Source organism: Aristolochia californica, unplaced genomic scaffold (genome assembly GCF_029961685.1).
Source record: "Aristolochia californica isolate CCGP_79_NKW_82.1479 unplaced genomic scaffold, dmAriCali1.0.hap1 SCAF_1, whole genome shotgun sequence".
Taxonomy (NCBI): domain Eukaryota; kingdom Viridiplantae; phylum Streptophyta; class Magnoliopsida; order Piperales; family Aristolochiaceae; genus Aristolochia; species Aristolochia californica.
The window spans coordinates 56,596,321-56,802,279 of record NW_027181770.1 but is presented as its reverse complement, the minus strand read 5'-3'; the positions used below and the strand labels follow the sequence as shown (position 1 = coordinate 56,802,279).

General features: G+C 37.4%; 19 protein-coding genes and 2 long non-coding RNA genes across 35 annotated transcripts in view; 7 read left to right on the top strand and 14 right to left on the bottom strand.

Moving 5' to 3' along the window:
- Positions 1-5,747: 5,747 nt before the first annotated feature.
- On the bottom strand, positions 5,748-7,630 carry LOC137952173 (UDP-glucuronate 4-epimerase 6). The gene has a single exon (XM_068799246.1). The coding sequence runs from the start codon at positions 7,508-7,510 to the stop codon at positions 6,131-6,133; it is 1,380 nt and encodes a 459-aa protein (XP_068655347.1). The 5' UTR covers positions 7,511-7,630; the 3' UTR covers positions 5,748-6,130.
- A 13,189-nt stretch (positions 7,631-20,819) lies between these two features.
- Positions 20,820-23,448, bottom strand: LOC137962565 (upstream activation factor subunit spp27-like). The gene is made up of 2 exons (XM_068809512.1): positions 23,177-23,448; positions 20,820-21,205 (listed from the first exon to the last, which is right to left on the bottom strand). Exons 1-2 carry the CDS (start codon positions 23,378-23,380, stop codon positions 21,080-21,082), a joined length of 330 nt encoding a protein of 109 aa, XP_068665613.1. The 5' UTR covers positions 23,381-23,448; the 3' UTR covers positions 20,820-21,079.
- Positions 23,449-25,543: 2,095 nt separating this feature from the next.
- On the top strand, positions 25,544-31,952 carry LOC137952149 (uncharacterized). Of its 3 annotated transcripts, none has more exons than XR_011112192.1 (4): positions 25,544-26,613; positions 29,600-30,467; positions 30,569-31,194; positions 31,324-31,952. XR_011112192.1 is itself a non-coding variant. In XM_068799219.1 (4 exons), exons 2-4 carry the CDS (start codon positions 26,536-26,538, stop codon positions 31,111-31,113), a joined length of 1,491 nt encoding a protein of 496 aa, XP_068655320.1. In that variant the 5' UTR covers positions 25,591-25,626; positions 25,760-26,535; the 3' UTR covers positions 31,114-31,952. The 3 variants fall into 3 exon arrangements, 1 of the variants encoding a protein (XP_068655320.1); XR_011112195.1 differs by having other exon boundaries at positions 31,307-31,952; XM_068799219.1 differs by having other exon boundaries at positions 25,591-25,626; positions 25,760-26,613; positions 30,569-31,952.
- Positions 31,953-32,850: 898 nt separating this feature from the next.
- Positions 32,851-35,898, bottom strand: LOC137962553 (AFP homolog 2-like). Of its 2 annotated transcripts, none has more exons than XM_068809490.1 (2): positions 34,918-35,898; positions 32,851-33,519 (listed from the first exon to the last, which is right to left on the bottom strand). In XM_068809490.1, the coding sequence occupies exons 1-2, from the start codon at positions 35,831-35,833 to the stop codon at positions 33,047-33,049; spliced, it is 1,389 nt and encodes a 462-aa protein (XP_068665591.1). In that variant the 5' UTR covers positions 35,834-35,898; the 3' UTR covers positions 32,851-33,046. The 2 variants fall into 2 exon arrangements, with proteins under 2 accessions (XP_068665591.1, XP_068665599.1); XM_068809498.1 differs by having other exon boundaries at positions 32,851-33,516.
- Positions 35,899-36,660: 762 nt separating this feature from the next.
- On the bottom strand, positions 36,661-41,835 carry LOC137952164 (uncharacterized). Its single transcript, XM_068799236.1, has 6 exons — positions 41,504-41,835; positions 38,430-38,629; positions 37,542-37,682; positions 37,366-37,446; positions 36,884-37,011; positions 36,661-36,809 (listed from the first exon to the last, which is right to left on the bottom strand). The coding sequence occupies exons 1-6, from the start codon at positions 41,733-41,735 to the stop codon at positions 36,764-36,766; spliced, it is 828 nt and encodes a 275-aa protein (XP_068655337.1). The 5' UTR covers positions 41,736-41,835; the 3' UTR covers positions 36,661-36,763.
- A 1,922-nt stretch (positions 41,836-43,757) lies between these two features.
- On the bottom strand, positions 43,758-47,490 carry LOC137962542 (chaperone protein dnaJ 20, chloroplastic-like). Its single transcript, XM_068809464.1, has 2 exons — positions 46,745-47,490; positions 43,758-44,073 (listed from the first exon to the last, which is right to left on the bottom strand). The coding sequence occupies exons 1-2, from the start codon at positions 47,432-47,434 to the stop codon at positions 43,927-43,929; spliced, it is 837 nt and encodes a 278-aa protein (XP_068665565.1). The 5' UTR covers positions 47,435-47,490; the 3' UTR covers positions 43,758-43,926.
- Positions 47,491-52,178: 4,688 nt separating this feature from the next.
- Positions 52,179-66,386, bottom strand: LOC137952121 (uncharacterized). Of its 6 annotated transcripts, XR_011112189.1 has the most exons (7): positions 64,725-66,386; positions 63,489-63,999; positions 54,574-56,617; positions 54,282-54,393; positions 54,028-54,104; positions 52,829-52,901; positions 52,179-52,249 (listed from the first exon to the last, which is right to left on the bottom strand). XR_011112189.1 is itself a non-coding variant. In XM_068799205.1 (3 exons), exons 1-3 carry the CDS (start codon positions 65,686-65,688, stop codon positions 54,826-54,828), a joined length of 3,267 nt encoding a protein of 1,088 aa, XP_068655306.1. In that variant the 5' UTR covers positions 65,689-66,386; the 3' UTR covers positions 54,481-54,825. The 6 variants fall into 6 exon arrangements, 1 of the variants encoding a protein (XP_068655306.1); XR_011112188.1 differs by lacking the exon at positions 52,179-52,249 and having other exon boundaries at positions 52,395-52,901; XR_011112191.1 differs by lacking the exons at positions 52,179-52,249; positions 52,829-52,901 and having other exon boundaries at positions 53,699-54,104; positions 54,574-54,714; positions 55,172-56,617.
- A 397-nt stretch (positions 66,387-66,783) lies between these two features.
- LOC137962528 (cyclin-C1-1-like) lies at positions 66,784-83,980 on the bottom strand. The gene is made up of 9 exons (XM_068809439.1): positions 83,809-83,980; positions 83,602-83,708; positions 82,623-82,662; positions 76,297-76,341; positions 68,237-68,355; positions 68,019-68,133; positions 67,579-67,623; positions 67,258-67,405; positions 66,784-67,167 (listed from the first exon to the last, which is right to left on the bottom strand). Exons 1-9 carry the CDS (start codon positions 83,838-83,840, stop codon positions 67,066-67,068), a joined length of 753 nt encoding a protein of 250 aa, XP_068665540.1. The 5' UTR covers positions 83,841-83,980; the 3' UTR covers positions 66,784-67,065.
- Positions 83,981-85,483: 1,503 nt separating this feature from the next.
- On the bottom strand, positions 85,484-88,136 carry LOC137962522 (uncharacterized). Its single transcript, XR_011115138.1, has 3 exons — positions 87,508-88,136; positions 86,368-86,483; positions 85,484-86,118 (listed from the first exon to the last, which is right to left on the bottom strand). It is a non-coding gene; the product is annotated as an uncharacterized lncRNA (long non-coding RNA).
- A 6,198-nt stretch (positions 88,137-94,334) lies between these two features.
- On the top strand, positions 94,335-100,370 carry LOC137952103 (GTP cyclohydrolase 1-like). 3 transcript variants are annotated; one of them, XR_011112186.1, is made up of 3 exons: positions 94,335-95,480; positions 98,339-99,818; positions 100,060-100,370. XR_011112186.1 is itself a non-coding variant. In XM_068799184.1 (3 exons), the coding sequence occupies exons 1-3, from the start codon at positions 95,270-95,272 to the stop codon at positions 99,580-99,582; spliced, it is 1,272 nt and encodes a 423-aa protein (XP_068655285.1). In that variant the 5' UTR covers positions 94,335-95,269; the 3' UTR covers positions 99,583-99,888. The 3 variants fall into 3 exon arrangements, 2 of the variants coding, with proteins under 2 accessions (XP_068655285.1, XP_068655276.1); XM_068799184.1 differs by lacking the exon at positions 100,060-100,370 and having other exon boundaries at positions 98,339-98,470; positions 98,654-99,888; XM_068799175.1 differs by lacking the exon at positions 100,060-100,370 and having other exon boundaries at positions 98,339-99,888.
- A 489-nt stretch (positions 100,371-100,859) lies between these two features.
- Positions 100,860-105,339, bottom strand: LOC137962507 (uncharacterized). 2 transcript variants are annotated; one of them, XM_068809420.1, is made up of 3 exons: positions 105,265-105,339; positions 104,965-105,149; positions 100,860-101,233 (listed from the first exon to the last, which is right to left on the bottom strand). In XM_068809420.1, the coding sequence occupies exons 2-3, from the start codon at positions 105,115-105,117 to the stop codon at positions 101,165-101,167; spliced, it is 222 nt and encodes a 73-aa protein (XP_068665521.1). In that variant the 5' UTR covers positions 105,118-105,149; positions 105,265-105,339; the 3' UTR covers positions 100,860-101,164. The 2 variants fall into 2 exon arrangements, with proteins under 2 accessions (XP_068665521.1, XP_068665513.1); XM_068809412.1 differs by lacking the exon at positions 105,265-105,339 and having other exon boundaries at positions 104,965-105,245.
- Positions 105,340-106,360: 1,021 nt separating this feature from the next.
- LOC137962501 (uncharacterized) lies at positions 106,361-107,435 on the top strand. The gene is made up of 2 exons (XR_011115136.1): positions 106,361-106,864; positions 106,989-107,435. It is a non-coding gene; the product is annotated as an uncharacterized lncRNA (long non-coding RNA).
- Positions 107,436-112,356: 4,921 nt separating this feature from the next.
- Positions 112,357-116,319, bottom strand: LOC137962491 (uncharacterized). The gene is made up of 4 exons (XM_068809393.1): positions 116,129-116,319; positions 115,929-116,041; positions 113,481-113,650; positions 112,357-113,035 (listed from the first exon to the last, which is right to left on the bottom strand). The coding sequence occupies exons 1-4, from the start codon at positions 116,163-116,165 to the stop codon at positions 112,627-112,629; spliced, it is 729 nt and encodes a 242-aa protein (XP_068665494.1). The 5' UTR covers positions 116,166-116,319; the 3' UTR covers positions 112,357-112,626.
- Positions 116,320-126,726: 10,407 nt separating this feature from the next.
- LOC137962475 (ethylene-responsive transcription factor-like protein At4g13040) lies at positions 126,727-139,719 on the top strand. 3 transcript variants are annotated; one of them, XM_068809364.1, is made up of 7 exons: positions 126,727-126,872; positions 128,113-128,173; positions 130,409-130,536; positions 133,117-133,204; positions 138,765-138,945; positions 139,109-139,230; positions 139,346-139,719. In XM_068809364.1, the coding sequence occupies exons 2-7, from the start codon at positions 128,131-128,133 to the stop codon at positions 139,468-139,470; spliced, it is 687 nt and encodes a 228-aa protein (XP_068665465.1). In that variant the 5' UTR covers positions 126,727-126,872; positions 128,113-128,130; the 3' UTR covers positions 139,471-139,719. The 3 variants fall into 3 exon arrangements, with proteins under 3 accessions (XP_068665465.1, XP_068665473.1, XP_068665481.1); XM_068809372.1 differs by lacking the exon at positions 126,727-126,872 and adding an exon at positions 126,954-127,116; XM_068809380.1 differs by lacking the exon at positions 126,727-126,872 and adding an exon at positions 127,144-127,264.
- Positions 139,720-152,580: 12,861 nt separating this feature from the next.
- LOC137962468 (uncharacterized) lies at positions 152,581-154,898 on the top strand. The gene is made up of 4 exons (XM_068809352.1): positions 152,581-152,802; positions 152,882-152,995; positions 154,233-154,337; positions 154,444-154,898. Exons 1-4 carry the CDS (start codon positions 152,718-152,720, stop codon positions 154,713-154,715), a joined length of 576 nt encoding a protein of 191 aa, XP_068665453.1. The 5' UTR covers positions 152,581-152,717; the 3' UTR covers positions 154,716-154,898.
- A 286-nt stretch (positions 154,899-155,184) lies between these two features.
- Positions 155,185-166,953, bottom strand: LOC137962461 (FHA domain-containing protein FHA2). Its single transcript, XM_068809338.1, has 3 exons — positions 166,202-166,953; positions 156,943-157,100; positions 155,185-155,825 (listed from the first exon to the last, which is right to left on the bottom strand). The coding sequence occupies exons 1-3, from the start codon at positions 166,818-166,820 to the stop codon at positions 155,616-155,618; spliced, it is 987 nt and encodes a 328-aa protein (XP_068665439.1). The 5' UTR covers positions 166,821-166,953; the 3' UTR covers positions 155,185-155,615.
- A 5,748-nt stretch (positions 166,954-172,701) lies between these two features.
- LOC137962452 (PLASMODESMATA CALLOSE-BINDING PROTEIN 3-like) lies at positions 172,702-174,752 on the top strand. Its single transcript, XM_068809325.1, has 3 exons — positions 172,702-173,083; positions 173,226-173,259; positions 174,369-174,752. The coding sequence occupies exons 1-3, from the start codon at positions 172,747-172,749 to the stop codon at positions 174,631-174,633; spliced, it is 636 nt and encodes a 211-aa protein (XP_068665426.1). The 5' UTR covers positions 172,702-172,746; the 3' UTR covers positions 174,634-174,752.
- Positions 174,753-179,359: 4,607 nt separating this feature from the next.
- Positions 179,360-185,078, bottom strand: LOC137962443 (uncharacterized). The gene is made up of 2 exons (XM_068809314.1): positions 184,502-185,078; positions 179,360-180,830 (listed from the first exon to the last, which is right to left on the bottom strand). Exons 1-2 carry the CDS (start codon positions 184,738-184,740, stop codon positions 179,450-179,452), a joined length of 1,620 nt encoding a protein of 539 aa, XP_068665415.1. The 5' UTR covers positions 184,741-185,078; the 3' UTR covers positions 179,360-179,449.
- A 5,576-nt stretch (positions 185,079-190,654) lies between these two features.
- LOC137962434 (15-cis-zeta-carotene isomerase, chloroplastic) lies at positions 190,655-195,070 on the bottom strand. The gene is made up of 4 exons (XM_068809302.1): positions 194,530-195,070; positions 192,889-193,035; positions 192,489-192,698; positions 190,655-191,234 (listed from the first exon to the last, which is right to left on the bottom strand). The coding sequence occupies exons 1-4, from the start codon at positions 194,953-194,955 to the stop codon at positions 190,899-190,901; spliced, it is 1,119 nt and encodes a 372-aa protein (XP_068665403.1). The 5' UTR covers positions 194,956-195,070; the 3' UTR covers positions 190,655-190,898.
- Positions 195,071-195,286: 216 nt separating this feature from the next.
- LOC137962430 (pentatricopeptide repeat-containing protein At2g13600-like) lies at positions 195,287-198,950 on the bottom strand. Its single transcript, XM_068809287.1, has 2 exons — positions 198,872-198,950; positions 195,287-198,244 (listed from the first exon to the last, which is right to left on the bottom strand). Exon 2 carries the CDS (start codon positions 198,194-198,196, stop codon positions 195,455-195,457), a length of 2,742 nt encoding a protein of 913 aa, XP_068665388.1. The 5' UTR covers positions 198,197-198,244; positions 198,872-198,950; the 3' UTR covers positions 195,287-195,454.
- Positions 198,951-201,691: 2,741 nt separating this feature from the next.
- Positions 201,692-205,959, top strand: part of LOC137962414 (uncharacterized) — an 8,140-nt gene continuing 3,872 nt past the window's right edge. The window contains exons 1-4 of one of the 2 annotated variants that reach the window (XM_068809270.1): positions 201,692-201,780; positions 204,399-204,503; positions 204,642-204,772; positions 204,880-204,946. In XM_068809270.1, coding sequence (XP_068665371.1) covers positions 204,420-204,503; positions 204,642-204,772; positions 204,880-204,946 — 282 coding nt within the window. In that variant the 5' untranslated portion in view covers positions 201,692-201,780; positions 204,399-204,419. Of the gene's footprint in view, positions 201,781-201,918; positions 202,006-204,398; positions 204,504-204,641; positions 204,773-204,879; positions 204,947-205,959 lie in introns of those variants that run through there. The other variant, XM_068809278.1, reaches the window with a different exon arrangement.

The following is a 205,959-nucleotide window of genomic DNA, read 5'->3' as shown; positions in this document are numbered from 1 at the left end:
AAAACAAGCGTTTCACAGCAAAGCTGCACTCTCTGCCATACCCCCTCCAGTAATGAGCCAAAACATGCTTTACTGCTTTGAATTCATGAACTAGTTTCTCATCTTCTTGCCTACGATGCCTATCTTCGGAAGGCTCTTTATCTGAGAGACACATTTAAGGAGAACGAAAACTAAGCAAGCTTTTCACAGTAAAGCCGCACTCCTCGCCATGCCCCTCCAGTATTGAACCAGAACGTGCTTTACTGCTTTGAATTCATCAACTAGTTTCTTATCTTCTTGCCTACGAGGCCTATCTTGGGAAAGCTCTTTATCTGAGAGACCCATTTATGGAGCACGAAAACTAAGTCGAGATAATGAATCTCCTCCTTGATTAGAACTGTGGAAGGCACCGAGGAGATTTATAAATCGTTTCAGTCCAACTTTTTTCTCACTATATTAGCTTATTAAACACAAGTGGATTATACAATGGATTATACATTGAGTTGGGTTTAAAACTCACTTCTAAACGGTCAGATAAAGTGGTTATTGATCTAAACCATCAGGTCAAGTTATCACAGATTTGAGTGTTATGCCATGCAGTTACTAATCTCAAGATCAAGTGATTATAAATCTGAATGGTTAAATCCGGTGGTTACTCAGATCGTGCAGTTATTGATTTGAACAATCAAATCAACACAGAGAGCTCTATAAATAGAACTTTGCATGATGTGAGATAGTCACACTCACAGATATATAGTCATTCTTACAAAACCAATCACTGTTATGTGTTTTGAGCCAATTTTCTCAGTTTTTTTTTATAGAAAATGATAAAAGGATCCCTTTTTATCTAGTTTGAGCAATGGAAAAGTTGTTGTTGAGTTTGTGTAAGTACACGAGGGTCAGTTGTATCTTGAGGAGGGTGCACTATAGGAAGCAAATCTCTTTTGAAGCAGGTGTGGTGCGGTAAAGTGGCACCCATCAGCATCAACTTGAGCTGGACAATATTTAGCTAGTATTTAGCTGTCTCTCTCTCTATTCGGAAGACTTTAAGGGATTGTTTGGAACCCCATGAAAAATAAAAAAAATAAAAGAAAATGAGAATTTGGTAATTATTATTCCCAAAAATAGATAGTGAAAAGGGGAATTGGATCATTATCTCTTTTTTACTAACAATTTTTGGGAATAATAATGGTCAAATTCTTTTTCTTTTCCTTTTCTAGGAGTTCCAAACAGACCCTAAGTTCAGACCAATTTTCCTTGATCCCTTCTAGAAAATTAGTTTAGTGTTGGGTTTACCTCAAGTTGACATGAGGTTAGGTAACCTTCCAATCGTCCAAAGATGACTTGTCAATTTTTTGTCTCTAAAAGTACACCCCTATTGGCTCATTTTGTGTCTCAATTGAAAAATTCTTTGAAGCCTATACTTTCATATCATTTGGGTTCATGCACCAAAGTCAATTTTACACCAAATGGCTCCTCATTTAAGGAGATCTTGAAGTTACTTGTATTTTTTTAGTTAAATTAGTATGTTCTAGTAACTTGTATTTTTTTTCATGAATTTATCTTGTAAAGTCATGTAGCCTTGGATTGAGGTTCTTTGTGAACCTCGACAGATTAAGATGAGTGGTTGCTCAAATTGAAAGTAAAAAGAGCAGTTTGCTCTTGGTTGTATGTGGAGGAATGGGATTTGTCAAATACTACATTGCTCCAACCACACCCAACCTCACCAATCCCCACTACATTGTTACATCGTTCATACCTTTTTATAAAATTCTTTCTGCAACCATAATATGAATTTAAGGTTTTGATGTTAGGGCAATCAATCATGCAATGAACACACAAGATTTATAGTGCTTTACAATTCAAAGTTAAGTGTCTACGTTCACTTTCAAATTATTTGCACCTTGGAGTTGAATCCACTATGTAAATAAGTCTAATAACACTTACAACTCAAAGGCTTCAAGGTGAATTATATCTTTGCCTAGAAAGGGAGTTTTAAAATTAGCGCAATGAGCTACATAATGCCCAAAACTACTAGGGGATTTTATTACAACAAACTAGGCTACACAAAACCTAGACCCATAAGGGATTTTCAACGGCTCATTAGGTCACACTTGCCTAGACCCACCCACTAAAGGATTTTCAACACCTAAACAACAATCATTAAAATATTTCACAATAAAAAGTGTAGAGGGAACATTTTGCCTACACAACTTGATCAAGAACATGTTATGATTACTTGCTTATACATACTAATATACAATGCCTCTTAGTAGTCTAATTTCAAATTATAAACTCATGAGGTGGACTTTTCCATAAGAGAACCAAGCATATTGAGATGGACTGTCACTTTGTAAGAGAAAAGTTGCAAGCTAGAATCATAAGCTTTAAACATGTCTCAATTCATAGATAACTTGCTGATATGTTCATAAAGTTGGTCAATTCCAAAATTCTCTCCACTGCATGCACCAAGCTGGGGTTATGCAAAGTTTTTTTACCACCAACTTGAGGGAGAGTGTTGAAGATCATAGACAAACTTTGGTGGTATTATTGTAAATATTTTATGTTTTTTGTCTTTTCTTTAATCTTTCTAGGGTGAAGGGTATATTTATAATTTATGTACTTTTGACATTTATAAGTAATGGTTAAGGGGGAGGGTGTGTATAACATACACAACCCTTTTTTCTCCCCTTTCTTCTCTCCTCTACGTGTCCATCTTTCTCTCTCTCTCTCTCTCTCTCTCTCTCTCTCTCTCTCTTCCTTCACTTCACTTCACTTCTCCTCTCCACATTTCTTCTTCTCTCCTACACTCTACGTTGAAGACCTTAATATTATGGAATCCTGAAATCAACATTATGGATTAAATCCCTTCTTGCTGAATTGAGATTTCACAAAGAAGGCCCTATGAAACTCTATTGTGATAATCAAACAACAATCCATATTGCTTCCACCCTAGTGTTTCATGAGAGAACTAAACATTTCGAAGTGGATTGTCACTTTATGAGAAAAAAGTTGCAATAAAAAATCATAAGCCTTAAACATGTCTCAACTCATAGACAATTTGCTGATATATTCATGAAGTCAGTCAATTCCAAAATTCTCTCCACTACATGTAACAAGTTGGGGATATACATTGTTTTTCCACCATCATCTTGAGAGTCATAAATTAGCTTAGGTGACATTATTGTAATTTTTTTTTTTTTGTCTTTTCTTCACTCTATCTAGGCTGAAGAATATACTTGTAATTTATGTACTTTTGACATCTATAAATAAAAGTTAAAGGGGAGGGTTTGGATATCTTCCACCACCCTTATTCTCTCCTTTTTGTCTCCTCTCTCTCTCTCTCTCTCCTACATCCGTTCTTACCCTCTCTTCATTAACCTCATTTCACTTCTTCTCTTCTCCTCCTTTCGTCTTTTCTCCTACACTCTAGGCTGAAGACCTTAATATTATTGAATCCTGAAATCAACAAAGACTAACAATAAAGCCCTCATTGAGCAAAAAGGTGAGGGAAAAACTTCCATGGACCACCCCGATAAGAAAGATAAAGTAGAAATGGAGGACTTGAAGATTCCCACAAGAGATTCTTCCAAAGAGTCCATACCCCCAATGCTATCATACCTGTCAAAATTCCAAACAATAAAAAAAAGTCACACTTAAATGATGTTCATAGAATTAGACAATAGAACTCCAACATAGAAGAGGTAAGAAAAGTTTTTGCTACCAAATCTGACATGCCTAGAATGTTGGATGCATTCCACAAAACATAAAAATCTCTCTGTTATAGTCCTATATTCCGGCAAGTAGAAACCAAAGCTCTTATTTTTTATTGCATACTAGTTCAAGTCTTGATGCATATAGACAATTATTATAAAAGTAGTTGCAATAGTTACCGAAACCTAAAATGTTGATGGATGTTAGAAGACCGATGATCCCAACTACTACAAATTTCATAGGATAGTCCGACACCCAATAGAAAAGTGTTTTGTTTTAAAGGATAAAACCCTTCAATTGGCAACCCATAGTCACATCATTATCGATAATGAAGACCTTAATATTATGGAATCCTGAAATCAACAAAGACCAACAATAAAGACCCTCATTGAGCAAAAAGGTGAGGGAAAAACTTCCATGGACCACCCCGATAAGAAAGATAAAGTAGAAATGGAGGACTTGAAGATTCCCACAAGAGATTCTTCCAAAGAGTCCATACCCCCAATGCTATCATACCTGCCAAAATTCCAAGCAATAAAAAAAAATCACACTTAAATGATGCTCATAGAAGTAGACAATAGAACTCCAACATAGAAGAGGTAAGAAAAGTCTTTGCTACCAAATCTGACATGCCTAGAATGTTGGATGCATTCCACAAAACATAAAAATCTCTTTGTTATAGTCCTATATTCCGGCAAGTAGAAACCAAAGCTCTTATTTTTTATTGCATACTAGTTCAAGTAAATCTTGATGCATGAAGTAGCCCCTCGAAAGGTCGATGCATATAAACAATTATTAGAAAAGTAGTTGCAATAGTCACCGAAACCTAAAATGTTGATGGATGTTAGAAGACCAATGATCCCAACTACTACAAATCTCATAGGATAGTCCGACACCCAATAAGAAAGTGTTTTTTTTAAAGGATAAAACCCTTCAATTGGCAACCTAGAGTCACATCATTATCGATAATGAAGATGATCTTATTGCCTCAAACCCAGTATTTATAAAAAAAAAACATCTAAAAAAAACAAGACTTGAATAAGAAAAGTGAAGCCACATTTAATAATCTTTGACTCATTTTCATGTCATGATCACCACTAAAGCACACCCCCCAAATTCCACACAAGACATTCCCAAGAAGCCAACCAATTCACCACCTTCAAATAAAAATGATAATGAAGGTTGCACTTTTGTAACTTACCAATGGAGGTGTTTTAATAAACAACTACAATTGAAAAATGTAGCAATGTAGGACTCACAACAAAGGAGGACATGAAAGAAGCAACCAACACCAATACCCAACAAGCCATTCTAGTTCATTTTTAGGCACTAATCAAACTCAAGGGAGATCGAATTAGAGGAGTAACTTCAGAGATCGGAGTCGGAAATTGAATTATTGTAATATTACTTGTGTGTTGATTTAATTACAATTATGCCTCTTTACAAACTGATTCAGATGAAGGATCAACTTTGGCTACATTTTGGTAGCTCAATTGAAGAATTTGGAGTTCATTGAGAAGGTTTGAGAGCTGGAGGTGGACCAGAGCCAACGGGGCCAACCGTCCTCACGTCACCTTTACAATAAAAGAAGTAAAATGCCCGATTCCTGCAATCCTGCCTGTTTTTCAATGCAGGCCGCAGCTGTAACTAAGTAGATGACAAAGAAGAGACGATGAAAAAATTGGAAATCCATCAAATCCAGCTGTCTCCAGTCACCAACAATGAAATGGGAAACAATTCCCGCCCCCCGATTCGTCCTCTCTTTATCTAAAATAGTCAAGAAGAAGAAACGTATTGGATTTTTTTTTCACTATTTTTCTCTTCCGCAGTTCAATCACAACAAAAAAAAAAAAAAAAAGTAGAGATCGCGTCATGGAGCCGCACAAGATGATCAGAGAGGATAAGCATGGTTTGTTCGATCCAAATCGAGAGAAGAAGAGGGTGAAAACTGAAACGCGTTTTGCCCATTGACGCACCGACAATCTTCATCGAGTAATTTGGACGAACACAGTACGACTTGCTTTCTTGTTTCTCGGAAAATATTCTTCTCAGCCTTACCAACCAACCAGGAGTATATTATATATATAAACACAATTATTCGTGGTGCGACTTTACAAATTTCACAAAGATTAGAGGAAGAAAAAGTAAGAGCGAAACAGTGAAACTGGCAAAAAAGCAAACACAGGTTTTTTCCTTTACGGACTTGCATCCATTATTACCAAAATTAACAGGAAAGAAGAATGATTAACATCCTCGCCGGTCGGTGGCTTTTCCTTTCCTCCGTTGACGGCGACGGCGATTCGATCACGTCTGTTTGTTGACGGATAACAGATCGAAGTCGTTGTGGGTGGTGTTTTAACAGATTTGTCCTCTGTTTTCGTATGTTGTTGAAAATTTTCGGTGGACGAGGGGAGGTCGACGTTGGATCTTGATTCGATCATTTGGACTCGGAAGAGGCGAAGGCGGAGGCGTCTTTCCCAGCTGCATTTTCCTCTTCCTTATTTACCTTCGTCTGGATTCCATAATAATTGACGTACCACTTGACGAATTTCCGGAGTCCGGTGGCGAGGTCGGTCGTCGGCTTGTAGCCGAAGTCGGCGGCGGCTAGGCTGACGTTGGCGTGGGTGAAGGGGACATCGCCATTCCGGGGCATGGTGATGATCTGCTTACGCGCCTTCACGTTCAGTAGTGCTTCCAGAGTCGACACCAGCTTCTTCACCGGCACCGGCGACGTGTTGCCCAGATTGTAAACCCTCAGTTGCGCTGGCCCAGTCTTCTTCCCGCCGCTGCCCGTGCTCTTCTCGGCCGTATCAAGCGCTCCCAGGATACCCTTCACCACGTCGTCGATGTAAGTGAAGTCTCTCGCCACCTCCTTCTTGTCCTGCGTCCGGAACACCGATATAGGCTTCTGTTGGAGGATATCCTTGGTGAAAGAGAAGTATGCCATGTCTGGCCGCCCCCAAGGACCGTAGACAGTGAAGAATCTCAGCCCCGTGATGGATAAGCCATAGATGTGGTTGTACGTGTGAGCAATCTCCTCCCCGGCCTTCTTGGTGGCCGCGTAGAGACTCGCCGGCTGGTCCGTGCGGTGGGACTCGGAGAATGGATTCTGGATGTTGAGGCCGTAGACGGAGCTGGATGAGGCCCAGACGATGGCAGGCTGTGGGACGGCGGTCTTGACGATCTCCAGCAAGTTCACAAACCCGGCGATATTGGAGGCCACGTACGACTGCGGATTCTTCATCGCGTAACGAACACCCGCCTGCGCTGCCAGGTGGAGAACGTGGGTGAAGGGGACGACATCGAAGAGCTTCGCGAGTAGAGGACCGTCGTTGATATCAGCCTCAATGACGAAGACACCGTGCTTCAGCAGAAGCGCCTGGCGCGCCCGCTTCAAGGAAGGGTCGTAGTAGGAATTGAAGTTATCAAGGCCAAGCACACCGTCGCCGCGCTTCTTGAGCGCCAACGACGCGTGTGTGCCGACGAAGCCCGCGGCGCCGGTGACAAGCACGGAGAAGCCGTTGGGGCGACGTGGGGTGGAGGAATGCCGCACCTGCTTCTCCCACTGTGCTCCACCTCCGTAGAAGGCGGACGAGAGGAAATGGACATGTCGGTGAAGGTGGTGGGCGTTTGGGCTTTCAGACAAGGGGGGGTAATTTAAGGTGAAAAACAGGATAAGAATGAGAGCAACGAGGAGGGTCGCTTTGAACAGAAGCTTGTACGACGCAGCCATTAGCTTCGTGCTGTTCACTCGCCGGATGTAGCTGTTATAACGCTCCAACTTCAACGACTTGCTCGTGTCCGGCGGAGACGCCATTCCTATAACAAAAAGAAGAAAAGAAGCAGGAGAGATGATAACAGAAGGAATGAAAGAGATCACAGAAGTTTTTATTATTTTTCTTGGCCTTGGGGAGGCTGAAGAATGAGAAGAGATGGGGAAGGAGATATAAAGGAGAGCTCTCGATCGCTAAGCAAACTCTACCGCCATTAGAACCTACTGAGCAGGATTAAAATTCTCAAAATGCCCTTAGTAATTCCTCAAATCTTCATACGTGACTGTCTTCAAAATTACAGTTCATTATTATCTAAAAAAAAGAAAAAGAAAAACGGAAAAAAAGGTGGAAGCTTCATTTTTAGATCATTTTTAGAGTAAAGCTTGTTCTGAATTTCTAATTTAAATCCGGAAATTCCTAAGTGAACAAAAAAGCTAGAGAGAGAAGGGGAGGTGTGAACATGAAGACCAGAAAATGAGCTCAATGATGGGCTGACCCTTTACTTGACTGGCTCTTCTCTCTCCAGAGTGTCGGCAGCCATTGTTTTGTAAGTGGCCTGTACCCGAACAAATGCTTTTTGAAATTATTTTCTTCGCTCCGGTTTTCCATCAAACACTTAGTCTGCACATGGGCACTTGGCCATGACCGAGACAGGTAGAGGCGGAGGGACCCCTTCACAGATTTGGACTGGTTATAAACCTGCACAAAAATCCGCCGATTGGAGGTTACAGGAATTGTCTCATCGTCTTAACTGTTCCATTAATGGCTATTTGCTCACCACCGGAGTTTCTTTTTACAATTTTCTTTTTGCAGGGTTGGTGGTTTGAGAGAATCAAGGCATTTTAGAGAATTGGTACAAAAGCAGAAAAAAACTTTTGCAGATTGAAGAAACCCAGAAGAGCAGCTCTTAGCCAGTAGTTTTGATCTTCTCGCCCGTCAGCGGTGGAAATCGGAAAATCGTCTCTGAAGTTTGGGCTGAAAAGCTGACAAGATGACAAAATCATAGGATGGGGCGAGTCTTCGTTCTCACATGGGTAATGGATCAATGCTTACGGTGGAGATACTAAAATAAAGGTGAGGGGAAGACTGCGTCACATGCCATTATTATTTCCAACGAAATCCAGAATGAAGCAGACATCCTCCATAGGCCAAACTTTGGAATCTGAACCGAAGCTAATTGGCCTCGTCGAGTAAATTTCTTTCCAAGGGTCTCTTCCCCAACTGCTCGCCACACTATTTATATCAGAGGGTCCACTTTCCACAATAGTTACAGACCGTTTTCTTTCGACAAAGGCCTCGCAGTGATGTAAAGTTAACCTTCTTCCATGACGGGTCACCGACACCGTCACCGTCCTCACCTCTCACAACTTTTCAACAGCAAAAGCAGCAGGAAAAGCTCGACCTGGAAGAGAAGCTAGCTCCGTAAGTGACGAAACCGAAGAATGAAGAGCTGTAGTTATCTTTAGAGATTGTTTAGTACAGCGGGGTACTTGTGCATGGAATTGAAGGAGAAGACGACGGAGATTCTAGTACGATTAGGCCTCAATTTGCAGACAGCTCATGTGTTTGACGATGACCCGTGTTTAAAGAGGAAGGTGATCACACCTGTTCCAGAAGTAGATGGGGTCACCAATGAATTACCATTCTCCTCCCTCATGGGGAGGATAATTTCAATTGCCAGTAAAAATTGAGTAGACGCCATTATCAGTCTTTCTTCAGTACCCATATTGCAGTAATCTTTGATACAGTGAACGATTCGAAACTCAGTGAAACTCGGTGAATGAGCCGTTTTCTAACCTACCCTAAAATATTTACTTGAACCTGTCTTTTTGCCTTTGGCTTTGGTCCTACAAAACAATTTCCCTTATCCCTATCCTTTATTCGCTTACTTTGAATCCTTCTTTCTCTTCTTCCTTTTTCTCTTTCCAGCTATGTAAACAAATGCTTTTATTGAATATCTCTTTCTATTATTTTCCTAATGAAATAATAAAAAAAAATGTGTGCCCTCTTATATCTTCCTATTATTCATTTAATCTTCTATGGTGGAACAAACACAAGAAAACAATTGGAAATATTTTTTTTAATGGGAAAAATAATACAGGGGAAAATGGTTTTTCTATAGCAGTGCAAATGGACCCGAAGTGTTTTCGGGGAATAAATGTATTGATAGCATTGGACTCCAAAGAAAATAACATGTGGATATGAAAGAAGATGTGTCTCCTAGATTGCTTGGTGTAGGAAATCTCTAGACCTAACCAATTACTTGACCATGTGTGAATGAAACTAGACTTCACCCTGGATAGGTCCCATTCATGCTCGACCAAGTGATTGGTCGGTCCGCAAATTTTCTCGTGCACTAAAGTTGATGCATAGGTTCATTGGTAATATGTAAAAATTTCTCTTTCTTTTATTTAGCATCGAGTAATAGTTTACAATTTTATCCTTCTTTTTTTTTAGTCTTAGCAAGAAATTTCGATGATAGAATACAATATAACGTATGAGGCAATGAAGAACTCCAAAATTTTAAAAAGGGATGGCAAAGACAAATACAAATATATATGATTACGTCGACTTAAAGTTGATGAAGAATCAGAAGGTAATCTATTTTAATATGTTTAATGCACTCAAAAAAGACATAAGCGTGATTAATTTAAGCGACAAATATCATTAACGAAAAACAACATAACATAACAACCATAGAAACCAACATAGCAAAACAATCATAGCCATTGTATTAAATCATGATCCATGAATTATTTTTTACTGATCAAAGAAATCTTGGAATATCCAAGGAACTACAAAAACTAGTAGATTAGTATTTAGTTTGAGTAGTCCTCCTTGGAATTGGCACATAGAACCAAATTAGAAGCCAAGAAGAGCCAATTCCATAGAGTGTTACAATGGAAGTCTTTGCTTTAAATATTTAAGTAGTTTGTGTTCATGGCTTAATTGTTGAGTAGTTGGGATTTCAAGTAGCATTGAAATGGCCATAACAATTAATAGGTTTGGTATGTATTATAGAGTCCATTAAGATTGAGCTTCATTACTAATTGTAATAGAGTTATCAATAAAAAAAGTTATTATGGACCTAAGTGTTCATGATCTAAGTTAGGTGTGTCAAAATTTTAACTTAACCATCAAAATAGAGTTGAATGGTTTGAAACTCGATTTTTTTTCTCATTGATCTACTTTTATTATGTATCCCTTTCATTCATGATTGATGTTCAAATTTACATTTTTGATGATTAAATGATTACAACCAAAGTTCCTTGGATTTAAGTGTAGTAAAGGAAAATAATGTCCCAGGAAATTACCATTAGGGTTTCACCTAAAATATTCTTCTTGCACATCTAGATTATAGGAGGCAGATTTCATAGGAGAGGTCCAATTCCTCTCTATATGCAAAGAGGATGAGCCTTTTCTTCTTTTCAAATTCAAAGAGTGGAATGAAGGAAGCTCCCATACTCCCTCACTCCTTTATGTGAGGAAGTGATCGAGGAGAGAGCAGATGAAGAAGGGGAGAAAACCCTTTACAATTCAATGGGTGTCATTCCTATAGCCCTAGGTTAGTGCTACTAATCACTATTACAATCCCATATAGCTCACCTGACTCACTTGCTCGAGTCCTCTGTGTATCAAGATAGTATTACCACTCTTTTTCTCTATGAATCTAACATTATATTTTCTTCAACATCTTTTATAAAAAAAAAACTCATTTTTTAGGGTTTAAGAGAGATTAGGGAAATGGGTGTAAATTTTTACATCAACTAAGTTATAAATAGACAAGAGGAAATTATAAATTCTAAAATTCCCCATCTCTTTTTTCCTTTGTAAATTCTAACACATTAGAATTGTTTCAGCAAGTGCAAGAGTTAAATTTGAGGTTCGAGTTGGGAGAGAAGCTTTTGACTTGTCTTTTAACTTAAGGCTACTTCGAATTTACAACTGAAATAAGACATTTGGATAGGTTACAAAGTCACTAGGATGCACTTCTGTAAGACAGTAACCTGCCCTTGTTTTCTCCCTTTGTCCACCATTATTTTCACAAGAGGACACAGTATTACATGTGAGAGATGAGACCCAAATTTGAGAGAAGCTTTCTTGAGATGCTACAGGTTTCTGTCTCAATTACAAAGTACAAACTTGTGAATATAACTTGCAGGTTTCTTGAGCTTTATTGAGGTGAATCTTTCTCTCAATTACAAAGTACAAACTTGAGAGTACACTGCCACAGATTTTAAGTAGGACCAGAGTTTCAGAGAATCAGACCCTTATCCTCGTTTTGAACAGTGTCAAAGAACAAAAAACAATCGTTTTCTCTTTTTGCACTGGTCCCTCTTCAAAGAACGCAGTTGGATATAAAAGGACAGGGGCTGTTACATCGCCGAGAGGTAGGGGCTGGTCTATAGTCTTCATGAGGGTTGATGGAGCCTGCTTTGAAAAGACAAGGACTTCTCATCTTTCCATCATTTGTCATTCTGGTTCAATTGAGTTAATAACAAAAAGGTAGAACGCGGCATCTCCAGTGCTTCTCTGTAAGATCGGAGCCAGAGTTTATTTTAGGACTTCAATGATGGTTCGCAACTGGTAACTGGAAGCGTAAGGTTCGTAGATGCAGTTTTCTAAAGACTTCCAAGGAGAAAAATCACAGAAATAAAGGTGGCTAATCCGAGGTAGAAGACTCTGAATGTCATTTGGAGTGTTGTTGGTCTGTTAATCAAATGCTTTTGCTTTTCTCACTTTTCTAGTTACAGAGAAACGCTGTTTTCAGCCCATCTGGTGAGATCGGGACGACCTCTTTCTTCGACTCCGTTTTTCCAATTTCTTGGTATCGACTTCATTCCTTCTCTTGAACAGAGAATATTAAAATTTCTGTTTATTTTGAGGATAAAATGTAAATCAGACTTATATATTTATAAGGGAGTTTATCCTGTTTAAATTCAAATTACAAATCTTTAATCTTAATCACAAAATCCTTTCTTCGTGTCAATTGATTCCCTTATCTTCGGATCTAACTTATCTTAAACACTCCCCCTCTCAAGTTGGAGTGTATGTTAATGATACCAACTTGTCGAGTAGTGTCTCAAATTGGGATAAACTTAACGCCTTAGTGAATAAGTCGTTGGTTTGTACATGGGTTATCTTAATCATGCCTGTTTGAATCTTTTACCGAACTAAGTGGCAATCAATTTCGATATGTTTGGTTCGCTCATGAAAGACCAGATTTGAGTGGATGTATAGAGTAGCTTGGTTCTCACAATACAACATGACCGACTGATTATGTATGATTTTCAAGTATTTCAAAATGTTCTTCAATCGTGTCCCTACAACGAGTCCAATCTGCATCACAAAATATATTTAATTGGAGTGTACTTGTGGAGGATAATAGAATACTCTGTCCTGAAGTTTGTTTTAGGTATTGAAGGACTCTATGTGCTGCCTCAAGGTGTGGTATACGTGATTTTTCTATAAATTGGCTTAGAACATGAACAGTGTAGACCAGATCTGGTCTTGTAATGGTCAAGTAGATCAATCTTCCCACAACATGCCTGTATGATGAAGGATCATTTAGGAGTTCACCATCGGATTGTGTAAGAGTGAAGGATCATTTAGGAGTTCACAACCGGATTGAGTAAAAGCCAAGTTTTGCTCCATTGGGAACCTTGTAGGTTTTACTCCAATAAATTCAACATGTTCTAATATGTCCAAGACATATTTCCTTTAAGCTGACCAAGATCCTTAAGTTTGAACTGCTTAGATAATGATTATTTCACATATTCAATATGCTACAAATTGTTACCTGCCAAATCCACGTCATCAATAAACACAAATATTGCTATAAAACTTTCCTTATGGGATTGAACGAATAAAGAATAATCTGCTTTTGACTGATGAAATCCAACAATCTTGACGGATGTGGAAAACTTCAAAAACCACTGTCTAAAGGCTTATTTCAAGCTATATAGGGACTTGTTGAGTTTGCATACTCGAGTCCCCCCCCTTTCGTCCAAATTCAGGAGGTAGAGACATGTATACATCTTCATCAAGATCACCATATAAGAACGCATTGTTGACATCAAGTTGGTGAAGATGTCATCCTTGAATAGCGAAAACACTCAATAGAACACGTACAATAACCAACTTGGCAACCGGGGCGAACGTATCGATAATCGAGTCCTTCAACTTGGTTGTATCATTTGGCGACTAAACGAGCTTTGTAACGCTCGATGGTGCCATTAGATTTGAGTTTGACTTTGTATACTCATTTACATATAATGGGTTTCTTGCCAAGTGGAAGAGAAATGCGTGTTCATGAGTGGTTAGCCTATAGTGCTTGAATTTCATCATGTATAGTTTGACGCCATTTAGGATCTCTCATGGTCTGTATAAAACTAGCTGGTTCTTTGGTAATGGATAATGAATTGGCAAAAACTTTATGAAAAGTGGATAATCGGACATAAAAAAAAACTTTAGAGGGCGCGTAAGGTGTAACTAATGTGGTGACCACACTGGAGGTAGATGACTATTCAATTAGAGACGGTAGGGTCGCTTCTACATGAAATTTTTGAAGGAAGCTAGGTCGCTTAATTGGTCTAGTATAGAGGCAACAAGCAGGGGGTGTCATGGGAGTAGGAGAAGTTATGCCGGGCGAATAAGCATTATCAACATTTGGAAGTTCATGACTTTCTGACATAGTAGGTGTGTCTGGTATAGAGTCATCATGTAAAACAGATGTTATGGCAGCAAAAATGTGATAAATTGGAAATTCTTTTTAAGAAAAATTAACTTCTCGGGACACAAACACTCTGTGAAGTTCGAGACCATACATTATGTATAACTTTTTCCCATAAGGATACCCAAGAAAAATATAACTTTTTGCACGTGCATCAAATTTGGATGACTTGTAGGCATAAGCAAAGGCAAAATATAAACACCCAAATACTCGTAAATGTGAGGAATTAGGTAAAATATTAAATAATTTTTCATAAGGTGTTTTACCTTGCAAAACTAGTGTAGGTATCCATTTATGAGATAAACAACAGCTAAAACGACATCCCCTCAAAAACTTTTAGGAAGATGGGTTTGAAAAAGCAAGGCTCGTGTCATGTTTAACAGGTGTCTATGTTTGCGTTCGACTATCCCATTTTGTTATGGGGTGTTAACACAACTTGTTTCATAGATAATACCTTCAGACAAGTAATATGCCACAAGAGTGAATTGATAGCCATTATCACAACGCACAATTTTGACTTTGGAAGAGAATTGGGTTTCTATCATACAAATAAAATTAGTCAGGTGAATCCGAGTTTCAGATTTGTACCTCATCAAATAAACTCATGTACATCTAGTAAAGTCATGAACTATGGTGAGAAAATATTAAGCTCCAGAAATACATGCAATGTGGCAATTCTCCCATATATTAACATGCAACATCTCATAAGATGATTTGCTAAAAATTTTGCTCACAGAAAATGACAATCTGGTCTTTTTAGCTAAGGAGCAAATCTTGCAATTGTCTGTACTACAATAGTTATTATTAAAAAAAGGAAATAAAATAAATACATCACTTGAAGGATGGTTGAGATGTTGATGCCAAAGATCAGAAGGAGAATGGACGGAATAGCAAGACGATTTTTGTGGTTGATCAAGGTAGTAGAGACTCTTCCGTTCAATTCCTGTCCCAATCATGTTCCGCGAGCGTAAGTCCTGTATTGTACAAAAATGAGTACGAAACATTGATACATAGAGTATAACAAATAAATTTGCTTATGGAAATGAGGACACACAAAACTTTATTTAGAATCAAACTAAAAGAGAACACCACTTGATCAACATATGTAACATTGGCATGAGAACCATTTGGTGATTCCACTGTTTCGTTCTTAACAACTCTCTAGGTAGTAAGCAATTCAAAGCAGCAAACAATATGATAGGTTGTTCCACTACGAGGATCTATGTGGCTTTCTTACTTTAAGATGAGAAGTATAGAACTTTACATAAAAGTTTTTCATGGATTGAAGAGTTACCCACTTGATTTGCCATGGAGGACTTGTTGTTACTGAGTATTTGTAGGATTAGTTGGAATTGTTCCTGAGTAAAGGGGAAAGATTTAGAAATATCCTTATTCTTTGAGTGTGTAGTTGATTTAAGTTTGTTAAAGTATGAACCAACAAACATATTATGTTATACGCAATCATGTATCTTAATTTCAATATAAAGTAATTGAATATTATTTGCCAAGAAAAATATTCACACAATTCACTCCAAACTACATGTGCCCCATCACAATAGAACATACATGTCGCAATATCTTTAGAGATCAAACTCAATAATCAAATTTTGACAAAATTGTCATAACTAATCTACTACTGTAATTTATCGTCACTTTGTGTAATTAGAACCAACCAAGGTTGATTTGAATAGCGAAGATATATAGGGTGATTGGGAATGGTTGAATGATATCAAAATGATACGAAACAATATAACATATCACCTTGCCGTATTTGGAATTAGATTTTTTTTTTTTTGGCTCGGCACGTTTTAGAGTTTAGCAAAATGCCTCGGTGCGTGGGCCAGAGAGGGATCTTGGCAGTGCGTTGTCTCGGGCTTCGAAACCTTCTTGGGCTGGGCACGTGTATTCGAGGCCGAGATGTTTTAATTTCTCGGCCTCGGGCCACGTGTACATTTCAAGTTTGAAATGTGAAAACGTTGGTGCATTGGGGTGCGTGCACATAATGAAAAATAGAAAAAATAACTTGGTAAGCGCTGCAATTCGTCGAAAGCGATGGAGGAGCTGCGACGGGGGTTGGGGGGGCGGAGGCGCCGCGACGGTGGATCCAGATACGGATCGTTGCTTGAGAGGTCTCACCGAGAGGTTGTAGACCTCAATGGAGTCATCGCCGGAGCCGGAAATGGCCGCGATGCGAAGGTGGATCCAGAAACGGAACTTGCCGGAGAGGTTTCACCGAGAGGTTGTAGACCTCAATGGAGTCATCGCCGGAGCCAGAAACGGCAGCGAATCAGACGAGTCAGAAACAGATTGGTCCGTCTGCCGATTTGTCCGCGTTTGAGACTACAAAACTGCGGCGAAATGGCCGAGTTTCGGTTTACCGAGTTGTTTTGAACCTCGACGGTGTCGTGGCCGGAGCCGGATGACGAAATATTTTCTGAAACGACGATTTCAGGATCGACAGGTAAGCTTTGATACCATATTAAAATTTTTGTGTTCCATCATGTTGATTGCTAGCTTAAAATAGAATACTTAATGGATAATGAAACTACACAACGAAGTACGTAGTTTGTTAGATTTCCCCACTCCACATAGAAACCCTCGAAAGAAAATTTTATCTTGTCTAGGTTTAGTTTATATAATTAAAGTTTAATTTATAGAATTACAACAATGCCCTTAAGTATGAGTGTGTTACATGAGTTAACATAAACACGATTACTCCATATAGCTCTACGTTTGAGGGGAAAGAAGTAAACATCTTCAATCCCTCGTGAAACTACCTTATTATCTTCCAAATCCTTAAGTCAAGATGTTTGCAAGTATATCCCGTATGGTCACAAATACTATTGCCAGTTCGCGGACAAAGTGGCTGTATTTTGAATACATTTAGTGCATTCATGAAAGATAGGGTTCATAACTACGACAAATGAAGCCCTATTATCATAAAAATTCTAGTTGAGACTACTATTAGTAATCTGATATACTTAAGTCTCCTTATCCTAGTCACCTTAGTTGAGCTACTAGTCAAGGTTCTATATATTGATTCAATGATTTTCTATTTTTTACTTTTTCATGCAATAAAATTCATAGAACAAATTATATGCAATACCATGATATTGATTATCTAGAGTCTCGATCACCAGACCAATCAAAATATAAAGATGGTTAGTTTTCTTGTACTGAATAGCTCTTTATCTCATATAAAGCCATCTACTATACCTCTCATTGATGGACCTCAGTGGATGTTTTAGAGCTTCCTAATGATGTACCTTTGGAAAATGCATGAACTAAAAATTTTGATTCATTGCAAAAGCTATGTTACATCTCATTAATTTTGAAAAGTAGTGCAGTACAAACTAAAGATCGAAAGAGTTAAGAAGAGAGAAAAAAGATAGGAAGAGAGAAAGAGAGGAATTTGGGAGAAGCTCAAAAGAGAGCTCCTTGCCCTACCCACCCCTCTATTTAATTGTGGGTTTAATATAACTATAAAAATGCCTCCACTTATACAATATAACTTTTCCTCCTTATATCTCCCATCCATATATCTTATGTACATGAAAATTGAACCAAATATACAATTCAGTATGTAGAACAAGATTACATATAAAAATAAATCTACCGAAGTTATAAATACCCTTGAACTTATTTTCCAACAAGTGCCCTATAAACGCTCCTAGAATTTTTTGAAAATTCTAATTCCCATAATCTTGTGTTGAAATCTTTGGGAATTCTACTATGGAAATCGGAGCTGGTTTTGGTTTTGCCATCTGAATCTTTTCTAAGATATCAGGAGCATACTTGCATTAAAGTGAATTCCATAAATCTTAACTCTATTAACTTCTCTAAGATTTTATTAATTTTTATCTCAAGAAAAAATTCCAGTGGTCTTAGATCTTTTATCTTATTTATACCACATAGTATCTTCTTAATCTAACCAATTTGCATAATATAAGGTACATATGACAAAAAAATTTGTTAGACCAAGGGTTTAAATTGTGTTGTTCTTTATATTTTTTATGATGATAAAAAAGGTAGATTGAAGTGAGCTATTAGCAGTTTTTCAATGTATTTAGACTAAAGCCTCTTCCATCACAAGTTTAGTGGTATGCAACATGAGTTTGAGCCAATAAATTGAAGATGCGAATTATTGAGTCATGATCTTGAAGCAAAAGTTGGTAAAAAATGTTTAGGTAACAAAAACAAGTCTAGTGGAAAACCTTGATGGATACAATTTTTATATAAAGGTCAAAGTTTTAAAAGTCTATTTTAACCTATTTCTACAAGTTTATATGGACAATCCTATGGAACATGTAGGATTGGAGATATTTAAAAATGAAATAAAATGGACCATGACCCATGGGAGAGAGAACCTCAAACTCCATAATTTGTCATCGTGTACATATCTACTGAATTGAATGTAAGTTGGAGTGACCTAGACTATTCTAGTGCAGCTCAAAGGAAAAACATGCATATATTAGAAGTTGCTACGGCCTTCTTACTATTCATGCATGCCCCTCAATTGTACTACCTTATGTTGTCGTCATTGTCTATTGCCTCATTAATCATAAGCTTTCTAGTTGTCCTTAACAATCATACACCATATGCCATCTCGTTTTTTATTTGTATCAGTTTCATTTGCCCCCATATGTCCTTCCATGTGTTTACACAACAAGAAAATAGGACTTTAAGCAGTGAAATGTTCCACAATGAAAATTGTTTCATTTTGGGAAGGAGTAATCCTCAATGCTTATTCCATTAACCAAGGAATATATTATGGGTAAAACTAAGATCCCTCCTCCCCCTAAGTCATTTCTTCATAAAAAACTGTATTCTACTAACTAAATTATTTCCGTCTTAAATCAGGAAATACTTAGTTTCAGTGGAAAATGTTTTTCGTTGATAACAATTTTCTCGCCTTAAATCAAGAAACACATATTTCTAGAAAAAAAATAGTTTTTGTAGATAAACACTTTCCCGTAGTGAAAGATATGATGTAATTAGAGTGTCATTGTTGTAATTAGTTTATGTTTTTATGTCACTTCTTCACACTTATTAGGGTGAAGGACATAATTATACTTTTATCATCTATAAATATAGCTTAAGGTTGAGGGTTTGGACTAAAGTCCATAACCCTATTCTTCTCCCCTTTTCTTCCTTCTTTCTTTAGCGAAGATGTGATTCATGGAGTCCTAAAAACCAACATAGTTTCAGAGTTTTGATTTCCAGGATTTATAGCTATGGATTTTCAGAATTCTAAACTTGTTTTTACTCAATGGATAATCGACTTGTTGGTGGTATCTCGTTGATTTACAACGTTGTTTTTTTTTTGCTGTCTTTTATAGTTATTACCTTTTTGCTAATGGTATCTTACCTTTAATCGTTCTCTAATTGCTTGGTAACCTCTGTTACACTTCTTGCGACCTCTTTACTATAAGATTCTCTAAGTCTTCGATTATTACTCGCTTGATCACTCTGTTGATTTTTGCTTCCGCTTCATCATGGCGTGATGGTACTCTCTGATGATCATGCAATATGTTATTGCTAATCTCTCTTGGTCTCACGCAGCCTGGTGGGCTGGTTGGTCCGGTAGATAATTGTTTCAACACTAAACACTACAGAAACGCCAGAGTGCATCTCTATCTCCTGGTGAGGCAAGATTTGTGGCTGTCTTCTGGTCATCGTTGTACCTGAGAATTACTCATATTGCCTTGGAGGGCCCAATCGGAACCCGAATTTCTTAATGGTTTCTGGTTTTTGTTGTACCCGACGTGTGACCCTAGCAAAAATCGCATAAGTGCTTTACCTTTTACATGCTCTATAATAACGTACTGTATGTAATTTTGTTTCTTCATCTTGGCTTACGGCGTCTCGGTTTACCAGCTGAAGGATAAGTAGATATCTCAGGAGATTTTTGGTGCTGGCATACATCGTTCTGGAATCGAGTTTATTTCTGGAAAGCTGCCCCTAGCTCCTAGATATAAGATGCAAAGCACCTTTGATGTTACATAAAGTCTTGTATATCACAAAGATCCAACGTTCTACGATCTAGACTGGGACCTAAATCTGCTCTTGTCAAATCCGGTTTGGTGGCTACAAATTAGCTTCTCCTAAACGTAGACATCTCAGATTGGCCCCTTCACAAACGGAATTAAATTGGCTTGAAGGACCAACGAGGACTAAATAGATCTTTTTTCTTTTGAAATGTCGACTAAATAGATATTCATAAATGTGAATTTGTAGCTACTACTAAGAGACATGAATGTTACTTACTTAAAATATATAATTATTGTTTTATATAATATATATTAATAATTTATCTTAATACTAAATATTTTATTATAATAAACTATTATCTATTAATCTCAAAGAATTTGTTATTTTTTATTTTTTTTAAGAAATAGTAACAAATCGTATTAGCCAGTTATGTAAACCAAATAAAATTTAAAATTAAACAATATAATAAGTCTCGTGTATAAATTTAAATTAGTGAAATATTTATCTTCAAGCCAATACAAGAAGTTTTCTCTGCTTGGTTTCTTCAAGAAAATCTCATATCAGGGGGTAAGTCACTTTCTTCCCTAACTTCATCCCTTCGTTTCTCTCAAACCAAAAGTGGATTTCTCTCATGTTAAATTTTCATTTTTTTTCTCCTCTCAAAGCTAACAGGGCCAAGCACAGTACAAGGTACAGATCTGCCAAAACCTTAGAAACTAAAACCCAAAATGTTGGAAGAGAAAAAGAAGGTAATTCTTCTCCAAATAATTTGTTACAAGTCTGCTGATATCTGACAACATGCAGTAACACAGAAAATGTGACTGTGCACAAACAGATAAGAAATAAAATAGGCACTCATCAAACCCTAAAACCCAAGTTGGACAGTGGGTCAGCTAACCTTGATAAAGTGAGGAGAAATCAACTTTGCTATTTCCAGCATCCCAACTTTGTCTTTTCCACCAAAGATGGTCTTTAGCTTTTCGTCGCACAAGATCTGTCTCCTATTCAAGGGATCCTGCAAGGCAAATTCAGTGTAACTGATAAATACAAAAACATATAATCAATTGCCATTACAATTAATCAAGTACATCATTCTCATTCAAAGTAAGTAAAATTGACCAAAATCTTCCAGGACATGCCATATGAAGTGAGTGTCCTGTTACATGGTACAGGTCTTGTCCTTGGATCATACATAACAAAGATTTGGAAACAACCTTAAACTACAATACTCAAGTGTCAGTATCTTTTAAAATGTTCAAATCATTGTTTATCTTTGAACTCTAAATCACCATAACATACTTTTCAACTTATCATCAAAACCATGTATCTTGCATTGGAACTAGAGTTCAGCAAGCCCTGCCATTAAAGAAAAAGAAGTAAATAGTGATCTTCTCAGCAGATTCTACTCTCAATTCTACTAGGGAAGCATTGGTGAATTTTCTTCTCTTATCAAGGTCGATCACTGTCAGGAATGGTTAACACTAACCTTCACATGAATTTTCACTGATTAACAGAAACTACTCATAACAGCAACAAAGTATCTCTTTGCTGGCCGAACTTGAACAGCCATACCAATAGCAGAGTCCTGTTTTGTTTAGCTAACTTCAGCATTCTCCTCTATTCAGTTATTTTCTCAAAATTATATTCCCCCCCAAGTCCAGAATGAGTGTATTCTAGTAGCTTAAAGATCATGAATGGTTATTATCATCAACATCAAAGTCAAGTCTATACCAAGGTCAGTTATGTTATGTATTTAAAAAAGATATATGCAGGTCATTAAGCTCACGCAACCCTCCTTTTCACCCATGCTTGAGGCACAACAATTAAGTTTTTATTAGAGTTTGAATGTCCGTGAAAGTCCAAAATATGTAAAGGAGACACCCAATCAGGGGAATAAACAACCAGTATCGTCATAATTTCAAGACAAGATACAATTACTGTTGGACATTGTAAACAGCTAATTTCACCCAATAAAGCCATTTTACTGACATATTGCCAGACATTGATTGATGAAGCAACTTTCTAACAAGTATAAGCTTGAGCAAGTTCGTCTATAGGATGGATGTGATGCAAAGCTAAGTATCTAGGATAACAAAAACCTTTCTAAAGACCCCAAGCAGAAACAGTAATGAACTCCATATATACTGTATGAACCATAGTCTACCAAATGGACACATGATTTTTCAAATAAGATATAAAGAAAAGTTCAAGTTTATTTGATGGACAGTGCAACAGAAGCTGAACAAATGCATAAGATAGGGTCCAACATGGAGATCTGCTGGAAGTCAACATAAAAGCCATACGACCAACTTGTTAATCACAAAGAGGCAAGCGCATTAGACAGAACAGCAGAGATGTATAAGATAAATTTTTACAACAAAAAAAATAAAAAATAAAAAATAAACAGGATACCACGAAAACAGAAAAGCAATGGATAAAGAAATAGCCTTAACTAAGTTTCAGAAATGTCTACGGAAGATGAAGGAAAAGCAGATAAAATAAAGAGCATAGTATAGGCCAAGCAGTTCATAAGATCACTCTAGCAATCAGAGACAAGAGAGGTCAAAATTTTGAAGGGAAATAAGCTTAGGCAAACGTTATTAGAAGTGAGAAAGAATACATCTCAAGCTGCAAACACATCCAAGAATACCATGGAAGACTACAGCACCAAAAATGAATGGGTACATACATCACAAACAGAGATGCTCAAACAAAATGAATGGGTACATACATCAAAAACAGAGATGTTCAAACAAAATGAATGAGCATCGAGTATAGAGCCATTGAACCAAGACAGAAATGAAAAGCAGGATATCTGAAACTCACCTGTATTGCCAGGGTAGGCATTCAAATGCGAACATGTACAGAGCTAAAGCCCTAAGACTACCAGATTCTCCTAAACCGTTTCATTTCTTCGGAAAATCAAGAAATAAATAAATGAAAAAAATAGCAAGCCATTCAAAAGATAAAAAGCAAGGAAATATACCTGTAGATTATTAGACTTAATATGCTCCCAGATCTTCTTGACAGCATCGACCCGGGAGATTTCAGAAACACCAACAAACTTCCGCATGACTGGAGAAACAGGCACGGGCTTCAAAAGACCACCAGAAGAAGGACGAGTAGCAGCCTTGGCCTCAGTCTTTGCAGCCGCCATGAAAACCTTACAAGCGCTAAAAACCCTCGACATGATTATATTCAGCTTCTTTTCAGCGAGACGGGAGATGACTACAGTAAACGAAGGTTTCTCTCTCTCAGCCGGAGTTCTCCCGCCCTGCGTCGGCACAGGGGGTTTTATAGAAGTTTTTTTTTTGTTTTAAAAGTCCATTTGGAACCGATGGAAACGAATAGAAAAAAACACACAAAATAAGAATTTGATTATTATTATTTTTAAAAATAATATTAATGAAAAAAATTGATTTTTTTATTTTTACAAAATATTTTTCTAAATAGTAATTGTCAATTTTTTTTATTTTTTTTATATGGGTTTCCAAACAAACCTTAAGAGTCGAATCCATTCGATTCGTTATATCTCGAGCTCAAGATCAGAAATCAGCTCGTTTAGATTATATCAAGAGAAGACGGAATAGTCTGGCTTTCATATCTGAGTCTGAGAAATATAGGCATTTTGAAGACGTCGATCAGATTATGGAAATGTTTGACTCATTTAAAAGGGCAGCTAGCTCGTTGCGCCTTCTCAGGGCATTAGCTCTATTTTTTAAAAATTTTGAAATATTTTTTTTTCCCATTTGTTTTCATTTTTGTGTGCATACTAATGAGAGAGGCCAATTTTGTTTTCAATGGCCACTCCCAATTTCTTCACTCTACCAAACAAGAGAAAAGAAATCTCATTTCATCGAATTTTTATTTTCCTTCTCTCTAACCACCAATTAGGGCCTTAAAGTGATCACCATTGAAACTTGTTTTATCAAATTTGACCATTATTATTTTGGTGATACTTGTCCTATAACTATTTGTAAAGAATCTTGTTAATGTGTTCAATAAAAAACCTCTATCTCTCATCCTATTTCTCATCTTATTTCCACTCACAAAATCTCTCCCTAGGGTGTTGTTATTTTCTTGTTATCTTGTCGTCTATGCCTATTCTCAGGGATCATGTTGATACTCTAAAGGATCCTGGTTGGAGAGTTGTAATGGAAGAGGAGATGGGATTTGACCTCTCCTACCACTTGGAAAGAAACTTGTTGGTTGTAGATGGGTTTTTACAGTCAAACATAATCTAGATGGATTGGTTGCTTTTGGTTTTAAGAGATGTGAGATGGATTATTCATTATTTGTTAAGCATACTAGTAATGGTATTATTTAGTTAGTTGTATATGCGGATGATATCATTCTCACTATGAGTGATCGAATATTTTTTTTATTTTTTTTTATAATTGAAATGTTACAATCTCGGCCAATCTCAAGATGGTATTGCGTTATCTCAAAGAAAATATGTATTGGATTTAATTAAAGAATCTAGAAATTATGGGCATAGTAAGGAGACGAAGACTTCTTATTTAGTATAATGATATATTATAATATTTTATATATTACCTACAAATATTATAATTAAATTTATAAAATTTCTAAAAAATAAAATGATTTAATTTATAAAAGTAAAATTTTTATTTATTTATATTATATTATATCTTACAATGTGATATAAAATTATATATTTCTATTTAAATATTCTTATAGTTATTATATTCATATTTTTAATATATTAGTTTTATTATATATCACTTTTATATAGTTATATTTATTGTGATATTATTCTTATAGTAAAATTTCTCGGCCCAGTCGATACAAAAAGAGTGGAAAACCGGAGAGGTCAGCCCACGGGACACATTAGCACTGGCCTGGAACGTGTGGTGGAGGTGAGAGCAGGGGGGGGGAAGCTTTGCTCTCTCGGTTGTGCTAACGTGTGCTGTCCCACGAACGGTGTGCACAGATTGGAGCTGCGCCTAGTGTGTGTGAGAAGTATGAGGCATCGACATTTACTGCTCAGTATTCTTCTATAAATACCCTCTCTCCCTGGTTTTGTAGAATTCTCTTCCCTGCGCTGGGGTTCTCTTTTATGAGTGCGGAGCTGGGGAAAAAGAGGGGCACACCCACACTCCCTCATTCGCGTGTATCCTCTGAACAATCTCTTCTACGATTTCGCTGCAGAACCCAAACAATTTTGGCTCTCTCTTTTTGAAGAAATTATTGACAGAACAGAACACAAGGAAGGAATTACTCAACGAATCACCACAGAAAGAGAGAAAGAGAGAGAGAGAGAGAGAGAGAGAGAGACAGAGAGAGAGAGACCGAGACACGGCCACTCACTCCCCACACAGACAGAGCAGGGAGAGATTTTCTTGTTTCTCTCTTTGGAAATTGTGCAACGGGGATCTTGTCCTCCTACAAAATGTCTTCTTTGTAGCGGACAAGGTAATTCCTACCCCGGCCTTCGTCTCTCCTCAGATCTTCTTCTCCTTGATCATTTCCTCTGTTTACTTGGCGGAACATCCGATTAGGGTTTTTGATTCTTTGTTTTCTATTTTCTTGGGGGTGGAGGTTCTAGGGTTTCGTCGGATCGTTACTCCTCCGTGCTCTGGTAGTGCACGCTCTTCGCTGTTAGGGTCAGGATCAGCCTTGAAAATTATTGGTGCTAGGAAGACAAGACACGAGTTACTGCTGAGGTGCTTCAGAGATCTCGAGAATGGTTTTATGTTCGGATCTTTCTGGAAGTCTGTCGTGTGAATTCAGTAGCTCCGCTGTTGAGTTTCTTGATGTTTTGGCGAGTTAGAGGGTCTTTTTACTCTATGGAAGAGGACTGCACTTTAAAATATGGCACAAGACTCGTCTGAGTTACACTGATGTGAATTTTTTTCATTTTCTGGTTGGCGAACCAGCTCGGATTTTCTTGCTTCGCTTGGCTTCTGGGAGATGCTCTTTTCGCAAACCCGATACTGGTTTTTGCTAATAAATAACGGGTGATTATTCTTTTCTGGTCTGCGGACGAGGCACAGGATCAGATTACCAACGCTTTGGCTTAAACTTAGTGCGTGGGACTAATTATCTTTAGATTTTTCCACTTTATTTAGTAATTTTTGGTTGAGTGGTAAGTTTGGTTATCTATAGTGGCAAGGGCACTGAATATCGAACTTTGAGAAGTTTTTCTCTGGGATTAATGGAACGATAGTGAAGGTAGAAATGAATGTGGTGACATGGTGCATGGACAAGAAGACTACGGTTGCTGGTTCTTTCACTTTTTGGAACTAAGTCACATCTGGAAATTTTTAGTTGGAGAAGAAGCAGTGTTTTTGGCCTACGACGCTGATCTGGGTTTACTGTGCAATGTCTCGCTGCTTTCCATTTCCGCCACCTGGATATGAAAAGAAGGCTAAGGATGATGTCGCAGATTTACTTGCAAAGGTTAATCTGCTTTCCCTTTTATCTTGTTACTTCTTTCCTTGGTTTGGTGAGAACCTTGTGTTCTATTTTGTATTTCTGAAATATGGAAACTAGTAGGACTTATCCTATAACAGCCAAAGGCTTCATTAGTTTGTACTTTTTTTTTTTATCCTAGGTGCATTTTGGTGAGTTCAATGAACAAATATAGACGGCTATTCTTTAAGACGAAGTCTTCGTTATGCTATAAGTTATTGTGTTGAGGGCCTTTTGGCTGATTATGGTGGATTGGATTTTATTTTCCTTTTATGAAGCAAGCTTTTGTTTTATGCCACTTCAATGCTCTTTTACACTCCCCAGTGGCCCATAGTTTGGTATACTGTAAATAAGTTCATCAGAAACAAGGACATCTCCTCTTTGTCTCTGCAGCAACAACTGAAGTGTAGTTCTTCTGGTGTCTGACTTCAGCTATGTTTCGAACTAGCAAGTACATTGTTTATGAGGATGTTTGGTTTTCTCATTATTCTTAGTGCATTATTCTCTGTCCAAGTTCAAGGTGTGCCGTGCTTAAATTTGCTGTCCTGTTTTGGGAAGAAGACATGGTCTGCCTTTTGATGAAGTACAAATTTTCTAACATGTGGACTGGAACTATCTCTTCAGTAGGATGGGCTCTTGTTCGAAGTTTGTACTTGCTGAGCCATTTTTTGGAACTAATGTTTTTAGGATTTTTCCACGCTCTAGAGGTTGTATAGAGCTTGAGATCTGCTGACTGGCTATGGTTTGTGCTTCTCATATTCTTAGCTTTAGTATATATGAACTGTTGGGTTCTAATATGTCATCACACAGCTGCTATTTTGTTGCTGATATCACCACTTAAACGAAGTCAGAAAGATGCATCATGACAACTTCTATGGGTTTTAGATGGGGCATTCTGTTTAACTACTTTACAACCTAAGGATCATGGGGAATCCTGATAACTACATGTGGCTTTTAATGTTTCAAGATTGTTGTTAGGTGCGCACTAATGGATTATTCAACCTTCTCATGGAACATCTATTTTCACAGGTGCAGAAGTTCTGTGTCAGTTGGAGGTGATTCCAAAAGTTCTGTGTCATTTAGGGATGACTCCCACTGTTGTTTTAATTGAATTAACATTAACAAGTTACTGGTTGGGGTCCTTATGCTTTTTATTAGGCCCTTCCTTCATACTATGCCCTTCATGCAGTTTGAATGGATAGGGATTTTGCAGTTTTAGGACCTTTACAATCAGATCTTCCATTAATTTGTCTTATCCACCTTCTGCCATGGTGGCCTAATTATGTGCATCTGGCGCTAAAACTTTTTACTTCATCTGCACATGTTTCTCATTGTTGTGTTATAGGAATTCCTTTGATTTGTTTGATAATCTAATATAATAATGGTAGTTAGATGACTAGGGATCTGCCTTTAGATTTGTTTCTTGTTCCAGTTGCACAAAGATAAAACAAATACATGTTTGTAGGAGAGGAGGTAGAGCTGAAGAGAGGGGTTTTGCACACCTTCGTCTGGAATCTTTGGACTCTATTAAAATCCTGCATCTGCATATGGATATCTCATTGGTGGCATCGAATGGTTGATGTTGATAGATGCAATAGAGTGACTCAAGGATTTTTAGGAGATCCCTGGAAAGAAAACATATACATACCTTTTGGACACATGGGGAAGAGAGTATTTTTGACATCTTTATCCTGTATGCTTTTCTATTCAGATCCTGAATCTGCATAGGAATGCCTTTTTAATATTTTGTGGACGAGTAAAGGCCCTAGAATGCTAAGGAACTCTTCATACACACCTGAGGACTGCAGAATGAACTATTATATCTGTTGCAGTTTAACCTTCTTCATGCTGTGGCAAGGGAATCTTCAAAGAACTTCTGGGATAGGGATGGATGGAGGGAGGTATCATTGTGTAGGGTTCTTGTTTCTTTAAAAAAAGCTTGTGGTTGGTGCTGAACAAACTAAATTTACTGATCGATACTTAAATTTATTGATTAGTGTTTGATGCGTATAGTGATACTTAAATTTATTGATAAGTGGTTGACATGTAACCTGTATCTGTTACTGCTTGATACAATGTGGGAAGGACTGACTTTTTTTCGTTCTTTTGACTGTAAGCGTGGTATTTACACATTTCTGATGCCTGTCTTCTTTGACTGTATTTATTACATTTCAGTTTGCCATTAACACTCAAGGTCCACTTAATAGTGTTAAAAGATTACTGATTTTTAATGGAATCATTCTGCATCAGTCATGGGGCTATGGTAGTGACTCCTATTAGTGGATTGATATTAGTTATGTAGTTTCTTCTGGTGGCCTTTAAAGAATTTTAAATATAATTTTATGCTTGTGCCAAATAAGGAAGCACATGTCCCCTTTACCTGAACTGCAAAGAGTTTATCATAAGGCGGTAGTAACTACTGGAAAGCTTATGATCACTTCGATGCGGAGAAGACACAGGATCGTGTTAATTACAATAGTTTAGTTGGAAGAAGGATAATTTGTTTTACAAATAAAAATGTAAATATTTACTGTGAGAACTTAGATAATGATGAGGACCTTTTTTTTCATGGCTCAAGGCAAGGACCTGATTGTTTGTGTGCCATTCACACATAATAACATCATCCAAGTGCCTAATAAGTGCATATGTTAACTATAGTTTAATTTGTTTGTCTCTTTTGTCACTTCTTTTTCAGAATTTCATATATTTCCTCCAATTTTGCTGTATCTGTTGGACTCTGGATTCTCTTTTAACACTTAGTTTTTCTTTTTCCATGTAAATGTCTGGCTTCTTTATTGGCTCTCAGTGAACTAAGTTGTTTTCTCATAGTGTAGTTTGCAGGTAGAACTTTATACGGTTTGCAGTTCAATATTTTGTAGTGCTGCCTTTCTGATTGTTTCTTTTCTCTTGGATCTTAAATGAGAGAGGTCAATCCTAATTTCTTTGTGTACCTGACCCAAAATGTCATTTTCAGGAGAAGAACAAAGAGAAAAAACATAAAAAGGAGAAGAAGGAGAGAGAAAAAAAAGATAAAAAAGACAAAGAGAGGAGCAAGGATAAACACAAGGATAAGAAAGATCGGAAGGAGAAACACAAAAGCAAAGACAAGAAAAGGGACAAGGATAAAGATAAAGACAAAGGCAGAACAGCAGATGAAAAGAAGATTGAAGGAAGAATTGAAAGTCACAATGGAGAGAAGACGGGTGAAACCAACAGACGAGCTGAAGAGCTTAAGAACTCAAAAGTATTGGAGGAGTTGGGAAAGAGGATTAGAAATGAAGGAGCTGCAGCCGATCAAGTTGTGGATTGCGTTATTACTACAGATCAAAGAAGGACTGAGGGTGCAATCCTACCATCTGAGAAGTTCAAGGAGAAAGAGGGTGAGGATAGAAGGCAACACAGGCATAGGGACAGGGAGGACTACAGGGGCACGGGGAACCAGATGGCACACAGCCTTGTGGGTCAAGAACGAAGAAAGCAAGAGGGGATGGGTAAACCCATGGAGAAGCAATTGGAGAAAAAGGGTGAAGGTAAAGAGAAGAGCAACGAGAGGGAGGGGGATGATAAAAGGGAAAATAAACACAGGGACAGAGATCGGGAGGACAAGAAAAGAAAAGACAGGGATAAAGAGAAAGAAAAAGAGAAGGAAAAAGTGAAGGAGAAATTGGAGAAAGGGGAGCAGAAGCATAAAGAGCATGACAAGTTAAAAGAAAGCAGCAAAAAGGATCAAGTGGGTACTTTTAATATTAATAAACCCTTACTGAAGAATGGTGAGAAGAATGCTGTTAATGAGGAAAAACCCAAGAAGAGAAAGGAATTCGAGATGAATGGATTCTTACATGGTGAGTTCCTCCTTTGGTGGGATGTATTGTTTCTTAACAAATATGTTAAATCTCTCTTTTGCACTTCTGTTCTACCTTTGTTTACTGTTTTTTGCTTACAGAAAATGACATTCAGCCTAATAAATTGCCAAGACAATCTTCTTCCTCCCATCCGCCCATGGAGAATGGAAGGAAATTAGAGGCTAACCATGTCCGTATTCCTTGCGCTTCAGATCGACAAGGAGCACCTGTTGGCAAGAAGGTAGAAACAAATAAGGAACATAAAGTTAATGGTGTAATAGAAAATGTCTCATCTTCTATTGGCTTGAGACTCCCACTTGCTGATGCACACCCATCTTCAAATAACTTGAGGCCGCTGCCCCTCACTGTAGAAGCCTGTGAGAATGGTGAAGTATCGTCTACCAAACCACCTCATCCGGATGTGAAGTACCTAAGCCAAATATATTCCATTCCCAAAATGGATGAATGGATAGATTTTGGAGATGACCAGGAGTGGTTGTTAGGGGGTGAAAAAAGTCGTCGGCAAGAAGCTAAGGTGGAGCATGAGGTTGTTGAAACAGGAGTTGCAAGGCCTCTTGTGTGGGCAGATGCAATGCAGATAGAATCTGCAGATATATGTGCTTTACCCTACGTGATCCCCCACTGATCTAGTGCGATCAAGTAAATTACAAGAGCTGATGATTTGTCAAGATAATGACAGTAGGAGATGGGACTCCTGGATATTCAGGTATGGGTTCCAATCTGCAGCAGTCGGAGTCTATGCATGTGACTTTTGTGGCTAAGCTGTTTCAATGGCATTCTGTCACACAGCGCACCACCCTATACTTACTCTTGAGTAGGTTGCTGCATCGTGCAGGACTCGGGGTAACCAGTCTGTTACCTGGGCTGCAAGCTTGTTACGACTCCAGTCCAAGCCACTCGCAAGGAGTAGATGCCAGAGACGGCACCCTTTTCATTAGTTTTTGGAATTTTGAAACCTGAACTCCAAAGAAGGGGAGGAGCATGGTCATACATCACGTACCACACAATTTTGATATGTATCATATGGATCTTATAACAAGAAATGTACAATAGCGGGGAAAAGGAAAAGGAAAAGAAAAGAAAAGAAAAGGAGGAGCCATTGCCACGTTCCTCCTTTATCGTATAATGTTTGCTTGCATTTCAACCATTTTGCAAAATGACCCAATTGCATGTGTTGACTGTAGAAGTAGGGCTACCACATTAGTTTCCAGTATCATGTTGGTAGTGTTGATTGCACGGTGTATATACAATATATATTGGAATGGGTTTAGAAGGATCGTCAGTGGAGTTCATGAAGAGGAAAATTTGTGTCAGCAAAGTAATTCTTTTTTCTGTTTTGCTGTCCTTTGTTTCGTAAGCCAAAAGTGCACCAGGTTTGATCGTCTCCTAGTGCTGTTGAAGATGTTAGGCTTGCTGCAGATGGGATAAATGGATGTAGCTTTTGGAATGTCTTACTCTTGCTTGTATGGCATTTGGTTCAGTGAATCTGATACCAGATTCTTCTTCGTATAAAAGTAGTCTTTATCGAATAAAGACTTGTTCGATGAAAAAGATTTTGTTCAAATATTCAGCATCAGATGGGGTTCTTATTAAATCTATTTCTGTTTCCAATTCGAATGGGTAGAGAACATTAGAAGAAAAAAAAAAGAAGGTCAATCGATATAATATTTGAAAGCATCTTCGTATCAAATTAATATTGATATGGTTTTGTTGGCTTATGCTTTACTGTGGCTTATGATTGTATGAGCTAATGTGATCAGATATTAGATTCAATGGTTCAGTTTGTCATATTTTGCTAGTATTAGTGCTATTTGTGGTCAAAATAGAAGAGAAATCAAGTAGTCATGTCAAAATTCACAAGCCCCATCAAACAGAAAAGAACAAAATCAGTACACAGTTGATATTTTAGTAGGCAGACATATCTGAGTTAGGACAAGAAATAGAATAAAACAAAAGCTGGCGAACATATTAGAAGAAAAAAAACATTAAAGAAACAGAAAGGGAAGGAGGAAAACGGGGAGCAAACAGGGAGATAAGGGTTTAGTTTTCATCGGTGGAGGAAGAGTTCGATGGTGAACACAGCGAGGGGTGAAGATTCACTGAGAGAGAGAGAAAGTGATAAAGATAGAAAATACCTAGCTGTATGCCGGTGGGAGGGGCAGAAGAGCTTCCGGCGAGATAGCTCCTCGACGACAGCCCACGACAAGAAGATATCCCTAATAAACAGAATCCACAAGAGGAGAAATGGAGCGGATGAAGATCAGAACGTTTCTTGTAATCAAGATGCACAAGTCGGTGAGCTGAGAATTGATGTTTTGTAGTCATATGGTTGGCAAAGAAGATGAGAAATCGTTCTTGTTTGAGATTAAAATATTTGCATTTAAAGCTCACAGAAGAAAAATCAAAGAGTACTCCCGTTTGGAGTTTCTTTCCTGTATATATTCACATCCTCCGCATCCACTCTTTCCCTACTTCACAGTCAGCAAAACACAGTGCCCCCACCGTCCGTCCTCTGTTAGGAAAACAAGCCAAGAAAGACGCCGGAGCAATCACAACCTTCACCCAAGAGCTGAAGGAACCACAATTATATGCTTTAATGGGTGTGACACATCCGAGCCGCCGGCGTGCTTCACAAATTCGGCCGGTGAGAAGGAGCTCCCATGGCAAACGCAGACTATGCTAACCTCTGTTTTTGTATATCTGTACAGAAACCCCATGATTGTTTTCCCATTGGGTCCATCACCAGTGGTGGAAACGCAAGGCATTTGGGGCAGCAAAGGCGATTGAGGAGGTTCCTTTACTCCCTCTTGCGTGGGAGACGAGGGCTTACTTGATGAAAACGGTCCAGTTTGAGTAGGTTCCTCCAGCGTCCCTGGACTGATCTTTGACACGGCTTTATCCTTGGCCTCAGTAATCTGTACAGACTCATTCCGAGGGGTTGACTCGCTGTACTCGGACTGGGCTTTAGCATTTTCAGTTAGCTCTGCTGGTGAGCGGCTTCTGTAGCTTTTTGTGTCACTGCAGCTCCCTGCTGTAAAAAATTTACGAGATATATTTAGACCCAGCAGATGAAAAAACTAACAGTAAAGAACCCGGAAACACTCGAGGCGCTGCAGTCCAATTTGAACATTTCTACACTAGATATCAGAACAGCATGACTTCCCAAACATCTTCTGAACAGCAGCGCCCGTTGAGTTTCTTATTTCTTTTTAGCATTTACTAGCATTTGTTACATAATACTCTTTCATGGCACCAGTTGAAACTGATTAAGAATGAAATCACTTGCTTTCCATAAGAACGTTGGCAGCTGGATGCTTCACAAGCTTGAACAAATTGTATTATTATATGACAAACTCGAAGGCAATGCCAAGTAAGATCTTCCTACAGATCAAGTCAAACCAAGTGAAACAAAATAATCTCAACCACCAAGTCAACTGTAACATAGAATAAATTTAGTATTTAATTGAAAGAAAAAATATTCTAAACTATAACTACAAAGAGAAAATTTAGATTGCTTGTGATCAAACTTTTCGATACAGGGTTGTCAACATTTATGAAGAACTATCCCCTTTTTCTAAGTTTCCTTTTCCCCTTAAAAAGGACCAATTCCAAGGTGTTACTGAAAATGGATGGTGATAAAAAAGCATGGATCACTATTCAGAAAACTTCAATGAGAGAGGTAAATGTCAACACCAATTTCTCCCTATGCTTTCTTGAACATTACCTTATGCTCACTTTCAAACCAGCTTCTCTGATTTGGTTTGAAAACCAATCTATAAAATTCTCTTCAAATAATTAACTATTTACGTTTATTTAACCTAATTCTGAGAATTTGAATTGCATTAGGCTTTCCAAAAATCATTGCAGTAAGATAAATGTGCCTTACCAACAACTTTTCAAATGTATCATGAATCAAATAAGAATTGCCTTAGTCATTCAACACCACAAGGTGAATGTCAAACAAGATGATTTCATGGATCGGGTACTGGTCAGATCTCCACAACAAATAACTTTCCAATATCAGATTATCTTCCCAGACAAGAGTACACAGATGCAACATTATACCCAGAATAAGAAACACCATAGATCTAGTCTTTAATACCTACTTTACTACTTAGCAATGTACAACGGCATTACTTTCCGTATGGGAACAAATAAGACACAAATTTAACCAAATGTACAGATATCATACCAGGCTTCAGAGCAGCGATCATCAAAATGTCTAAGGTTATGAAGCAGACAAGCCACAGAGAAACTCATTAAGCACCATACTTGCAAAAGCGTGACGTGTAAAAGAAATTAAGAAACCAATGCATTACAAATCCTCCCGTGATATCCTATCTCGGAAAAGTCCTCTAAAAACGGAAGCTCCAAACTTATACCTATTACCAAATTGTAGGGAAATGCAGGGCAATAAAATAGTATTCACCTTGCAATGAAGCGCTCTGACTGTTGGAGACGAGGGAAGCGCTGCTACCCTGCGATCCACTAGAAGTGCCCCTTCCGTAATTCCGCTCCAGATCACCAGGCATCTGATTAACATTCTGACACGAATTCGGTGGCTGGAAGGGCCGCACCGGAACAGGCTGAAAGATATTTTTATCCCTACCCAGACCGGAGGATGTGGGGGGAGCCACCGGCGGCCCCCAGCATGGCATCATGTAAGGAAACGAAAGCCCATTCCCATAGGGCATATACTGGACAGGATGAAATGGGTACTGCATTGACATTACGGGAAAGGGCGCAGAAGAACAAGTGTTAGGGTTAGAAGCAGGTTGTTGGTTCCGGTTTAGAGTCAGCGACACATTCTGCTCTCCACTATAACCACCACTACCGTTTTCTTTCTTTTTACAAATCCTATCTGCCCAAGAGGCTTCAATCTCCTTCACGGCTCGATCACTTAACCTGCATTGCAACTCCTGGGCATCCAAGAGCGCTCGGTCGTTCACTGTGCTCGTTGGAACGTGGTTATTCGCGAGAAATCCGTTTCTTCGGGCGAGACCCTTCTTCTGCTGCTTCTCATCGCGCTTCTTCCTCGCTTCCTGTCTCCGAAGAGCATGAAGTTCCTTTTTCCTCTTGAAGAGGTCATCCGCGGCATTGGATTCCGCATCTACCAACGTAGAAGCATTAGATCTAGCCACGAGTCGTTCCCTCCCTTCGCAATCGAGATCGATCTCGGAGGATCTCGGAGAAGAAATGGACTTGTGAAAAACATCATTCACCATCGTGGTGGCCGTCGCGGCCGTCGCCGTTTTGTCGGCTTTCCTGAAACATCCACCTATCGAGAGACCTAAACTGAGTTCCACCTCTTCCTCTCCTTCAGAAACCATAGCCAATGCCGACATCTCTCTCTATCTCTCCGCCTCTAAAACACCATATCTCCGATTTCCCTTAACAAAACGAATCACAGAAAAATCTGCATTTAGGGTTGTTCGTCTCTCCTTCTACGTCTCGTCCCAGCTCGAATCCGGGGATTCTGATATAAAGCAACGGGGCACGGAGGAGAGAGACACGTGGCGCATAAGTAGCGCCGGAGATAGTTTGCGGCGACACGTAAGTCGAAGCGGAAGGATTAGCGGGGCAGCAAATTAAGCTTCCGCCTCTAATCCAAGTTTAATGTGGACCCCACCGGTCGGAATTAAAAAAAGCAAAAATAATAAATCCGTAGGGAGAGCCGAGAAAGGCGTTTTTTCACCACGACGCTCGCCTTCATGTTGAGCTGTCGACACGAGGCCGTTCCGTACCGACGATCTGCAGGACGCCACGTGGTAGCGACCCTTCGAAACGGCTTAGCTGTCTTGCCGGCGGCATATGCCACGTGGCTTATCTTTTGTCATTTTTTTCTGCGGCGTTGCACGTACGTGAGGCGTGGGGAGGACACGTGGAAGAAGAAGTTAATGCTAGTGGGAGACGAGGAGCTGTTGGGATGAGACACGTGGGGAAGTGTCAGAACCTGCCGTGGTACGAGAAGGCAGGGGAGACGTGGTGGAAAAGGACTAGAGGGAGGAAGCGTCGCGCCTTGGGATTTGTGAGACGGTGGGGACGGGATGACGTGGATAGTGTGGCCGATCAAGGTAATAATGGTAATAATGGGCGCCGCTCCAAAAAAGGACTCCCAACCATAAATAACAAAAGAAAATCATCCAAAGTTACAGGACCAGAGGAACTGGATTGATGATGCCCTCTGCTTGTTAATATGCTTATTTGAGTAAGATAAATGTCCAAGTCTCCTACATTGACATCAATAAAGTCTCACCAAAGGTGGCTTCCCAACATTAAACAGGGCAAGGCAACCTCACCAGTAGTTGGCCATCCACAATGCTGCAAATCCAAATACACATTTTTCAACAAATAATGGGAAGCTTGATAGAGAGAGAGAGAGAGAGAATGGTCACCTTTTGACATAATAATAGCAGAAGTCGGCCAAAATGAAGGTTTGAACAGTTTCACTGATGAGGATAGCTGGTACCCACAAGTACCCACCTCCCCAAATGTAGAAATACCTCCCTCTAGTTTCCACAATCTGCACTTGGAGATGGGATGTAGTACATAATATCATGAGAAAACCAAAACACTACATATTGATCTGTTAAGAACTACAAGCTTGGAGCAACTGAGCACTTGGTTTACCAGATTGAAAAACAGTTTTATGATGAAAAATAGGGTCAGAGGTCACCTGCTTGTGTGGGCCGTTTTAAAAGAGAGAACAAGCAGAGACCAAATAGAAAGTGGTTACATTGTATTAACAAAAAGAGATTAAGTATCCAGCACATACATGTATAAGAGCTCCAACTGCTCCCAAATAGAAAGTCACCATATCCACATTATATATCAAGTTACTATTACTCATGGATTTGATGAAAAGATCATGTCATACCCGAAGGATCCAGTGAGCGCAGCTAAGAAATCTTGATATCCCCAAAGCAAACACATAATGGCCTGTAAATGGTTCAACCATCTGTGGGAGAAGTTCAGTATGAGTTTAGTGCCACTAAAAAACATTAATATTACATTTCGAATTGTTGATTTCATAGCACCCCATCAAATGCATACTTTAGCATTCTGCATCAACCGCAGCTGTGGTAGAACAGACACTGATTCCAGGTACACGGAAAAAGCCCAGAAGAATCTGTTGAGTGAATAGTGAGGAGTGACAGGATGAACAAATAAAGCAAGTATAGCAGCAGCAACCACCTGCACATGGATTCCATCATTTATGCGGAGTAAAAGATAAAACAAAATAAAAAAACTGCATTTACAACTGATCCTTTAAGAAGAAATGCCTACATATCTCACCAAAAGAATATGTTTATCAGATATAAATGGACATGATATCCAACCTATTTATGAGATACATTACAACGTATTCTTAACAGGAAGCTCTGAGTAGATTGACCTGTATTACACAACCCAATGCTATTGTTATCAAATGAGGCACGTACATTTTATAAGATGTATAAGGTTTTCACATGTAGACCTAGTTTCACGAAGTCCACATTAAATAGATCACTGCAAGTGCACAACAAGAAATTTTTCCATAACAAGCACATAATCAAAACAAGCACTTAAGAAGTTGGGGGAACAAGTTGGAAGAATGTAGAACAAATATATAAACATTGTTAAGAAGCAAACTTAAAAGAGAAATCTTTCAGGACTAACAATCAATATGCTCCCATAGCATATCAAATTTCTTGAAGAAAATCATGAAAAAACTGCACATTTCGGCTGAGTGAGCAAGAAAATCATGAAAAACTGCACATTTCTGCTGAGTTTCAACCAAAACATCATGAAATTTCTCAATGAGAATATAAAAAAAAACTGAGAAATGGACCAGTCATATCAGGTCAAATGTCAATGTTCTTATGCTATACAGTTTTTACTATTTCAATCCTCAGTCCATGGAGAAACAGATCTATGAATGGAATGTCAATGCATACTTACAATGCGGTACAGTTGCATGTTGTCTAGTTCTTTGATGTAGGTTGACTTCAACTTGAATCTTATCATATATATAACCCATAGGGTTGACATGAGTGTTGCACCATCAAGAAATGTATGAATATCATTTTCCATCATCAAACTGCAGTATAATCTCACAGCCACAAATAAAGCAGTGATTTCTTGAGACTTGAGTGAGAGACCTGCAAGAGGCATCAAAGGTTGAAATCAGTCATACGATTTACTGAGAGTGACCATAAAAAGAAGTAACACTGCACTAAAATCACAGAAAATCACTCACAATATTATATAATTATAAACTTAAAAAATCAGAAGATAAAAAAGATCAAGAATTTAAGTTTTTTTTTATAAATAATTGAAATTTAATTTAATTTTAAAAAATTGAAACTTGAAATAATTAAATAATTAATAGATCATATCTATCAGAAACCTCCAACTAAGCCTTTTGTCATCATTAATCACCCCCAACAAAACCCTTGTTTCAAATTGATAATGCTTATGTAGTTGGAATTATATTAAGATCATGATTCTTTCATTTCTATCCAGAGGTTATGCCAGTTTCAGGCAAACCGTTAGTTACTTCCTTAACAGAAATGTAAATAGAAAACATAAACACTAAATGCCTTCTTAGGAAGGACCTATCTTCTTCAATTAAGTGCAAGGAAGAAGTGAATTTGGAAGTCAGGTGGCTGGAAAAAAGTAAGGATAATTATAGGGAAGAAAAGGAAATAAGAAGAGAGAAAGGGAAAGATTGAGGGAGAGAGAGGATTGTCACGTGGGAAGATAAGAGAGAAGAGATAGAGGGTTAGTACGGTTGAGAATTTATAAAATTACAGAAGAGGGAAGAAGGAGAAGAAGAGAAGAGCCTTTGGGTTAAGGAATAGGAGAAGAGAAGAAGAAAAGAGAGAAGAGAAGAAAAGAGAGAAGAGAAAGAATTAAGGTTAGGGGATGCATGAGAAGAGAGGGAGGGAGGAGCACGAATTTTGGAGGAGAGGGAGAGAGAAAAACATAAATTTAAATCAGGCTTCAGGCATAGTTTTTCCCTAGCCTAGCCTCTTCTATTTATAGAATTCAATTCATGCAAAATAGAAAAAATCTAAGTTCAAATATGACCTCAAGAACGATTAGACTAGGACTCTAAGACTCTAGGACTTTCTAAGTCAAGAAATTACATCAAAAGGAAACTAAGACTCCCAATTTTCCATAATTCTTCCAATTTTACCCCTGTTAATTGCAAAAAAAATACCCAAGTGATCCCTCTAGCTCCCCTTCTATGGGCAATATTGTGGATTATATCAGAACTATTCAAAACCGTACTACAGATACTAATTCCCATTCCAGTGTATTTTGAGTAATTTTTCCTATGAACAAGTACTATGTCAAAAAATAGTTTCCATATAGACAAGAAATAAGGATATAAAAATTACATTTTTGAACTGAAATATAACTTTTTTCTCAAACAAGGACTTTGGAGGGCCATAAAGATTAAATTCTCACAAACATGAACATTATTGGAAGGCACCGACTGAAGGTTGAGGTTACCTATGACTGACAGAACCTTAGCCAATTAAGGACCAAAAGTGATTCCCCCTAGATGCATCAAACAATCTATACTAGTCACACCTAAGACAATCTGTACCATTCAGGCAAAGCTATCAAAAACATTTTCAAAAGTTAAAATAAATATAACTTGAAGATGGTTTTTGTAGCTTAACACACATGAACTGTTATAGCACTGTCTACTTTTATTCTTTCTCTATCCCTGACAACCAACTCCTGTCTCCAGTTCTCTTTCTTTATTGATTTCCTTATCTATTCTCTAATTGTTATTTGTAACCTATCAGCTTTTGTTCACATTCAAAATATCTCTTAAACCCCCAGGGTCTTAATACAGTAGTCCCCTTCATAAATTGAATGTTTATGCTCAATTTTAGACGAGTATAACAAAGAAAAAGCTTCTTAGATGCAATAACCTTAACAGAATACCGAAAAGTACTTAATAAACCATTTATTATCTCTCTTCTTCCTGGAGTTACCAGGTGTAACATTCTCCTTTCCTCTTCTATTCTCTTCATTTTTTTATTCTTTTTTCATCCTTCTTCCTCAGAGTGGTGAGTAGTTTTTGTCATGGGCTTGATTCAGATTATACAAAAGCTGCCATACTGCCATTCCTAATGTAATGTAACAGTGTCCATATAGGGAGTTAGCACCATAGGGAAAGCTCTAGCATTAAATTCCAATTCTAAATTTGACATTGCAGAGGTACTCTCTATCTGATTTAACTTGTCCTTAAGTACACAGGCAATCTCATAAGGACACACCGTTGGCTTCTGATAACTTTCAAAGCGTTGCCTTTTACTTGGTAGCTATTATTTGGTTCCCTTATCCTTTTGGAACTCTTTTAACCAGCACAACAACAGTTCTGTGCATCATTTTTGTTTCTTTTCCTGATATAACAATGCCACAAGTGGTAACAACACCAGTAACATGCCACACCCCGTCTTATGGATGCTTCCCTTCTGCTTTAGTTTTTACGCCTGAATTGTTCCCTTCCACTATTCTATAAGCCACATAGGTGGACATAGATCATATTGGATACTAAAAGATTCAATTTTACTAAATAGATGTATAAATAAACATTACTCGGAACCATCTGATAGAACCATCAACCTACTAGAATAGCGTTGCCTAAAAGACATTAAATAAATAAATTCTTAAAAAAAACGACAGTTATTGGTAAACAATAATTCTGCAAATTTGTTGTTTTGAATTGAATATAGAATAGTAATAATATTAATAAGAAGAAGAATGGGGAAGCAAGTTTGATTCTGTACATGAACCAAACACAAACAGATGGAAGCTGGCATGAACAAGAAAGCCTAGGAAGCCAAACAAATAACGCAGAAGAAGGAAAATAAGTCGGAAGCACAAACGACAGATAATGGCCAATGGTAGATGCCAAAATTTGTAACTTTAGGAAAATAAGAAAAGAAACAAAAAAAACGGAACCAGAGGAAGACACAAAATGGAGAGGCGTGAAAATTAGAATGTAATACCAGAACATGTCTTCTTTTTAGTGAGCTTATATATCAGAACCACGATTCCAGCAGCGTGTACTGCTTCAGACGCCACGAAGAAGTGGTTGTGATCTCGAACGAAGTACCAAAGAGCAACAAGCGCGGAAACTGTGGCGACCGTTCCAAGGAAGGTCTTCACCTTGGCCGACCGTCTCCGGACCCATCCAAAGAGTTTGTTCACTGGGTCCCTGACACCCCTCCTCTTCCCCATCTCCTCCGATCGTACTTCTACGGCCAAAACCGACGCCCGGGATGGAGAAGAAAAGAGACCAGGGGCGTACAGAGAGTAGTAGATTATAGCACGCGCGCAGAGAGCATGCTGAGCTGCAATGGCGAAGAGAGCAAGAGTTAATGCGTTGAAGACGGGCTTACTACACTAGGAAGCACATATCCAATAGCCGAAAGCCACGTGTAGTTTCCGGAAACGCTTCCGTTGTGAAATTTGGCAGGATGCTTACGTGGCGTTGGTTACGGACGTTACTGCGGATTTGAACGACTTGGGTGGCAGTTTTTTTACGTGTTGGATTTTACCGGTGACGTGGCAATATAATCCGAACGACAGAATTTGGGTATAATTATAATATTATATTTTTATCATAGCTTCGGGAGGAGGGTTTTAATTAACCTCATTCTTCTGCATAAGAGTAGAACATCATAGGGAAAAAAAAAGAGATCACATATGAAACCAAAATTTTAAGGGTTTACTGCGACATTGAAACAACGCATGAGCGATTTATTACTATATAATAAACTATATGTTAGTAGATCACGTGAGTTATCGGACATGAAAAATGCAACGTAAAAAAGTTAATATTACTAAAAATGAATTCAATGTGACCTAGATACATAGATTTTATGTGAGAATAGATTTATGTCAGAAAATGCCAATTTTAAAATCTTGTATAGTTTCATTTTTATGGGATAATATAGTAAATGAAAAACCCAATGCCACATACAATATAGTTACAAAAATAAAATTACATCAATTGCCCTCAATTAAACAACACAAGCCTAGACCCACAAGAGAATTTGCAACTCTACACAATCCCTTGCTCCAAAAAGGGATTTACTACAAGGTTACACAAGTTTAGACCCTCAAACGGATTTCAATTATTCACTGATAAATTACTAATTTTGAATAATTAATTATGTGGGTAATACCATTGACATTAATAATATTAATAATAATATTAATATGGGTAACGCCATATTACACCGAAGCTTTGACGATAATAAACACTTAAATTACTAATAATATACATTTAAAATGCCTTGTAACTCAAAAAACTTCAAAAGAAATTTCTTCTGGCATGACTATTCGACCGGCCAAAGAACTTTCGAATGACTCATAGGAGGAGATCACTTCCATAGCATAATTGAAGTCTTGAAGTGCCAAAGCCTAAAGGAGTCGGTCACATAACAAGGAATTGATCCATTTTGTAGGCAAACTAGAAGTCTTGAAGTACCATAGCCTAAAGTGTTAGGTTATGTTATAGGTGCTTCACAATCCTTTCTTTTGGATTGCTAGTCAATAAATTTTATCACCTTGAAGTTTCTCTAAGTTTAAGTTACCTTATGACACCTACAACAAATCACCTCTAAAGCTAATTATACCCAGATTATAATATATCACTCCCACTTAGATTTATAGCCGCTCACTAAGCTCTCAACCTAGACGTGCTTCTCAACATTCTCTCTCAAGAATACAATAACCAACAAAGTAACAACTTTTACAGTAGCTTCTTCACAACACCACCTAGCCACTCTCAATCAACTTGAGATGAAGGCAGTCTTGCCTAGCCTTGGCTTGACCTAAAATTGCAAGGGTTACTTCTTACACTTTAACCTAAATAAATTGCATCTCCATGATATGATAAGCACAACAATCCTAAGTACCTATGCAATATAATGGCTGCTTAAAAGGTCCATGATAACCAGTTTTTAAAACCAAAAGTCAATGGAAAACATAGATTGATTTGTCAAATTGGAAAAATTAAAGTAACTCGGCTTAAAGTTGATTTCACAATACAAACACACTAATCAGATTTGCTAGACCAAGATCAATTAAAATACTTCAAAGTATCAGAAGAATAATGCTTGGATTTTGAAAATAACCCCTTCAAATTTGCTTAGCTTGGGAAGAGAAGACCTTGAATAAGTTCTTTGTCAAATTAATAAGTTTAGGACAAAAAAAAAAAAAAAAACTGCCACACTCCAAAGGGAATCGTTTAAATACTGTTTCAATATAATTTTTTTTTCATTTTTCTGGTTAATATAGACTTTTTATGGGCTTATGTACAACATATGGAATTGTAGAGAGACTCGCGATATAGGACAAGCACTTCATCAGTTAAAAGGAAGAAAAGCTGATATGAACAGTTCAAGATTCCAGTATATGTAATTTACTCTTCGGAGGATTGTCTTCTCATCCTTCGCATTCTAGCTCCCCATGACAAGTTCTCTTCTGAAGCTTTGCGCATGCTTCTCCCCTTCAACCCTGCAACTTGATCTTGCCAGCGGTTCCTCCATGCGGTTTTCTCCTCCAGTTCCTACCCAGACGATAATCCAGTTCAGATGGAAGAAATTAAGGACAAAGAAACCAGGAGAATGAAAATTATTGAGTACAGTTAAGGAAATCTACAAGTTCTGTGGAACTTCAAACAATCCAAAGAACAAAAACCTTAAAGCACATCCAAATATATGATTAAATACAAGTTTTTTTTTGTTTTTTGGTTCTCATTGAACTTTCAAATCTGTTTTCTTTTGTCCATGTGGTTCTTGGGTTTTTTGTTCATCAATCAGTAGCACACAAAAAATAAAAGTAAACAAATGCAGCAAATAACAGAGTTAAGAAGTTCGTGGCCTGATTAATGAAATGAAAAACCCAAGACCATGCAGATTTGGTGAATAAGAGTCTCCACAATTAACTGTTCTCCAATAGAGAAGAAACAATGAAGTGGTTATGCAAATGGACAATGATATTGTTTCAAGTTGAAAACTTGTTTTATTTTTCAAACTTACAAAAAAAAAAAAAAACTGGGTGTTCTGCATACAGGGACTTTGGCCTAATCAATTAATAGCTGAGAAACACAACTTCGTTTTCTCAAACACTGCCTGCAAGTAATCTAAACTCAGAGGATGCAGTAGGAGCAAAACTAATTAATTACCTTGTGTGAAGTTAGGTTTGAGGCCTATCCCAAAATGACTAGCCAACTTAGAAAACCTCTTTTCCAACTAATAAACTCCAGATCTTTGTACTTACTAATCCATGTAGGATTATTTCTTAACACTCCCCCTCACGTGTAGGCACTCTTTTTTGTTACTCTACAAGTGGATAATTAAGGAGTATGCCCTTTTTTTTGTGGCTCTACAAGTGGATAATTTAGGTGTATGCCCTCTTTTTGTGGCTCTACAACTGGATAATTTAGGTATATGCCCTCTTTTTGTGGCTCTACAAGTGGATAATTTAGGTATATGTCCTTTTTTTTGTGACTCTATAATGGATAATTTAGGTTAGGCCTCTTTTGTGGCTCTACAAGTGGATAATTTAGGTGTATGTTCTCTTTTTGTGGCTTTACAAGTGGATAACTTCGGTGCATGCCCTCTTTTTGTGGCTCTACAAGTGGATAATTTAGGTATATGCCCTCTTTTTGTGGCTCTACAAGTGGATAATTTAGGTATATGTCCTCTTTTTTGTGGCTCTATAATGGATAATTTAGGTATATGTCCTTTTTTTTGTGGCTCTATAAGTAGATAATTTAGGTGTAGGCCCTTTTTTGTGGCTCTACAAGTGGATAATTTAGGTGTAGGCCCTCCTTTTGTGGCTCTACAAGTGGATAATTTAGGTATAGGCCTCTCTTTTGTGGCTCTACAAGTGGATAATTTATGTGTAGGCCATCTTTTGTGGCTCTATAAGTGGATAATTTTAGGTTTAGGCTCTATTTTTGTAGATCTACAAGTGATAATTTAAGTGTATGCCCACATATAAGTACCTGCTCTGATACTATGTGAAGTTGGGTCCAAGGCCCATCCCAAAATAACTAGCCAACTTAGGAAACCTCTTTCCCAACTAAAAATCTCAAAATGTTTGTACTCATTAATCCATGTGGGATTATTCTTTAACACTTTGAATCAACATTCTGAAACTAATAGCCCTGAATAAATTAATTAATTAGTTAGATGCTTCAAAACATTTGTTCCAGAAGAAAAACACTACGCTAGAATCTAATTCCAGAGGAATGATATTAACAAGAGAAAATTTACAAAGGAAGAGGGAGTAGATCCTTAACAACAAGAGATTGAAGCATGGAAGTAAGAAAGCTTTCAAATCATGAAAGTAAGAAAAAGAAAAATATGATATATAAAATTTTTATGGTGAGCCCCGGGCTGGAGGTCATGAATCCAAAAAGACGACAAAAAAAACATGTAATTATCCAGAAGAAGGACGAATAGAATCTCCTAACTTGTGGAAATGAGCACCATTTTAGATTGGAAAAGACAATGAAACCCACAAGGTGAGTGAAAAGTGTACCTAAAATAAATTTACAGCATTTTAAAGGCTTTTAGAAAAATATACACAGAGAGGAAGAAAACAGACACAAGAACAACAAACCCTCTATACAAAACAGAAAGGCAAGAAACCCTCCAGAAAACCGAAACAATTCTCAGAAATTGTGAGGGAGGAAAGCTGCAGTAGCAAGAGAAACCAGGAATTTGCTCAGACAAAAAGGCACTTGAACTAATTGAAATTAGTGAAACTAAAGGCAGAGAGCAGAGGACGACAATAAAAGGAAACTCTGTTCCAAAACCAGGTAGCCCAGGGAAGTTTACCAACAATAAAATCTCAGATCTAAGCCAGTCTAAACATGGTAAAATACATATTCAGTAAATTATAGCTCATGATTGATCGAGAAGGTGGCAGAAACCTATTACCTGAAAATCTGGAATGAATTTAATAAAACCAGAAAAAGGAAACTAAACTGGAATCATACGGCAATAAAAAAACGGATACATGGTAGGGCAACACAAGACTTCCAAGGCAAAATACATAGTAGCTTCAATGAATAATCGAGAAATAAATAACTCTAGGAAGAGAACGAATAATTGCATAAAATCCCCAGGAAAGAAAGGACATTAAGGAATCGAGGCTGGAAAAATTCAAAACATTTTTCTTATATATTCCCCCCCCCTCAAAAGAAATCTCAAAGAATCACCATATACCTGATCGAACCGCTTCCTTGCGGAGAATGCGTAGTGCAATCCCCTAGCCAAATCTCTATCGTAAATCTCTCTTTTCCTGGCATCAGAGAGCGTCTCGTACGCCTGCTGCACTCGAATGAAGCGCTTCGTGTACTCATCCGTTCGATTAGGCGGGGAGACGTCAGGATGATACTTGAGGGCCATCTGCTTGTACGCGTGCTTTATATCCGAAAAGCTCACAGTTTCTGAAATCCCGAGGAGCTCGTAGAAGCTGGCGTCCGAGCTCAGAGCGGTGAATTCGTCTCTACGGACGGAGAAAGTCTTGAATTTGACCGATTTGGGAAGAGGGTAACTGAAGAACGCGGACACATTAGGCATCGAAATTTTGTGAAAAGCACGGGATTTCGGCGGAGGGAAGGAGACGGAGAAAGACCCATTGGCGGTGGAGCATAGTGGTGAAAGACTGGATCTCGGAGACAGATGAGCACAATCATGGAGGAAAACTGAGAAGCCCCAAGGCGGGACGGAAGCATGTTTAGAGCCTCCGTATGGCAGAAGAAAAGGTGAAGAAGCTTTAAGGATCGGATTCCGCGAATAGGTATGGAAAGAAACGAAGACGGAGCGCGCCGAATTGGAGGGAAGATTGGGTTCTTGGTAGAAGAAATTGGGAGGGTTGCTGCTAATGCCGTCTGAGAGGAGTCGGCAGCTCATCTTTGCTTCGCTCCCTGTTTTCTGAGAAGTGAGAACTGGGTACAGAAAGGGAGAAAGTCTTGGGAACCGAGAAAGATATTTTTTGGGACAGTAAATGTCATATTTAGCCGTCTTTATCAATTCACACGAATCACAATGGCACGAACAGTAATTATACATTATTTGAATTAGTAGATATGATTCTAATGAGTTACTTAAAAGACAAACTAGTCTTCATCCCATACTCCTTTATTGAATACCGTCGGCGTCGGCGTCGGCGTCGGCGTCGTCGCCGTCGAGGACGCAAGAGGCGGACCACACCAAGTGTAGTTAAAGTAGACATGTGGTAATTCAATGGGGCGAATGCGCCGTCGCCGTCGTCGAGGAAGCAAGAGGCGGAGCACACCAAGTGCAGTTAAAGTAAACATGTGGGATTTCAATGGGGCCGCCCTGAGAACAGTTCTGCGGCGGCGATCAACAGGCTACCCCTTCAAAGAAAGTCCTTAAAAAATAAAAAAATAAAATTACGTTCGGAATGAGAACACGGTTTCTTGAATTCTTTAGAACTGTTATTATAAGTTTGGCTTCAAACTGATGCATCTTCTGGGATTTTATTATGACAAGGATGGAATTTAGGTGAGATTAAGAAACTGCGCGGAAACAGGTGGATTTATGAGAATCCATTAAGATGTCTGATAAAGACATCTTTTTTTTTGCATCCTAAATATCTCTTGACTTTTAAGGCTGCCATGACCACTCTGAAGTGCACTTTTGATTTGAAATCAAATTTGGAGGCTGGATTTGAGTTCTCTAAAAACTGAACTAATAAAGAATTAAGTATTGTTGGGCTCTTATTTTGGTAATGATAGAGAAATTGAGATGGTTCCGGCCAGAGAGGGAAAGCCTGAAAGGGATTTGGGAATTCCCAATAGTGAATTGAATCGAAGGAAGATAAGTTTAGGTGGGGAGGATAAGCTTTTTGGATGTCCAACCATTTTTTAATTTTTTTTCCTGTAGCTTTCTTAAATAAATTGCTTGGAGAAAAGCAAGTCACCTTCGATCATAAAGAAGATATCGTTTAGTAAACCCAGGAAAAGCTGTCACCAATTCGAAAGTCTTGGCCAACGAAGTTACAGTCAACCATGAAGAAAATGAATGAGAATGGAATAAAACTTTTAACCCGTCTTTGCTTGAATGATTCATTTTCTGAAGAGAATCCTCGTAGCCAGCGGTTCAAGCCCATTTTCTGGTACGTTCAAACTTAAAAACTGTAAAAATTACGACTCCGCTGGAGCTTTTTCTGCTCTCTCCATCTCCTGTTTTTTTTTTTCTGTAAAAACCCAGTTTTCTTCTCTCCGTTTCTGTTTCTGTTTCTGCTATCTCAATCTCCTTTTTTTTTTTCTGTAAAAATCCAGTTTTCTTCTCTCCGTTTCTGTCATGCTCATATTATTTTATTTGATTATGAGGGTAACCTGCGTTTGTTAGCTCGTCTATACAACGCTGAATGACAAAATACGAAGAAAAATAGACCCATTTGGTTTAAAGTTCTTGGCCTTTCCTCCTTCCTTCGATACAGCAGCAGCAGAAAGCAAGAGAGAGATGGGATACAGTTGAGGGTGACGAAGATAAGTATGGACTGGATATAGTTTGATAAAGTTGCTACAAGTTGCAGATGCGATCTATCACTCAATGAAAGAAGAGAGAAAACAGAAGAGAGCCACCCAAAATCCAAATGAATGATGAAAAGGACAGAACATAAACAAAAAAGGAAATCGTCGAAAGAGACGAGAAACGAGCAAAATAATTCAGCTCTGAAAGCCTCCCATTAAATTAATAGTTTACTGTTGATACGCATCGATTAAAATAAAGATAAAACAATCCATGATGCAGTCTTCTCGGCATCTTAAGAAGGAAGCCAGTAGGCAATTAAATTAACCTCCCTGAAGTATTTTTAGAGCACGCCACTAGGGGTGGCTTCAAACCCAGTGGGTTCGCGATGGCTCGAGCTGAGCTTGATCAGATTGAGGTTCGGCTCGAAAGCTCACGAGCCAGCTCGTTAATTTAACGAATCGGTGCGGGATTCGGGGGAGTCGGAACAGGGATCGGAGCGAAGGGGGAAAAATTCTTCCTCCCCTTGTCACCGCCGAGCTCCTTATGCCGCTATTGTGGCCGCCTTCTGCCATTCCGTCGCCCCGATTCTGCCTTTCCGTCGCCACCAATTCTGTGGCCGTCGCTTGATTTCTTCCCCCTCGTCTGTCGTCGCCGCCTCCATCGCAACCATTATCCCCGACGAAAGTTCCTCGCCAGCACCACTGGTTCCCTTAGCGTCGTTCCTTGTCTCGACGGAAAACTAAAACCAATACCTAAGTTAAGGAGAGACCCCCCCCCCCCCCCCCCCCCCCCGCTCTCGTGAAGATGATTTCGCATGTGCGCGATCATAAAGTGAATTTTTTTTTTAAAGAAATTAAAAAATTAAAATTATAGTAGAAATAAGTTTCTATGGACTATTAGTGTCTTATGTTTTTTGTAAACATTTTTCTAATTGATAATTCTTATTAAAAACATCATATAATTTTCTAAGTAAGATTTTCTTGCCAAGATGGACTAGAAAACCGTATAGAAATTTTTTGAATAAGTATATAATAGTTAATGCTGTAATATTTTTAGCATGAAGCAATTTTCATAGTAATTTTGTGTTTGACATTTTATTTGATTAAAAATTTATCGATAAGTACAGTAATATATTAGATTAATTATTAATTTTTATTTATTTCCCTAGAAGAGGTAATAAGAGGTCCATTTAACTTTCCTAAGAAAATTTTAAAATATTTCTAGTAATTTTTTAATAAATCACTAATAGTAATAGGATGCTATTTATATAGGTTTTTTTGGAAATATGTATCATAGGAAAAATATTTCTAGTTTTTCCTAGAATATAAATTTTCAACTAGGGACACTAAGGAGGCCATAGTAAATTTATGGCTAGATTCAAAAATTCCAAAATAAGCTAGACAACATTTGGAGTAAAAAAATTAATATTGGTACGTTCTAATCCATTATTGAAATTCAATCATCAACCTCCCCTATCATTCTTTTTTTTTTAAATGTATGCATAATTTTATATATAATTTATTTGACATATATTTTACATAGAGTATTAAATGTAGGCACAAGTTTGATTACAATTTTAGGTTCGAGGCTAAGGTTGGTCGAACTCAAATTCAAAATATTTAAATCACGCTCGGCTTGAACAAAGTTTTGACTCAGCTGGATTCGATGCCACCCTTATGCCCAGTTTTAAGTAGAGGTTATTCCCAATTTTATGTAAAATATATGTATAATTTTATATATAATTTATTTGACAAGTATTTTTTAAAAAATTTTAAATGTATATTGGAGCACGAACTTGAGACTTGTATTTTTTGAAAATAATTAAATGAATGTTGAAGCTTGAGGTCGGCTCGAACTCGGCTAAAATTATTAGGCTCGAACTCGATAACAATTTTAAGCTCGAGTCTAGGCTCGACTCAAGCTCAAGCTCGTCTCGAATATAGGCAGGTTCGGGCTCGGCTCGGCTCGGCTGAATGCCACCCCTAGTTGTGTGCTTGCGCTTCCTTTGTGTTTATCTATTTGCCTTTGATTACACCAAACTTTATTTTGTTTCTCAATTCTCTACCCTCTTCAGACACCAACTAAGACAACACAAGTACAAAAGGTAGTCCGATGAGACTGGCTTCATTCGAATGACATCAAAGAGAAAAGATCTAAGAGTACCCCCTTAACTAAGACAACACAAGTACAAAAGGTAGTCCGATGAGACTGGCTTCATTCGAATGACATCAAAGAGAAAAGATCTAAGAGTACCCCCTTTGACCATTCAATCAATGGCATTGAAGAAATGAAAGAGGAAAGGAAAGAAGAGAGTTTAATAGAAAAGGCTAGGCACATGAAGCAAGAAAGGAGATGGAGAAAGTAAAGAATTAGAGCACGAATTTTAGTGTCCACCCCCATAGTTTGATGCTTATAGAAGGAGATAGAGAAAGTAAAGAATTAGAGCACGAATTTTAGTGTCCTCCCCCATAGTTTGATGCTTATAGTTTTAGGGTTGAAACTCTAGTAAATGAGTAAAAAGAAAATGAACATAAAATCTATCATCATTATAACTCTTCCAACTCATTAATTAATTACAATAGATGTCACTAATACTATTTCAACACCTATGAAAAGCTAAGGCATACATAAACCTCCACTCAGGTATTCACAATGTAGATATAGGAGGGAGCCACTAGGGGTGGTACTAATCCAAATCACTCAAACTCAACTTAAATTCAATTTTTACTTGAACTTAACTCGAATTCAAACTCGGAATAAAGCTCGTTAAGCATAAAAAACCAAACACAAGATTCTCCATGCTTGTTAACTCATAAGTCGACTTATTACCATAAGATACCTTTTACCTTAATTGTTCTAATCAATTCCCTCTTTAGCTGGCTCATGATTACTTTTTCTTACCTAAAACCTCAAAGAGGATCAATCGTTCAACCCTTTTAAGTCTTTCAACATCCTATGTTGTAACTTGCCAGATAAACACTATTGATGGAGAAATTTGTTCTTTCTATTATATCTATTAAGCTAACCATTACACATTAATATGCTCTATTGCAAATTCTTAAACTCCTCTGCCACCGCAAGCAATTCAAAAGTACTAAGCTCATCACCAACTCTTAAGTAGGAAGTATTCAACTCGTACGATAATTTTTTTAAAGTTTAGCGTGTATGACAGCCAGAGAGAGATACAAATACACTATTGTCGAGGTAATTTCAATGAATCCACCCCTGAAAAGCGTAAGAAAGCTGATTTAGAGGCAAAAATCCTTGTCCTTGACTGACTTTATTATGTCATAATTCCACAAACAAAGCAATGATTTGGCCCTTACGTTGCATGATCTTTGCACAGATCAATTAATTTATGTTGCAGATGGTTCCAGATATGTTCAAGAAAGGATCTCGCATCAAAATATACATAAAGAAAAAAGAACTATAATCACAACAAAAAAATTGGCAATGTATAACCATCTTTCTACAGAAGCTTTGGTTAAGACGTGACAGACATCAAATGGAACAGGGCTAGCAAGGGTGAAAAGGAATGCAATATTGCAGCCAAGATGCCGACGGAAGATGTTTGTAAATTCTTTTTACTGTTTTAAGTGATAACCCCCTAACTTATTGAGGACTCTCTATGTAACAAATAAACAACCTTTTGACTAATGAAAGCAAGACCAGCTCATATTTGCCGTCACAGGCTTAAACATAAAATGGATTCTCCCTAACGTCTTTGATACTAAGACAAACCCAAAATTTCGATCTTTCGGTAACAAAGAAGACATTGGACCAGAGCTCCAGAGCTTTTCATACCTGGTTCAAGGACCAAACTCTGAGCTTCTGCTTTTGACTTGTCCCATCTATAGTTTACCATAACGAAAAGCAACTGAAACAAGTGGCAAAGAAAGACAAAAAAAAAAAAAACAACCCAACAATTTCAGGTGGTATATTTATTATAACTGTACAAAAGTTTCCCACAATCATATGTTGAAGATAGCAGAAGAATCAACAGACACCAAATAAAGAACAGAAGGTATTAACAAATCCATTTCATCCCCATTCATTTTTTTTTTCCCTCATTTGGAATGGATGTAATTTTTTAGAGCAAATACACAATACAGAAGATATTGGTCTCTCTGAGATATATATCCAAATGCATAATAGTACTAAAAACCTATTATAAGTTAATATTATTAATTTATTATGAATAGTATTTGACAAGCATCATTTAAGAAAGCAATAATAATTCAGGTAGACGCACAGATATTCGAAAAACGAACCAGAAATGAACACAAAAGATGTTGCACTGACAAAAAAGAAGATAAGAGGAATCATTTGAGACCACTTAAGACTTGTTTAACAACAGCTAACATCAAATTATTAAACAGTTTCGTCAATGTAGAACTTAACAAAATCACACCCAAGTAAAGGAACTACCAACATAAGAGAAATATCATTATTAATGATGTTGCTCCACATTCATTTTTATTGATGTCAGAGTGAATTCAGTTTACAGCACATAAAGCAGAGGTGGAGCCACCTTTTTTTATTTTTTTGATTGGGCTAACCATCACTTACTCAAATAATAATTATTATAAAAAAAATTGACAACATTTTTTTTATAATTATCCAGAAAAGGACAATAGTCAAATATGAGATAAAGACTAAGAAGCAATCTTTCTGTAAAAGGATTTATAGTTGCTCTGGAAAGCTTTATTAATCGACTAAGTTTTGCAACAAGTAAAAGTAATCCTGTCCATGCATAAGCAAAACTGTTGAACACTATTCAAAAAGAAAAAAGAGGGTCCCCACATATTAACATTTAACAATCTATAGGGAATTGGTAAGCCCAAGACTACTGAAGCCTGAGTCTATCAGTGGTCTAGTAGTATACTTAGCCAAGAAATATTGAAAAGGCTAAACAAATGAAAAAAAGAACAAGACAGACACATAGACATTCCTCAGAAAACCTCCCATTTACTTTGACTTTGAGACTAAGCGGATCTGCATACCTCGACAAAAAATAAAAGATGATGGACTATGCCAAGCTGTTCAGAATAAGCTCCAGACAGGGGATCCATGTAAAAACCTGCACATGTTCGAAATGAAAGCGACCATAACAACATCAAGGGCAATTTATGAGCCTACACGCTTGGCATATCATAAAAACCCGCAATTCTATTTAGCCAACCAACATAAGAAAAATTGAAATTAGAGAATCTAAAGTGTGAAGGCATAACCACCATATATCCTGATCAAAACTAACCTATAGTGCAGGTTAGCCATCTCAAACATCACCGTTGAAGGTTATGAATGCAAAGAAGATCAACTTATATAAAATGAAGACAATAAACTCCTGTCCCTCATATAACAGCATCCTGTGGCCCATAAAAAAAAAAAAAGGAAAAAGGAGAAAAAAAAAAAAAGGAGACAGAGGAAAATAGTTATCTTAGCAATGTCACAAAGACACAGGAAAAACGATAATCTTAAAGGGTCACAAAAGATATAACAAGCAAGTCCACTCATTTATTGCCATATGGAGACAGAAATTTAAAAACCTCTGCAAAGTTGGCACTTTGAGTTTATGCTATGCAGAGAAATGATGAGCACCTCAGCGACAATCTCACTTTCATTTGGAGGCAAAACTCATGTCACAATATACTTGGCCAGCCATAAATGTAGTGTTCCCACTTCATAGCCTGCAAAAGCGACCAATCACAAACACAATTATGATATATAAAAGCTAGAGTAATCTTAGGTCCTTATTTTAAAAGCTTTTGAGTAGCCAAATTCCACTATTTGGCTTCTTCCTATTCTGAGGAGCTCTTCATATGTGCCGTGGGAGAAGATTCAGTAATTCCAACTTCCTTTCGTTTCCTTGAATCCCTGGATGCAAGACCTAGTGCTTTGATCTCCTTCCTGTTCTCAGACCTCCTGTGCCTAGACTTCACCTTCTCAGGATTCCCTGAGTCTTTCCTATCATCACAAAGATACATATCATCTGGAGATCTGGATCGCCTTCTGCGATGAGATGAGCTACCGTGTTTATCTCGTTTGCCATCAGAACGGTACTTATCCTCAAGAGATTTAGATCTAGATCGTTTGCTGCGTTTAGAGGAAGACTGTTGTCTACCTTTTCCAGCCAGAGCACCATACCTGCCCTCAGGAGACTTAGATCTTGACTTCTCACTGTGCCGAGAGGTCTCGATGCTGTCTTTTATGTCAATATAATGATAATTGCCCTCCCTGGATTTAGATCTTGAACGCCTTCTGCGATGAGAGCCACTCCGCCGATTGTCTTTCTTATAATCAGAATAACGTTCAGTCTCAGGAGACGTAGACCGGTTGTGTCTCTTCTTCAGAGAAGAGACCGTGTGAGAATCTTCTCGTGTATCACCAGTATGACAATTAGCCTTTGGAGAAGTGGAACTAGACAGCCTCCTACTTCTAGCAGCTGCCCCATGTGTTTTCTTTCTATCATTAACCTGAAGCATAGCCTCAGGAGACCTGGATCTTGACTGCCTACTATTTTTAGAAGATTGTGTATTAGCCTGATCTCTTGTTTCATGAGATGGATTCTTTGCTTCTAAAGAACCTGATGTGGAGTGCCTCTTGTTTTCAGCAACGGTATCCCAAGCATCTTTTGTCTCATCCATGTGATGCTTAACCTCCAGGATGATGGACCTGGAATCCCGGCTGCTTTTTGAAGGTGAATCACAGATACGATCTTTGCCATCACCTGAAAGATATGAAGCCTCAAGAGATTCAGATTTGGAGTGCCTTCCGCGCTCTAGAGTAGGCACACTGGCATAATCTCTTTCAACATCAGATTGATGCTTAGTTTCAGGAGATTTTGATCTGGAGTGCCTTCTACTCTTTGTAGCAGACCCATGGATAACATCTCCTGAATCATCAGAATATTTTGTCTCTGGTGATTTAGATTCAGTGAGATTACCATGTTTGGAGGGAAGCTCCGGGATATTAATCTCCACATCATCAGTCAGCAGCCTGTGCTCTATGGATTTGGAATCCCTTCTCCGGTTAGGAGTCTCATGAGCATTTTTGGTATCATAAGAATTACCCCTATCTTCTGCTGACTTTGATCTAACCCTTCTATTTTGTTGAGAGAGGGCCCCATGACTATTTTTCCTATCATTGGAATGATCTTTACCTTCTGCAGATTTAGATCTGGACAGTCTATTTCGCCTAGGAGATGATCGAATTCCTCTATGATAACTAGGGGACCTCGAACTAGCCCGAGATGATTTTCTCATTCGAGGACTTGGGCTCCTACTTTTCTTTCTCCTCGAGTGGTGCTCACGTGATTTTCCCCTCTCCCTTTCCCTTTCCCTTTCCCTTTGCCTCTCCCTCTCCCTCTCCCTCTCCCTCTCCTTTTCCCTCTCCCATCTCCCCCCCCTGCCATAGCCATCTCTTGAATCTCTGTAAGATATTCGCTGATCACTGAAGTGATGGCGAGATCTTGGTGGTGATCGACGATCTCGGGAATACCGTGTAGGTGAGAAAGAGCGGGACCTCAATCTAGTCTGATACTTCACAGGTGATCTCGACCTAGAGTTCAAACGCTTTTCAGGAGATGGTGACCTGTTGATGAGTAAAAGTAGCTCAGTTACCACAATAACAATGTGATTAGAAAAACATTTGAGTGGCAGTTGATCATTTATGAGAAAAGAAACGTGATTAACACTCAAAGACTACAAATGAAGAAACAACAACACTGCCGTAGCTACTGACTACTTATATTGGTCTGTGATTGGTGGAGAATCAGAACATAAAGCAATAAAAGTATGTCCATTATACAAACATGAAATGTTCTCAACTACGTATCATCAAATACATTTAAGCTAGCATCCAAACAAAGGAACAACTCCAAAAATTTCACGAATAATTGTTCACCATAGGGAATCACAATACCACAATAATATCCATCAAGGAGGTCCCAGACATGCATATGGGCATGTTGGCACACTAAGATTTGTCAAGAGGAGTTAAACATCTAAACAGGGATGGAAAACAGGTTCCATCAGTGCCCACCAAAATTTTCTTTTACTGAAAAGACTGTTTAAGTACTATACTCGTCACCTTTTATTTGAGAACTGTTTGAATGAGTTAATATTAAGAGAAGGTACAGAAGCTCCAGAAGGAGAAATGTTTCACAACCATAAAGGGGAAAAAGGCAAAACAAGGTGCATAACCAGTGAAAGGAACACAAAATAACTAAACAACTGATTAAAGTTTCCCATGTAAGGTGCCGTCAATAGCTTCTCTCCTAGCCGACAGTTAGGTGGCTGGTACCGCAGGCATATGAGTCTACAAGAGGTTTAGGTGTTCCCACAAATCCGAGACCTAGCCAAAAGTACAGAGGTGCCAATGAGGGGACTTCCGCAGGCATATGAGTCTACAAGAGGTTTAGGTGTTCCCACAAATCCGAGACCTTATCAAAAGTACAGAGGTGCCAATGAGGGGACTTCAATCACCAGATAGCCCTCATCTATTAAAGGCTCCTAGAAATTGTCATCATGGACTTTGAGCCAATAAGGAGAGATTCAACTCAAAAACCATGGAATCACAATAACCAAAGGGGGCAGAGTAAACCAGAGGAAGATTTCCAAAATGGTTCAGGATGATGCATTGTCTACAGTAGAAACATGCCATGGAAGAGGAGATGAGAGTATTGAGGTCCCGACAAACGTGGGTAGTACTGGTCTTCCTATTACTAAATATAATCCAGATGGTTTATAGAAAAGTATATGGCAAGATTGGTAACAAAAGAATACACTTTAAGTGTATAGAGTCGATTATTTTGAGATTTTTTTCCCAGTAGTGAGGCTAAGTTCAGTCCACATACTCATATCTATTGAAGTAATAAAAGGTGGTCGTTATACTAACTGAATCTTAAAAATGCATTTCTATATAGAAATATCAATGAGGAGATTTATCTGGAGCAACCTGTATGGTATATGCTCAAAAGGAGGCTGAAAAGGTGAGTGAGTTGAATAAGGTTATTTCTGGCCTTAAACAAAGTCTAAGGGCTTAGTTAGAAAAATTCAACAAGGAAGTCTTATCCTTTGGCTTTGTGGATAATGAAGTAGATCATCGGTTTTGTCCTTCGTTGAATATTTACTATGGTTATTTTGATTGTTTTTGTATATGATATAGTAATCTCTAGAAGTGATAGAAAAGGAATAGAGGAAGTTATAAATTATTTGAAGAGTCATTTTCAAATGAAAGATTTGAGAATCTTACGATATTTTCTAGGTATTAAGGTAGCAAGAAGTCAGGTGTGATTTTGTTACCAAAAAAATGTCACAAACAAATTGCAAGAAACTGGACTTCTCAGAGACTAGCCAAGGAACTAACACTTGCCTTCATGATGATCAAAGCATAGTTCTAAATGATTGGACTTGGTAAAGAAAACTGGTTGGAAAATAATATGTCAAACAGTTAGGAAACTTGACATTTCACATGCAATGGGGGAAGTGAGTCAGTTTAAGGCAACTGCCCATAAGTACATCTAGAAGTGGTTTACAAATTTACAAGGAGCTCTTGGAAATGGTTGTACTACAAATTACACAAACATCCAGATATAAAAGAGTTCTCCAATGCAAATCATATTGATACCAAATTCAATACAAGGTCAACCTATGGACATTACACCTTCGTTGGCGTTAATTTGATAACCTAAGAAAAGTAATAAGCAAACTGTTGTAGCAAGATCTAGTATTGAAGATGAGTATATGACTATAGCATGCACTTCTTGTAAATTGATGTAAGCCAAGTATATCATGGTTAGATTTAGTTTCGAATCAAATGATCTTATGGTGATGGGGTGACACAACGAAACAATCTTTTTTATTACCTGTAACCACATGACTAATTAACTAAACACATAAAAGTTAATTGTCATTTCATTCAATATGTTGCAAGGAGTGGCAATGTTGCAACTACTTGAATGAACTCCACCTATCTGCTTAGCCACATCCTTACCAAAGCTCTAGAAAAACTAAAAATTTCTTGTTGGTCTTAATATTCTCATTGAGATAATTTTGATGATATCAAATACTTAGTAATAATGTGCATTAAAAATATCTTGCAGCACAAAAAACCCCAAATAAAATTTCTGGCAACTTATCCATTTGACTTGGCAAAGTCCGTCCGCAAGCATCATAACATCATACAAAAATGGAATAAGCAAGTCATGCTAGAAAGCACATTGCCCATTTAGCCTAGCAGCACCATCCGATCGGACAAGAGAGATTAGCATAGCAAGCAAAACCCGTTCGACTAGATGGAATAAAACCATCTATCCAACCTGTCTAGCTAATGAAGGCAAAAAAGAAGAAATCACTGAAAATTATCCAACCAAACAACCCCCTTCTGACCAAACAGGAGAGAAGATATATGAGTACACATCTACAAATCAACTGACCGCACTAAAGAAAAGAGGAGGGACTTATGAAGGCCGTTCGACCAAACCAAGACAATCTAACTGCCCATGAAAAGAGAACCATTGGAAACATCCGTTCGATGAGGCATTCGAATGACCGAAGCCAAAGAAGTCAAACACCTTGAAGAGAAGAAAAAGGCACTCATTGAAGATCGTCCGACCGGCTCACAGCCATGCTACTATAAAAAAACAAATTTGTAGAAGATAAGGACAGAAAAAGAAGAAGAATAGAGAGAACAGAAAAGTGTGTCTATCCAGCACATAATGGGGGAGAAAATCAACCCCCTTTCCTTTCAATTACAACTTAAGTGAAAGGTAACAACCCCTCATCACTTAAACTCTCATAACTGACAAAATACTACTCAGAACATAATAAAAATTGAACCTTATGCATCAAACATAATACCTAACTTATTGCTGCTTCTAGAGGGATATTCTGAGAAGGTAAAATGACCAAAATACTCCTATATGAATTATAACTCTCTCTCACAAGCTGGAGCATATATATCGAGAAGCCCTAGCTTGTTCACTAACTATATGCGTCATTGCTCTATATTGGGCTTCTGCACTAGAACAGGTCACCACATTCTATTTCTTATCTTCCAACTAATTAAATTTCCACCAACAAATACACAATAACTTATAGTAGATTTTCATTCCAATTTGGATCTTGCATAGTTTGCATCGGAATATGCTTCTATCTTCAAATGACCATGTGGCTCATACAACAAACCTTTTTCCTGTACCCCCTTCAAGTATCACAATATTCTATAAACTCCCTATAAATAACTTTACAAGGACACTTTGTAAATTGACTAACCACGCTTACAGTAAATGATAAATAAGAGCGCATGATTGTAGCATAAATAATTACCTACCAGCCTTTGTACATGATCGTATGCTTGAGTTCATCAGTACTATCTTCATGAAGATTATGATTCACCTCCATACCTATCTCTACAGGTTTTGCTCCTAGTAACCTCTACTTCTGCAACACATCCACGACATACTTCCGTTGAGGAAACACAACTCCCGCTTTACTTTTCGCTACTTTAATCCTAAGAATATATTTAAAGTGACCATCAATCTTTGGTTTGGAAGTATTTAACAACATGCGTTTTCACCTCTTCAATCCCTTGCTTATCACTTCCAGATAATATTATATTATCCACATATACAATCAACACCACATTTCCAATAGACCTCTTAATGACAAATAAGGAATGATCACAGTGGCTTCTACAAAACTCAATGACATAAATACCTTGTTGAACTTGTCAAACTATGCCCTAAGACTCTACTTGAGACCGTAAATTGCCATTTTCAACTCACATACTTTTCCAATCTCCCTTGAGGAACATACCCAGAAGGTTGTTCCATGTATACCTCTACACCCAAATCCCCATATATGAATGTATTTTTTTTACACAGCTAAAATAATGGGCCAGCCCTTTGTCGCTACCACTAAAACAAGAATCAAAACAAAAGACAAGCTGGCTATATGGAAAAAAAAGTTTCAAACACATTAACACCATAAATCTGAGTATATCTTTTAGCCACAACATGGGCTTTATACCTTTCAATAGACCCATCAACCTTATACCGTTTATACCCGACGACAACCCACAATTGCAAAACTAGGAGGTGGATCACATGATGTTCATGTCGACGACAATGCACAGGAAGAGTTGACGGATGCAAATATAAAGAGGATTGATGAGGAGCAAGGCTTTGTCGAGCCGATGCCAGTGCTTAGTAGCAAGATCCAAGGTAATGATGGTACCAAAGTTTGCCACGATACATGAGAAGAGAAGATATTGCCAAAGTTCCACTTGTAGGCCAAGAATGGAAATCCACTAGCCGAATAGACTGGAGGGGGCCAATTGGAGCCATTCGGAAATGCTAACAATGCCAGAACAGGGACAAGGGAGAGAGCAAGAGCAGCGAATTTGTCTAGGTGCGTGTAGAGGTGAATTAGCCAGCATTGAGGTTCAAGGGAGAAAATTCGAGGTATACTAGAGTTGGAGTTGGGAGGTAAGCCATTGAATAACAGCAGGCTTTTCGACGCCGATGATTGAATAGTCAAGGTCAGATCGTCCTTCGCGAAGGAGGTTGGAAGGAAGAGGGATGGTGTCAATGGTTGGTGTTGCCTCAAGAATAGTGATGGTGGCGGTGGTTTCAGTCGTTCTGGGGTGATCGGGAGAGCCGAGAGGGGTGGAGTGGAAGTTTGTTTGGGGGATAGAGGGTGTTTCTGGGGGTGATGGAGGGCAGTCGAAAGTGGGGGGAAAGTTTGGAGTGGGTGAATGTGTGGTCCCTTCTCAGTCACGGGCAACAGGGAAGGATACAGGCTGCACAAGTTGTCTTATAGTCTTTTCTAGCCGAACCCAGCATTCGTTCACTCCAGAATGAAAATTTGAGCCATAATGAGGATGCCCCGGTGTTGGGCAAACTTGCATTCACGTTGCCCCGGGAAGGTGGCCACCGAGAAATAGAAAACGAAGCATCCGAACCAAAGTTTGCAAGGTCACGAAGCTCCATCCTCCTCAGTGGTAACTCGCAAAAGTTGTTGACAAAAATAGGAGACATCAACCAACGAGATGCGGATAAAAGAAGCCTTGGGGCTACAGGTGGTAGTGATGCGAATGACAGGTCCAGATTTGCAGTTGATATTCTCAACAGTCATCGTGTTGCTTCCGTAGGAGAAACAGAAAGGTTGCTAATGTCGTCTTCGTCGGGAAACGATGGTCTAGTCGTCGTTGGGATCATTGGTCTTGTCGGTCCGTTGGGCGTCGCCGAAGGAGTCTGCCCGTATCGATCGCCGATGGCTCGCCAGGTTGCTGCAAGTAAAGTTCCGGTGCTGGTGCTGCTTGTGTCGATCTGAATCAGGATGTCGGCGGCAGGCCGTGGGACTGCAGACGAGGAGGGTCAGGGTGTTACCTGCTAGAGCCGCGGGGGTGATAGCCAGTGGGATCACCCCCAGCTTCCTCGGGTGCATATGCAATTCGTGCGAGCGCCATTTTCCAAAAATTAGGTGAAAGCAGAGCTTCATGAAAAAGACTTAATTGATGAAAAGGTAGAAAAGAGAAGCTGCAACTATCTTTTTTACTTTACGAGAAATGCAACCATGTCATGTACCTTGGAAAACCATGATATAAAGATACGAGGGACCATAAAAAATTAAATTAAATTAAGATATGAGGGACCATTACGACACACACACACACACAAAAAAAAAAAAAAATGACAATGGGAAAGAATATTTTAAATTAATATAGTATAAAACAGTTCAATTATTTAATATAACCGAGCAACCCTCTGATTCATTCACACCACACTATCTAGGATTATTCCAAAAGAGACAAATTTCCTGCAGGAGAATGTATCAAATTATCAAAGAACTGTAACTTTCTAAAAGCTTGTTTTTTTTCTTTTCAAGTAATAATAAAATATTTTACTTAAAATTAAGAAAAGAGGTCTTTAGGAGGGCTTTCTAATGGAGAATATTTTCCAACAATAAGTTGCCTAATCACCTCAATTGGCAGGATAGCCAGCTAGTAAGTGGCCTAATTGAGTTCAGAACTAACAAAAACTTAGTACCATGTTAGTTTCAAACTGCTTGCTATAAACATTGCCCAAAACAGGATGACAGTAACACAAGACATAAAAAGAGTTCTAAAAACATACAAATATATGACAATGGAAAGCATATCTGGGAACTCAAAAATATTAAAATAGGGAAACAGCAGAAAGACAACACCAACACTACGAAATAAAGAAACGAAATATAGATTCAAATTACCAAGGAAGACAACTCTAACATCCACCAAGAACCCATATCTTCAAAAAAATATATGTTAAAAGAAGAATTATAAAACAAATTATCAGAAAATCATTTCACGGGACTCTGGAAAACAACGATAGAACACTTTTTTTTATTTTTCCATTTACTGCAAAGATAAAAACATTTGCAAGACATGTTGTATGAAAAATGACTTGCAAATTAAATACCTGGACTTCTGTTTTACTTCCATATCTTCACTTCCCAACCCATCTGCTTTCAGCTTTTTACTTATTTCTGCAGCTCTGCTTGATGCCATCTCTATCGCTGACTTCATTGTAGCTGCACGGTTTGCTGCCTGCTGCGATGCCATTGTCTGTTGCATGAGCAAAGCCTGCTGAAACTGCATTTGTTGCATAGCAACAGCCTGCTGCATAACCATAGGTAAACCAGACTGGTTTGTAGAAACAGCAGGTTTTGAAGGGAGACACTTTGCCATTTCAACATTTAGAGGACGACCCCCAACGTCCATGTTGTTCAATGCCAATGCTGCAGTTGCTTCTTCAGGTTTTGAGTACTCTATGTAAGCAAAATGCTTTGAATCAGTAATGCTGCACTCCACAACCGTACCACAGTAGCTGAATAGTTGTTTCAGCTGCTCTACAGTGAGAAGAGGGCTGAGATTACTGACTTGCAGTGTCTTCTTCAGGACATCAAATTTCTTGGCTTTATCAGGTGAGCCTAAATTAGAACAGTAAAAAAGCTGAGCAACACATTACTCTAACAAAACAACAAGTAAATCCTGGCAGTGCATCATCGCAAAAGACTGATTGTGATGTTTGTTGATAGAAAGAAAATGCAGTAAGAATACGTTTTCTGAAAATTAATAAACGTTGAGAAAAGACCCTGAACAGGGGCATGCAATCGGATTTTGCCAAAAACAAGCCCTAAACTTAATATCTCAAAAATATACATTTCAGTTTTCTATACTTTATAAGGGGCTTACTTACCTAAAAGTAAATTTATTGGCAAAACTATGTTAATGAGAATGATAACATATGATATTACATCAAACAAATCAATTATTAAAGCAAAAATAAAGGTAGAAGCAATAAGCCTGGACAGTTCTTGTTTCACAGTGTGAGAAGGGGTTTAATTTTGCACAGCACATCCCCATGTATGTACAGATAAAATATAGGTCAGGACCAAATATGGCATGAATGAAAGAATGATATTCTGAAGATAAAGAATGATAGAGCAGAATGAAGGAATTTTTTTTGCAGCCAATGCAATGCATTTGTGACAAGAAAGAGCAATGATATTCTGTACTAAGAAATTATACATCAAAGACAAAAGCACTATAGAACTAGAACATATAGAAAATAATAGGTATTTATTTTTTCAAACTAGAGACTATTGAAACGTAGCAAAATTGCTGAAAGAAAAAGCCAGGAGTGAAGTCAGACCTAGGGATTCACTTGCAGACTGTGCCTGTGCTTGCACCTGTGCTGCATGAGCTTGCAGAGCTTGTGCTGCCACAATAGCCTGAGCAGCTGCCATTGCAGCAGCAGAAGGGGCCATTGGAACTTGACTTAAGGTTCCCATTGTAGTTGTGGCTGCCAAAGCAGCCATCAACAAATTCTGAGGAGGATGATTAAACTTGCAATCAGTTTTAGCGCACCTACCATTCAAGAACTCACGACAAACTTCCCCAAGTGAAGCTCCAACCCCAGGCAAAACCACTCCTCCAGAAGCTCCAGGCAGGATCCCAGGGATCATCCCAAGTAATCCCGGAAATGCTCCTGAAATCGTTGCAGAGTAATTTGGCATATTGGGCATAGTTTGGTTAACGAGATTAGGGTATGGAGACGATGTGGAGACACCCGCTAATCCCCCAGTAGGGCCTGTACTGAAGAACACCGGAAATGGGCTCCCCATGATAGGCTTCCCGTTGCACTCCACATGCACCATATAGTTCCCACGTTTTGGGACAGCGTAGGTCACAGTATAACTTCCGTCATTCATGTCCTTCACCATGCCCTCCTGGTCAGTCCCCCCAACTCCTACCCCGGGCGAGACGTTGACTTTGAGTTGAGCACCACCAGTTGTGATTTTCCGGCCATCAGAGTCTTTAGCCACAACCACAAAGGAAGACGGGGCGCAGGCAGTCCCACCAGCAATACCGGCTCCGGCGGCACTGCATTTGGAAGGATCAACTGGTCCGACAGGCTTGTTACCGAGGTCTTCCGATTCCTCGGCCTCACTGTCGGAAGAAACGGGTTCCTTTTCCGCAACTTTGTCCACATCTTTGAAAGTCGCTTCAAAGGCGGCTTTAGCTGCAGCAGTCTTTTCAGCTTCACTCTTCAATTTCGCCTCTTCCGCCTGTTTCATCCATATTGGACGGGACACAGTTGTCACCCGATCTGCCATCACCACTGTTTTTTCGCTCCTTTGCAAATTAAAGTCTTAATAAAGAACAAAAAATCCAATTATCCAAAGACCAATTTCAGTAAAAGAATAATCTCGACCTCGCACCAAACACTAACTTTGTAGTCTACATGAAAAATCGTACAAGTCAAGATCAATTAGAAGAGCTTTCGAGAACCTAGCTATGCCCTGAAGCGGTCTCTACTAGGGTTTCCAATCTACGACCGGAAAAGGGAAATAAGCCGAAAATTTCCCCCGAAACCAAAACTATGACCCTGCAAGAAAACTAAAAGAATCGATCAAATGACGAAAAAGTAAATTCAAAGTCGAATATTCTCCACCAAATTGCTCCTTTTTCGATTCTAGGGTTCGAGGCCTGAGGTCAGAACCAACAGGGCTAGGGACGATTCGACGAGGCAAGACCCGCAAGACGGTCTTCGGGGGTAATGGGGACGATACCACAAAGAATGGAGAGGACGATTTTTTTAATTTTCCATAAAACGGGTTAGAAGTCCGATGACAGTTGCTTCGTCAATCGATGGACTTGCCTCGTAAACTTTTGACAAAGACTGAGTTTAAATCAAAGACTGGATGGGAGCCAGTTTCGGTTCGGCCTGCTGAACGTCATGATAAGATTGGTTCAAATAAAGACAGGCATTTCCCTTCCCTTCTTTTTCCCTTTTTCTCCCTTGTAAGCTTCTTCCCTTCTTCCCCGCCCCCCACCCCATCCTCAACCAACCACAGAAAGGGAAGCCACACCACCAGCCCGTTGCTTGATGCCTTTTTTACACAATAAAGGAAATTCGACTTTTCACAAAGTTCAATTAGGATAGGACCCTATTTGTTGTCATCTTGTATAATGATCCCCAAAATCCAAGTTGGTTCGATTAAAACATTCTTTGCTTCTTGTTCAATCTGCAACAATCAAAACAATTCTAGCACTTGTGCAATTAGGTATTAAAAAATACGATTATGCATGATATGAGACACCTTTTGAACGTTTTTACATGCATATATTAAAGAAGGCTATGTAGGGCCTCAAATAGACTCCTCCAGGTTGGTTTTAATAAGTTGTCATCGTACCAAGTAGGCAATCCGTGAAGAAGCGCAACTGTTAATATAACAATAATAGATTTTACGAAGCATTTTCCTGTCTACTTTAATGACACTCCATTGTGACAATTTCTGAGCAACATACTTACCAATCAATCTAGTTTTCTATACTCCAGTGCACAATGCAGGTATGCAGATAATGGACAGTTGGAAGACATGAAACCGGTATTATAAAACAAGATACTCTTCAACATTGTCATCTTGTACACCAAAAACTCTTCAGCTCTGGTCAAAACTGGAGAACATCGGAGGGGTTGTGTAACCTGCTTAGGACTTGGAGAGCTTGTTTAGAGTAACATTAATCTTCTCATCTGGAATGATTTTATAAGAATCATAGAAGTCCAGTATCTCCATAGAGATATTCTTGATCTATACAAAAACAGGTTAAACAGAAAAGCTTAGGTTGTGCCAAAGATGAATCAAATTGATGAAAATAGATGAGGCAGGACGCTATCTTACCACATTCATATCAACTCTCAGCTCTTCAAACCATGCAGTGGTCTCTTTTTCTTTTAGTACACTTGCTATATAAATGCAGGCTAACGCAATCATATACGGAGGATATATAAGAATGAGATCCATTCGGTATGTATCGTTAACAAGACTCCTGCATGTTTCAGAATTTGGTGTCTTTTAGCATGTTCAGGTCATTGTGACATGGAAGTTTTATGTCCCAACACTCAGTTCCTTCGATTTATTAACCACTCTGCTTTGATGAATGTTTAATTCTACTAGTTCCTGAAATCTAGCCACAATGAAGGAAAATTCACCCATTCTTACCAAGACAAGTGTGTCAAATCAGTGAGACCAGCATCAGGCAAAAACCTGGTAAAGAAGCATGTATGCTATCAGTTAAACTAAAGACAAATAGGATGCTAGAAAAAGCGAATGCATAGAGATGCCACAGGCAGTGTCAGATCTTTGCAAATATCTGCAGACAGCGTGAGCACATGCATCATGGTATTTGAGCTTCGGACACACACACATGCATGCACTAAAATAGATGTCGGTGCATGAAATATGCTGGAGACCAGTAATCACTCCAACAGGGACATCTCCCCTTCCAATCTCCCCATTTCCTCATGCTTGATTCCCTTTCCTCTTGCTCCCTAAATTTTTTTTTTTTTTTGGTCTAACTACCAACAATTTATCAACTACATCAATACCAAGCATGAAACGTATGGATAGAAAAAGTAAAATTCCAAGAAACCAAAACTTACTGAGTTAATGAACGGTAGGGATGGTAAACAACCAAATAATAATCAAGAGCTTCTAGAAGCTTCATTTCCATCTCTAGAATGTCCTTGATTTCATACCGATATTTTTCATCTGGATCTGCAATGCCAAAGAAAGAAAAGCAAGACCTGAATTTTTCATCGACAATAACAATATATATATAAAATACTATGAAAAGGTGAAACTCTCATAACATGCTTACATATTTTCTTAATGTAAAATACCAGAAGTCTAGCCTGGACTGTGCTCTCCTCGGCTTTTAATGCCAAGTACAAACATGTGGGTGCCACAAGACGTGGGTCATATTCTGTCATACTCTTTCTGAAACCAGAAATGCAACTCAATTAAAATTCTGAACAAGATGAACCAGTAAATGAAAATATGAAGCACATAATAGACATCAGCCAAGAAGATCTGGAAAAGCAGCTATTTACTGTAGAGAATTACTTGTTTTTTACTACCTTTGCTTTCTTGCCCTAGAAAATTCTTAGAACAAGTCAACGCAGAAAGTTTTTCAAGCAATAAAGCGTCTAACAATGTAAGTGCAGATTATATGACTATGTGAAGCACAAAATGGCTGGTCAACTAACTGAATCAGTCAAATTTTTGTTAAAAAAAAAAGGTAAAAACAGGGTCATATTATCTCTAATCCGTCTCTAGTTTGTGGTTTCAGTTCTCTATATAAAGGTTCCATCTAAGGAAGCCACTTTGTATTTTTGCAGGATTTGGTAACAACTGTCAATTTCATTCAATGCAAGTGGAGACCTTGAATGAGCGATAACCTTTTCGAGAGGCTCCTCGAGTTGAACTCATGTGCCCCAAAATTCCTTTTTACCTTCAGAAAACAAGATACCATCTTGAATGGTTTTGCTATCCAGTACATAAACCAACAAAATTTCCAGGTTTCAGGAACAATCAGAGAACATGGACACTTCTGATAATGTGGCAGTCACATGCCTTCTAGAGGTTCCATAGAGTGGTAATCTCAGCAACAACAACAACAACAAAAAAAAAAAAAAGATTCATCCAAATGAAACAGAGGGAGTAGGTCAAGAAGCAATAGCAAGATAAAAAGAAAAGATGAATTAAAATGATACGGCCATGACCAACACGAACCTGTGGCTTTGCAAATGGGACACGAGATTGGTATATGGAAGACACCCAATAGCTCAAATAGAGTGCAACAATATCCAAATGATGCAATCACCAAAACACCCCTTCGTGCAGAATTATTCCACACAGACCTGAAGTGGGCTGGAGCTGAATTAGAAGCAAAAGGTACAGAATCCAAAGGAGGTGCAAGATCTGAAACAACTGAGCAATAATGGTTCAGGAGTCAGATTATCCTTAGAAGAGGTATCTAACTGATAAAATTGTGACTTGAAAAATCTAGCATCCATAAAGGCATAGAATTTCCTGGAATTGGTGAATCACATACACAATCTTTAGGTAATAGCAAGAGGATCCTATTTGCTTGTCCCCAGTCTAAACTGAGGACTAAACAAGTGCAGCTAAAAACACATGGAGTTATTGGGAGACCTACCATGCATCCTGTTAACTGAAAACAGGCAATCACAACTAAAGAACTGCAAAACAACTTGAGAACATAAATACGAATGAGAAGGAGAGACAAGAGCAAATGGATAAGCAAGAGAAGAGGACATAACTGGCATCATCCAAGGAAGCGAGTAGGCAAGAGGAGGGTAGCTTCAAAAGGGCGAGGCTCAAAACAACAATCAGGTGACTAGAAACCAACTTGAGCGAGGTGAAGAATGGCAGAAGGTTAGGGAAGAAATACAAAAAGGCGAAGGAGTTGGATCGAGCCCAGTTCGGTTCCAAAATGAGCCAATAAGGAGGCATATAACTCAACTTTACAACCTAATCATTTTTCTTAACACTTCTCAATATAGTATTTTTTTCCCACTCAACACTCCCCCTCATGTTCAAGCTTACACATAAAGGGCATGTGACGTGTACATAACACATAAACAATCGACTCTCACCTCATGGAGCCCACACAACACAAATAACTAGGGGAGCACATATTGGGCCTTGGCCCACACACAACCTACTCTGATATCATTGTTGGGTTGAGCCCGATTCCATCCCAAAATAATTAACCAGTTAGGTGACCTATTACTCAATTGTATAACTTAATCATTTTTCTTAACACTTCTCAATATGGCATTTTTTCCCACTCAACAGTACGAATGACTCGAAAAGAGGAGGAAAGAACTGCTTCTCATACCGATATGGCTTCATTGTACTCACCGTAGAGGAGAGAAGTGGTCGGATGGGTAAGGAAATCACATAATCATGCAAAATAACAAAAAAAGATCCTTCATTAGTATTCAAGCAGTAGCTTGCACCAACTTCATCAAGCAGCTTTACAAAGCCATCCAAGAATGCCACAATGGAACCAAAACAAAAGAACTTTGGATTGGAAGGTTAGTCTTCTACTTCTCTATATTCCAATACAAAGCAAACTAGAAATGCAAGATAATCCAATGCCTGGCAGATACAATAATGACCCGAATCTACATCCTAGAAAGAACTGATAGTAGATTTGGGTGGGGTCTCTTCAAAGATAGTCTTTGCAATCGCTCGCCAAAACCTACACCAGAAAACAATCCAACACCAATCCATGAACCCACTCCCAGCTTCCCCCCGCTTCCGACCAAACCCATGTCATCATGGAACGCACCCCATATCCTTCTCTCTTCTCACACCTAACCAACACCACTCCAGAGACCAATGACCCCGATAGATAAAAACACTATCATCCAACCCACCCAAACCCTGATCGAAGACAACGGTGATGACATTGCCAATTGAATCCTGGATCATCTACACCTCTCACACAAGCCCCAGTGCTCAACCTTGGAAGAATGGAATGGATAATTTGTTTCTCCATAGCAACAAAAAGACATTTTTAAGTACACTTGAGTCTCTTTCTCATGACATCCTCTTAACCATTAGGGATCGGAACCCAAGTAATGGGTCCAATCCTATGGCCAATGGATCTGCATTTGGAAGCTCCCTGCTGAGCTATGGCAAGGTTTGGTTCTTCAAAGAATTGCCAACACCTTTGGAAAAACAGTAAAACAAGAAGAAATCACAGCAAATATGGTCAGAATGGACTATGCAAGATTATTTATAGTCCTAGATCATCATTAGAAGGGCTACAAATTTCTCAAGATCACGATTGGAGAAGAACAATTCTAGATCAAGGTGGCATTCCATGAGTTCAGCACAAAAAAAAAAAAAAAAAAAAAATCAAAGAAAGAAAAGAGATGGGAGTGAAGAAGACAGCGAGTAACCAACTCAGATAATAGAAAATGAGTCCATTCGGTCTCACCCGCCAATGTCAGTAGCAACTCAAGAGAGGAGATGAAGCAGTGTGACTCATCCACCCCACTTCCGCTTTTAAATTCAAATTTCCACACCCACTCTACCAATGCTGCCTGCAGCAGTGACACAACTGGCAGAGCAAAGCTCTCAGAACCCGTGACCCCCACTTTCCCTGCCACCCAAATCTCACAACACAGCCAAAGAAACAAAATTCTTTCTGTAAAAGAAAATGACAGCTCCTTCACTGTTGATCGCACCATCTCCCATCCCAAAGCCCCAAAAAATGAAAGCATACCAGCTTCTCCGGTCCACGTCCTCCCCTTCGACTAGGCCAACCAAATCTGCAACGCCAGTCCCGAAATAAATAGCCAATCTGACCTCGCATTAATAACCCCTTGTACAACCAGTTAAACACCTACCAAAAGACAAAACTCGCAGCCCAATGCCACCCAGTCAGCAGCCTCGTGGCGGGGGACCACACCCAGAATGACCTCATTAAACACTTGGGACCAACCCCTGCCCCCCATTGAGGAAAACTCCAAAAAAAAAAAAAAATCCCCTATTCCGCCATTGCTATCTCTATACCAAATAGCTTTCAAAACCACAAAAGCACCCATCCAGCCACTATACCAAATCCGTAAACCACATGGAAGCTGAAAAATCCCCACGTCAATCCCCTCAACATCAGACAGCTCCCCACTGTGATTCGGAATCCTCCACACCTAACACAAACCTAACCAGGCAAACTCTACCAAAAATAACTCACACCCATCTTCCTACCAACTCAAGTTAACCCCCACCCCCACAAGTTGAAAACTACAAGCGGAGGGACAAAGATAGGCCGAGGAAGCTGGAGCAATGTGAATCTACCCCAATAGGCAGAATATCCGATAGATCCTGAAACCAGCCAAATCTAATTCCCTCCCCCAAAGGGAAAGATCAAAACAGCTTATAGCCAAACTCCAATAAGAAAGACACAAATATGATGAAGAAATGTGGACCTAAACGATGAAGTTGGCAGAAAACATGGGAGTTGTTTACAAAGACAAGTTGGCTGGCATAAATGAAGATCAGGGAGTACAAAACCAAAACGTAGACAGAAATGATCATCACTTCGTGGAATGTTCAAGGAGTAGGATCTAGGCAGAAGAGAGCCACCATGCAAAGCCACCTAGCCACTACTAAATCATCTATCATCATCCTCCAAGAGACCAACACACTAGATATGCATGACTCGGTTGCAAGAGTACTTTGGAATTGTGCCAATTTAGAGTGGAAAGACATCAACACAGTTACGCATTAGGGTGGCGTTCTAACCCTTTGGAAACCCAATTTGGTTGATGTTCTCCATGTTGAATTGGGGACAACTACCAAGGGATTAAAGCTGCTCGATCACAATTCAGGCAACCTCTGATGCTTTGCTGGAGTCTAGGGCCCAACTAGATATAGGGATCATGCCAACTTTTAGGAGGAAATGCTAAACATCACTCAATAATGGTCACTTCCTTGGCTGATAGTTGGTGATTTCAATGCTATCAGATATTGTAATAAGTACCCACACCCCCGCTACCCAGATCACATCATCTATGAGAGAATTTGCAGATTTTATTGGCAATTGAGAGCTTGAAGAAATTAGCTTATCTAGCAAAACCTTTACCTGGTCCAATGTACAGTAACGGCCCATTCTTTCCAAGCTTAGTCGATTCCTAGCCACCGAAGATTGGCTACGCCTCTACGAGGATTCCACTGGCAAGGTCCTAAATAGGGCTGGATCAAACCATGCTCATTCAACTGGATACTAAATTTAGAAGATAGAAAGCCAAGTTCTTTCAGTTAGAGAATGCGTGGCTTCTCGAGAAAGATTTAAACTAGGAAGTTGATGACTGATGGAAGAACATTCAGGTAGATGGGGCCCTCGGGTGGAGACTATCATTAAAGCTCATGCATCTAAAAGCAAAATTCAATAGCTGGTCAAGGGAATGTCACACTGCAGCCTCTGCCCAAAAAGAGATTCTCCTATCCCAGATTGCAACTCTTGATAAAGCCGAGGAATATTGAATTCTTCACTCATATCGATCTCTGAAATAATAATTTAAAAAAAAAAATCCCACAATGAGCAGGTGGAATGGAAGCAGAGAGAGATTGATTCAAGTGGCAGGTTGAAAGAGATGGCAACACAAAATTCTTCCAAGTCATAGCTTCAACGGGAATGAGGACTAATCGAGTCACCTCATTGTGCATTAGCAATAAGATCATCTTAGATAGATCCTCTACAACTAACGCACTCATGAGTTTTTTACAGCATCATAGACAGAGTGCGACAAGTTACCTAGAGTGCAGAACATCCAGATGAAGGTGTTGCCCCCAATGCTCCTCAAGATCCTTTTTTCAAAAAAAGGCATCGAGAAAGCAGCTAATGGATTACACATTGGCCGCACCAACAAATAGATTTTTCATGCGGCAACATTTTCTTGGAAACTCTCCAGCCCCCCTACAAATAAATTTTTCATGGGGAGCGTCCTTCTCAATAAAATCTTTACAGTCAACAATCTCAGGGGAAGAGGAAACTCATCCCCAATCATCCAGTGTAGCTTTTCCGGAATAGTGGAAGAACTTTAACCTTCTTCTACACTGCCCATTTGCTTGGAAGGTCTAGGCCAACTTCTTCAGCATGATTGGGCTCCATTTCTGCATTCCAAGCAGCCTCATTGCAGCCAGCTAGTCTGCATAGCTCCCAGGGATGGGTAAGGCCCTCCTTTCAGCATGTATAGCACACATTCCATTGGACTTGTGGATAGAAAGAAATAACCAAAGGTTCAGCAGCAATTACTCCATAATGGAGAAAGTCACCCTCCATATATTTGTGCTGATTACAACCTGGATTTATATCAGGAAGGAATTTGAGTGCCTGAGAAACATTCCCCATTGGATCCACCCCCCTCCCCCGATGGAGTTAAAGCTGAATGTTGATGGGTGTGCTCTCAAAAACCAAAGAAAACTAAAACTGTAGGAGTTATCATACATAGTGAAGGTGTTGTCCAAGTCTCTTCCTGTATCTCGTTAGGTATTTTAAATTCTACAAGCAGAAACTGAGGCCCTTCTCCAAGGGCTATTCATTTTCCTAAACCACTTGTGCGACAAACTCCTAATTGAAGGTGACTCCAAAATTGTGATCGATGGATGCTTTTCAAAGTCAGACCCCCCTTGGCATCACTGGAAGATTTTTCCAGAAATTATAGATATTTTCTCTTTGTTTAAGTGTTAATGAAATCACATCCCTAGATCAGCTAACTCCTTAGCTAACTCCCTTGCCAAGTAAGAAGCTTCTCTCCAATTGCTCGTTGTAAAGGGAGAGTTCCTTCCTTGACCTTGTATTTTGTTCCTAGCTTACCTAGAATAATTTATTTATTTTTACAAAGAAAAAAAAAACATCGATATGAGTTAAAAAAGTATCATGCCACATCCAAAAGATGCTTTTTTTTTTCCGCTCAACAACTACCTTAAGCTAAGAGATACATATGAGAGAGGTTTGGCAGAAAATTGGGTGAATTTGTCAAAAATAGATTCTTTTTGCATTTCAGTTGAAAAATGACAAGTTTATTAAGACCAAAGGCAAAACAAACAAGAAGCTAAGAAGGGCACTATGATCCTGTGTGTGGGGGTATGGGTATTAGGTTAGGCCAGCTTAATATGGAATAGGTTTAACAACCTAACTTTCTGAGTTCCATCAACTGTGGAGCTTTGACGTATTTGCTAATAACTTTGGTATCAGAATACGCACCATGCCCCGTGTTCCAATCTTGAAGGAGACAACCTATGCAAAGGTCTAACCCCGTGTTAGAGTGAGAGTCATCAAAAAGGCATGTTAAAAGAGATACCAAATCTGACATGAAAGCTGTAAAAAATGGGTCATCATGGATGTCAGCATATAAACATGGTGAACCATTATAGTCCTATGATCTGCAACCTAGGGCATGGGAATCGCGTTGGACCAGTCAAATATGGGATAGATATAATAGTCTAGCTTAAGACAAACACTAAATTGATAGACAACTTCGAAATAAAGTATTTGAAATATTGAGAAGAATACATATCTTGCTTTCATAGAAAGTAGCCATGTTATGTGTCACCAAATTTTTAAATTTAATGGCACTAGGAGTATCCACAAGAACCCATAGATCAGAATGCATTTACTCAAAGGGTTATGAACTATTACTTTCATCTCTAGTAGGAAATGATACCCGAGGTATTTACTAATTTGACATGACTCAAGATCTATAAACTTATTTGCTTATTTGACACAAGCTATCTAATACAGAAGTTCAAGAACAAAATTGAAAAACGAGATAAAAAAAAAAACAAAAGGGGAGAGAGAGAAAAATCAAAATAGTCCTTTCTATCTAGCACAAAATTGCCTGCTTATATAAAGAAATTGACTCACATATCCATTGGAAAGGTACTTCTTAGAATGTGGACCCAAGATGGTCCTAGGTTTTGAGTTAAGGGTAATCAACTTTCTTACTATATGTTTAAGTGAGATAATAATTGAAAAGAATACTTGGTCCAATATTCATGCCACAAAGTCTAGCATATTGTCATCATTGATAAGTAAAATATTTTATGAAGAAAGTATTTTTCTTATGAACTATTGAGGAATGAGATCTCATTTGGAGAAAAGGGATGCACAAAAACGGTACATCAAGATCTAGGAGGAGTAAACATCAATAATTTCAAAATAAAAAATAAAAAATACATAAAAACAGACCATGATGATTATTCTAAGAAAATGAATCTCCCACAACAAGATGTTGTAAGAAAGCATATTGGTCTCACAAACTGAACAATAATGATGTAAAACTCATAATTAAAACAAGAACAAAAGCTAAAAGCTTCAATTACCAATCAACATACCTTACATACACACGCCTGAAATATGTAACTGCAGTAGCTACCACCCTGAGAGATCAATAAAAGCATTAAAATTGTTGAGAATTTGGAGAATGGAGGAGGATATTACAAGAAAGAAGGAAAAGAACACATAGGGAGAGCAGAAAGATTTTCACTCATATTAAGATTTTGAACTCATATCTAACAACCAAGGATTGTAGTCTTTACAGGTGTACAAATTCCACCTACCACATTATCACACATTCTTTAATTCATACACACCAACCACATTGCTTTACCTACCACACCTATCACATAGATTAACACTCTAATTCTCCTCTAGCTACATGTATGCCACTCTTCCTAGCATATTACATAAAGGTCCTTTACTCACACAATTACAAAACACGGTAGTTTAATCAGAAAATTACATTGTTCTTCATCAAGAATCATTTGAGAGCATGTAAATTTATGTAAAATAAAAAAGGATGCAACTAATTTACATCAAATAGGGAGGAAAGCCTTGAAGAAAAGTTAGCAAACAGGGAAAACTAACAATAACAGATATGAATATGGAGGGAAAAAAATGTAAGAAGTAACAAACATCAGAGGAAGAGGAGAAGAGACAGAAAATGGAAGAAGAGAGAGAAGGCAAGAGATAATATTTTAGCATAAGAATAGTATGGGAAAGATTATGGTTAGGATTGACCCCTCTATCCTATTTATAACATAAACCATGATAAAAATTAACAATAATGTCTTTGCTGCCTTTATACCTTGGGAAACAAGATTCTAGCAGAAAACAGTTGCCTAGAAAACTAAGAAAACTAAGTCAACGGAAATAACATTTTCTAACACTCCCCCTCAAATTAGAGCACATAACTTTAACTCAAACAGCAGTTGCGCAGTGCATAGGTACTGCATGCACATGAGTGGTTGACCTGGGCTAGCTGCCCCCCGCGTGCTCGACTCCGCTATATGGGTTCAACCACAGGGCACGGATGGTTGTCCTTGCTCAGCTGCCTTCTAGAGGATGACGATGCCACTGCTGCTCTATCACTGTGGCCCTCCATGTTGCCCACCTTGGTTTTGCATGCACCGTCTATCCCTGTTACAATATTCACATCCCATATTGTTGCCGTTGTCCGCTTTGTCTGCATGGATTTCTATAGGAGCTCCTCGAACTAGCCTCTCTCTAGTTCAGGGTCTAACACTTGGCATGGATCCCTTGGCCTTGGTGAAAACACCAAGTTCATCACCTGTGGCTTCTGCATCAAATCCTAATGCCCTCTTCTAAGCTGCTAAGGATCATTTCTTCCACTCTGATGGTAACTCCCATCTTTACCAACTGTCACAGGCTAATGACTTAGCCACTTCACAACCAAGCCACATTGTGCCACATAGTGTCCTCTACGCGGAAACGGATACAAGTCAACCTTCCTGAAGTAGAAAACCTCTTAGAGTCACAAAAGGGTTGCAGCTAAGTTATCCAAGGAAGTGAAAAAATCAAAATTTAAGTGAAGGAAGAGGAGAAAATTGAGAGAAAAAGAGAAAGGAGAAGAAAAGTTTTTTAAAGAGACTGAAAAGACTCCATTGGGAATCGTGCAAGAATTCCCAGACATCTTAAATAACTTTTTGAGTTACAAGTTACAAAAATGCCCATGTACACTTAATAAACATCAAACTCCTAATATCTCCCTAGCTACACATCCTATGTACATGAAAATTTAACCACTGACATAATTTAACATGTAGAATAAGATTACATAAAGAAAATTAACCACAGAGATGGTAAAATGACCAAAATACCCCTAGATGTTAAAATGACCAAACTACCCCTGGATGTATTTTCTAACTCTCCCCCTCAAGCTGGAGCGTATATATCCAGGAATCCCAGCTTGTTGCGGAATGACATAAACTCTCGCTTGCCAATGGACTTGGTGAAGACATCTCCCAACTGATTTCCAGACCGAACAAATGGAGTTACTACCTCCTTTTTCATCATCAAATCTCAAATGAAGTGGCAATCCACTTTTATATGCTTACTCCTCTCATAGAAAACCGGGTTACTTGCAATAAAGATTGCAGCCTGATTATCACAAAACATGCTCATTTTGGTTGAAACCCAACTCCCGTTAGACTGACCTAACCCACATCAACGCGCTCACTATGTGAGCCATCGCCCTATATTTAGTTTCTACGCTAGACCGGGCTACAACTTTCTGCTTTTGACTTCTCCAACAACCAAGTTTCCTGACACAATATCTAGAGGTTGACTTTCTGTCCAGTTTGGACCTAGCATAATCTGCATCAAAGAAAGCCTCTATCTTCATATGATTGTTAGGTCTAAAGAAAAGACCTTTTCCTAATGCCCCTTTCAAATACCTCAAAATTCTTTACGCAGCTTCTAAGTGTATTTTCCAAGGATGTTCCATAAACTGGCTCACTATACTTACTGCAAAAAGAATCAGGTCTAGTAATTGTTACATAAATTAACTTTCCCACTAACTTCCGATAATGTGTTTTGTCATTTAATTCAGCATTCTACTCATCATGGAGATCATGTCCCACTTCCATTGGGATATCAGCTGGCTTGGCTAACAAACCATACTCTTGAAGCAAATTTGTTACATACTTACGTTCAAATTTTAAAGTGAAGCCAATTGGTTGGATTAACCCAGCCATTTTCAAACCCAACCTAGATAATCCCATCAATTCACTAGAATCTACTTCTAAGAAACAAAGTGGAGATTTTGAACTTTGTGAGAAAAAAGATAGAATTTTGGCAAAGTGAAGATTTTGGATCAAAAGTTGTGTATCTTCTGCAATCTTGACAATTCTTGTTAATGAGAAAGCATGTGGTTATTATCAAAGCTCTTGGGACTTCAAGTAAGAGGACCCCTCTCCCCAATGTTATTTAAAACTGTCAATAACAATCCTTAAATTTTATGGTTGGATTAACCCTGCCTCCTCCAAACCCAACCTAGATAATCCCATCAATTCACTAGAACCAATCTATGAAGCAATGATTGATTGAACCATCAAGCTAAAGCCTACTAACCGTTTTTAGCTAATTCCCAATAGAAGCCGTCAATTACATGGCCGCCATCCTTGGCTGTCAAGTTTCAAACATCCTGTCAACTTAACACAACCTTCGTATATTCCACGCCAACCCACCCAAGCCCTTTGGAGCCAAATACCTGAAAGGTTTGATAAGCAGTTACATATAAGAAGAGTAAAACTTCTCTGTAAAGCTGCCTACCCTCCTGTATACCATATTGTTTAATAAGGAGCGATTTGCCTTCCCAAAGTATCGGGTGCTTTGCAAGCAAGATGGTTTTGGCAGTTTCGTGTGAAGAAAATGGCTATTTAAAGGAAAATTCTTTCAACTAAATATGACTTCCTAGGGATAATTAGGTTCTTTGGATTATTACCCCTTATAGGTCATTTCAGTATTGGAAATCCATTAGCAAGTTGAGGTCAAAGTTTGTTATGGAATCTAATTTCGAGGTTGCTCTGGCCATGTAGCTAAATTCGGGTCACATTGCTAGCTTGGAGACTTGACCCTCCTGGAATCCTTTTTCCACACTAGTCTAGATTGGCTCAGATCACTAAATCTATGGTTTTATCATTGTGAGGAATACTCCTGTAAAATCTGAAAAACAAGGAGAAATAGAAGAAGAAAGAGAAAGAAGAAAGAAGAGAAGAAGTTGGAAAAGACTGCATTAAGAGAGCAGCTGCTATAAGGTCTTAGGTCGATCTCAATTCCTCTTACAAACTCACTTAAGTGAAAAAGATTAAAAAAAGACATATATGCCCCTCTACACATACACTTATATATCCCTAATTACCCTCTAAATGGCATGAAATATAACCATATAATTCTACCATAAAGACAAGCTAGCAAGTATCCTATGAGGGATATACAAGCATGGGAAAAGACTGAAATACAAATTTTTACATACATTCCAACACTTCCCCTCAAGCAAGAGTGTACATGTCAAGAAGCACCAGCCTATTAAAAAATTCTCAAATTCTTTCTTTCCCAAGGCTTTAATAAACACACCTAGCTGATCCACGGATTTGACATAGGGAGCGACTATAGCTCCACTCATTATGGCATCACAAACAAAATCACAATCAACTACTACATGTTCAGTTCGTTCATGGAACATTGGGTTATCCCAAAACATTTTCATAGCTTCTGTAGTAGGAAAACACAACTCTTGTATGACATGTCTCACCCATAGAAGTTCACTAACCATGTGAGCCATTGTTTGGTACTCTACTTCTACACTAGAATGGGCTACAACATTCTGTTTCTGCTTTTCCATCTAACTATGTTTCCTCCAACAAAAACACAATATCTTGAGGTAGATTTTTTATCCAAATTAGACCCACACAACCGGCACTGGATACCCACTAGTGCATATAACAACCCCTTTCTTCATACACCCTTCAAATATCATATAGTATTTTGTACGCAACTTCCATATATATCTTCTTCGAATGCTCCATAGATTGGCTAGTCATACTCATTGCAACTGATATGTCAAATCGAGTTATTGTAGCATAAATAAGCTTGCCCACTAACCTTCTATACGTAGTCTTGTCTTTAAACTCAGCATCAATCATCTTCACAGAGGTTATGATTCACCTTCATTAAGGTCGTAGCAGGGCTAACCCCCAATAGTCCACATTCATGAAGCATACCAATCACATATTTTGTGTCACGACAAACCTGCTTTACTTCTTGCTACCTCAATCTCAAGGAAATATTAAAGGGAATTTAAAAGTCTCAAAGACATCCACCCTGAAAGTTTGTGTACCATTTGGCAACAAGTCAAGCTTTACATCTCTCTATAGAACCATCAGCCTTGTATGTGACTGTGTAAACTCAATGACAACCAACTATAATAGCATTTGGTGGTAACTCACATAATGTCCATGATCCCCTATCAATCAAAGCTTCCACCTTTGTATCCATGGCCTATTTCCAAGGAGAAGAAGACAAGACTTCCTATAGAGTAGAAGAAATAGAATAGGAAGACAAGGATAATGCAAAATTTTTAAGAACTAAACAACAAATCAAGTAAACAAACTTAGAAATAGGATATAGAGTTACCACATTGAGTACAAGTTCGAATAACTTTACGAAGCCAAATAGATAGATGTAAATCATTTATCTCAGGACTGGCACACAAGGACAGTATAGATGCTAGTGGAGAGGGTCCATGTATGATGGCCTTGGAAGGTGTTCGTTATCTATAGACTTTTAGTGACTTTGGTGTTGGCGGACCAACAACTAGAATAATGCTAAGAACATCCTCCACAGATTGAGGTACACAACCATCTACTTTGAGCGAAGGAGAAGTACCAGGCTCACCAAATTGTGAAAAATATGGACATCTTCAAAAAAGGCGACAGCAATAGACACACCTCTCGAAGTACACCTCTGAATGACATGAAATTTAATCATGTAACATGAAGGACATACAAGCATGGGAAAAGACTAAAATACCCCTTTTTACAAATATTTCAACAACTCCCTCTTCCCATAGTCAGTAGGAACATCTTCATTAGAAACCTCTTGTATGAGGCAGCAATATCAGCTAGTTGCATCTACCTTCTATTGACTTTTATAATGTTCAGAGTCATGACTAGGATATAATCAATTGATAGCAGATATAAAAGATGTAATCTTTTTCAAAGCCTTGTCCCCCGACTATAATGATTCACCTATTCAATAGATTGCCTCGATTTCTAATTGATGATTTGCTAACTTCATTTTTCAATTCCATCTTATAAAGTTCCCTCTTATACATTTTCATCCATCTCTAATACATTAAATCTCCTATAGATGTTACTTCTCCACATCCAAACAAACTCTTCAAAACCAATGCCTTATTTACCAAAAGTAATACAGAATTTTGACTTTATAATTTTGTGGTATGTGAGTAACATAACTCTCCAATCACTCTCCCCAATATCTCCTATCAAAAAGCCTGAAATTTATCCAAACCAAAGACAAATGTAGGAGCTGCAATTTTAGTGTTGACACGTTTAAAGAGAACGTGAGTTCATTGGGGACCACTTTGTACAACTTAATTGCAGATAAGGATCCAACATCAATAAGAAGAAAAAAAAAACACTACAACTACAACAACAACAACAAAATGACAAAGTGAGTTCACCGATTCAGGTTATTTAAAATGAAAATTTCTTTCTGACCAATTTCAAAGAAAGTTCCTATATCCAACCTCAGAAACTTAACCCAATGAGCAAAAACTGAGTCATGCTTATTTAATTTTAAAGAAATGAAGGACACAAAGAAATGTGGGAAATCGGACCTTTGCCTCACTTTAACATACTGAGCCAGTCTTGCAATATCTGTATATATGTCATTATATTGATCAGAACAATAAAAAAGACATGCAACGCTTGAATTATGGCACAACAGTTACAGAATTTTGGTTGCACGATATGGCAGCAGGATACTGCAGCAATTTTAGTAATGCAGCATCAGGGTGTCAATAATACAGTTAGACGGCAGGTAATCAAACAAATATGTCAGAAGCAAAGTTAGATTTTCTGTACAATTATAAGCTATTCATGGTTCATTAATTTTAACCAAAGAATCATTGATATGGCAAAACACTAGTATTAATGCATTGATGGAAAGAAATAGGAAAAAAAATCATGGAATACAGGCTGGAAATTAAAATAGATTTACAAAAAAAATCCTTAAAATATGACATTCTCCTCATACAGAAGCACTGCACAATATTGTGCAGGAAGGAGAAAACAATGAAAACTCCATACCAAGATAACATCATGGCAAAATCAAATAGAAAATAATTTCAAGAACCTTCTTTCCTTATTTCGAAACCAGAAAACAGTAGAATAACACAGGTATAACACTTTCACTAGATATGACGTTCCGTTTTATAAAACACCAAAACTGATAGAAACAATTTGGAACAATCAACTGCCCATGACAACAAAAATTCCTTAAAAGATGCCATCCTCCTCATACAGAAGCTTTGCACAATACTCTTCAGGAAGGAAAAAGTGAAAAACCCATGCCAAGACAACATCATGCAACAAGGACGAAACAAAAATATTCAAAATCAAAACAGAAAGTACTTGAAAGAACCCTCATTTCAGAACTAGTTAAAATAGTTGAATAACAAGCCCTAGATATGCAGTTACATATTGCAAAACACCAGAACTGATCGAACTGCGTTTGGAACAACTACTGCCCATGAAAACCTACTACGGTAGATTCATCGATAAAAGATCAAACGATAAAAATAGAACAGAGCTTACAATTGGTCATATGAACCTTAATGAGCTTGAATTCTTCAAGAGTGAGACCTCTCTCTTTGTCGATAGAAGGAACTACATCGGCCTCTTCTTGATCGAGCAGTTGTTTGCTACACACGGTAAATTAAGCAGAAAATAAATATCAGAACTAGCAGAAACAACAGAATAAGGAATAAAAGAAGGAAACAAAAACAGGTTGCGATGTGTTACAAGTGAGAAGAAGTCCAGAAATTGGCAGCCATTTGTCCGAATGATCAGGTAGAGATCGGCAATCGAAACTTAAGAGAGCAAGTTAGATGTTATGCTCGTCCCTCCTGCAGAAACCAAGCGGACGGGGGCGGGGGCAAAGACGAGGGACCCCATCCCTGGTTGGCTACCACTCTATTACTAATAATACAAGCTATTTTTCTATTATTTTTATTTTTTTCATTTTACTTTTTTGTCGAGTCTCGTAAAAAAAATATTTTAGCCGAGTCAGGTAGTGAGTCGACCCAACTCATCCGATTCGACTTGAAATTTTGGGATCCCAACACCTTTAAATATTTGGAATGTGTTTGCCTCGATTGACTTGAGTTTTGACTGAAAAATCAAAATTTTAAATCACAACCAAGCTTAAAATTGAATTTTTTGACTACCGAGTTGGCCTAATATTTTAATCAGGACAGACTCGGTGTCGAATAAAAGCATCTTGAAATTTTTCAGATTAACTTGAAAAGAGACTAGATGATACTTTTGAGTCAAACCCATTGAGCAACAAAAAGCCTTCCTCTTTTTTTGTTAGGTTTTATGAGATTGGAGACCCCATTATCTGGGTAATTTTCATGCTTTTATAAACGTGATGATTTTCCCTTACACGTAAAAAATAGTGAAAGCAATAATTTTTACCACTTTCGCAGTGTCTCCCTAAGAAAGAAAACGACTTTGAAAAAACACTCCCATCTCCGTCATGTCAGTCCATAGTCCATAGCTCAAATGGAACCCAAAAGATCATAAGAAAAAACACTTTTTTCCGAGATCAAATCCAAAAGAGAAAGAAGCAGATGCCCTCAAAAAACCTGCCAGCCAACAATTCTGGGAAAACAGGAGTACAAAGTAGACCAGCATCTGTAGAAAAAGTTTCATCTCATCTCATAACATTAAAATAAGAGAAAAAGAAGGCTTGCACACATCCACTCTATACCCATTACATTTTTCTTCCTTTTATTGTTGATTACACATGCACACTATATAGCCCTTTCCCTGGTAAGACTTGAACCCAAACCTCACATTTGAAAACCCCCATATCCATACCACACTATATAAAATGAAAATCCTTTACAATTTGGAAAAAAAAGCTTTACAACAACAAGAGAAGTTGCTTCCTCGAGTTTGAAAGCAAAATATTGGTTTCTCAAAGCAAATGCCAGTAATAAAAAGTAACCAACCAACATGTACAGGAATCAACATAAATGGAAAATCTTTTGTGCTACAAAACCTTTGTAATCAGAAAAATTGACACCCAGATCGAGGAAACTATTAAAAATAGGATTTGATAAAGATGATAGAAAGAGAACAAATATGCAAGCCCAGCAGTCACAGGGAAAAGTAGATACACCGTAAGAACCACAGAATTTTAGAAACCTGATGCATTATTCTTTCCAATAAATTAAAAAAAAAATTCTGCTTCCTGCTTCTCAACAAGAGCTGATTATCAGAACACAGAGGGTACAGCAGTCTACATTGTAATAGGTAATCTGGATCTTGGATACATCCGAGGTTTACTTACATCAAATTATCTTCAACACCCTATGCAAAATAAGAACCGTAGTGCCGATATTTTCATGGGTTCACTGTTAAGGATATTCGGAGGGCAAGTTTCTTATCCCAGACCTCTTGAATAATTAAGACTATCAAACTAAATAACAATCTCAAATTCTCAAAACAACAATTGAGCACAAGCCTAATCTACTAGAATTGATATTTGACCTACTGATTTGATCAAAGCTTTTCCAACAGAAACAACAACAGTCAGTCTTTATATAAGCTGTAATTTCACCATACAGTCCTATCATAGAATCAAACTGCAATGTTGATCGTATCACATAAACTGTAGCAAATAGACGATGGTGGCTGTCACTCAGCTGGGCTTTGACTTTTACATAAGAAACCAAGAATGTTAGGTTGTCATTATACACATTATTCCAGTATCTACACATCCTCTTACTTCATGTGCTTCCCTGAAGCAGCCATTAAAGATGCCGGCTACTTGGTCGTGCACTTGCATTAGCAAACGTATTACTCTTTCAAGAAATTATGTAGGTCTGGTTCCAACTACTCCAAAGAAAGCTACTCAGAGAAATCTGCATTAACAGTCTGTCAGCATACTCAGGACACAAGACAGGTATCATCCCTGACAAAATGTCCCACAGGAAGCATAAAAAAAAGGAGTAGAAAGAAAACACTTGGTGACTGGATCCGTTGGAGAAGTGTCACTGACTTTTGTCTTTCATTTGTTTCCCTTTTTCTGCTTCTGTTGTCTCTCTGTTTTGAGCAAAGCATTCCCATATTAATTACAACCAATGCCACATAATGGGTGCTAAGCATCAAAATAACGTCTTCAAAACACAAAAAGGATCAATATAGGCCTTTGCCACCATGTTATAGGGAGGTTAAGAAACAGTTGCCTAACACTGGAGCAAACAAATAATAATCACCAAAGTATGGCCTAAAAAGGCAGGAGGCTGTCCATGCATTAGACAATTTCACCAGATACTGCAGAAAACTCTGTACCTGATTTTCTTTTAGCCTCCGATTTTGCAAAGAACTCCATCCATTCATCTGTTAAAACATAAACAGGCTCTTCCTCTTCGTCTTCATCAAATTCATTTGCTTGCTCTTCCGGTGGACTGTGCTCAGACAAATTAACACGAAATTTACACAGGGGAAACAAGAGAGACACATGCAATGACATTCCATTACAGTTTGACAGAAGAAGCAATCAAGAGTTTCAAACACAATTAAACCAAGTATGGTAATGTATATCTAATTTCACCATAGGAGGCAAGCAGAAAAATACAAAAATGAATATGAAATCTGACAAGTAAGATAATAGACTGGACATGTAAAATCTCTAAATGAATACTAAAGAACTATATTTAAGCTGTGCCAGATAAGGGATTTTCTAGAAAGCTATGGTTTTTTGACAAATTAGCATACTACAATGAAAAACAACAGAAGGTTATAAATTAGCATGGGTTCAACTTCAAAGCTGAATGTTGAGTGGGAAAAAGTCCGACATAGAGAAATGAGAAAGCTAATGAGTTATAATGTTGAGCAATAAGCCTCCTAAGTACCTAAGTAGTTAGTCATTTTGGCGGAATCTAACATGGTGTGCCTGGGTAAGACGGAATGTGTATTCTCCAAGTTATTTATGATATGTGGGCTACCTGAAGTGAGAGCCACGTTATTTGTGTACTTTGGACATGTCTCAGACCTGTTATGTGTAAGCCTGAACGTGGGGGAGTATTGAGTGGGAAAAAGTCTGAAAGTTAAGTAATAAGGTTAGGCTTCGCTAGTGATTTTAGGATGGAAAGGAGTTCAACCCAACATCGAAGATTCTAAAATCCAAAGGCGTTCGAAGTTATCATGTGAAGTCTGAAAGTTAAGTAATAAGGTTAGGCTTCGCTAGTGATTTTAGGATGGAAAGGAGTTCAACCCAACATCGAAGATTCTAAAATCCAAAGGCGTTCGAAGTTATCATGTGAGCTTAGGAAGTCCTACACGAACCTAAAAATTAGATTTCCAATCTACTAGGGGGAGAATGGGACTAAAAAACAGACCAAATAAGAAAAAGATTGTAAGCTGCAACACAACCAAAAGCACATAAAATACAAGAAAGGAAAAAGTTAAGATTTTCAGGAACCCACTTACATTGTCCAACTATCAGTCTCTCGACAATCTGAAACCACCACTTTGGGTTCTTCCATCGTCCGAAGGAAACAAGTAGGTTGCGGGCTCCTAGGGATTGGAGAACGAAAGATCGGAAATGGACCCCGATGCATCCGAGGAAAAGGGCACTGAGAAGTGTGAAATCTTAGATCGGTGGAGCGAAGGAAGAGAGGATGTACAGCAGGACGAAAGAGGTGATGGCAGGACTGTTTCTGATGGTAAGAACAGGGAGCGGAAGGGCGAGAGAAAGGACATGAGGGAGCGTGATATTGGTAATGATGGCAATGTGAGGTCGAATGTGCGTGGAACGGCATGGTCTCGCTCGACTCTGCCATCTATTCTTTGTCTCGAACGAAGACTAGATTCGGCCTAAGCAGGAGCATATGAATTTAGTAGGGCTGTGAATCGAAGTGACTAGCCTACATTTTGTTCGGAGTAAACTATTGTTGAGGTTCTAGAGTGATTTCTCACTCAATCTAGTAATATGATAAGTGGTATCAAAGCTATTTCAATTTGGGGGAAGTGATATTAGAGCAAACGAAGTTTAGGCATGGTATCCTCGAAACCAACCTTGGAAGTACAACCTTCCAAAGGTAAGAAGAAAGTTTGTGAATCCGAATCTCGTTTTGCTTCTTTGTAATGAAGACTCGAGAAAGTTGAGTACTAATTCTCAAAATTATGAGGAGAAGACGCAAAAGTGGTAGACGTCTGGGAACATAGCCTTGATGTTATTCAAGGGCAAGAAGACAACATTCACAACATAGTTGCATGTGCTAAAAACGGATATGTTTACCAACAATGTAGAGGACGTGGACCAAGTTGGAGGAGATGCAAATGAGAATGACAATTCTTGAGAGAGATCAAAGCTCCAAAACATCAAACGTACAATGGCATATGAGATCCAGAGGTGATAAAAAAAAAAATTTGTAGAAAGTGGGGCAATACTTCAAAGCTTCCAAACTCATAGATGAAGTACTCAAGGCTAGTACCGCTTTAATTTTTCTTATTGTTGAAGTTATCTAATGGTAGAGAAGGAGAGTTGGTGATGCCAAGAACAAAGAAGCTTGGTAGACATTTGTAGGATTTCAAACACGAATTGAAGCCCCACTTCTTGGCCAAAGATGTCAATTACCTAGCGAGGAAGAATTTGAAAGCACTCAAACCAAAAGGAACAATTTGTGAATATATTCAGTCCTTTACTTATTTAGTGCTCGAAATTTTTAACATAACCAATGGGGATTAGTTATTCTATTTTTTTTTGTGGGACTTCATCCTTGGGTTGAACAAGAGTTGAGGTATTGGCTAGGAGTTTGACACGGTATCAGAGTTGGGCACCACGTTCCACGTTCGAATCCTGGTGGAAGCTGTAGGGAACGGGAACGGTGGGTGTCAGAGTTAGGTGATTTCGTCCACCACTGATGAGTTAGGTACTTGACTTTCCTCTCCTTAACGGATTGGTCTGTTAAGTACGGAAAGCCAAGTACCTAACCTATCAGTAGTGGACGGAATCACCTAACTCTAACAAAGACACATACAATAGCCTTTGTCACGATAGAGAAGCTGATAGATTTCAAAAAGAAATTTGATGAAACCTCAACCAAGTCCACCTATAGAAATGGTCACAGGGAGAACCACAAGAAGAAGCCTTCTTGGAATCATAACTCCAATAATGGGGAAGGAAAGAACAACCACTTGGACAAAGGTATAGCCAACAATTGAAAACTTACATTTTTTTTTTTTTTTATGAAGATCACATGGCACAAGACTGTTCATAAGAAGCTACTAAATTTTGTCAAAGGGAAGAAGGACATAGAGAAATCAAGTGGTGAACCTCAAATCAATTTGATGATGCCACTCAATTCCATCCAAGCACATGTTGAGAAGTTCACAATACAATTGGTAAGACCTTAACAAGAGTTGATGTATCTTGATGTGTTGCTAAATAACAACAAAGTGAAGGCCTTGGTCATTACTGAAGCAACTCACAATTTCATCCCGAGGATGAAGAAAAACAATTATGCTTCAGGTGGGAATAAGACAATGATCATATAAAATTTGTCAATTCTAAAGCCAAAGTTGTACTTGGAATAGCCAAGCACAACCGAGTCATCCTTGAAATTTGAGTAGGCCTACTTGATTTTTTAGTAGCATCAATGGATGATTTTAATGTAACTTTTAGAATGGATTTTCTTTATAATAGCAAAGCGTTTGTAATGTCTTACATGGGAACAGTAGGGATTATGGATAAAAACTGACAAATGTTTGATTTATGGAGTGGGGGACTATGTAAAGTAGAAAGTTGTTATGCTTTCAGTATTCTAACTTAAGAAGGGTCTTGGACGTGTCAAGTTCACTCTTATTGTTTCTTTTGTAGGAGACGAACAACATGTTAATGGTTAGTTTGTGTTTATGAAGAGAAGAAAGTCCTAAAGGAGAGAATTTTACGTTGGAGGAGATGTCAAAGAACTTACCTCCAAGGAGGGAGGTTTAGCATATAATCGAGCTTAAGCCTACCACCAAACTACCAACGTTGGCACCATTCCGCATCCAGCCAAAATCCTTGTTTGGCAAACCAACAAACCAATTTTCCAACATTGGCTTGTTCATGATCACACTGAGAGGTTATGCAATGGGTGAGGCATTTGTAATAGAACAACAGTCTCTTATGTTTCATGACATATTGTTGAGCAGGTCCAGGAGGAGCCTAGTTGACTCATGGATTACCAAATGGTGGAAGGAGCACATCAATTTATTGTGTGTTTTATTACAACCTATTAGAAGGATAATGCAATGAAGACGTCTGCATTATTTCAACATGAAAATAATACGCGAGCAGATGCGACACAGGCGAAGAAAGGTATAGTGCAACTAACAGAGGCAAAATTGGATGTGGCATAACCACAAAGGTTGCATTAGCAACATTACCAAAATGAGGTTTCTAGACTGGTATGACAATCCGAAATTACTAAAATGCCCGCTTGAGGGCAATAGCACCTTCAGGCGTTTCATAAACATGAACAAGGCCCATGCATTGTAGCAGCAACGTGTGCACGAGCGTGCCGAACGAGTGTGCCCAATAGTTGTTGTGTCGGTACGCTCGTGCTAAGGAGCCCAGGTGTGCGGCAGGGTGCATAGGTAGTGCCTTCAAGTAATAGGCGCATGAAGGCAATAACCTACAGTTGGCAAATTGCTAGAAGGTTGGCTGGCTGTTCTATTTAAAATTTGAAATTTGACTTGAGGCTATCTAAATGGATTAAGATAAGGTTTTGAGACAATTTACGAAATGTGAGATAATGCCTAATTTGAATTTGAATAAAGAGGAGATTTTCCTCATGTGGGTGGCAAAATATTTTTTCTTGAGGAAAATCTCGTAGGATCTTGTATGTTAAAGAGATAAGGAAGGTTTCCCCTATTTTACCTATAAATAAGCTTTGTAAACCGATGTAAACCATCTCATTTTCGTCGAAAGAAGTTCCCCTTACCTATCAGAACTTGTTTCTCTTCTATTTGCTTCATTCCTTCTTGTGCAAGAAGACTGATTGGCCTACTTTTCGTTTGGAGTAAGCTAGGCCACACGTTGAGGTTCTAAGAGTGATTTCTCATTCAATTTGGTGGTGTGACAATCAACATACTTTGATTGACCTGCAACTCCATTTCTTCGGCCTCGATTTGGTGTGTCTTGCACATTGTGTGCATGTCATCTCACACACCCTCAGTCTTGCATGGCTTTGTCCCACAGGTTCATACTATTAGATGTATTTTATTCTCCGCTAATTGTAATATAGACTCTCCCATTGGATTGATCATAATTCTCCTCTAATCATAACACTATTGCACTTTTTTATTGGATTGATGTGGCACCATGGCTTCTTGTAGTTGGAGCTCTAGTCATCACATCTTTAGGTCGATTGTGTTTGTCATTAAAAAAGATTATTAGAAAAATATTGTTCTAAAAATCCAATTCTACAGAATTTTTATGGTAACAACTATTTGGAACTAACTTTGTGTTTTTGGGTGGATTTTGAAGCCAAATTTATACTCCTAATGCAAAAAAGAAGGTGTTATAAAAAATTAATATCCAAACAAAATTCTAATAGCAAAAAAAAACTTTTGGGATAAAGTTTTTGAAAAAAACACTTTTATGTAAATAAAAATTCCCTGTTTAAGTTGATTTTCCACTCTTTTCATATATGAAGCTTGCCATGGTGATCATGACCCTTTTCCAAAGTACTCTATACTTTAAAATAAGAGGTGATTTGAGGGTTTACAAACTCAATCCATTAGTTTTTCAAAGAGATAAGTATGCAAAAGTTTTTTTTTAAAAAAATATTTTATATATCTTAGCCTAAATTCGTGGTATAACTGATCTTAGTCATTTTCATATCATATTTTATAGTCTAGCAAATCTATTTGAGTTTTGACTTTCAATTCTTGTTATGGTTGAATTGATTTTTATATGGTAATTAACATAAAACTCTTGTTTTTAGATTTTCTCCTAAGTCTTGAATTTTATTTTTTTATTTGGTTAATTTTTTCTAAAGAAACCAAAGTACTATAAAACTCTTATTTTGAAATCTTGAAGACTATTTTGTGATTTTCAGTTGAACTCATGTTTTAGACTTTAAATCATGTGTGGTTCAACAAATCATTTCAGACTCCTATTTTTCAAAACAAATCTTTGTTTTGTGGTTGTTTACAAATTGGACTTCTACTTTGAAATCATACTTTGGGTTCAAATATTGTACTTGAAGGTTCATATCAATGGAATTTGCATACCTTTTAGGGGTCATATAGGAGGGATATCATTTTTGTTCGAGTTTTGCATTGTGAAATCGACCTATTTTAGAGTCATCGGATGTGCTTAAATTATAAACAAGTAACCCTTGTATTTTACTTGGTCAAGCCTTATGTGCAGCCAAGACCATCACTCAAGTCACCTTCCTTTTGATAACCCCTGTGGCAAAGCTTAAGGAGTTAAAAAAAACCCATGTGGATTTAGGCTTGAGTTTTTTGTTTAAAAAAAAACCTTTAAGGAGTAGTAGGGGCTTAAGTTGGCAATTGTGGCTATGTTGGTTCTAAATTCTCAGCTCTTTTCCTCCTAAAATTTCTCATCTCTCTAGACCTGTTCTCTCTCACCTTCTTCTCTGGTTTTTTTTCCTTTCCTCTCTCCCCATTCTCTATCTTTATTCTTTTTCTCTTTCGCCCTCTTCCTTCCCAGAGGAGTTCAATTGTAGTCGACTTCTACATTGCTGTGTTTCCATCAACAAGTAGAGAGAGTGGCGAATCTGGGGACTCCAAAGAAAGATGGTTGAATTCCATACGACGCAGCTCTTTCTTTTTCCACTCACCGAGCCTATCAAAACAAATACAGGTAGAAGACAAAGGCAGAAATGGAGACAGAGACGAGGAGGAAGGTCCCATTGTCGCCATTAGCCACGAAAAAACATTTTTAAATTCAGAACAGACGTCCGAGTTACGGAAAAAAAAACGAAAATGAAGGCGGATGCATGACGAATCGAGCACCAAACGACCAACCAGAAGTTGGGTGAGAGGTTTGGTGAGGAAAAGGAGAAAGCATATTCTGCGGAAATTTTCAAATTGGAAGACTTTCAAGGCACATGTTATGATTTATTGACCTCTCGATGCAAAACAAACCAGAATTGAAGAACTTTTAATTTCAGTATTATTTATTGATGAATTTTGACAAACCAAAGGGAGAATACTCAGATTTAAGTCCTCATTCAATCTAATTCTTCAATTTAAATAGAAAACAATGATATTGCAATAAAAAGGGTTAAAAAATACGGTGCCAGTTGGTAAAAACACAAAATTATAAACCATTTCTCAATGGATTTTGATGAAACAAGACGCAAAATACTCGCAGTAAAGCGATCTATCTAATGCATAAATCAATTTGAATGAAAAAATAGAATAAATATAACACAAAAATTATGTAGAAATTAACTATGAAACAAAATTGACCTTCGACTCTAATGCCATGAACGATTTTTAAATGAAAATGAAATTGAAGATCAAAGGAACAAAACACACAAACTAATATTAGTTCAGCCTCCACGAACGGAGAGAGAGAGAGATTTTTTATTGAATCCGAATGAAATTTACATCAATACAAACATATTTATGGGCTAAAGAAGGATAATTTGAATCCTTAATTAAAAATTCAATTTTTTTAACTCAAGAAAAAAATCAAATAGATTTTTTTTTTATTTTAGGAAATCTTGACAAATTAACCTCTTGATTGATTTGTCATTTATTTCTTAATTTATTGCATAATATAATTTTATAAATATTTAATTTAAAAAATAAAATTTCTCTTAACTCCTGCTTTTGTATCGATGTAGGCATGGTTTGTGAAAACAAAGCTGAGAGATTGAAATAAGGCTCCTTAAGTATAAAAACCAAACTCGAGATTTTTCGAGATCAGCTTTTTAGATCGTGAGCCGACTCGTTAGCCTATTTTTTTCTAAAAATACCTTTTACTCTAATTACTCTCGTCAATTCCCTCTTTAGTTGAATAATTGTTCTTATTTACTTCAAACCTCAAAGATGGTCAATCCTTCTACGCTTTTGGGTACCGTAACATCTAATGGTGTTGTTTGTCAATGGAATAAAATATAATTAAAAGAGTTATTTGTTCCGTCTATTAGGTTTATTAATTTGGTTATTATATTAGTATGTTTCATAAAAAAAAAACATAAAAAACAAAATGTTAGATCCGCACGAATTACCAAAAAAGGAATAGAAAAACGCCTAGATCCGCATCCTCAGTTTGCTGTATCTGGGCCGACTTCGCACCTTCGCACCTTCGCCACCCCATAGGCCATAGCTTCCACATTTCGTCTGCTTCTTGGTTGGGAGATAAAGGGTGTTGTGGTCCGTTCCAAGTTGCAGACAAAAACTGCCGACGGAGAGGGCGTCCGGAGGCAATAGCTTCCACCTATCGTCTGCCTCTTGGTTGGGAGATAAAGGAAGTTGTGGGCCGTTCCAAGTTACAGACAAAAACCGCCCGGCGCTGCCCCTTCCTGCACTAGAGTGGTGTGGTCAAACCTCCATTCGCGAGCCACGAAGACGTAACTTGCTTTGACGGTCAAGCTCTCACATTCCGAGACCCAGCTCCAGCCTCGCTTACATCCTCCCTAATCCTATCTTTGCAGGAGGGCTCTGCGTTTAATCTCTCGTTCCCTTTTTGGTCCTTTTTTCGTTATCTTACTCGCTTTCTCTCCGTCTGGGTGCCTCTATTTCTTCAAGTTGTTTCGGTTTCTTGGTCTGGATCTGTATTTTATTTTATTTTATTTTTTGCCTTTCTATTGTCATAACCTTTCCGGGTTACTCTATTCTCTTTTATTCTGCTGCTACATCTGGGTGTATCGTTTCATTCATTTTCTTTATCTGTGTTTCGTACTATCATCAGCCTCTGGTCTACTGTTATAGATTCTATATTTTCGTCTCCGCCAACCTTTTGGTTCTCTCGTTCAACGGACCACTCTTGTAGCTCCTTAGTCGCTTATTGTTGTCAAACTATATTTCTGTGATTTGATCGCCTTCATTTTTTAGTTGTTTTTTGATCCAGAGCCTTTATTTCGAATATTTCTTTTCTGTTTTCCTATCTCTACGTTCACGGGATCGAGTCTTTCTTACGTCCTTTCCTCTTCGTCTCTTCCTCGTAGGTTTGTTTCTTATCTAGATTTCCTTCATTCGGTCTTATTTTCATACTACGCTGTCAATGGGTGCTCTGGGTGTTGAACTTTTGGATGAGCCAGAGACCGTCTCTAAGCTATTTCCCGTGGATCTGGAATTAGAAGAAACATTGGGGACAGGCGGCATCGAAGAGGCTGTGAAAGTTTTGCTTCAAGGACTCGAGGAAGATGTTACAAGAGAGGGTCTGCTCAAAACTCCATTACGTGTTGCTAAGGCCCTTAGAGAAGGAACTACAGGTAATCTACTGCACATCTCATAACCAATCTAAGAAGTTCTTTCAGTTCATTTTATTTGATTCGACTGACAGTGGCTGCTTCTTAATAGTAGTTGTTGTTTTTTTATATTTTTTTATTTTTTATGTGTGTGTGTGTGTGTGTGTGTGTGTGTGTGTGTATGTGTTGCACTAGGTAACTTTTAGCTTATAGAGTAATTAATAAGTAGGAGCAGAGGGAAGCATTTGTTTGGAGCTATGTCGATTGGTATTAGAGGATGTATGACTAGACGTTGTGCAATTTCTTTGCTGCGATTGATTTGCTTGGAGGGCTGACCATTTCTGATCTTTCAGTAACTTGGTATGGAGGATTCTTTGCTAGGATTGATTCGATTGGAGGGGTGACCATTTCCAATCTTTCAGTAACTAGGGTACTAATGCCTTCGGTGTATTTGTCAGCTGCTACCTGACTTTTAGTTCCTGAATTATGTATAAGTTCTTTGAGTTTGTAGAATTTGATCTTGTGAGCTTTCTTGACACTAGGTGGTTTCAGGTAAATGTCATTTTATTTATTAATTAATTTTTTTCCAAACACATTTCGTTGTACTTTTAGAAAAAAAAAAGGTAAGCTTTCTAGTGGCTACTGGAAGTTTGTTTTATATTTGCAAACTAGTTCAAAAATGAGGAATTTAGTATTTAGGGAAATATAATAGAAAAGTAGATTACTCTGGTAATTATTGGTACTCTCATCAATAATTCCAAGCACAGGTTTATTTCTTCAACTTGCCACTGTTATGTCGGTTTTTACATGCAGAGTATTTTCTTTTAACAAAGTTTGTAATGTTTTTTTGCTGCTTGAATTCCATGGTTTTCTTTAGCTTCAGAACCTCAAAAAGAGCACAGACCCTTAGCTCAGTGGCCACTTTTGGGTTTCTGTCAATGAAAGGCCATTGTTTTAAGTTTCAGTTATGTCATTTGATGAAATCAACCTCAAGAAATAAGTAAATGAAATGAATAGTGTTAAGTTGGGTCCAAGGCCCATCCCAAAATAACTAGCCACCTTAGGAAGCCTCTTTCTCAACTAATAAACTCAAGATATTTGTACTCACTAATCTATGTGGGACTATTCTTTAACAAATAGATTTACTAGGATGATATAAATGATAGAAAGACCTAAAAAACTGTGTTAAATTGAGAGATTAAGGAGTAGAGAAAGAGAAGAAAGAAGATAGAGAAGAGAAAAAAGCTGAGTGAAGTGTGCAGCATTATGCATGCACTTCAATGAGGCCTGGACGTTGGCCTCTCTATTAGTACTCTTATTAAGTGAAAATAAAGTAAAAAATACTGAAGCCCCTCTACACTAAAATCCCTATATCTTCCTATATATACTTTAGAATTTTATGAAAATTGAAATATAAAGCTCCTATTAACATCTGAGTTTACTACTAACCTCGTGGGCAATCTGACAAATGTAAAATTATCAAAATACCCCTTTTCACTTAATTCAACAAACTACAACCATTACTTCATAAAATTGTATTTGGGAACAGGCAATTTGAAGATGAAGAATGAAAACCATTTATCTTGGATGACTACTCGAGGAGAAACCTTATTTAGCTTGGACAACTCTTTGCTTCAGATTACTCTGTATGAACTTCTTCATGTTAAATGACTCAGAGGATTTTCTTATCGGTAAGGAATGTAAACCATTCATTATCTCAATAGATCTTTGACTGGTAGAGTTTTCCAATGTTATGTTCTTCTGAGAAAGGAGCATGCGTGTTATAGGGTCATCTATGAAATGGGGCTAGGATGATCATTACTTCTGTCATATGCGATGCATAACATCATCTCGGTGAGGCTCAAAGGAAATAATTGCTCTGGATTTTTTTTCCCCATTAATGGTTGGGGTACAGGTTCACTATTACAACCAACACCTGTTAGTTATACATGCAGTATTCCATGTAAAAAGTTGTTAATCTGATCTTTTAATTAAATTTGTGTCATTATTTTGTTGGTGTTGGCAGTCTGTTGGGTTTTTGTTGTAGTTGACACAAATGCTTGCAAAATGCCTCATTTTGATTAAAGGAAATATGGCTTCAGATAATTTGGTGTTGATCGATTGATTGGTTTTCCTCTGCCTACTCTTACATGGATTTTGATGTTTGGAAAGGTCTATTCTTAGAGTTCCATGGAAAAAAAGGGACTTGGGGTGCATTCTATACTGATTTTTCTCAATTCTCCACTTGTGAGTGTACTAGGTCTTGAGCCAGTGTGCTGCATTTTGGTGTATTTGGTTGTGCTTTATTTCTGGATCCCTCCCTTGAAATTTCTGCAGATGTTTGTCTTCCAAGGAGTTAGGTTTATCAAGTAATGGGAATTAAGGATGTTTAGAAAAAGGAAAGTTTTGGGAATATCACTTTTGAGTTTTACTATGTCTACACTAATTGAGACAAATATAAGATGCCTTATTCAAGCTTGGGATTTATTGCCAGATTTTTTCCCACTTTTTGTCAACAATTTCTTCAGAGTGCCTTTCCAGGTCTACTCTGTTTCCAAAAGAAAAAGAAAAGATCAATCTTTTTCTGTCTTATTTTACACCAATCTTTAACAGGCTTTAGAATCTTCTTGTATTGCTACTTCTTTTATTTGTACCAGTTCTGATGCTAAATATTATTCTTTTGTAGATTATCCTTTACAGATCCATGTAGAACTGAATTACGGAGAGCAGTGATCCTATCTATCTCTAACTCTTCTCTTCTTCTCTTTATGTTTTTGATTCACGGCCCTTTTTTCAATTGACGGGCCTTTTTTTGTGTTTGCTCCTTTTTCATTTGATTGGTAAGAATATTCTTTACTCAAAAAATACTGTTCTTTTTCTAGGTTACAGACAGAAAGTGAAAGACATTGTCCAGGGAGCCTTATTTCCTGAAGCTGGTTTGGATAATGGGGCTGGCCTTGCGGGTGGAGCAGGAGGACTTGTGGTTGTTCGAGATATTGACCTCTTCTCGTACTGTGAGTGTTGCTTGCTCCCATTTAAGGTCCAATGCTATGCGGGTTATGTCCCTTCTGGCCAGCGTGTTGTAGGTCTAAGCAAGCTACCTCGGGTAGCTGATGTTTTTGCCAAGAGGTTGCAGGATCCTCAGAGGCTGGCTAATGAAATTTGTGTGGCTTTACATGACAATATCAAACCAACAGGTGTCGCTGTCATGCTTGTTTGCTGGCACATTAAGTTTCCGTCACTTGAAGAGACAACTCACATTCCTACTCACCCTACAAAAGACCCCATGCCAGGATGGGTCCCCATCTCAGTCTTCTCAGGCTCTGGTGTGTTTGAGAATGATAACAGTGATGCTTGGGATGATTATTTGCCTCTTCTTAAGTTTCAAGGTATTAAAGTGGAGCGAAATGCTACTCTAGAGCAGTCCTGGTGCCCTTCTAGGTCTCTGGAGTTCCCACTTTCTAATGGACATTTAATGAAGAACTTATTCAATAGTGGAACTCTTTCTAAGGAACCAACCAGCTATCCTACCATGATGAATGCTGTGGTTTCAATTCTTCATTCTCTTGGTGAAGACCCATCGAGGAAAGAGCTAGTGAATACCCCTCATCGTTTTGTGCAATGGCTGATGAAATTTAAGAGAACAAATCTGGAGACAAAAATTAATGGTTTTAACCTAGATGCTTCTCTCGGAGGAATAAGTGGCACTGTTTCTTACGATCAAAAGAAGGTCCAGTCTGAGCTTAATTTGCCATTCTGGTCACAATGTGAGCACCATCTTCTTCCATTCCATGGCGTAGTTCATATATGCTTCTTTCATAGTGGAGAAATTGAAACTGTTGACAGATCCTTTTTGCAAACTGTTGTACAATTGTATGGTTGTCAACTTCAAGTGCAAGAAAGGCTGACTCGGCAGATTGCAGAGACAATTAGTTCTATTTTTCACTTACTAGGAGTGATGGTAGTGGTGGAAGCTAGCCACATTTGCATGATCTCCAGAGGAGTTGAGAAGGTGGGAAGTAGTACGGCGACTATTGCTGTCATGGGTCAATTTGCTGCAGACCCCAAAGCAAAAGCAGCTTTTCTAGAGACCATTTCATGCAGTACAGCTTTTCAAGGACAATAGACTTAATATATGTCATAAACTGATTTATTAAAAGCCTGCCTTTACAGGGCATGGAGGATTAAGTTGAATAACGACGGTCTTCATCGCAAGACAGGAAAATCCCATTTCTGTTTTTGATTATGAGAAGAAAGCAAGGCTACAAGAGTCCCATATCATTAGCAAGGGTACTTTATAACACATTATTCTTGGGTTGATATCAAGAACAATTTCCCTCTCAAAGAGCTGTTAAGGGAAAAGTGAGTATATGTTACTTGTTTTAAATATAATTTTTTTTATCTAGACTTTCAGAAAAATCATTGCCCTCAATATATCCATGTAATAAATACGAGTAGCATCATTAAAGAGGCACATAGTTGGGAAGGCATTTCCTGTTACTTGTTTGGAGAAATTTGAAACAAACCATAGCCTCAAATTAGTGATGGGATGAATTCTTTTATTGTGTTGTGCCCTTTTATTATGTGAAATTTATGTGGCCAGATGGTAAATCACTTGCCAACTCCAGACTGGCGTGTTGCTTCCAACAAGAACTCTGTTGTCCACCTTCAATATGGCAACATATGTAGCAAGTTCGTCCACCAGTCCGAATCATCCTCTGCTTGTCTAACCATTTTTTTGTTCGTCTGCTCGTTCCTGTGTTCAGGGCATGCAGAAATTGCCCATTTATGGGATGAGAGCATTCCTTGGGTTCTGTCTTCATATCAGCTTGAACAGAATGTGTTGATTGTTCTATCAATTTGTTTAAAATTCTGAGAAAGAAATGAGAGTTATTACTGATGTGTGCCTTATGTGGTCTGGGATTGCTGTTGCTTTGAATTGAATCCTACTTTGTGGTTAAGATATGCTTGGAGGAGCATATTCTATTTGGCAGATGTTAGCGTTTGCTTTATGTAAACATGAGCAAATTCTCTTTGATCCGAAACACCCTATTGTTTCTTTTAGTTCAAATGCATCAAGGAAGAGTGGCTAATGTCGTATGCCACAATTATGCAAGGGGAACAACTGTAGTTAGATGCCTTGAAAGATGAAATCAACAATAGGTGATCAACCAAATCTTCTTCCTATCAAAAGAATTTACAGTTATAATACTACGTTTGTGGATATTGTGGTGCAACCTTTTCTGTTGTTTCGGATACCCATCTTTGTTTGATGCCATTTGCATTCTTAATTTGGCTGGCAAAGGTGGATATTTTTGATGTTTTAGGTAACCTCTATCCGTTTGAATTACCTTAACAAAATGAGTTAAATTGAATGTTTTATGCCAAAAAAGATTACATAAGATTAGGCCAGCCCTAACAAAACAAATTCAATCTATCCAACTAGAAAGGATGTGACGTGACATTTGCTTTATATAATATGAAATATGAAACGTGACTGCTACATTGACGAACCTTTATGCGTGTTCAGCATTTGTTCACTTCAGATAATTCATAATGTCATCATACAAAGAAACCAGTGAGAAGTCTTGAACCCCTCGATGCCTGTCATCATCTGGATGCATGTCTACATGTTTGGTAAAGATGTTTACAAATAATTTTGGGAGAGTGGAAAGTGTTATAATCCATCTTGGAAACTCTGGAACGGTTCAGTAAGGCCAGAAATCACCATCTTTAGGCTTCTTCACAAGAATTTGATTGTATTCTGGTCGAGAGGTCTGCAGAAAGTGAGGAGTTCATTGAAGTCAGCAATGCTTTCATAGCAACTGACAACTCATCCTGCCCAACTATTAATTTCACCAAGGCAGCAGAACATCAGAGTTCTCTTTACTGTTACTGTAAACAACCTTCCGCCAACATATTAACCTTGTAGATTCCATCATTAATATTTCTTGAAGTTTTAATAACACAGTCAAGGTACTGCAGAGCCAGCTACTAAATAACTACCAGCACCAATGCAATTCTCTCGGTTGAAAAAATAAAGCCTCTTCAGGAAATGGTCGCTGAAGTTGTTAAAGACAGTACAGTACCTACACCTACTTTTAGAGGAGAATTTCAATAAATCAAGATAAAGGTCTTCAGCAAGTAGTTAACCAATATGCAGTTGAATCAATCAGTACACAGTAAGAAAACCCAAAGGCAGTGGGGAATTCCTGAATCAATGGCCTCATTGATGCCACACTTCATCAAAGTTTTTTTTTTTTTTTTTTTTTTTAACTATTCCCTTGCTGTTTGTGTTGGCCAACCAGTAGAGTGTTCAAAACATGAACAGAATTATAGCTCAGTTTTACATATCTCTGGAACAAAGTGCTATAACTGAGAAGGTTTCTCAGAAGATTTAAGATTCTCAGCTTGCTCACTTTGCATTCTTTTTTATTTTTATGAGTATTAAGTAAAGTCCTTTTCTCACAGGATTCAAGATGGTCAATAAGGGTTTTCTTCATCTTGTCTGTGCACTCATATGATGTGCCAAACCATGCAAAGATAATCAAACCTTTTGCAACTAGATCCTAGAACATATGAATCAAACTGAAGTGGTTCGAGAAAGCCTTGTTGTCCTCATGTTCACTGCTCTATTATTTGTTCATACCTTTTTCTTGCTTTTGGTCCACCTTCCATTGCCACTTTTACAACAAAGGGTTGACAGAGCAAGGACATAAAAACTCATTATGGAATATTAATCTATCAATATCTACCAATAGAATGACAGTCCAGCAGTTCTTCCCTACCCCCTCATAACATGGAAACAGGGAACCATTGGATGCCATGGTTGGAGACTGGTAAAGGTTCTTCTCCTCCCTGCTAACGTGAAAATAGAGAGCCATCTGACTCCATGGTCGGGGACTCAGTCTGATACAAAACTCACCCAGGTTTGGGGTGGGGAAAGTTTGCCAATCGCATCGGGGATGGCTGCTACCCTCCTAAGGGGAGAATGAGGAGACAGGAGTCTCTTCTCTGCATTGCCCCCTCCCAGCTCCTCTCTCTACATGCAGAGAGGAGAGGGAGGTTTCCTCCCATCTTTGTGTCAAGCAAGGGGGCAAGAACAGTGGTGGGGAGGGTTGACAGGTTCAGTTTTGGAGTGGAGCTGGGCCATAAAAACCACCTAACCGCATCCTCTGCTGTCATCCCTACTTCTTCATTATCTTGATAACCCGAATGACAACCATCTTCTGAAAAATATAAGTAACTTATTACTTTCGAATTAACAACAAACAGTTAATACAAGCAGCTATCCTGCCACCACAATACTGACTTGAAATTTATCAAAATAAACAATCATATCATAGACTTTGCATATGATTCCCATATTTTCACAATTCAACAACTACAGTAGCCAAAAAGCTAGACTTTAGAAACCATCTTGCATGCCATAAATAATCACACGGAAAAGAAAAAGGTAAAGGTTTTGAAAGCTGCAAGTTAAGATGAAACAGTTAGTACTCTGAAACATTCTTCAGGTGCCCCCAAATAGAAGACCCTGATAAGAACTTTGTTAGATCTGTTTGCACCACTTAAACCACTCTGAAATTGAGGATGCATATGAAAAACCTGTCTCAGTCAGCATGTGAGGTGAAAAATGTCATGATAGCCACAAACTTGTAGGAAGAACCATGCTGACAAGGACTGTTATAATAGTTACAAACAATCTACCAGCTACTCAGTTAAATCTGAAAGTGAAAGAGAAAAAATGGCATGTTGACAGGTAATCGGGTTGATCCAGTTATTAAGATTTACAAAGATTTTCTGCCAGCTGTTAACTTAGGGCAACAGTAGAATAAATAACTGAAAAACTTGTATAGAAGAGACATGACAACTATTTACACAGGTGTACTTCACCTTTTCTCATGTGACATGTCATGATGTACACTAACTAATTAAAATAGACTACAATAGGTGCTTGCAATTTCGACTTGCAAGGAGGAATGTGTGTGTTAGGGTGGTAGCAACTCTCCAAATATACGAGTGTCAGAATGCTACATTTTTTAGCAGTATGTGTGACAAATGCCCCTACCAAGCATTGGTTTGGGACAGTAGGATGGCAAACAGCCATCAGAATTGCAAAAGACAAAACTTTTGAAGCACAGATGCACACAAGTGGACACATACACCAAAAAAACTCTACCTATTCACTTCGGATATATGGATATATGGGAAGTTATATTGACCAATCCAATGAGCTGCTGTTTAGAAACGGAGGCAAAACATCAAATATTACAACCCCAGATGATTCCCACCAAGAATTGTCTGCCTTCATCCTCTTTGATGTAATTCCTATTGTCTTGGTACACCCACACAGAATGCCTTAACTGCTTGGAACCTTCAAAGATTTTTTTTCAATGTCGAACAGAAACTCTAATGGGACTTACAACCAAAACCTCACCCCTCCATGTGACCACAGAGCCCAAAGCTCAATCCACTGGAACCTTCATAGATCCTCTAAGAGGTAATAGAATGACTAAGGATCATCTTATTCCTCCAAAGAAACTGCTGTTTACACATCACCTTGATTATTAAAGAGAACAACAACTGAGAATCACCGAAGCCCATCACTATGAGATAGTTCTAATCAGCAAATTGTTAGCTTTCAACAGATAAACCTCTACCCACACATCAAGAAGTCAGACCCCATAGCTCTCCATTCCACAAAAACTTTGTTAAAATCTCTGGGAGTCATCAAGTGGCAACTGGTGGATGCACATAAAGCATGACCAGGTATGTGAATTTTGGTCTGACTAGCTCTACTTGATCAGCAAGAACCTTGAACAAAGTAAACAAGAATCACTTCGGAAAAATAAAAAAGTACACTAGAACAGGGGAAAAGGTGCAACATATTTTATAGCTTGCCATTCAGAGAGAAGGGCCTTGCATCAATCCTTCAGGCCCACAGTCCTTGTTGAATATTAAAAAGGGATTGCAAGGACACCTTGACAATTTCCTAGATTATGTGTTATAGGAATATCAATATTCCTGACCATTACCCGATTTCAACTACAGCCAGATAATCCGGTCTATAGGTTCAGGATGAGCAGCATTATTTATTAAGAGGATAAATAACCCAACTTAAGCATAGGACATGTTACATCAAAACTGATTCAATTTCATCTCAATCAGAAGAACTCCAGTATTCCACAAAAGAAATGTTTAGACCTAATGAAGTTCGAACATATCATAATATAAAGGAGTCCCGTGTCCACAAAAGAAATGTTTAGACCTTATGGAGTTCGAACATCTCGTAATATACAGCTATTTATGTATAGAACGACTGATATCATCCACTCACCATCATCAGCTATTACCTCAAGATTTCATGCCCTAATCGAAAGATCCATTCCAAAGCTAATAAAAATTATAAACAATTTAGAATTCCTTTCAAATCCACAGAAAATAACGAGATAGGAAAAGGCTCGTAACAATTCGAGATAAGCACAACGGAATGACGGTTACCGACCAGATCTTTGAACACCAGAAAGGCGATGAGGAGAAATAAGCCAAACAGGATCTCGAACTCAGCTAACCGGAAGAAATCAAAGACAGCGTTGACCACTCTGGTAAGAGTGGATTCTGGGACCGGCTCCCTCCGAGCTCGACCTCGTCCTCGCATAGCGATAAGAACGACTAGGGCGTCTACGTGTACTGCTGTGCGGATCAAAGAAGAATCAAACAAAAGGAAGCTGTCAAAAACGTCAGAGGAGATCGCAGGGGAGGAGAATGATCAGCAATTTTACGTGATTAAAAATCTCGAGCATACATTAGGATCGTCATCCAATGGGTGCATTTCCTGCGGAAAGCGCGGCCAACTATTTTAGAACCGAGCCGGTTCAAAACCGGGAGAAACTCTTCGGTTTGGTCGGACCATTTATCTTGATTCTTAAGTATGAGTAAATGAAAATTTGGTACCAAAATAAATGAGAAAATAATGTCTTGTATGTACATAACAAATGAAATAGTACCAAAGTAAGTCTAGTACCAAAATAAATTTGGGATAAGGACGGCATAATCTCCCATTTGACAGGTGGAGAAGCTATATCGGGTGAGTTAAAAACTATTTTTAACCCACAAGAGTACGGAGAAGACCCACACATCCAAGAGGAGTGGCATCACAAGGGTGTAATTAGTCGAGGAGAACATGTTACTTATGTCTTTTTTCATGTAAAATTATAAATAAAAGCCTTTGGTTTAGAGTAAAACATAAGTAACCTTCTCTCAGTTCATCCAAACAATGGCAGACTGAGAGAAAAGACTTGTTACCATATTTGAAATTTACAAAGTTCCTTAAGACAGAACCAGAGAGTGCTTACTTATGGAGTGTTACTTTTGTTTCATTTTCATGTCGGTAACTGAACCTCTTACCCTTGTATCTCTGATCAGCCATTTAAGTTCCTTCAAAGTCAGGGACTTTACTTCAACCATCTCTGTTTGAGATAAGGATGATACTTACTACATAGGGGTTTGAAGGGGTTTTTGCACTGAAACAGCTAATCCCAACCTTGCTTCACATTACTGATTCTGTACCAGTGGGAGATGAGGAAATAAATCAAAATAAATAATCTTGTTGGCATCAGTGAATGTGCTGGAAACCACACTTCATTACAGAAGGGTTCTCTGCTCTTGACACGGAGGAACCTTCATGGAATGGTGGAGAACCCTAATGACAAAACTAACAGTTTAACTGCGTTCCTTGTTTCAGTTTACTGTGTCTTAATTTGTTGATTGTAAGTGGGAGACAGACTTGGGGTAGGTCCCTTGTTTATTGGACCAACAACTGCCCAAATTCCAAAAGACTCTCAGCAGTCTTAATTCTAGGAGGAAAACCAGAGGCCCTTTTGCCAGATGCATATCCTACCCCGGTCCCAGACACAGCTCATCATTTCACTCTGATACCTTATTACCACCGTCAATGGTTTGGAAGAATTCCTGGTTTATTTTTCATTTGTCCATTCTGGTCCTGTTTTTTTTCCTCATGTAGGTTGGGCTGTTGGAGCCCGTATTTTTCTGTCACTGGTTACAGTAGCCGGTGGGGAGAAGAGGGAACCTCGCTCTCCAATCTCTGTCAAACCTTCACTGAGTACCCTTCTTCTTCTACAAATCACCACCGGTCGCGCAGCATGTTTTCCCCGATTTAAATTACATTCCGTGGAGCTTTCAACCCTTCAAATCTCATTAAATAGACTTGAACCCACAACACTAGAAACCCATTTGCTTCCTCTCGAAAAACAGCCAGCTTTCTCCAACACAAAGAAGCTAGAGAGAGCAGTGTAATTGTCACATCCATGTCTACCTTTGCCGCCCTGTCTCACCTTCTTCTCCTAATCTTTGCCTCCATCATCAATGGAGCAGCATGTCTTCATGTGAGTCTCTCTCGTACCATCATATCTTTGGGTTCTTTTCTTTTTTTTTCGGTTTTGTCTGCATAGTTTTATCTGGGAAGAAAGATCTGCGTTTATGTTACTGAAGAGACTGAGCTTTGTGCAGGAGGTGGTAAAAGGGTCGGACATGGTGCCCTTGGCTGAGCAAGGATTTAGATCTTTGATGTTGAATGAAACCAGGAGAAGGCTTCGAAGTTTCCAGATATGTGCTCTCTGTACTTGTTGTGGGGGGCCCAAGAGGCTCTGTTTGCCTTCTCCGTGTTGCTATGCCATCAACTGCAATATACCCAACAAACCTTTTGGGTTCTGCTCTTTCACTCCCAAGACCTGCAATTGCTTTGGATGCCATCTCTAGTTTTAATTTCTTTTCCCTTTATTTCCTTGTAAACCGTCTCTCTTCATTTTACTATTTCTTTTCAGGGGTTGTGGTTCTGTTGGGAGCGTCAATTGAAAAGGAATATCTGTTTTTGCCTTTGTTTACTGTCATTGCATAGACACTACAGAGACCTATGTTTTCCTTGTTTCTTTTAATAAAATGGGTGCATGACTGCAAGGTCGTTCTAGAATATAAGAAAAATGAAATATTTCTCACTCTGTCATTGAATTCTTAAGAAGTTTCAGAAAACCGAGAGTTTTCTGTCTGAAATCTTCCTGTTTTAGTAGAGGTGATGGTGGTAGAAGAAGGTTATGTATTATTTTTTATGTTTTTTCTGTTCTTCCACTTCATAATGTGATCAGGTCAAGTGTTCCCACTGTTCTTGCAATCACATTACAATAATTCTGGAGGGTCTGTTGTCATGTTTACTCATGTAGTGGTGTTGGTTACTGAAATGGGAGATTTCCCTCCTTTCTTTAACATTATCATGTGATTTGGTCATGCTGTTTTGATTATGTGAGGTTGTAGCCATCCAACCAATTAGAATTAGGGGATTGTTTAGTATTTTATTAATCTCTTGTAGTGGTAATGATGCTGATGGCTGAGACAGGGGTATCTAACTATCTTTATTTTAATATGAACATCATTAGATTAAGCTGTCTTTGTAGGTGACTGCTGCCTTCCTAGGCTAGTTTTTTTTTGTTGTTGTGAATTTTGATGTGGAGAACTGGGAGGAATGCTGTTATCAATGCCCTGAGGGTTGAGCCAAAGATTAAATATTTTTAGGTGGGTGGAAGTTGGGTAAGGCATTTAAAGATCACTGCTGGCTACAATAATGTGATAGGGTTGTGGTTCTTGTGGCTCTCCTTTGATTTAATGGTTTTCTTGAAGAGGGAAAAGGCTTCCTTTATAAAGAGTATCATTGTGAATACGAATACTCTTTTTTCTTTTTTCTTCTTCTTTCCTTTTTTATTGGGAATAAGAGCAAAAACTGTATATCAAAAAATTTCATATTCTTGAGGAAGGAGATTGACTTTCTAAAGCTGTTTTTCTACTTTTAAAATAAAAATCTCTTCATCTTTTATTTCTTGCCTCAGTTGTTAATAGCCACGGAGAAGTAAAAATTAAAGAAAAAACATACTTTTATTTTTACTTTGACAAGGAAGAAAAATCCAAAGAGGCACAGACTGGGTTTGTAGGGAAGAGGGAAAATTAGGAAAGCATTTGTTGTGGATGAAAAAAGGATAAAGACAATGGAGCCATTGAAAGAACTCTGGAAGGTTGTCTAGATTGTGTTGCATTCCTGCTGAAAAGCTTTATTATGATGGTATCCTCTTGTCTTTCATGGGAAGGCTTGTCTGAGGAGTAAAGAGTAAGTGTTGTTTTAAGGACTCTCTCTGACCTTTCCTCTGATGAAGTTTGCCTCCCATGTGCAGTGTGGGGACTGTAGCTAGCATCTGTAGAGGATGTTTGAGCCATTTTCTGAGTATGTTTGCATCAAGATACTGTGTATTCTGATGTCTTTTGACCATTTATATTCTCATATATATTTATATATATATATATATATATATATATATATATATATGGAGAGAGAGAGAGAGAGAGAGAGAGATGCCTGACTGCTCAGGAGTTGAAAAATTGAAGAAATATCGTGATCAAGGACTTTGAGGTAGGGGTTTGTTTTCCGCGTTGGAGAAATAAAGCTCCGCATCAATTCGATCAAGGAGAAGAAATCCCTATTGAGCATGTGATGATGCACTTGGTCATGCATCAGGATTCAGAGGTGAAGAAAAGGGGTCAAAAAGTTTTTCCTTTTTCACATCGGAACTGGTTTGCCCATGGAAGGAAAAAACTTCACGGGTTGGGATTTTATTTTTTTTCCTTTTCAGAAAGAAAAAAAAAACCCACGAAGATAAGTTTTCTTTTGATCATAGATTTCCTCCGCACAGGATCATCCTCAGTCCTTTTCTCCCGACCCTTTCATCTTCTCCCACTTAGAATGACATAGTATTCCATTACAAAGTAACAAATTTTGTTCTTAGGTTGGGTTTGAAATAAAATTATATATATTTTATATTAAAATTTAAAATTTTCAGATTATATTAAACTATGAATATTGTATTTAATGAAGAAGTTACTATTTTAGAATTTGAAATAATTATATAAATTATATAAATTATATAAATGTTAAATTTATTAAATTGCAGTGCCTTATTTTAATCAAAGTGAATTTTATTTTAGTGTAAAGTAATCAATAATATTTAATTAAAATATTTAGATTGACCTTGCAAAATATTTATTGACTTCAAATTGGGTTGACATTATCTCCCAGCTTGAAGGGGAGAATAGAAGGAGAAGTGTGACGGATGAACACATTGGAGATTGTTTGATTTATTCATTATAAAAAAATACTTGGTTCAACTTATTATTGACAGTTTATTACTCAACTTGACTCACTCACTCACTGTCAAAGCTACTTTATGCTACCAATTTGATTATTATCCTGGATTATCCTCAAATTAAGTTAATTTATTTAAATATTTTAAATAAATAATATAATTATTGTGTAGAGGAGTTCTAATGTGAAGTCTCATTAGGGTTTAAGGGGGTGAGTGTGTGTTCAATATTCAAAAGTTAGTGGAACTCAAGCAGGATGCTTAAGCATGGAATCACATAAAAATCCCTTGTGTGCAATTTTTTTAATGTATTCTTTCCCTAGTCTCTATATATTTAAATTTTAATTATCTTTTTTAGTTTTATATTTGAAGATAAAATTATGTTCGAACATCTTTCTATCTTACTGTTTGAACATATCGTACAAAAGAAATTACACTAAAGAAAAGATGGTTGATCAAAATTTGTTTTTTGAACAAATTCTCACAACACTTCAGAGAAAAACCTGATTGAACAAGTTTTTCTGTTTGAACAAGTTTACTTGTGGAAATCCAAGATATGTTCAAACATATTTTAGAACAAAAGCCCCCAATAGAACAAGAAATGTCCGAACGAAAGAATATGTTTGAACAAAATTTTATCTTTGTATGAATTTCAAGACCGTTGAAGAACATGAATAGGAGAGTCTTACATGTCTTTCACAGAAAAAAGTCTCATCGAGCAGTAATTAATATGACAAAATTGTACAAGAGTTTCATGGGTGGATGTTTTCAAAAAATGTTACAGTTAAAATGTGTTTTAATTATTTCAGTATTTTATTTTTGTTAAATTATACTAGGACTCAGTTTAATTATAAAATAATTTTATTTGTTTCCTCTGTTATAAATAGAGGCTCATTGTACTCAAATAATAAGAAGTCAATACATTGTTTCTCTTTTCAAGAAATTCAACAAAAACAAAAAACCACTTGAAAATAAAAAAAATTCAAACAAATTGTTTTGTTTGAATAGTGTAGCATAGAAAGTTGTAAAGAGGGATTTCCAAGCTTCGATTTGGCTTCCATAAGTTTGATTTTTTTTAAAATAACCTATTTATATGATCAATGCCTCAAAATAATGATTTGAGGTAAGTCATTATCAATTTTTGTTAGAGGAAAAAAGGTTGTTTCCTAGGCAAAACATCTAATTTTTGGAATCTTAGATCCTCTTTTATTAAAGTTACTTCTTATTGGCCCAGGTGGCTTTTCAAGAGGGGGTGAATTGAGAATTTCAAATTAAAAGTTTAAGTAAGTCGTGTACAAAAAAAATCATGCAATATCATAGTTTTAATATAAAATAAACATTCACACACCATAGGAGACAAGGAATTTTTTTTGTTATCGATGTTCCCTTAATAGTATTCATTACCCAAAAACTCTTGCTTTAGAAATTCCACTATTTTAAAGCTCTATAGTTGGATTTTGTACAAAGAGATTTTAACTCTCTTTAAGCCACATGTAGCTCAACAGACGTTTTTATAAACTCAATCTCTCCAAGAGATTGACTAGATTCTAGCTCTTGCTAGACCTTTTTATCTAGATTGAATAGATTTTAGATGAACCTTTCATGAATTGAAAATAAAGAAAGGAAAACTTGCACCTGAAACTTGGAGAGTACCTTCTCCTTAAGAGATCCAAGCTTCCACTTTTTTTCAACACATAATAAGATATTTGGGAGTTTGTCTATGATGATAAGTGGAGGAAAAAAACTTACAATGCAATTGGGTATCACTATTTCACTCAAAGAGCATTTTTGGGAAGTATTGCAAGATTGAGAATAAAGGCTTCAAGGATTTGCTAATAAATACTTACTAATTTTTCTATGTGTGGTTTGGTGGTGTATTCATAAATTCCCTTAGTCAAATTAACCATTTTTTGTTCTTTTGCAAAAATCGGACCATTGATTGATCAAGTGATTGATCGATTAATCTGTCATAATGACTCTTTTTGTGTTATGATGTGACTTATTAATCGATCAATATGTTATTGTTGGTCTTAAAAAGTTAAGTTGATCGATCATTACTAAAGGATGGTCAATCAATCAGAATTTCCTCTGGGTACGCAATACAAGTATGATTTATCTATGAACTTCTTATGATCGATCAAACTTTATGTCCCTGACTAACAAGATTCTATCTGATCAACCAATCGGGTGGGATGATCGATCATTCTATGTAATTTTTGCTTGCTTGGACAACATCGATCAATCAATCCATGTAATTTTCTCTCAACGATTCTCTACTGTCAAACAACAAAAAATAATTTTTTCTCCTTTTTTATTTTTCTTTTATGTAGGTTCCTAATAGGCTCTAAAGAAACTCCCACTATTTTATGTGGAGACTCTCTAAATAGACAGTAATACTGGACTAAATTATTCAAAATGTTTTATGTAGAAAATGTGGGACACTCATAAGAATATGGGATCGAAGAGGCTTTGTTGACCTCAAAGAGATGCCAAAATTCCATAAAATAGTAGGAAAATGATTCCTTTCTAGTCATCTCAATTTCCAAGTCGTTTAACTGCCACCACCATTTAATCCCTATACCACCTTCGCCTTTGCTCGGACTGATTTTTCAACTCACTTAAAAAAAAACGAAAAGGACATGCCAAAATTCCATAAAATAGTATGAAGAATTATTCTATTCTGGTTATCTTGATTTCAAAGTCGTTTCCCTGCCTCCATTAATCCATGAAAATAATTGTAAGAATGTAACAAGTTAGCAGATACATTCCATTACTGCAGTTTTATATACACTCCGCCTTCCTCTCCTTCAAACAAAAACTTGCACATGATAGATTAAAACATTTCTAAGTGTTTCTGTTGGCACTGGCAATGTGATTACAAGCTCCACTGACAAATCTCTAAATTTGCATTTGTTACATGATTCAGTCATCCCTCTCAAGAGAGCACTGTTTATCTGACCGCATATGTTTTACTTCTTGTCATCTTCTAGCCACTGCTGTAGCTTGGCTTCCCTTTCAGACTTGAACTCTTCGAAGTTCTCGGGCATTGCCGGTAGATCTTGAGACGGTAAGATTTCACTTGTCATGGTTGGTTCATCTACTATCTCACTTGACAAAGGCAGCTCTTCCACTTCTGTATCAGGTATGGTTGGCGAGGAAACAAAGTTGTCACCCTTCGTGTTTCTACCAGTAGTGATATCAAGTGGAGCCCATCTGAGAGATGCGGCTCTTTGCTTCGCTGTAGTCAAAACTGTAGAGAAATAACTACCACGGCTTCTGTCTACCTGGGCTAAGTCTGAAGTCCTGTGACTAGAGGATGCTGTACTCCATGAGCTACTTCTACTGATTGGGAAAGCGAACCCCTTGCTGCTAATTAAACTGTTTATACAAACCCATGAGTTACAACTGCCAGCTTCAATTTTTTTAAAAGAAAGTTTAAAACAAGAAAAGAAAAGACAGATTACACTTCTCAGAATAGATATGTTAGGAGTCAAATCGCTCAAAAAGGACAAATCTTTCGGGTAATGTCAAACGTTTGTGCAGGTTTAATTCAGCAACAAAATATAATAGCTAAACGTTACAATTGTTTCAAGTCATCAAGTCACGAATTATAGCAAAAAGATGCATGATCCACTGAAATTGAACTTGAGCTCATTCTGATTAGATGTTTGCATTCTACATGAGGATGCACGTGTAAGTATAAATATGCTTGGAAAATGCAGAGACTGTTACATCCATCTCTTCTTTTTTTCTCAGAAGCAGGAGAGTGCCCTTTCAATCAGTGGGTCAATGAGTGCACGAGTAACGGACTTCAAAAACTTACCTTTTCTTTGGTTGTGATGAAGAGATTGCATAAAGTGATTTCTTGATGTCTTTGTTCATATCATCAATAATGGTGAAGCCACACTCTTTCATCGACCTTACCATGTCAATAGAATCCTCCAAGTCCTCGGTTTCCAATGTTATTTCGTGGGACTTTTGAACAATTTTGCCCTACAATAGACGTAGGACCATTCGGTCATAAGCCTTTATGTGTAACAAATAAACCAAAGGAAACTGAAATGAAACAAGTTCAACAAAAATTAAAAGCAAGACAACAAACTATATTGAAAACATGTATTAACAAGTGCAAAGCTAAAACCTAAAGGGAATAAGCAAAATCAGGTTCAGCTGCCGTCCACTCAGTAAGTACACATATGCATGAAAATACAAAAAAAGCCAACCAGTACAGAAAATTGAAAGACATTAAGTGCCTGCTCAGTTCTCAGTCCTTGGCTCCTTGCAGTCTGTTGGACAAGAACAAAACCAATAGGAAAAAGAAAGGCTCAGAGGCCTCCACTAAATGGTACTAAAACACAAACAGTGGAACAAGTTAAGAAACCTGGTGATGCCACGAGAACCAGTATAATAGACCACTTTACAGGCTCTTAGGGAAACTTATTAGACATCCAATTGAAGCTGTGGATGTGATTACCAGATACTAATCAATGGAATAGTGTATGTGGCACCATGTCAAAAAGAGATATGCAGACTCAAGGACATCAAAGTCCAGATTAGACAGAAAAGAATGGAAAGACAACATTTGATCACATTTGAAGTTATTACTGTAACATGTTTTTTATAACACATAGCAAGTGCTCTTCTTTTTTACACCAACTGTTTCAACCCAGTCAAATTTGAAAAGGTGAAGATTATAAATATCAATTCTGATCTACCAAAACACTTATGGAACAACAATAGATCTTACTTGAGCATGAGTGGATAAAAAGAAACAATCAACTTTAGCCTCTGTTTGTTGTAAAAGGAGAAGTGCTCATTCTTGATGAGCATGGCAGAAGATGTCTTTCCCATATTAATATCTCTAGTAGGACTATTCAGAAAAAAATATCTCTAGTAAGCTTTGTAACATGTTAAGAACCTGTTGACCACCTTGCAATCCTGTACCCTAAGCTCTTTCAGCTCTGGGGTGGCCTGATGAGGAAGATTCACTTCTCCTTCTGTGGTTCAACCTCTTTTGGTGACCTTCTTGTCCACTTGGCCCAGTGGTCCTGTTTATATGTTGAAAAGCTCTCGGTGACTTATGATTAAGATATAAAATGCTGCATTTGGGACGAGAGCAATAAAGAAACTTTAGGGAAACACTCATGCCAGAGGTGGAGTCATTCATAAATTTTCATAACACACTTTTATTGGTCTAAGAAGATTGCAATCTTCCTTGAGTCCATTGTGTGTGAGAATTAGAGTAATGTCTTTCTGTACCTCCAAAGCAACAAAGTTTACCTCAGTTTCCTCCCAAGCAGTGGAAAAGCTTAGTCTTGATGGAAGTTCATGTGGCAACCCTAGGTCCACTAGGGTCAGTTTTTTAGGGAGCTGAAGCTAGAGTTATTGCAGCTTTTATTGCCCCCTTCATATGTACAGGTCTGACTAAAGGTGACTGAAAAATGCTTTTCGAAAGGAGTACAGCCCCCTCCTTCCTCATCGATGAGGGGGATGTCATAGAAAATAGATCCCTGGGAGTGCCTTAAAGCCGATGAATCCCCTTGCCCAGACCAATGTAAAGCAGTATGACCTCATATGCCACAAACCTGGTACCAAGGTATTTTATAAACTTTTTGCTCTTAAGGAGTTCTGAGGCTCTCATTCCTGGAGGAATTGACAGACAGCGGTAGATGAGCACTTATGAGCACATGTTCTGGTGCATGGGCTGATATTCAAAATATTCAACCTGAGAGTTTCGAAAACTTGAAGACCACTCAATAGATATAAGCAGGTGTGAACACAAATCCAAGATGTTGAGACTGAGTACATGGAGGCCTAACCTAGCAACTCCCCCTTTCCCTCTCTCTCTCTTCCCACGGAGCTTCTTGCACTTCTTTTATGTTAGATCTGCAGGGAAGCCTCCTTATGGAATGGTCCCAAACCCCTCATGTAGCGAATTGCCAACATATTCTCTGGTTAAGAACAGGATTTCCTGTCACCACGTGCCTTGTTAATGTGATTTGCCGTCTTCTTGTATGTCTATTTATTTTCCTTTGTAGACATCGGAAACCCGTACTTTTTTCTTCTCTTCCAGAGTTTTTTTATTGCGCTAAAATGGGGGGAAAACCGCAGCATCAACAATTATTTTTTTAATAAAAAAAGACACATCTCCATTTCAAGTTGTAAGATAAATTCACATTTAAACATTCGATTTCCTCATTCGACACCACACCTTCAAAGATAAATAGAAATAAACGAGACAGCATGAATGCCTCAGCATCCGATATATTACCTTCATCGAGACCAAATTGGGAATAGCATTTTGGGCGTGTTGCTGGACGAAGAACAGACCGACAGACGGCTCGTTTGCTAGATATTTGATCATTTCCGCTACGCATTCGTTTACTGCAAAAAGAAAGAGAGAGACTGAAGAGCTGAGAAGGAGAGAGAAGAATAACAGAGATCGAAGGAGCTTGAAGAAATCAAAAATACCCTCCATGAAGCCGTCGACCGTGGAGATATCGTGCATCTTGACGTAGGATAGTAGCAGTTCATCACTGGTTCTTTACAAGTAGGAGTAATTCCCTGGGGTGGAGTCGGTCTTCCCGGAGAAGGAAGAAGAAACCACAATTTCCATCAACTTTCATATCGCATCTTCTGCGGAGGCATTTTACCGGACGAATGGTATGTTTGCGAGACAATGAGTCAATGATCCTACCTCACTATCACGCGTTTCTGACGGTCTCCCAGAGCCGTAAGAAAGTCCGTGAATCCCCAACCCGACCCCGAGTTACTATCTTGGGCCGAACCGGACCAAGTATCACCAAGAGCTTTAGGAAGTTCGCATAGTTGTGAGAGCTACGTGAAATCGATGCTTCTCAAGGTTTAAAGTTTCAAAATGATCAAGCCTAATCAAGACATCAATCATCACTAAAGAACATCTCTTAAAAAAATACTCACAATGAAGAAAACAACAAGAAAACTTGAGTTCAAATGTAAAAGTCATATCAAAACTCAGTCACCATAGTGAATATGAAGTTTTAGGTCATACATTGTATATAAACATGTTTAGGAACATCATATATATCTCTTAGAACTTGTTAGAGTACTTAGACAAAATCATTTCCATGATGTTAAAGTTAACTTGTTGGTTGAAGTGGCACTAGAATGATTGATTAGTTTTTGCCAATGATCGATCAACTTAACTTTTGAGGACCAATGGTATAATATTAATCTATTAGTCCATCGATCAATAAGTCACATTTTGACACACAAGAAGTCTTTATGATCGATTGATCGATCAATCAATGTACTGATTTTCGCAAATGGGCGAAAAACATCTAGTTTGGCTTGGGGAAGTTATAAATACCCCACCAAACTGTGCATTGAGAAGTTGATGAACATTTATCTTCAAATCCTTTGAGCCTTTGCCCTCAATCTTGCAAAATTTCTCAAAAGTGATCTAGAGTAATAGAGAAAGCCTTAGCCTTGCAAAATTATCTTCTCTTTCCATTCATTTCCTTGCATTGCATTCAAGACAAGCTCCCTCACTCCATATTATGCTGCTAAAGAAGTGGAAGATTGGATCTCTCAAGGAGAAGGAACTCTCTAAGTAAAGGGTGTAAGTTTTATTTTATTTTATTTTCAATTTGTGAAAGGTTCATCTAGAACTTATTCAATCTAAATAGAAAAGGGCTAGCTAGAGCTAGAATCTAACACCAATCTCTTGGGGAGATTGTGATTGTAAAAAATATGTATTGAGCTATACATGGCTTAAAGAGAGCAAAAATCTCTTTGTGTAAATTTAAGCTATTAGAGCTTAAAAATAGTAGAATTTCCCAAGCAATGGTTCTTGGGCAGTAAATACCAATAGCGGAACATCGATAACAAAATTTTTCATTGTCTCATGGTGTGTGAATGCTTTTTTTCATTGAAATTATGAATTTGCATGAATCTTTGTTTACATGCCTTAGTTTGAATTTGAAATACTCAAGTCACCCTGCCCTCCTCCCCCCTCTCGAAAAGCCTCCTAGACCAACAATTATTATCAGAGTAGGCCAAACATTTGATTGAGATCAAAATCTACTTAATTTTGAAAAATATTTAATGGCATATCAAGATAAATTGCTCCTTCCCGAAGGACAATTCGCCAACCGTCCTCATTTATTCAATGGAACAAACTATGGATATTGGAAGGTAGGAATGAAATTCTTTTTTCAATCCATGGATTGGGACATATGATATGTAACCAAGAATGACACCTAACGTTTCAAATTAAATCTCTTGTGATGTAGTAATGTTTGGATTTTGGATAGCGGTTGCTCGAGGCACATAACCAGATAATAAGAAGTTCGTTGAATTCAATCCCAATGATAGAGGTCATGTAGCTTTTGGAGATAATAGAAAAAGTACCATAAAAGGAATTGGTAAAATCAATACGTCAACCTCTTTCATATCTAATGTGTATTATGTAGAAGGGTTGATGCATGAGTTACTTAGCATTAGTCAGTTTTGTGATCAATGAAACAAAGTTTCATTTGAAAAGGATAAATATTAAGTAAAGAACGAAAACGATGAACTAGTTATAGTGTGGCATAGAAATAGGAATCCCTATGTAGTGAACATAGTTTATTTGCCCTCAACTAGTGTTATATGTTTGAGTGAAAAATTCAATGAATCTTGGTTATGGCACAAGAGGCTAGGATATATAGGAATAGATTCCTTGAACAAACTGATGAAAAATAACCTAGTGAGAGGGCTACCAGATCAAAAATTTGTAAGAGAGAAACCTTGTGGTACTTGTCAACTTGGAAAGCAACACAAAGTTTCTTTCGAATCTAAGAACGTAGTTTCAACCTCTCGTCATCTTCAACTAATCCACATGGATTTAATTGGACCTACTCGAACCTTAAGCCTAAACGGAAAGCATCTCACCTTAGTGGCGGTAGATGACTATTTAAGGTTCATATGGATAGATTTCCTAGCTCATAAGGATGATGTTTTTCCAACCTTCACTAAACTATGATAAAATTTCCAAAAAGATTAAGGCTAGCATTGTCAAAATTAGGAGTGACCATGAAGAAACAAACCAAGAGCTAAACCCTAAACTATGCATTCACACTTCGAGGTATATTGTTCAAAGCATGGTATATACCATACATTCTCAACTCCTCGAACTCCTAAAAAGATGGGTTTATTGAGAGAAGACACTAAACCTTAATTGAAATAGCTAGAGCTATGCTTCATGCATACAATATGTCATATAAGTTTTGGGCCGAAACTGTAAACACCACATGCTATATCATTAATCGAGTTAGTATAAGGCTACTTCTCAACAAAACTTCATATGAGTTGTATACGGACACCCTTCCCAATATTACTTACTTTGTAACCTTTGGATGCAAAGTGTTCATATTGAAAGAACCAAAGGAAAAACTAGGAAAATTTGACTCTAGAGCCGAAATAGAAATTTTCTTGGGTTATTCTACTAATAGCAAAACATATAGAGTTTATAAAAAAACATCTATGAGAGTAGAGGAGTCGGTTCATGTTGAGTTTGACGAATTCAATTCGCCAAATTCACCCCCAATTGCAATTTCTAATGACAAAGAGGGAAACCCCTTGGATTCATCTCCGAGATCTCAACCTCAAGACCAAAATCTTGAAGAGAACCCAAATGACCCAAATAACCAAGAAGAACTAACTATGGAGCCAAAGAACTATAAGTTTATGGCTAATCATCTTTTAGAACAATTCATTGGTGACCCTCAAGGCAAAATTACAATTAGGAGAACAACTCATGAGACTATAACAAATAGTGCCTTCATTTCTCAAATCAAACCCAAAAGTTTCACCTAAGCTGAAAAAGATGACTTTTGGATCATGGCAATGCAAGAAGAATTAAATCAATTTGAAAGAAATAGTTTGGACTCTTTTACCTAGACCCAAAAAAATAAGTCATAGGAACAAAATATTTTTTTAGGAACAAAGCTAATGAAGAATATCAAGTAGTGAGAAACAATAATTGTCAAAGGATATAACCAAGAAGAAGGTATTGATTTTGAAGAAAACTATGAACTTGTGGCAAGACTAGAGGCAATTCAAATCATTTTAGCCTATGTTTGTCACATGAAGTTCAAATTGTACCAAAATGATGTAAAAAGTGAATTTTTTAAATGGGTACATTCAAGAAGAAGTATATGTTGAACAACACGAAGGTTTCGAAGAATTGAGCAGGCTCGACCATGTATACAAATTACATAAAGCTTTATATGGGTTAAAGTAAGCTCCTAAAGAGTGGTATGAAAAGAATAAGCGTATTCTTAGAAAAAAATGATTATAAGAGAGGAAGCGTAGATAAGACACTATTGACTAAGAACAATGATCAAGACTTGATAATTACTCAAATCTATGTAGATGATATCATATTTGGTTCTAGAACCTCTCAATGTCAAGAATTTGTTAGTGTAATGAAGAATTAGTTTAAAATGAGTTTAATGGGCGAACTCATAGTCCTCCTTGGACTTCAAGTAATGCAAACCAAAAATGGCACATTCATAAATTAGTCTAAATACACCAAGAGATTGCTGAAGAGATTCAACATTAAAAATCTTAAGTCAATTAGCACACCCATGAGTTCGTCCTTGAAACTTGACTTAAAAAAATTCGGCAGGGACATAGATCAAATATTGTATAGAAGCATCATAAGATCCCTACTTTACCTTTCAGTCAATATACCAACTATAATGTTCTTAGTATGCCTATGTGATAAATTTCAATATGATCCTAGAGAATCTCACTTAGTGGTAGTGAAAAGATTTTTTTGTTATTTACTTGGGATAACAAACTTAGGTCTTTGGTACACAAACTCTTCAGCCATTGATCTAGTAGGTAACTTGGATATTGATTTCGCCTGTTGCAAAATTGACAAAAAAAGTATAAGTGGTAGTTGCCAATTGCTTGGAAATATATTTGTCCCTTGGTTTTCCATAAAACAACATTCGGTTGCATTATCCACTATCAAAGTTGATTACATAGCATGTGGAAGTTATTGTCCTCAACTTCTTTGGATGAAACAACAAGTAAATGACTATGGTTTAGATGACAAATATTTTAGCCAATTGTGACAACATGAGCGCCAAAAGTCTAAGTAAGAATCCAATTCACTACTCTTGATCAAAATGCATAGCAATTAGACATTACTTAATCAGAGAGTTGGTTCAAATCAAGGTTAATAAAATTAAATTTGTCCCCACCAAAAATCAATTAGTGAATATCTTTATAAAGAAATTAGAATTTGACTGTTTCTCTAAGCTTCAATGATAACTCAGCATGAACAACCCACCTTGATTCACTTAGGCTAAAACATATGAGCTTAATGAACACATCCTACTTTTGAAGCACCAAAAGATTGAAATGGAACTCAAAAGATTACATTTTTGTCACTTTGACTAGGTCATTGATTGATTAATGCCTATTGGTTGATCGATCAATTAGAATGATTGATTGGTCAATCAAAACATAATGAACAATCATTCAAGGCACGAATTGAGAAGTTGAAGAGACACAAATGATTTTTGACCTAATCTCTTCACTCCAAATCATTTCAAAACCCTATTCAACCAAATCCTCAACTCCAAAGCCCCAAAACTCCCTTCTCTTTCGATGTTTCATTGATTTCCATTTAAAATCTGAGGCTAAAACCCTAATTTTCGCCCAAATCTCTCCCAAACTCATTTTCCACCATGGTGAGGATGAGGTGATGTCTAAGAAGAAAACTTCCATCAAGGAGAGCGATGTTTGTGAAGAAATGACGATTTTCACGTGCATTTTCGCACTCGGCAACAATGGGGAAGTTATTTTTTGAGCTTCATACAAAAAAGTATTATGGAAGTGAATAAGGTTGAAGGATTGTTTAGATCCTATAGGAGTCTCTTGGAGAGAGAGGAACCCATTTATCCCCTCCTTTTAAAAATATTTTACTCAAATCTCATGGAGGAGGATCTTGGGTCCCACAATTTGAAGGGCTCTTCATATGTGAAGAAGACAACGATTTTCATTCAGCCTATGGACTTGAAGGACCTTCTGGGCACATCCTTCATGGGCATGATAAGGTACACGAAGGAAAATTGACCGACGAATCTTCACTTGGACCTCCCGTAGAACATTCAAGACGCCTTCCTTTTGGTGTTTAGGTAGACAATTAATAGCTCCTACGAGGTTAGGATAAAGGACCTCAGCATGCCTCAAAGGGTGATTATGGAGATTATGACATATGTCCTCAACCCAAGGAAGGGGACCTTTTCGAGGCTCATGTCTGCCGATATATTTTGGATGATGGTGATATTCTAGAAGGTACAACTAGACTTTGGTTACTTTATGGCGAATCAGATGACTGACGTATCCATGAGTTCAAGAGAAGATGACTTACCCTTTGCTCATGAGAGGACGACTTACCCTTCGCTCAAGAGATCACGACCATCCTCCGATGCTGCGGAATGGATCTCTCTGATGAGGAGTCGGTGGACATCACCAGAAAAATGTCCATCAGAGCAAAGTTGGAAAGTCTGGCTTCATCAAGTGGTGAGGTCAGTGGGTACAATAGTAAATAAGGAGTTTTAGGTCATACATTGGATATAAACATGTTTAGGAACATCATATACATCTCTTAGAACATGTTAGAGCACTTAGACAAGATCATTCTCATGCTTTTAAATTCAAGTTAGTTGAACTGACACCAAAATGATCGATCAACCAGAAGTGTGCAGGCCAATATTATAAAGCATGATCGATCAACCATAGTCAATTGATTGATCATCCAAAACATGACCATATCATGCTATGATGCATGATCAATCATCCCATTTGGATTGATCGATCAATACTGTCTAGGTAATCAAATTTTACATGGAATGATCGATTAGATAGAATCTTGCCAATCAAGAACATAAAGCATGATCAATCATAGGAAGCTCACTACTCGATCATACTTGCACTGCACAACTAGAGGGAATTATGATTCATTGATCATCCCCTGACAATGATCAATCAACTTAATTTTTGAGGACCAACGGTAATATATTGATCGTTTAGTCTATCGTTTAATAAGTCACATTCTAACACAAAAAGAGATATTATGATCGATTGATCAATCAATCACTTTATAATGATCAGTCAATCAATGGATTGATTTTTGCAAAGTGGCACAAAAAAAGACTAGTTTGACTTGGGAAAGTTATAAATACCTCACACAACTGTGCAATGAGAAGTTAATAAGCATTTATTGGCAAATCCTTTGAGTTTTACTTTCAATATTGTAAAACTTTTCAAAAGTGCTTTGGAGTGAAAGAGAGAGCCTTAGCCGCACAAATTCATCTTCTCATTCCATTCCTTTCCTTGCATTGCGTTTTAGACAAACTCCTTCACTCCATATTGTGTTGCTAAATAAGTGGAAGCTTGGATCTCGCAAGAAGGAAGAAACTCTCCTAGTAAAGGGTGTAAGTTTTCTTTTATTTTATTTTTAATTTGTGAACGGTTCATTTAAAACTTATTCAATCTAGATAGAAAGAACAAGCTAGAGCTAGAATCTAGCATTAATCCCTTGGGGAGATTGTGATTGTAAAAAACATGTATCGAGCTAAACATGGCTTAAAGAGAGCCAAAATCTCTTTGTGTAAATTTCAGCTATTAGAGCTTAAAAATAGCAGAATTTCACAAGTTAGGGTTTTTCCGTGATGAATACCAATAGGGGAGCATCGATAACAAAAATTAAAATTCTCCTAGTCTCATGGTGTGTCGAAGGTTGTACATTAGAATTGCCCATTTGAAGTGGCGAAGGTTGTACATTAGAAAGTCAACAAACTGTGTTTCTTCTATGTTCCCCTGTTACTCACCTTACATCGAGCTAAGTGTTTTATGTTAGGTGGGGGAGTGCTTTTTGAATGGAGTACGAAATTACCTCCTTTAATAATATAGCTGTAAATCACACTTTTTCAAACTCCTTCATGATTTTGTTTGAAAATAAGGCCGTAAATGCTATTTATAGGCGATCAACGACCCACCAACTGACTTTGCCATCAATCACAAGTCACCATGTGTCAATTAAACACTAGTTAATGACTAAGTGAAAGTATGGGTGTGGGACAATCAATCCATATGAGACCCCTCATCATTTGAGCAGAATCTGTTACATAGCAAACCCGTACACGTGGAGAGTAATCAAACAAATACAAAGTCAGAAGCATCAACGTCTTTCTCATGCCTATTGACGGTTGTCTTCCGGTGGCAACTTTCGGTAGTAACTATGTAGGTGTCAACCAGCACTCCTGTCCTCAAAAAGATAATGTTTCTCATTTCTTTCGAGTTCAATTAACTCCTTCAATCTTTGCCTTCCCTGGTTGTGCAGTTTTTAGACTCGTAAAAGCTTGACTTATTATTTCTAGGTTTGGTTCAATAAGAGATCAAATTGAGATTTTTAGTTAGTACTTGCACCACCAATGGTCCCTCCTATTGTTGTTGAGACCTCCCACCTTGACTCTCGACCCTTCACTTCTGCTTCTTGTCGTGGATCTTGATCATCCAGGAATATTTAATAAGATTTTTTTGGACTTCTGGCAACCCAAAATAAATGAATATTAATTGGGTTTCTATCTTTGTTTGTGATATGTAATTTTCCTTTATTTTACAAAAAAAGCAATAGTAGATTCTAGACCTTTATAAGTTTTTGGAGAACTAGGGAGATCATTAAAACAAACTTCAGATTAATTAAATTTAGAAAGCAAACAACAAATAACACCTACAATCCTCTACATTTTCCAAATCATTTATTTTTATAATTAAACGAATGAAGCAGGAAATTGTTTTTGAAGAGTAAGTCTTTAATGTCTCTGATGAAATCAATGTTGCACGAACCAAAGTAAACCTATAAATTTATAGTATCAAATTAAACTTTGTGATTCCCTTCTTTGCAAGTTGTGTTCTATAACTATGTTACACGTGTATCAAATTAATTTTTGCCTCAAATATTTATTATTACAAAATACTTATATATAACCTTTTATTGCCAGAGCTAATTAAATAGAAATTTGAAGGGTAATTTTTTATTCCCACAAAATAGAAAAACTAAGGAAAAAGACTAATAAGGATTTTTTTGCTTTCACATGTAAAATTCTACAACATGCTTATGCAGGAAGCGGTGCTTAAAAAAAGGTAATCCAAAACTTGTCTATGTGGAGAAAAGTGTTTATTTGTAGGCAAAGACTTGTCGTAACTCCCCTCCCCATGGTAGTAACTTCCTTCTATAGTACGAAGTAAATTAAGGTAATTCTTCCAAATGACAAATGAGTTTTCTCCTCTATCAATTTTTGTTAGTTGAACTACACAAAGAAGTCTTTATGACAATAAGAATAGCAACAACATCTAAGCATAGTACATACTCATACAATGCAAACAAGATAAGGATATTAATGAAATGTGGCTACTCTTGGTAGTTATACCTTCAAAGGAGAAATGTTGCTTGATTAAGTAATAGATAGTTCGTACATGCCTCAAAGTTCCTAGTGATGACTATGATTAAATTTTGGTATGGATAATGAATTTTTTTTAATCTTCCTTTAATAATTCCTATCTTATTAGAGCTGCCCTTCATCAAACTTCATAACAACTTTTTTTCTTATTCAAAGTTTCTTTTTTATTTTGTGTTTTTGTTGTCGTTAAGATTTTTTTTATGCTCAAATTTTTTGTTTTTTTAGTTGAAACGACATAATCGTATGACACTGCAACAATGAAAAGGCGATTACGACATAACATTAGATATACGAACGGATTACATGAACTATCGGGCACGAAAAACACAATACTAAAATGTTACCATTGTTCACAATAAATTCTGCAATGCTAAAAGTGAATTCAACATTGTAAAATAAAAGGTATGTTTAGTTCAATTGGAGTAACATTGAAAATTTTATCTTCATAAATGAGGCAATTGAGGGGAGGCCACGGTCTCGTCATGTGTACTTGCACTTTGTGTCAAAAGTGTCATCAATTCATTAGTGAACGAAATGAAAGGTGAAGACTTTTTCAAACAAAGTTTAGTCGCATTTTTGTTTTTCTCTCTCTTGGGCATATATCGGGTCGGGAGACGTGGGCGCTTCACGGGACGTCGTTCGGGCGGCGGAAGTGGTGGGCGTTATCCGGCCCATCCATTCACTGCCCCTTGCTCACGTCGGTGCTTCCCGCGTCGGCCCGCCCCACCTTTCCTTCTTGACCTACCGAGGATGATATTAAAACAGATAACGTTTGGAGTACCCAAACCCCCCTCCCTTATTTTAATCAATCCCCAACATATCCTTCTCTCCGAATGACCAAACTACCCTTCTATCTTTTTTACTGCCTGTAAATTTTGACCTGGAGCTGAGGATGAACGATGATTCTTCTTTCATTATGTTCTAATTACCCAAACTCTATTTTTATTAGTCTCTTTATTTGGAATAGGTAGAGGGTGACCGATTACCCATAAATAATTCGGTAAATGGAAATAAATAATTTGAGAATATAAAGTTATCTATCGGGTAATCTGAGTAATTGAAAATGATTAGATTTTTCTTATCAAGTCTATTTAACAAATATTATATGATTAATCATATAAATCCTTGTTGTAGGATAAAAAATTTAATTCTGTATTTTTGTAAACGAGCAAATAGAAGAGCAGAATAGATAATCGGAAAAAAAATCTATTAAAATGTTAAAGATGATACGAGGAAATGGTAAACCACAGAATGTTTCAGTGTTTATGCTTCAAATGAATGTAGGTGACAGTCTACTGTTTCTTTGAAGCAGAATCCTGTTTATGATACTTTGTAATCATCGCCGAGACGCCATGAATAGCAGTGGAAGGATTGGTCCGTATGTAATTTCATAAGCAGATTGTACAGGGAAGAACGTCGCTCCTACTGTTCTGTCGTGGAGTTCTTTTGGGAGATTCGAGTGAACTGTGAGGGTAGTTTGGATAATTCAAGCCGGGCAAGAAAAACACATTACATACGTTCTTCAACCTCCACACAAAGACAGAAGACACCAAATTAGAAGAGAAAGGTGGTGGTGTGGTGGTAGATGCGTGCCCCTTCGCCACCTTCTCTATCGTGTCGTGAATAATCCTCCGTGTTTTCAGGATTCCTTAGATACCCTTGATTTGTCTCGCTTCTGACGCTCCGCCAACCCGCTTCTTCTGCAGCCGCAGGTGAGAAACTGGTCTTTCATCCTTCACGGGTGCTTAGCTTTTTACTTCTTTGAGCTTTTCCACGTACAGTCTCATGTTGTCTGCTCCCCGAAGGAACGGTCTCTCGCAATATTTTGGATTCTTGATGATTATATTTCGTGCATCGGTGCGCGTCTATTCGAGGGTGGTGGGTGGTTGGTTGGCCGGTTGAGTCCGACTGATTAGGAATTAGTTTGTACGATGGGTTTCTTGAGGGTGTTTCGTGGTACTGATCTCATCTAGTGTGGTTGTCTTGTGGGGTTTTGTGAAATTGAAGCTTTGATAGTTGTGTTGCCGTCAGCTTTAGAATGTGATCTTTGTTTCTGTATTTTCGTGTTGTATTTCCGTCGTAGGGTGTCTTCAAGACTGGCAATGTAAGTGTTGCAGAGTTCTAACTAAGGTTTTATTCTTTATTTCTCCCAAGTTTGATTTCATTGACTGTGGTGAGTTGGTTGATTGACTTGGTCTCTGATCAAGAGGTTCTTTCTTCTTTTCTTATGCCCGTCGGAGGTGTGTTCTTGTATTGACGTGTAATTAAGCTTGCCCTTGATCTTAGTACATACATGTTTTGAATATTTTCTGGAAAAGATGGTGATCATGTGGAATTATTTCAGCTTTCGGCGGACTTTCGTATACTATTGGATTGTTTAGGTCACACCATTCCCGAACCAATTTATTTATAATAGTACTTTTTGTACAACCTTGTAGACCCTTTTTTTATCGTGAAGATTGCTGAAACTATACCTATTATTAGGGTCTTCATTGCTTGTTAGTGGGTTTTCCTGGACAGGGTGTTGAAGTCTCTATCAAAATATCAATGAAGTGTGTTTGCTTTCTGTCTGATTACTCGTTAGCTTAGTAGGGCGTTTGGTACCAGTAGTACCAGTGAGTGTAACTAGAAGCTTTCAATGTGCTTCCATCAGGTCTGCTTTAATTTCTCTTTGTCACTCCCTTTACCATTTTGCAGGGAAAGCAAAAAAGTTTATTCATATCATAACTTTATTTTCTGGTTGTGCCATTTGGTTCTTATAGACCCTAATGAGGACATATGCTACTAAAAGTGACAAATTTAGGTGACTTAGAATAGTCACTATTTTTATGTTATTTCTTACCTGTTATGTTTTGACTGCAATCCATAATTTCAATTTTGAATTATTGTTTCTTTTATCTATTGCCTTCTAAGCCTACATTTTTTTGTTCCTTTTTGTCCTTTTCAAATTAGAAAAAGTGAGATCAAACAATGGTGAGCTTACGTCGACGAAGACTTCTTGGACTTTGCCCTGGTACAGTTAATCTTATCTGTTCACTGAATTCTGGATCCTGAAACTGGATCATGCGTCTTATATGCATTTCTTTAAATTCTGCATTCATTTACTTTTATATGAATATGTTGTTTCATATATTATGCCTGATTCGAGCAGTGTCTCATAGGGACCCTGTGCTCTAAGTTTTAACCTCAGGTGCTTTTGTCTAATCAGTTTCAGTGAACTGTGTCAATTTACCATGAAATCATTTGCATACAGCTTTGTGGCGATGTAAATTTGTGAAGCTTTCCTTCCTTTTTTTCTTTTTATTAATATTCTTCTTCCCACTATGTAGCTGTAAAATCTCCCGCCCACCTAATGAAATTGGTTGCCCCTAGATTAGGACCTGTCTGATGCTCATCATCATCTTGGTTATTAATAATAATCATCAAGACGGCTTTATTCCAACTATGTGGAGTCAGCTACATGTGATTTATGTTTCTGTTCTGATCAAATTAGGTAACTACCTTTCTTCAAGTAGGTTTCAAATCATTTTAAGTCTTCCTCTATTCTTTTTCAGCTAGTTTGGAGAAGACTCCTTTCTTGCAGTCTCTAAATCTTCATATTTTGATTTTGTCATTCCTTCATCGCAAGACATCTCTTCCTTGTCCTATCTCTGCTGCCTATATATTTTCCAAGTTTTGTGTCTGCAGTCTTCATGGCAATGCATGACTGGTCTAGTAGTCATGCTAAAAAATTGTCTTAACTCTTTTCAACATATGTCTATCACAAAAATATCAACCCAATCTCCACATAATGGTCCTGCATGAATTCCTGGAAGTAATCTTCTGAAAAAGCATGCTTATATTGGGTTTGAAAAATATTTATATGTCATTTAGTGGCTATGGTTTGTCCTAATCTTGGTCATCTTGTGGTTCAATGACTTGCAAGTTCTAGCTTGTAGCTCACAAGTCAGATTGCAAAATAATCAAGTGATAGGAACCCTCAAATTTCCAAAAAATCAAGGAAGAAGGAAGAAGAAGCAAGAGAAAAAAGGTGGCACACATGTGGACCTATGCACATGCATGGGGGGTAAAAGAGGAAAATGATACTCAAGGGAAAAGCGGAAATAAGGTTAAAAGTCAAGGGTAGAAATGGGAGTCCTACCTTTGTTAAAGAATCTCTAGAAGATAAGATTGTAATTGATTTAGACGTTTCCTAGATTCTCTCCTTTGATTTTATAATCTCCCCTTGATTGATGTAATGAGGGATCCTAATTGATTGAGGAGTGTAATTAGGGAACCTAATTGATTGAGTTTCCCTAAACATGTGATGGAAAAAGTGTAAAGAAGGGTCTTGGTTGAAGGAAAAATCAATCAAACCTATTCCTCAAGTATCTCTTGCCTTGCTCTCCTCTCCCTCTCCTAAAGCTCGTCTCCTTCTCTCCCCTTTTCTCCTACTTTGTCTCTGTCTCTCTCTCTCTCTCTCTCTCTCTCTCTCACTCTTTTTTCCCCTATTTCTATCTCTCCCTTGCCTAGAAGAGCCTTAATTCTTTATTTGGAAGCTGAGAAGATAAGACCTTGACGAGGTTCTTATCATCAAGGTGGTGGTTTACAAGCTTCTGGGTTCTACTGTAGATACTGAAACCCATCTTTCAATGTAATGCCAGAATGACTTAAATCTATCTCTATTGTTTATATTTTCTTTGAATAATATTTTTGGCCCTTGGCTATGAAACTGTTTTTAGAGTGAAATATTGATCATACTTAATGACAGCTGAGACATCACTCGATTAACGATAACTACCTCTCAGTGATCAAAATTTCTCAATAAGTAAATAAACCCATATGATGTTTAAATATTCTTGTTTAAATGGTTTATGTTATCTATTGGAATTTCCACAAGCATACTAGCAAAAAAAAAAAAAAAAAAGAAACAATTTCAGGTTGAAATTTAGTATGTTATTGGACACCTAAAATGGTGGAGGAATGACAGTGTTGTGACAAGGCATATTTGTGGAACAGCCAGATATGATTATTGGTTCAGGCACATGGAGTGCTAATATAAACGGTTATGAGACTTGAGAACATTTTGGAGATCTTTTGATACATAGTTCCATAAGCTATCAGAAACTGTATGCTGAAATAATTTGTCTTGGTCTTTGTTTATATTGGACTATCAAGAAGTTCATTGCTTCTTTGTTTGTTTTGAATACGATTTCCTTGGGTTATTGTTTTCAATGTGTATAGTCTTATGTTTCATTGCTTTCCACAGGAACAAATATTTTCTTGCCTCAACTTCCACAATCTGGTGAACGTATAACTCAGGATGCAAAGTGGTCAACATCAGCCAGTGTGCATCCAAGACCTTCCAGTGACTCCCTTGAGCATAAGGATGTCAAAGTTGGTCTCATTTAACCTTTCTTTATATTTACCCATGTAAATTAGTTTTCATTATTTGTTTGGCATCTAATTAGCATTTCTTCTTGGCTTATGTCGCTTTTAGGCTTAATGTTAATGGTGATGTTTATCCTCATATATGTTTGTATAGGTGTAGAATAATGTTAAAGATTATTTATTTATTTTTGAATGAAGATGTATAAGCTAATAAAAGAGTAAGGATTACAATACCATGTTAAAGTTTTATTGCCAGGAAGTTTTGGTCTTCTTTTGATTTATTGTTAAAACTTATCCCTGATAAAGTATTTAATCAACTATTTTTTTCTTAATGGTAGATGTATATTGAATATGCATTTTAAAGTGAGAAGGCCCCCCTAGGGGCAGTTAGGTACAAGGATGCAAGAAAGAAAAGAACGTATACCAAAATTAAAAATAAAAGTGCATAAGATACAAGGCCATCCAGACAATGGCAGATTTGGAGGAGTAAATTCCAGACAGCAAGATTTTACCAAGAAGTTCAACTCCTAGCCAAGGAATAAGATAAGTGTTTTGCTTCCTTTGGCAATTTAATTGAAAAAACCATGAGCATGGAGCAGAAGTCCTCGATTTTGTCAAAGCATCCCAACAAATGATGATTGCAAAGTTTTGGTCCTGCATCAAGAGTCAGAGATAGTGAGTTAATAGGGTTTTTAACCCTCCCAACAGGCTCTTAGCTTAGTCTTGTTAAGCTACACCAAAGGGAGTAGAGAGAAATAGAATGATCCTTACAAAACAATTACTGATGATACCTTGAACTCACAGGACTTTGGTTACCCATCAAATTTCTATATTAAGTTCAATCTCAACCACATCTTAGGGTTAGGAGTCAGCTCTTTGTAAAAAAAAGAGCCCTTGATCCCCAATTATTCCTAAGCACCTAACTAGTAAGGTAAATGGATTTCCAGGAATTTGGTGGATAAAAAAGAGTCTAATGAATGACCTTCCAATGATTTCTTTTGTTAAGAATAGTCCCCCATGAGTCTGAGATTTGGAAAATCTTGTTGTTTATTACTTTGGAAAGAAGCCTTCCAACTTCAGCTACTAATTTTGGATGGATCCACATCTAACTTTAATGTGGTATTAGAGTGGGTACCTGTATTTGGATCACAACCCAAAATTGTCCATTTCTAGAGTCTTAAAGGGGGGTGCTAAGAATAGTCTCACATGGATCTAGCATTAGTAAGATCATGTGCTTTATACCTTGGAAGAAGCCTGCTAACTGTGATTAGTCATTTTGGGATGGATCGCCCCAACTTTAACACGTTTGATAGAATTGTAGCATTTAAAATATATTGACATTGATTAGAGGAACACATTTATGTGTCCAAGGGCCTATCCCACTTGTTTTCAACTCCTTTGGTGGTTTGGAATCACTAAAAGCACATTGACCTCAGCCGTGAAAATTGGATTTATGTGACCTTGTGGCCTGACCTCAAACTTGGACCTGTTTTAATTTGGTCATATGTTTTGGTTTTAGAGGACATACCATCTATTACATAATTTTTTATTAAAGCTTGATAAAAAAGTGCTTGCTATTTGAGTTTAGATTTTATTTATTTCAATCAAGTTTGAGTTTAGGTATTTGATTGGAGTATTCTCCCTAACAGGTTTTATAGTTTGGAATACCCACTAGTCGGCATTTTTTTAATTGTGCATAACAGTTTCATTGTTGTAATGAGCACATATTTGGAATGCTTTCTTAATGATGGCTTTAAGTTTTGAATCGTAGTCCATCGTTGTTTGTATTCAACTAGAATGATTGGTTTCTCAAATTGGCCAGATTTTTGGACTGTTTATTGTACAAATGACATCTCTTACTGTGCTTGTCACAGGGTTTACTATAGTATAACCTAGGATTCAATAGGCAATGATCGTATAACCTGATAGAAATGTCTAAATTTTAGTTCAAATATAGTGGAGGTTTCTTATGTAAGCACTTGGTTTCATGGATTTGGATTGAAGTCTAATGGCCGGGGTATCATGGAGGTGTGAGTCACAAGAGTTCAGAAAGTGGCAAAAACAAACTACAGCTGGGTCAACTTATTATAATGAAATAATGTAATGGTATCTTTAAAGTACTAATACTGAAGTGTATGCAAGTTACTATACAAATTCAAAACAATATTGATCAAGAGATGAAGGTGAAAAATTCTAAAAATAAATAAATGAGATGAAGGTAAAAACTCCATGTTTCATTATCATTTTTAGGATTTATGATTTCATTCATTAGATTTCTTGGTAGATTTTAAATGAATTGAGACTAGTAGTTGAGACACTTTATAGTGCTAAAAAGGTTGAACATGTCAAAGAGAAAATTCTTCAGCCATGCCGCACTCTTAAGTATTCAGCTAAAGTGAATTGAAATAAATAAAAACCAGAATTTACTGTTTCAAAAATGTGAGAGGTTCAAACTTACGAAAGAGACTGAACTGTTTCTCTAGATAGTGGTTTTTACATCTATTTTGATAGACTGGGTGTTGTAAGATGATTATCTTTATACTTTTTAGACCTCCATGTTTGATGTACTCACTGTTTTTTTGACAGATGAGCGTTTCTGAAGCTGGTGCTGGATCAACTAATGCATCTTCCTCAAGTTCACCACCAAAAGAAGAGCAAAGCCCACAATCTTCAGGTGTTCTTACCTCATAAAGAACCTATTTTCATGGTTCATTTTGCTGATGGTACAGGATATTTTTAATTACATGGTTGTAGTTAGAATCCAATAATTTATATATTTTTATGGCATCCTGTGATTAATGTTCTATAAGATGTCTGCCTAAGTTAATATTGGGATTATTCTTCTGTCTTGAATCAAATCATACAATATGAACTCCCTTCCCTATATTAGGCCATGCCTCTTGTATCTGTGGCAGGAGCAGATTATCTGGTGGACTCCGCCTTGGTCTTACTACCTGCCCCACTTTACTATCTGCTTGGCTCAAATTCTAATTTGATGGGAATTCTCTTGGCATCTTTGGTCCAGTGGGCATGGGTAGCATGGTGAGAGACTCTGCTTATTCGATCTTATTCTGGTCTAGCAGGTTTGGATAGCAGAACTTTTAATTGGAGTCGATCTCGTGACTTTGCATTTATTGATCTGGTGATTATGCAAGGACTTGGCCCTGGTAATCAGCTGGCTTCCAAAGCATTCTCCTCTGTGGTGGCTCATTCTTTTCTTTAGTCTATTGCAAATAGTGGTGTTTGCCATCCCTCAGTGTTTTCAGAGTCTAATCCCATCCACTCGGAGGTTTGAGGCATTCCTCCTTAATTTGTAAAATTCATTATTTCATTACTAGAAATAACCCATCAATTTAAAAAAAATCATTCAATCTGTTAGAATAGTCCCACATTGATCCAAGATTAGAAATCCTGTACTATTACACAAGAAGAGTCCTTCTAACTTTGTCTAGCCATTTGGGGACTGAGTTGAATCTAATTTTAACATGATATTAAAGCAGTTACCTGTATGTGGCGTCCAGCCAAAATTTATCCATGTGTATGAGCCAAAAAGAAGACTCACATGTGAGGGGGGCTGTAGGAATAGTATGCATTGATCCAAGATTACAATGATCCTGTTCTTACTAAATGGGTAGAGAGGACTCCTAATTTCAGCTAGTCATTTTCAGATGGGCTTGGACATAACTTTAACAAATACAATCTCTTGAAGGTTAGCCATCAAAACTATAAATTTGGAGAGTGGCCTCTGTTAGAAAATACATGCAGGGGTATTTTGGTCCTTTCATCACCTCTGCGGTTTAATTTTTTTATGTAATCTTGTTCTACATGTTGAGTTATGTTAGTGGTTAAATTTTCATTTACATAGGTACATAGTTAGGGAGATATAAGGAAGCTTTATTAAGTGTATAGGATCATTTTGTAATTCTTAGCCTAAACCTATTATTTAAGAGAGCTGGGGTCATGCACGACCCCCCAACGAGCCTTCTTTGGCTCTGCTCCCTTTCTCTCTCTCTCTTTTTTTTTTCTTTCTTTCTTTACCTCTTTTTCTCTTTCTTTCTTTGCCTCTCATCCTTCACCAAAATCCTTGCTTTTTACATAATATCAGAGCAGTAGATCACTGCTGGGAGCATCCTACTGCAAATTTTCATCAATTTTGAATGGGAACGACTTCCTAGAGGCGTTTTACAAGTTTTTCAGTTACAAGTTCATCAAAGTTCAAGTTTTTCCTTTTTTCTCTGCCGTAACCTTAGGGTTACTGGTTTCTATTGATCATTGAGGGATTCTCTATGATTTGATTGCCCTAATCGGGTTTCTTTTGGAATTTCTTGGGATGTGCATCACTCATCTCTGTTACCATGCCTGCGTCATCATAGAATTGCTGATGTCAACCCTAATTGATAAGTATTCTGCATGGTTCTTGTTGAATTTGATTCATTTTTTTCTGGATTTTGACCTGTTAAAGTGCGCACATCCTGATTTTTGCCCTAACCCTAATTCTGCAAGTGGGGCCCACTTTGGTGATAAATTTGGAAAATGTTTGGAAGGATTAATTGGTCATGTTGTGCTTCTATATCACTAATATGGCTGAAACAGGAGAAATTTACACTCCGTCTGAGAGAATTCTGGATTTGATAGAAAAATACAATTATGATTACATCTGAGAAATTGACAGGGCTTAATTATCTTAATTGGGTTAAGTCTGTCAGAATGTACCTCAAGGGCATAAATAAGTTGAAATTCATTAGAGATGATCCTCCGGTTTCTCCAGATGATGATTGGGAGGTAGAGGACAACTAGGTTATGACCTGGATTGTCAATAGTATCGTCTCTACATTGAGAAATCAAGTGATGAATTGTCAGACAGCAAAGGCTATGTGGCAGTCTCTAGAGTCTTTATATGCTTAGGGGAGTAATCTTTCTCGGGTTTATGAGCTGTATACTAATTTATTTGGATTAAAAAGGGGAAATACAACCATGACAAAGTACTACTATGCATTCCTTGGTATATGCCAGGAGATTAATGTATATTGCCCGTTTACTACGGATGAAAATGAGTCGAGAAAATAACAAAATCAGTTACTGATTACAAAATTTCTTGATGGATTAGACACTTAATGTTTTTGCCCATCCACTAGAAAAATATTTGTGTCAGCCGATGTTACTTTCTTTGAGGATGTGCCGTTCTTTTCCTCTGCATCGTTACCCTCAGATTCTGTTATATCACTTGGCCTTACATATGTTATCCCTATACCAGTTGATGAGCTTGTTGGACCTTCACAAGTTGTCATTGTTGAGAAATCATTATAGGTATATAAACACAGGAAAAAAAGTCTCGCCTCAAACTCTAGATTCGTCTCTCACACCGAACCATGACTCTGAATCATCTAAGGATTCTGAAGTTAGCAATTTACACCTTCCTATTGCACTCAGGAAAGGTATGTAGTATCCTTTTGTCTCACTTTGTATCTTTTAGTTCCTTATTTGACACTTATAAAAAGTTTACTTTGTCCATCTCTACCTACGCTATTCCTTTTTTAGTTTAGGAGGCTCTTTTATCTCCTCATTGGAAGCAAGCTATGGATGTTGAAATGGAGACATTGATAGATTGGGGAACTTGGCAACTGTGTGATTTACCGTTAGGAGTCAAAGTTGTTGGTTGTCGATGAGTTTATAATGTTAAATATAATGCAGACAGCTCTATTAAGCGGTATAAAGCCAGGTTGGTTGCCAAGGGGTATACTAAAACTTTTGGCATTGATGTGTTTGAAACTTTTTCACATATTGCTCAGCTATTGTCTGTTTGTATTTTGATCTCAGTTGCAATAAATCAAAGGTGGCCCCTACGTCAGTTGGACATAAAAAATACCTTTTTGTATGGTGATCTAGAAGAAGAGGTGTATATAGAACAACCTCCAGGGTATGTTGCTCAGGGGGGAGATGCATAGAGTATGTAAACTCAAGAAGGCGGTTTATGGGCTAAAGCAACGTTTGCGTGGTTAGTTTGAAAAATTCAGCCAAGTCGTGATATCGTGGGATTCTCGAGGAGTCATTGTGATCACTCCTTATTTGTAATGAAGAGGTCCTTTGGAATTGTGGTGCTTGGTTTACGTAGATGACATTATCTTATTTGGGAGCGATATTTCTGGTATAGAGGATACTAAGTTTCGTTTGTCTGCACATTTTCAAACCAAAGACTTGGGGCGTTGAAATATTTTCTGGGCATTGAAGTGGCAAAAAGTAAAGGAGTTGTGATGACACAACACAAATATATTACTAATATGCTTCAGGAATACGGTTTGTTGGGAGCAAAACCAATTGATACTCCAATGGAAGTGGGACATGATCTCCCAGATTATCAGAGTGCCGAATCAAATGACAAAACACAGTATTGAAGGTTAGTGGGTAAGTTAATTTATGCGACAATTACTAGACCTGAAGCTAGAAGTTGCACATAGTATCTGAGGCAAGTGTAGTGAGCCAGTTTATGGAACGACCTCACAAAATACACCTAGAAGTTGCACAAAGAATTTTGAGGTATCTGAAAGAAGCACTAGAAATAGGTCTTTTCTTTAGACCCAATAACCATATGAAGATAGAGGCTTTCTCTAATGAGATTATGTTAGGTCCAAACTGGATAGGAAGTCAACCTCTGGTTATTGCGTCTTCTTAGGAGGCAACTTGGTCAGTTGGGAAAGTAAAAAGCAAAATGTTAATGTTGGTCAGATCAGTCTCATGGGAATTGGGTTTCAACCAGGCTGAACCGATGAGTATGTTTTGTGATAATCAGGAAGCGATCTTCATTGCAAGCAATCCAGTTTTCCATGAAAGGACTAAACACAGAGAAGTGGACTACCACTTCATTCGAGATGTTGTGATGAAGAAGAGGTAGTTACTCCGTTTGTCCGATCTGGAGATTAGTAGGGAGATGTCTTCACCAAGGCCCTCGGCAAGTAAGAGTTTCTATTATTTTGCAACAAGTTGAAACTCTTGGATATATACGCCCCAACTTGAGGGGGAGTGTTAAAAAAAAAAGATCCAGGGGCATTTTGGTTATTTCACCACTTATGTGGTTAAATTTCTTTATGTAATCTTGTTCTACATTTTGAGTTATGTTAGTGGTTAAATTTTCATGTACATAGGATACATAGTTAGGGAGAAACAAGGAGAATAAGCTTTATTAAGTGTATAGGGGCATTTTTGCAATTCTTAGCCTAAACCTTTCTCTCTCTCTCTTTCTTTCCTTTCAATTTTCTCCTCTTCCTCCACCAAAATCCTTACTTTTTACAGCCTTTAAACTAGAAATTGTTATATCCTTGGATTCCACATGGGATCTTATGTTGGTTTATCAAAATCCTACTCTAGTATGTAATAGTTCGTTTTTCTATTATATCATGGAGACCACCTTGAGCAACAACTATTTATCCATTTTAAGTTCAAAGATGAGAATTATGGTGGCAAAATCACTTTTTACTTTTAAATTGAATATTCAGTTACTATCTTATATTGGGACTAGAAGCTGTGCCATTAATAGTTGAGGTTTTTTTGCACTATCCATCTGTAGCAGATGATCTTAATTGCCTTAACTTTTTCTATTATCTAACTAGATGTATTTGTTTGCTACGATCTGCTACATTGGTGTGCAAGGGGAAGAATCTCAAGTGTTCTTGACTGGTTACCAGCCTGAACCTACTAATAGAAAGGGTCGTAATTGAGAGATCACATTCAATCGTCCTGGAAACCTAGCTAATGAAAAAAATGGGCTTCATTTAAGATAAATATTCCAGATGGTTCACATACGTTTGGGGCTATTCAATTAAGATAAAGATGTCCAGATGGTTCACGTTCGTTTGAAGAAATCCATGGCACGATTATTCAAACAGTGGCATTTGCCTTTAAATTTCTATCTTGTATCTGCCTGCTGGACTTTTCAATTGGTTGGTGCACGTCTACTTGCTAAAGTTTCATGTGCTTGTAAATGCAACCTGAATGTACCAGAACTATGTTCTCTTTCTTTCAACATTCTTATTTCGTTGGTTGTGCTTACATTTAAGATTTGTTCATACCTTCAAATACTATCTATTTAAGTGATAGCAAATGAAAAGATACCAATGTGTTGTCTTTTCCTAGTCCACATGTCAAGTTATTATGCTTCCTATAACAAGGACAAATATTCTTGCCATCATTTTTTTGTTTTTCTTCTTTGCCTTTAAGTGAATCTAGCTTTTTATGCATAGGGAGGGAAATAAAGCGTCGAAAGCGTCACCGAAGAAAGCTTTTCATCGATCACGAACCATGTGCAATGAGGGGTGTCTATTTCAAAAATCAGAAATGGCAGGCAGCTATAAAAGTGGACAAGAAACAAATCCATTTGGGAACTGTTGGAACACAGGAAGAAGCAGCTCGTTTGTATGACAGGTACTTGAGAACTAGTATTTTGCTTCCTTTAGTTACCTCGTCCTTTCTTTCTGAGATGTAGCATACACATGGTTGGTTCTTTTGATTTTGAGGTTTTCCCTTCTCTAGTTCTCTCTAACTTGCAGTTCTTGTCCACCATTTGAATCAAACATTCTGCAAACAGAGCAGCTTTTATGTGTGGAAGGGAACCAAACTTTGAGCTGTCTGAGGAGGAGAAGCAAGAACTGAGGAAGTTCAAGTGGGAGGAGTTTTTGACTTTCACCCGTAGTGCAATCACTAGCAAAAGTATGATCAAAACTCCCTGTTTCTTCTACATGGCTGGCTTATGATCCTCTGTGGTTGTATTAAATGGTGTTTTTGTTGGGCTGATTGGTTCCAATTTTATTGTCTCCATTATCAGAGCACAAGAGAAGGGCAGGTGCAAGTTTTAGAAAGAAGTCAGAGCCGTCTCAGAGCAGTGGGGATCGAGCAGGCAGTGAGCTTTCAGCGTCGGAGGAAATGGGACCAGATGATTCACTTTCTTGATAGTTTGAAGTTCAAAATCTACCAGACCAGGCTAAACCCATGAAATTTTTAACTAAAGGGCTAATTTTAGCTGGCCTCATTATTTGATTGGTGTATAGAAGGGCCCCTATTAGGGCATATGATGATGATCAAGTAGTTTCTTATCTTTTAAGCAAAAGTGGACGTTTAGTCCCCATAAAAAGAGCTCTCATTCAAGCCTACAACCCCTCACACGTTTAGTTTGATACTTTGAATAATAAACAACTAAATTACTAAAGTTCATGTCTTCAATTCTTTTTTTTTTTTTATTGTATTTGTTCTCACAGTTCTTCTTCCTCTTCTTCTTTTCTTTTTTTTTTTTAATTTTTTTTGAGAATTGTCTTTTGCAACTTCTGAAAGATAACATCATTTGTTGGCCATCAACTCCTTTTGTTTTTTTGTTTCCTTTGTATCTTTTTTTCTCCCTCTTCTGACGCCACAGACTTGAGACTGAAAAACTGAAAAGTCACCTTTAGTGAGAAAAACTCAAAATTCAACGGATAACTACAGAAAAATTATTTAATCAACTCGATGAATGAATCAATATTTTTAATTCTTAATAAATTTTATAACTTTTTTTTTTAACTTGTAAAATTTCTAGCCAAGACATAATTATCCAAACCAATTAGAGAACAAGTAATTTAAACTACTTGAATTTTTTATATTTTTTTGTTGGATAAATGATACCATTAATTAGGTGTGGCTTCGAACTGAGCTGGCTAGCAAGTAGGTTTTAGGCTTAAAATTATTAAGCTTGAGTTCGATTACAATTTTAGGCTTGAGGCTAGGTAGGCTTGAGCTCAAGTTCGAAATCTTTAAATCAAACTTAGCTAGAACATAAGAAGGTTCGATGTCACCCTTATGCCCAATTTTAAGTAGAGGTTATTCCAAATTTTATGTAGAGGTCATGCCCAATTTTATGTAAAATGTATGTATAATTTTATATACAATTTATTTGATATGTATTTTTTGAAAAGTTTTAAATATATGTTGGAGCTCAAACTCGAGACATGTAATTTTTGAAAAGTTTTAAATGAATGTTGAAGCTCGAGCTCTGCTCGAATTCGGTTAAAATTATTGGGCTCGAACTCGGCTCGAATTCAGCTAAAATTATTGAGCTCGAGCTCGATGCCACCCTCACCATTAATATTATATTAAAATTATCAACTATCTTAATACTATGTTATTGACTATCTACTATCCTTAACTTACAACCTAACGATCAATTGCATCGTTGCAATCGATTACTCTCGTCTAGAGAAGACCAAATATAAGAGCACTTTTTTGTTTTGTTATCCATGTTTTGAAATTTTAGGAACCGAAATTCAAGATTTGTAATATTGGAAAAAGAAAATCTATATATTTTAAAATTTTATTTTATTTATAATGTAATGTGTTTTTAATTTAATATTTATATTTTTTTATATTTAATTTTAAATTTTAATATGATTTTTATGAAAATACTCAATGGTGCTTTAATCCTCCGCATCTAACCGGTTGACTCAGCGGGTCCGACTGCACCAAGTGAACAGCAGCCACGACGGCAAACAGCTCTATTGATGGCGTGTACGTTTTTCTGACTAATAGTGGCCCATAATTTATTTACCTATGAAAGTGCGAGTTTTGTTTAATTTCGATCCTCGGAAATGGACAGAAAAATTCGGCCCCCTGTCTGAAGGAAACCGGTATCGGAGTATCCCTCACCTTGAATCCCACTGAGAAACAGAGAACGCGAGTCAGCGGACGTCTGCCTCTTTCCCTATATCTCTCCTTCGAACAGTCATCACCCATTACAATTTCGCGGTGCCCTGTCAGGTTCTCGTTTCCACTCCACTGAGTGAAGCCCCTCGAAGGCGGAACACTCTTTCTCCTACTTCTGCAGCGCCGGACATCGGAGACTGGAAATTTCTTCTACTCCAATGACTCCGACAGTTTTCTTGATCTGAGGGTGGAGAAAGTGTTCGAATTGACCCTAAAATATGGCCGCGGTGATGACGCCCAAACGGAAGAAATGGACGGAGGAGGAGGAGCGAACCCTAATTGACAAATACGGAGAGATGCTCTCTGAGGGGGTGTTGGCAAAGATGAAAACGCGTGAGAAGAAATTCAAGCCAATTGCTGCGCAAGTGAACTCTCTCCACCACGCCCTGGACTCGGTTTCTTTCCCGTGGCAATGGACTTGGAAAGATGCCTCCACCAAGGTCCAGAACATGCGCCACCAGTATCTGTTAGTCAAACAGAAAATTAAGAAACCTCCTGCTGGTGAAGCCGCTGAGCCGGAGGAAGAGTTCGATTGGGTGGAAGGTCTCACGCATTGGCCCAATTTTCTCAGGTACAAGGATGTTTTTGGGGATGTTGCTTTGAGCGTTAACGAGTCAAATTCCGCAACTTGTAGTCGAGAAAATGCACGAAACTACGACCGCAGCCTTGTGACATGTGGAGATGGGTTTGATGGGGAGGAGAATGGAGATTTGGGATTAGGGATGGGGCTTGAGTGTGAAGGGGAAGAAGGGGAGGAGGAGAATTTTGAGTATGAGGAAGTAGGACACACACCCTCTGACTCGAGAAAGAAGAGGAAAAAATCAAAGGGGATGGAGCGGCAAATATTTGGTTTTCTTTCATCGCAATTGGCGCGGTTGGAGAGTCGGGCAGAAGCAGAGGAAGAGAAGGAGCGGATACGAGAGGAGAAGGAGCAGATGCAGGAGCAGTCTAGATGGGAGCGGCTATGCGAGTGGGAAGCAAAGGAGAAAGAGAGTGTGGAAAGGGAGAGGAGAAGGAGAGAAGAGGAGCTTGCCAAGTTTAGAGAATGGGAGGAAAGAATGGAAAGGAGAAGACTTGAATGGAGGAAAAGAACGGATGAGATGATGAACCAACATCGGGCAGCAATGGATCAGCTCCAGTCTCGGATACTTCATGACCAGCAGAGTGTAATGAATCAATTGCTTGGAATTGTTGCACAGTGGACAGGTACTTCAGCTGGAATCTCTGATCACACTGGGACTGGAAACCCCTATCTTTCCCAGATGATGCAGAATTTGCATCATGTAAATGGGATAGTTCATAGTGAGAGTAGGGTAGGAGGAGATAATCATGAGGATCAGTTTATTGTCGATGGGTAATGTCTGATTTGATTTGCTTGCAATGGTGTAATAAGGCTTGGTGTGTCTATCTTGACTAAAGACCAAAAGATCAACTCATTCTGTAACATGTACACAAATCTGCATGTTTTGAAGTTTGAGATACACTGGTACGCTTGTAACTTGTCATCATTTGTACTCTAATCCTTCATCTAACATTGTATCAATAATCATATTTTATTCAAAGCTTCAATATTGAGGAAAAAAAAAGTCTATTTCACTAGTTGGTTTTTCCTGTCAAACTGTAATTTGGAGTTTGAGATTCACTGGCCTCTGTTTAGCTTCATATTTTCATTTGCACTCCACCGGTGAAGTAGACTATGTCAAACTCTATCTTTGTATCTATTGTTGTGGCGTCTTCTATAGATATCAAGTTAATTGTAATTTTCATAAATTCCTATAGAGCAGAACAAGTTTTTTCTTGATAAGAATTGCTTTTGGTGGCAATGTCAGAGGTGGCATTGATTTCCTTAAATGATAGAAACCTCATCACTGGGGCATCTGAATTGCTATTAAATTGCAAGTTTCTCAATGTAGTGAACTGTTCTCAGGAAGCTGCATGAATTGCTCGGGGACAGGGCCCTAGATCATTGGAACTGTTCTCAGGGAAGCAGCATAAAGATGCAAATTTTTGTACCAGGCAAGTCTTACTTTTGCGCAAGTGTCAGTTTGTATTTCAAAGCAGCTGTTAGAGCAATGATGGTCTTGTGAAATTTGGGATCTAAGTTGAATGGGCAGCTAAACTATATGATACTGGCTAATATGTTCGAGGTAAGCGGACAAAGGCACAGTTTCCAGTTGAAGGCAGGGAAAATAGAGAAAAACGGCTAAAAAGAAAACAATTCATTAATGCGAGCATAGTGGCTCCTTTTGATGGGCATATGTAAGGAAGAATGTTTTAGTGGCCGAGAGCATCCCTGGCAATGAAATTTGATGATGAGTAAGCAAAGGCGGCAAGACCATATATTTAATATTCCGGTAAGCACGAGAATTGAAGCTCTGCATGATCTAATGGTGTTACAGAAAATTCTGATTGTAGCCTGGATGATATTAGAGAATCAGGATGTGAAATCCTTACACATTTTGGAAGACACCTCTTACAGCCCCACTACTCTAGTCCACACAGTAATGGTTAATCTAAAAACGAATATGAATTCAAATACCCGATGTGGAATGGCAGCGGGTACAAGACTGATTTCTATCTGATTACAATCCTAACTACAGGGAATGGCTAGTGGGCAGTTGTAACCACTCCCTCTTTTGATGGGAAAAAGGAAGGTTTATGAAATACAGATCTGGTCTAGCAGAGGCAGTAACTTCTGAATAGATGAGACGCTCTTCTGCAACTCTTGAATTTGATCGCCATGGCCAGAGGTAAGTATTTATTCTTCCGTTTGTATTCCATTTATGAATTTCATGATGAATGCAGAAATTCTTTTTTCTTACACAGGGAGCTGCAGAAGGAAGACGAGCATTTAATAAGGAAAAAGTTTGTGGCATGCCTGTTTTCAAAAGAAATGGGACACATTCTGATGAAGTGTAAGGGCTTCTGTTTTTTCCTGGTGTACAATCAGCCCATGTAGTTCGCAAGGAAATGACAGACGGCCAACAAAGATGATTACAAATTTAATGCAAATTTAAATGTTTCTAAACTGGGGTTGGGTTCATAGAAATGCTTTTTGTTTTTTTCGCAGGGGAGCTACTTTTTTGGGTGCACCATTAAAATCTCATTTGCTGTGCACCGTTGTTTTTGTGGTTTATGAAACCAACAAAATATTATGGCTTCACATTCTGCTGTCTACCAACTCAGCTTCCACTTTAACTACGGACAGAAAGCATGATCAGTGTTGGAGAGAATAGCTGAAAGAGTGACTGAGGCAGCAAAACAAACTTGGACGTCTCCTTACACCCATCGGCTGAAATCTCTTTGAGAACAGAGCATCATGAACGCCATATTGATTCGAAGCCCAGCGAAATTATACAGAATTGCCTTCAGAAAAAAAACAGAGAGAGAGAGAAGGTAAACGCTAGGTGGGTTTCCTAACTTAGGTAAAAGTTACTTATTATGTAATAGTCTTACTTTAAGGGAGGCTGATGACTTAGTGAAACTTCTTCCCTCAAAATACTCCAAGTAAAGCTCAAGTGACTCTCTATTCCTCTTTCTTTTCTAATAATTTCTTCTTCTTCTTTTCAGAAGATATGATAATATATTATAAAGAAGAATGTTATATTCTAGAGTCCCATTGTAAAGCAGACTGGGTGAGAGAAAAAGAACAGTGAGAGGGAGAAGAGGATGAAGAATTCCAGAACTGCTCATGTTCATATGGAAATCCTTGTTTGAGTAGGATTCTTACATAAAGCAATCGTCTGTCTTGACTGGGACTCGAGATCCAAGTTCAAACACTAGTTGCATGTCATACAATTTTTTTCTTCTAAAAAGCAGAATATTTAGTGTTAGATTCTAGAGTTTCATGTTTAAAAGATTTTAGAGTAGAAGAGGAGGAAAAAAAAGATGAGACGCTAAGAGGAGAACACGAGTAAGAGAAGGGGGAGAGAGCTAGGGTTTCACAAAGAAGAGCTAAGCATGCCCTCCCAATACTTCTTATTTATATTGATGGATAGAAACCCTAATACATTATAATGAGCAAAAAAAACTTAAAACACTTAGGCCCTATTAGTGTTTTTTTTCCAAGAAAAGCTAGAAAAGTATTTCTAAGTAGAAATATATTTCCTGGATTCATTAATTGGCCATTTTTCTAGGAAATTCATATCTACCTAGAGATCATTACCTAGAAAATTGAATGATTTTCCAAGCAAAGTTTTCAGCTATCAGATGCCAGAAAAATACTAGTTGGAAAAACATTGAGTCGACCTTATTCTACCTAATTCTTCCTGCAAATAGCTTCATATGATGTCGTCTTCCTCTCCAGATGATCTCTTCTCCTGACACTCTCCTCCTCTCAATGCTCTCTTCTCGTCCTCGATTTACAGGTAATACTCTTTCCCTCTCCGCATTCCCTTCCCTCCCTCTCCCCCCCTCCCTCCCTTCTCTCCCTCTCTCTCTCCTCTCCCCTATTATGGATGAGATTTTAAGATTTTTCTTATAAAATGCTACTAATATTTTGGAAGTCGAAATAAGATGATTAATCAATATCACCAAAGACTAGTATGACGAGTCCAAGAACAACCATAGGTAAAGTAATCTAACTAATTCAAAACAACACTGCAAAGTGTTGAACGAGGAACTATTTAATAGCTCAAAGAAATAATGGACAACTAAGCTCAATTAACTAAAGAATGGAAGACTGCATCATAGAAAAGCTAACTTAAATCAATGAAAATTATTATTATTCTCAAAAAAAAAAAAGGAAAACCAAATTAAATCAATAAAGGACAAAAAAAATAAAAAAATAGGTGAGAGTATGGTGTCTTATTACCAAGAAATGAGGAGAGTATACACTCATCTCTTTCTTAGTGACGAGATGTTTTCCCTTCCTTTGAGAATCTTTGGGTGTACTTGTTTTTGTTCATGTTACATCTCTCCACACTACTAAATTGGACCCTGGGGGGCAATTAAATGTATCTTTTTGGTCTACTCTAGTACTCAAAAAACATACGCATGTTATAATCCTTCTCTCAAGAAGATGTTTGTCACTAGCGATGTGACATTTTTTGAAGTGAAACATTTTTATTCATCCATTGGGGTGAAGATATGTCCTTTAGCTCTGAATATGATCTTCAAATATATGTTGTTAATAACAGTACATAACAACACATCACATGTAAAGAATTAAAGCCCTTCAGTGTAATAAGGACGAATGACACAATCTGTTGCAAGTTCAGCTGAGCTGCTTCTAACTATCTTTCAGAAGTATGCTGAATGCTACTGAACCGAGAGAGAGAAACAATAATGAATGTTGATAATTAAACTAGTAATGAATGTTGCTTCCACGCTCACTGAACCAATAATTAAACCAAACACCAAGTCAGTGAGATGAAACTGAGAACCAACCACATCAAGCTAGTTCATGAGCAGCTAGTGACTAAATATGGTATGTTTCCTATTTTCGAATATGCTCCATGTTATTGCTATTGTGATGGGGTCTCAAAGATGTAACTACATAACTAGAACAAGTTCTGAAATAGAACTTGAGGCAAGAGACAAGAGGCAATCTGCAAATACTTTCCTCATATCAAGCAACACAAAAAATGTAAGTCTTGTTTTGGTAAGTGCATATCTCAAAAGTAGGAAGTATCTTTAACTTGATCAAGATATATGTTTATCATAGGAAAGTTTTTAGAAAAATCAGTCTCAGAATATTTTATCAGGGATACTTTCCAGATTTTGTTGATTAAAAACAAAAACTTTCTAATGATGGAGTTTGACTAAATTAACAACATATTTGAATAAGGAATTGTTTCTAAAGAGAAGAGATATCATACCAAGATGCCAAGTTCAGAGAAGCTTCAGAAAAGGAACCTCAATCTGTTGGAATTTGTCCAGATCTCTTGAGCTTAAAAAAAAACACTCTTTGCATGTAACGAAGAACAAGAAAGAAAGGAGTTTTATGTCCATCTTCAGTAGTTCATCATTCGATATTCCAGCAATTCAAGCAAGTTTATGATATAAAAAAATCATCTAGTAGTAAAAGATTAAACCACTAGTTTTCCAAGCATAACATATTCAACAAACCATGCGTAAGCAAGGTTTTCTTGAAGAGAAACCATAGAAACCAACAACAACATGAAACAAAAACTGAATCAATATGTTGCTTCAACAATCATGAAACCGAGTGATGAGCAATCACTGAGTTGGATCATGAAGGATAAAAAATATGGATTCCATGCACGAAAACAACAAAGAACCACATCTTCCAATGATAAGGTGTCAACAACCAGAAAAAAAAGAAAAACTTATCTGACTCCAGGGTTGGTTACTCTATCAAGACCACCATACAAAGTTTTGGCACCTTGTAATCAACTGATCAATATCAAACATGGAATTCTAAAGAAATCATAGTTTTGATACCATGTTGATTTTCAAGATTCCATAACATTATTGTCTTCAACTTTAAGGTAATGAAAGAGACAAGGAAGAAGGAGAAGAAGAGAGGAGGAGAAGAGAGGAGGAGAAGAGAGAAGAGGAGGTGATGACCAAGAGGAGGGAGAGAAAAGGGAGCATGTTGAGGAGAGAAGGAGAGGACGATTAGGGTTATGAACTTGAGTCCTAATCCTCCACCTGAAGCTTTATTTATAGATGCATATAATACAATAATTATAAATGTACCCTTCACCCTAGCAGGAGTGAATAAGAGACAAAGATCATAGGATAATTAGATCAATGACACCCAAACTTGTCTATATCTTCTGACAACTTCATTCAATATGGCTGAAAATTCTCAAAATCTCTTCCATGAGTTTGAAAATTTTGAGTTTTTGAGGATAATCACTATCCCACTTAAAGGTGTATCAAGCTATTTAAGTTGGCCTCAATATGTCAAAAAGTTTTTGATTTCTCATGACTTGGTTGATCATGTTCATAACCCACCACTCTCTATTGATGAAAAAAGATGCAAACAACAAAAAGTGGCTAAAAGAATATACTCTTGTAATAAATTGGTTAACTAATAATATGGAAGAAGCAGTAGCCAACAACATTGTTCATCTTGATGCTGCCAAAATTATTTTCAATACTTGTGAAAAACTATACTAGCTTTGGTAGTCTTCAAATGTTGTATGATGTGTTTTAAGCTATGCACAATACTAAACAAAGGGGATGACCTCAATAAATATTTTGCCAAGTTTAAGGATTTGTTACAAAAATGGGAGTTCTCGTAGCCATACTCAATCACCATAGTAATTCACAGAAACTAGAGTGAAGAATTAGTTAGTGCTATTTATCTTGCAAATTCGAAGCCTTATCTTGATGTGGCCAAGTGCAAAGTCCTTATTTTCTTTGCTAACCCAGTATTTGATGAAATGTGCGCTATTATACTTAGAATACCACGACCTCATGAATATACACTAGAAGAGATAAATGTCTTCTCAAGGGAGAGGAACTAGTAGCACTGGAAGAGACCAAGGAAGAAGTAAAAGAGGGAGATTTGGAGGTCATTTTGGCCAATGGGACTTCTCAACTTCTAAAATTTGTATGTATTTGGATTGTCTTAACCATGTAGTAGAGAGGTGCTAGAAGTTACATGAAAGACCAACAATTTCACCAATCAATCATGTAGGTGATACTACTCCAAGGAATAAGGAAGCCATTATTGAATCATCTAAAGGACAAAATAATTAGAGAAACTTTGTAGAAGTTGAAAAGTATTTTGGCTTCTCCTACTACTATTGTTGTTACTATTGCCACTACAAGTACATTTTCTTTTCTTTCATGCTCCAGTTTTTCTCCTTGGATTACTGATTTAGGTGCACCAAAACATCTTACTAAAAAAATTGGGAGTTTATCATCATTGAATTCATGTCCCAATCATTGTTTTTTTTCTATTGTTGATGGATCATAAACCAAAGTTCAAAGCATAAGTGCTTCTCTCCTTCACATTCCTTACTACTTTCCAATGTATTTTTGTCCCATAATTTCCTTCCAAGCCTATGTCTGCTAGTTAGATAGCCAAAAAAAACTTCAACAATGGCTACTCTAAATAAACAAGTGACCCAATGGCACAAAAGACTATGTCACCCTCCATTATCTATATTGCAATCTTTAGTTCCTACTTAAAGCTTATTTCTATATTGTCATGTAAGTTTTGTTACTTGAGTATATATTAGAGAAGTGGTATTCCTTCTCACTTTGACATGGTTAGTTCTAGTCTATTTTCCTTAGTCCATTTAGATGTCTAGGGACTAGTCCAAGTTCCAAATAATACTCGGTCCTTATACTTTGTTGATTTTGTTAATGATTGTAACAGAGTTACTTGGATTCATTTAATTTATCATGGCTGAAACTCATTTAGGCATGGAAGTGCAACTTGTTTTTTTGGATAATACTCAAGAGTATCTATCGTTATAATTTCATAAAATTTACAAACAAAAAATAATAATTCATCAAACATCATATACTTATAAACCTCAACAAAATGGTGTAGCTACTAAAAAAAACAAACATTCGTTAAAAGTATCTTGAACATTATTATTATATATGCATGTGCCTCAATATAATTGGTCTTATGCAATTTTCATAGCTTGTCATCTCATCAATCACATGCATTCTAGTGCATTGGTCATAAACCACCTTTTTGACTCTCTTACCTAATTCGGATCCTTTTCCACTTTCACTAAGACTATTTGAATGTATTTGTTTTGTACATAATCTATCCCTAACTCTAAATAAGGTTGATACCAAAGCTTTGAAAGGTACATTCCTTGGGTATTCTAAAACTCAAAAATGTTTGTGTGTTACACTCATTCTTCTCAAAAACCCATTATCTTTGTTGATGTAACATTCTTTTAGGATATGTCATTCTACTCAAGCTTTTCTTTTCCTGGTTTTCAATCTTCACTTGTTGGTACGTCTAGGCCTATTGTACCACCTGTTCAGCTTCTTTTTTAGCCATTAGATAAGCAACAATAAGAGACCTTTTCACCATTGGACCTCCAGTCCCTCATGTCGTTTGTAGATAATTTTGAGGTTAATACTCCATCTCCCATTACTACTATAATGATACAAGACCCATTGCTATAAGAAAAGAACTTCAATCTTGTGTCTTGCAACAAACTTCCACTTCTCATCCTATTTCACATTTTATTTCTACTCAACATTTGTCTCCTAGTTGTTCTTTTTTAGCAGTCTAATCTTGTGTCTACATCCAAAAAAGATTATGTGAGGCTCTACAAGATCTAGGATGGAAAACTACCATGGAAGAGGAAGAGACGACCTAGTATGACATTAACACATGGGATTTGACATCTCTTCTAGAAGGAAAGTAACCCGTGGTCGTAGATGGGTCTTTACAATAAAGTATAATCTAGATCAAAACACAATTGGTTGCCAAAGACTGCACTCAATCCTATGGAATTGTTTATGAACAAACCTTTTCTTCAGTAGCTAAACTCAATTCGGAAAGATTTCTTATCTTTAGTGGCCACTTCATCCACGGATGTTAAGAATGTTTTTCTCTTTGGAGATCCACACACGTAGATTTACATGTCTCAACTACCAGATCTGGTGGTTGATGGGAAAAAGTGTTCATGTTTAAGAAGTCAATTTACGAGGTAAAGGAATTTCCTTGAGCTTGGTTAAGAAGTGAAACATATTAATCTTGGTGTGATTCTTATGGTAGTATATATAGATGATATAGTTCTTATAGGTAGTGATTTAAAAGATATTCATTAGGTGAAGGAGTTGGAAAAGGGGTTTCAAACCAAGGATCTTAGTCTACTTAAATATTTTCTTTGGATTGAAGTACCCCGATCTCGACATAGCATAATTTTGTCACAAAGGAAATATTTGTTGGACTTAATAAAAGAGACCAACATGCTTGGATGTTGCCTGCTTGATACTCCTATAGATCCGACTATAAAATTATGTGTTGAGTTGGGAAATGATATAGATGTTGAAAATTTTTAGCGACTAGTTGATAAACTCATCTATTTTACTATAAAATGGTCTGATATTTATTTTGTTGTAAGCGTTATCAATGAATGTATGCATCAATGTCAATTATCCCATTGGCAAGTAATACAAAGGATTTTGAGATATCTTAAGAAAATCCAAGACAAGGACTATTCTATAATTGCAATGGGCCTATTGAGGGTTTTACAGATGTTGATCGGGTAGGTTCTTTTAATGATTAGAATTCATTTTATACACTTTGGTTGGTGTTAATTTGTCATTTGGTGCAATAAGGAACAAAGTGTTGCAAAGTCTAGTGCAAAGGCAGAATATTATTGTATAGCCCATGCAGTAAGTGAGATGTTGTGGTTGAAGTCCTTGTGGACTAAACTTGGTTTCAAAAAATTCTATGCAACTTCATTGTGACAATTAGACGACCATTCACATTGCTACAAATTTGGTGTTTCATAAATAAATCTAACACATTGAAATTGACTATCTATTCGAGAGAAACTACATGTTGGAATTATTACCATGCAATATATCTCTTCCAAAATTTCACTTACAAATATCTTTACGAAGGTTGTAACAGCTAGTCACCTTCAAGGTTCATGATCCAAGCTAGGTCTTTACAATGTTTGCATCAGCTTCAAGGAAAGTGTTAAAAGAGACTAAGTTTTTTTTTCTTCAGTTTTGTCCCTACAGAAGAGTAAAAGTTTTTATGTCATTATGTAATGTTTTAAATGTTTACAAATAGAAGGATAAGAGGGAGCTTGACCTAACCCTAAGGTAGAGTTTCTCTCTACGTTTCTTTCTCCTTCCTCTCTTTACCACTTACACTTCTCTCTTCTCTCTTCTCTCCTTCTCTTATTCTTTCCTCTCTTTCTTCTCATGTTCCTAAAGCTAGCTCACAATGGTTCAAGACCTTAGAATTTAACACCAATATTGAAATTCCGATACTTGTCTCTCAAACCACTAGGCATATAGGACAATTTGTGCTTGGAAGAAAAAACTTCCCGAACTACTTGCAACTAAATACATAAGATATTGATATAATTATAGTACTTTGTGTCATTTTTTTAATCTTAGCTAGAACTTTGTAATTGAATTTTAAGTTGGAAGAACTTTGTATTTGTTTGTGTAGCATGTGTTCTTCAATGACTCCCACAAAGTAAAATATTTTAAATATCAATGATTTAAGAAAGAATGTCAAGAAACAAGGTAGCTTTAATCCACCTAACAGCTTTAGAATCTCCAATAACCATTCTTGTGCTTGGGATTTCTCACAAATTTCTCCTTTTATTTATTGTCCTCGTCTAGAACACTAATAAACTCAATGGAGATTGTAGTGTTCTACTTCACTACGCACCCAGGTTGACTCAATGGAGATGTCAAGCGAACTCAAGCTCTTTCTCTTGAAAAGAAACCCAATTAGATAACCAATTGAAAAATAACAGTAACACACCCAGCAAATTTCTTGCTAGAGTGACCATCACCGCTTTCCCTACTCCTGAGACCAGGAAGCAATGGCTGCAAATACCGAAGCAACTAGTCATAAACAACCATCTAATGGTTGGAAAGAACGGATTTACATCCCCACCCTTCTTGCAGGTCGTTTTACCGATCCCTACTTTTATTGTTGTTTTGTTATTTTTCTTCATTTTGAAAAAAACAGATGGTTGAATATCAGGAATTGTGGGTGGAGGAGTCGGTTTGATATCGAAACGTCGACTGCAATTTGGTGCGGTTAATCTGTCTTCAGCATATGCCTCCAATTTCGCCATCGTTGCCGGCTGCTATTGCTGTAAGTTGTCTTCGTGAAGCGTGCTGTTGTGGCAATTGGTTTGAGGGCTTTTAATCATTTGTTTATGCGTTTAAATACTGAGGATTCTCGTTGTAAATAAATTCAAACGGGTGATCAATAGTAGAACTGGTGAATGTGACAACGAACTAGAGAGTAGAGAACTGCTTCTCACAAGCCTTATGCATAGGTTACTTACCTGGACTTGTTCTGGCAAGGGGGTTTTTATTCTTCTTTGCCAGCAAACTACCGGATTTATGAACTTTCTGTTTTGTGAAGAACCTTTTTTCAATGTCATTGAAATGCGAAGGACTCTGCAAATGCATTAGATACATATGATTATATCACAGGCTTTCGAGTCTCTACTGCTTATAAGACTGTTTAACTACAGAACTTGATAAACCTTGGAGATTAGGAGTTGGGTTATCTTAATTCTTCACTGATCAAGTGCAAATTTTTTGGCTTAAAATGACATAGGCCTCTGAGGTTGGGAGGTATGATTATTCTAAATCTTTCTTCAAACGCAAAAACTCTCATTTATTTACCATTGTTTGAGATTCACTTTTCAATTCAAGAAGATCAAAGTCCGGTTGGTCTGTCCTTTCTAAATATATCCATTTTCCAGCCATTTTCTTTTTCAGTGTAAAATGCAGTTGTTGGGCATTTAGTGAGTTTCTTCTCACTATTTTGTGGCTTTTCTGTTAAATTAAGAGGTGCAGATTTGAATCTGCTGAAAAAGGGTACATGCATAGGGAGGGAAAATTTCAACTGTATCATGGAAAAGAGTTACAAATCACAACCATATCATTTTTTTATGTCCATGCTTTACCTTGCAACCCCTCTGGATGGCCTAGCCTGATATATGGAATTATGAAAGAGGAATATGCTTTGGAGTTTGTTGTTTCATTTATTTAAATAAGTCTCCAGTAACAGGTCATCTCATGTGATCTAGGTTCCTATTGTGGCTCTTCATTTCATTTAATGAAGTTCTGAGAAGCTCTTCTATTACTCTATGTCACCTATCTCTACATTATTTTGGGTTAGCTATTCAGTACACTTATCTTGCTTTACTCTGGTATGCTGTTCTACTGTTTATTATTTTTCTTAGTCGTGATGGACAACATGTTCTATTAGCAATGGTGAACCTTCTCTGTCATATGCATATCCCACAAAATAAGTTTGTTGCTGTTTCCTCAAAACTCTCGTGGATAACTTATGGCATTGAACTCTGCCTGTACAGCTGCACGTGAACTTGTAAGGGAGACGCGAGCTTCAAGCTCCGATGACCTGATGAATTCAGTCCTAGGAGGCATTTTCAGTGGTGCCTGTCTTGGGCGCATTCAAGGTTCATTCTTTGCTTTTGTAGTTAGTTTTGGGAGTTTTAGTTAATGATTCCTCATGGGTGCTTAATTAAACCATCTCAATTAACTATTCTGTTAAACCAATCTTAGGCGGTCGACTTGGTGCAATCCGCTATTCTGTCATCTTTGCAATCGTCGGAACAACTATAGATTATGCCACTCTACATCTTAAACCACTATTGTGGGACTCTGGTGATCTTTCATCAGCTGAAGATTCACAAAAGAGAAGTAAAAAGGATTGGAATCTTCCTGAGTGGTTCCCCATTCAAATACTAGATGAGGAAGCTCTGGCTGCCAAAAGGGCTCGAGAACAACAATTGAAAGCAGAATCACTTGGTAAACTAAGTAAAGAAGAACCATGAGACTTGATTTGACGATCTTTTAAATTTCTCTTTTAACATTGGCCTCGCAAATGTGATTTTTTGGTTCTGTTTCTGTAAGTTAAGCAGGTTAGAGCTATTTAATGCCCTGTACAAGGCAGGTTTTTGTTCTGGTTAGATGAGTTTTCCAAAAACATGAATAAACTTATAGTTGAATTGTGCTTGTGCGAGATCCTAATGGAAACGATTTCTCAAATTAGATGATCTCCCTCATACACTTTCTTTGCTACAAACTTTCACGGAGAAGAGTGGTTTCTGAGATGCTCATAATTAATTGGACCTACATTGACTATTCTTCTTTGGTTTTCGAAGATAGAAATAGGGCACCGGCAGTGAATGGTTTATTCTCTTGCTGGGATGTCCATGGAAAATGAGAGAGAATATGGAAGAGAAAATGGTTTATTCTCTTCCTCTCCCTTTTTATTTTAATTTATTTTCTTTTTTATTACACGTTTTAAGTTAGTATTTTACATAATCTTTGTAAATAGTTGAGTTTAAAAAGAAGCTTAAACCTAGTACGATTCAGAGACCCTGTGTATAGAACGGCTGGTTGAGCTACCCAGATTGCCAACATTCACCTTCGCAATATTGACATGAAAAGGCCAAGTCTACAGTTAGTTTTCAAACAGCCAGGTATCAACGCCAAAACAAGAGGAAAAAAATTACATGGTGAGTATGAACACTTATATCAAGTTGATCTTCCTAGTAAGCTTCACAACACCTCAGGATGCCCTCCCATCTCGGTAACGTATATTTTGCTGTCAACTGCCCCAATAGATGGCCATTGAGAAGTGAGAAGACTCCGTTTGCTCTGAAAAGTAATCTGTTCATCACTCCTCCATAATGTTTCAACAAGATTTGCAGCACAAGGATGTTTGAATTTCATGAAAGCAAGGAAACCAAGGAGACGAATTCTGATGTTACCCGTCCCTTTGATCTTGTGTTAATGACAAAATGCTCTGGGTATTTTCTGAGTAGTGTCAGGAGGCCAAACCATGGTCTACCTTTCGTTTCTGCTGAAGGCCAATCCTCTGAGGCAAGGTATTTCCTTACCCTACTGTGATGCCACACACTGCCATACTGCTCTACAAGCTGCACCATGAACAAGTGAACAAACAAATCGATTCTCAAAGTGTCCTTTTTGGTTTTGAAAAATATAACATGATACAAGGAACTTCAAAGTCCTTTTCTTCAATTGATTGTGGTGCTCTTGAATTTTCCATGCATTACACTTCATTCTCTCAGGAAATGTCATTTAATAGAAAAGATCTTCTGAAATTTCAGTTTTTAAGGTTGTATAAAAAAAAATAAAAAATTCACTTGTTATAAAAGAGAGTTTTCAGGGGAAATTGATTTTTAGATCTCTTTATCACAAAGCTTTATGCGGTTCACCTAATCATATTGAGATTACTCTTTTCCACACAGAGGACTACTTTAGTGGTTCTTCCCATAGAAACAGTGAAATAATTTTCTCGTTGGACACCACTTTTGCACCATCACTAATGGAGCAGTCAAGAGCACAAACTCAACACTTGGACAAGTCTAATGTATTCATGACAAAGTGCCAATTCATTAGAAACACCTGCTAAACCAAACAAAAACTACTTTCATTTCTGCAATTTAAAGGCAGTCATTTGGAGGGACAAATTAATGCTATTTATTGCCATCCAAAGCCTTTGTTCTACCTTTGAAAAAGTTCAAGGCAAATTCATAAAATTTGCTTTAATTTCAGATACCCACCTTTTCTCTAAGAACAGGAGTATCTAACTTTCTATTTTCTATTACCTTCTCTATAATCAAATAATCCACCGAAAACATATGATAATTAAACAAGAAATGACTAGAGCAGTCAAAGACTAAATCGCATTATGTGCAAGTTAACTTCAGGAATGTTTACCAATAAAAACTACTCTACAAGTTTAAAAGAAACACATCAGATTAGACTGAAAAGGTATCCGTTTATAGAGGTCCTACAGTCATAAGACACACATACTTGGTCATCCTAGGAGACTAGAAGAGAGCAGAGCCGGAAAGAACAGAGGAGAGAAACAAATCACCAGTCACAGCTTGCCACATCCGCAAGAAGACATGAATCCCATTATGAGTGCAGTATGCAATTCTTTTTCTCTTATACACATTTTCTGGAATAAAGTTTATACTATAAAAAGACCTATAAATACCAAAAAGTTCCAAACTTGAAGAATCTAACCTGTGCATGGAGTTTTGCCATAGGCATCCACTCTCCCGGCCCACAAAGATCAGAAAGCACAGTTGCCACAGAAGAGACCACGTCTTTCTCTTCCAGCTGCAGAAGCTGATGATTGTCCGCTTCTCTATCAGCTCTTGATCTTGAATCTGACTTTTTATCTGACAAACAATAAAACAAAGTGACCTATTTAGTAGAAATCCAAGTTTTTGAATGCTTAGCCAATGGATAGACTTTCAATGCTATCTTCTGGATGCAAGCATAAAGTGGGAGATAAGGAACATAAAATGCTTAGGTACTTTCCTCTTCACATACGATCCTTTTATAGACATCTCACTTTTCAAATGTCTCATGCATCACGGTACTCCAAATTACAAAGAAATAGCACTTCCCATAGATTCATCTTTGACAAAACTACCAGACACCCAAAATGCAGGTGCTTCAGAAAAAAATGTAACAGAACATCACAGTTTTAAACCAACAAACTGGTGTAAGCTTAATAAATTAACACAATTTCTAGTCACCTTAGAAAATGATACGGTTGACCCTTACACTTTATTTATAGTTGCACATTTCATGTTTATGAGATTGATATGAACTCCAATAGAAAGAAAAAAAATTAGGACTCCTACAAGGAGTCTTCTTCCTTGATGTACTCAAACACTACAAAGAGATGCCCCTCTTATTTTACATGATATACTCTAACACTCCCCCCACAAGCTGGCAAATGTAGATCATTGATGCCAGTTTGAAATAGTCAGATACCTAGCTTGCTGTAGACAGATGACAATTGATTTTGAAACTATGGTGACTACTCCTTCAAGGAGGCATTGATGAAACATGTCTTGTAAATATGACTTTATTCACACCTTGTTCACAAAATTTTCTTTTTACAAAGATTCTAAGGTTTGTATGACAGTCTGAACTTTGCAATTGTCAACTAGATTTTTGGATCAACTTTCATCACTACCAACAAATTTATACAGGAACTCCCCCTCAAGCCGGGAAGTATACAATATGTAATCATAGCTTGGAACTGAAAAAATATAACCATACTAGGAGACCTCAAACTTCCTTCTTCACCCCTTGAATAACAAGTATGAAAGAATCATCCCATGTACCTCACACTAAGGAGACCAAAAATCAAAACAAAGTATTAAACTAAGATACCACAATGACAAGGAACGGTACTAATGCTTGGAATTGTTATTCAATCCTATGTTTTGCAGATCAATCAGAGACTAAATAGAATTCTACAACTCTTCACATCGACTACATAAATTTAAAACTTAATCATTGCTGAAAGTTTCAGCGATGCTAATAACATCAAGATTCAAGGTGAAGTCAAATGAAAACCCTGCTAGTTCTGCCTAAACCATCACATGCAAAATACCAGGATCAATTTCAACAAAAATAGAAATTTAATGACTGAGCATAATTTTTTCCACTTGGGAATATTCTAGCATTGTTTTTTTAACTAGGTGACACATAAAATCTGTGGCAATGAAACCTCACTCATTTTTTGGTAGATCAATAAGGATCATCCCATCCAGATCTTCATGCGTGATCTGAGCAAAAAGGAGACAATCCAATTGGTATGTCTAACAAAGATGAGCATTTGATAGTGTCTAAATCAAAAGACAATGTTGACTCTACACCAGAAGAACTATCCTACCACAGAAAATTACGAATTGAATGATATTAATGGAACGCCCTAAACTTGCCTCTGAAAAGTTTTAAAAGATTTTTTACCTCACTTGAAAATCTAGAAGTTCTCCAAAGGTAGCAAACATAAGTTCCCTTCATCGTGTCACAAAAACTTAATCCACCATTCTTCTCTATCATTTACAGGTTCTAGTGCTACTTAGACCTTCATAAGCTTTTCCTCATGACTTCCATCTATGTTAATTTAAACTTTCCTCCATTTTTTATCAGAGCCTCTGCTGACATGCCTAGGCCACCACGTAACACACCAGAACAAAATCAAGACACTCTTCGCCATCTATCAAGCCCCTCTTAACAGTTATAAGTTGATTTCCATTTTTGAGTTTCCTACATTTTTTTATGCTGCTTGGGTAAGAACAATAGCTGCATGGACTTCCACATTCTCATATCTGCTATTCTGTTCCTCCATAGATGATATTGGTTCTTGCTCACATGAATACTCCATTGTGTTCTATCTTGCTGGGTTGGCTTTCTTAAGTTCTTCTTCCCACTTCAATCAAGCCAATATAAGTTTATGAGCTACCAGTGGTTCAGCGGACATCTCTTCTGATTAAATGTTGTAAAAAGTGGAAGGAAATGGACAGTAAAACCAGAACCAGTTGCCTGTCCAGTCTTACATGGACAGACCCCTTCTTTGTGAAAACTGGCTCAGCCAAACCATTTCCATGGGATAGCATCCATCTTCTTCTGCAACTCTTTTTTCTTTTCTTGTTTTTGTTTTTGTTTTTGTTTTGTAGGGCAGTTCTTAGTGCAGAGAAATATCAACGACAAATACACATGGGAGGGAGAGGAATAATTCCACATCAAACAGCTACAGTAAATGTGTCTCCAACTGCTGGAGAATGGCCGGAAGCACCATCTTTAGGACTAATATCTGAAATACGATTAGCAATTCTCAAAGTGTGCTGCCAAGATGTAACAAATTAGATCATCAAAATCCATTACTTCCTCGAAAAGGTAAGCAAATCACTAAGAAAGACAGGAACTTCCTCTTCATCTGAGCGATAAGACCAGCTGAGTCTTCTTCTACTACTACCAGAGAGTAGACTTTCAGGCAGAACAACTTAAACCCTTGTAGGACTTTCATTTCAGCTTCCACCAAACGACAAATCCCTATGGGCCCAGAAAATGTGAGCAATACAGAACTTACATAATTTTTAAAAACTTCCCCTGCTCCAACTAGCCCCAGGTTACCCAGCAAACTCCCACTAACAGTTAACTTAAGCTAACCCACAGGAGGAGCAAATAGAGGTGAGGATGATTGAGAGGCATACGATTTAACATGGCCACTCAAAGAAGGCAGAAGCCCATAAGCACCATAATTGATTTAAAAGTTGTATAATGATGACAAAACAAACTATATCTATTAAAATCTCAAATAAAAAGATAACAAGAGTTATTTATTTGTCTACCATATATTATTATACATTCTAGTAAATTTAAAAAATACGATGATATTGTACCACTATGACATTCAAAAAAAAAAAAAAAGAAAGAAAGAAAAAATTGTACCACTGCAACAAGCATCTGAACCTAGAGACCAGCCACTGGTCCAATAGCAGGTTCAGTTCTTGAAATATTGCTTTGAACTTTTGCTCCACTAGGTTGCCATGTGATACACGCAAATGATCTCCAAACACCTTTCTTAACTTGTGATACATGCAAAAACTTTTGCTTCAATCTTTTTCTCCACTAGGTTGCCATGTGATACTCTGAAAAGTTTCCAGTGTCAATTTCTGATATAGCTTTTGCTTGATTTTCACCACAACTACCCAAATTTTCTCAGTGATGCTACTCACATCCTCAATAAATACAATTGTTATGCCATCCAACCTTGTGCCAGAATCATCAGTACTCAATTTGCCACATTATAAGATGAATCCTGCAGAGTATGCTGAATTAAAGAGACAGTAAATGAATAATTACGCAAAGGCTTCATTAGGGAAAGCCTTAGTCCTTGTGCAATACCCACCCTTCTTATCCCAAGAAAGATGGGAGTTGGTACATGTGTGTCAATAGTCGGGCCATTAACAAAATTACTTCAAGTATACATTTCCAATTCCTCGACTTGATGATATGCTCGACATGGTGAGAGAATCTTAAATATTTTCTAAGATCTATTTAAAAAGCGGCTATCACCAAATCTGCATTAGACCTCAGGATGAGTGGAAGACAACCTTCAAAACGAAGGATGGTCTATATGAAAGGTTAGTCATGTCCTTTGGTTGACTAATGCACCAAGCACATTTATGAGAGTTACGACCCAAGTGTTTCAACCATTCATTGGTCAATTTTTGGTTGTCTACTTTGATGACATTCTCATCTATAGCACCTTATTCATTTGGGGAAGGAGTTTGCAGTTTTGAGACAAGAGAAACTTACATAAACCTTAAGAAATGTGCCTTCATGAGCTCTCAAGTCATCTTTTTGAGTGCTATTGTGAATGTCATGGGTGATGTGCTGACCCCGAGAAAGTAAAAGCCATTAGAAATTGGCATGAGCCATCTAATGTAAATGAGGTTAGGGGTTTCCCTGATTGGTGACTTTTTACTTTGAGTTTAACCGGGGTTTTAGCACCATTATGGCTCCCATTACTAATTGCATCAAAAGAGGAGAGTTCAAATGGTCTAAAACCGCATCAAAAGGTCTTGGTTGATATAAAGAAAAGGATGACTGAAGCACCTGTACCTCAGTTCCCTAACTTTTCTAAGGTCTTTGAAGTTTCATGTGATGCCTCTAGTATAGGCATTGATGGGGTTCTTAATGAAGAGGCACATCACTTTGCTTATTTTAGTGAGAAATTAATGATGCAAAGCAACATTATTCCACCTATGATAAGGAATTTTATGTGATAGTCCAAGCTTTACGATATTGGTGTCACTATTTGCTACAGCAAGAGTTTGTTTTGTATAGTGAACATCAAGCCCTTAAATACTTGAACTCTCAAAAAACGTTAAGGCAACAACATGTCAAATGGATTTGAATTTCTCCAAGAATAAACATTTGTTCTCAAACACAAAGCTGTTGTTGAGAATAAACCTAGTGATGCACCCAATCAAAGAGTTGCTTTATTACATTCCATGAGTGTGAAGGTAATAGGATTTGAGTTTTTTAAGAGTGAGTATATGAATTGTAAAGATTTATACCACCCATTTGAGGAATATCTAGTTGTCAACTCAGATTTCACCATTCTTGATGGGTATTTATTTCAAGGGAGTTAGTTGTGTCTTCCCAATACATATTTGCATGATTTGTTGTTTGGGAGTTGCCTGCAAGTGGAACCGCAATACACTATGGTTGTGACAAGACCATTGCGATGGTGGAGGATAGGTTTTATTGGCCTAGCCTCAAACAAGATGTGGCTCAAATTACAACTCAATGTCTTATTTGCTAAATAGCTACAAAAAGGAAGTAAATACAGACTTGTACACACTACTACCTGTGCAAACACCCCTAGGCAAGATACTAGTATGGATTTCGTGCTTGATTTTTCTAAAACTACTAGGGATCATGATTCTATCTATTTTTTAGTGGATTGGTTTTCTAAGATGGCACATGTTATGACATGCAGTAAAACCTATGATGCTTTCCACATTTCAAAGATCTTCTTTCAAGAAGTTTTCCGTATACATGGTCCTCCAAAAACATAACGTCTAACAGAGACATGAAATTAGTGAACCATTTTTAGAAAAATCATTAGAAATGCTAGAAACAAGGTTGCAAGTTTACTCTACAATCCATTCCCAAACTGATGGGCAAATGAAAGTGGTTAATAGGAGCTTAGGCAATCTTTTGAGGTGCTTAGTTGGTGAATATATCAAAAGTTTGGATTAAGAACTCCAGGCTGAATATGCTTATAAAAATTTCACCAATCGTTCTAGAGGATTTAGCTCATTTTGGAATTGTGACAAGACACCAACCCAAAAAACACCTTGACCTCATTCCTTCACCTCCAGAACCCAACTTTTGAAACTAGTCAAATCCTTTACCAAATACATCTTTTATTTGCATACTAATATTCGTAGAAAAATCTATTTAAACTATGAAATTTGCAAAGCTTATGCAGATATGCATCGCAACTACAAATAGTTTCAGGAAAGAGGTATAGTTATGGTGAGAATTATACCTAAAAGATTCCCAAAAGGCACTTTTAAGAAATTGCATGCCAAGAATGTTGGTCCTTTCAAGGTAGTGCACATAATTGAAGGTAATGCATACTTCCTAGATTTGCCACAAGATATGGGCATTAGCAATGTGTTATTGAGGCAGACCTTGTTTTGTATGCCCCCAGCCAACACCACCCAATCCTTCCCATATAGTAACTTCACCCATACCTCCTTTTACCCCTCCTCAACCTTCACCTTTTTCAAGTCTAATCCTTTGGTTTCAACACTCTAGAAATCCTTGATCCTTTTGCTTCTTTGCCTACACCTATCGCAAAATTTTCTCATGCCACTCAGAGAGACAAGGTTGAAGATATCCTTGATTAGCAAGTAGTTTCCACTCAAGCCAAAGGGTATAGAAGATATCTAGTTCATTGGTGCAGAAAACATCAGTCCAACAACATTTCATTCATAGAGGAAGAATTCTAAAAGCTAAATCCACACCTTTATGAGAAATACAAGAGCTTTATTTCACCAGAGGAGAACTTCTCCATGTTAGGGAGAATTGATGTGGATCAAGAGTTCTTATCAAGTACAAAAAAGAAAAAGAGAAATGTAACTATTTGACTCAATGAGGAACCCAAGATTTGAATTTTATTAGATAGTTGGTTTAGGAAATTGGGTGGGACGTAATTTTAATTTCCTTTATTTTCAATGGGTTATGTTTTAGTTGGATTTTGTCTTGCCCATAAGAATTATTTGGTTTTATTAGTAATATTTGTTTTTTTGTTTAATGAGACTTTTTAGTGTTGGTATAAGGTCCATTAGGGTCCTTTTAAATTTGAATGCTGGCCCTTAGTTTTAGTCAATAAGATGTTTTAATCTAGGCCGCTAAATTTTAGAGTTGTGGCTAAGCCACCAAAGTCTTGTAATTAGCACTTAATGAATGAAATTCCAGAATTATGTTGCTTGAGTGTCAAGCTATCTCTCTCTTGGAAGTGAATTCCACAAATCAGGTGTGACACTTCCTTTTCTCTTTCTTTCTTTGTTTTCTCTTAAACATTTTATTCCAAAAAAATTATTTTGTTGTATGTTTATTCCAGTTCTATTTCAGTAAGAAAGAAGCCACTTTTTTTGTTTAACTGTAGGTTGGTACTGTGGCAAATCCTAAAGTTGCTGTTTCTAATCTCTTTTGACCTTCTTTACTTCAAATCTCGGTACTTCTTCTTCAAGTTCAGCACTATTTTGCGTCAATTCCAGCCTTTCATGTTAATTTTCACATTCACTGTAGTTCTTTCATCAAAATTTGCTTGTCCTTGTTTGGATTGCCTAAATCAAAGTAGGACAGACCTGAAAAAAATTGCATCCTTTCCACTTCTTAACCTGTTTTGAGCCCTTCTGAGTTTTATTTTTCCTTTGCCCGCCCCCCAAATTTGCTAGAAATTTCATCCCTAAGGTATTTTCTCCTTTAGTTAGTACTTGTTATGCATGTTTATAGTAACTTTAATATATTTCATTATTAGCATGTTTATAGTAGCTTTAATATACTTCATTGTTATGCATGTTTATGTTAGCATGTAAATTAATATATTCTATTCCTGATTTGCTCAGTCAGCCTCTTTGTGACCTCATTCAGTACCTATTAGAACACTAGGGCCAGAAATCATTGCTATCCTGCATCACACAGCTCATTGCAACATCTTGAATTGTAGGATTTAAGTATGTTATCACCTCTCTTTTTCTAAAATCAAATTTAAGTCAAGATCCTCGTATTTTCATGGCATAAATAGTTCATGTTTGGATCAAGAATAACTATGTATCTGCTTTACAGTCCTTTAGTAAGTTCATCTAACACCACCACACATCCCACAGATATAGTATAGTGGTAAATATGTTTCATCCACTTCCTTCTATAAGATTTAAGTGGAGCAATGTACAGCCAGCTGGCAAAATTTTGCAGTAATTTCTTTATCAACATTCAAAATCAAAACTGCTGAATTTATGGAAAAGATAAATACTTCATTGACTTATTATTATCAGTGTACATGAACCTTTATTTATAATAGAGAAACGTAGTAGAGTCTAATTACAATTAAACTACCTTTGTCCCAATTACACCCAAACTCTAACACTTAAAGATAAGTCCTAGCATAATTAAATAACTCAATATAAATAGAAGACTAACATGACTAAAACACCTTTAAACTGAAACTCCTCTATGAGACCTACTTCCATAATAATTGTAGCTCTGTTAGACTTCTTATTGTGTAAGACTTCTTATGCCACCTCACGTGATCATGGTGGGTCCCATATCTTATGGGCTTGGGCCCATCTTCCAACACTCTTGGATATGTGGGTCTTCCTTAGCCTTATGGGCTTGGGCCCATCTTCTAACACACTTGGATATGTGGGTCTTCCTCGGTTGTGTGGGTTTGGGCCCATCTTCCAACAAAAACGATCTAACAGCTTCAGTATTTAATTTTAGCACTGTACTCACACATCCCACAGATATAGTATAAAGGTTTATGGGTTTCATCCACTTCCTCCTATATTAAGTGGAGCAATGTACAGACAACTGACAAAATTTGCAGTAATTTCCTTATCAACTTTCAAAAATCAAAATGATCTAACAGCTTCAGAATTTAATTTTAGTATCGTAACATAGTATAGAAGTAAATAGGTTTCATCCACTTCCTCCTATAAGTGGAGCAATGTACAGCCAAATCGTAAAATTTGCAGTAATTTCCTTATCAACTTTCAAAGTTAAAACTATCTGCCAGCTTCAGTATTGTAGTCAAGGGTAAATCCAACTAAAAAGTATGGCAGGCCCCCTAACTGTAGGTTCTCAACCAGAATCACCAAGAAAGATGATACAACCATCTCAACGAGACACATTCAACAAAAATTGTCAAAATCATGAACTCTTCAAATCTCTGACTCTCAATTACACAGCCAGGTCATGACATTCAAAGAAATGAGCCTCCTCGAGAAGCCAACAGAGCATAGTCAACTTAATGTGTTCAGGCTACAGTACTTCTGAACATTACACATTGAAGAATGATCCTCAAGCAATATTTCCTTGATCATCGAATACAGAAATCGACCCCACATTTCATTAACACCCCAAAGAACAGAGAGCTCCGAAGATTAGAACCCAAACACCCCGAGTTCATAGACCAAAATAGTCTAAAATCAGCCGAAGGGAAATAAAATTGGAAATAAATCAAGCTACTAAAATCCACTACACCACAAGCACCTTTTTAACCAATATTGTGACAGGAAAACAGAGAACAGAAGTAAATAACAACACTAAAAGCATTTCTAATCCCTGAAGACAAAATACTAGAAAATTACCGCACAACAAGATCATGGAATCAGAAAGAAAAGAAAAGCACAAATAAACTAAGTAGCAGCAATACGGAACAAAAACTAACCCAATTGCCCTGATGGCCCTGCTTTTGACCCAGGCCCTGCTGCACCATACATAAAACCCTCCTGTCTCAACTTTTTACTTGCACCTCCTCCCACAATCCCGTCATCCTCATCCTCATCTTCCTCATCGACGTAGTCCACCGGAGCAGGCCGCGAGCGCCCCTTCTTAAGGTACAGAGGCGGAGCCACCACGTGCTGGCTAGGCAGCAGGTGCATCGTGGGCGGGGATGGAGCAACGTGCCTCACAGACCCTCCAAGAATACTCCGGACAGGCAACAAAAAGTAAAATTTCTTATCCCCAATTTGCAGGAGATCTTGGGAATCGAGCTTCACGGGGGGATTGCCGGGAAGGTGAAGAACTCCTTCCACAAAGCAGCCATTTTTGCCCAGTACCTCGAGAGCAAACCGGCGGCGTTGGAAGTCGTAGAAAATCCGGGCGTGGTGACGCGAGATATTCATGCCTCCGCCGAGGCTGGCCAGATCGACATCAACGGTGGATTTCTTGCTATTGCGACCAAGGACAATCGAGTAGGTCTGCATGTAGTACTCAAAATCCTCGCCTTGAAGCTTGGCGAAGCCAGCTTCAATGTCGCTGCCGCCGGTGGTAGAGATCATCGCCATAACGAGGGGGTATAAGATTCAAATCGAGAAGAATTTCATGAAAATAATGTCAGCGTAGGGCGTAGTAGCAAAGTCGGGGAAAGGAAGCGGAAGCTCATAGAGGAAGCTGAAAGGCAGGAATTTATTCGCCGGAAGGAAGAAGAACGGAAAGTAGTGATTTTCTTTCGGCGAAGATACTCAGGCATTATAGGGTCAGTGTTGTAATTTCAAAATTCACCTATTTCATGAAAACGGATATAAACAGGTAACAATAAGAACGAAATAATGGCTATTTATTATCCGTTTTTAATTACCCAAAACTCATTTAATTACTTATTTTATATTATAATAGACAAGGAATGGTTTGCTACCTCTTTATTTATCCCACAAAAAACTAATAAATAAATTATTAATTTTTTTATAAAATCATAAACACTCATAAATTAACATTTCATAAATAATTTTTATCAGAATAACTAAATATATTATTAAATAATCTTTAGGATAAATATTATATAATCAAGTCATCGATGTCATTTAAACTGCAAGAATATGTATAAATAATTTTAAATAATAATAGAATCACAACCATATATTTAACATTAACGATTAACTTAAAATATATTTTACCCATATCTACGTTAATTCCCTATAGTATAAACTGCCAGAGTGGTTCCATCCACTCTTGTGAGGGGTGGCTTTCCGCACTTACAGACTAGTTTTTTAGGTTGTATTGGTCTAACTTCTTGACATGTATCAAAGTTGGGCACCACGTTCCACGTTCGAATCCCGAAGGAAGCGGTAGGGAAGGGGAACGGTGGGTGTCAGAGCTAGGTGGTTTCGATCCACCTGGGTTAGGTTATATCCACTCTTTTGAGCGGTGTCTTTTCGCACTTAACATACCTCTTTACATAAACAACCTAGAAGGGGAAAAGGAGGGTTGAAATGGGGGAGTAGTAAGAAGTACCCCAATCTAAAGATATTCACCTCTTTAACTATGGTATTTTTTTTAAGTCATACGATAAAAAATTATTTAAGTATTAAAATTTTTAAATATGAATATCACAATTTGTGGAGTCGAGATAAATATGGGAATATTTCCTTGCGACATTGATAAAATGCCTTTGGCACCCATAATATGAATGTAACAATATCTTCTCTACAAGTTTCAATAATGTAAACCTAGAAAATCGTAGAAGCCATCTTTCTTAGAAGTTCCAAGAGGAATGATGGATATCTTCAACTTATTTAAGTAACCAAACAATTAGGGCGAGATGCCTGTTATGGTATCCTTATAAACACAACCATAATTGAATTATCATGTAAAGTTATTCTCAGACATTATATAACGATTTTTTTTATTTTCAATAATGAATTATATAGTTATGTTTCTAGGATTTAAATTATTGTTTATGTGCCCTTTAAACTGTTCAAATTATATACATACCTCTATTACTAAAGTCACTTAATCAACACTAACAGTGGCATGTGGAAAATTAGCAAGTAAGGGCAGGTAAATAATTTTTATTTACAAAGAGTATTGTGTGTTGAAAAAGCTCCAATGGTACTTCTTGTAATTAAAGGATAAAATGACATACATTATAATGATTAAGTGTTTTAAGTTCTTTTCATCTTTACCGTGTATTAGGGTTTCCACCCTTAGTTATAAATAAGACATCTTGGAGAGGGGAGGCTCATACTCGAGCTCTCCTTGTTTCAACCCTAAATCATCTGCTCTTGCCTTCTCTTTCTCTAGCCCTTTTTCTCTTTAAATAAATAGTATGGATGAGCCAGTTGCTAATGATTTTGTTCATCTGCATACAACCAGAGATATATAGGAGACTTATTTTAAGTTATATTCTACTCCTAACAGTCTTCAAAATATTTATAATATTTTCCAAAGACGTGTAAGACAAAGCAAGATGGCAATATATGCGGGCACTTTGCTATAATTTTTGCAAAAGTGGAAATATTGCACAAGCATATTCAATTAACATTGCCACCCAAGAAAGACAAAGGGAAACATTGATCTCTACCATACGCCTTACCAACTTAAAGCCATATCTCGAAGTTGCAAAGACTTAGGTACTTAACTCCTCGGTAAGACCTTTTGATGATGTTTGTACTATAATACCCAAGATTCCAAACATAGAGGCTATCTTTCAGTCAGATTAGTTAGAGAACTCAACCATGTTCTCCCAAGGTAGGGTGAATGGAAACTATGGTAGTGAAAGAGGAAGAGAAGATCACTTTGGTGGTAGAGGCCAAGGAAGTAGTGATTCAATCTCTACCTCAAATTCTAGTCCCAATAGAAAGTGCACTTTTTGCGGCCTAAAAAACCATATAGTTGAGAAGTGTTGGAACTTACTTGGAAAACCACCTCTACCTCAAATTGTAGCCCCAACAGAAAGTGGGGCACTTTTTGTGGCCTAAATAACCATATAGTTGAGAAGTGTTTGAACTTACATGGAAAACCAAGTGTTTACAAGGCTAGTCAAGACTCATCATCAACCACAAACACAAGTAAAGGTACTTCAAGCCCTTCTAAAGGGCGAGTGACTATCATAGAGGAAGTCTATGGTTTCCTAAAGAAATTCAAGACTTTAATGTCCACTCCCTCAAGTACACCTACAACCAAAATTGTTACAATAGGTACATATTCCCTTGCTTCAGGTTCAAGTTCTTCACCTTGGATCATTAACTCTAGAACCTTTGAACACCTCACTGGCAAAATTGGTAACTTAGCCTCCTCATCTCCTTGTGTTACAGACAAGTTTGCATCTATTGCATATGGGGCCTAGACCAAAATTCAAGGTACTCGTACATCTCATTTATCCTCCTCTTTATCCCTTTTGTTCCACAGTTTGCATTGAGTCTTACGTCAGTTAGTCAATTAACAAAAAAAACTCAACCATGAGAGAGGAGGTCTTTACTACCTAGATTTTTCAATTCTAATAGTTGTAGCAACAATAAATTCATATGCAAAACAATGGTATAATAGGCTTGGTCATCCCTCTTTGACAAATTTACAAACTTTGGTTCCCTCCCTTAAATCTATTTCTCAATCATGTTGTGAGTTTTGTGAGTTTAGGAAGCATCACAAGTCTGTGTTTCTTTCAAGGCAAGATAAAATAACTTCCAATTCATTTTCTTTAGTTCATTGTGATCTTTAGAGACCAATTAATGTATCAAATATTTCACAATCGAAGTATTTTTTATATTTTTATGCATGACTATTCACGGGTAACTTGGATTTCTTTATGAAGGATAGGTCAAAAGTTTTTTCTATCTTTGAATTATTTCTATGGTTGAGAATCAATTTAACAAGAAAAAAAAAATCAGATTTTCAAGTCCAATAATGCCCATGAGTATTTCTATTTTAAGTTTCAATCTCTATGTCAAAAGAAGGGCATCTTGTTGAGGTTGCACGAACTATTATGTTCTTTTTGAATGTTCTTCTCCACCTAGTTTTAAACCCTTGATAGGGATGCCAAGACCTTTTATTCCACCACATCAACCTATATTACATGATGAGCTGCCCAATGATATCTCCTCTCCCATTGCTAATAGGAGATTTCATAGCAAAGTCATTGATCGATCATATTTATTATGCATTGCCAATAGGAAATTCTGGCTGATCGATCATTCTATGTACATCGATCAATCAACTAGAATTATCAAACCCAACAGAAGGATATTGATTGATCATACCATCAATCACTATGTCATTTTCTATAAAAAAATATTATTGTTACACACGATTAATCGATCAATACTTTACACTGATTGATCAGTGTAAAGTTAGTTTTTTTTTTGCAAATGGGCAACAAACAGCAAATTTGGCTTGGAAAACTTATAAAAACCCTATTGAATGTCCTTTTGAGAAGTTAACGAGCTTTTATTGGCATACCTACTATATTTTACTCTCAAGTACTTGAAATTCCTTCCTAAGTCATATTTTGAGAAAGAATGGTTTATTTTGCAAAACCATTTCATCCTTTCTCAAATTCCACTCCTTGCATTCATATAGTCAAACTCGTAATCATCACCACTCTGCATCAAAGGCTAGAAGCTTGGACATTTCAAGGAGAAGGTTGTCTCTCCTCAATTACAAAGAGTTTTTAATTCTTTCTTATTTTGTAATTTTTTAGTTTCTTAATAAATTTATGTAGAACCTTGTGAAATCTAGGCAGAAAGACTTGCTAGAGCTAGAATCTAGCTAATCTCATGGGAGATTCTATTGTAATCGTGAATTTAAGCATACATGTGGCTTGAGAGAGAGTCAAAATCTCTTTCTTGAAATTTCTAGCTAATAAAACTATATTAGTGGAATTTCTCTAGCACGGGTTTTGGACGGTGAATACCAATAAGGGAATATCAATAACAAAACATTTGGTGTCATTTGTATGTGTGAATTTTTGTCTTTTTACTTGTATTTTTCATTTACTTAAATTATTTCACACTTAAGTTTCAATTTTTAAAAACTCAATTTATCCCCTTTCTTGAGAAACTACCAAGACTAACATCTATTTCTCTCAAAATAGGTTTGTGAATGATTTTCAAACATAAGTGGTTATTGAATGTTGTAAATTACCAATAAATGCTCACATTACTGTTCTTAACGAGTTTGGAGTGGTATCTATAAGTTTCCTATGCAAAATAATCATTTTTAGTTGTTTTAAGAAAGTCGCAAAAGGTGTCGGCCGATGACTAAAAATGTATGATCAATCAATCATGTGTAACAACTATAGTTCTTTGGTTCTCAAACTTGTTGATCAATCAACGAGTTTTTAACCTTTCAAAAAATTCATTGATCGAGCAACCCAATTCGATTGATCGATTATGCTTGATAGTTCTGGCAATACAGAGTTTTGTATTATCAATCATGCAATAAATTATGATTAATCATGTTTTATAGGCTCAACTAATCGCATTATGCATAATCGATTATGTTTTATAAGCTCTACGACATTGTATTATGTATGATTGATCATACTCAAGTAGGGTGATCAATCATACCTTATGTGAGAGTGTAATTTTGAGCTTTACGTATGGAAACTTAAAAACAATTATATGCATCATTTAAACATGGTTCTTTATGTTCTAAAACTCCAATACTCTTATGTACCTTAGAATAGACGTTTGACGATTGTCCACTTACATTACTAAAGTTCTTGAGGTACTTGATCTTGTGTTTCTTGAAATCCTACATCTGAAATACCAAATTTGTAAATATTAACACAAATGTGGTTGAGTTTTGTTATCATCAAAATATGGATGATGGTCAACCTAGGCCAACAAATAATTCCTATAGTCCAATTATATATTTTAAAATTTTAAATTAGAATTACCAAAATACTCGTGTTTACATCAAAATTACCCATTTGATCGTCTCATCAATTCTCGATTCACTCGTATAAGTATTCGTAGGCAAAAAAACTCTTTTATTCGATCCAATTATAATATTTCATGAATTTTTAAAAATAAATAAAAAATTACTTTTGTACATCAAAATTCCAAAAATGATGTTTTTAGAGTTGGGTCTGAGAGGGAGGAAATCACAACTAGAATGAACACGTGTGAGAAAAAAGAGGGTTTGGGTAGAGCAAAGCGGTCGAGAAGTGGAGAAAATTGACCGGCTCACTCACCCACCCACCCACCCTTCCTACGTGTTAGCCACAGAGCCGGCACAGCCAAAGTGTTACGAAACGGCATAGCTCGTGTAACGTGTTTCGTTTCACGTGTACGTGTGGCGTATCCGAATTCCCTACTCTCGACTGCCGAGGCGCCCCTGCTCTGCGGACTGCTCTCGTCCCTTCTCTCAAAAACGAAAAAGGCTGAGAAAACTCAAAATAAAGCGGCTCCGAGTCTTCTCTCTCTAGCTTTCCTTTTTCTCTTTTCCTCTTTCCTCTTGCTTGGAGTACTTGTTGCTCTATTCTACTCCGCCATGGCTGCCAGTTCCTCTTTCGGAGTTGGTACCCTCTTCCAATCCTGGGCGGTTCTGTTGGTGATAATGGTGGTGGGGCAGCTGGCCGGAGGAGCCCGCGCCTACTGGTGTATTGCCCGCAGCAACATCAGTGAGCAGGTGCTGCAGATGGCCCTCGATTACGCCTGTAGCACCGGTGCTGACTGCGCTCCCATTCAGTCCACTGGCTTGTGCTATCTCCCCAACACCCTGCTAGCCCACGCCTCGTATGCTTTCAACAGCTACTACCAGAGGAAGGTCATGGCACCGGGTTCCTGTGACTTTGCTGGGACCGGTGTGGTCGCAATGAGTGACCCAAGTAAGATGAAGCGTTTGTTCTTTTTCTTTCAGGGCTGTTGAGAAGGGATCGTTTCTGCTCATCTGTTGGCTCTCTTTTATTCTTGTGTTTCTGGGTTCTTGCTTTTGCATTGAAAGTTTTGGATTTCCCCCTTCTAATGCAGGTTATGGATCTTGCGTGTATCCATCTTCTCCTGGGTATGTACTTTCTCTTATTCTGAATTTGAGCCATAAATGCCTTCTATTCTCTTCTTCCTCTTCTCTAAATCGAATTTCTAACGGCTTCTTTCTTTTGCATTCATGCAGCTGCAATGACATGTCTATCTATTTTCATTTTCCCTGTTTTTTCTTTTCTTTGTATTTGTATCAACCCAATAAATCAATGCTTCTTACCCGGCCGCTTTTGCGCTAAAGCCAGCATCTTGAAGCTCGAAATGGTTTCGTTTTCTTTTCTTTTTCCTTTATTTTTTTTACCATTTTCAACTTCTAATGCATGCTGTTTCCTCCTATGGGATTAAACCCAAAAAAAAAATCCATTCTTTCCGATATCACCATTGTTTCCTTTTGCGGGATTGGAAGCATTTTAATTTTTTTTCCCGTATCCTCTGCGTGGTAACTACATTCCTCTCCTCCCCAAAAATCATGAACTGGAAAATTGCCATTCTCAAAGAAAGACTAATCTGTTCTCCATTTTATTTTTTTCTAGCTGTCGGTTTCTTATGCTTTTGTTCCATAAGGTTCGATCTGCGCGTCCTTACTGCATTCTTGTTCTTCTGTTGTTTTCGTAGTAGAGAAAGTTATAGTTTATTGATATGCTTGATTTTTATCTTGGCTCCACATAAAATATGGCGATCTTAAGTTTGGTGATTTTTTTTTTAGAAAGCAATAACTGTTTAAAACTTTAAATTTCCTGTAATACTTTTATGTAAAAAGAATCGTTTGAGAGAGAAGGGTTTCGTATTTCAGTGGTTATATTATCCAGTATGGTTAGTAGGAATAATGGTGATCATCAGAGATCCAGTTGTTGAGATGGAAAGAGGTACTCAGTTTTTTTTCAGGAATAACAAGCGAATATTGAGGCTGCTTCTGCGGCTGCTACCGAAAGCATCCTTGAGCTGGAAGGTTCAAAGATTGAGCCTTTATTTCTGGAAAAAAAAGAAGACTCCGGTTTCTTTTTTTTCTTTTCCCTCACCTCTTTATCATACGGATGATAATCAATCCATACAAAAATATTATAAATTCTTCATGCCCCCATGCTTCTGGTTAAAATCATGATATTGGTAGTTCTTGCCACGTTCTGTTTGCAGCACTGCAGGAGGCTCAGGCACAGGGACCGGCACCGGTCCCGGAACAAATATTCCAAACACACCCGGTACTACTCCTATTGGCGGCGGCGGTAGCCCTGTTATCGGAGGTGGGACCATTATCGGTGGTGGTGGTGGCGTTGGAGGTGGCGGCAGCGGTGGCGGGTTCTCTCCACTGGGACCGTCGGATACGCTGCCTTCTAAAGCTTCAAATTTGTTTTCCTGCTTTCCCACCTTGGTATTCCTTCTCATAACATTTGTTCTATGAATACCGAATGTAAGTAGAGTAGAATGAAAATTTTTTCGTCAGGGGCGAAACAGTTTTGCCGGAGCAGATCTCTGGTTAGCTCGAAACATGCTCTCTTATTCTCAGGAAAAGGAAAGAAAGATGGGTTAAAAAACTTTCATTCTTCTGTGTACTAACGTTTGAGATCTGATAATGTTGCTTATTGGCACCGAGTATTTGAATTGATGAGGGAGGTTTGGTACTGTGGTGACTGTAGCAACGCAAAGGAAAAATTACAGGCGAGAGTCTAAACGATTATTTAAAGAAAAATTTCAATAGAAATATTTGAAAAGCAACGGAAAGAATCCAATGTAGCTCAATAATGGCTCTTAATAAGCAAATATTATGATAAATCAAGTACAAAATATTACACCTAATCCTATGGTGAATCTATCAAGGTTGCAAAACTGGTTTTGTATGGAAGTTGATCAAATATAATGTTGAATCAAAGATGGTTTTTTAATCAATTGGCCACACATTTAACAAAAACTAACTATCTATTCAATCAAGATTTGGAACAAGTAATGAAATTCTTAGGTCGACGAAGGAAACTATCAAACTTGACTTTCTTTTGAGTTTTGGAGATGACACAAATTCTCTGAATCTTGACTTTCTTTTGAGTTTTGGAGATGACACAAATTCTCTGAATCGAGTGTGAGAGGTTAGGAGGCTTCCAGTTTGGGGTGAATTTTGGTTAAATAGAAAGCTCTCAAATGTTTAAGAAAAAAAAATAGTCGATATGGCTAGTCATTTGACAAAAATAGGTCAATCTAAGTCCAATCATTTTGAAAAAATATGCATTAAATCTAATTTTTACTGTTGAACACAATGGTAAGCCACTTATAAATTTCGGAGACCTACAACTCTCAAATATGGGCTTGAAAGAAAGACAAATTGAATTTACTAGATGTGGTCAACTCCTTGCATTTTATACTAAGAACTTGCTCGATTAAAAAAAAAGTAATCAAAATTTACTATTTCTAGTAGTCAACATTTTTTTGCCTTCAGTTCTTATTGAAGTGGTCGACTCCTTTATATTTTGCAGTGAGAGTTCTTATTTCTAGTAGTTGACCCCTATTTAAATAGTCATCTCCTTTGTATGCAACCGACTCTGTTTAGATTTTATACTTCCAAGTTTTTCATTTTTCCTTCTGAAGTGGTAGGTTCTTGTGTATGTGATCGATTCCTTTTATCCAAATTATCGATTTTTCCTTTTTTGTTACAAAAAAAATAAACTAATATTGCATGGTTAAACCATTTAGGTTTGTTATTGTCAAAATTAGGGCAGGGATCTTGCGACCTCGCTCTAACATTATCTCCAATTTCTTTGTTATGATGAAAAATACTCATTAAGAATTTAATTACAATGGCATGATGCATTTCGGCACGTGGGGTTAATTTAAATTTTGCTGTATTTTTTTCTGTATTTATTTATTTTTCTTTTCTTTGCTTGCTATGCTGTTTTGGCCGAACGTAAATCTGGATCTGAATCCTGACCTAGATTCTGGTCCAGACCCAGATTTTGGTCTGGATGCTGGATTCTGGTCCGGATCTAGATCCGGTTCTAGAGTTGGATTCGGTCTCGGATCTAGATTTAGATTTGGATTGTGGTTCAGATCCGATTACTTTTCCTAAACCAGAAATACTGCAACCACTCTTTCTCTTCGATGTTGTATTTTCTTATGTAGCCATTTAGTAATCATATTTTTCAAGTATAATCAAATTTTAGTGCAAAAGGCATCTAAGTTGGTGATAATAATAAAATAAATAAATAATGTTATTAAAATTATATAAAATATATATATAATTTTTTTTTATAAAAAGTGCCCCTCCATTCATGTCTATTAAGGAGTAAAGGGGAGAAGAGCCTTATGTGGGAGTACGACCTTCCCATGCCCTCATCTTTATTGTCAATGCCTGGAGACAAATTTAGCTTAAAAACTCGGATTTAAGGAGAAAATGAAACTCATACACATTAATGCCTAGAGAGATAAAAGAAAAGAAAACAGGGGGGAAATGAGAGATTTTTGGAAGAACTTACCTTTGGTACTTCTGATATCACTATCTCTGAAAAATATAGCTTATAATCACAAACGATTTGTTTTTCAAAAACTAGACTCAAAGAGCTTTAATTTGATATCTAATTTGACATAAAAATATTTTTTATTGAATCTTTTATAACCTTTTGATTCTCTTCTTTTTGTAGTTTGACCTTTGTTGACTCCAATGAGAATATCTCACTAAATATAGATAAGATTTACATGAATTTTTCTCCTTCTGAAACTATATTTCGATACCTTTTATCTAAATATAATGTTTTCATTAAATATAACTTTTTAAGAGAAAGAATCTGATAGATTTTGGATTACGATTGAGAATTGTTTTGATAAGGTAGAAAATAGAATTATATATATTTATTTTGATATATAAATATAAAGTATTGTTCTTAATGGCTTAAAACGGCTCGAAAAGTTAAGTTTTCTGCTATTGTTGGAACCGCTCTTGTAGTTTGATCTTTGCTGCTTCAAATATCGATTTCTCTTTGTAGAAAACTCTGATTAGCAAAATTCTTTTTGCTTTGAAATTAGAGTCAAAGATCTTTCCTTCTATATACCATTTACAATATAAAAATCTTAGTATAGAGGTGAAAATACTAAGAAAACAATGGGTATTGGGATAAGAAAGAAAGAAAAAAGATGGAATACGAACCTAAAAATGACGGGTAATGGGACAAGAAAGAAAGAAAAAGATGGAATACGAACCTAAAAACGATAGGTACCGGGACAAGAAAGAAAGAAAAAAGATGGAATATGAACTTAAACTACTAGAGATGATAGATCAGAAAATGATCACATTATCTCTGTGTGTTGACCGAATCAACTCACATAACCCGCTTTGATACCATGTTAAATTTCTAGAAAAGAGAAAAACTTCACTGACATAATGTAATTTTAGTCATGAACTTCTATTTATAATAGAGGAAAGTAGTAGAGTCCAATTATAATTAAACTACCCTTATATTAATTACACCCAAAGTTAAGCACTAAAAGATAAGTCCTAGAACAATTAAAAAATTGAACATAAATAAAATACTAACATAACTAAAACACATTTTAACTGAAACTATTCTATGAGACCTCCTTCCATAATAATTATGGCTCAGTAAGATTTTTTGTTGTGAGAGTCATGTGAGACTCTTTCATACATGCTCTTCAATACCGCGAATAAATATATTAGATTAATATGTGGATAAAAAATATTGATATGCACTTAATATAACTTAGTATGTAGATGTCTTAAAAGCAAAACCCAATTGGTACCTATCCTTTTCGTAAATAAAAAATGGGCTAGATTGGATCTAAAAAATTCAATTTCGACCCGATCCATAAATAGTATATTTTTATTATGATTTATAATTAATATATCCCTTTGTTGGCATCATATAAATTGGATTTTATAGATTTGTATATAAGTATCCTTTGGCTTTTTAGAAAATGGGATGAATGTCAAGGTATGGAAATACTTGGGGAGTGGATTAATAACCTAAATTTGGGCTATGAATCACTTAGTGTTTTATTTTGGATGATTGATTGTTTGTGCTTTGCTTGCTCATTAAGTTTATTTAATAGGGTGGATAAGTAAAAAAATTCATATGTGATTACTAGATTAGCTAAGTAAAGATAAAACTTGATAACATTTAAGCCCTCAATATACCGGTTAAAGAAAAAAATAGTCTTTATATATAGGATAACTAATATATATAGGGCTGATCCAATATGAAAAGTCATTTGATACCAAATAAGCGAAATGGTTATCTCAGCCATTGATAACCATTGATCATGATCGAACGACTAAGATAACCGTTTCGCACCAAATAACTTTTCGTATTGAATCAGCCGTATATAAATACATTGATTTGTCGCACATTGAATTCATATTAAGTTCAAAATCAAACCCATGGGGGCAAGTGTGATATACCGGAGATGCGCATACGAGAAATTCTGTATACATTTGTTATGCCATGGAATACTCAGTTGCATTTCTACTTTACTGTTCACAGCAGGTTTGTCCATACTGTTCATACAGCTCTGTGCATAGGCTACTTGTATCGGATGTTAAAGGGGAACATTCAAAACCAGAGACAATTCAGGTCATATTTCAACTATTTGTCTGAGTTATTCTTTTTCTCAAGTCAAACTTGAAACAGCCTGAAATGTATCAGAATTAAGACCCAATACAAAGATCCTCACCTCTAATTAAGACTCCAGAGGTTTAGAGTTGCTGCCCTCGCCCTATTGTTTGCTTGATACTGAGCCAAAGGAAACTTTTATGGGAAGAAACTTTGCCATTTTCAGATCGAAGTGGACAAAAGAATTAGTATATTACTGGGTTTGCACCAATATAACAAACACAGAAATATGCAGATACAAACATGGGATACATTTGAGAACTTGTATAATAGCAGCATAAACCAACTTCCAATATGAAAAAATTGATGGACCCAATAAACAGGAAGTAGTCACAACTTCTAACCTTAAATCGGATAAAAACAGGTGACCTCTGACATACCACCAGCCTGTATTTGGATATAGAAAACCTATATCAGAAGCAAAAAAAAAAAAAAAAAAAACGGGGCACCTTTTCTCAGACAGTCTAATACTATATCTTGGTAAATTTTCTTATTCGCCTGACCATTCTGCACAATTAATTAGAAATTTTTGAGTGGCATAAATATCACTGAATCCATGCAAATGCAAACGCCAGCAATGAAAAGGCACTTCCAAGCACAAAAGATTCATTAAAAGTTCCATCTAGGAGACAATTGAGCAACGTTTGCCTGAGGTCTTGGCAGGTGCTGTTCTGAGTTGTTTCGCTTTTTCATGATAGAAGAGACTGTAGGGCTGAAGTAATCATGGCTCCTAGTTCTTTGCGAGGCTCCTGGCTGTGAATACACTTTTCTTTCTTGGATTAGGCTTCTTTGTTTTTCCAATGCACTCCAACGGGCAGCGGAACTTCTATAAGAAGGTCCCCATCTGTAATAATTTACACAACTCTGGCTCCTCCCCACCTGATAAAACTTTGCCTCTTTTGGACTTGGACAATTTCTACTCTCCATTGTTTCTGCAGAATACATTGTTTCTCCTTCACTACTATAGTCGTGATGAAACCCATTCTTCCCCTGTGAGACATCTACAGGAGAACTAGATTGGACTTCACTGTGATCCACACTAGAAGAGTCAGCTGGCACTATAACAGGATTCAAAGGGCTTGCTCTTTCAACAGTGTTGTCCCCAGAACGATTGTTGGATCCAGTTTTTTCAACAATGTTTTCATCAGAACTTGGGAGCAACTGTCTAATGGGCAGCGGAAGGACAATGGCCTTGGGAACCCTAGCAGGAAAGTTAATGTCCAGAAGCTGAGCTGCCTGGTTGTTTTCCTTCTTCCTTACTGGACATGCAGTTAGCCTTGGGGACTCAAAGATCTCTGGAGTTGGAATTCCCTGTTCATGCGAAGAACGCAGCTCAGAAGTAGGGTGGTTTCCCTCTTCACAGACATGTGCAGAAAGAGTTTTAGGTCTTGACATTCTTTGTGATGAAGTGTTATCTTCATTTTCACCTTCTGCTAGCTTAAATACCCTTCGTTGAGTGAAGGAAGCAGAGGAATAGTCACTCTTTTGCCCACTGGACATTAGCCGCATTATTGGCAATTTGGGTCTGCTAAACTCATCCAAGCTGCCTTCCCAATGCTGACTCAACCAGTCACAGATAATGGGGATGGGGATGCCAAATTGCATCTGAATATCTTTCTTCCATGATGATGATGATGATGATGAAGCTGAAGATGATTTAACAGTTGGAGATGAAGCAAGCTTCATGGGATCACAAACCATGAAGGCAAGATTACCTTGGGCATCAAAGCCTGCAGACCCCGCACTCCAAGTAACTCCATCTGTTGACAATTTGATGAGATTATCAGTTGCAATAACCACTTTCCCCTCACCAACTGTTAGTTCTTGTTTGTCTGTGTGACCTAAAATGTAGACTACACTCCCTAGATCCAGACTTGGATTAGAGCAGGTTTTCAAGTAATGGGGCTGGTGAGGCTGAGAGGACGAGTCGCCGTCCAAGGCATCAAAACCAACTATTGTGAGATCAAGGACAGAGCTGGTAATGAAGAACCTGCAAACAGAAGGAAGAAAATTAATCCTTAAAATCTCTGGAAACCTATTTCTGACAAAAGCTTACATCAATAAGCAGGTTCTTCATGGTTTCCTCATCCAACTTCCCTGTATGAAACTTTTTTAGGATGATTAGTTGAAATGTCCATGCAGACCCAGTTTTCTTTAGATGCTCAGGAGCATGACATCTAGTTAATAACATCTGCCACATCGGACCCATAAAAATTCCAAAAACAGTGTATTCTTAGTCATTTATACAACCGGCGTCCGTAGCGTATTCTTAGTCAGAACAATGGTGATTTGTTTGGCAAGATTTGATGCCTAAAACTGAAAGAAAAAGTCAATCATCTCTTATTACAGTTGAAAAAGCGGTTGATTCCAAATTGGTTTCCCATTCTCAAGTACTCTTAGGCTAGAGGATCATTCACAGAATCTTCCTGGACAAATAATCAACTTACTGGATTTCCATGCCCGACCTCATTGGTTTAGTAGCCTAAGACACTTTTCTGCAGTCTTCATTACATGGTATGTATATAGAGTTCAACAAAGAAACAGTTCCACTTGGAAACAAAAAAGAGTCAATTGAATCAGTTATTACATGAATAAAAAAGATGAGATGTCAGACTGACTGCAACACAAAGTCCATAAAGCTGTTTGACCTTGCATTTTTCAACTACATTGGGAGGGACATAAAAAGCCAGTATTGTCCTAAAAAGCCAATAGAAATGAGAAATAGAAATGTACATGTCATCATCAATGCTAACCAGGTTATACCAATGGGACACTGACTACAACTTTATGTACAACATGAAAGAAGAAAACCTATACCTTCTTGAACTTTCGCATGAAAGGTTTTAGTGTTCGTGGGTTGAGACAACTATTTGACCCAGTGGATTAAAAAAGTTAACTCAATAACCAAGTCGCCCTTCAAAATCATGAGCTTAGCAACCTTGGGAAGTCTGGTGCAACTGTTGAGGGTGTTACCATGCAACTATCTTGACCGTGCTCTCCTTCAAAATTTAGCTTTGTCTAGATCATAATAGGAATAATTCACAGCAGGCCTTTTGGGCCAAGCTTAAGAGTAATTACCATATAGTTCTATAAGTTCTTTCAAAAAAATGTAGTTCTATAAGTGAGTTAAATTAGAGAAAAAGCTTAAAGTAAATGAATGTGTATTTTCTTCACTACTCCATTTTCAAATGCTACACCATATGATTGCTTACAGAAAACTGATTTAGCTAGCTACTGAAAAGAAAAAAAACTCTTGAAGAAATTGAAGCTTGACTATATCTTCACTTTTCACCAACAGGAAACCATGAAACAAGAGAGAAAAGAATGATCCAACAATTTATGCAAGTTTTGTTCCCTAGATAAACAGCAGGTTCATCCACCACATCCTTCACAATCTTCCAAGAATGACAGAAGTCAAAGAAGATGAGTCACCAAGCACCGACATGGCCATATACATTTAATAATACTGATGGAGAGACATTTCCTGTAATTATGGCAGTGCTTCATTAACAGAAACAAACAACCAAAAACAGAGTTTTTTTTTTTTTTTGGAAAAGCAATAGGGAAGAAAAAGTAATAGATTTATAAGTGGAAAACATGCTTAAATTAAAAATTCCGCTTCATAGGCAAGAACCTTATAATTTGGTTTCACATAGTAAATTGCTAGAATCACAAAGGCAACTAGTGGCATGACATCATATTAAACTGGTGCACTGTATCATAAATCTGACATCTTCATATTTTAACAAGTTTTCATGTCTTACTCTGAAGGTTCAAGAAGTTGAAAACATGAGAAGCATATCTATAGTCCATCTGTAGTCCAGTCACTTAAAAAGCATATAATAAATTGCTAGAATCACAAAGGCAACTAGTAGCATGACATCATATTAAACTGGAGCACTGTATCATAAATCTGACGTCTACATATTTTAACAAGTTTTCAAGTCTTACTCTGAAGGTGCAAGAAGTTGAAAACATGAGAAGCATATCTGTAGTCCATCCGTAGTCCGGTCACTTAAAAAGTATATCTCCTTCCAATAAAGAAAGTAGGCCAAGTTCATATTACCTCGCTAAAGATTTTTTGGATTCTACAGGTTTAAAAAGACTGACTTACCACAAGTATAGTTATTTCTGGGGATTGGATGCTTCAAAAACCCTATTAAGCTTTCAAGAAAAAAGCCCTATTAACATGGCTAATAATTGGATCTCCACTGGTCAGCCAGGGTTCTATTTTGACAACTGAAAGTATAAAACAAGAGCAAAGTAACACATTAGACTGGCTTGCCATTTGCCTGCAGATACTAAGAGGTCTTCTTTTTGAGCTTTGTACACCAATAACGTATAAGTCCAATGCTATTACCTGACTTTCTCCATGCAGATAAATCTTTTACCTTTGACACAACTACTACCAGCATAGTTAGTTCCACATTGTTATGCTGTTTAAAATTTCCCACTACCAACTTATAGATTTCCATATCTGATTTTGTCTCCGAGTTCGCAATGCCAATGCTAATTTTTACACAGTAAAACCTCTAATGGTAAGCGATCACTAGAAATGTCAGAGACGAAAGCCTATGCCCCTAGATACCATAATAACTTAAAATAAGTGACTGACCAACAAGATATAACAAAAGCGACTCACTACTGTCAAGGTACATTGGAGTACTTCAGACTCTACTTCTACCTTTAACACACATTTTCACAACTGCTGAGTACAAAACCCACCACTGCCACTGCCACTGCCACTGCCAGTCATCAAATTCACATATTTCACAAACAATCACTAGCTAAAAATCTAGTGACCATTGACATACCTTGTGTGCCAGGATTTTTTAGCCTATCACCATTAAAAAATGTTACTATTGCTCTGAAATAGAACGTTTCAAAAAGCATACCTGTAAATAGAGACTACCAATTGTGTTCCTTACATGGTATTTTTTTTAATTGAACATATTAATACTCAAATGAAAGGTTTTGAGGATTGAAATTATTCAGTCTTTTCAAGCAAGAGCTCCAATTTAACAAATCCAAAATGATACCAATCTATCCTATTTTTCTTTTCATTTTAAATATTTACTGGCAAAAGAAAGCATTTATAACTTGGTCATAGCACCAGTCAAATTATGGTTTAACACAGAACAAATTGTTAAAATCCGACAAGAAGCACACTTTCCAGCAGATCTATTATTTCCAAGCACAGAACATGGGAGTAGATATAACTGATACCATCACTACAGCAAACTCAACTATCATTTTGACCAATGAAATTAAAATTTAGATTTTAAACAAAAATCAAATATACAAGTAAAGGATCACAAGACATGAGCAAAATTGTCATACAAACCAAAAACCGAATAGCAAATAAAAACACAAGTAACACTCACTAACAGATCTGATAATTTTACTCAAAAGAAGATAATCACTTCGAAACGACAGAACGAATAACACCACTCGTGCAACTGAATCAACCAACGAACTGGTTCCTTGCTGCTCACACCTCACACCGTATCCGAAGTAAAATATCAGAAAAAAAAAAAAAAAAAAATTGAAGCAACAAAGAAAAGTTAAACATAGACCGATTTGACAAAACGTGAACCTCATTTTGGAAAAATCGAGTAAAGAAGGCATGAAACAGAAGTTAAAACCAATCCCTTCCCTGACCTGTGTGGAACGAGACTTGCGGCACCGAAATCCTGCAAGCGGATATCTGCGGTCTCAGCAGCGGACACGGAGGGAAGATTGGCATGAGTAGTAAGCAACAGGTTCCTATGGATCAGAAAACCAGTGCCACCACCAACTCTGGCCATTGCAGTACCTTTGCTGCAGAAAATACTGCCCTTAATCTTCTCGGAGCGGCCACCACCGGAGCAGAAACACCATGTCTCCCCAAAAACCCTCATTTTTTCGGCTACTAATTCAAGATCTCAAATTCCCAGAACGGCGCATTTTTCTAACATAGAAGAAATCGGAAGAAACACGCGCAAACAAACCGAAAAGCGGTGTTCCTTTTCCTTTCTCCCGAGTGTGATCACTTGAATACTTCAGTCAGTGTGTATAGTATACGTTGCTTCAGTGAGTTTCGGTTACGGAAGAGGAATTTAATACAGAGAGAGAAGGAAGATGCTCACGAAATGCGCAAAGCATCATTTAGCATGCATTTACATTGAGCGCAAAAGAGAGAAAGAAAGCAGGAAGAAGCAGAAGAGGAGTAGGAGGAGCAAAGGTAGTTAAAACTGGTTTTACCATGATGTCTTCGGATTCGGATAAAAAGAGGACAAAATGATTTCTGGAAAGAGACGGCCGACGGGAAGAAGGAAAGAAGGACCGCCGAATGCCAGCTTTTTTCCATTTTCTTTTTTAAAAATTGGTATTTCCCCCAATAACCGCACAGCGTGAGCGAGAAGTCGTTAGCCGTCGATCTCGCTCGATCGTCAAACCAAAAAAGTCAACTTTCCGGGAGAGTTGAGGTCAAAAACGTAATTCCATCCCCGCCCACTTCTGCGCGTCGGAGCCTCCACCCGCCACCGGTTCGGATAGCTGTAGCTATTGAAATGAATGGATTGGCAGGCTGGTAAAAAGGCATCGTAGGAGAAGAAGGTTTGGTGGGGAGTGATTGCTCATTGAAAATTCTGTACACAGCTCAGTTTAGTTAATTCTCCACTCGTAATCGCTCTTTGATTACTGAAACAAGCTTTCTTCCCACCCACGTTCGTGCCTTCTCTACGACTTCCTTTCAAGTCAACGTGCAATGGATTTCAATCAAAGTTGACGATTTATCTCCCCTCCTTCCTGGCGAAGCTGTCTTTCGTTCTAGCCGCCTCTGCGCGCAGGGAAAAGCACTAGGTTTTCTTGAATCATTTCATTCTTTTTCGTTTTATTCGTAGAAACGTCGGATCAACATCTGTTGATTACCAGTCTTTTTGTTATTTTTTACAGTATTATGTGGTTATGGCAGGAGAAAGATTTGGTTCTCTTCTCTTGAGTTCTCTTGTTGCCCATTCTTCTTGAAACGAGGTCAAGAGTCAAGAAGGTGGGAAATCTGGTTTGGGAGAAGAAAGGTCGCGTGGGACGATGACAGAGTATGAAAAATTTCCATCGAATAGAGGTTTTCTTTCTTTTTGTTTGATACTAGAGGAGTCGACTTCATGGCAAAGGATTTGAAGAAAAGATTCAACTCCTGCTGATTTCAGATACTGTTTCAAGAAGGATTCCACTTCCTCTTTGACTAAAGCTTGTTTTCAACCTCAGTTTACAAGGTTTCTAATAGATATGAGAATCTTTGTTCCTAATGAACAAGGTGGTGTTTACCTTTCCTCTACCGAAATCATTCTCTAATAGAAAGAGACTTAATCTATCATGCAAGGTCTTTTTGAGTTTATAGACATAGTTTGGTTTGGATGAGTCCTCAAAACCTAAAGGTTGAGCTACATATACTTCTTTTTTTATGAATTCTTTTTAGAATGTTTATTTTACATCCATTTGGTAGAGTTTAAATTTTTGAAAGCATGCAAATGTAAGTAGCATCTTCATAGCTTCTAACCTTGCCACTGGAACAAATGTTTCATCATAATCTATACCCTCTTCTTGAGAATTGAGCCGCTAATCTAGCCTTACTTCTTATTACTTTTCCTTGCTCATCTAGTTTGTTTCTAAATGCCCACTTTGTTCCAATTGCATTTGTCCTTCGGGTAGAGACACCAATTCCCATACATTACTCTTAGTGATTTGATTTAGTTCTTCTTGCATTCCATCAATCCAATATAAATCTTTTAGAGCTTCTTTAATGTCCTTGGGCTCTACCTCGAAAATAAAAGTTAGTTTGATTTCCTTTTCAACTTGACTTCTAGTTGAGTATAGGGTTACTAAGATCTCCTGTGATGAGTTCTCTAGGATGATCAAATTTTAACTTGCAAGCAGTCAGAAACTCATGATTTTCTTCTTCCTATATGTGTGGTTGAAATGAATTAAGAGATTCATTAAGATGTACATTTTCTTCTCTTGTATTTTCTTCTATTGTTGGTGTGGTCCCTTTTGAGTGGGTATGAACTTAGTCTTTTTCTTTTGCCAAATGTGTCGATCTTGTCCCTTTCTCTTTTTGTACCAACAATCAATATTTGTAATACCTTTCTTACCACGATAAATGCAGCCGATAACATAAGTTTTCTAGAAAGATCTTCCCTTTTTCTTACTTGCAAGACACCTTCTTGACTTATTGACTGGCTAAGGTGTTAAGTTTATTATTTGGTATGCAACATATGTCGAAGACTTCAACTATGTTAGGTTTAACAAAGTAGTCTTTTAAGTTTTCTAGACTAGTATTTCCATTCTAGCCTAGACCTTCTTTACCTTTTGTAACTCTTTGAGATTGGATCAATGTATCCAACCTAGCATGATTCAAGGAGAAAAATAGACTTTAAACAGTCTCTATCTCTTTCTAAGGATGCATACTTGGTTTTTAAAGCCTCATGCCCCTTAATTCACACACAAGCATCATGTAATTTTTCATTAGGTAACTCTTCCTTCTCATTGCATAGTTTAACTAGCTCTTTATGCTTATCACTCAATGAGTGTAGCCTAGTAAGTCCATCACCGTGAATAGTATTTATGTTATCTTTCCAAGTTTTTCTACATTTTATAGCATAGTCATTTTTTTACTCTTGACTAGCAAATGTTCACATTGTTCGATAAGTTTTTCTATACTACATTCATCATTTTCTAGTTCAGAGCAAACTCTTCTTCCAGTGCCATGAGGGCCAAGTTGACAACTTCTCCCTCTAGGGTTTTATTCTCTAAACTGAAGAGTGCTTCATCCTATGTTTTAGCTCTCAAGGCTTTTTTTCTTGAAAGATTTTGTTTCCTTCTTCATTCGGCAATCAGCAATGAAGTGACTTTTGCTTATATATTAGCATTTACTGTTGTTTTTCTAATTTGTGTGTCCTCCTTTTTACCTTATCCTTTTCATAGACCTTGAAAATCTTTTGAATTTCTTGAGATGCAAAGCTATTTCATCATCCAAATTAGTTTCATGCTCACAATCATTAGTTCAATTAACCAAAAAACATTTGATACCTTCTTTTGTTTCTCATCTTCTTTTTCAAGTTCTTTTAATCTCATTTCATAAGGAAAAAGATTACCCATAAGTTCATCAAGTGTTAACTTATTGTCTTTGTTTCATTGATGATTATTACCTTTGGCATCCATTCATTGCGACACTCCTAAAAAATTGTCAACTTTTTGTTTATCAGTGAAGATGGTGTCCAACAGAGCTAGTTTGCTTAGAATGTCATTAAATCATTTGCTCTTATTTTATATTGTCTCTCCTACCTTTATTTTAAAGTTTTCATACTCATTTATGAGTGTGTTGATCTTTGCTTCTTTTACTTGAGTTGTCCTTTCCTGGGTCACTTCAATCTTATGTAGGAGGATTCAATCTTAGATTTAAAATTCCAAGCTCTAGAAATTACTAAATATGACAAGGAACAAATCAAGTTGTTGTTAAGGCTAGAAATAACTTGGGTATTTATAAGACAAAATCCAAGTTGAAAAAACTAATTGTTGCTTAAAGTCAGTCAGGCTCCTAGCTCTAGTAAAAAATCAGTGAAAAATAATCCAAAAATTATAAAAAATACTTTAATATATTCTACTAGTGGCGTTTATCATTTTGGTAGGCCAGTTACAAAATTTAAGACCTACAACAACTAAAGTTATGGCATTTGAAAGTCTTAGATTTTCATATTTACAGCATGGGGTCAAATCCTTTGACTAGGGTTAAGTCTTTGTGCATCAACAACTCTTTTGGAGGTTGAATCTTTTGTCTGACTGGAATCCTATGACTTTTGTCACTTATAAGGATTCCTTTTTATAAGGGTTGAATCCTTCATGTTTAGAATGTTCAACTTGGGTCGAATCCAATTGATGTAGTCGACTCTTATACACTAATCTTTCCTACAGGGTCAACTCCTTAAATGGTTCAAAACTTATTGCATTCAGGTTCAACTCCTTGTTGCTTGCTACTGGGCACATGGGATCAACTCCTTCTCCATGGGGTTGACTCCTTTTTTTGTGTTTTAGCATGAGTTTGATTTGAAATTCTTTTTTTTTTTTGGACTCATCTCTTTGCTTCTCCCTTAATTTGATTCAACTCCTTTTTTCCAACAATTTTCAATAATAACTTTTCAATTTCTTTTTCATGACTTCTTAGGTTGTGCTTCCTTTGCTTTTGTGAGGTGACTATTATTAAATTTTTGAATTTTGTTGGCTTCTACTTGCATATTTGCTAGATTCCTTTGATATAGAGTTAACTCCTTTTTACATTCTTTTTAGCAGAAAACCAATTGGTTCATACTCAAAAGCAAAGTAATCAAATTTTCATGTTTTTTATCATAAAAATCATGGGTACTAAGAGGAATGTTTGAGCTTCTTTATTCCTCAAAGGGGAGAGGGGAGAGGGGAGGGGAGAAAATCTTTCTTCCGCCATCTAAATATTTATTAGTGATATATTTCATCAACAAATAATTTTTATAATAAAAAATAAAAAATTATTGGTGAAACATTTTGATGGCAAATAATTCTTTTAAAATTTATAAATAATTTCTATATTTAATATTTTCATAAAATTCTATCATTGAAAATTTTCAAGAACTATAGACGAAAATATTTATTTGATAAACAATTTTGAATTTGGCCACTCTCTCTTGCCACCAAACACTTATTTATTGGCAGCAAAATTAGTTTCTCTATGATTATCTATTAATAATTGGTTATTATCGGTAAGATTTCTTTAAAAAATCGTCGAGAATAATCGTAGGGATGACAACTGAATGTTTTGGTGATCGTAATTATCTATTGTTGGTGGGTTATTATGACAAAATTTCTTGACAAAAAACACTGAAAATAATTTTAATAAAAAATTATATATTTTCTTGGTAATTTTTTGCCAATAAATATAAATTTTTATAGTAAAATCAAATTTTTACAGGCTGCCTAGGTTCTCTATTACGGGGACCAACTATCCCCCAAGCTATCTACACATCTTATGTGCGTCGGTCATCTTCCTCGACGCCCCATGTCCCCTTCGTTGCTCTGCCAGGATGGGAGACCAATTGCCGATCCTCACCTCCTAATTTTTTAGGGTAGAAATGTTTACTCCTGGACTGGACACGGGGCCTGGGGCCAGTTTCGATCCTTCGTCCTCGTTTAATACCCTATCATTGGAGGTCACAGTTTGTTCGGCCATTTGGGTATATTTATTGCAGTGACAGCAAAGTTGCAGTCAATGCCGGTTGAAAATTCTCTCTTGTTTTCAGTCTCTTCGTCTCCTCCATCTTTATGGCATTTCAGCTGTCAATTCTACACAATCATAAAGTCGTCAATTTATAAACCTCCGCAGCTTTGACGCCATGATCAACCCATCTTTTAGCTCCTCCTCCAATCCTGCAGAGACATCGCCATTAATTTTTCTAAAGCTTTTCTTCCATAAAGTGACGAAGCTTCTGTGTTTCTAAGAAAAAAGAAACTGTCCATTCTGCCGGATTTATATCTGGTGTAGGGTTTAGGGTTTAGGGTTCTGAATGCTTTGTGTTTGGCTGGAAAGCAAAGCTGTCCTCTTTGGAGACACATTAACTTTCTACTCTCACACCATAGGTAGTAGTGACTACTTTTACCTAGGAAAGTGAGGGACCATGGGCAATGTGTAAGTGTCTATTTTACCAGTTTACATGATTTTTTGGGTATTATTTATTAAATAGAATGAAAATAAAAAAAATTCTTACCCACTTAAGCATTCAAATAATTTTGAAGACATATCCACTAAAAACTTTGAGCTTCAGTCTTATAGTAACATAGAAGACATTGTTTCAGTTTGCAGTTTATTCCCTTTCAAACCACCCTTTTCTAAACAAAGACCATGTTGTCATCTCCTTTGTTCCATTAATTTCATAGTGATTTTCTGTTCAGAATAAGCTAAGAGTTCACATGAATAGACATCAATACATTTTATGTATGATACATGTCCCAAAAATGCAAGTGGACTTATGAATCCATGCATATAAGGCCTCTATTACCAGTGGAGGCCAAAACTACCTGCCTGCATAAGGGGATGAGCCAAATATATACCGAGGGTCATGGCTGTGATTGTAAGGTAGGGTAGTCGAATAAATTCCTTGTAGTAATCCTTGGGAAGTGTTTGACGACCATCAAGGATTGCAGCAAAGGGAATGACACTAGTCCTACTCTTCACAAGTTCAAAAGCTTTGCCATACCGAAATGCCAACCTTCGATCTCCATTCCAAACACCAAAAAGATGGTGCCCAATTAAGCCAATTGAAGCTGCTACTGCCACTGAATTTCCAATCCAGAGGGTGTGTGCCAAGCACCAGATCACCTGCCCAACCATCTAAATGAAAGAACAAAAAACTGAATAAGATGCCTAGATAAATGACAGCATATATTTGTCATCCAGAACATATGGTAATGGTTGTTCCATTCACAGCTCCCTAGATAATGGAAAAGTTCCCTCTAAATACTTTCAGACACAAGCTTTCCTCTGACCATCCATTTTGGCAAAAACTGGGTGATCAGGATCATTAGACTAGGGAGAAATGGAATTGTAATCTGCCCATGCAGGTTAATAAGATCAACAGTGTATCCAAAAGCTGTTGATCCTTGCTTAGGCTGCATTTGGGGCATCTCTTCATAGAAGGCTTATTGAGAAAGTATCTATCAAAGAGTTCTTTTCCGTATCTATTTTGAAAGAGTCCATAACATGAAAAAGGTCATGTATTAGGTTTCATTATAACCATGGTTTTCTGATTCACCGGTGAGTCAACCCAACAGGCGGGTCCCCTAATTCAGATCCATACTAAGACACCATTTCCCAATTCAGATTTTGGATAGGGACCAGACTCAACCCTTTTACAGTGGGAAAGCCCTCCTCACTTGGGCCAAGTCCAGCTATTGGACCTATGAGTCCAGGTCTGACTTGGAAATTTGGAAGCCCGAGTTAGTTCCCGATTCCAAGTCTGAAAATGATGGTTATAACTATACAAATTTTAAAGGTAACTACTAAAAAAATTTTATCTGTATTTTAAATCTTATAATAAAATAATTATAGTAGATTAAGACATATTAAAGGTAAATTACTAAAATACCATTTTATACCTTAAGTTTTATAGCAAAATAAATATAATAGATTGCACAACCATTTTAAAGGCTAGACAATGGGCCCACCAATTTAAAGGATTAGTCGATCTCATGTCACATATATAGACCCATATTAGGTAGTGCATTTTGTGTATGATTTGTTATGTGAGTCCCACATAAAAGGTATGCTCCTTATTAAAAGTGAGTTTTTTACTATGCTAACCGGTTATATGGAGTATATGTATGAAATATTGTAGTATTATTATAAGGGCATATTTTTCAAACAAATTTGTACTTTCACCTATTTCTTAAAAAAAAAAATCTCGTTTTTGGAGAAGCTTTATTTTGTAACTTCACCAAATAGGTGGTTTTCTCCTCTTTAGAAGATAAACTCTTTTAAAGAGGGAGCTAACCAAAAAAAAACTTTTGAACACTAGAAGCACCTCCTTGATTGAAAGAGTTCCATTTCAGCTTCAAAGAGATGCTTAATACTGGAAAGATACTATACCTGTGGGTGCCGAGTGATTCTCATAATCCCTGTTTCCCAAAGATGCATCTTTGGTTTATCGACTGCTGCTACCTCCAACAGATTAAAGGTTGATGGATAGAGAAAAAAGAAGGAGATGAAGGACAGGAGCCACACAAGTTGATGTAATCCAGGAACACTCTGAACTTGCCACAACTGTGTACCATCATACCGATGGTTGATGAAATACACCTGAGATGGACCACCTCAGATAAGTCAAACCCATCAGCAGAAAGTAATACAACAGAAGAAGAAAAGAAACGATAGTGATGAGAAAAATAGTCTATGGAGAGAAGTCATTCAGATTGATTGTCAGTTTAGTAGAGAAAATAATCAAAAGGTCCAACTCAACTAAGAAATGCGCGCATTAAGAGCTACTCACAATGGTACTGAATACTAATGGAAGAGAAATCCCGGCAAACACAACTCTATATGCCCTCTCTCCTATGAGTTTCTCTCCAGAATCTCTGAGACTCGCCAAACCACTGTGGACAGTGGCAAATATGAGAAAAAGAACAAACATCACAACCTGCAGAGACAAATACAAGGGTCATATATTCCGGTATTCTAGTCAAGATATGTTTATTTCAGTACTAGCATACAAAAATAAAAAATAAAAAGATGTGTGATTTCAGTACTAGCATTTAACCTAATGGGAAAATAATAATCCAGCACTATCTATCCAAAAAATAGACGTTCCATGTGTCCATGTTTTGACGACACTATTCTGATTGAGAACACCAATATTTTTATAGTCATATAGACAAAACACAAGAAGATGTACAACTTTCAGAGAGCATGTAAATATTTTGTTAGTCAAAGTTGATTGTTTGGGTCAATTTGCAGAACTTCTACTAAATGTTTAATCAAATCACTGGTATGGGACCAAATTCAGTCATGAGGTGTACTTTCTAACCATAACTGTGACCAGTACTTGGTCATTTCATAACTATGCCAGCTGTAAGACAGTTTGCTTCATGGTCAGAAAAATGTAAGAACGCCTATGAGATAGCTATGGTAAAACAGGCAGGCAAATTTTGTACAGTCAAACAACAAGTTCCTCACTAACACGTTTTTCAATATAAAGGACCTCAACGCCCTGAATAAAGTCCAGCCAAGATAAGGGAAGGTAGCTCTAGTTGCTACTTATTGGGAATATTTAGGTAATGATGCAACCAAAAGATTTGAAGTTACAAAGATGTCACCACCATGAAATTACAGTATGCATTCTCTACCAAGTGTGGTAGGCTGACTTTGAGCTGCTACTCTGTAGTTGAAGTGCCTGCTGGCTAAGCACAAAGAACAATTAACAGCCTCACAGTCTGTAACAAAAAAAAAAAAAAAATTTCGACAGGATCTTTTATTCTTTATTGAAGAAATGAACCGGCTTCTCCTTATATTGCATGGTTGAAAGGACATCCTCTCTTCCCAGCATGGATGCCTTTTTGTCCACCCTTGGCGTGCAATAACTTGCAGACCTGGGGCTCTTGAAACTACAGCTTTGGATGAAATGATCTTGTCAGTTTTATAAGAAATAACTAGTAAGGTCTCCATCTGCTTCTCAAGTTCCTACTTTCCTCGTCTTCATAAGTAATAACAGCGTTTGAGTATCCCCCAGATGAAGAACTTGCCTTGAAGATAGATGACCTTTGTATTTAAAGTCAAAAACTGTTAGTACCGTAGTATGGCATCCTATGATCACGAACTATCTCATCGGCAAGTAAAAGATTTTGATACCCATTTCTCATTACCAAGAAATGCAACAATTCACGCTCTGTTATCTGGAACCTCAATAATTTAAAAAAAAAAATCCATATTTAAAGCAAGAATGACAGTTTAGTCCATTTTTTTCCAGCTGATTTTTTTGGGTTCTCTATGCAATAGGTATCTGCTTTCATACTGGGGCTGCTACAGAAAAACAGACGTCAAAATGTTCATTGAAAAGAAACAATAAAATTTCATTCGTGTATGCTTAAAGAGTAAGAGAAACAAAAAATTTACAAAATTTAAAAAAAGAAATTACCTCTTTTCTTTCTGACAAACCGGCTACGGCATCCACAAAAGCGCTCCCATAACCGGTGGAAGGTTCGATCCAGAGAACATCGAGTGCAAAAAGCACGGCTCCCAGAATTCCCGTAAAATAAATCCAAGACAAAATCTTTTGATCTCTAAAATCAAAGGCAGCTGAATCTTCTCCCACGGTCGGCACTTCATCAGAAGCATAACTGTCCTCCTTTTCTCCAACGGATGTACCGGCAAAGCGCCTCCCAAAAAATCGACGGGGATACTGGGAAATGGTGAGGTTTCCGAACAAAGGTTTTTCATAGAGACGACCTTTAAGAGATTCTGGAAGGGCAAGGATTGGAGATGCTAAGCGAACGCTAGGAGCTTTCCGGATGTTATTGGAGAAAGAGAAAGAGAATTTAGAGGGAAGAAGAGACGACGCCATGAACTGTTAAGGAGAGTACTGAGCTTCCTTCTCAGCTCTGATGAGTGTTAAGCGGGAAGTTCGTCATTCTTCACCTCAGAGTTCCAGAGAATATTAAAGGGTGAGATGCGTTGGGTGGGAGTTAGGCCGGTTTTGGACGTTAGAGCCAGATGAGAGGGGGATCTTATCCGTCGTGCATTTTGTAATTTATTTATTTGCTGGCGGTGTCAATTTTAATTTATTTACTGGGGGGGTAAGAGTAATTTTGAGTAAATTTTTATTTATGAGTTGAATAAAAATCCATTATGAGGATTTATGAGTGATAAATAGATCTACATGGCCTCCCCATAATTCTCTTATACAAATAAAAGAAATGGATAAAAGCCCACTCTTATAACATCTATGCACAGACAAATATTCCAGAAGTGCTTGTTGGGGGTTCTATACACGCTTTGAAAACCATTTTTGCAGGTGCTGTGAAAGACCAGAGCCAATCATACTCTTCCAATTGTTGCACAATTCACCAATAATCCCTACAAGAGCAGCATCCTCCCCTGAAGTGATGAAAACGATTTGCATCCCTTACAATCAAATCTCTCGACAAGACGAGAGAGATGAATTTCATCACCATATGACAATCAGCACAGATGCGAAGGTTCTTAATGATGCTGATTGGCTTCCAAGAAGGCAAGCTCATCAAACCAAAAGCAACAGCCAACTTCTCACTATGATAACGCTCGAGTCCAGAACTTGTCTTGTTAACATAACCTTTTTCAGTTATCTTTTTAATAACCTCATCCAACATAGTGTATACTTCTTTGATTCGTGGATGGTTTGCTTCATCAACAGTGAAAACATGTACTCTACTATCCACTTCTATCCAACTACAACCAGGGTTTTTACGAATTCCTCTCTCTTTCATCACTTTCCTCACTTTTGCCTCAACATCTGTTTTACCTGCTTCTGCATATATATTGGCTAGTAAGACATAGCTTCCAGAATCACTTGGATCCAACTCAATCAAGCGTTTCATGGCACACTCTGCAAGCTCAATGTTTTTATGGATTCGGCAGGCACCAAGTAAAGCACCCCAAACACCAGCTCCAGGTTCACTAGGCATTTCATCAATCATCATTTTAGCCTCAGAAAGCAATCCAGCCCGACTGAGAAGATCCACCATGCAAGCAAAATGTTCAGATCGTGGGGAAATATTATGATCTTTCATCATTGAATTAAAATAATATTTCCCTTCTGAGACAAGTCCTGAATGGCTACAACCTGATAGAACACCAATAAAGCTTATATAGTCAGGTTGAGTACCAGTACTCAATAATCCCTCAAAGATCTCAATTGCCTTCTTCCCTTTGCCATTCTGGCCATAGCCAGTGATCATTGCATTCCAAGAAACCAAATCCTTGTCAGTAATAGAATGAAAAATATCATGCGCTTCTTCAACCCTTCCACATTTTGAATACATGGTAACCATTGCATTAGCCACTGAAACATCAATATTGAGCCCCTCCTTCACAATATGAGCCACAATTTGGTTTCCAAGATTCAAAGCTGCCACCTCACCACATGCACTGAGCAATGTTGCAAAGGTAATCCAATCAGGATTCACATTGTCTTCTTTAAGCATCGCCATATACATCTTGAGACCTTCTTCCACATGCCCATGTTGTATGTAAGCAGCTAACATACAATTCCAAGCAACAATATTTCGTTGAGGCATCTCCTTAAATACAATATGTGCATTATCAACATCACCAATTTGGGAATAAGCAGTCATAATAGTTGTCCATGAAATTATGTCTCTAACAGGCATCTTTGAAAAAAGAAGTTTAGCTATCTCAACGCTTCCACATTTTGTGTACATAGTGAGCAGAGCATTTGCCACAGGAACTAATGAATCATATCCATTTTTTATTGTATAAGCATGAAACTGAACTCCAAGACCCAAGTCCTTTTTACTTGAGCAAGCTCCCAAAACAGAAGCAAGAGTGAACTGATCGACAACAACAGAAGCCAGTCTCATTTGATTAAACAACAATAATGCTTCTCCCTCAAACCCTAGTTTAGCAAATCCAGTGATTAAAGAAGTCCATGAAACAGCATTGCGATCTGGTAAGTAATTGAAAATCCTTGTGGCAGATTCTAGATAGCCACATTTTGCATACATGTCTATTAGAGCAGTTCCAACAAACACATCAGAGCTAAACCAAGATCGCACTATGCGAGCTTGAAGATGCTTCCCCCAATCCAGATCAAGAAGGCTTGCACAAGCACACAGTACACTAGCATAAGTCATGGAATTAGGTATGACACCCTGATTCTCCATCTCCATAAACATATAGATAGCATGCTTTCCACACCCATGTTGTGATAAGATTGATATTATGGTGTTCCAGGAAACAATATCCTTCTCTGGCATGCGTCTAAACAGTTTGAGTGCAGCCTCCACTCCATACGATTTTGAACAGCCTAAAATCATACTGTTCCAACAGAAGAGGCTTGGAGCCACCATCCGTTCAAATATCAGACTAGCCAAATCCACAGCTTCACATTTAATGTACAAATCCAGAATGGAAGTTTCAATATAGGGGTCCCACTCATAATCAAATTTCATTAACAATCCGTGTAACTGAAAACCCAATGCAAGATTTTTCAGACTGGCACAAGCCTTCATACCGATTGAAAAAGACAGTGGATCCAGATTACAGTCCCCATCTCTACGCATAGAAATAAAAATATGTAAAGCCTCTTCACTCATCTCATTTTGGAAATATGCATTCATCATAGTGTTCCAAGAAACTGAGTCTCTCTTTGGCATTTCATCAAAAGCCTGTCGTGCTCTGCCCAACTGCCCTAAGTTGGCTAACCCAGTGATTAAATTGTTCCAAGAAAAAACATTAGGACTTCTGATTTCATGAAAAACTTGAAGAGTGTCTCCAATGGAACCACAACTTGAGTACATATCTAAAAGATGGTTTTGTAGGAAAACTGAAGAATCTAAACCAACTGAGACTAAACGGGCATGGATTTTTTGGGCATCCACCATTGACTGCAGAGCTTTGCAGGTCTTCATAGCTTGGGCAAACATTGAGGAGAGGGTCATGTACGAAGTTCCATCTATTGCAGGCTTGCAGAGAGCATTCGTATTTTCCATTGGTAGGATGTTGGCATCTATGTGAAAGAGGCAACAAGGGAAAAGTAGGCAGAAGGAAGATGAGGGTCTTAAAGGCCGCCATGAAAGACTGAACATGAAAAACCCAATGTTCTAGAGAAGTTTCATCTCACTGCTTTCTAAATCCTGACAGGTAGAACAAAAGTAAATAAAAGCTAAAAGATTCAGAAAGCATGAAAAACTCTTACGAAGCAGCTCTTCTCTTAATTTAAAGCATACCATGACTGTAACATGATGAAACACCTTTCCCGTCATTTGTGTGTGAAGGGAACATGATTTTGTTGATTATCAAATAAATATATTAAATGTAAGTTAATCTAAAATAAACAACGGTCTCCATTTTTAAGACCTCATTATATAGATTATGATAATACTTAAATGAAAAAAAAAGGAAAAAAAGACTTGCATATCATTTAGACAAAAGCATAACAAAGAGAGGAAGAAGCTATCCAGCTCCATTACCATATTCAACCGATTCTTACAAATACTAATTAAAATTAAGCAAGACTATGATAACCATTCAAATTTCATAATCACTAAATAGAATTAATTTCGAGTACTCATTATGATTCAAATGAGACCAACAATCGACCAAAACTAAAAATGAAAACTAAATGCATAAAGTAACCATGTGTATAAGGAGAAATGATGCCAGAAAACGTGCCTGGAATGGAATAAACCATTGATGAAAATGCATTCAAAACAGGGAAAGCAGGAAAGGTAGGGTAGTGACTCCTTTGTTCTAACACTCACAGTTCAGCAGTTTAAGTTAGGTTTGCCCCTGTAGTGAAGAACCATAGATTCACTACCATTCTCGCTGAGTAAAGGTATTCATAACAAAATTGCAAATAAAAAAGGTGACACCATCAATTTGAAGTTACAGGAGAATGGAATCATGATCCAACCCCAGCTTTTGCCCTCAGAGAAGATAGCACCTTATAGCTTCCCCTAGAATATTAAAACGAAGGGGAATTATGGATCTCTACGTCTGATATCTCTGTAGTCTAGGTACTTGAAAAAGTCATCTAATCACAAGAAATGCAAGATAAAAGAAATATAACCACAAAAGGATTTATAGTAGTTCACAACCCACACTCGAGTTGCTTTGTTTGAACTTAATAGTTAAATTCATTAACATCTACAATTAAATGACCTATAGGCTATAAGGTCAAATTACAAGAATTGCCCATACTTCGGACTTACAACAACAAACAAGGCACATTAGCTAGACCCACAAAGAGATTTTTAACTGCAACTCATAAACATAGTTAAATTCACTAACATCTACAATCAAATGACCTATAGGCTATAAGGTCAAATTACAAGAATTGCCCATACTTCGGACTTACAACAACAAACAAGGCACATTAGCTAGACCCACAAAGAGATTTTTAACTACAACTCAACTCATAAACATAGTTAAATTCACTAACATCTACAATCAAATGACCTATAGGCTATAAGGTCAAATTACAAGAATTGCCCATACTTCGAACTTACAACAACAAACAAGGCACATTAGTTAGACCCACAAAGAGATTTTTAACTACAACTCAACTCATAAACATAATTTAAGTCAGGGAATCACTATTGTGCCTTTTAGAACATTTATTTTACAACAATTGTATCAACAAACAAATACACCTGGCCTAGGTGATCCTAATAATGAGATATCAACTCGATTTAATCTCAATGGATGATTTTAAAGTCAATACATAAGAGATTTAATTCAAATAATAATACCATTCTTTTTCAAAACTCAAAGGCAAGAATAAATCTAAAAAAATTAAATGATTTCAAAGTGAAAGAACATAAGTTTAGCGTAGAGGCACAAGTTTGCTTCAAAGTTGATATGAGAGCTTGAGAGAGCTTGAAATCTTTGCTTTAATTTTCATTAATGATTAATGGGGCAAAAATCACTTGAATAGAGAGGTATCTCAAATGTTATGAAAAAAATTAGTCATTTAACCTTTTTTAGATTTTAAGGTTTCATGCTTGAAAAAACTGGAGTTGAGGTGAAGAAGAGGTGATAAGAGAAGAAAAAAAAAAAAGAATGAAGAGTTTAGAAGGAGATCAAGGAGAGACTCGAGTAGGGTTTTGAACCACGAAAGGGGAGCTCGAGTATGAGCTCCTCCTCCCCATGATGCCTTAATCAAGGGTAAAAACCCTAATGCATGATAATATGAAAAAGAATGGGAAGATAGGGAATTTGACAAAAAACCTTGAACAGTCCGATTCCCTTAGGTGTGGGAACGACAGTCTTTCTGAAGAAGGGGTGGACTTCTCAAGTGGAAATACCTTTTTCCCCTTAACCAAAGGTCTATGTGGTTGTGACTTATAGATTTCCTTATGGAGATCAATATTGAGAAAAAAACATTTTTAACATCTAATTGATGAATAAACCACTTGAAATTTTGAGCTAGAGAAATAAGACATCAATACAATTGAGTTTGGCCACAATGGAGAGATTTCTTTGTAATCTATGCCTTAGAATTGAGTATAACCTCTGGCCACTAACTTGGTTTTCAACTCAACAATGCTAGCATCAGGATTATCTTTGACTATAAAAACCCATCTATAACCCACAATTTTTTTTTCTAGGTGGTAATGATGCTAACTCTAGTGTGTGATTGTCTTACATGGCTACCATATTCTCTACCATGGCAGCTCTCCATCCTGGATCATTCAGTGTCTCTTGGTCATTTTTGGGAATGGTGACAAAGGATAAGGTTGTTAAAAATAACATCAGCTCAAGGACAATATGTTGGCCGAGGTGGCTTCTCAAGAAGGGGTTAATTGTGATTTAAAAATGAAAACTCACATTCATACAAGGTGCAAACAAGATAAATGCTAAAGAAAATCTAAGCACATGCACACAATTGTAAGAGAATGATTTTTTGTTCTCAATATTCTCCTATCGGTGGTCATTTGAGCCAATAATTGATATCAGAGCAGACCAAATTTTTAAATCAAAATCATTTGTAAAAATTAATTACGATTCAATCAAATTTCTCTCTCTTCTTCTATCATGGATTAGACTCCTAGGATTGAACCACATAAATTGGTTTGTGCATTTTATTCCTTTCATCTTCAATTTTTTTTTTACATAGAAATTTCTCAATAAAAAAATATAATAGTTTTCATAGGACAAATTTGAGAAATGTTACAACATCACCAATGCATTCTAGAAACTCATTTAGAACTATGTAGTTTACATATAGCTTTCTATATGCAAAGGTATGTTGGGTGACATATGATAGATTTTTTTATGTTTCCATATAAAAATAGGGAAAGTGAATTCTGAGGGTCCAACTCTGAATTCACTGGCCCTCCATGAATTACATCGGACTCGGGCTGTCGGGAGGGCTGTCGAACGAAAGGGTTTTGGAGGAAAAAAATTCTCAGCTCCTCTCTCGCTCGTGTCCTTCGGAGATTTCAATCGCCCCCTCTGCGACCTCTCCCGGGCGCTCGACTCTCTTTCTCTCGCCGTCCCCAGCACCGACGACCTTCGGCGACTTCTCTCTCCTCTCCGGCTTCTCTTCGCTCGCGACATTCGGCTATTTCAATCGCCCCCTCTGCGATCTCTCCCCGGCGCTCGAATCTCTTCCTCTCGCCGTCCCCAGCACTGACAACCTTCGATTTGGGACATTCACTCTTGCAAGGTATTACCCCTCCTGAATCCTTTTTCTGTCGTTGACGTACGTGTCTGTTAATCCTCTTTTCTTTTTGCCGCAAATCCGTTTCTTGTGTTCTATCTTTACTAGTCGCAGAGTTCCAGTGATGATTGAAGATCATGAACTGAAAATTAGTTCGTAATTTCAATTGAATGGTTTCCGTTGAAAAGAAACGAATATAGGCAACTGGATGACTGAGCTTTGTATGTGCAAGTAAGCATATTTCTCTGTAGGGATATTATTCTTTTGAATTTTTGACTTACCAGGTTTTTCTCCTCTGTTCTCGTTGGAAATACTGGTATTTGATTGTTTTTCCTTTTCAGTTGTCTTTGACTGTTGTTGCGGTAGGTGTTATTTGATGTCACCCCGGACGAATCTATCTGACGGTTAATTCAGCAACCATGTCACTAAGTTACGCTGTATTATCGCCATGACATTCTGAATTTCCTGTGTTATATGCTGCTAGCCATCACATTATGAATTTTCTTATGTTCTATGCTGTAGTGTTAGCTTAATTTTTAAGAAACCACCAGTGAAGAAAAAGACAGTTTTTTTTTCTTTTTGAATCCATATTTTAGAATTTATAAAAACCGTATGTTGCTTGTTGTAGCAGCGTAGAATTTTGTTAGTGGGATAAATGTTTCAAAGCTCCGGTGCAAATCATTGAATGTTACAGAACCCATCTGACCACGATCTATGTTCTCTCTAATGTGATTGAATCTTATTGCAATTTCTGAGTCGGTAGATGAAGTTATTTGCATAGTGAGAAATCAGAGCTTGATCACTATTCTCAGCTTAATATATAAGCTGCCAACAACTTGTTACATGGATTTTAGGTGCAATCTAAGAGACGAGGAGGCTGAGGAAGCAAACAGACTTATGAACCTCTTGGTGGAAGTTTGCTTGTGGAACAATGTTGCTGACAGACTCAGGACTCCATCAGACTGTGGTGAATTCACCACTTCATCTGCCTATCACATGCTCACAGGAGAAGCCAGCATGCCACGAAATACTGCAGCCTTGGCATGGAAGTTGTTTGCTCCCCCTAAGACCAGATTTCTCATTTGGAGTGCTCTTTGGTGATGCATCTTGACCTTTGATAATTTAAGAAGACATGGCTCCTCCATTACTCATACTTTCAGCCCCCTTTGCAGCAGTAATGAGGAATGCATTTGCCACCTCTTGATGCACTGCAGTTTTGCTTGGAGTATTTGGTCTCACTTCTTCTACAAATTTGGTATCTCAACCTATCTCCTAGAAGACCTCACCTGCCTCATCTTTTGGATTACTAGAGGCTGTCTGCTTAAGATTGGAAAGACACTCCTATCTGTCTGCCTGGCTCACATGCCTTGGGGGATTTGGTTAGAAAGGAACAACCGGCACTTCAGTGGCAGTTCCAGCACCGACAGTCAAGTCATCCACTGAATCAACAACGCAAGTCTTGCCTGGATGGCATCTCAAAAGGACTTCTGAGCGCTGATGACGGTATTCTGCGGGAAGACTGGTGGATTATTGGTCAATTGTTAGTTCCCAAGCCCATTAAAGGGGTATAATGGATGCCTCTCCCTAGAGGCTTCATCAAACTAAATTTTGATGGGAGAGTGTTAGGGTGCCGAGGGCCTGTGGGAATTGGTGGGGTATTCACAACTCATGAAGGGAGGCAATTGCCTCCTACTTCTAATGGAATTGGCAGATAACTTTTAATGAAAGTAATAAGATTAAGTGAGGCAAAAGTACCTTCTTGTTGAACCTCTTTTGGTGGAATGTCTCCTTTGGGATGCTGTGTAGGACTGTTGAGTTGGATCATTGACTCAAAAGCATGGTTCCAACATTTTTTTTAATTATGATCTGTTCATTTGTGGCTAAATCTGACATATGTGTGAAATTATGTGTATGTTTAAAAATTTAATGGCTGTTAGCAAGAGATTATTTCTTCTGCTATATAACTCTTGCAGTGCAAACTTATAGATGATCTCCCTCCTCGTATCTTTTTTTTTTTTTTTTGAAAAAGAGCACTTAATATTCCAAGGCTCAAGGGCAGACAGAATACAGTCAAGAAAGGGGGACCTCTGACAACAAGGGATTGAAGGGAAACACACTCTTTAGCTAAGTGATCCGCTAGGGCATTAGCAGATCTTGGAATGTGAGACCAATTACAAACATAATTAAGAGTGAGATCCTGAATTTCAAGGAATGTCTGCCGTGTTTCCAATCTCTCTCCTCTGGGAGCATGTCCCTGACCATCTATTTCCCTGATTTATTTGTTAATCGCAAGATAAATGCTCAGTTGCTAAGGTTTTTTGTTTGTTTGTTTTTTTATACACGGTCTTAGACTTTTTTACCACAAGTGCTACAACTATGTCAATTTAGTAAAGGATCTACATTCCTATCTAAGTAATAAGATTGATGCTGCTTCAACACTTAATGGGGTCAGTGTTCATTGAGTAGGAGTCATCACAAAGTTTCATATTTTGTGGAGGCTTAGGTCATTATTTGGGTTGTGAATGTTTGTCTTTATTGAATTTTTTTTTTTTTTGCATTATTTTTTTACTTGAATGGGCTTCTTCCTGATATTCAGCTTATAATTCTTTCCAAATATAATGCAGAATTCAAGTACTTTGACAAGGATGGAAGAAAGTAAATCCTCCATGCACATTTTGGGTAAAAAGAAGATTGATGAGATGGAAGCATCTGAATGTTCTTCAGAGGAGGTCTTTCTTTAAACCAGACTCACAGCCTATTCTACTGATATTCTACTGAAGCTTTTCTTTTTCGTTCTTTTTTAATATGAAATCCTCTGGATTTTTTCTAATAATTAGCTGGGATTTCCTTTTTTTTCCTTTATGAAGGAGAGTGAGCTAGAGAAAGAGCTTGCTGATGTTTCATTTGAGGAGTTGCAAGAAGCCCGCTCCAATGGCTTCCATTTGTCTCGTCTCAGGCCCTCTCAAGAGAAAAAGACTGGACGAGTCAATAAGAACAGGCATGTCATTTCTCCAGCAAGTGGTACCAACTGACTAAAAATTCGTTCTTTGAGATCACTTTCTCTTGCTAATTTTATTTTTGTTCTCCACATAATATTTCATGTAGACCGACAGAGGTTAGTAGCAAGAAGCATGTGGGAAGATTTAGGGAAGTTATTCAAGCACCTAAAAGGGTAAGTTTGCTCTCTCTCTCTCTCTCTCTCTCTCTCTCTGCATTTATTCTAAGTTCGTAATATTTTGTCATACTGGGGTGGAGTTGCAAGCCAATAAGCTGACATTTGAAGTTGTCAGATTCTTTATTGTATAGCATATGACAAGGTTGGATTTTTATTTGTCAATCAATCATTGGATTTGACTAAAATGGTGCCCACCTATTAGGTTAAATAAATAAATGGGTTTTCCATTTGTGATCATCAGTTTCATAAGGAGCATGTTCCTAATATGTTACAATTTTTTAGTAGATAATACTTGACTTTCCTGAGTTTTCTTAATAACTTATTAACACATTTTCTAGAGAAGTGAAAAATTCTAACACTTTGCAAAGCAGGAACTAAACTTTCATTATTCACAATACAGCAAGGCACTTAGTCCATCACTTGAGGGTGACAGGACAGGAAAAGATGAAGTTTTTAAATCTGCAGTAGAGACCTACAGTTCTATTTCTATCACAGATGTATTAGAAAAGAGAAGAAAATAAATAAGGGAATAAAATTGCTAAACCGAATAAAATAACTGCTTAGTTTTCTATTGCTAAACCTAAAAAAATTGCATTGTAGATTTACAGAATTTTGCATTCTTGCTATATAATGATCCAGGTTGTAGCATTTGCAAGAAGCGCATAGTTCTGGAGTTAGTCTAATATGCCTCTACATTATTGTGTTATTTCCAAACAATTATTTGTTGCCCCCTCATGGACAAGAAATCATAGTGACAGAGGAGGCTCTTAATAGAAGCCCTAGATTCATATTAATGAGATTCAAAATATTTGATGCTTAGAAGATTAGTTAGTTTCATTCACCCTCTTTACTGTTTATTCAAAGTAGGACCCCTTATCTCAATTGGTTTTCCAATTCAATTCTAACTTGATATATGTCGTTAGCATGAGGTGTGCTGACAGCTGAGCTCAATGCCCACATTCTTCTTAATTATTTTATTTTATGTACTGTTCCTTGGAAGTTCGAAATCT

Excerpts from the sequence above, each read along its gene's own strand:
- LOC137952173 (XM_068799246.1), bottom strand. The coding sequence starts at position 7,510 with ATGGCGTCTCCGCCGGACACGAGCAAGTCGTTGAAGTTGGAGCGTTAT.
- LOC137962565 (XM_068809512.1), bottom strand. The coding sequence starts at position 23,380 with ATGTCGAGGGTTTTTAGCGCTTGTAAGGTTTTCATGGCGGCTGCAAAG. Across the intron at positions 21,206-23,176 it reads TTAAGTCTAATAATCTACAG|GATCCCTTGAATAGGAGACA; the intron begins GTATATTTCCTT and ends TTTGCCTTGCAG.
- LOC137952149 (XM_068799219.1), top strand. The coding sequence starts at position 26,536 with ATGTCTCGCTGCTTTCCATTTCCGCCACCTGGATATGAAAAGAAGGCT. Across the intron at positions 26,614-29,599 it reads TCGCAGATTTACTTGCAAAG|GAGAAGAACAAAGAGAAAAA; the intron begins GTTAATCTGCTT and ends TGTCATTTTCAG. Across the intron at positions 30,468-30,568 it reads GATGAATGGATTCTTACATG|AAAATGACATTCAGCCTAAT; the intron begins GTGAGTTCCTCC and ends TTTTGCTTACAG.
- LOC137962553 (XM_068809490.1), bottom strand. The coding sequence starts at position 35,833 with ATGTCGGCATTGGCTATGGTTTCTGAAGGAGAGGAAGAGGTGGAACTC. Across the intron at positions 33,520-34,917 it reads TCAGAGCGCTTCATTGCAAG|CAGGGAGCTGCAGTGACACA; the intron begins GTGAATACTATT and ends AATTTTTTACAG.
- LOC137952164 (XM_068799236.1), bottom strand. The coding sequence starts at position 41,735 with ATGGGGAAGAGGAGGGGTGTCAGGGACCCAGTGAACAAACTCTTTGGA. Across the intron at positions 37,447-37,541 it reads GGTTGATGCAGAATGCTAAA|ATGGTTGAACCATTTACAGG; the intron begins GTATGCATTTGA and ends CTTCTCCCACAG. Across the intron at positions 37,012-37,365 it reads GCGCTCACTGGATCCTTCGG|ATTGTGGAAACTAGAGGGAG; the intron begins GTATGACATGAT and ends CTCCAAGTGCAG.
- LOC137962542 (XM_068809464.1), bottom strand. The coding sequence starts at position 47,434 with ATGAGCTGCCGACTCCTCTCAGACGGCATTAGCAGCAACCCTCCCAAT. Across the intron at positions 44,074-46,744 it reads CAAGGAAGCGGTTCGATCAG|GAACTGGAGGAGAAAACCGC; the intron begins GTATATGGTGAT and ends TCGTCTGGGTAG.
- LOC137952121 (XM_068799205.1), bottom strand. The coding sequence starts at position 65,688 with ATGGCAGATCGGGTGACAACTGTGTCCCGTCCAATATGGATGAAACAG. Across the intron at positions 64,000-64,724 it reads GTCTGCAAGTGAATCCCTAG|GCTCACCTGATAAAGCCAAG; the intron begins GTCTGACTTCAC and ends GTTCTAATTTAG. Across the intron at positions 56,618-63,488 it reads GAAGTAAAACAGAAGTCCAG|GTCACCATCTCCTGAAAAGC; the intron begins GTATTTAATTTG and ends ACTCATCAACAG.
- LOC137962528 (XM_068809439.1), bottom strand. The coding sequence starts at position 83,840 with ATGGCTGCCAATTTCTGGACTTCTTCTCACTT. Across the intron at positions 83,709-83,808 it reads TTCTGGACTTCTTCTCACTT|CAAACAACTGCTCGATCAAG; the intron begins GTAACACATCGC and ends TACCGTGTGTAG. Across the intron at positions 68,356-76,296 it reads TTCAGGCGTGTGTATGTAAG|AAAGAGTATGACAGAATATG; the intron begins GTATGTTGATTG and ends TTCTGGTTTCAG.
- LOC137952103 (XM_068799175.1), top strand. The coding sequence starts at position 95,270 with ATGGGTGCTCTGGGTGTTGAACTTTTGGATGAGCCAGAGACCGTCTCT. Across the intron at positions 95,481-98,338 it reads CCTTAGAGAAGGAACTACAG|GTTACAGACAGAAAGTGAAA; the intron begins GTAATCTACTGC and ends TTCTTTTTCTAG.
- LOC137962507 (XM_068809420.1), bottom strand. The coding sequence starts at position 105,117 with ATGCGAGGACGAGGTCGAGCTCGGAGGGAGCCGGTCCCAGAATCCACT. Across the intron at positions 101,234-104,964 it reads TTCTGGTGTTCAAAGATCTG|ACCTCTCGACCAGAATACAA; the intron begins GTCGGTAACCGT and ends CACTTTCTGCAG.
- LOC137962491 (XM_068809393.1), bottom strand. The coding sequence starts at position 116,165 with ATGCACGATATCTCCACGGTCGACGGCTTCATGGAGG. Across the intron at positions 116,042-116,128 it reads GGTCGACGGCTTCATGGAGG|TAAACGAATGCGTAGCGGAA; the intron begins GTATTTTTGATT and ends TTCTTTTTGCAG. Across the intron at positions 113,036-113,480 it reads TCATCACAACCAAAGAAAAG|TTTAATTAGCAGCAAGGGGT; the intron begins GTAAGTTTTTGA and ends TTGTATAAACAG.
- LOC137962475 (XM_068809364.1), top strand. The coding sequence starts at position 128,131 with ATGGTGAGCTTACGTCGACGAAGACTTCTTGGACTTTGCCCTG. Across the intron at positions 130,537-133,116 it reads TTGAGCATAAGGATGTCAAA|ATGAGCGTTTCTGAAGCTGG; the intron begins GTTGGTCTCATT and ends TTTTTTTGACAG. Across the intron at positions 138,946-139,108 it reads GCAGCTCGTTTGTATGACAG|AGCAGCTTTTATGTGTGGAA; the intron begins GTACTTGAGAAC and ends TTCTGCAAACAG.
- LOC137962468 (XM_068809352.1), top strand. The coding sequence starts at position 152,718 with ATGGCTGCAAATACCGAAGCAACTAGTCATAAACAACCATCTAATGGT. Across the intron at positions 152,996-154,232 it reads CGTTGCCGGCTGCTATTGCT|CTGCACGTGAACTTGTAAGG; the intron begins GTAAGTTGTCTT and ends CTGCCTGTACAG. Across the intron at positions 154,338-154,443 it reads CTGTCTTGGGCGCATTCAAG|GCGGTCGACTTGGTGCAATC; the intron begins GTTCATTCTTTG and ends AACCAATCTTAG.
- LOC137962461 (XM_068809338.1), bottom strand. The coding sequence starts at position 166,820 with ATGGCGATGATCTCTACCACCGGCGGCAGCGACATTGAAGCTGGCTTC. Across the intron at positions 157,101-166,201 it reads AGGGCCATCAGGGCAATTGG|ATAAAAAGTCAGATTCAAGA; the intron begins GTTAGTTTTTGT and ends ATTGTTTGTCAG. Across the intron at positions 155,826-156,942 it reads TGGCAAAACTCCATGCACAG|CTTGTAGAGCAGTATGGCAG; the intron begins GTTAGATTCTTC and ends TTCATGGTGCAG.
- LOC137962452 (XM_068809325.1), top strand. The coding sequence starts at position 172,747 with ATGGCTGCCAGTTCCTCTTTCGGAGTTGGTACCCTCTTCCAATCCTGG. Across the intron at positions 173,084-173,225 it reads GGTCGCAATGAGTGACCCAA|GTTATGGATCTTGCGTGTAT; the intron begins GTAAGATGAAGC and ends CTTCTAATGCAG. Across the intron at positions 173,260-174,368 it reads GTGTATCCATCTTCTCCTGG|CACTGCAGGAGGCTCAGGCA; the intron begins GTATGTACTTTC and ends TTCTGTTTGCAG.
- LOC137962443 (XM_068809314.1), bottom strand. The coding sequence starts at position 184,740 with ATGAGGGTTTTTGGGGAGACATGGTGTTTCTGCTCCGGTGGTGGCCGC. Across the intron at positions 180,831-184,501 it reads GCAAGTCTCGTTCCACACAG|GTTCTTCATTACCAGCTCTG; the intron begins GTCAGGGAAGGG and ends TTCTGTTTGCAG.
- LOC137962434 (XM_068809302.1), bottom strand. The coding sequence starts at position 194,955 with ATGGCGTCGTCTCTTCTTCCCTCTAAATTCTCTTTCTCTTTCTCCAAT. Across the intron at positions 193,036-194,529 it reads GTTTGTCAGAAAGAAAAGAG|GTTGTGATGTTTGTTCTTTT; the intron begins GTAATTTCTTTT and ends TTGTCTCTGCAG. Across the intron at positions 191,235-192,488 it reads GAATCACTCGGCACCCACAG|ATGGTTGGGCAGGTGATCTG; the intron begins GTATAGTATCTT and ends TCTTTCATTTAG.
- LOC137962430 (XM_068809287.1), bottom strand. The coding sequence starts at position 198,196 with ATGTTCAGTCTTTCATGGCGGCCTTTAAGACCCTCATCTTCCTTCTGC.